Source organism: Rhinatrema bivittatum, chromosome 10 (assembly GCF_901001135.1).
Source record: "Rhinatrema bivittatum chromosome 10, aRhiBiv1.1, whole genome shotgun sequence".
NCBI lineage: Eukaryota > Metazoa > Chordata > Amphibia > Gymnophiona > Rhinatrematidae > Rhinatrema > Rhinatrema bivittatum.
The window spans coordinates 111283547-111503620 of NC_042624.1; the positions used below are offsets into that span (position 1 = coordinate 111283547).

The 220074-nt window shown below is 41.7% G+C and overlaps 1 protein-coding gene across 3 annotated transcripts; it reads left to right on the forward strand.

Moving 5' to 3' along the window:
- Window positions 1-4860: 4860 nt before the first annotated feature.
- Window positions 4861-216793, forward strand: EPS15 (epidermal growth factor receptor pathway substrate 15). 3 transcript variants are annotated; one of them, XM_029617440.1, is made up of 25 exons: window positions 4861-5125; window positions 49765-49806; window positions 52262-52351; window positions 53182-53229; window positions 57747-57842; window positions 58452-58517; window positions 59600-59725; window positions 60559-60618; window positions 68017-68226; window positions 70392-70537; window positions 74150-74306; window positions 87735-87820; window positions 100219-100291; window positions 123842-124003; window positions 131439-131636; window positions 139725-139931; window positions 146646-146726; window positions 147134-147227; window positions 155637-155672; window positions 167814-167953; window positions 168390-168456; window positions 181180-181259; window positions 187349-187511; window positions 191773-191960; window positions 214038-216793. In XM_029617440.1, the coding sequence occupies exons 1-25, from the start codon at window positions 5099-5101 to the stop codon at window positions 214182-214184; spliced, it is 2790 nt and encodes a 929-aa protein (XP_029473300.1). In that variant the 5' UTR covers window positions 4861-5098; the 3' UTR covers window positions 214185-216793. The 3 variants fall into 3 exon arrangements, with proteins under 3 accessions (XP_029473300.1, XP_029473301.1, XP_029473302.1); XM_029617441.1 differs by lacking the exon at window positions 214038-216793 and adding an exon at window positions 193389-195373; XM_029617442.1 differs by lacking the exon at window positions 214038-216793 and adding an exon at window positions 192340-193275.
- The last annotated feature ends 3281 nt before the right edge of the window (window positions 216794-220074 follow it).

Sequence of the window (220074 nt, forward strand, 5' to 3'; positions counted from 1 at the left end):
GGATGATCCACATAACATGGGGAGAGAGAGAGAGAGAGCCTAGTTACTTGAGGTGGGGTTTAGGTAAGAGTGTAGGGGGTTAGGGGCCACTTTGACATTCTACGTGACACCTACGAACAGAACAGTGGTCTCTTGTGAAGATTTGCTGGCCATCTCATCTTGGAGTGAGTTTCCTCACTCCGAAGGCCAGCAAATCTTCACAAGAGACCACTGTTCTGTTTGTAGGTGTCACGTAGAATGTCAAAGTGGCCCCTAACCCCCTACACTCTTACCTAAACCCCACCTCGAGTTACTAGGTGGGCCTACCATAGGGATACAAATACCTATCTAGGGAGAGGACATCTCTCTCTCACCATTAACAATGGTCTCCTGGTGGTTGAATGAAGGAAACACAACAGGTCTGGCACTTATCACAGCATCTGAAATGGTATTGCAATTTGTGCTAACTTAGCTCTTCGCACAAATTGCAATAAATGCTATATTAGCATAAAACACGCCCCTTTTGTTATCGCATGCGGTACTTACTGCATTTTGATAAATCCACCCGTAAATTTGTACCTGAGGCATCAGAGGGTAAAGTGACTTCTCCAAGATCACAAGGCGTGGCAGTTGGATTTGAACCCTGGTCTCCCATGTACAGAAAACAGTTTAAATCTTGTTTACTTCATTAACATAATTTTGCAACTTCTTGTCTTTCCTCCTAATAGATTTAGGTATTCCTGCATATGAATTCTTAACTGGTCTTGCCTCAAAATCTACACACTTTTTTTTACATCTACACCACAATGACTATTAAAAAGTATTTTTAATACTTTTTAATAGTGATTAACCAGGGGTCACGATTTGAAGCTCCAGGGAGGAAAATTCAGAACCAATGTCAGGAAGTATTTCTTCACGGAGAGGGTGGTGGATGCCTGGAATGCCCTTCCGGAGGATGTGGTGAAGACCGGAACTGTGAAGGACTTCAAAGGGGCGTGGGATAAACACTGTGGATCCATAAAGTCAAGAGGCTGCCAATGAAGAGTGGGTGACTCGCCAGAATGATGGCTACTGCCTGGAGTCAATACCCTTATTAAATAAACATACACAGGCTTACGGTGACTCCAACATCGCTCTAAGCTTCAACAGCAAGAGGAAATGTGGAAAAAAGGATTCACACTCACAAAGAGGGGAGTAGCTGGCTTGTTACGGCGGTTACTACCCCAAATCAAATAAGCCTGATACTTCACTTTCAATGCATATACAGCATAGTTCTCTGATTCAACGGCAGGGGAGAAGAAAAGAGGGTTCGCACTCACAAAGCGGGGAGTAGCTGGCTTGTTACGGCGGTTACTACCCCAAACCAAATGTGCCTGATACTTCACTTTCGATGCACATCCAGCATGGCTCTCTGCTTCAACAGCATGGGAGAAGACTGATACTTCACGCATATCCAGCATAGCTCCCTGCTTCAACGGCAGGGGAGAAGAAAAACAACCAATAAGGGCTGTATAACATAGTCTGGGTAAAACAAAAAGCATGGGTGTAGCTTGCTTATTGCGGCGGCTACTACCCCTAACTAATCAAGCTAGATATTTCACTTGGATGCAGCTCCATCACTGCTCTCTACATTAAAGGTGGGGGTGGAAGGGAAATAGAACCAAGAGCTAAGAGAAACAGATAAGTATGAGAGAAAAAATGTGTGAGGCTTGCTGGGCAGACTGGATGGGCCATTTGGTCTTCTTCTGCCGTCATTTCTATGTTTCTATATTTGTGTGAAACTGATGCTTGATACTCTTAGTCATTTTAGCTTTTCACATGTTTACAGACTGAACATTAACAGAAAGTAAACATTTTATTGTAGAGATTTTAGAATCTTTTGAATGAATATTTTACAAAAAAAGAATAACAAGCATTTTGGAAAGAGCCATCATATCCATCAATAAATATTAATATCATTAATTGCTCCATGCCAGTAAAAAAAAAAAAAAAATCCACTCGCAGTCAGCGGATGGTAGAAAGCAGTATAGTACAATATCAGTCTTACAAATTCAGACTCATGATACATGGCACAGCCTCTCAGTGGAGATGGTAAGAGGCAAAACTAACAGAATCCAAAACAGCCTGGGATAAGCACAGAGAATCCTTAAATACAGAGATGTGAGGATAAAGCCTGAGATCAGGCAGGGTCTGTGGGATCCTATAAGAATGGGCAGGCTGGGTGGCCCTCACGGTCTCTATCTACCAGTATTTTTCTCTGTTCCTATGAAAGGGAAATGCATTTTAACCTTCAAATATCTAATGCAGGTCACCAAGCTCAGAAATTAACTTAATTACTTTTTATGCATTCTTTGTATAATGGCAAAATGAATGCATTAAAGGAAGACTGTGTCCATCCCTCCTGGTGCAGATTAGAACACTAAGCGATATCCAAACTGGTGAGATAACCCCTTAAAAAATCTTGACTATATTTTAATTTCCAAAAGCCACAGGCCCGCTAAGATAAATCTAATCTTAACATTAACTAAACCTCAGAATCTAATAAGGGGTCTCCGTAGTCCATATCTTGTTTCTCAATGTGTTTCCTGTCCAACAGATTCCTTGGCCTGGCTATAATCTTAAAAATAATATATATTATTATCAAAAACTATTCTAAATTTAGCTGTACACAAGACAGCTTCTGTACATTAATTCTAGTGCAGTCTTTCCTCAACAGAGCTGAACTTTTGACAAAGTTATATGGCCCAAGTATGGTCAAAAAGACATGCACTCAGTATGGCCCATAATTCAGGATCTGTTAAATCTTTACAAGCTCATTATTAGATCTTTCCTTGATTCCATGAAGAAAACAATTAATCTTGTTGGCATTGCTTTCTTTAAAGAAAGAAAGTTTCCTCCAGAGAGCCAACATTATTTAATAATTCACTTGTATAAGTTATGAGGTATTTTAAAAGGGTCCAGAAGTACTAAAGGGATTTTCTCATTTTGTGTCTGTAGAATAAATGCTTAGTACTGTATATCTGGTCCTATATTTTATTTATTTATTTAAAGAATTTTTATATACCGGGGCACGTAGCAAAACATCACCTCGGTTCACAGTGTAACATAACATAGCAAATAGCTTTACAATGAATATAAATAACGGTTCACAATATAAAATGATATAGTAGCAGGCTTTACAAAAGATTATTATCTGCTTGTAAACTATATACAAGAGACTGAAAATTAACTATATACAAGGGAGGATGCAGTCAAATTTGACTGATAACATGGGCAACAGTAAAGGTTTGGGGAGGAGGGGGGTGGCGGAGAGGTAGGGTGAGCTGAAGGGAATATGGAATGGTAACATGGGAAACAGTAAAGGTTAGGGGAGGAGGGGGGTGGCGGAGAGGTAATGTGAGCAGAAGGGAATATGGAAGTCGGAGGAGGAGGGAGATGAGAAGGCGGGTAGATGCGGGAAGTATTAGTAAGTTTGGATCAGGTAGGGGGGTAGAGTTGTAGATGTGGATGGTATATGCATTGTCGAAATGGTATATGCATTGTCGAAATGGTATATGCATTGTCGAAATGAAGTAATCCATTAAGCAATGCTGTAAGAATCAATACCAACAAGGTTTTAGTTCTTTCTTTAAAGAGAACCAGGAAAATCCTCTTCAGACCTCTACCAGCATGTTTGGATCAGGTAGGGGGGTAGGGGGGTAGAGTTGGGGGGTAGGGGGGTAGAGTTGTAGATGTGGATGGTATATGCATTGTCGAAATGGTATATGCATTGTCGAAATGGTATATGCATTGTCGAAATGAAGTAATCCATTAAGCAATGCTGTAAGAATCAATACCAACAAGGTTTTAGTTCTTTCTTTAAAGAGAACCAGGAAAATCCTCTTCAGACCTCTACCAGCATGTCCCATAAGCCTGGAGTTCCTTAGGGGCAGGAGTGATCCCCATTTGCTCCTGCCCTACTGGCACCATCTTTCAAAATGTTGCCAAATGGCCTATATCTTACCTTTGCCCCACATGTGTGAGACAAAAAAAGAGCCTGGGGTCAGCCACGACCATTTTGTAATATGGCACTGGCAGTGGGGGGAGGGGAGAGCATGTTACAAGGTCTTGTGGCCCTTTCATGATGGCAGCCAGAAGCATCACCAGGCACCTTAGCCTAGCGATACACTTCGGGGAACAATTCGCTACATCACTTGAGGTGTAGCTAACTTTCCTGGAGAAGCAACGTTTTTATTGCAAACCATTATATTTGTTATCGTAGTAATGAGCGATCATTACTTATTATCTAAGGTTGTGCCACATTTTTTTGTAGTGAGCTGTGAAAACCCCAAATAAAGTGCATTTTTCGCAAATAGTGCACATTATTTAGCTGATAACGTGATGGATTATTCTCATTAAAATGCATTTTCTGTTGAACGACTGGCACATGTTTTTGTTTTATAAAGGAAGTACTGTTGAAATGTCGATGATGTAACCGTTCAAAAAGTGGAATTGAAACACTTGTAGAGCAGCAGACACCTATTTTTAGGATATGTATATACATTTTAAATAAAAACTCCCTATTTTTTTTTAGAGGGAACTTGCTGTGTGCACCTGCATTTTGCTTTGATTTTACAGCTGCACAGTGCAGAAACTTTGGCCATAATTCACCAGTTTGCTTTTTATTAACCCCCCCCCACCCAAAAAAAAAAAAAAAAGAACCACGGGAACACAAAAGCAAAGGAGTAAGCAGTAGAAAAATATTAATAGCATAGGATTTTAAACAAGATATGATATTATCTTGCAATGTAGCAGAGATTTAGGTTAGACCTGAAGAGGGAACACGTTAGCCGGGGAGATTTTGGTTTGTTTTTTTTTCTTAAGAGCAGATTAATGCTGAGTCTGGGATAGGCTAGGACGGTGCATGAAGCGGAGAGGTCCGCCACTTCCAGGGCACAGACTTGAGTAATTTGGGGGAGTTTTCCGAGCAGCGTCAACACGTCAGCAGGGAGCCAGGCTCCGGCTCCGCGCTCCAGGCCCGGGTTTTGCGGCGGGCGGAGCTGCCCGAGTAGAGCGAGCCGGGGCGCGCTCGGTGCCGCCGCTCTCGGTGCATGATGGGCTGAATGGGAAGGCGAACAGCATGGCCGCCAAGTTCTCCCTGACACAGGTAACCTTCTCCTGCCCGGGCCGGCCGTTGGGCGCTGGGTGTCGCGCGTGCCTCCCTTGTGGGCGCTTGTGGTTTTGTTTGCGGGGGGGGGGGGTGAAACATGTTGGGGCGGGAATGGTTTGGCGCGGGCCAGGACTTGGACCTGCTTCTGTTTGTGTTGAAGTTTACGTGATTTTGGGGGGGGAGGGGGGAATGGCTTTGAAAGCGCAACCGGGAGCGGGGGGGGGGGGCGGAAGTGGCTCCGGACGGGGAGAAAGTTGCTGACTTGGCTCCCGGTCCCGCCGCCTCCTCCTCGCATCCCGGGCTTTGCGTCGGTGTGAGCCGAGTGGAAGTTTCCTGCTGCTTCGGGCAGAAGGAGATCCCTGGGCCAGCCCTGTAGTGCGTGGGTGAGGAGGGGATGTTGGAGGCCTCGGCGGCCCTGGCGATGGCTTCTGGTGACAGAGGCGTCAGCTTGGTGGCCCCGGGGGACCCCGCCACCTTTCAGTTCATTTCCCATTCTTGTTCGAGATTGTTTTCGGCCCCGGCCCAGGGTCCTGAGCCCTCCCAAACTTTGTATAGAAGTTAGAACTATTGTACAGAGTCCGACCTCCGTGGACTAACTCAGCCAACTTATCTACCCCCCAGTAACAAGGCCTGTGACGCCTCGGACCCCAGCATCTCATGCAGAGCCCTGGGCTGGCTTCATTCTTGATCCATAGTAATAAAGACTTGTTTTCTTGCTCCCCCCTGTGTGCCATAATTACTATGCACCCATTGCTATGTAACCTCACCTCACCCCCGTCCCTCACCCATTGCTAGTATTAAAACCTGTTGTAACACACTTTGCACTCTTCGGTTGGAAAAGCTGATATAAAGAAACAATGATAGTGTTGGGCCTGAATGACTGTATAGTGCTAATAGTAGTAGTACAGCATTTTGGGATTTTTCTTATATTGGGCCAATAAAAAGTATAGTGGCCTACAAAGAATATAGGGTTTTTTTTCACAGTTTTATGTAGCTTTTTTTATCCTTGGCTTTTGCTGTTTCCTGTTGTGCTGGTTCAGAACATTACACTAAGTGAGGGCTGAAACTACTGTTCCTATAATCAAATACACACGGAAATCAAGCACCTGTGAGTTCCTGCTAATTTCTGAATATTGTGTTTTGTATTTCTCTTTTTCCAGCCGAGGGCAACTTCCATACCAAATTAGATAAGAACATAGGAAGTGCCATCCTGCCCCTGACAGTGGCCAACCCAGGTCACAAGGACCCCACAGGATCCCAAAGAATAGGTCCAGGCCTTTTTGTTTATAAACAGGGACAAGCAGTAGGTTTCCTAAGTCTACATGATTAATAATGTTTATGGACTTTATCTTCAGGAACTTGTTGAGACCCTTTTTAAACCTGGCTATGCTTTCAAAACATCATGTGGCAACAAATTCCACAGTTTGATTGTGTGCGGAGTGAAAACATACTTTGTCCAATTTGTTTTAAATATGCTACCTATTAGCTTCATAGATAAATATGTACAGTACCTGAATGTAATTCATTTTGATGTGTCTGAAAAAGTGGTATATAAATCGATGTCCCCTATTACTATTGGAAAGAATAAATAACCATCCCTATTTACTGATTTACATGTCTTAACAGCTTCTCCTTTCCCTCTGTTTCTGCTGAGCCTCAGCTGTTATGACTTTTTACAGGACCTGCAACAAATCCCACACAACACTGTGGGACCAGCGTTTCCTTATACCACTCCCCAGTGGCAAGATGTACCAGGGTTCCTGACATCTGAAAGTCAGATCAAAATAGTTTGAAACAGTTTTATTAAGATTTAAAATAGAAAGAAGATGTTGCAGTGCTCTTGGATTTCCCCTTTCCCTTCGTAAAGTAGGCTAAAAAGAAAAGTGTGCTTATGAGATCGCCATGTGTTTGTGTCCTTCCTTTGTTTTCTCCTCCTGCCCTCCACCCCCCCCCTCCAATACATTTGTTTAGTGGCTTTTTGACATCAGTTTTTCAGGCTGTCAGGGAGTCCAAGGGGATCCTGCCAGGTATATATATATATATATTTTTTTTTTGGATCTATCATTACATGCAGATGCACACATGTCCAGAAGGAGGAGCTACATTAGTTCTGTGTGGAACTTCTGGATGGCTCAGTTAGGGGGAGGGGGCAAGAGAAGGCTAAAATGGTATCAGCTAAAGAGGGAATAGCATAAACACAGAATAATTCTCTGTTGCTAAAAATATGTATAAAAAAGAAGTCTCTGTTGTATTCATTTATTGCTGGCCGGATACTATTCAAAGTAAATGATAAAAAAGACATGGGAAAGGTGGGATGCTGGAGGGAACTGTGGAATCTTGTATGCTCATCTACCCAAGATGGTGAGGGATAAATGAGGAACACAAAAGGGACATTAGATAGTCTGCCTTTTTTCCAAGGATGGTCTCAAGGGGGATTGCAGTACAATTTAAATTAAATTTACTGGTACAATATAACGAGAGTAGGTCAACTTATAATTTTTTGTTAATAAGAACATAATTGTCATACTGTGTCAGACTAAGGGCCCATCAAACTTAGACCTAGATTCATAATTTTGCTGTAAATTTCACGAGAATAGCGCCTGACAGAGAGAGAGACTCTTTATAAGGCTCTCATTTAAGTAAACTATTTATACCACTGTAAGAGGGGCAACTAGTAACTCGGGATGAGGTTTTGGTGGTAGCCTAGGTTTTGGGGATCAGTTTTACATGCACAGTCAGAGCTACGAACAGCATGGTAGACATCAGTGAAGATTTTATGTGATTTGAGGTGATGTTAGGTACACACTGATGAGATTTGTACAATGTACTCTCAACCTACCTTAATGCACTTTCTACCTAGATGCTATCAAGTTAGGTCGAGAGTACAATGTACAAATCTCATCTTTGTGTACCTGTCATCACCTCAAATCACACAAAATCTTCACTGATGTTCTACCGTGCTGTTCGTAGAACTGACTGTGCATGTAAAACTGCCCCTCTAAACCTAGGCCACCACCAGAACCTCACCCCAAGTTCTAAATGGCCCCTCTTACAGTGGTATGAAAAGTTGACTAATATGTGTGCCTCCCCAGAGTCGTGCTCTCTCTCTCCTTCTCCCTGAAACGAGATTTGCGATATTTATCACAAATCCCAGCTCAGACATAACGCACAGCTGTCGCAGGCATAATGCCAGGAAAAAATGTGCAGATATTTCCGGCATTAAATCCCACGATAGCGTGCATTACCTTATCGCATGCAACGTTGAGCACCCTTCATTTTCATAAACTCCCAAACTCCTCCCACTTTAAAAATTTGCATATGTATCTCGCAATATGCTGTTTATCACAATTTGAAAAATGACCCTGCCAGGGTTCTGTTTCCAGTAGTGGCCAATTCAGGTCACAAGTACTTGGCAGGATCCCATGCTGCTAACACCCAGGGATAAGTAGTGGCTTTCCCAAGCCTATCTAGTTGTTAATGGTTTAGGGACTTTTTCTCCCGGAACTTGTCCCAACCTTTAAAAAAAAGGTTAGTGACTAGGTAGACTTGGGGAAAGCTATTTCTTATCCCTAGGCATTAGCAGCATGGGATCTACAATGTGGGATCCTGCTAGGTACTTGTAACCTGGATTGGCCACTGTTGGAAATGGGATACTGGCATTGATGGACCCTCAGTCTGACCCAGTATGACAGTTCTTATTCTTATTCTTTTTTTTTTTTTTTTTTTTTTTAATTTAGGAATTTTTACACAATTAAAAGCATCCACTTGTTCTTAAGTACAGAAAAGTAAATGATAAAGAGGAAAATAGAACAATATTGTCTCATCATATTGTCATCTGTACTCAACACAAATAGAAGAAATCAGGGAGAGAAGGAAAAAAATCAGAGCAATTAACTCATCTTAGAAATGTCATTTCAAACTATTGGGAAAACTTGAACAGATCCGCCACTATTTAACTACTATCACACCAAGCAGCACGTCTATGTGGGATTAGAAAACACAACACTTGCAAGGAAATTGCAATTTGAAAGTTGCACCTTTTTGTGCAACTTCCTCCTTCATATTTAGAAATAATTTTCTTCATAATTGTGTCTGTTTAACCAAGTCTTGGTAGCACCATATTTTCTGACCAAAAAAAAAAGAGCTTGGTTATTCCTGAAATATTGTTTAAATATATTGTTCTTATCCATCAAGATAGCGAAGGAAACTAATAAAGGTCTCCGGTGTGAGACTACCATCTACTGAGAGGAATCCAATAAAGTAGTTAAATCCGGCAATGCTTGATTTTCTATATTTCCTTGTAAGCCTTTGTAATTACTGGTTTAATTTCTTCCAGTACTTGTAATATTTGAGATACATATAACTTAAATAAATCTAATGGAGAAATATTCCTAAGAACCGGGAAATTTATAAATCTTAAGTTATGTGCGCTCAAATTATTTTTGATCTTTTCCAATCTCTTATTTATCTCACAGTCATTCAAAATTATAACTGACTGAGCTTTCTCCATTTCAACAATTCGACTTTCTATCTTTTCAATTTTATTGTTTTGAACGGCTATTTCAGTAGCTTTTTGCTTCACTTGGTTTTTAACTTTCAAGCACTTCTTTTGTTAGTCCCAATATTTATTTATTTATTTATGTATTTATTTACGAAAATATATATTTTTTTTATACTGGTATTTGTGGGAACATCATATCAGTTTACAGATAACTTAATATTACAAGAAACAAGGTTGGGGAGGGGGGAGAACAGGATGACAGAACGCAGTGTCCTTAAGAAACAAGGAGAAGTGACTTTATGTACAAAAGGGGATAAAATACTGTACAAAGCATTTGCAGGACAGTCTGTTATGATGTAAGAAAAGGATAGAGAATGTCATGTGGAATAGCATAATATAATATACAGCATAATAACATATAAAACAAGTTGATGCACATATGAGGAGTGTGGGCGTTAATGGATGGGAGGTACAAACATAGTGCGATGTAATAAAAGTAATGCATATACAGGGAGAAAGGTGGATAATAGGAGGAAGGGGATTGTACAACTATACAAGGGGTGACTGAGGGGAACAAGGCAATAAACAGGGATGGGGTGAAAGAAGGTAGTAGGAAGGGGGAACAGGATAGAGCAGGGAGAAGATTACAGGGCTATCAGTAAACTGTGGCAGAGAGAAAAGAAGGCAATGGAAAAAGATAGAGGGAGAAGTAAGGAAGAAGGTGTAAAGATGACTGGGGAATAAGGAGGGTCTAACGGGATGAAGATAGCAAAGGTAGATAACGAAAGGGGTGACTGGAAATAAGGGTAGGTGAAGCGGGGGGTGGGGGGGGGTAAGCTGGGAGAAGGTGCAGAGCTGAGGCAAGAAATGTACGGGCCAATAGGGGAAAATTAAAAAAAAAAAAAGAGAAAAACTAAGGGGGGGAGCAGGGCAAAGAAGGGGAGGAGGAGGGGGGCAGGGGAGGGTGAGGAGGGAGGGGAGCGGGGGGAGGAGGAAACTATTCTGGGTACGCTTGCTTGAAAAGCCATGTCTTAAGTTTCTTTTTGAATTTTTGAGTACCTGGCTCTAAGCGGAGGTCAGGGGGCATGGCGTTTCAGAGGGTGGGGCCTGCAATGGAGAGGGCTCGTGTTTAGTGGAAAAAAGGTGTGTGGTCTTAGGGGAGGGAGTAAATAAGCAACCTTTGTAGGCGGATCTCATGGGTCGGTCAGAGGAGAGGAAGTGAAGGGAGTTTTGAAGCCAATGGATGTTGTGTGTGTGTAGGGTTTTGTGGGTGATAGTGAGGGTTTTGTAGATTGTGTGAGGAAATGGGGAGCTAGTGGAGTTCCTTGAGGGACGGGGATGATATAGTCGGATTTGCGGGTGTTGGTAAGAATTCTAGCTGCTGCATTTTGTAGTATTTGTAGCGGTTTGGTGATGAAAGGGAGGCCAAGCAGGAGGGAGTTACAGTAGTTCAGTTTGGTAAGAATAGTTGCTTGGAGGACAGTACGGAAGTCGTGGAAATGGAGCAGGGGTTTGTTTTTTGAGGATCTGTAGTTTAAAGAATCAGTCTTTTATGGTGGCATTGATGTGTTTTTTTTCAGGTTGAGTTGTTGGTCGATGGTAGCACCGATATCCTGTACACTGTGTAAGAAGGTTATCGAGGGGGGGAGGGGATCACTATATGGGCGGGCAATATGTTATTTTGTGAGGATATGATTATTAGTTCAGTTTTAGACATATTTAAGGCCAGGTGTAGGTTGGTGAGGATGGTGTTTATGGCTGAGAGGCAGTTTTCCCGGATCTTGAGAGATTTGGGTAGGGATTCATGTATAGGGATAAGGTTCTGAACATCGTCAGCATAAATATAATGTTTGAGGTCAAGGTCAGAGAGGATTTGGTAAAGGGGCATAAGGTATATGTTGAAAAGGGTGGAGGACAGGGAAGATCCTTGGGGGACACCTTGAGTTAAATGGATGGGGGTGGATTCCGCATTACCAATTTTGACTGTGTAGGCTCTGTAATCGAGAGAGGATTTAAACCAGAGGTGAGCTGAGCCATTAATGCCAATTTCTGATAGACGGTTCATTAGAATAATGTGGCTTATGGTATCGAAAGCAGGTGAAATGTCTAGTAGGGCGAGAAGATAGGATTGGCCCTGGTCAAGACCTTTAAGGAGGGTGTCAGAGAGATTGGAGGGTTTCAGTATTGAAGAACCTGCGGAAGCCATATTGGGACAGGTAGTTTGGCGTTGTGGTTTTTTGGAAGGGGGTTCATGAGGGGGGTGGTTGAGGGAAAGCTGCGCAACAGGTTTCTAATTTTATTATTAAAGGACTGGGCAAGTTCTTTGCATTTACTTTTGGATTCCTCGTCAGAGATGGGAGGGGGGGCTATCTTTGTGAGTTCTGCTACAAACGTCAAGAGGGCCTTGGCATTATACCGGTAATATGGCCTTTTCCAAAGACTGAAAAGCAATCCATATAGAAGAAAGAGTTATTTCAGCTGCAGGCATTGGCAATTTTCTTGCTTAGAGGTTTCCTGATCCACCTCTCTTCCCACATCCGCTACTGCACTGACGCCATTACCAAGGCCAGATGACCCAAGCAAGCCAGCAGAGTCCAACCCTCCTCCTCCACCACCTCCATGGGGCTCTACCTTTGTTTGTTGCTCCAGCGTAGTAAGTCCAAATGATGTTATTCCTCATCCGACCGCTCCTGCCTCAACTCAGAGTGCCTCCGATGGGCTTGCGGTTTCCTGTAAACTTTGTCTCTCATCTCGGCCTGGAGGCGGCGGTCTCGCTGGTGATCCAGGGGTTAAAGATGTTTCAGTCAGGGAAGCTAGCTCTTGCTCCTCAGCCGGCTCCTCAGTGACCCGTTCTCCCGGCGTTATTTGAGGCACTGCCGCAAAAAAGCTACCAATCCGGGGCTGAGTACTGTCAGCAAGAAAACATTCAACCAGGAAAAATTACATATTCAAATGGAAAAGGTACGCAACGTGGTGCAATGCTAAAAAGATTGATCCTTTCACTTGCACTCTGGAATTCTTACTAGAATATCTGCTTACCTTCTCAATGTCAGGCTTGGCATTGACATCCATACAAGTGCACTTAAGTGCCATAAAGGCTTACTATTCAACACTAGAAGGACCTTCCATATCGACTCATCCGCTTGTATCTCACTTCACGAAGGGCCTACTCTTATCTCCGCCCTCCAGTATAGAAGCCTTCAGTTCCATGGGACATTAATATTGTATTGGGGAAACTAATGTATCCTCCTTCTGAGCCTCTGGAGTCAGTACCTTTAAAGTACATGACATGGAACGCAGTCTTCCTCATAGGGGTGACCTCTGCAAGGTGAGTAAGCAAGCTTCATTCGCTAGTGAACTATTCCCCATACTTGCAGTTCCAACATGACAAAGTCTTACTGCGTTCACATGCATCCTTCTTACTAAAGGTTGTCTTGGCATTCCATTTGAATCGATCCATTTCTCTACCCATAGTTTTTTCCAAAACCTCATGGAAATGAGAGAGAGAAGACTTCACTCTTTAGACATCAAGAAAGCCTTGGCCTACTACTTCATATCTTTCAACCTGAACACACTGGGTAAAGCAGTAGCTAAAAGAACATTGTCAAATTGGATAAAACAATATTATACAGTTCTGCTATGCATCCCACTCGGATAAGCTACGTAATCCTGTCAAAGTGCATCGTTAGGTCAATGGCTGCTTCAATAGCACATCTACATAATGTTTCAATTCAAGATAGCTGTAAAGTAGCGACTTGGTCATCGATTAATACTTTCATGTCCTATTACTGTCTCGACCAGCAGTCAGCGGCTGACAGTGCCCTGGGATCAGCAGTGTTACATCATGTAGCTAAAATTGGAGGGCTGTCAACATAGAAGGCGGGGTTGTACACAAAGATGAAATACAATCAAAATCCAGATCAATGTGTTTCGTATTTAAGCAATCCTCAGCTTGGGACTCTCAGATAACATGGTTATATATCGACTGAAAAAAGCAGTTTGCTTATCGTAAACTGTTTTCCGTAGATAGGATGATTTAGCTATGTGACCCCGCCCTCCTCCCTGGTCAGCTATCTATTCATGCCACATGAAGAAGCTTAATCATCAACTGAGAATAATCTGCAAAGCAACCTGCGGGAAGAGCCGCACAGGTGCATTATCTAAAGCTCTGCAAGCTTAGAGAGACAGCTCCACCCTGTGACGCCTGGATGATGTCACCAAGACAGCATGACTGAATCCTGCTATCTATGGAAAACACTGTTTACAGTAAGCAAACTTGATTTTACTTTTCAATCAATAATATTGTCTGTGATTTTCTCATTATGCATGTGGATGGAATACAAAGTTAGCCTATCAAAGCAGCAATGTGGTTTTATGGGAGGCAAAACTACCCTGTAAAACAAACACAGAACCCCATACCAAAAACAGTTAATGTTTTTTGAACTGTAGATGAAGGTTAAACCTGGCAAAATACAAATTTGTCTTATGAAGGAGAACCTAAATGACCGTAATGGAGCTGAACTGCTTATTTCCTTTTTTTTTTTTTTACTGAAATATACTCCTAACTAGAAAGTAATCTGGTTCCAGTCTGCTTGCAGCAGGGTGTGCGGGAGGAAGCTGAACCTATCCCCCTGCATGAGCTTCAAACAACTTTGTCCCCGGAGGAGCGAAGGCCTCCAGAGAACCCGGCAGAGGCAAGACTCTCCGGCCAGCTGCACAATTGGGCGAAGAAGAGGAGGGTAACAACTTGAGCTTGGAGAGCAGGAGTGATCATGGAGGCTTATTGAAGTCTCCCGAGGAGCCCGCCGGTGAAGGAGAGGCTGCAGCCAGCACAGTCACTCGACAGTCGGAAAAGGAAGTACTGTATGTTTATCTATAAAAGAAGGGTCACTTCCTGTATCCAACGAGATGCTGGTCAGATAACCTTTTTACCTCCTAAGAAAGATTTGGTTAGACCTCAAGTAATGTCTTTAGACACTACATGGGACGTGATCCAAATTTTAATGACAGCTTATTTCAGCTTTTGTAAATCATATGGACTCTCGTTGAAAAGGTGGCGGAAGAAAATAAAACTTCTCGAATATCCTTAGAAGAGCAATTTATAGAATCTTCTAAATTTCAACAGAATATTATGAGAGAAATTCAGATGCTGTTAAATAAGACAGAACAGTTAGAAAACTAAATAAGGGGAAAAAAAAATCTCAGATTTATAAATTTTCCTAAAGATCCTTTGGTTCCACCCAGGGACATGTGGAAAAAATAATCTTACTCCAACTTTGAAAATTCCTGAATCAACATTACCTTTGATGTCTAGAGTATATTATATCCCCTCATTTAAGAAGGATTCTACTAGTGGAACAGGATTTCAGGTTCTTACGCCAGTATCTCCTGAATTAGATATTACTAACATTTTGGAAACTACTCAAAAAGTTCAGGTTATACCATCAACACTGATTGCTGGAATCGGATAAAGAATGGATCCTATGGAAGTTCTTTCGTTACCGTTTAGAGACGTTCTTGGGTTTAAAAGTTGGTGCATATCCAGATTTTGCAAGGCCCACCCAAATGAGGAGAGCATTTCTTCAATTGAGGCCCCAGGATTTACATTTGGGTGCCTTTTTCTTATTAAAGTTCCCATGTAAATGTGTAATTAAGTACCATAATAAATCATATATTTTCTTTTCTCCTCAACAGCTTTCTAACTTTTTTTGAAAGAGAAAATGTCTTTATTTTCTAGTTCTTCCCCTTTGGCTCCTGAATGAGTGCTTTTTGGGCTGTAGCTTAACTCGAACATAATTATAGCTTCCTGTTTAACAGATTCCATTTTCCTAATTTTGTTTAAAATTATTCCTATGGTTGTGCTTGGATCCACATATTGAGGACTTTATATGCAGAATATTAGTTTAGAATTTGTCTATTTTTCCTGTAATTGATTTTTTTTCTTTTGGTATTTCTGCTTGCAAATTCAAGTTTACTTTTTGAAATTAAATGTGAAAAATTCATAAATAAAAAAAAAATTTGGTTCCTACTGAATCATTGGGGAGCCAAGATAGCCCGCAGGTCGTTGGTTTCCCTCTTTCTCCTCCTCTTTGACATTTCACTGACTTTTATGTGGATACTTTTGAAATGGTATTTGGTGAAGGGCTTTTTTTTTCCAGGGGTTATTTGCCAGTATTGTGTAGAAGCACCTTTTTCCTCCATCTGCTTGATTTGGCCTATGGTCCCTCAAAATCAAAACACAACAGCATCCTGCATGTTATTACTGGCACATTTTTCAGGGAAGGTAGCACTATTGACAAAAAACAAAGATGAATTACTCTGAGAGTCCACTGGTTATTTCCTTCGTTTGCTGTTAGGTCATCAGGAACTGTATTTTCAGGGGGGGGGGGGGGGGGGGTCCTGTTGGTTCAGCTCCCTTGGAATTGTGGGTGCCCTGCTCCTTCTGACATTTAATTTTATTTATTTTTCCATTATTCTGCCTTTTTCCAACGAGTGCAAGCTACCAAGGGTCCTTGCTTCCTTAAAGCAGATTAGGCTCAGAGGGCAGAGGTTTGCAATTAACTCTGGTCAGTCCTTGAATGAATGAGGCATAATCAAAGTTTTATCATATCAAGGCTTGCCCCTAAAGGCGGAAAAGTCATTGCACACTGAGCAGAGGCTCTTGCTTCAAGGTAGGAAGAGTTATAGCCATGTTCCCATTCTGCAGTCACTGTGCATAGCTCCACATGTTAGTATTGCATTTCCTTGTCACTCTGCAGTGAACTAAGAAATGGATTGGTTTTTCAGTCCATGAAATAACCACAGGATTATAGTGGGTTTAAAGTACATATTAATGATCTTGAATGGCAAAAGCTATGTTGTTGAGAGTAATAAACTGTGTCTTTAGTTATGTAACTTGTGCATCTGGATGTAATATTTTCATTTATAGGAATTTCTTACAATGTAAAATAGCATGCCTTATGGCCAGGTTTTGTCTATCTGATTTTTGTTTTGGCACAATATCTTGATGTATGTACTTGGCTCTGAGTGACAGTAATTGATCCTCTTGGGCTATGAGTAGTGCTCCCTCATCTCCCCCCCCCCCCATCTCGGAAAACCTGGACCTAGGACAGTAGTGAGTTTTCCAGTTCTTTGTAGCACCTGAAGGTGGCCCCTTGCCTTCTGCAGTAAGTGCCTTGTGAAAAGGGGTTACAAATAAAAGCTAAATTATCATTTTTTAATTGCTGAAAATTCTTTTCAAAGTTTGGGATATATGTATAATTAATAAAGTATTCCACTTTTGCTCTTGTGAATAAGTAGAACATTTGTTTTCGCACAGGTTGTATAGTAAAATACAGATAACAGCATCTGAAGAGTTCTAGTGAAGTGTTGGACCATACCTTACTCAAAAGATACTACCTCATTTCAGAAGCCAAGGTGTGTTTCTGAAGCTGCTTTACAAAAAAAAAAAAAAAAAATTGGCGTGGCTTTACACACATCAGTCTGTTCTCAATCTTGAAGATTTTGGTTGTCTGCTGTTTTGTGCTTTCCTGGGTATGCAGTTTACAGCTCTAGTACAGTGAAACAGTTTTGTTTGTGTCATTTTGATAACCATGAGGCTGATGTAATAGGGTGTTCTGGGCAGGGTACCCAGTTTGATTCACAGTTATGCGTACATTTTTTCTGTACAAACTTTATTGCTGCTGCAGCAAGGAGTTTTGCACACAAAAACTGTGCACATAAATAGTGTGCTTTTATTTAAAAAAAAAAACTTATAGCCCTCAGCCTCCTAGTAATTTGGGGTGGGGAACAAAATAAGCATACATAATTTTAAAGCAAAAACTGACCAGCAAGAAAAAAGTCATAAAAACTTAATAGAAGTACATCACAATGGACAAACTGCAAAAAGCCCTGAGAATGCATAAGAGAAGAATGGAAAGCAAGGAATAGTGATCAAAACTCACATGCAAATGCTCTCTTGAAGAGAAACGTTTTGAGGGATTTTTTTGAAAGCTCTTGAGTCTGAATGTTACCTGTTTCATATGGTAGGGAATTCCACAGACTCAGGCTGGCCGAAAAAAATGCCCTTTCATGCGTTTCTGTCAAGCGTGCCAGTCTAGAGGAAGGGGATGTCAAGGGGGTCCTAGTTAGCAGACTGAAGTGTACGTGAGGGGGTATAAACTTTCAATGTGGCCATGATCCAAGGAGAATTAATGTTAAGTAGGTTGTGAATTGTGTTAGCAACACATCTTTGAGCCAGAAGCCAATGTAGAGAGTGGAGAGTAGGCATGATATAATCGTATATTTTGGCTCCTGTGAGAACCCTGAATCATTTGTAAGGGTTTCAGCATTATTTGAGGAAGTCCAGTGTATAGCGCATTACAGTAGTCCATCCCTGAAAATATAAGGAACCGTAAGACAGTACGGAAGTTATTTGGATTAAGAAGAGGCTGGAGACGATATAGCTTACAAAGCTGTGCGAATGATGATTGTACTACAGTTTTGATATGTGGTCTCATTGAGAGGGCAGGGTCAGTTATGACCCCTCTAAATTCCACATCTTCTTGGAGATGAGTATGTAACTGAAATGTCAGAGGTGGGAATGTTATCAAGTGGGAAATGAGAATGAATAATCTGAGACATTGAGGGGACATCCTGTTATGGATATTAGAGAGGCAGAAAGAAGCAAATTGTGGAGTAAGAACCTAAGTGGAATATATTGGAGAAAAGAATTGTGTGTCGTCCACATATAATTGAATTGCACATCAAGGTTGTCTAATAAAGAGGCATAGCAGGGTGAGGTGTACATTAAACAGGGCAGCTGAAAGGGCCAGTCTCAATGGGGTGCCAAGATGAGGTCTCATTGTTAATTCTCATCTGTTGTGAGCAATGCGAAAGATATGACCTACACTAGGTAGATACGGTAACTGGTCTTGTTATACCAAGGGCAGCGTGATTTTTAGCACCCTTGCATGGAAATCCCATGCTAATGAAGGCATTACCTATTACCCTCCAATGCAGAGAGGTGCATTTGTTTACCTCATGTTTTTTTTTGCGCTGGAAACTTAACTTCTAGTTGGAGATGACGTAGAGTATCCAGGGCTAATGTTGGTGTATGGGTGGAAGCTGGAGCTGCAGTGCTGGGATACATGGTTGGGATTTTATGCAAAAAAAACATGCTTTGTGCACAAAATACTTATTTTCTGTGCATAAATATGATTTATCTGCACCAAAAAATGCTTTCTTTGCAGAAAACACTTTTTTGTGTGCACAAAGTGTTTTCTGCATTTAAATCCAGAGTACATCATGCTGTAGTCAAGTTACAAGCACAACAAAAGCAAGAAGTACAAAATTGTGCTCCTAACTCAAGTTATCAGGATTTTCTTGTAGAACACACTGTTTTGCACATATATTTTATGAGCAGAAACATTTCTGTACATAAACCATGTTTTCACACACAAATTGATTTATGCACATATGTCATGTTCTTCTGTGCTCTAAGCCTTTTCTTTGTGCATATTTTATGGTTTGTGTGCATTTTTTTTTTAAACTCCCAATGCGTTAGCATGTCATTAGCATATTCCATTGGGAGTTAAAAAAAAAAAAATCTGTGTTAAAATTTCAGCGCACAGTTTTGTCATTCAGCTTCTTACCTTGGCCCTGTTTTAGTCTTGTCATAGTAGTACAGAAAAGTCAGTTATTAGGATTAATTCTGTTTTTTAGACTAGATTTTCTCGCTACACCCAGAGTCTGATCATAGGAAAGTAACTGACATTTTTGGGAATGTTTATTGTTGGCTCTGTTGGACATAGAGTAAGATAGATCAGTGTTTCCCAACTAGTGTGCCTTCAGACCTGATCACGCATGCCATGGGAAAGTCACTACTGCTTTATGCTCAGATTCTGAGCTCTATCTCAGCACCTCACAGCATCTAGGAGTACCAGCAGTGGCTCTTAAATATGGAGGATGTATTTCTGAGAACAAGTGTAATCATGCATGCCTCTCCTTAACTACAGCATGAGCCCTGGAGTGTGGTAATTAATGAGCAGTATGCAGGATATGGTTAGCTGGGCCTTGCTTTATGTGGCATGTACAGGGCACACAGCACTGTCTCCTTTTCCCGTTCCTGAGCTTTCTTCTTTGAGTACTTCTAGCCTCTCTTATCCATTTTGAGCAAGATAGAGCATGCATGGAGCCCAGGATGTGTCCTGGGAACAGCAGCAGTAGAGGAGTTCTGGCAGCAACGTGTGGCAGCCAAAATAAATAACCAAGTCAACTGCCCGCATCATATCGCCCGTGGGAAGATTGGCTGCCACGGCATTCTTCTGCCGAAGTCCTCCGGCATCCCCGGACCAGCTAGACGCTGCAACCCACCATGTTTCCTGGAGGCCTAGGGGTGTGCGTGCTGCGCGGCCCAGACTGAAGTACCGGCGATGGTGTGAAACTCGGGGGCATCTCCCGAAGATGATGTCACCCTCGACGGATATATAAGATCTTAGAATTTGCTAACAGATTGAGTTAGCAAGGGTTACTCTACCTAAGCTACTCTGCCTCCTCGGACTTACTAGGGATACCCGCTCCTCGGGGGCCTCGCGCTCTCCTTTGTTTTTCAGGTGACAGTCTGGAACCGGTACTCGCTCCTCAAGGGCCCTGGTTCCTAGACTTACTGGGTACTCTCTTCTGCCTGGAAGTCATCACTGCCAACTACATCAGTGAGTTACCATCGCGCTCTCAGAGCTTTCCCTGGAACCAGGTACTTGCTCCTCGAGGGCCTATACATTCCAGCTCCTGGGCTTCTGAGACATTGTGTGAGTGTCACCATCAGGTTCTGTCCATGAACTCTGCATACCCTGCCTACTCACTATATTTCAGTTTCTCTACAGCTCAGCCTCCAGGGATCACTGTTCCAGTTTCAGAGGGACTACAGCCCAGCCGGGCATTCCAGCTCACTACTGCCATCTCTGGTGGTTCAGTATATTGTCTAATAAAAGAACTAGTGTGTGTCTGTCTCCTAACTCTGAGCCTGACCAGTGGTCCCTCTCGGGATCTTCCCCCGGGGGTGTGGTCATCTGCCACCAGTCCAAGGATCCACCCACAACTCTCCTAAATAACAACAGATTGCTAATCCCAAGCAGACTGTTAACTCCGAACTGAACACTAAGTTGTGAAAGGGTAACTTTTCCAAAATATTAGCTAGAGTAGGTAGATTAGATATGGGTCTATAGTTTGTTACGGCATTAATGGATAAATTGCCTTTCTTCAGCATTGGAATAACAAGAGCTTTTTTGCAGAACTGAGGAACACTACCTTCAGAGAATGAAAGGTTGACAATAGTGGTGATTAAAGTCAAGAAAGCTATATTTCATGTTGAGCATAGTACTGACAGGGTAAGGATCAAGAATACAATAAGAGGACCTTGAGTATAGGGCCTTTTCAATTTTGGTACTTGCCATGTCCTCAAATTGAAGTGTACATCGCGTTGACACTGCTGGTACTCCAGCTGTTGGTTGCTGCTGTATGCTGCCAGATAACTGGTCTGCTGTTAATCTAGTGCTGGCAGGCCTTGGCTCAAAAAATTAATTTGTTTGCATTTTGTAAAATAAGTTTGCATTAAATGGATGAAATATTGGAAGTAAGAGCCTAGGACTATCCTTATTGAGGAAGAACCTACTGCTGCTTACTTGTCTTATGACTTTCCTGCCTAATTCCTTCTTTATAATTTGAAGTAGTGCCAGTTTTACATGAAACAAGTTGTATAGATAATTACCTTGTTTCATCATTTTTTTTAAGCAGTAGCAATTTCTACTTTATACAAAAAATTGTTTGCAGCAAGTAAGAAAGTGAAGGGAGGCATAGAACAGTTTGCTCTATCTGCTTAAAGAAATGAATCCATCGGTTTTGTCAAAACCTGAAAAAAATGTATTTCTCCTACTGCCTTCAGCCACCTTGCTATAGACCTCATTTTTGGAGCAGGTAGGAAGTGCTGCTGCTTTAGTGCCATCTTTCTACCCACTATTTTTTTGTTGTAAAACATTGTTTTTAATTTATCCCTTAGTATGTCACAGACTTTATTCATCTGGGCTCTTGAGGAAGCCCGTGGCAGGTAAGCCCTTCTATAAATGAGCCAAAAGCTCTGATTACCTGATGTCTGTTGTAATTATGTGTGCTTGTGGATCCTTGGGTGCTGTGAAGGTGTCCACGTCCATGGAGAGGAGCCCCGTGAGGAGCCACAGCATTGGGCTAGGCTTGTACTACACAAACACAAGAGTTCTTTTATTAAACAGCTTGAAGAGAACCACCAGAGGTGGCAGTAGTGAGGCAGTCTTAGTAGTTGCAGTCTCAGGAACCTCGGCAGAGGGAGCCCTTCTCTCCTTGATGACGTCAGGAGGTTCCGCAGCAGGTCTCCCAGCGAGGAGATACTGTGGATGAGATAGACTGAGAGAGTACTCACTAGGTGTTTGCTGTTGATATGCGATTCCACCAGGTCTGTTGTAGAAGGTACAGGCACCGCGGCAGGGAGAGCAGGCCCTCGAGGAGCGAGAACCTGTTCCCTGTACGGCACCTGAAATAAAGCAGAGGGCCCCCGAGGAGCGGGTATCCAGGTTAGCATATACCCCAAAGGGCAGAGAGAGAACTTCCTGCGGCAGCACGGAAGTGGCAGAGTAGCATAGACAAGAATGGATTTGAGTCCTTGCTAACTCGGAGAGCTAGCAAATGAGTGAAGGTAATATACCCGGATGGTGTGACGCCAGCATGAGGGAACGCCCTCGAGGTTCGCACCAAGGTTCATGCCAAGGTACCTACTAGGGCGTGCACCTTAGTAGGTACCTGGGAGGAGCAATGGCGGGAGGCTGCACCATAGCCATTCCGGGGACACCAGAGAGGTCGGCTTGTAGATGTGGCAGTAGCCATCTTGCCCAGGTAAGCGGGAGGAGCCGTGAATAAGGTGAGGCAAACGGGGCGAAGCCGTCGAGGACCAACCGATGCAACAATGTCAAGAGCTAGATGCAGTTCCTTAAAAGCTCTTAACTCTTTGGATAGGTTGAATAGCTGGTGAAAGCAATATTTTACTTTTCTGCTTCTCAGGCATAAGAAAAAGGCGTGAACTGCGAGTGGTGTGTTTGCAGCATTTCTAGACCCAGTTACTAAGGTGATTTGGTGATAAGTATTGTAGCTTTACAGTGATAACTATTTGCAATCCTGCCTGTCCTTTTGCATCCCTTGTCATCTTAAGATCTTTGAATGAGGCTTGATTTGTATTTTCCATTGCTTAAGATCTTTCACTTGATTACGTCTTGCAATAGAGTGTTCCTGTATGCAGATGTTATGTAGTAGAATGAAATGCCACTAGAATGCTGTTTGGAAAAAAATTCTCAAGTTTAGAAAGCCAAAACATTGTGGTTCTTTAAGAATATAAGAACTACCTTAATGGGTCAGACCAAGGATCCATCAAGCCTAGTATTCTGACTCCAAAAGGCTAATCCAGGTCCAAGTAACTGTCAAGATATTAAATAATAGATAGATTGCATGCTGTTTACATCCAGGGATAAGCAATGGCTTTCCCGAAATCTACCTGGTTAATAATGGTTTATGGACTTTTCTTTCAAACATTTGTCCAAACATTTTTTTAAACACTGCCTTTACCATATCCTCCAGTGATGAATTCCAGAGCTTAATTGTGCATTGTATGAAAAATATTTTCTCTGATTTGTTTTAAATATGCTATTTAATAACTTCATGGAGTGTCCCCATGTCTTTATATTTTTTGAGTTAATAACAGATTCTCATTTACCTGTTCAATTTTACTCATGATTTTATAGACCTCCGGGCCTCATTTTCTAAAGTATCGCAGGCCTGCGATACTTTAGAAGATGAGGAGTGGGGGGCCGAAACGGGGGACGGGCCTGCGCTAGCCGGCAGCGATCGCACCATCGTGGTGCGATCGCTGCCGGTTTCGCACCCAATAGCGCCACCATAGGAGATGTAGCTATTGGGAGCGAAATAGGCAGCGAAAAGGCACTGTCCGTGGCGTCTGCGCAGAGTCGGCCCCGGTGACGCGCCGACTCCGCCCCCATCCTGGTATCGCACGCAATAAGGGACTTTTCGCGTGCGTGCGGCTTGGAAAATGAGGCCCTCCATCATATCCCCCCCTCAGCTGTTTCTTCTCCAAGCTGAAGAGCCGTAACCTTTTCTCATGGGGTATCTCTCTGTCCCCTTTATCAATTTGGTCGCTCTTCTCTGTACCTTTTCTATTTCTGCTGTATGTTTTTTTTGAGATGTGACAACCAGAATTGCACACCGTACTTTTGTGTGGAACAATACGGAGACTATATTCTCCGTTTTATTCTCCATTCCTTTTCTAATAATTCTTAACATTTTTTGTTTTGAACTCTGTCGCATACTGAGCCAAGATGAGTCTTAGATTCTTTTCATGGCTAATGACTCCTGCTATGGAACCTAACATTGTGTAACAAGAGTTTGGATTATTTTCCTTTGAAATTGTCCACATTAACTGTCACCTGCCATTTGAATTCCCAGTCTCCCAAGGTCCTCCTGCAATTTCTCACAACCTGCTTGTGATTTAGCAAATTAGAATAATTTTGTCTCGTATGCAAATCTGATCACCTCGTTTCCTTTTTCAGATCATTTATAAATATGTTAAAAAGCACCAATCCCAGGAATGCATTTTCTTGATTTAACAGAGAAAATCTATTACTTTGTATATGTAATATGGCTTTTATGGCATCATATTGCTATTTTTTTTTTTGGGTGGGGGTTTCTCATCGAATTTAGGTACTGTATTAAATGTTTTGAAACATGGAAGGGTTTTAACAGTATTATAAGCTTTTGGTACGTTATGTATTTCAGAACTATTTTTAGCATGGATTTTATGTTCTTCGCTTTGGCTGTATTTTGAAAGAATATAAAAAAGCCAAATGTTAGTCATTGAAAGTATTGAGCTTTGACAAAATATTTTTAGCATTTCAGTAAATGAAAATAGGGCTGCCAGATGGGATAGGCAAGATGGGCACCAATGTGCCTTGCCAGGGAGTGCAGTGTCAGTGCTACATCTCACCATTGTATTGACAGGACATTTTAGAGTTCCTACTCAATCATTACTTTGTGGCCATGTCATTGGAGGGGGACCCAGACTGGATGATGGGCCGGCCAAATCATCTAAGGAGTCCAATGGTTGGCCCTGTCCCCTTGTGCATTTGGTCCCACCTCCAGACTACCCAGGATACTGCTTGGCCTGGTGTTAGGCCCGATGAAAAGTTCAGTATCTCCAAATGGGTTAGTTTTGTGCGTCAACTTTTTATATACAAGAGATCCTTAAAGTTAAAAGCTAAGTACTCTGGCGAGTCATATAAGAATTGAGGACCTTGAGTGGGGAATTTGTTGATCTTTGCTGATTTTTGTTTTGTTTGGGAAACCAATAGTTAAGTTAAAGAATCAAAGACTTTTGAGTATCATGGTAGTGTGACTATTTTAAGTGCATATCGAGCACAAACTCAACAAAATTTACAAAGGAAAAAAGATGATCTATGATTATAACGTAGGCATTAGCATGAAATGTACATCGAATAACAGTCGTATAAGAAGGTCCCCGTTTTCACACGTGCAAATATTTTAAGGGTCAAATAGAAATACAAAAAGAGAAGTTTTTTGTTAATAGATGTATAGTTTATTGGAGGAATTTGATTTTTACTTGTGGTCCAGTTTTATAATAAGGTTAATTTTGTACATGATGTGACAGGAATGAACCTCGCTTGTTAGCCAGGGTTTGTTTAAGATCTGTCTCTCAAATTTATTGCTGGTGCACTTTTTAGTACATGAATTGTGCCAGAGACCCTCCTCCTGCAGTTGATAGGATGTAATATATATATATCTAACTAGATAAACGACGCTTGACCGACGTGCCGCAAATGCGCAGTAGAGAGCAGCTCTACTGCGCATGTGCGGGCGAGCACGTCGGTCTTAGGCCGCGTCAAAAAAAACAAAACATGGCGGCGGTAGCGGCAGCGGCAGCGGTAGGGAGGGACGGAGAGAGAGAGTGGGAGGGAGGGACTGAGTGGGAGGGAGGGAGGGACTGAGTGGGGGAGGGAGGGACTGAGTGAGGGGGAGGGAGGAGTGGGTGAGTGTGTGGGAGAGAGGTAGGGGGTGGGGAAGAGTGAGGGGAGAGTGAGAATGAGGGAGAGGTGAGAGTCAGGGATGTGCGTAAGTGGAAGGGGGAGAGGGAGAATGAGGGAGAGGTGAGAGACAGGGCCGCGGCGGCGGCGAAGACGGGCGGCAGCAGTGAGGGAGGAGAGAGAGAGGGAGGGACTGACTGAGAGAGAGGGAGGGACTGAGTGAGAGGGGAGGAGAGAGAGGGAGTGGGACTGAGTGAGTGAGAGGGAGGGAGGGAGACTGAGTGAGAGGGGGGAGGGAGGGAGGGAGTGGGACTGAGTGAGAGGGAGAGGGGGGACTGAGTGAGGGGGGAGGGAGTGAGTGGGACTGAGGGAGGGAATGGGACAGAGAGGGAGGGAGGGAATGGGACAGAGAGGGAGGGAGGGAGTGGGACTGAGGGAGAGGAGGGAGGGAGTGGGACTGAGGGGGAGGGAGTGAGTGAGACTGAGTGGGAGGGAGGGACTGAGTGAGAGGAGAGGGAGGGTGGGGAGGAGTGGGTGAGTGTGAGGGAGGGAGGTAGGGGGTGGTGAAGAGTGAGGGGAGAGAAAATGAGGGGGAGGTGAGAGACAGAGGGATGTAGCCCGTTTTAACGGGCTTAACGGCTTGTGTATATATATACAGGCAAAATATCAAGTTTCACCTGGAAGTTTTAAAATCAGGCTGGTGGCACCCATACATTTAGGGACTTTTTCTGTATCTTTCTGACAAATTTTCTCAGTCTGATTGCATCTTTTATTTGAGTATTCTCTCTCTCTCTCTCTCTCTCTCTCTCTCTCTCTCTCTCTCTCTCTCTCTCTCTCTCTCTCTCTCTCTCTCTCTCTCTCTCCAAATGTTCCACAGGATAGTTTTATGGTACTGACACTTCTTTTAGCAATGCCATTCTTGTGTGTTTCTTCTTTACCACTATGTCTGGTTTTCTTACATAGAGCTTTTTATTAATCGAAATGTCCTAGATGATCACATCTTTGTTCTGTCATGGTTCTGATCTCAGTTTTTTTTCTGATAAAGTGATGGTGTAGTGTTTACACAATTTCTAGTGAATGAGCTGCGCCACCTTTGTATACAAGCCTTCTGACGTGAGCACGTCACATTCAGCAATGAGAAGTGTAACCATTTCCAGTTCTGTTTTCAGAATCTGTATTTCTCTATTTTCCATTCTCTTTTTTTGTTCCAGCTGTGAACCATTTTATCCATAGTCTAGTGTCCTCTGCTGCAGTTACTGGTGGACATGGAATGGGTTTTCTTGTTCTCACATCCAGTTTGTCAAGATCTTTAGGATGCCAGTCTATAATTCCAAAGCTGTATGAATGTGTGGGATTGCAAGCTGATTAGCTTGCATCTTACTCTGTGCTGTTGAAGGATAGCGTTCTAACAGGGCACTAGTAAGGTAAATTATGATGCAGTTAACCATTGAGCAGTGGTTACAGACAGGGTGTCGCACGCTGCAGAGAACTGAATCTGCTCAGTTAGATAACATTTGCATTACCCAAGCTTGGGCGTGTGCCTGTTTACTTAGTTGAGGCTCAGAGTTTGCAGCCACATAAATTAAGAAATACTTTTTATAACAACTTATACTGTAGCATATGTTATATTGCATGCCGATATACAGTCCAAATGACAGCATAGGACTCATTTAGGAAAGCTATGCGTAGCCAGTAAGGTCTTAATGCTGAATACCAATGCTAAGCTTCTGAAGGGATTTATGAACAAGCACTAATGGACTATTCATAAAGTCTGTTGTTTTTTTTCTATTCTTGAGCTTAACTTGTGACAGATTGCTATGATTAAAATATTTTAAATCAAAGGGTCAAATGATAAGGAGGGGAGAGTATTTTTGAGTTAGGGGGGTGGGTTGGCACCTCCATACAAGAGATTGACTGGCATCCAATTTGGATGCTGGTGTAATACTTCAGAAATGAGGGAGGAAAAGATGATAATTTGTTTTCTTTGTTTTAGGAGTGTATGTAGGGGAGGGGACTAGGGTAGTTTACAGATAGTAGGAACCTATAGGATTGAGGGTTAGAAAACATTTGGAGAAGGTTTCTAGGCAAGATTCTCTGTTTTTCTTGGGTATGTACAGGTTTGCCCTGCTGTCGTGGGCACAAGTTTTGCAAGTGAGCAAAAGCAGTAGGGGTGGGGAGGGTCCCTCCAGAGCTGCCACTGACTTTTTTGCCAGGAAGGTCTGGAAAAAAACAATAATTTCATCTCTGTGTTTGTCACTAAAACACCTTGATGCTGAACATAGTTTTACAGATTTACTGGGAAGATAACTTTATCAGTTACATTTGTCAGATATACTGCAAGGTGGGTACGAGTACATTACCAGCCTGGTAATGGAAACCTGTAATTATTAGGAAGGCATTTGTATCTTTTTTTTTTTTAATTTATAATCCACCTTTCTGCACTTAAGGCAAAAAAGTGTTTGTTGTTTTTTATTTTTACTTGCTGGAGAAGTGTCTTCATTTATGTAATGAGGAATATCCTTTACAATGTAGTGATTATTGAAAATGTCAGTAAAGAAAGTGAGTGCTAATCAAGAGGATATTTTTTAGTTCTTGGGAGGAATATCTTAAATCTGTGCTTCACAGGGCAAGATATGTTAGCAGTTGATGCTTTCCCAATCACTATCCAGGCCTGGGGTAGTGAAAGTTGGTGTGGGTGCTTATCTCTTTGATGTGGTGTTTGTTTATAGACTACACAGCTCTGGCTGTATGGGGAAACAAGAGTGTAAGGGCTTTTTTTGTTGTTGGTTTGGAGAGAGTTTCTAGTTTAATGACGAGAAAATGCAAATATATTATGGTCACTGTTGTTGATTTTGGATAATTGCATGGTATGTAACAGAAACCCATTATGTACTGTGCAGGGTAACTAATGGTACTTGAAGTGAGCACAAAGGTCATAAAATACAGTATAGTGATAGTCATCATTCTGATGTGGTTGTGGGGTGTCACGGCATAGTCAGCCAGAGGTGTTACCCTGAGACCAGAATGGCTGGTACACTGGCAAGGCAAGTGTGACTGGTTCCAACATCTTCTGCCTACGATGTCCAGTTCCCCCTCATGTTGAAGGTCTTTAAACACTAGGCCCAGAACCAACACTAAGCTGGAATATAGTTGGAAGCAAATACTGGAAACAGAAAGATGAGATGAACTGGCACATACAAGGAAACGAGGAATACACTGGAGACAAAGCGGCAAGATGAACTCTGGAAGTAGGACTCTAGCAGGAGTGTTGGAGAATGAGAGCCAAGCTCTGACAACCTGTTGACTTGAAACCTGGAAATGGTGTGTCCATACGAGAAACAAGATTGTCACTGACGGGAATTGTTGGCCAAGGAGCTGGGAGGACTGTCTAGGTAATTCCTGAAGCCCACAGAGGCCCCTGCTGGTGGGAAGTGAAAACTGCCTATCTGGACTTCACACAAGGCAGCTGTTTCAGTGCCACAGTCATACCACCTATGAAAACCACAGGTAAATTGATAGCACACTCTGTAAAAGCTGGCAGCCCATTCAGCATGATACATCCTATTAAGAAAAATTTCAAATTCTTAAAATTTATTAGAGCTAAATTTATTATTATAGTTGAATATGCATAAGATACATATTTGCATACATTTTCTCCATTTCATGCATATCCATTGTGGATATTATGAAAACTTGACTGTTTTGGGTGGTTCTCGTGGACCAGGTTGAGACCCACTGCTCCTTGCCTCAATAAGGCTGGTGATCCTACTTGAGGAAAATTTTACATTTGCTTCAAACACTGGCATAGAATAATCACTGCCAGGACTTTATTCTGAAGTGGAACAATTTTAGGTAGAAACTTGATTGCCTTTTAAGTTTGACCAGAAGTAATAATGTAATGCAGGTTTTTAGGGTCTTAAGATGAAGATAAAACAGGATTTTTATTTCTTTTTTTTTTCATAACAAACTTTAGAGCAGGGATTCATAACGTTTCAGGGAACATGGACCCTTTTTTCAGCTTCAAAAAGCTTCACAAACTCCACACACTTCTTTCATTTTGCATACCATAACAAAAGAAATAATGATATTCACTCCAGGATCATTCATAATGCATAAAACTTTGATCTAAGCTGAATGCACACGGAGGACAATTTACAGAGCAGTTTAAAAATTGCTGCCATAATTGAAGATAGAAGCCATTCCACCTTGCAATCCGGTTGCAGTGGGGAGAACTGAAGCAAGCTTGAAAAAGTTCCAGGTTGAGAACTTGGTATGGCCTGGCAGAAAATCAGTAGTGGTACCTGCACTCTTAAGTTTCAAAGGGAAACTGCCTTTGAGATTTCCTTTTGAAAACTCAGGGCAGCAGGGGGCCACCAGTACTTTTCTTCCATGTGCTTTGAAGCATGTGCAAGATACATGCTTGAAAATATGAAGAAGGATGTCAAAATTAAATCCTTGCATGTACTTCCCTTCCCCACCAAGCAGGTAAAAGTCTGCCTGCTGTTCATAGTGTAGGGACTTTTACCCTCAGTGGCAGGGAACATATATTTTCAAAAGGCCTTTTTAACCAAATAAAAAGTTTTAGAAATGTACTCTCCCTGAAAATTGACCCCCTTTTAGCCTGTTTTTCTTTTTTCTTTTGTGGTTCTTACAGACACATACAAAAAATGATGGTCACAAAATAATTTAGATTTAAAAAAAAAAAAAAATGAAAGAAGGCTCCATTTCTGTCTGTATGTCCTTCTAATTAGTTATTGTTTGCCATATCCAAACCTGGCTGTCTTGTCCTGCCTTCTCTTTGGTCCTTGGCGGTCATCTTTCCCTTCTTCCCTCTAGGACCATTGTGGCCCTCTATCCCTCCCTTTCTCTCTACCTCTGACCAGCATGATTCTTTGGGGTTCTTTCCTCCTCTCACCTGATAGGCTGCCATCTACTCACTCCCCTTAACCAGGTCAATCATGGATTCCCATCCCTCTCTTTATCCTCCATTCTTCCCTTTCTTTCCCCTTATTCAGTCACCCCCAGTCCCATTTCATCCTTTATTCCTTTGAGCCATTCTACTCACTTTTTTGGTACAGCTTTCCTCTCCTGTCAGGTCAGTGGCAGTATTGGGAAATGTTTCTCACCACTGTGATAACCCAGCTTTCTTCTGCTTTCCTCATTGTGCAGCGGAAGCTAAAATGGTTCTCACTGATGCAATTGGCCCTTCTCTTCTCCACATCCTCATGACGTGCAGCAGTGGAGTTTACAGTTGGTCCCTCTCTTCCTCATCTCCACTAAACACAAAGTGTGGTTTGAGGCTTCTCATGGGTGTGAACATACTCTCTAACCCTCCTCCTGATTTGCAGCAATATGGGGTGAAGTTTTCAGGGCCATAATAGACCCCACTCTCATTCTCCTGATCTATGGCAGCAGCTCATCTAATCACATGTAGCAGCTGTCCACTCATTTTCTCCTTAGCTAAATTTCTTGTATTCCTTTTGGAGACCCCCCTGGGATGGTCTTGTGGGGACCCCAGGTTGGGAACCACTGCTTTAGAGAATGGAATGAGGAAACGGGAATGAGAGTAGCCTAGCAATGGAGGAAGATTTTGGAAAATTTTAATGAATAGTGTGGCTAGAAAGTTTTGAATAATGAACAAGATCCTGAAGAAATCTTGCTTTTATCCCAGGACAAGCAGGATGTTCATCCTCACATATGGGTGATGTCACCGGACGGAGCCCTATCACGGAAAACTTTCTGTCAGTTTCTAGAAACTTTTGACTGCACAATGAGCCTACTGAGCATGCCCATCATGCCATTATCCCTTGAGCCACAGGGGTCTCCCTTCAGTCTTTTTTTTTTTCCGCGCTGTAGTTTGCCTCGCGGTTAGGAGCTCTGTGTGATTCCTCACACAATTTTCCTCACAGAAAAAATATTAACTATTCTTCAGAAATGGGGTCTCCCATTTAAATTTATTTTTCTCCAATTTGGTGAGTAAAACACTTAGCTTTGCGGTCAAAACCATTCTCACCATCCCTCGGTGCCCGCAGGCCGTCGGCGGCTGTCAGGCCTCAACCTTTTGTCATCATGGCAACGGGGTTTAGAAAGTGCCCAAAATGCCCTCGTACTATGTCGATAACCGACCCCCATGACGAGTGCGTCTTATGTCTTGGCGCTGCACACGATGTTTCCACTTGTCCTAAATGTGCCGCAATGACAGCGAGGTGGGCTCGCTGTCATTGCGAGGTGGGCTCGCCTGTCGCTGTCATTGCGAGGTGGGCTCGCCAGGCGAGGTGGGCTCGCCTGGAAAAAATGGAAACTCTGTGTTTAAACTAGAGTTAATTCCATCGATGTCTACACAATCTTCACCGGCAGGGGTATCCAAAAAAGTGATGATAAAGACCCGCCGGGTGCATGAAGGCAGTGGTGACCACACATCTCAGACACCATCAAAGTCCTCGACGAAATCTACCTCTGCACTGGGGAAAGACCGGGCCGAGCACTGTGAAAAACATCAACACCAGCACTGAAAGGAATCCATGCCCAGTGCCAGCACTGATTCCGGAGCGGCTTCGATGGCCATCAAGCCGCCCCCGAAGAGGACAAGGTTAGAGGGGCCAACTATGCCCTCGACACCAGAATGTCCACAGCGATCCTCACTGATATCTGTGCTGGGTACCTCACCCCCCACAGGGATCTATGGAGGAGCCAGTTCTGCTGAGTCTGCCATCCCCTGAAGCTGCTCTGTCCTTATCAGCTACACGGGAAAAACTGGACGGATTTATCCGCCAGGCAGTCATCGATGCCCTCCGAGAACTACATCCACCGGTTCTGGCCCCCATACCAGCACCGATGCCGGAGCCATCTATGTTCACTCCATTACTTACCAAACTCGATGCATTGATCGGTACTCTACCAACACAACCTGGGCCACCGATCCCGAAGGAACCAACACAGCCTCCGAAAGAGTAGATACCCATTTCCGGGTCGTCGGAGGAAGAAGGTACCGACTCTGATCCACACTCACCGATGCCTCAACTGATGCTGGGACCATCAGGACTCTTGGGACTGAGACGTCCACGTATTTCCTTGGTGCCATTGGTGACACAACCGTTACCATCCATGCCACCGAAGCATCAACCAAAACCATCGAAGGATCCATTGATGACTTTGCGTCCTTCAATGCCATTCTTCATTCCTCCTTCAAGTCCTCAACCACACACCTTTTCAGATACCTGGGAAGTTGTAGACACTAATTCTTCTTCTGAAGATACCTTGTCAGAACCCTCTCCACCAGAGAAAAGGAGAAAGTCACCACCTGAAGACCTCTCCTTTTCAAATTTCAAAAGGGAAATGTCAGAAACAATCCCTTTTCAACTAGGAAACATAGGAAGATACAAGGCATAGGACATTGGAGGTACTCCAATTCGTTGATGCTCCAAAAGAAATAGTGGCTATTCCAGTACATGAAGTACTGGCAGACCTGCAGCATCGACTTTGGGAACATCCATGCACTGTTCCTCCAGTAAACAGAAGAACAGATGCAATTTATTTGGTACAGCATGTACCTGGTTTCCAAAAACCTCAACTCCCACATCAGTCTGTAGTAGAGTCAGCACAAAAGAAATAGAGGAGGATTCGTACACATTCATCAACACCTGGAAAAGAGCAAAAGTTCCTGGACAATTTAAGATGCCAAATGTTTCAAAGCTCCATGCTCTTGTCAAGAATTGCCTCATATCAGCTGTACATGACGCAATACCAAAGAAACCTGTGGAAACAGGTCCAGCAAGTAGCAGAAACTCTTCCACAACAGCATCAGGACACCCTCAATACCGTCATACATAAAGGCCTTGAGGCTGGAAAGCACGAGATACATGCGGCCTACGATTCATTCGAAACAGCCTCCAGAATGGTAGCAACCGGCATCAGTGCCAGGAGATGGGCATGGTTGAAAGCATCAGACCTCAGGCCTGAGGTCCAAGATAGACTGGCTGACTTACCTTGCACTGGTGAAAATGTATTTGGAGATTAAGTTGCACAACTGCATCTTGCACTTTAAGATCACAATGAAACGCTGCGTCAACTGTCCATAATCACTACAGAAGCCCTGTCTTCTGCCAGACGGTCATCTAGAAAGGACTCTAAAAAGCCATTCTATCGACCACGCAGGTATTATCCATCTGCTCCTCGTGGAAGAACAACTAGGCCACCTCAAAGAGGACATCCTACGCAACCAAAAACATCCAGACCTCAGCCTCCCCCCTCAAACAGGTCAAGCATCTGGTTTTTGAAGAACTTCTAGAGAACAGCAGCCTCTCCAGAAATCCAAATCCAAATTTACCAGTAGGAGGCCGGGTTCATCATTTTCTACCCATTCAGATACGCATCACCACAGATCAATGGGTACTTTCTATTATAACACAAGGTTACTATCTAAACTTTCTTACGGTACCCAGAGATTCCCCACCCAACTTACTGTGAGTATGCAAAGATTACACAACTCTTCTAGAGTCAGAATTATCCACCCTACTGGGAGCCAGGGCCATGGAACCTGTTCCCCGACCTCAGCAGGGCAGAGGATTCTACTCCCGCTATTTCCTCATTCCAAAGAAAACAGGAGGCCTCTGCCGCAATCGCAGCAAATTTCTACGAAAAGAAAAATTCAGAATGGTGTCCTTGGGCACCATGCTTCCCCTTTTACAAACAGGAGATTGGCTCTGTTCTCTTGATCTTCAAGATGCTTACACTCGTATTCCAATATTCCCACCTCACTGCAAGTACCTGCGCTTTCTAGTGGGAAATCAACACTTTCAGTACTGGGTCCTGCCTTTCGGATTTGCCTCGGCACCCCGTGTATTTACAAAGTGCCTAGCAGTAGCTGCGGCCCATCTACGCAAGAAGCACATACACGTCTTTCCTTTCCTGGATGACTGGCTCATCAAGAGCCAATCCATGCAAGGATCTCTCAACGCTCTCAATCTCACTATCAAGCTGCTTCACTCGTTGGGATTTCTCATCAGCTATCAAAAATCCAATCTGACTCCATCTTGCCTCCTACAGTTCATCGGAGCAGAGTTGGATACACCGTAGCAAAGGTCTTCCTGCCCAATGACCATGCAGACACACTTGCCAAACTAGCTGTATCTCTGCGCGTAAAGAAAACAGCTTCAGCTGGGTCACATGGCTTCCACGGTTCACATCACTCCTATGGCCAGATTAGCCATGAGAATAACACAACGGACTTTCAGATCACAGTGGCTCCACGCCATTCAACCACTGTCATCTCCAATTCAAATAACCCACCAGTTACGTCTATCTCTTCTCTGGTGGACGAACACGAACAACTTGCTAACTGGCCTGCCTTTTCAGCAACCAGTTCCACAAGTAACCTTAACCACAGATGATTCCACCTTAGGTTGGGGAGCTCATGTGGACAATCTTCAGATTCAAGGTACTTGGACAAAGCTCGAAGTAACATTTCAAATCAACTTCCTGGAGCTTTGAGCTATTTGTTATGCTCCTTATACATTCAAGGACTGCTTTTCACATAAGACTGTTCTAATACAAACAGCCAACACAGTTGCCATGTGGTACCTGAACAAACAAGGAGGCACGGGCTCTTATCTCCTCTGCCAAGAAGCCGCGCAGATTTGGGACTGGGCCCTAACACATTCCATGTTTCTCCGGGCCACTTATCTAGCAGGCATACACAACGTAGTTGCAGATCGCCTCAGCTGTCAGTTTCATCCCCACGAGTGGTCCCTGGATCCTGTGATGATAACCAGAATCTTCCAACGCTGGGATCAACCAACAATAGACCTGTTTGCATCCGAACTGAATCACAAAGTGGATAGATTCTGCTCCCTGCACAAGCACCGAAACCAGTTAGCCATGGACACCTTTGCTCACCCCTGGAACTTAGGCCTCCTATACGTGTATCCTCCGATACCGCTGATAGCCAAAACTCTCATGAAGCTACAACAGGACAAAGGGTCAATGATACTCATAGCCCTGTACTGGCCTTGATAAGTAAGATTTCCCATACTTCTCGACCTCTCGATCAGAGAACCAATTCGCCTAGGCACATCGCCCACTCTCATAACTCAGAACCAAGGCAAGTTACGCCATCCAAACCTTCAGACACTGTCCCTCATAGCTTGGATGTTGAAAGCTTGATCCTCCAACTGCTCAACCTTTCAACTGATGTCTCTAAACTGCTTGTAGCTTCTCGAAAGCTTTCCACATGAAAATCTTATCGTTCTAAGTGGAATAGATTTACCATATGGTGCACTTACTTCATTTTTATTAGACTATCTCTGGCACCTTTCAGACTCTGGTCTCCAGACCTCTTCAGTGCGGATACACCTGAGTGCCATCTCAGCGTACTACAAGGGAGTAGGGGATGCCCCAGTAACAGCGCAACCCCTAGTGAGTAGATTTATGAGGGGTCTATTACAACTTAAGCCCCTTTTATGGCCACCAGTCACTACATGGGACCTAAATATAGTACTAACAAGGCTCATGCGTTCCCCATTGAGCTTATAGATTCCTGCGATATAAAATTTCTTACATGGAACATTCTTTTCCTAGTAGCCATTACTTCTGCTAGAAGAGTTAGTGAGTTACAAGCGCTTGTAACATACTCACCCTATACCAGGTTCCTTCATGACTGAGTGGTCCTCCGTACTCACCCTAAATTCCTTCCCAAAGTGGTAACAGATTTTCACTTGAATCAGTCTATAATTTTGCCCACTTTTTTCCCAAGACATCACACTCACCAAGGTGAAAAGATTTTACACACTTTGGACTGTAAACGTGCACTCACATTCTAACTGGACCGCACTGCAGTCCATAGGAAATCCACCCAACTCTTTGTTTCTTTTGATAAAAACAAACCGGGAGTTGAGGTGGGCAAACAAACTCTCTCCAATTGGCTAGCAGACTGTATTGGATTTGGCTATTATAAGGCAGACCTTCCTCTCCAAGGACGAGTAAAGGCGCACTCACTGAGAGCAATGGCAAACTCAGTAGCACACTATCGTTCAGTTCCGATTGCTGACATCTGTAAAGCAGCAACATGGAGCTCTCTTCACACATTTGCAGCCCATTACTGCTTGGACAAGGAAGGACGACAAGATTCAGCCTTTGGACAATCTGTCTTAAAAAACTTATTTCCAGTGTAGTCCCAACTCCTTCAACATCCAACCTGCTGTGATTTCAGGCTGTGTCATTTTTTCCAACAGTACACCAGTTGTTGTGCCTGTTGCACAAGTTGTACGCTGTTGGACCAAAACAAATATGACTCAGCCTGTAGCTTGCTAATCACCCATATGTGAGGACTATCATCCTGCTTGTCCTGGGATAAAGCAGAGTTGCTTACCTGTAACAGGTGACATCCCAGGACAGCAGGATGTAGTTAGTCCTCACAAAACCAACCCGCCACCCTGCGGAGTTGGGTCCGAAACGTTTTATTTTATTTTTCGCTTGCACTTATTGCTACAAATGAGACTGAAGGGAGATCCCTGTGGCTTGAGGGATATTGGCATGCTGGGCATGCTCAGTAGGCTCACTGTGCCAGTCAGATGTTTCTAGAAACATTAACAAAGTTTTCTGTGATAAGGCTCCGTCTGGTGATGTCACCCATTTGTGAGGACTACAACCTGCTGTCCTGGGATAATCTACAACCTGCTGTCCTGGGATAATACCTGTTACAGGTAAGCAACTCTGCTTAATCTCTAGTTGTGTGCCTTGTAGGCAAAGAAATATTTCTTTGCTGATCTGTAGCAGTAAGAATTGTATGAATGTACTGATATTATAGTATTCACCCAGCAAAGCATCATGAAACAGAAAAATCTCTTTCCTTTAGTTTGCTTTATTGCTGTTTATGCTGCATTTTTTATTTATTTTTTATGTATCATGTGTATCTTGAAATTGGCTTGTCAGATGAAGCGTCCTGTCTTTGCTTATCTGTTAGTCCTACTCTGTTGTTCATTGTACTACATGCAAAGCCTGTAACTTATGGCACCCAAAATAAAAGTAGCTTAGTTTCTGGGATGCATACATGTGTTATCTACACACATGCATGGACCTGAATTAAAAAAAACAACAAAAAACCACCCCTGTTGGTGCTTGTCCTGGGTGGGGATAGGGGGTTGAGGGGGTCATGTTCTGAAACTTTGGTATGGATAGGATACCAAACCAAAGCACACCCTGCCCTACCCACAAGCTTTTTGTTTTCCTTCAGAAAGTAGGATAAAAACTATAATTCAGCCATAATTAGGGTCCTTCATTTTCAGTTTCTATTTTATTTTGCCTGAGAATTTCAATTTTGTAACAAAAAGGTTTATAAGCCCGTCTGAGTTGCTGAATTATCCTGCCACGCTCTCTGAGGTTTTATTGTACTTAAAAATTGATCTCAAGAATTTTGTGTTAGGAGATTTTGATTTGCATGTTGATGTCTTACCTTTGTCTGAGTCTTGTGATGGGGACACAGATGCTGAACCCACCCCAAACATGGCCACACTCTAGATTTAGTATTTCTGAAGGAATGTCTGATCTCTAGTCCTCAAATATGTTACACATGTGAGAAGATTCCATGGTCAGCACATTTTTTAATCTCTCTAAAATTGAACTTAATATGCTCTAACATTTGATAACATTTCAGCAGCCAAACAACGTAGTGAAAGAAACAGATTTGATGTTGAGTGATTCTGCTCTTTCTGGTTACCAAGATTGGAGAATCTTGTTACAAATGTCGATTCTGCTACCAGAGGATGGCAAAATACTTTGGATTCTGTTTTGGAAGTAATCGCCTTTTTACGCGCTAAAACTATTGTTTGTAAACACAATGCCCTTTGGTATTGCATGGAATTAGTGTTGCTTAAATGCCATCTTTGCTGATGTGAGCACTTAAGGCAGAAGGAAGACACTGCTGTTAATTTAGAATCTTACTGAGCTGCCCTTCCGAGTATAAATGTTCCATGGATAGTCAGAAAAAAATTATGCACATTATATTCAGAGCTCCCCTAATCGCTCCCAAGAGCTATTTTATACTGTCAAGTCACTTACTATATCTGTACTTGAGAACAATGTGAATAACTTAGCTGGGAAAAGTGACCTCTTTGTTAATTTTTTTTGAGACAAGGTCCAGAGACTCATTCAGCCATTGGAACAACATCCCCTTCCTGAAGTCAATATTATTGTCACTGATAGTTTGTGTATGGAGCAGTTTACTGACGTTTCTATTAAGGAAGTGAAAGAGGTTGTCACCAGATTTAGGGATACTTTCTGTCTGCTGTCGTCTTGTTCAAATATTTATTGTAAAACAAATCGGTTCGTGAGGATGTGATACCTGAAATATTAAAAGTAGCCTCGGTTCTTCCTATGCTGAAGAAAGCAAATCTTGACTCTACGAATTGTGCCAATTATCGTTCAATATATACCCTTGGCAAAGGTTCTAGAGTGTGTTGTATTAAAGCAACTTGTTGAGTATTTGGATATTAATTACCAGTTCGGTTTCAGTGCTGCACATGGCAGTGAAACATTGCTGTTATCCATCTATGATACCTTTTGCCATGGCTTTGATAATAGACCTGACTTTCTTGATTTTATTAGATATTTCTGAAGCATTTGGTACACTCAGTCACCCATTGTTGCTGCAGAGACCTAAGTAGATTGGCATAGACTCTGAAGTATATCAATGGTTTTACTGCTTTTTGAATGGTTGATTGCAGGGGTTCCAAAGCAAGGCTCCTCTTTATCAGCTGCATTATTTAATGTGTGCATGCTTCCATTGTGTCAACACCATGCTAATCAGGATGTCTGTTACTGATTTGTGTGCAGACATCAAATATTTTGTCCTAGTTAAGACTTGCATGACTGAGGCACTTGAGACTATCTGAAAATGTTTACATGCAGTTAGGAAATTACTTTTTGATAATAGGCTTGTCTTGAATATGAGCAGAACAGAAATTGTTTTTCTGTCTAGATTTTCTCTGCATAAGCCCTCGGCTTTATTTTTTGAGGAGGTTAATATTGAAATTTCTAGTAAAGTACATAATTTAGGATTAACCTCGGACACTGACCTTTCATTTACATTTCAGAAAAGGAATATTTAGTTAAAAACTGTTTTTACAGATCCTGTATTTTGTGACCATTAAAAACTATGTTTGCGTTATATTTGAAAAGTTTAACATGAAATTGGTAATATCTGTTACAGACTCCTGCAATGCCTTGTATATTGGCTTACTGGATTCTACCTTTAAAGGCATTGCAGTTAATATAAAGCACTGCAGCTGAGATTTTGACAGGCATTGGTTACCAATTTTTGGTTACCAATTTTTGCATAACATTTGAGATAAATTTGAGATAATTTTGTTTGTTTTTTAAAGTCATCTACAGTTCAGCCGTTTTTTGTTTTAATGCTGCTTTAAAAATTTATCAACCAACATCTGTTGTTGGTCCCTTCCACAAGTGAGACTGGCAGTCCAGGGACTGCTTATTCTATGTGGCAGGATTTTGTCTCTGGAACATGCTACCAAATTAAAATAGATTGGAGATTTCAATAGTTAAATTCTGGAAGATATCTGTGTTTGTTTCAACAAGCTTTTGGTTAGCCATTTTAATAGGAATGTGATTTGGTTTTTAATGAAGAGGGAACAGCTGAGAAGATCCGAAAATGTATGTGAACAGTGTGTAAGATTAGAATGGGACATAGAGATGAGGAGAGGGTACAAGTTGAAAAGATAGTCTGGGTTTTATTTCTAGTAAATGCACTGGTTTTATGTTTATATATTTTTGTGTGTTGCGTTGTATGTTTAATTTTATTACCTTTTGTTTTGTTGATGATCTATGGTTGAATTTGTTTTTATATTGTTTGTCTTATCCATTTTGTTGCTGTTTTTTACTATTTAAAGTATAGATGTGTTTGTTACCCACATAGGATTGTGAATAGGTGGGATATAAATATTTTAAATAAACAAGTCAGTGGAAAAATGACTTTAATATAACATCCGGGAGAAAAATCAGTAGAAAAGTTATTTTTCCACCGATTTTATTTTTGATTAAACATTGAAATTCCCAGGCAGAATAAGATAAAAAGTGAAAACGAAGATCCCTAGCTATAATAAAGGTGCATACATTCTTTTCCAAAATGTGAGACTCTAACAAAGATTAAAATTTTAAAAAAGATTTAGAAATAAAATAAAAAAAGGAAACAATAGAGCAAAGAAACAGGCAAAATGATATTTTGAATATTGCTAGCCCTGCTGCTTTCAAGTTACATGCTTGTGAGAGTTCTTGGCTGAAATATAAAGGCAGTCTGATATAAACTGACCTCAACTATTAACAGAAATAAAATGATATACGTTTTGTATTTGTAATGGTCTTGCAGACAAAGTTAGGGATCTAAATAATGAGCTACAAAAATGAAAGTGAACTGTTTCTCAGATATGACCTTGCTTGCTAGCTGGAATATGTATCAGTAGTTACATCTGGCTGTGATCACTATCTTGCTGACTTAAGCGCAAAGTGTGTAAGGAAACTTACTCATACCTCTAGTTGTGCAACAGCTGCCCTGGGATCAAATGCCTGATTTTTCTTCTATTTCTTTGGCTCATTTGATAGCCTCAGGATCACAAGATTGCTTTACATAACATAAGAAATTGCCATACTGGGTCAGACTGAGGGTCCATGAAGCCCAGTATCCTGTTTCCAACAATCAGGCCGATACAGTACAGTGTGCTGAAATTTCTTGTCCTAGCTGTTTCAAGTTGACTTCAGAGGTGTATCCTCTGATATGTTTTTCGTGATGCATCTATGTGAATAGCTTTGGTGAGTACAGCTCCTTATAAAAATCTTCTCACCCTTGTACATTTTTCAAATTTTACTGTCTAAAACTTAAAAACCAAAATGCATTAAAGTAAGAGAGTTTGTTTCTCTGATCTACACAACATACTCTACACTTTCATTGAAGAAAAAACAATTATAGAAACATTCCCAAAGTAATTAAGAAAAACCAAAGTATTGGTTATGTAATGCTTCACACTCCTTGTAAGAGCAAACTAAAATTAGTTTGGTTCAAAAATTTGCCTTAACAAGGCCCATTAAAAATTAAATAGAGCCTAGCTGTGTCCATTCACAGTAGTTTAACTGGTTAAAATACTGCTAGATGAAAAAACTCTGTTGTATGAAGTGAATTTAAAGCAAAGGTCAAACATGCTGAATAGGAGCTACAGAAAGAACTCCAGGATGATCTTATTCAAAGATACGGATTGAGGGAACACTAGAAGAATTTCAGACTGTTGGAATATCCCTTGGGGCACTGTCAGATCCATTATTGAAAAGTGAAAACATTTTGGCAGCACCAAGACAACTGTGATCAGGCTGCCCATCCAAAGTCAGTAGCTGCGTGTTGCGCTTCGCTGCTTGCGGGTCCTGACCGCAAGCAGCCTCACTCACCCTCTGTCCGGCGCCTCTGGCTCCCTGCTATGATGCGGTCTACGCCACCCCGGACAGCCGCAGCTTGCTGCTGTTCCTGCGCGGCCCGATGCCTCTTCGTGGCATGGAGCTGCTGCCACTGTGCTTTACTCCTTTGTGGCAGGAGACCCCGCCACCGTCTCTGCTCAGCTTGCTGCCATTGCCTCCAGCTATGTGGCAGGAACACTACCGACGCTTCTGCCTGTCCCAGTTCAATATTTAAAGGGCCAGCGGCGGGAAAAGCACTGTGGCCCCAATGGATGATGTCATCACTCTGCTTCATTTTCAGCCCTATAAAAGGGCCTTCGTATCAGATCTTCATGGTCGTCCATGGTTCTTCTGTCCGACAAGGTCTTCCGTGATCTGCGCCTGTCCAGATGGTTCTGTGTTCTTCGTTAGATGTTCCTGGTCTCCATGGATGTCCCTATTCTTCATCGAAGCTCCTTCGTTGCCTGTTCCGTGTTCCTGATATTCCATGTTTCCGGTGGTCCATGTTCCTGCAGTTCCAGTCCTGGGCCTGATGTTCCCATGTCCGGCTCTTCATCCTGATTCCAGGTTTCCTTCTTGTCCACCTTTCCTGGCGTGCCATCGTCGTGGTCCGTGACCAGCCCATGGGGGGTTGTGTAAGGTGCTTCGTGGCACAAGGCCCATCTTCATGTCTGCAGCGCAAGTCTCCGGAAGGCTCTTGCTTTTAACGCCGAGGCTTGTTCCTGAATCAGAGTTCTGAATCCTGAGTCTTGAATCCTGTTCCTGGTCTTTGGAGTTCCTTGTTCCTGCTTCCGTCCATGCCTGAGTCTCAAGCCAGAGCCTGCTCTGCTTCGCGTGGTCCACGACCAGCCATGGGCGGCTATGTAGGACAAGCCTCTTGGCAGGCCTCTCCTGAATCTTCGTCATGTTTCCAGCTTCAAGTTTTCATCTTCTCATCTGGAGTCTGCTTCACTTCTAGTGTGGTCCGCGACCAGCCATGGCTGGCTGTGTAGGGCGTGCTGCGTTGCAGTACTTACCCTGTACTAGTGCCTGAATCCGAACCTGAGTCTTCCGTCTGAGTCTTCCAAGTTCCTCAGTTTCATTTCTCATCATGTTCCTGCCCTCAGCCTCCGATTGGCCCTACACATTCATCGTTCCCAAGCAGCGGGTCTGGAAGGTCTACTGAGTGGCCAGAGGGCTACTCTTGAGACCAGCTGGGTCTCACCTGTGCGTGCAGATCCAGTGGAGGTCTGAGCCTGCCTTGTTCCAGTGCCTATGATGATTCACGTCTTGGTCTTGTTCCAGCTGCAGCCTGTGCTTGGACCCACTCACCTCCCATGGTGTGTGCCTTGGGGCTCCTCCCTGAGCTGTGCCAAGGGCTCACATCCCTCTAGAGCAAGTGACCGCACCCCCACGTTCACAACACTGTGGGTTAAGGCAGGGATGCTCAAACCGGTTCTTGGGGGGGCCCCCACTCCAGCCAGTTTTCAGGATATCCCCTAATGAATATGCATGTGAAATATTTGCATACACTGGAAGTAGTGCAAACAAATCTCATGCACATTCATTAGAGATATTCAAAAAACCTGACTAGCTGGGGGGCCCCAAGAAGTGGTTTAAGCACATCTGAGTTAAGGAACTGCTGTCTGAGATCACTATGAAGCCTAAGATTACTTTAAAAGAACTACAAAGGTCTCTGGCTGAGACCTCTGTAGTTTTTAAAGTGTTAAGCAATTTCAAGATTGTCACAAATGTGGTCCGTATGGGAGGGTGGTATGAAGGAAGCCATTTCTGAAAAGTCATTTTATATGCATTTTTCGAGAAACACTTGTGGGAGAAAGATTTTGGTCTGATGAGACTAAAATTAAACATTTTTGGTCTGAATTTTAAGTGATGCGTGGCATAAAACAAACACAGCATATCACCCTGTTAACCCCATCCTTACTGTAAAGCATGGGCATTATGTTGTGAAAATGCTTTGCAGTAGTAGGCACAAGCACACTTGTTAAGATCAAGGATTATGCAAAGTACAGGCAGATACTGGAAAAAAAAACCTGTTCCAGCCTGAGACAGATATGGGACTGGGGAGAAGATTCACCTTTCTGCACAGTGATCTGAAGCACAAAACAAAAACATCAGTGGAGTGCCTCAGCAAGAAGAAAGTGAATGTCCTTGAGGTGAACCAAAGCCCAAACCTGAGATCCAATAGAAAATCTATGGCCAGACATGAAAAAGGCTAACTTAAGAGCTTGAGCTCCTCTGCCAAGAAGAATGGGCAAAAACCGCATCATCCTGCTGGATAAAGTTGGCAGACACTCATCCTAAACAACTCATGACTGTTGTGTCTACAGAAAGGGCTTCCACCAAGTATTGAATCGAGAGGTGTGAAGACTTATGCAATCGAGACTTTTTTTTTTATTTGTTACTTTTGAAATATTTCTGTAATTGTTCTTTCACAATGAAAGTGTAGAGTATGTTGTGTAGATAATTGAAATAAGCTCCTACTTTAATGCTTTTTAATTTTGCATTTATGCAGAATGTGGAAAATGTAGAAGGGTGTAATGACTTTTACAAGGCACTGTATGTGCAGTTTTATCCTTGCATAAAACAGTAAGAGAGACAAGTGAAAGAGGGTTAGATTACCACTAAAATTCCTAACTGGAAGAACAGCTGGAAACAGTTCTGAATAGTGAATTACAGGAAAAGGCTGTCCAGATTTTCAGCATTTTCCTTCCGGGTGTCCTTACTTTCCTCCCTGCTCAGTTGTACAAATGTTGGAACATTTTTTGGTTTTGTTTTTCATTTATAAAAGCTGCATTTGCTCAGCAAATGTATTGCTTTTACCAAGAAAACAGTAACTGTGAATAAATGATGATGAAGGTAAACATCAGAATCTTGTGTCACAGATATGGTAGGTTAGTTGAATAGTGTGCTCCAGTATGGGGGTGTTAGGAATGCTTCAGTTTGTTTTTGTAGACCATAAATATGTCTTGTATTTCCTGTTCACGAGAAACAATGGCAAATTTAGAAATGTGTTTTGGAACAAAAAGACCACATTTGCCCTAGTGTAATTTGATTTCAGTATATATTTTTATTTTATTTAAGGTTTTTCTTTACCGACATTCGTAGGAACATCATGCCTGTTTACATCGAACAAGGGTAACAACGAAAAATAAGACTTACATATAACAAGGGCGTAGGAAACACGGAGTTGAGAACGTAACAGGCATAACAATATAAAGGAACGACAACAGTAAAAAAATAAATAAATTACACACTATTATAGCTGTGTGGAAGGCCCTAATACAAGAAGCTTTCTTTATATTGATTATATGGGTTCAAGAAATCTTATATATTTGTAAATGACCTGGAAATGGGGATGAGTGATGTGATCAAATTTGCTAATGAGTTGCTAAATCACAAGAGGATTGCAAGAGGACCTTGCAAAACTGGGAGACTGGGCATGCAAATGGAAAATGAAATTTAATTTGGACAAATGCAAAGTGACGCACTTAGGGAAGAGTAACCCAAATTATGGCTACACAGTGCAAGGTTCCACATTAAGAGACACCACTCAGGAAAAGGATCTAGGCATCATTGATAACACGTTGAAATCTTCTGCTCTGTATGCAGCAGCAGCCAAGAAAGCAAATAGAATGCTAGGAATGAAATAGAGAATATCAAAATGCTTCTTTATTGCTCCATAGTGCAACCTCATGTTTAAGTATTGTGTGTGGTTCTGGTCACCGCATCTCAAAAAAGATATAGCAGAATTAGAAAAGGTTCAGAAAAGGCCAACCAAAATGATAAAGGGGATGGAACGATTCCCCTTTGAGAAAAGACTAAAGAGGTTAGGACTCTTTAGCTTGGAGAAGGCCAAGGGGGGCTATGATAGAAATCTACAAAATAAAGTAGAGTAGAACTAGTAAACGTTAATGGATTGTTTACTCTTTCAAAGAGTACAAAGACTAGGGGACACACAATGAAGTCACTGGGTAATACATTTAAAACTAATAAGAGAAAATATTTTTTTACTCAACTCATAATTAAGCTCTGGAATTTGTTGCCAGGGGATGTGGTGAAAGCTATTACTGTAATTGTGTTTTAAAAAGGTTTGGATAAGTTTCTAGAGGAAAAGTCCATTGTACAAGAAAAGGATGGAGTAAAAAGCACATGCATGCAGCGCTATTAAGAACATAAGAACATGCCATACTGGGTCAGACCAAGGATCCATCAAGCCCAGCGTCCTGTTTCCAACAGTGGCCAATCCAGGCCATAAGAACCTGGCAAGTACCCAAAAACTAAATCTATTCCATGTTACCGTTGCTAGTAATAGCAGTGGCTAATTTCTAAGTCAACTTAATAGCAGGTAATGGACTTCTCCTCCAAGAACTTATCCAATCCTTTTTTAAACACAGCTACAGTAACTGCACTAACCACATCCTCTGGCAACAAATTCCAGAGTTTAATTGTGCGTTGAGTGAAAAAGAACTTTCTCCAATTAGTTTTAAATGTGCCCCATGCTAACTTCATGGAGTGCCCCCTAGTCTTTCTATTATCCGAAAGCGTAAATAACAGATTCACATCTACCCGTTCTAGACCTCTCATGATTTTAAACAGCTCTATCATATCGCCCTTCAGCCGTCTCTTCTCCAAGCTGAAAAGTACTAACCTCTTTAGTCTTTCGTCATAGGGGAGCTGTTCCATTCCCCTTATCATTTTGGTAGCCCTTCTCTGTACCTTCTCCATCGCAATTATATCTTTTTTGAGATGCGGCGACCAGAATTGTACACAGTATTCAAGGTGCGGTCTCACCATGGAGCGATACAGAGGCATTTTGACATTTTCCGTTTTATTCACCATTCCCTTTCTAATAATTCCCAACATTCTGTTTGCTTTTTTGACTGCCACAGCACACTGAACCGACGATTTCAATGTGTTATCCACTATGACTGTGGGAAAGAAGAGAAGAGCCATGGGGGTGGAGTTCTGGAGTGGAGGCTACTACCATGGGGGTGGAGTACTGGAGTGGAGGCTACTACCTGATGATTACTACCCTTACTCAATAAGCCTTCGCAACTCCAACATTGCTCTCTGCTTAAACGGCAAGGGGAAATGTGGAAAAGAGGATTTGTATTCAGATAACAACCAACAAGGACCGAACTTCACAATTTGGGTAAACTAAGAAGTATGGGGGTAGCTTGCTTATTACGGTGTTTACTACCCTAAACCAATTAAGCCTGATACATCACTTTGAATGCATATACAGAGTCGCTCTCTGCTTCTATGGCAGGGGGAAATGAGGAAAACAGGTTTTACATTCAGACAACATCCAACAAGGCATTGATCTGTGCAGTCTGGGTAACCAAGCATCGGGGTAACTTGCTTGATGCGGCGGTTACTACCCTAAACCATTAAACCTTATGCTCACCTTTGATGCAACTCCAACATTTCTCTCTGCATCAACGGCAGGGGGTGGCAGGAAATTTGAATCAAACAGTTACCAACAAGGGCCCTGAACTTAGTGGTTGATGAAACAGGTAAGTATGGGAAAATAAGTGTGGGAGCTTGCTGGGTAGACTGGATGGGCCTATTGGCCTTTTTCTGCCGTCATTTCTAGGTTTCTGTGTTTGTTAGAGATCTCGCCACAGCAGGGTTAATAGGGACTGTCTTTTCTGCCGGGTACAAAGATATTGAAGAATCAGGGAAGTAGTTGAGTACCTCTTCTTCTCTGACGACTTATAACGATTCACCTCCTGGCTCCAAAGCCCCTCGCTGCACGTGTGTCCATTGGGCTGATAATGGGACTCTCCGGCGGGGCAGCTAAGACATCCCTCTCCTTGGCCCTCCGTTTATGACCAGAGTGTGGCATAACAAAAGTTAAGAGCACAGGAAAAATCAGGCAACTCTGCAGTGCTAGGATGCCATCTTGGATCCCAGATGCCCTTTTTTTTTTTTTAAACAAAAAAAAATAGCTAAGCCCTTTCTGTCTAGACTGGGTGGTTGGTACAACTAAACTCTGGTGGCAGCAGTGGTATATAATCCTGATGGCAGACAAATAAGAGTAAAGAGGAACAGGCAGCTAGTGGAGCCCATCCCACTAGCCACACTGAAGTATAGACACTCACTTTTCTTTTTTATTTCATTTCAAAAACTTATGTCTTATAGTCTAATATATACTGTATATCCTTGTATAAGTTTCTTGCTAAAACTGGGAAAGAACTACCTAAAATCTGTTTGAGAATATTACTGATAATTCCATGGGAAGTGTTATAAGTATAACCTAAGAGAACTCATAGCAGAATAAAGCAGCTCTTCACACTTGTTTTAAAAGCCATGGATCCCTATCTCTTGATGTTTATAAACTAGTCTTCTGCAATGAAATCACTTGCATCAATGCACTATGCTATTTGAGGTGAAAATGATGAGGTGGGTGGCATCTTGTAGACCAACCAGTCTGTCATTTTTGCTATACTGGACTAACACAGCTATCCTCTGAATATTTGAGGTGTGTTGAAGAAATCCTTCACTTCTTTTGACAGTAGTATATAATAAGGATTATGTATATTCAGCATTAATAGCAAGAAGAGGATGTGATTGAGGTTTGTGCAGTACAGAGCATATTGGTAACACTGGAGGCAAAAGTGTAGCATCTTAAATTATCCGTTATTAAGTGAAATCATTTTATAGTGCGACTGTTCAAGATTTCTAGACAGAATCATTTCCTAGGTGTGAGTCAAGTGATCTGGTACAATATGAATACCTGTTTCAGCAATTATGTTGTAATTACTCTACACTACATTAGATAATTTTATATTTCATATTATTTGCGTCCATTGAACCATCTGCTCGTTATGCCTTTTGCCTTGTTAATCCCCCCCTCTTGTTGTTACGGCTCCCCTCCCCCCGTTCGCTGTATTTCTCTTAGTTCCTTGTAAACCGATATGATGTACCCACGAATGTCAGTATAAAAAAGTTGTTAAATAAAATGTTACTGTTTTTGGGGTTCGTTTTGGCTGATGGGTGAAGAAGAAAGGGGTGCTGTAGCCTCTCTTCCTTTCTAGCAAGCTTTAAAAGCTTACCTGGAATGCAGTGGGAGGATGGAAATTGATGGTGGTTTTGAAATATGTATTTTTGTACAGCACTGGCAGTGTATACAGTACTGTCCAAAGTTAGTACTGGAGGGCAGCTTTCAAAGTGATTTCCACAGTCAAAATCGTTTTTATGTGCATAAATTGATTGTCTGATAATTGCCCGCCCCTCCCCCCAAGTGTAACTTTTTAGCCAGCTCCAGAGGCGGCGTTCTCAGGGGTGTGTCTGGGTCGGGACAGGAAAGGTGCTTCTGCACACAGTATTTTCAGTTGTACACTGTACTCTTGAAGTAAACTTTTACCCACACAAAAGGTACTGATGAAAGCACACGCGTACTTCCGCTTAGAGAATTCATGCAAGTACGCGTGCTCCTCATCCCAGGGCAGTTTTGAAAATTGCTCCCTTGAACATTACGTCTTTCTTTACTTGCCCTGCTGATTTTATTGATTTGTTTGTATGTGCTGTTATATTTGTTGTGACTTAAGCTCTGTTTTCATTCTCCACAGCTGTCAAGTGGAAACCCTCTGTACGAGAAGTACTATCGACAGGTAGGTCTTAACCACTCACTCTGCTGTTTCTTGAAACACCAACAGGTGGATTTTACAAGGCCAGTGCGTGCCATAACCGGGAGATGTGCAAATATGTCAGGCCGCCGGATTTTAGAAGCCGCCCGAGTAAGCACTGATCTCCCACTGCGTGCACAAATGAACGGTATCAAAAAAAGGGCGGGGTGTGGGAGGGGCATGGGCGTTTCTGGATTTCAGCTTCAAATCTGTGCGTAAATCCTTATGCACACAGGCAGGTGCTGGGGTCCCCTGCCGCGTAAATGTACTTCTGCTATGGAGGATGTGTAAGTAATTAATAAAATAAACACAGATTGGCGGAGTTTTAAGGGACAGGGTTAACAGGAGAAGGGAGGCTATTAAACTTGGGGGGGTTGGAAGTCCTTTCCCTTACCTGGACGAACTGGGAATGAACTAGGAAAACTGGTAATGGCGTTGTCTATTAAAATCCCCTCACTTACGCGGTAGAAACAGCATTTGTGCACACGTGTGCACGGCCAGTCTATTTTATAACGTGTGCATATACATGTATGTTATAAAATGGCCGCGTCCCTGGGCGTGGATCGACAGACGTGCACAGCATTTGTGCCCGCGCACCCATTTAAAAGTTACTGTCTAATGTAGTTTATCAGCTTGACTTTTTTCCCACTACTGATTGATAAAGTATTTTCTTTAGGTTTATTGGCTCAGGGGAGTCCTAGAATACAAAAAAACCTATTATTTCCAGACCTTTTCACAGTAGGGTATAAAATCAGTCACCTTTGGATATTTATTAAAAACATCTATAGATAGTTTTTTGCAGGAGGTTATTGCTTAGTTCTGAATGAAGGAACTATGTTTGTTTGAATCCTGTGAATTCTGGAGTATCTTTGCCCAAAGGCAAATCTGTGGCACTCCCATAGCCTTGTTGTGAGGATGGCTGAACAAGAATATGTGGACTGGAGCAAGTGAACACACTGACTCCAGCCTTCTTCATGCAGTGACACTTTATTTACAACACAAAGCAAGGTTTACACCAGACTGCCTACCTCTTGCAGTATCTTTGTGCACTTACAATACCTTGGGTTAGGTCAGCAGTATTGCAGGAGCTGCCTTCTCCTGGAGGCGTACAGGGCCTGCCCATCCCCACCTGGGTCCGAACTCTTATTCCCCTCAAGCTGGTCACACCCTCTGAGCTCCTCCTGTCAAGCCGGGTCCCGCCCATGGAGCATTCTCCCTTTTGGGGATTTAAAGGGGACCAGGCATCTAGCACCGACTCGTACAATACCACTAGGGGTGTACTCTCACACCTTGCTAGTGTTTATGCTTCTAAAACATTTTCTCCCAAGTAAGCAGGAATAGTAAAGAGAAACATGCCACACCTTAATATTAGAGAAGCCTCTTTAATATTAATTTATGAATATCCCTGTATACCAAATAACTACCTGGGTTATTGATTTATTGAGCATATATTAGTGTTGACTGGTAAATATATGTATATTAGAAATTCAAGTGTATAGAAAAAGGTCATAGAGTAGCACACTCACAGCTTGTGATTCCTAAGGTGAGCTAACTAACTCATCCATGTTTCTGTGCATGATAAATATATCACACAATTTCTCAAAGTAAAAATGTGTTAGAGCCTGGAAATAAGGATTTTAAAGTTGGACAAGTGAATCTTGTGCACATAGAGCCCAGCTAGGAGCATAACAGTCTCTGATTGGAAATTTTTGGACTGAAATGCCCTATCAAATTTCTGAGAGACAGCAGAGCATCTTGGGTACCCTTGTCTGGTCAGCCAAAGGAAATTAAGCTGCCTGCTGCACTTACAGACTGATGCAATATCGGCACGCATTAAATGGGCGCTTAATGATAGGCGCCCGCTCCCTTAACGCACACCGATCTACCTCTCTGGGGTGCCCAGTGAAAAATGTAAATGGGATGCCGCAGTAAAAAGAAGGCGCTAGGGAAAATTGTTTGCTCCTAGCGCCTCCTCGGCAGCGGGTACCCAGGAGAGGTGGCTGTCAGCAGCTTAGAAAAACGGACACTCAGTTTACGAGCATCCGTTTTCCTAACCTGTGCACAATTCTTTTTTGGGGACATTTTGAATTTGAGTATTTTCGCTTTTCTGTACACTTTCTGGGCTCCTCCAAAATTAGCACCTGCTCGGGGCAGGCATTAATTTTGGTGAGTAAAATGTAAGCGTCAGGCGCACAATTATTTTGGGGGCATTGGGGGGAATGAATAGATCATCAATGTGCATTTATATGTGATGAGAGCTATTACCTATGCACGTGTTTTGGACATTCTAACCCCCATTTTGCATCGGGGGTTATGGACGCACATCCAATCGCGTGTTGAGCCGTGTGCTGTGGCCAGCACATGGTACTGCATCAGCCTGTTAATATGTAAATAACTTGTTCTTAATGTGTGAAGTTACAGTGTGTTGAATTTCCTGCAGGTTGATTCAGGTAACACAGGCAAAGTGTTGGCTTCAGATGCTGCTCTTTTCTTGAAAACATCAAGATTGACGGACCTGATACTTGGAAAGGTATTTGCACTCCCTTGGTAATCGCCAGTCCCGTATAAATATTTTTTTTATTCGTATCAAATAATCACCAAAGAAAAAAATTTGAGACAAAGTAAACAGGATTAATGAAATACTAGAGGCTTAAATTGAGCTCAAGTTGTGTGGAGCTCTACTCTGGTAAATATTTTTAAAGAATGACAACACCAGGAAGGAGCATTTTCACACTCTGCTGTGCTGATCTTTGCAGTGCCTGAGTTTTGAATCTATATAGCTTCTTCATATTCTGTAAATTTGCAGCATGAGAATTTAGGGGAATTTAAGCTATTAAAATGCTCATATTAACATGGAACTAAATTGTCCCAGAACTACTGTGGCTTATCCTTCCCTTGATTTCAAATCTTTTTTTCTTTTGGGCATATTCATAAGCTTCTACCATAAATAAAGTGCATTTAAAAAATTAAACATATTTTTAAGTTAGGCTGTGAGCTATGAGGAAAGACTTGCACAAATTAAGTTTACACAAACATTGGTTTCTCCACGGCTGTCCTTTGCTTCTTGGGAGAAACTGAGCCTTGCAGGATGTTAGGATTTAGGATGATTTCTTATCTGATCATTAATTCTCCCATCTGGCTCTGAAATGAGCCAAAGGTTGAGGTCCTTGTTTGAGGGCAGTCACTGTGATGGCTGGGTTGAGATCCAGGGGGGAAGGGGGAACTCAGGTAATTTGTAAATGAAAGATATATTTTAACAGATTTTTGTAAGTTACTGTGACAGATTTTCCCTTAAAACAATTTATTTTTCAGGAGTTAACTCTACTGTGTATTATAATTATCTGTTTCCTTTCTGCATAGATATGGGATTTAGCTGATACAGACGCAAAAGGTTATTTGAACAAACAGGTAAGGTTATTTTATTGCATATTCAATGAGATAACCATTAAATATAAAGTTTTCTTTTCAGAGAATGCTTGGTTGTGTTTATAAATTTAATATTCCATGTTTAAGACTGTAAAAATTCTCACCTTTTGTAGGCTGTGTAAAATGTTCTTTTTTCTAATTAATATAAACTGTGTTTTGTGTCTAAATTGTTTTGAATTGTTGAGGCAGTTTATACATTTGAAAATATCATATGAAGAGAGGGTTTGTTAGAAATTGTGGCAAGTATCTTTCAGTACAGATCACACTTAACTCTAGTGAATCATAAATGTCTTGTGCTAAATATCTAGAAAGCCAACTCTCCTTTATTCGAAGAGGAGCTATTAACCATATTTCTGCAGGATTTTCAAAGATTTGGTCAATTGAAGGGTAAACCCAATTATTTGTAAACTAATATTATCCATTTTCTCTGTTAAGCTCTGACCTACCTTATTTTCACCTAAGCTGTTTTATGGGTAAACTGTTGCTTGCTATACAGCAGACCAGTAGCTCCCTCCCCAGACTTGTCTCAAGCAGCTGCCCCATTACATCATGAGTGTATTTGTTTCCAATCAACTCTGTATTGGTCTTGCCAATAAATGGAATGGCATGCCTTGCCCTTCCTTAGTAGTTCTGCTCAGTACTTCAGAAGTTTTTAATGCACTTGACCTATGTTTGCTGGAACACTCATATGAGGAGAGTTCAGCAGGTCTTGATATTACTTAAGCCAATAAGAGAAGGAAGGGTTATCCAAGGTTCTACAATGTCCATCAAATTCAAACATTTTTATTATATATGGGCAAGCAGAGGAAGTTGAAGAAATGGTAGAGAGAGTGGACTCATGTATTACCATAGAGGGATAATTCTAAAATCATTTTCTAAGTTACTTAGACTTTGGAAATGCAAGACTTAAAGAGAGTCAAAGCATCCTATAGAACAGGGGTGGGCAGTTCCGGTCCTCGAGGGCCACAAACCAGTCTGGTTTTCAGGATATCCCTAATGAATATGCATGAGAGAGGTTTGCATGCACTCTGCCTCAGTTGTATGCAAATCTATGTCATGCATATTCATTAGGATATCCTAAAACCTCGACAGGTTTGTGGCCCTCGAGGACTGGAATTGCCCACCCCTGCTATAGAAGCTGCTACTATATGCAACTTATCTACATGTCATATTGAGGGACCCTCTAGTGAGGGTTTTCCAAACTTTTATCCAATATAACTCCACTTTAGCACTTAAACTCACATGATTCCAGAGGATTAAATCAAATTAGCGGAAATGTGGTCCCCTTCCAACAGTTGCTCCACTCTAACCCTCCCCATCTGCCAGCTGATCCCTTTTCTCAATCTCCATCCCCTCCAGAAGACCTTTCTCAACTTCTGCCCCTCTAGTTGATCCCCCTCTTTACATAGCCAGCTCCTCTCACCTGCTCAGCCCATCCCCTTTCACCTCTTTCAACCCTTTTTCATTCTCCCAGCTGATCCTTTCTCACCTCCAAACCATTTTTATAACTCTCTTCAATTATTGTGCACTATTGGGTAATTACAGCTGTTAAAAGAAATACCAGCTTTAGCTGGAAGGACATATGGACTTGGTATAAGTGACCGATTGATTAAACTAGTCTCTGTGTTTTAAAGGCTTTTTCCATAAGCCGCATCTCTAAGGCTTTCCTACAAGCCACTCACACAAAGAGACATTATATGAAGGTCACGTTATACCTCCATTAAGAAGATGTGAAAAGAGCCTTCTCATTACTAGCGGAATATTTTATGTATGTTGAATTTTTGATTTCTGCTTGTTTGGGTTTCATTTATTTTGTTTAGCTATAGAAGCTTGACATCTTGTAGGCTATTGCTTATTATCCAAATCCATTTTTGTTATTGTCTCTTCCTCGGTAGATGAGCATTCACATCTCCATACTTAGTCCAACACCCAGGTCTTCCATGCAGTTGGAGTCATTGGTCCGATTAAGACATGGATTTATTTTTTTTTTAATAGAAATGAGGCTTTAATATTCAAATTATTTGTTGAACTATTCTTATGTTTGTTCCAAAAGTTAATATTACTTTTTACCTAAATCCAGAAACCGAGTCGGCAAGTCATTTCCAAATCTTCAGAATCTGAGTGAGAAAAAACTTTGTTAGATTTTCAGAGCATCAAACATAAGAACATAAATGCTGAACTGGGTCACATCAAGGGTTCATCAAGCCCAGCAATCTGTTGCCAGTGGTGGCTAATTCAGATTATAAGTACCCAGTAGAATCCCAAAGAATAGATCCAATCCTTGCTCATAACCAGGGACAAGCAGTGGCTTTCCCAAATCTACATAGTTTATAGAAGTTTATGGACTTTTCCTGCAGGAACTTATCTAAACAGTGATGCTGTTTTCATCACATCCTCTGGCAACAAATTCCACAATGTAATTGTATACTAAGTGAAAAATGATTGTCCAATTTGAATGTGTTTATTAGCTTCATTGAGTTTCTCCTAGTATTATTGGAAAGGGTATATAACAATTCCCTATTTACCTGTTCTACCCCACTTATGATTTTATAGACCACCTTCATCATATCTCCTGACATCTTTTCTCCAGATTTAAGAGCCTTCTCCTGTTAAGCTTTTCTTCATAGGGGAGCCATTCCATCCTGTTCATCATTGACTCACCCTTCTCTATATCTTTTCTAGTTCTGCTTTATCTTTTATGAGATAGGGTGACCAGGACTGCACGCAGTACTCAAGATGCGGTCTCACCATGGGTCAATATATATATTTTTTTAAATGTCTTATGCCGCTTATACACAGCCCTAAGTGGCTTACAAATAAAACATACACAGTAAAATATAGAAACATTATTATATTTTACATTTTGTTTTCCATTCCTTTCTTGATAATAACTAACATTCTATTTGCTTTATTGATTGCTGTCTCCTGGTTAAGCTGATGATTTCAAAGAGTTGTCCACAATGACTCCCAGATCCTTTTCCTAGGTGATGATGCTTAATATGCATGTACCTATAGTTTGGATTATTCTTCCCTATATGTTCACATTAAATTTCATCTGCCATTTAGACACCCAATCCCCCAGTCTCGCAAGGTCTCTTGAAATTCCTCACAATCTGCTTGTGATTTAATTACTATGAATAATTTTGTCATCTGCATATTTGATCCCCTCGCTCATTGTTCCCTTTTCCAGATTCTTTATAAATATATTAAAAAGCACGGGTCCCAGTATAGATTCCTAGGGCATTCCCTTATTTATTTTTCTCCATTGAGAGAACTAACCATTCAGTCCTACTCTCCAACTTTCCCATGTTTTAGCCGGTTACCAGTTCACGATAGGACAATGCCTCCTATCCCATGACTCATTCATTTCTTGATGAGCCTTTCATGAGGGACTTTGACAAAAGCCTTCTGGAAATTCAGATACAGTGTTATCAACAAACTCACCCTTGTCCACATGTTTGTTTAACCCCTTAAAAAACAAACAACAGATTTGTAACATAAGACTTCCCTTTGCTAATAAATGCATGTTGTCTTCACCCCATTAATCTGTGTCGATCGAGATGGCTAGTAATTTTGTTTAGAATAGCTTCTACCATTTTGTCCAGTACGAAAGTCAAGCTCACTGGTGTGTAGTTTCCTGAATCATCCCAGAGCCCCTTTAAAAAATGGGTGTTAAGTTGATCACCTTCCAATCCTTAGGTATTAATGCTGATTTTAATGATAAGTTAGAGATTTAGTAACTTTATTTACAGCAAACAAGACTTCAGAAAGTCAGAGGAGTTTGTTCTTTATGGACCAAATGAAAAGGGGTTACCAGTGTCAGTCATTCATTTCTCAGTTGATTAAAGTTGTATTTTAGAAATTTAGGAGGTAATTTTCAAAGGAGTTCACATATAAATGTAACATGCTATTGTGGCAATTTTCAAAAACCACATATTCAAAGTGCACATGAGTGAGTAAATCCTATGGACATTCATTCCCATTGCATGGGTAAGTCCCATGGTGTAGACAGTTATGAAGGTGAAAAGATCTTGGTCTTACCATTCATACTCTTTCTGTTGACTCTCATAGCAGTGTGGACCATCTTACCATGTTTACAAATTATTATGCTGGCTTATTCTTTATTCCTTCAGTGTCAGTTGGGAGGAATATAATGGTACAGAAAGATTAATATTTCTTTGAGTTCTGTATTAGATGAGAAGAACTTAAAACAGAGTGGGAGTGGAAAGTGTTGCTGTGTGGCAATAGAGTGCTTGAGGTAACTTTGGGGCATGGCCATTGGTCGTTGTGCCATGAGCAGCAGCAGTCTATCCATGGTCCAGACTATTACGAGAGTTGATGGATGGTAGGTACTGTATTCTTTGTGATCTAGGAACATAAGAATATCTGACTCAACCTGTGTTTACGTTTTCACAACTCCTAGAGGATATGAATTCTCAAGTTAAAAATGATTAGCAAGAGTGTAACTCGGGTGAATTTTTTTTTTTTTTCCGTGTTAGGAATTTTATGTTGCATTGCGGCTTGTGGCTTGTGCGCAGAATGGACTGGATGTTTCGCTCAATAGTCTTAATCTGGTTGTTCCACCACCGAGATTTGTAAGAATATTTCAAATTCTTATATAATCAATCAAAGCAATATCAAGTTGGTGTGTATTTTTTTGTTGGAAGCTTTGGGCATTGAATATAATTTGTTTTAATTATATCTTGAAAAATACATAGTAGTTTCTTAATGTTTTCTCTGCGTGCTAAAAGCCATTTAAATTGTCTGCTTAATCTCTGGTCTTTGTGTAAAACATAGACTAGACTGATTCAAGGTGGTCCTGAAACCAAGGTGACCATTTTAATTGGAGATGGCAGGAAAGGCAACTCAGACTATGCTTAAAACTTTAAAAAAAAAAAATTAAACTGAAAATCTTTCAAAATATTATATTCCCAACTATTTCTAATTTGAATGTTTCATTATGACCGACTCTTTCTAAAACTATAATTTTACTTATGACTTGAGACCCAAAGCTGTCTACATATTTTAAAAAAGTACCTTAAATGTTTTGAATTGTATCTTACTGTTGTATACTGTTTTGGATGGCTTCATTGGGGAAGTGGTATAAAACTTGATTGAATAAATAAATTCATGTTTATTCTGTGTATAATACCCTGATGTAATAGTATGTTCTGTTTTTTTAAATGTGTCCCTTCTTCTTCTAGCATGATACTGGCAGCCCTTTACTAGTAGGTGGAACAGTGGGACCTGACATCCCCTGGGCTGTAAAGGTGAGTTGATGTGCATTGAGGAGGGATAAGTGGTGTGCACTCAGACTCCTGCCATCCTCCCTCAAATATTGGAGAGGACAGTACATAGTGAATAAATCCCAGAGGAATTTTTCTTATGCTTCATTTAGCACTCTCTCCTATAATACTTTCTAGTTGGCCAGTAGGTGTCACTGAAAGTTTTGTACTTGACTTCACCCTTGCTCCAATCTGATTGAAGTTTTGAGTGATAAGTCAGCAGTACACAATGCTTATTGTTAAGATACGTTTAGCTAGCCTAGCAGGAAGATCATAGTTGAACCTGGGGTAGCAAAAACAAGATATCCACCATAGTAGAGAGAGAGAGTAATGTTTGGATCTGCAGGATAGAAATGTACACTAAATAGATAAAGAAAATAGTAAGAGAAGCTTCATAATATCACTTGTACCTACTCAAGAATTATAGCAGCACTATTGCTCGTCAATGTGGAAGAGTCAGATGACCTGCTGGTTGTATTGTGCTTTACTGCTGTACAGTGTCTAAAAAATTGCTTTGTCTGTTACTTTTAACTTATCTTTGTATGTCAAGAAGTTTTCAAAAATTGTTTAAAAAAAAAAAAGGCAGCAGTATCAAATTTGAGTTGAAATGTGTTAATTGAAAAGGAGTGCAACTGAGGCTGAGGTTAATCAACTTTTAACTTTTTTTTTTTTTTTTTTTTCCTGCCAGGCAGCTGTCTCTTGTTGCTTTTCTATTTTCAGTCCATTCAGAATCTGACCTCATTTCAGGGCATGAGCCTGGGGTCCCATGGCCTTCATTTATTTGTGACTTCCACCCCTTCCATCCTCCACTATCCCCACCATCCTTCAAGTTTTAATACTATTCCCCTTCCTATCTAGCCCAGCCATTGCAAGGCACGTCTCTGGTTGAGGGGCAGGAAAGTTAAGCCCTGGTGTCTTGCATGGCAATATGCAACAGTGCTACTGAGTCTTTGGGCCAGCTAAGTAATCTTTTCTTGCAGGCTGCTCTGTAATTGTATGTACAAATGTCTTCTCATTGCCATTCTTGGAATCTGATGCTTATTGTATTTATTTCTTTACCGTTACAGTTAGAGGAAAAGGCCAAGTATGATGTTATCTTTGACAGCCTGAACCCTGTGAATGGATTGCTGTCTGGGGAGAAAGTGAAACCCGTGCTGCTAAACTCCAAACTACCTGTGGATGTTTTAGGAAGAGTAAGAAAGTCTTTGTAAATGTAAACGTTCGTCATGTCTGCAGTGAAAGATACAATAGAAAATGCTTTGTGTGCTGGTTGGCTGGGAGTAAGGGAATGGTCCCTAACCTTTTTTAATCCCACTGTTAAAAGAGAATGCAGCTTAAGAGACTCTCTCTTGTATTTGCTGTTGTCCCCATCAGAACTTTATGCTAAATATTTTTTAAACTGTTTATTATTTAATCAGGTAAAAAAAAAGTGCCCTCCTCTCTAGACAATGAGTTTCTAACCCAGGCACTTCCTGCGCTGCGATGTGAAGTTAAATTTTCTCGTCTCAGAACAATAATTTGCCAGTGATGATCAGGCAGCAGCAAACCCAAGCCCAGTACCAATTGAGTTGCTTAGTGGCAAATAGTTAATGTGTTTCTTTCTCTCTTCAGTTGTCTTCCGCCCTTAAAAAAATATTGTATTATTTATTGTAGGCAGCTAAGTTAGTTGAATCGTTTTCAAAGGAATGTTTCTTCAGTAGATATCAGCACATTATTTATATTTTGGCCTTTTCCACTTAAGCCCAGCATTGGTACTGTGTGATAGGCCAGAAGCAGAGGGCTTTCTCTGTTGTTGTACATATGTTCTGCTAGTGACAAGTTTTAGAAGAGTCCCATGGCATGTTTAGCAGAGCACTTTTTATCCATGACTAGACATTTTAATACTCTGGGTGATCATCACTGTTTCCATGTGATGTATGATCAGAGTGGTGGGAAGTCTAAGTAACAATTTAGAAATGTGAATTTTAGAACATAGAAATCCATGAAAGGAGAGAGAATGGTCTTAATGTATTTTGGTATCTCTTAGGTTTGGGAACTAAGTGATATTGACCATGATGGATTACTGGACCGAGATGAATTTGCAGTGGTAAGTTGTTTTATTGCAAATGACTAAATATTTTATTTAAGATTGTTTTCCCCATTATTTGTAGGAAAGTTGATTGCAAAATTGGTTATCTATTGGCCAGTTATTTTTTAATATATTGTATGATGTGCTCTAGGAGTAGTTTGTTTACAGTTTGAGATAAGGGTTAAATAGTTTGTGAGCTTTCATACATGCCTTTCCTAAGTTGTGATTTCTCCTCCTCTTACCCTTGCCACTAAGAACAAATACTAGAGAGCTTATTCAGGCTCTCTGCCTGTTGCTACTTCAGTTGACTAATTTGTATGTCTGTAAGGCAGTACCCTTCTCTCAGAAGCTTCTGGCTTCACTTCTAAGGTAGTCCTGACAGTCACCAATGTACAGGATTAGATGTAGATAGCATATGGCTATCACTAAACATAAGAAATTGTCATGCTGGGTCAGATCAAGGGTCCATCAAGCCCAGCATCCTGTTTCCAATCGATGCCAAACCAGGCCACAAGAACCTGGCAATTACCCAAACACTAAGAAGATCCCATGCTACTGATGCAATTAATAGCAGTGGCTATTCCCCAAGTTAACTTGATTAATAGCAGTTAATGGACTTCTCCTCCAAGAACTTATCCAAACCTTTTTTGAACCGAGCTACACTAACTGCACTAACCACATCCTCTGGCAACAAATTCCAGAGCTTTATTGTGCGTTGAGTGAAAAAGAATTTTCTCCGATTAGTCTTAAATGTGCTACTTGCTAACTTCATGGAATGCCCCCTAGTCCTTCTATTATTCGAAAGTGTAATAACCGATTCACATCTGCTCGTTCAAGACCTCTCATGATCTTAAAGACCTCTATCATATTCCCCCTCAGCCGTCTCTTCTCCAAGCTGAACAGCCCTAACCTCTTTAGCCTTTCCTCATAGGTGAGCTGTTCCATTCCCCTTTATCATTTTGGTTGTCCTTCTCTGAACCTTCTCCATCACAACTATATCTTTTTTGAGATGCGGCGACCAGAACTGTACGCAGTATTCAAGGTGTGGTCTCACCATGGAGCGATACAGAGGCATTATGACATTTTCCGTTTTAGTCACCGTTCCCTTCCACTGGGCCATTATGATAACCCTGCATTAAATCTCATGACCAAAAATTGAAAATTATGGTTTATTTTTCTAGGTGACTTGCACATATATGTATGTATCAGGCATTTTTGCATGGAAGGGGGTAAGATAATACAGAGATAAAAATATACTAGTTTTTAAAAAAAAAAAAAATATCTAAGGGCCTATATTTCTTTAAAAAGTCATGTCACTTTTTTCCAAATACATTCTGACAATTGCCCTTGAGATAGGAAAGGGCCTAAAGTTAATTTAGGGCCTAGAATAGTGGAACTTTGAATGCTTCAGAGTCAAGTGAGTAAACAGGGCTGTAGAATGTGAAGGTGATCTTTTGAAAAACATTAACATGAACCTGTGAGGACTGGCTCATGACGTAAGCCCAGACAGGAATTCTTGGTTTCGTTCCCAAGTCTGCTTCCTTCCTGGGCTGGCTAAGGATTCTGTAGAGGCCGTGTTCACAGCTCCTGGAGCATTGGAGTGTAATTAAGGTGCTCGAGGACCACAAGCCAGTCTGTTAAGAACATGCCATACTGGGTCAGACCGAGGGTCCATCAGGTCCAGCATCCTGTTTCCAACAAGGCTACAAGTACCTGGCAAATACCCAAATACTAAGTAGATCCCATGCTATTGATGCCAGTAATAACAGTGGCTGTTCTCTAAGTCAACTTAGTTAATAGCAGTTAATGGATTTCTCCTCCAAGAACTTATCCAAATCTTTTTAAAACCCAGCTACTCTAACTGCACTTAACCACATCCTCTGGCTATAAATTCCAGAGCTTAGTTATGCATTGAGTGAAAAAACAATTTTCTTTTATTAGTTTTAAATGTGCTGCTTGCTAACTTCATGGAATGCCCCCTAGTCCTCCTATTATCCGAAAGAGTAAATAACAGATTCACATTTACCCGTTCTAAACCTCTCATGATCTTAAAGACCTCTATTATATCCCCCCTCAGCCGTCTCTTCTGCAAGCTGAACAGCTCTAACCTCTTTAGTCTTTCCTCATAGGGGAGCTGTTCCATCCCCTTTATCATTTTGGTTGCCCTTCTCAGTATCTTTTCTATATCTTTTTTGAGATGCTGCGACCAGAATTGTACACAGTATTCCAGGTGCTGTCTCACCATGGAGCGATATAGAGGCATTGACATTTTCCGTTTTATTCACCATTCCCTTCCTAATAATTCCTAACATTTTGTTTGCTTTTTTGACTGCCGCAGCACACTGACATTGTGTAACTGCAGCTTGCAGCACACTGACATTGTGTAACTGCAGCATGGGTTACTGACATTGTGTAACTGCAGCATGGGTTATTTTTCCCTATAAGCATCACCTTGCACTTGTCCGCATTAAATTTCATCTACCAATTGGATGCCCAATCTTTCAGTCTCGTCAAATGTAACATTGCGTTATTAAAAAAAAAAGATCACCATCCATAGGTCCCTGAGTAATGATGACATTCCAGAAGTCTGGAAACAGGCCATAGTAAGGCCTATCAAGAAGGATGAGAACTTGCCATCCACTGAATTAGCAAGTTACCGTCCAATATTGAATTTACCAACTATTGTAAAAGTCTTGGGATAAACTGTATTGGTACAGCAGGAAGATTGTGTGACAGGCAGTTTTTGGATGTGAATCAAATTGGCTTCCGTAGAAATCATTCAACAGAATATTTATTAAGAACTGTGATGGATACTTTGTTGGGCTGCCTGCATCAGGGTTCCTCTGGTATCCTGCTCCAGCTAGATTTGTCCACAGCCTTCGATGCCTTACCTCATGATATCCTGTTGAGGGTTATGCATTTCAATGGTGTGGGAGGTACGGTTTTAAATTGGTTTCAGTTATATCTGACCAACAGGGTACAAAGAGTCCAGATTGGACTCAGACATTCTGCATGGTGTAAAATTAGGTGGGGTGTGCTGCAGGGCTCGACATTGTCATCAGTGCTTTTTAACATTTATTTGGATCCTATAGGAGCCATTTTTCAGTTGTTGAATGTTAAATATTTTATATACGCTGACATTCAATTCTTTTTACCATGTAGCCCTAGTAGAGATTCACCTGAAGCCAGATTGCAAGAAATTGTCAGGCAACTACAAGTGTGGTTTACTGACCATTGTTTGTTTTCTTCATGTTCAAAAACAAAGATCTTATGGGTAGGAAAAAGTTTTGAGCTGAAGAACCGGGGGAAAGTTTGGTTGTCTAAAATGTTATCAGTGCTGATTCAGTCAGGTGAGAAGTTTGGGGGTCTTTAGACTGTCAATTGTCTATGAAACAGATTTGTTATGTTACAAAAACTGTGTTCTATAAACTCAAGCTGTTACGACCTTTAAAAACTGTTACCTTCAGAATAGTTTCAAATGATTGTACAGACCTTGGTCTTAAGCCATCTGGATTATTGTGGTGCATTATACATCAGTCTTCCAGTTAGGTTGTTGTATGTAATGCGGTTGGCACAGAATGCGGCTGCCCGAGTTATAACTGGGACATCCAGAAGACAGCATATAACCCCAGTCTTGAGGGATTTACACTGGCTCCCAGTCAAGTGGAGGGTCAGATTTAGGTTTGTGACCATTGTTTTCAAACTTTTGAGAAATGTTTTCCTTGCGTTCTGAGAGATTATATTGAATCTATACTCCAGGTCATGTATTAAGGTCAGAGGGTGCCCAGTTGCTAGCTATTTCCTTGGTCAAAAAGGTTTAGATGGGCTCAAACCAGGGTGCAGTAGCAGCTAATGAGTGGAATAAATTGCCTGTTGAGCTCAGGCAGCAGCAGGATTTTAAAGTGTTTAGAAAGACATTAAAGACTAGTTAATGCTCTGTGAGGAGGCATTTGTATGAAGCAGCATGTCTTAATTTTAATTATTTTAAATGTTATTTTAAGGTGTATTCATATGGATGTAATGTAAGTTTTTTTTATATAGGTAATTAGTTTGTACTATGATGATTTTATGATTGTTTTATTGTAATCCGCCCTGAACAGATTCTCGGAAGCAGCGGAATATAAGTATGTTTAAATAAATAAATAAATAAATAAAATAAAGACAGAGAAGAGACAGGAGACCCAATATCCTCACTAACGATCTGGCTTTTACCACCTGGAAGTAAAGGTTTTCTCCTAGTGCTTTGCAATCCTGAGAGGCACTTGCATAGAGGAGCCAGGACTGAGGCGAACCAGTAGATTTGATTCGGATGATTAAATGAAGATATTTGTGATTTACAGTAAATTTTGTTTTGAAATACGCCACTTGAATGTCCTGCGAGTTCTTGGGTATTGGGTACAAAGACACTGGAGAGGAGAAATCATCTAACAGTGAGTCAACCCATGAGAGAGTGATTAAAAAAAAAATTATTTTCCCCCTGCCAAGCCTTGTGCGGTAGAGGTTCTGCCTCCACCACTACTCAAAGAATCCACAACCCGGGGTTGGAAGGACTGGTGACAGTGAATTGGGGCTTAGCCTGAGGACTGGGTATTCCTTGTACCAGTTCAGCCCTAAACACTGAAGAAAGGTGGGTTACATAAGGAGAAGCATTAAAAAAACCCCCAAAAACCTTTAAACACTCTTGAAGGGGAGATCCAAGATGGTTGACAGCTTGAAGCCAGTGGCTGCTGCAGCTCCATTAAGGTCCCTTGAAATTACATGTGTTCTGCATTTTTTCTTTTTCTGACCATGGCAAGAAGAAAGGGTAAACCTCATGTCTACACCTCTGAGACTAAACTTCCTATGCCATTTGGATCTATGGATTCCTTTATCATTTATGTAACCTTTTGAGGGTGTCTTGGTCTCTTGTATGGCGCTTTTGGGAGAGCCAGCAAAGGTCGGCATCTCTTTGACCTCAGTGGCCTGCAAATGACCTTGGAATGGCTCTGCGCAGGGAAGACATTGGAGTTGTTGCAACAGCAGGAGTAGTGACATGGGCAGCAGTTGGAAGGGGAATGGAGGAGCAGTGAAAGTACCTTTTTTATGATGGAATCCATTGGAAGGACCTCAGCCTCTTCTATGGGGTCCCTTATGAGAATGGTAGCAAGTCTATCTACTGGGGGGGGGAGGGTATCCATTAATCATGGGATAAGAGCCTCTACATTTTCTGAATTTCACCTGGCAAGACCTCAAATCTTCAACCTAGAAGAGATCTGGAAGGTAGTCCTGGGATTTTAGAAAAACACTGAGTGGACAAATTAGTCATTTCTCTGATCTGTCCAGGTTTATCTGATAAAGTGGCTACTCAGCTGACTGAAATATTAGATTGTAGAAAAAGGCTTGAGAAATTAGAAGTTAGTAGTTTTTATTTATTAAAAAACTAACTTGTATCCTGCTGTATCCACAGTTCTAGGCAGATAATAAAGTAAACATCTACAGATAATCATTGACTGATGTAAATTTTTAAACCTCAATAAATAGCAACTAGATTATCACAGTAGACATGAAATAACAATTGAAACACAGCAAGAGGATCTTATTGGTTTTGTTTACTTGCTAAAGGAATTATCTAAGTTATTCCAAGGTCATTTAATCACTGTAAAACTTTTCCTGCCACTTATTCCAATTATTCATGCTTACATTGAATTAACGTTCACTTTGTAACCAGTTCGCTATATAGCCTGTTAGTTAGTTGTTTATTTATTTATTTATTTATTTAAAGGTTTTTTATATACTGCGGAACGTTTCAAACATCACCTCTGTTTACAATGAACAATAATTTAGCAACAGGCTTTACATACTTGTTCAAGCTTATCACGGTTACCTTATTAACATTCACTTTGTAACTTGTTCTCTGTAAATAGCCTGTTGCTATTTTTAGTTATCTGTGAACCGAGATGATGTTCCCAACTTATCCCGGTATATAAAAACACTTAAATAAAAATAAAATCTAAGTAACTTTTTAACTTGTAGAGCAGCTTCAAGTAAGCATTTTATGTCTTGAGCTGGTGAAGCTCCATGTCATCCCTTTGGGTTGTACATGTTACCCTGTGTTCATGTTCTCTCTCCTTCCGTCAATACCTTGTAAACCCAAGATACATTTTTCTCTACAATAAAGATTTCATAATTGGCCATATTTGGTTCTCCTGTTTATTGGTATTGGGGTTTAAACATACATTTTGGTGACCCCCGACGTGATACCCCCAGGGCGCTTAGCCCTGGATGAGCCTTAGTAGGCCAGGCATTCTCCACAGGTTGGAAAGTTGTGCAACTACCCCAGCAGTGACACCTGGGAAGGAGCCAAGACTGTGGTATTTGTACGAAGGCAACTCCATACAAGGTTGCATCCTCATGCTGATTATGTTCAGTATATTACTTTGAGTTTGGCCTGCATCGCCTCCACTTGCTCTCCAAGCAGGATAAGTTTTGTAGTGCGACAGCTGAAGGAGAGTGAAAGATGGAACAAATAGCTGCTGGTTTGCAGATATAGAAGGTTGGTGAATCTCTGAGCCGTATACTAGTGCCAACAGAATAGAATAGATTAGAATACCATATGCAAAGGGCAAAAGCACCAAGAGTAATCAATAAACCTCAGGGTTTTACTGCTGTTTAACACAAGTGCTATGGCAAATGGATGCACGCACAAATTAATAGTGCATTTTTAGTTTTTGACATGTACTAAAAATCAGTGTATTATGTTGTTTGGTTGTGTAAATGTTGAACTTGACTCTATTTAATATTTAAGATGGAGAGTATTGTTTAAAAGAAGAGTGAGTATAAAATGCCAAAATCTTTTTTGTTTTCCTCTTAACCATTGAAGCCTAATAGAAGGCTTTTAGCTGAAGCGACAGTGGAAGCCATTTCTAGAGTTAAGATGATGGCTGATTACCCAATAGTGTAAATAACCATGAAAAAATCATTGCATTTGTTGACAACCACCATAATAAGTTAAAAACGTACCCCTCATCCAGCAAAGACTGGTAGCAGACTTGCGTAATGCAGCCTGAGTGCCTGTACCTTTGTACCTCATCCTACAGCACTACTTGTGTCTGTGCTGCTTTTTTTTGTTCCTGCCTGTACTTTCACTTCTGCTTTCTCAAAATATTTGTATATAGAATAAACATGTCATTGTATAAATATTATCATTTTGAAAGGAGTGAAAGCTCAAAAGCTATAGCCAGAATTTTTTTAATTGATGTAAAAGATATCAGAGACCATTTTCTTAATGGGATTTCTTTTGGAAGTGTCAATTAGTATAAGAAGGACAACAAGCAGCAATATAAGGGGACAAAATACGGAGCAACAGTTTTTGTATGCCATGTTAATTTTGGAATGCAAAATCAACCGCTCAAACATCTGATATTCATTGTTTTAAAGGCCATGTTTTTGGTGTATTGTGCCCTGGAGAAGGAACCTGTGCCAATGTCATTGCCACCTGCCTTGGTACCACCCTCTAAGAGAAAATCATTCAGTGTTCCAGGAACAGCACATGTGATTCCTCCTATCCCTTCTCCACCTTCTGTTAAGGAGCCTCACCAGTCCTTGCCACCTGTAGGAATTTTACCCACAAAAGCATCGGCAACGCAGGTATGGATGATGAAGTTCAGTATACCTTATTAAACATTTGTATGTACACAGCGCTATGTAGACCCACATACAATGTGCAGTCCTACTCCTTGAAATTTATAATCTATTCAAGACAAGGATGCACAACAAAAATAAGAGATTTGTGAGTTAGCATCGCTATAATTACTTATTAGAAAGGTGATTTATTAAATTAATAAACTAAATAAAAGGTTATGACTGGGACTAATGGAGAAGGGGCAGCTTTTGATACAGCATCTTCAAATAAGCTGTTGGGAGTCTAGAGATATTTCAGGGAGTGTTCTGGCTGTGTAAGTTGTTTACTTTCTATCTGTGCTATAAGCTAATGGGAATCTCTGATCTCTACAGAACAGAATCTGGGCCCAGGAGAAGCAGATGGACCTCCAAACTCCTATCCAGATTAACTAAAGATTTTAATTGTTTGAAGGAAGCTATAATAGCATTTCACATTTTTTGTTCATCTGGTTGGGTGGAGAGTAGTACACTCCCACTGCTATACTCCTCCCCATTGTGCATGGAATTTTTAGCCATAGATTCCCGAATACAGTTAGTTTTTGTAGAATCTGTATCCTGTTTGATTCTGTGGAATCCTTAACATGAAATGCCTCCTCACCACCACTTCTGTCTGCTCTGTCATTTCAGTATATTTTGAACTCTGGCATCACTGTGTCTCATTAGTTCATTTTCCACCAGGTCTTAGAAATGCCTATTATGTCAATATTTTCTTCTAGTCCTGTACACTCTTAACTCCCCATCCCACCTTTGACATTTGCATATAGACATTTAAGCGTATTATTTTTCTTTTTTTACAACTGCTTACTAGCAGTTGATTATGTAATGTGGAATCAGCATTTTCCACATCCTTGCTGTCAGGACAATCTAATTTCCCTTTTTTAATGGTATCCTTTGTGGATGCCCTGCTCTGAACCATGAACTCCTGAGTGACTGTTGATTTTTCCCTCATGTTCTAGTTTAGAAGCAGCTCCATCTGCCATGTTTTAGTTTCCTATCTGGAAGCCTAAGATTTAGCTTCCAGAACCTCCCTTTTGCATCTTCCTATGTCATTGGTATCCACATGGACCATGACAGCCAGTATCTCCCCAATGCACTCCTTCGAATCCTATCTAGGTGCTATTTGAAGTTTGCCACCTGTACATTACAAAGCAATCCTCATGGCTGCCAATTGCCCAGCTATTTATATGCCTAATGATTGAATCCCCAATAACAGCAGCAGATCTCTATATATCTATTTGCCTCAGCTTCTCCAGGTCAGCCGGTCTAGCTTGCAGAGATCATAGCTGTGGCACTTGGCACAAAATGCTGGATCGCCTCTGTCCTTCTGCTGAACCGCTGTCTGTGTCTTCTTTTTTTTTTTTAATGCAGAAAAATAATGAAAATTTCCATGCAATTTTATTAGATTTCTTTCTAAAATTCAGTGAATGAGTTCTAATAACCTTTAAGATAGCAAAAGAGAAATTTCTGCTCAAGTGTGACTTTACACCAGTGAGAATCCTTAAAGAGAACAGAAACTTGCCCACCCCAAAATTGAGGAAGTGTAAATGAGAAAACGGGGACTGGGTGCATGGGAATAAAATAATTCAATTTAGAGTTAGCAGTTTCTACCATGCCACGACAGAATTAATTGAACAGCAAGGAGAAAAAAGTAATAAAAAAAAATTGGCAGGTTAAAATCCAGTACAATATGGAAATAAAAGCTAGGCAGGTAAAATCTAGCACAATATGGGGAAGGAGAGGCATGGCATAGTGGTTAGAGCAGTAGGCTGTGCGCCAGGGTTCAGATCCCACTTCGCACTCCTTGTGACCTTGAATAAGTCACTTCACCTTCCATTTCAAAGTACAAACTTAGGGTCTGATTTACTAAGGCTTTTTCTCCCATTCTGTGTCTGTGGGTAAAAAGAAATTGAAAAGATGGAATACTTAGACTGCAAGGTGAAATGAGTCACTCAAAACAAGTTAGAAGGGAATAAATGTTTTCCCACACAACTTGGCAGTCCTGTGGACCGTACATGTCTACCAGCTGGGCTGTCTTTTTCACTAAACTTCCAGATTGTCACAGCTCATGTGTGGCTTTTTAAACCGTCTTTGTTTTATGTATTTTTAAATTCAGCATTTTTTGTTTGTTCTAGTGGATTGTATCACCAGCAGAAAAGGCAAAATGTGATGAGATATTCATGAAAACTGACAAAGATATGGATGGCTATGTTTCTGGCTTGGAAGTGCGAGAGATATTCCTTAAGACAGGACTGCCTTCTACCGTACTTGCACAAATATGGTAAGAGTAATGAAACTGCGGAAAGCTGATGTTAAGTAGACCTTCTAAACATCCATTAGGGTTTGAATACAACACATGAAAAGTATTCTAGTTTATACATACAGTTAATGGTTTCTTAATTTTCAGATTTTTTTTTTTCCAGAAGTTTTAAAGCAATTGAAAATTCTTACTAAAAGAGAATATTTCAAGCTACTTTTCTGTATGCAGAGTCTTTTCTGGAAACCAGCTAGTACCGTGGAAGTCTCCTTACGATCTTCATTGACATTTTTCCTTTTTTTTTCTCTTTTTGGGATCCTGCAGCTTCTCCTGCTGCTTTGGGCTTCCAGCTCAATAACTGGGGCTGGAATCTGGCCCCATGAACCTACTTTCACAACTATCTGGAGACCTTTGGCCATTTGTATCCTGCCTACCCACATACTTATCCTGACAAATGAAGTGCTGAGGCCGTGCATCCAGGGCTCTTTCTAGAACCTTGTAGTCATGGGTCCTGAATTTGTTCATGAGGTGTTGCTTTAAAGCAATGGCTGACTCTCTTTTCCCAGGATGCTGTGAACCCTGCCAACAGAAGACCTTGTTTAGGGGATTGAACTGGGAACCTTATGCATGGCAGTGTACAGCACTATCAGCGAGCCAGCCTGCCAGTTTATACTTTTACATGTTTTGGATATAAATGACTCCTTTGCAGTGAGGGTAGCTGAAGCCCAGCCTGGAATCATGAGTTTCTTAATTCAGTTTTTTTTCTCTGCATGTTTATAACAGGAATTCAGTTAGATTTTCTTCTAGCAGGTACAAATGCAGCAGCATTTTAGTATTGATGTTCACTCTTGGGAACTAAAATATAGAAATAGAGTAAATGTTGTTTATTTATTTATTTATAGCTTTTATATACCGGCATTCGTAGAAACACATCATGTCGGTTTACAGGTAACTGAGAAAGGAAATTACAATGATCGATGGTAGAAGGATAGCTAGATAAAAGGTAAAGTTAACTTTACTGTAGAGCCAACGAGCGTCACAGATAAAATTGGTTAAATAAACACAATGAACTGATAAAAGAGATTACATATAATAAACAATATTAGACAATATTAAATTATGTGCAAAAGGAAGCAATGCAAGGGATAGGGCGGGGGTGGGGGGGAAGCGCACAGGGGAAGGGGGAGAGAGGGGAAGAGAATGATGCGAAATATGGCAGGGGTATGGTAGGGAGCAGCATTAGGGAGGGAGGATACAGGGTATAGCGGGGAAGGTGGGGGGTGCTGTACATATGGAGCTGTATAGGGGCAGGGGGAGGATGGGGTGGGATAGTATAAGGGAGGGGAGAATGGGGGGTGGGTGTGGTACTGTACATGGGAGCTGTAAGGGGCGGTGGGGACGTGGGGTGTAGCTGTAAATAGGGAGCTGCATAAAGGGTAGTATAGAGGTAAAGGTGAATCAGGGGGAAGTGTGCAAGGGGCGGGGGGAAGCTGTACAGGGGCAGGGGGAAATAATAATGTTGCAGTGATGTCATTGACTAGGATTGTGAGGGGTTGGGAGAATGTTTCTGCCAACATTGTGAAATGTTGGCAGAAAGTGATCACTTGGTTTTCTTAACCTGCTTATTTTGTGTCTGCATATTGTGCTGTCTCTGGTCTTAGTCTGTAGTCTTCTTCCCTCCCTCTGTGTTAAGGTCATTTTTAATCTGGCCTATGAATGCTGCTATCATCTCTGGAATACTATTCCAGGTACTCACCACTCTCTGTGACAAGTGTGTTCCTTTCTTAGTGTTCAGACAGATGAATCCAGAAGCACTGTGTTATGCACCTCTCCCAGCAGATGGAGTAAAGCTGACATCAGCCTTCCTATATTCTCTGTCTATAGCAGATGATGGACATACATCTCCCTACTGGAGAATGCTTAAAGTTTTCAGAAGGAGACGAGAGAGAGAGAAAATGAATTTGCCCCACTCTCCTGTAGTGATACCATATGATCCCTCCCTCAGCTGAGAATTCCTGAGGTGATACATATTGGATTTCTCTCAGATGAGTGCCTTGGTCCGGTAGCTGGCTTTTAGCTGATAGTGGATCACTGGAGCCTCTCTTTCTGGACCTACTAGTGACTTCTTGCACTGCAAAGGTTTCTTAAGTCGCAGGAGACATCCAAAGTCTTTGGGGATCGATGCCCTTAGTATAGACAGATGAATCCAGCTTCCTGCCCTTGGCTGCTGAATGATTGTGCTATGGTTCTCCTGCTTGGCTACGTGTTTCCAGGGGTTACTGGTAAGTGTTAATCCAGTCCCTAGACTAGTGTTGATACATTCTTTGTCTGAGCTCAGCGTTTCCTGTTGGCTGAGTGCTGAAATGGTCATCTGTTGTTAATGGTTTTGTTAGTCTGTCCACAGTTGGCTTTTGCAGAGAATACTGGCAGGCTGATGTCACTGCAGGGGTGTACATGCTGTGACGTCAGCCTTTCTCCATCTGCTGGTAGAGGTGCATAACCCACTGGTTCTGTGTTCATCTGTCTGTACTAAAGAAAAGGAAATTATCAGGTAAGTAGTAATTTCTCATTTCAAGCCTGCCTCCCTTTCCTTGAGCTTTTCACTCTATGGGAAATGCTTCCTTCTGGTACCTTATTAAAATCTGCCAGATATTTGACCATTTTTATTCTTGCTTGTTTTCCCCTCTTTTTTTTTTTTTTCTAAAGAATACATCTTATAATTCCTTTGTTCTCTAAAAAGCTTTATCAAGCTAGTAATTGTTCCTTTGAACTTTTATTCAGTTTCTGGTGGTTGTGCTCACTGTTGTCTCATAGGTAGTATAGACTACTTTATGTGGCTAGGCAGAAGGTGGGAAGAGAAAACGATATCCTTATACATTTAGCCAAAATGATGGTAAGATTAGTGAGGATAAATTTTAAAGAAATTTACCTAGATAATTAAGTTATTACTAGGTAAAATTGGTGGTTGAAAAATGCTGACCTGCTCCCTGCCTGGTGAGTGAAAGTATTTGCACTGTTTTTCAGCACTGATACTTTTATTTGTGTAGTAAAGAGGAGGTGGCGAGAGGTGAGGCTGATAACAATGCACAAGATGCAAAATCCATGCCCATGGCACTGGCCATCCCCTGAACTCCTCAAGGAGTTTCCCTTTGAAAATTGGCAGGCCCGTGGGGATTTTAAAAATTGCCCCAGTGAATCTGAGTGATTTTTAGTTTTCAGGATTTCTAAGACTGTATAATATCACTGCCTTTGGATTTCACTGTAACAGATATTTTGATTATGTTGAAATGATTTTTAAAAAGTATTCTGCTTCTTAGCACTCATTTGCAATGAAATAATCTCAAGGATCCAATGAAGGAGCAGCTCCTGGAAAGCTGGTTCTCTAATCTGCCTTGTGTATGTAAAAGCAGGTCAGGCAGGGATGTAATTTTGATACATGCCAAGTTTTGCTAGCTGGCTCTTTTCCTTTTAAAGATCTCTGTTCTTGCCAGGCTTGTAGTACTTAGACATATGTTGCAACAAAATGTAATGCAATCAAAAAATGTATTACAGAAGTTTATTTCTCTTCCTTTTACAGTAATTTATTCAGAGACTGCTTTGACTTACTGTACATTTTTTTTTTTTTTATATATACAGGGCGCTTTGTGACACGAAAGACTGTGGGAAGCTTTCCAAGGAGCAGTTTGCCCTCGCTTTCCATTTCATTAATCAGAAATTGACAAAAGGCATCGATCCTCCTCAAGTTCTCACAACAGAAATGATCCCTCCATCCGACAGGGCCGCGTTACACAAAGTAAGGAATGACTTCTCCATAAAAATGCAAAATATGTACCCCTGGTTGGAAAGAGATCAATCTCTGGCTCATAAAGCTGCTAGAAAAGTGTTGGCTGGCCCTTAGGTTCAGCAGGAGTGTAGTGTGATGTAGGCTACAGCTGCATTGGCACAAATGTCCAGCATGTCTGCTCATGCCGCTCTGATGCATACGTGTGGCATTGCTGTGTATGTGCGTAGAGATATCCAAGGCTGCCAGTCATTTACGAAACTAAAACTGAATAAAGAAATTATGTACCTCCTATGGAATGTTTTGTGTGTTAGATTAGTTTCACTTCAAGGCTAATTAGGGTTAAGTATCTGATGTCTTGGGTGCACTCTGGCCTTTGTAACTGTGACTCGGAGTAAGCATGTTTTGATGTTTGTTTTATTTAAAAGCTTTTGTATAGCGCTTATACACAATGTAGTGAACTTAGACGGTTTACAGGATAAAAACATTCATATTTTAGTGATACATGAAAGCAAAGCAATAATATTAGGACTACAACATGGTAAACTAGAAAAATAAAAATACATTCAAGTAAAAGTGTTTAAAAAAAATAAACTAATATTTGAATTAACTAAAATAGGCAAACAGAATGATTATCACAGAAAATTATAAGGCATTAATCTGGGTTGTCGGTCTCAAAAGCAATAGAGCATAGATAGGTTTTTAGTTTTTTCTTAAATTCTTTCTGGTTAGTTTTGAGTCTAAGTGGAGTCTGAATTGAATTCCAAAGCAGAGGAACAGCTACTGAAAAAGCCCGTTTCCTAGTCATTTTAAATCTGGCAGTTTTGACCATTGGGACTGCAAGAAGGTTTTTGTCAATTGATCTTAAGTGACGTCAGGGCTGGTAGAGGCATAGAGAAGTATATAACCAGATGGAGGATAGATTATGAATTAAATTGAAAATTAGTATAAGAACTTTGTATTGAATGTGTTGTTTAATTGGTAACCAGTGGAGACCAAGGAGAATGGGAGAAATATGTTCTTTCATTTTGGTGTCTGTCAGGAGGCGAGCTGCAGAATTTTGTATGAGTTGCAGTGGGCAGATTGTTGATTCTGGAAGACCAATATGTAGAGAGTTGCAGTAATCTAGACTTGATAAGATGAGAGCCTGAAGCACAGTTCTGAAATCTACTGGAAAGAGAAACAGTTTTAATCTTTTCAGAAGAGTAAATTTGTAAAATGACATTTTTATAAGTTTGGATATGTTCTCTGTCATGGATAGTTTAGAGTTAACAATAATGCCTAGATTCCAGGCATGAGTTACTGTTGGAATTGTGTGCTTATCAAAAATAAGATGCAAAGGAGGACTGCATGATCAACTCTGCAAAAACTGAATTAAACTTCAATCTATTGTGGGATAGCCAGGTTTTTATAGTGTCTAAGTAGAGTGTAATTAAGGAAAAAGAGGAGGTATATGGAATAAATAGCTGTATATCGTCCGCATAGATCTTGAAATTTATGCGGACGATATACATAGTGGTAGAAGATAGATGTTGAATAAGATTGCGGGTAAGGAAGAGCCTTGAGGAATTCCAGTAGGTAGTGGCATACTAGTCAGAATGATGAGAGTCTAGGTTAATTTGTTGAGGACGGTTGGACATGAAAGAATTGAACCACTAAAGGACAGTGTCTTGAAGCCCTATAAACTGTAAACTGGAGATAAATACTTCATGGTTTAAGGTGTCAAAAGCTGCAGTAAGATCAAGAAGAATGATGATGTAATCAATATTGGCATCAAAACCACAGATAATTGTGTCAAATGCTGAGAGGAGCAGAGTTTTTGTGCTATGCCCTTTCCTGAAACCATGTTGCTTTGGGTGTAGGGTATTATTATCTGTAATGTATTCAGTTAATTGATGAAGAACAATAGATTCAATTATTTTAGCCAAAGTTGGCAGTGAGGCTATAGGGCGAAGATTCACTGGGTTATGTGTCAGATATGTTTTTCTTGGTATAGGTGTAATAGAAGTTTATTTGAAGATATCTGGAAATGTTCCATTATTAAGAGAAAAATTAACTAATTGCGCTATGGCTGGAGACATGAAAACTCAGCAGTCCTTTAAAAGTTGACCTGGACAAGGATTGTAGGGTGAATTTGATACTTTTAGATTAGTGAGCTAACATGAGATTGTAGAAGCGTCAATTTTAGAAAAGGTGGACGAAGAGCACGAGAGTGGGGGCAGATTTATTTTTGGAATTGGCAAGTGTGTGAATTCCGAGGAGATTTTGATAAGTTTCTCCTGGAAATGATGGGCAATTTTATTACATAGATCATTTGAAATGGTATTTTGAGAGGTGGTTTTTTGTGGTGATAAAGATTTTACAGTGTTAAATAGTTTTTGGGCTATCGTTGGCCAGTTTTATTTTGCTTGCATAATAGGATTTTTTTGCAAGGTCAATTTCTTTTTTTTTTGTATTTTTTTGAATGAATGATATAAGCAGTTTTATTTTCCAAGATTGGGTTCTTGAGCCAACAACGTTAAAGACATCTTAAAGTGGTTTTCATTCTTCGTAGGTTTGGTGAGAATTAGGCAGAGTTGGGTTTGGACCTAATAGTGCATAGTTTTTTTTGGAGCTACCAAGTCTAAGGATTTAATTATTGAATAATTCCATATATTTATGGATTGGTCAATATCATTACTAAGAACCGTGGGGAGATTTAGGAGTAAATCACTTGCAAAAGTTTCAGGATCGATTTGTTTTCTTTTCTAATTTTTTTTTTTTTTTAGGGCTAACAGAGCTGTTCAGGTTGCTCTAGAGCTCACCACTCATATATATTAGGAAGTGGTAAGACCAAGGGACTTGATGGGTTATTGCAGAAAAATGTAAACGAGCAGGGTTATGTGTCTAGGAGTTGTTCCCAGCCTAAACTGGACATGATATTAAGTAAAGAGGAAACAGCAATTGGAAGAAGATTTTGATTAAAGTTAAAATCCCCAGCTATTTTTTTTTTAGATAGGTCAATGGGTAGTGTGGTTATAGATTCTATAAGTGAAGATAGATTGTTAGCAAGTAAACTAGGGGGACAGTATACATTGCAAAAGTTTTCAATGGTTGTAGAAACAAGCATGAGTTCGTAGGAGTAGTTCATTGGTAAGGTTTTCCTGCAAGGTAGCAGGGAGGCTTTAATAATACTACTTATTTTTTTTGTTAACTTTTTATTTTGTCAAACAGCCATAATACATACATAGCAAAATCATACAAAGCAAGAATTATGGATGCAGCAATCTTTCTCCCCTAAAGGTTACTTGCTTTTGAAAATTGTAACATTTCCCCCATGAAAGTGTGAACCACTGAGTAGTTTGATAACTGCGTGCTGTGATGCAGCTCTTTGATATTCAGTTTCTTGTCCAGAGCTGACAGGGTTCCAATCCGTCTTGGAGGAAAAAAACTCTGATAACTTCTGGGCAACACTTGCTGGTAAATAAAATGGGTATTGAAATGTTTAGCCTTCCATCATCAGATGGAGGAAGAAAAAATGAGGTTGTTTCACCCATGGGAGCTGGACCTAAAGAGAGAGGCTATAATTCATTTGTGAAGTTGATTATTTAACCTGTGATTTATTTCTGCAAATTTTACATTTCTAACTTTATAATTCGTTTTGGTGTAAATATATTAAGATATAAGCAAATGAGTAGAACTTTAAAATACCAATAATTTTTAACTCTCATCCATATCCTCCCACAAAAACCTTTTCTCTCACAATGTACACATTCATTCAGTGAACAAGTGTACAGTAACCACTAAAATAAGTCAGTAGAAGATATAAAAGCAAGTTACAACTCCATACAGTCAATCAAGGAGCTCAGCACCCATTAGAACTCCATACAGTCAATCAAGGAGCTCAGCACCCATTAGAATTATTGACTATTAACACGAAGTGTACAACCATGAGTCTATGTACATTTTTTGATGATCTGTTTGTGGCGCAGTTAGCATAAAGTGTTCTCAAATATTATAAAATGTCTCAGCTTTCTCAATAGTTAATAAAGCTGTTCAAAATTCCATACATATATTATATATATTATATATATTATATACATATATAGGAGCACTGGATGGCCGGCGCCGGCCATCCAGTGCTCCTACCATGTGACAGGGGCCGGCCAATGGCATGGATACCCTGTCACATGATAAGGGCAAAGGGGCATCGGCGCCATTTTTTTTTTAGAACAGCTGATGCCTGGGAACGGGAAATCTCTCCCCGAGGCCCCCCTGGACCACCAGGTAATTTTAAAAGGTTTGGGGGGGGGGTCGGGAGGGTGGGGTCAATTTAAAGGGTCGGGTGGGTTGGTTTTTTTTTTTAGCGGTGCGGGCCTCCCTAAAAAAAAAAATTAGCGATGTGAATTGGAATCGGAAACTATTCCAATTCACATATCTTAACGATCAGATTTCCCTCCCCCCCCCCCCCCAGCCGAATCTGATAGTTAAGACGATCTGGCACACGATTCACATCTCTAGCAATTACTACACTTAACAGAATAAAAAAAGCTTGCTGGGCAGACTGGATGGACTACTTGGGTCTTTTTCTGCTGTCATTTAGTTACATAGAAACATAGAAACATAGAAATGACGGCAGAAGAAGACCAAACGGCCCATCCAGTCTGCCCAGCAAGCTTCACATTTTTTTCTCATACTTATCTGTTTCTCTTAGCTCTTTGGTTCTATTTCCCTTCCACCCCCACCATTAATGTAGAGAGCAGTGATGGAGCTGCAACCAAGTGAAATATCAAGCTTGATTAGTTATGGGTAGTAGGGGAAGTAGGGGAAGTAACCGCCGCAATAAGCAAGCTACACCCATGCCCATCTGCTTTACCCAGACCGTGCCATTCAGCCCTCCTTGGTTGTTTTTCTTCTCCCCTGCCGTTGAAGCAGGGAGCTATGCTGGATATGCTTGTAGTATCAGTTTTTCATCTCCCCTGCCGTTGAAGCAGAGAGCCATGCTGGATATGCGTGAAGTATCAGTTTTTCTTCTCCCCTGCCGTTGAAGCAGGATATGCATTGAAAGTGAAGTATCAGGCTTATTTGGTTTGGGGTAGTAACCGCCGTAACAAGCCAGCTACTCCCCGCTTTGTGAGTGCGAATCCTTTTTTCTTCTCCCCTGCTGTTGAAGCAGAGAGCTATGCTGGATATGCGTGAAGTATCAGTTTTTTTCTTCTCCCCTGCCGTTGAAGCAGAGAGCTATGCTGAATATGCGTGAAGTATCAGTTTTTCTTCTCCCCTGCCGTTGAAGCAGAGAGCTATGCTGGATATGCGTGAAGTATCATGGGGCCCAGGTATTGGATTAAGTACTGGTCCTATCAGAATCAGAGGAAGACAAGGCCTGAAATGTCCTACCAGTGGTAATGGTGGAGGCCAGCACTGTGGTGGATTTTGTCCACACTTGAAACAGATATGGTGAATAGTGATAATGGGAAAGGGAGTATTTGAGAGGTCTGGTGGAAGACATGGCGTTGAGGTGGAGCTAGTGTTGGTTTCCATATGGGAATGTCTATACTCATCTGCCCAGAGGAAGAATCTCATTTGGGCAAACTGGATGGGCCATTTGATCTGTATCCACTGTCGTGTTACTATCATGTTACTATCTTTACGCCTCGTTGTTTGTGAATGTAATATTCTTGTGAGCACACTAGTTTGCTAATCCCCATAAGTGTGAATTACATGAATTCATCCACCTTGCCCTCAGCCTCTTTAGGAGAGGCACATTTAGTTCACTTTGCATCAAGTTGTCATAGAAAGGGAACTGCCAGATGGAGCAAACTGCTGGCAGATGGTGATTGCCTGGCTGTTGGCATTCAGAGCTTGAGAACTCCCAGTCTGAGAGGCTTATTTGAGGAAATGTAATGTGTCACATGAATCCTATATGGGAATGCATGCAAAATACTTCCATCCAAGAGCAATTGTAGATGAGTTAAATGTTTTTGAGTAACACACGTACTTTATTCTTTTTCTGTGAATGTATTTGATTCACTTTAACCTGTTTTCTTGTCTAACTTTCGGACATGCATACCAGATAATTTGTGAAGCAGATGAAAATCTGTTTTAAATGGATACAATTATTTTATTGGGTCATTTCTCATGTTATATCTGAAGAAGCTGCAATGTTTTAACAATGTATTGATTGGCTTTTAAATATTTATAAGGTTTTAGCTATGTAGCCTTAAGGAAACCATTCTTTTATTAACTTGTCTGTGTTTTCATTAAGGCTGGAATTCTTAAACACAAATAGCTCATCACATTTTTGTTTGGGGTTTTATTGGCCCTCCAGTTTCCTTTTTCTTTATGCTTCCAGCTCGGGATCTGATGCAATGAGCCTTCATTTGCAACTGTTTGGGGATTTTTCCCCAACGTAAGATATACCATACTGGGTCAGACCAAGGGTCCATCAAGCCCAGTATCCTGTCTCCAACAGTGGCCAATCCAAGTCGCAAGTACCCAAACATTAAATAAATCACATGCTACTAATGCCTGCAACAAGCAGTGGCTATTCCCTATTGATTAATAGCATTTTATGGACTTCTCCAGGAACTTATCCAACCCTTTTTTAAACCCAACTGCACTAGCTGCCTTAACCACATCCTCTGGCAACGAATTCCAGAGCTTAATTGTGCATTGAATGGAAGAATTATCTCAGATTTGTTTTAAATGTGCTACTTTCTAACTTCATGGAGTGCCCCCCAGTCCTTGTATTATCCAAAAGAGTATATAATAACTTCACATTTACCCATTCAAGTCCTTTCATGATTTAGTAGACCTCTATCATATCCCCCCGTCAGTTGTCTCTTCTCCAAGCTGAACAGCCGTAACCTCTTCAGGCTCTCCTCATAGGGGGAGCCGTTCCATTCCCTTTATCATGTTGGTTGCCCTTCTCTGTACTTTCTCCAGTGCAACTTTATCTTTTTTGAGATGCGGTGACCAGAATTGCATGCAGTATTCAAGGTGCGGTCTAACCATTGAGCATTTAGAGGCATTATGACCTCCGTTTTATTTACCGTTCCCCACCTAATAATTCCTAACATTGTTTGCTTTTTTGATGCCACAGCACACTGAGCTGATGATTTCAATGTAATATTAACTATGATGCCCAGATCTTTTTCCTGGGTGGTAACTCCTAAAATGGAATCTAACATTGTGTAGTTGCAGCATGGGTTATTTTTCCCTATATATATCACCATGCACTTGTCCACATTAAATTTCATCTGCCATATGGACGTCCAATCTTCCAGTCTCACAATGTCCTTTTGCAATTTATCACAATCTGCTTGTGATAATTTTGTGTCATCTGAAAACTGGATCACCTTGTTTATTGTACCTCTTTCAAGATCATTTATAAATATATTAAAAAGCACAGGTCCAAGTACAGATAACTGGGGCATTCCACTGTTTACCTTTTTCCACTGTGAAAACAAACCATTTAAACTTTACTCTCTGTTTAATGTCTTTAACCAGTTTGTAATCCACAAAAGACTTTTTAGTTTTCTTAGAAGCCCCTCATGAGGGACTTTGTCAAATGCCTTCTGAAAATCCAAATACACCTTCTGAAAATCCAAATACACTATATCTACCAGTTCACCTTTATCCACATGCTTATTCACCCCTTCAAAAAAAAAAGTAGCAGAATTGTGAGGTAAGACTTCCCTTGGGTAAATCCATGCTGGCTCTGTCCCATTAAACCATGTCTATCTATATGTTCTGTGATTTTATTCTTTATTATAGTTTCCACGATTTTTCCTGGCACTGAAGGTCAGGGTCAGCAGTCTGTAGTTTCCCTGATCACCTCTGGAGCCCATTTTATATATCTGGGTTACATTGGCCACCTTCCACTCTTCAGATACAATGGATGATTTTACCAATGATAGGTTACAAATTATTTTTAATAAGTCTGAATTTTCATTTTGTAGTTCTTTCAGAATGCTGGTGTGTATACCATCCATTCCAGGAGATTTGCTACTCTTCACTTTGTCAATCTGGCATACTATATCTTCCAGTTTCACCTTGATTTGGGTCAGTTCATCTGAATCGTCACCCTTGAAAACTGTCTCTGGAATAGGTATCTCCCCAACATCCTACTCAGTAAACATCATATAGTCTTTCCGTGATGGACTTATCTTCCCTAAGGGCCCTTTTAACCCCTCGATCATCTAACGGTACAACTGACTTCCTCTCAGGCTTCCTGCTTCAGATATATTTTTTAAAGTTTTTATTATGAGTTTTTGCTTCTAGGGCCAACTTCTCTTTTAGCTTGTTTTATTAATGTTTTACGTTTAACTTGCCAATGCTTATGCTTTTTCCTATTTTCTTCAGATGGCTCTTCTAATTTTTGGAAGAAGATCTTTTGGTTAAAATAGCCTCTTTTACCTCACCTTGTAACCACACAGCAATTGTTTGGGCTGCCTTCCACCTTTCTTAATGCGTAGAATACATCTGGACTGTGCTTCTAAGATTTTTTTTTTTTTTAACCATGTTCATACCTGTTTATACACTTAACTGTTGCAGCTGCATCTTTCAGTTTTTTCTAACTATTTTTCTCATTTTATCAAAGTTTCCCTTTTGAAAGTTTAGTGCTAGAGCCATGGATTTACTTATTGTCCCCCTTACAATCATTAATTCAATTTTGATCATGATATATTACTGTTGCCAAGCGGCCCCACCACTGTTACCTCTCCCACCAAATCCTGCACTCCACTAAGAATTAGATCTAAAATAACTCCCTTTTGTCAATTCCTGAACCAATTGTTCCATAAAGCTGTCATTTATTCCATCCAGGAACTTACCTCTCTAGCATGTCCTAATGTTGCATTTACCCAGTCAATATTAAGGTAATTAAAATCTCCCATTTGGTTAGCTTCCCTAACTTCTCTTAGCATTTCATCATCCATCTTATCATTTTGGCCAGGTAGATGGTAGTATACTCCTATCACTATACTGTTCTCCGAAACACATGGGATTTCTACCCATAAAGAGTCTATTGTGCATTTAGTTTATTGCAGGATCCTTATCCTGTTGGACTCTGTGCCATCCCAGACATAAAGCGCCACCCTACACCAAGTTGCTCCTCCCTGTCATTGCGATACAATTTGTACCCTGGTATGGCACTTATCCCATTGGTTATCCTCCTTCCACTATGTCTCTGAGATGCCAGTTAAGTCTATCTCATCATTCACTGCTATACACTCTAACTCTTCCATCTTAGTTCTTAGACTTCTGGCATTGGCATATAGACATTATAAAGTGTATTTTTTGTTTGTATTAACAACCTGCTTTTCAGTAGACAGGAATAATTTTGGAATCTTTTAGCTCAGGTGATTCTTTACTTATAGGCACATAGACTACTTTTGTTTTTATTGGAACTTCTCTGTTGGGATGACCTAACTCTCCTGCTTCATTAGTCTCCCTCAAAAATACCTACCTCGGGATCATGCGCTACTGATCAACTGTCTGCTTTCCCCTTTGTTCTAGTTTAAAAGCTACTCTATCTCCTTTTTAAAGATTAGCACCAGCACCTAGTTAAGGTGGAGCCCCTCCCTTCAGAAAAGACTTCCCCTTCCCCAAAAGGTTCCCCAGTTACTTATAAAACTGAATTCCTCTTCGTTGAACCATCATCTCATCCTCGCATTGAGACTTCGGAGATCTGCCTCTGGGGGAGTTGTGTGCGGAACAGGAAGCATTTCAAAGAATGCTACCCTGGAAGTTGTGAATTTCAGCTTTCTAAGAGCCTAAAATTGGCTTCCAGAACCTCCCTCCCACATTTTCCTATGTCGTTAGTGTCCACATGTACCATGACAGCCTGCTCCTCCCCAGCACCGTCTGAAATTTTATCTAGATGACACACGAGGTCTGCCACCTTCGAACCAGGCAGGCATATTACCAGGTGATCCTCGTGCCCACCAGCTACCCAGCTATGTACATTCCTAATAATTGAATTGCCAGTTATGACATTTGACCTAACCCTTCCCTCCTGAGCTGTTAACCCTCAGGGAGACATCCACAGGGTGAGAGGACAATGCATCACCTGGAGAGCAGGTCCTTGCTATAGAATCTCTTCCTGCTACACTAGGTTGATGCTCTCTGATCAGTAGACTTTCCTGATTCAAGGCAGCAGCAGGGCTGCCAGACTGTATTTGGGTCTTGACTGAGGCAGACAGATCTATAAATCTGTCTGCCTCAGCTCTTCCAGGTCTGCCGTTTTAGCCTCCATAGATCAGACTCGTTCTCTGAGAGCCAGGAGTTCTTTGCACCAGGTGCATACATTTAACCCCTTATTGGTGGGCAAAAAGACATACATGTGACATTCGATGCAGAAGACTGGAAGCCCCTCCCCCTTGCTGGATTGCTGCCTTCAACTTAATGTTGTTGAGTTCTTAGCTAAGTTTAGGTTAAGGGAGTAAGAATGTGTAAATAAGAGTCTTTTAAATTGATTGGTATATTCACTATTAATCTGGTAATGGCCTGCAATGGGATAATTAAATTCTAGATTTAGCCATCCTGTCTTCTAGTTAAAAGGATGATTGATTTTTAATGTAAAAGTGCTCCTGCCTATAAATCAAAGGATGAGCTAGGGGTGGAAGGGAGGGAAAGACCAACACACACAAACTAAGCTTTTTCCTACCTTTGGCTAGCTTTTTATAACAAACATGCAAACTCTAAGCTTTTATCTATTTTCTGGCTTGCTTTTTTTTTTTTTTTCTAAACTAAACACACACTAAAGAATATACCCCAGAAGTTTACCTCTTCCCCCAAACTTTGTTTTAAAATTTCCCAAAGTAATACTAACTGATCCTCTTCAGCCACCAGCAAGATGATCCTCTCCTCTCACTGCTCCCACTGTTTTCTCTCCCTCTGCCCCCATTCAGCCTAATCACTGCAGTGATGGCCCTTTGCTTGGCCACGCACACCAGAGCTTCTTCTAGAGATCTGCAACTAGTAGCCCTAAATTAGGCCACTAGGTGTAGCCTTGGGAGCCAAAGAACTGACCCAGGAGTCATGCAAGGTAGAGCACAGCACTGCCACTGATCTAGCAGGCTAGGCCTAGCTCATTAAAATATAGTTGGGAGAGTGTCATTGTTTAGTCTATTTCTATTTGTTAAATTTGTCTGGCAACTGGGATATATTTTTAGCAATGGGTTCCAAAATAACTGGATAGACTGTTGGTCTTTTTCTGCTATTATCATCTACACTATCTCGGTTCATCTATTTTCTATAGATCTGTTTTGGTTAATTAGGAAAAGAAATGGAAGGTAGATGAAATTTAGAAAAGAAGCTGTAAGTTGATAAAGGCATACCATACAGTCTGACATTCTTTAGCCTGTTTGTGTCTCCTCATATCTTCTCTGCAAGCAAAAGGCCACAGTGCAAACCTTTATTTGCGCTTCTGTTGCCTGTGTAGAGACAGCTTTCATATACTGGAAAATCTGAAATCTACAGTGGGGAAAAAACGAGGTTGACATGACTCCCCTGCTCACAGCTGATATGTGCACATTGTCACGGTTTGAAATGGGTTCTTAGCCCAGATCTTGCACTAACTAAGTATTTCCTTTTCATCAAAATTCAGATGAAGATTTCAGTGAAACTCTCCAGTCTCTCTTGCATCAACAGCAATATCCATATGTCACTGGGAATCTGATTCTACATTTGTTTATAGAACAGACAGTTCCAGAGACATTTATATGAAAAGATAGCTTGCTAGTTTGATTAAAGAAAACAAAATATCTTATTGGTTCATCATTTGAAAGGCTAGACATTCCTGTCTCCTGAACACCAGAGCCTAAACCAGGGCTTCCCAAACCTGTCCTGGGGGTCCCACAGACCTCCATGGTATGCACATTTTTTTTCATGCATATTCATTGTGGATATCCTGAAAACCTGACTAGTTGTGGGGTCCCCAGGACAGGATTGGAAAGCCCTGGTTTAAAGTATGCAGTCTTATTTTTAGGTTTAACTGTAATTTCAAAATGCATTGCCATCATTGTTGGTTTTAGTAAATATTGGAAGTACTATGTATGCTGTGGCTGTACTAACTAATAACCTCTTTGTATTTTGTTTTCCTTTCTGCTTTATTCTAGCTTGATGGACTATTATTTCCCCTCTGCTTTGCACCTCCTATACTGTACGTTTCTTAACCTTCTTCTATCTGACTTTATCTTCTCAAGGTTAGAGAGTTTTGTTTTATGCTGTTTTTTGTTCTTTACTCTTGAAACCTGAGTCAGACACTTCTGGGTAGCACTTATCTCCCTCTTGCAGGGCTTATTTTTTGGTGCATAAATTCCCTTTATACAGGAAACATTTACCAGCTGCAGGTGTTTGTCAAACTCTTGTTTTGTTCAAATGAATTTTTATGTTTTATTGTTTTACGGCCCTGCAGTTTCTTCCTTCCCTTTTGTGCTTTTAGCTTGGTCAGAACTTGCCTCTACTAGGGCTACTATACCATGAGCCTTCATTTACAACTTTATTGGGTGGGAGTGGAGCGGGCCCTAGTTTTAAGCCTCTCCCCCTCTCTTCTAGCCCAACCGTCAGAGCTACAGTCCTCAGCCAGGCTTCACAGATTTCAGCTCCCTCTGGGTCCTGCCAGTAGATGTCATCAGTGTGCAATGGCTGAGACTCCCTCCCCATTGGGCGCTGTAAGTGCTGCCTCTACAGCTCTGTTTGGCCCCTGGGGCAGAAGCTGGGCTTGGGAATCAAACTCCGATCTCCCAATATGACAGCATACAGCACAGCCACTGAGCCATTGGTTTAGTCCTTACACTTGATTTTTAAAATCCATTCTTGAGATGACGTATTACTATTTATTTTTACAAAAGCTTTACTCAATTTTCTAAGTATCCTACTGAGGCAGACTTGTAAGGTTGAATGCATGTAGCTTTAAGTCCCTTATATGTTTACTATGCTTAGCTTTAGCTTGTAGCTTTGCTTTTAGAAAAAATCCCCACAATTTTGATTAAATTCAGAAAAACACTTGTTTATTAAGTACAAATTTGCTGCTACAGCACGAGGCACTTTTTTTTTTTTTTTTGCTCTTAAATCCTTCATGCATGAAGTGCTGGTTTACATTCAGCTCCTCTTGTGATTCACAGTATGCAGAATTTGCCTTCCCTGCTAGTGGCTGAAAGCATGACCCCTGCCCTTAGAGTAAATCAACCTCTGAGGGCAGGGCAATATGCAGTAAACGGTTTATGATTTCTGTCCTAGTCCCCTCATGCTTGTAATTTTAAGCTCTGTTTATCTGTATATTATGTCATTTCAAATCACGATTGTAGTAGGCAAATATCAAAGTTAAAAATATGTAGTACTGTATGCTATTAGACTTTTGTGTGTGCTTCTCAGGAATCAGTTTTTTCCATGTATCTGATTTATTCTCCCACCACCTAGACAGAATTCTATTGATATATTTTGCATTTCCTATAGAATTCATTGGGTCCGAGTCCTGTAGCTGATTTCTCTGCTATTAAAGAACTTGACACCTTAAACAATGAAATAGCTGACTTGCAGAGGTAGGTATGATTGTCACTTATTGATTCAAAAGTTGTAAAAGTATTTTTCTTTCTTTCATTTGTTCTAGAAAATCTTTCAAAGATTTATATATAACTCTCCATTATTGTTTTTAGTTTATTGATGTTGTATAATAAATTGACAGACGTTTTCAGTCTTAAAATGATTTACTCATTTGCAAAACACTCTGTTAATACAATATACTGTCATGTGGGTTACGTGATTGGCCAAAAAAACAGGAGGTGGGACGTTCCAAGGTACAGATGGAGAGTGCACGAAGACAGACAAAGTAGAGCAATTAAGTTATGTGAGTGAAGATGATTCTGTAATCAGGGCTGATGAGTGAGAAGGCACCAGAGAAAGCTACAAGTTATTTGTATTTGTCTTCATTGATAAGCTGAATGATTTAAGAACATAAGAAAATGCCATACTGGGTCAGACCAAGGGTCCATCAAGCCCAGCATCCTGTTTCCAACAGTGGCCAATCCAGGCCATAAGAACCTGGCAAGTACCCAAAAACTAAGTCTATTCCATGTAACCATTGCTAATGGCAGTGGCTATTCTCTAAGTGAACTTAATAGCAGGTAATGGACTTCTCCTCCAAGAACTTATCCAATCCTTTTTTAAACACAGCTACACTAACTGCACGAACCACATTCTCTGGCAACAAATTCCAGAGTTTAATTGTGCGTTGAGTAAAAATGAACTTTCTCCGATTAGTTTTAAATGTGCCCCATGCTAACTTCATGGAGTGCCCCCTAGTCTTTCTACTATCCGAAAGAGTAAATAACCGATTCACATCTACCCGTTCTAGACCTCTCATGATTTTAAACACCTCTATCATATCCCCCCTCAGTCGTCTCTTCTCCAAGCTGAAAAGTCCTAACCTCTTTAGTCTTTCCTCATAGGGGAGTTGTTCCATTCCCCTTATCATTTTGGTAGCCCTTCTCTGTACCTTCTCCATCGCAATTATATCTTTTTTGAGATGCGGCGACCAGAATTGTACACAGTATTCAAGGTGCGGTCTCACCATGGAGCGATACAGAGGCATTATGACATTTTCCGTTTTATTCATCATTCCTTTTCTAATAATTCCCAACATTCTGTTTGCTTTTTTGACTGCCGCAGCACACTGCACCGACGATTTCAATGTGTTATCCACTATGGCACCTAGATCTCTTTCTTGGGTTGTAGCACCTAATATGGAACCCATCTGATGGTGCCTATGCAGAGTATTTATTTGCAAGCTGTAGAAAAGCCTAGAAGGCTTTATTAGACTTGCACTGGAGTTCTGGCCCACTACCAATGTGGATTCCTTTTAAGCCCTTTTTTTATTTTGTCCACAGACCTGATCAGACACATTTTACCAATCCTCTGAGAAGTTTTGTTGCAGTTTTTGGTGGTCTCAGTAATCTAATTTCCTTATTCTAAAACAGGTCATTCAACATTTTATTTTCAATATCTGTTCCTTAGTTTTATCCTGTTGTGGCCTATTCTGCAACCTCCGTCAACTTTTTCCTCACCATTTCGTCTTTTAATTTTTCTTATAGCGACAGAGAAGAAAGCTGGTGGTGCCCAACATGTAGCCGCAATATGTCTATTACTGAAAACCATAGGGATTTTATTAGATGTCTAGGTCTTGAATAAGGTGTCCCTAGGTACAGCATTGGCTCAAAGATGTCACCTTAGGGCCATCAGGTTCCAAAGATTGAAGCTTCTCAACATCTTTGGTTTGTCTCCAAAACTTGATGCACCCTCATTAGCACTGAAGGACCTAGGAGCTGCACTGTTGGTCATCTGATATTCTCTGAAGCAAGGCCTAAAAAGAGGTCCACGAGCAGGCACCTTTGTCCACACATTTAATTCCTGTTATCCTTTGTGCACTGATTCACATCACAACAGTAGGTTTGGTTAATCTGTCCTTCAGGGTCATTTTGAGAGGTAGACTCCAACTCCATTACTACTGTTTCTACTATTTGGGGTTATCTTCTGTTTAAAAAAAAAAAAAAAAAGTACAGATATATAAAGGGGTTTTACCCCATATTGTTTTCCCTTTTGTTGGAAGACAGCCCTTAGTTAGGGATTCCTGCTTATTTTCATGATTCACCCTGCTTGCCTATGAAGAAAACAGGTATTCTCTGTGGCTGGCAGGATAATCAGCCACATATTCCCTCCTACCTCCCCTTTTTAGAGTTGACTTCTAAGCTTTTATATTGGAATGAGGTGTGAACTCCTGTGCAGGTCAAGTAAAGCCTTTAGGACTTTTCTACTGCTTACTAAAAAAAATGCTGTGACGCAGTTGGGTGATGTCACCCTTCTTGTGTAGCAGATTATTCTGCGGTCCATGGAGAACACAAGTTACAGGTAAGCAACTTAGTTCTACTTTTGTTCTTCTAGTTGGTTTAATGACTTGTGCGGTTTTTTTCTTAACATACAACATGTATATGATTGCTAGTGTGATTGTGATGGTGTCAGGTTAGGAAGTCAGTCACATGCATGCTTTGAAGCCCTTTGCTTTCCTGAGCAGTTAGCCACAGGCTGAGTCTCCTGTGACTCTTTCTGCTCCTTGGTAACTCTTTCTGTAGGCAAGGTCTGTTTTTGTTTTTTTTTCTTTTTCTTTTGAAGAAAACATAAATGTACAACCTTTTGGATGACATCAGGAATTTTGTGGATAACAAATTCTGTCAAGAATGTAACATACCTGATTTCAGCCAGATATAAAATCAAAAGTTTTATTTTAAAGAAAGGGTCTTAATAATCCCAAAAGCTTGCATCTTTAAACATTCATTAGTCTAATAAAGGTATTATTTCTTCCCAGTTACTTTGGCATTCTATTAAATTATTTTGAATTAAAGCTGTTATGGATTGCTTTTATTAGGTATTCTGAGAATTGGTATGGAATATGCTTTTGAGTAAGGTCTCCTTTTCTGATAAAATGAAGCTACCTGACATTATCTGCCCTGCTTTCACAACAAAAATGTTGTCTGGTTTAAAATAGATTGTACACTAGGTCTAATTTCAGTGGACATTTGCCTTGTTAAGTCATCATGCACAAAAAGTTTATTTTACTTTCTTAACAGGAAACAAAGGTCATGTTTTCATTAAAGTATTGAGGCATAGATTCTGATACTTATGTACCACAATTTAGAATGGCAAAAGTCGCTCTGAAGCCTAGTGGACCCCTGGCAACCTACTGATTGAAGCTGATAGTCTGATAATGCTTATGGCTACTATTGACAGTTAGGTTTCTGCTATATACTGCCTTTGAAGCTTGATGATCATGTGGGTACTACTGCCAATCATAGGTCAAATGCATTTAGTTTATATTATTACAGTTATTAACAAGGAAAATCCACATTGAGACAGAAACCTTAGTTTTAGCTGTGACTTGGGGGAAGCAGGATATATGGAGCATAATTTCTTCTTACCAGTTACCTAGATGGCTAACTAAAACATTTGCTGGAATGTTAGTTTAGTTATTGGATATGAAGTTATCTGCATTTCTGCAGGTTGAAGAGAGAGAGTTCATTCCAAGGCACATTTTTATAGTCCCCACTGGCCACTTGGTACTGTTTTTTTTTTTTTTTTTCACCTAGTTGCTGCCATTCTGTTTTAATAAAGTAGACTTTTATAAATGGAATATCTTTTTGTTTTGAAATCAGTTTCATGTTAACTGAGCAAATGTGTGTATACTCATCTGAATAAGTAACATAGCATACAGGCTGATACAGTAAAAATCGCGGGAGAGCGCACAGGCCACTCTCCTGTGCGCGCGATTCAGAAAAAAAAATTATTCAAATTAGGGCCCGCGGTAAAAAGAGGCGCTAGGGACACTAGCACGTCCCTAGCGCCTCTTTTTTGACAGGAGCGGCTGACAGCCGATGCTCAATTTTGCCGGCGTTGGTTCTCAAACCCGCTGACAGCCACGGGTTTGGAAACCGGACGCCGGCAAAATTGAATGTCCGGTTTTCAAGCCGCGGGCCGATTTTTTAAATTTTTATTAATTTGTTTAATTATTTTTTACTTTGGGACCTCCAACTTTGCTGCACATTTTACTTTCTATATCGCGCGGGAATGACTAATAGGGCCATCAACATGCATTTGCATGTTGCGGGCGCTATTAGTTTCGGGGGGGGGGGGGGGTGGACGCGCGTTTTCGATGCGCTATTTCCCCTTACTGAACAAGGGGTAAAGCTAGCGCGTCGAAAACGTGCGTCCAAACGCGGGTTAGCAGTGCGCTCCACGGGAGCGCACTGTACTGTATCGGCCTGATAGTAATGACAGCAGAAAAAGACCAAATGGTTCATCCAGTCTGCCCAGCAAGTTTCTTATGGTAGTAACTGCCGCTCCATGCAGGTTAGTCCCAAGCCTTATGTTAAGGGTAGCAATATTTACAATCAAAACTAAGCAATTGTCAAACCCATAACAAAATTATTACTAGCAACATTTTTACAGGGTAAGCAGCCTTCCTGATAATTCAGACAATGCTGCTTGAATGTGTTTTGCTTTTGGACTTGGCTGTAGAATCAGTCCTGTGCATTTTCCCTAATGTCTGCGTGTCAGTACCCTGGATGGTAAAAGTCAGGGCCCAGAGTTGGCTGTCATGTGAATCCAATTCCCCTTTGTGTCCCCCGTCCCGTCCCCCCCGCAGTCGAAGCAGAAAACAATGTTGCAGTTGCATCAAAAGTATTAAGGCTTATTAGTAAAAGGTAGTAATCCCCATGCCTTCTGTTAAGGGTAGTATCTGCCTTTCCATGCAGGTTACCCATGCACACTTTTCTTCATTTCTAACCTGTAGCCTTTAGTGTTCCACAGTGTTTATCCCATGCCCTTTTGAATTCGTTTACTGTTTTCATCCTCACCACCTCTTCTGGAAAGGCATTCCAGGCATATATCTGTGAAGAAATATTTCCTGTCATTGATTCTGAGTTGTCCCTCCTAAAGTTTCATATTGGACTCTTAGTTCTACTGTTTGCATTCCAGTAGAAAAGGTTTGAAGTTTGTGCATCATTAAAACCTTTCAGGTATGTGAAACATAGAAACATAGAAACATAGAAATGACGGCAGAAGAAGACCAAACGGCCCATCCAGTCTGCCCAGCAAGCTTCACATTTTTTTCTCATACTTATCTGTTTCTCTTAGCTCTTTGGTTCTATTTCTCTTCCACCCCCACCATTAATGTAGAGAGCAGTGATGGAGCTGCAACCAAGTGAAATATCAAGCTTGATTAGTTAGGGGTAGTAGGGGTAGTAACCGCCGCAATAAGCAAGCTACACCCATGTTTATTTGTTTTACCCAGACTGTGTTATTCAGCCCTTATTGGTTGTTTTTCTTCTCCCCTGCCGTTGAAGCAGGGAGCTATGCTGGATATGCGTGTAGTATCAGTTTTTCTTCTCCCCTGCCGTTGAAGCAGAGAGCTATGCTGGATATGCGTGAAGTATCAGTTTTTCTTCTCCCCTGCGGTTGAAGCAGGATATGCATTGAAAGTGAAGTATCAGGCTTATTTGGTTTGGGGTAGTAACCGCCGTAACAAGCCAGCTACTCCCCGCTTTGTGAGTGCGAATCCTTTTTTCTTCTCCCCTGCCGTTGAAGCAGAGAGCTATGCTGGATATGCGTGAAGTATCAGTTTTTCTTCTCCCCTGCCGTTGAAGCAGAGAGCTATGCTGGATATGCGTGAAATATCAGTTTTTCTTCTCCCCTGCCGTTGAAGCAGAGAGCTATGCGTGAAGTATCAGTTTTTCTTCTCCCCTACCGTTGAAGCAGAGAGCTATGCTGGATATGCATTGAAAGTGAAGTATCAGGCTTATTTGGTTTGGGGTAGTAACCGCCGTAACAAGCCAGCTACTCCCCACTTTGTGAGTGCGAATCCTTTTTTTCCACATTTCCTCTTGCTGTTGTAGCTTAGAGTGATGTTGGAGTCACAGTAACCATGTGTATGTTTATTGAATAAGGGTATTATCTCCAGGCAGTAGCCGTCATTCTGGCGAGCCACCCACTCTTTATTGACGGCCTCTTGATTTTATGGATCCACAGTGTTTATCCCACGCCCCTTTGAAGTCCTTCACAGTTCTGGTCTTCACCACTTCCTTTGGAAGGGCATTCCAGGCATCCACCACCCTCTCCGTGAAGAAATACTTCCTGACATTGGTTCTGAATCTTCCTCCCTGGAGCTTCAAATCGTGACCCCTGGTTCTGCTGATTTTTTTCCTATGGAAAAGGTTTGTCGTTGTCATTGGATCATTGGAAGGTCTGTATCATATCAGGTCTGTATCATATCTCTCCTGCACCTCCTCTCTTCCAGGTTATACATATTTAGATCCTTCAGCCTCTTCTCATAACTCTTCTGATAATGACGACACACTATTTTGGTCCCCCTTCTCTGGGCCGCCTTCGTTCGGACCTCATCCTTTTTGAGATACGGGCTTCAGAACTCTACTCTTGGTGCAGGCCTTACCAAGGACCTATACAATGGCATTATCACCTCCTTTTTCCTCTCTTTCGGGTCAATACAGTAAGGCCGCATTAGAGTGCGACAGTGCCGGGCGCACCCTCGTTTGCCCCACGCACTGTTCTGATCACATACCGCTCGATACTCTATTTAAATTGCTTGCAAATGCAAGCCGCGTCTGCGAAGCGTTAGGCCCGCGCAACCCATTTTACTGTATAGGCGCTTAATACAGCGCCTACACAGTATCCTGGGTGCGCTGGTGCCTGTCATTTCAAATGACATTTGAAATGACAGGCACCAGGAAGTGGATCCCAACTTTAACCCATGAAAACCTAAAAACCGAAAATCCCCTCCTCCCGAAGCGGCTCGACATGTGCCAACTTACCTTTTGTTGCTTTTCAGCCCCTTCCCTTCTCTGCCGCCCTCTGGAGGGGGCAGCCGGCGGCGAAAACGGCTCGCAGCGGTCCCCCCCACGCAGGTCCCTGTTCTCCTGGCTCGGCCCTCATCAAATTGTGAAGTCAGGTGAGAGCCCACTGTTCTGTTCTTTTCAGCCCCTTTTCTGCCGCCCTCCGGAGGGGGCAGCTGGTGGCGGCTTGCAGCGTTCCCCCCCCCTCCCCTGCGCAGTCTATAGAGGATACAGATCCTCTATAGACTGCAGTTTTATCAAATGGCTTTATAAAAATACTTTTTTCATGAACATTTAACCTTGAGGCAAAAAGTTAACCCTGCTACTTTGATAGTTTTTATTTTGTATATAACTCCCTCTGTTTTATTTTGCCTTTCAATACTTCAGCAAATAACACATCACTGCAGAATTCCACATCCACTTAGCAGAAAGTGTTGCCTGGTAATCTGAAGGCAGCAACCAGGAAGGATTTTTCCTTGTGCATTGCCTCGCTTGGAGGAAATAAAAAGCAGATAGCTGGGGTGGAGAATATTTTTCAGTGGGAAACAGCAGCATGTTGACTTAGTTTAGTTTAAAAAGACAGGTTTGAGAATTAAACTATCCTCTTGGGGTGGGGGTCATTCCAATCTTTTCAGTCAATGCTTGTCTCACACATAACGACTTAATGCACTTGAAGTAAAATTGGACTATTCCAGATTGCACTTTTGGTTGCAGTTGACATCTAAAGTCCCTGCACAGGTTATAACTCTGGCATGTTTCGTTCCAGTTCCAGCAGCTCACATACCTCTTCCATCATCTGTACTCCAAGTGCTGTAAGGAGTGCAGGCGATAGTGCAACTGTGGCATCCAAACATGAATCATGGGAATCCATTCTAAAGTCCTTCGGGCAGCACCATTACATTTGACATTTTTCAGGTTATTGGAGGGCCATAGGAAGAGAGGGCAAGGTCGGAGGGACTGCAGGAGGGAGCTGGAGTTTAGCAAGCTGGCCCAAAGGGATTTTATCAGTTGGGTGCCGGCCTTTGTCGATTGGCTTCAACAGAAAGCTGTGCTAACCCTGCTCTTGTGCAACCTTTATGGGGGCTAACAAGCTGCAATGCCTCAACTATGATGAAACCTTTCTAGAGAGGATGTCGGGAAGGAACACGCTTGGATAAGGGGATCTGGCTGACCAAAATGACTAACAAAACATATGATGCTAAAGTGATCTCGCACTATGATTCCTTTCAGAGCTCTAGTGTCACCGGAGGTTCCACAAAAGGAAACTCAGCACATCAAAATTTCTGCTGGTTCAAGCACATCTGCACTAAATGTTCAGCTACTCACTCAGCTTCCAAATGCCCTAAGAAGAATACTCAAGAAGGAGGAAAGTGAGCCCTTGCAGCCTGCACTAGCATCACCTCGATTAAATGATGCAGTATACTCTTTTGATTATTTCTTTATCCTGACAGTCGGGCAGCCACTGCTATTCTGGGTGGGATTCTCTGATGGCTTTTGCATCCCTATAAAGGGACCAGGCATCCTATGGAGGTGTCTAATGCACAGCCCATGCAACACTTGGCTTGGGTCATAAGGGACCAGCTTTCCATAGAAATAGAGCTGGGTTGGTTAGTGGCTCCGTCCTTAAGCACCCTTTTTTGATCCTCATTCTATTCCCATTGGCCGTTGTCCCAGAGGACAACTCCAGGAAGTATAGGTTGATACGTAACTTGTTGTTCCTGGACGTTGCCTCTGTCAACAACTGTATCTCCTCTGGGAACTACACATTGCATCTGGGGACATCTCTTGACTGTGTCCTAAAGCTCCTTGGAGGGTGCGGGCAAGATGCCTTGATGGTCAGGATGGTCATAGAATCAGCATTTCAGCTGCTGCCTGTGCACCTAAATAACTTGTCTTTACTGAGCTTTAATTTCGAAGAAACATTCTGTTATGACAAGCGTATGCCGATGGGTTGTTCTTTATCACGTGCTTACTTTGAGATGTTCACTACCTTTTCTCCACTGGGTAGTGGAGAAGGATTCCAGAGGTGATATTCCTTTTATTCATGAATAGACAGTGCCTCCCTGTCCTGACCTTTTTGATCCATATTTGGTACAATTGTCAGATATTGGCCAGGATCTTTTCTTACAAGCCTTAAAGAAAGCTGTCAATGTATTTGCTAGGACCACAGCTTTTTAGTTGGGGGGATGTTTTCCAGCCTGCTTGCTCCTTTCTACCACACAGCCTATGTCTGGGGGTAGGGAAGCAACAAGGCACGACTAGGTTGACAACCTTGGTATATGATGTGGATGACTGAGGGGCGCAACAGATGACTGGCTCACATTTGGGCAAAGAGGGCGCCTGAAAGTCTGTTCCACTGCCAGCAGAGGGGAGCTAGCAGTCTTGTCATGGCCTACCTGGTTGGGCAACCCTCTGGGACGTTGACATAACTGCCACTTCCGGGGAAGGCAGAGCCATGAAGAGTGATGAGAAGCTCTCGATGTGTCCGCACGGTACTTCCCATGGAGAAGTAGGATAGATCATAGGAAGACTCAAACAACCAAAATTAGATTCCCTTCTCAAGTATCTAATAAAGGCTGCAGCCATTATTTCCAATTATGGTTTATAACTGCTGGATCAGGGTGTGCGGTCTCTGTCATGCATGCCCCAGTTACACCCACATATATAGATGAATAAGGATGAATCTTACTTTTATAAACTTGTGATCTTAGCTTGGAACGACTGTATATATACTATAGAAGAGCAGTACTAATATGTTAAAGTGTTCCAGACTCGATATAGAGAAAGAAAATGGGAAAAAAAAGAAATCTTGCTGGAGTTTCCCTGTTTGCAGTATCATAGGAAAGAAGACTCGGGTTATTTTGAGTTATTGTATAAACATGATGAGCATAAAAATTTGACTAGCTCTCCGTAAAAGGTGTCAATTACCCAGGATTTAGTTTTGTACCAGCAGAAAGTATAGTCCTTACTCATACAGTCTGTCTTTGCCTCCTGAAGAAGCCTGAATAAGGCGAAACAAAAGGTCTTTTATCTAGGGGGGAAATTAATCACATGTGGATTATGCTATTATCAAGGAGAAAGGCTTACGATTGCAGCAGTGTTGTTAAAGCTTAATGGCAGTGAATTTGTTGGAAACTGAGGATTAGACCACTAACTGAAAGTCTTTCAAATACCATTGTGACACTTTCAAGCAAGTAGGATGCAAAATACCTAAACTTTTCCTTGGGACAGTATAAAGCATATGAATATTTTTTCTAAGTGGTATTTTAAGGGAATGTGGTTTAAAATTTTTTTTTTATTATGTCTTACAAACTTTATGTTCAAATTGAAAACATTGTTTGTATTTCTCAGGATTTAGAGATTTATTTGGTTGAACAATTATTTCCATTAGTGTTCTTTAGTTGCCCATTTTCTGTCTCTCTCTCTCTCTCTATTTATATGTGCAGTGGTAAAGTGTGGATGCAAATAATTTTTAGCATTAGTTTATTTTTATGGGGATGTATTGCCTGCTCTGTGTGGGGGAAGATTGCATGGATTCTTTTCTTTTTGACTTGGAGCCTCCTTCATTTGACCTCCCTGCTTCATTTTCACTTTCTTCTGCCTCTGCTAATGCAAGTGTTCAGCTTTTGCAGACATCTGCTATTTATTCACTCAGTCCCCCGGGTAAGGGCATTGTCAGTAACACTAGCAACACAGCCAGAATCTATAGCACTCACAGCACACATCTGCATGTTGTTTTCCTTTTAATTGGACATAGTTTACTCGGCATAAGAGCAGGATCTGCTCTACCTGCTAGTGTTCCTTTTCTTTCACAACCTGTCAGGATTAACATCTGCCTGCTCTGTGTGGCTGCAAGGAATGGGGTAGTTCTTTTTTTCACATGACTTCTTTTCCACCACGTTTTGGATATGCTGTGAAAGCTTTTGCCTACTCAAGTAAAGCCGGAGGAGGAGATTTGAAAGCCTGGACCATCCCCAGTCAGCAGGATATTTTGTTTGTCTGGTGGTTCATTGTGCCCCATGATTGAATTTTCTCACATGTTTCTGAAATACATGCGGGGAAACAAGTCACATTATATAAGGATCGAATGTGGGATAGGAGAAATGTGCCACAGCAATGCTGCAAGTTGTAAGGGATTGTTTAAAATCTCCACGACATCGCTCCTCATCTAACGAACGGTAAGTTAAAGTAGCTGAAGTATAGGGGCACAATACAAAGGCGTGGCGAAAAGCTGGTGCTTTTTTTCACATGCATTCTCCTGTCAAGTCGCTCTAGAAATAACAGACGTAAGGAATTAGTTTTCTCAGTATTGCTGCGCTGCATGCAGAGTTGCGATATCCAGTTGAATTCAGTCTGCAGAGGTGTAATTCTCTATATTTGCACAGTAAGCAGGGTATTACTGTAATGCTTGCCCAAGTACTTCTTTTCCAGCATGCCGGCAGGATAGCCAGAGAGATTAATGCTTGTGTCCTTCTGTGAGAATGTATGCAGAACTAATTATTAAAAAAAAAAAAAAGTGAGTCATATTTTCTTTAATAGTATGTTCAGAATGCAGTAAAATTCATTGGCACAACTGTTCCATTTCAGAACATGTTCTTTTCAACTAAAAAATTATGTTGGTAGGATGCACCTTAAACCCCATTACCTCATTCTCCTTTCTGTAAAAGAATCTTTTATATTAATCAGCGGGCTGTTATGACTTTTAATGAAAAATATTGAATTTCAGGACTGTTTTATGCTGCACTTTCACCCCTGGGATGGTGGCTGGCTCCTGAATTATGGCAGCCTTCATGAAATGTGTAGGACACGTTTAAAGAATAAAAAGCATTCTTGATTTTTTTTGTGTAATGATTTAGTTGGGGTTGCACATTCTGCTTTTCAGGATGGTGGTGGGAGGGTGTCATAAGAAGAGGTGTGAATGAGCTTGTGCATTATAGAAAACCTGTGAAGAATGTTAGTTCTTTGCAGTACCTGCCATTAAGAATTGTGATCCATTTTGTGTTTAATTGCATGTATTAAGGTGGAAAGGCTAAGGATATGTGGTTAGAGATCACTGCCACACCTGAAGCTGGTCTAAGATAGAGCACACAATGACTCCATACAGATTAATTTTAGGTTACTGTATATAAATAAGAACACACTTGTTTTTTTTGCCAGGGAAGTGTGTTAAATCGTCTGCAGTTCTAGCTAAGACAGAAGAATGTATTCACTTTGGTAAGGGTTAAATGTGAGGAGATGATGCTGGTGCAACCACTCCCACGATTCCCAGCAGTTTTCATCATCCAATTGCTCTATACAGCCATGGTGAGATCACCCGAGAGAGAATATTTCATTGAATTTTCCCCCGTCTTTCCTCCTGCCCTTCCTCGTTTACCCAGACATCTTTAAGTGAGAAGGCATTTAAAAAAGGCATTTGGGTGCTGTCAGCTGCTTCCCGTTTATCTCAGCATGCATTTGAAACGAGATTCTGTGTTAGGAGGCTGGATAAGCATGCCTGCTGTAGCCGATGTTCTCAAGTATTCCTGCATTGTGTGCTGGTCTTCTAGGGAAAAGACAAACGTGGAACAGGATTTGAACGAGAGAGAAGAAGCAATCAAACGAAGGACAAGTGAGGTCCAGGTAAGTGAGCTGGAAAATTATTAGCCTTTGGTCCCCTAACTTTGCGAAAGCTATTCTTGTTGCTCTGTATGGCTTTAAGATAAACATCCTCAACTAGCCTTTATTGCTTGACTGGAATCAAGGAGGAACCTCAGTGACAGAGGAACTTAAAAATGTGAGGTACGACAATATTTAAAGTCTTTGTCTTGTGTTTAAAATCTATGGTATGTTGTTTAAAATGCATTAAAGCATCCCATCTGATGTTTAAAATACTCACTTGTGTTTCATGTAAAGGCTTTTGGCTTAGTGTTTGTTGCATGGCAAGTGTAGACCAATGATGGAATAGCTAGTACAAAAGTTAGATTTATTTTGCCTGCCCGGGGCAGAAATGGGTTTTTCTTATCTGCAGCTGTTCTGTGGGAGTATTATATTTTGAAGTTCATTTTTTTTCCAAACACAATGGAAACTTAGCTTTTTTTTTTATTTTTATTTTTTTATTAAATCTAGGGAGAGAGAGCATCCCAAGAGCTAGCAAGATTTTACACTGTTCCTTAAGAGAAACATTTAATGAAATGGTTGTTTAGCATTTTTAAGATGTTAGAAAGCCAGTCTTTCGTTTTGTGCATTGCTGTATTTGTAAACTTGTCATATAATAATTCTTCTAGAATGAATGTCCACCTTACTGAGAGAGGGCAGACCTGTGTGAGTGGATTTTACTGATGTCACATCAATTAACTGGTCAACAGATATGTGTGCTAGAATCTCATTAAACAATAGGTCCTCGATCTAGGAGAATAAACATTTGAAAATTGTGAATAAATTGAAATAGAAAGGCAGCAATGATATGTGGATGCCACACTGAATTTTGTACTAAGCTATTTTATGTGTATGTTGGTCTTGATGACATGAAAATTAATTACGTGACCTTTCAGGGGATAATTGGATGCTATAGGTTATCAATGATAAAGAAGTCCGGGCAATGAGGCATCAAACACATTTTTTTTTTTTTTTCACATTGTACAGGGTGGAGAATATTAAGAAAACTTGGACACCAGCCAAATATTTTTAGGAACCAAGGACCTATATTTTCCTTAAATGTTATACAATTTTTGTTCCTTCTTTTGTTTGTTTATTTTGTATTTTGACTTTCTTTGCTGTCCTCTTTGTCTCCCTTTCAGCCTCTTATTCCTTTTCACCTCCCCATCCCTAGCCTCTACTTGTAATGCTTTTGCAGTTCCACCTGAGTTACAGGCTGATACAGCATTTGGACGCGTGTTTTCGACGTGCTAGCTTTACCCCTTATTCAGTAAGGGGTAATAGCGCGTCGAAAACGCGCGTCCAACCCCCCCCCCTCCCCGAAACTAATAGCGCCCGCAACATGAAAATGCATGTTGATGGCCCTATTCCCGCGTGATACAGAAAGTAAAATGTGCAGCCAAGCCGCACATTTAATATCATGGCGATATTAAGTCGGAGGTCCCAAAAGTTAAAAATAATAATAATAAAAAAATTTAAATCGGCTTGCGGGTTGAAAACCGGACGCTTAATTTTGCCGGCGTCCGGTTTCCAAACCCGTGGCTGCCAGCGGGTTTGAGAACCGACACTGGCAAAATTGAGCATCTGCTGTGAAACCTGCTGACAGCCGCCACTCCTGTCAAAAAAGAGGCGCTAGGCCCTAATTTGAATAATTTTATGTACTGAATCGCGTGCACAGGAGAGTGGGCACTCTCCCGCGATTTTTACTGTATCTGCCTGTTAGGCAGGTATTGATTTTGGGGCATCCTGATGCCAAGGAGTTTTATATACAATCCAGTAAAAGAAAGTCTTCACATATATCTTTTAATTTGTGAAGACTTTCTTTTACTGGATTGTATTGTGAAACATTAATTGTGAGTAGAGCTTGCTAAGTTCAGTGCTAGAAATGGAAATCTGCCCTATACATACAGATCAGGTTGATGCAAGCATTCTGCAAAAAGAATTTACTGCTCCCCAGCTATAACTAAACTGGGATACTGAAATGAGAAAGATGACACACATTAATTAGGAAGTAATCCTCTGAAAACTTGGCCCTGGATTGGCTACCTGTTGATGAAAACTGGTGGCCAATTCAGTTTTTATAGTTGATACTGGCCACCTTATGCCTGGGGTGAACATAAATCCATGTCCAGGGAGAATAGGTTAAGGGTTTACCACATTGTATGTACGGAGTTCTAGCTCTGATTTTCCCATTGAGTTCCAGGTCTGAATTTCTAGTAGCACCTGCCTAAAGGCACCATGGTGAAAGGAGCACAGCCTTCTGCAGTCCAGCAGCACTTTGTCCTAAGAACCTCGCAGCACCATTCATAGCACTGTAAAATAGAATCTCTGCCATCCCACCCATGCTCTTTTTAAGGGGGCAGGTTTGGTGGGACAGGCTGAGCAGTGTTTGTGAGAAAGTGTCATCTGGAGACTCCGTTTTTACCGCAAGACATGTTTGGAGGAAGAGCCTTCCCACTGCTCCCTGAACGAGGGGATCCTTTCCACTGCTTCTATACCTAGGTTTGCCTGAGAGGTAAATCTGGCCCTGCTACCTGAGTTGACCAAGAAAAGCAAAATGACTACGCCATGCATGCATTGTGGTAAAACCAGGACTATTTCAGGTTATTTCTCCTAGGACAAGCAGGATGGTAGTCATCACAGATGGGTGACATCAGATGGAGCCCAGCACGGAAAACTTTTGTCAAAGTTTCTGGAAGCTTTGACTGGTACACTGAGCATGCCCAGCATGCCGCTAGCCGCACATCCACACAGGGTCCCTCTTCAGTCTCTTTTTTTTTTTTCCCCCGCAAAGTAGTTGCCTAGTAGTGGTGGAGCTCTACTCTTTAGAATGTTTTTTCTCACTTTTTGTACCTGGTTTTTTGGTTTTCAATGTCTGGTCCCATTTCTCCGGTTGGTGCCCCTTCTATGGAATGGTGAGTTAATTTTACCTTCCTAGCTGTTGATTCCTGGCATGTCGCTCCTCTGTGACTGCCAGCCATCGACCACTCACCGGTTATTTTTCATGCCATCGTACGGTTTTCGACTGTGCCCCCAGTGGCTGTTGACCATGTCTATTACTGATCCGCACAAGGTTTATATTCTCTGCCTGGGGGCATTGCACGATGTCCAAGGGTGTCAGCTGTGTGATCAGATGACCCCCAAGGGCCGTTGTGCTCGGCTAGACAAGATGGAAAAGCTCTTTGGTTCCAAAAGTCCACTCCATCCACGCCGGCATCCGAGACGTCTACTCTTGGAGACCTAGGGGAACCGATGGATACTCTGTCCCTATTTACTCCCCCGGTAGGTTCATCTAGGGAAAGAGGTTCCAGTGATAGGCTCTCTCTGAAGTATGCATTCTCAAAAACATCGGGATCTTCAGCTTCCTCTGCGCTGGGGAATGACCGGGCCGAGCATCATGGGAAGTCCCACAAACACAGTCATTGGTCGCTATCGGCACACAGCCCCGGTTCCAGTGCGGCACCGGCGGCTACTGTGCCACCCCCGAAGTGACCCCATGGTGAGTAAGCCCCATCTTCCAACAGACCCAGGAGGCCCAGGTGTTCCCCATGATATCTGTACCAGGCACCAAGCTTCCTTGGGCTCCGATGACCCCTCGTCCCCCTCCATCAGTCCTAGCTTTACTGGACTTCAGGTGGAGTTGGACCACAGGGTGCAGAGTGCGGTGCTCCGAGCCCTGTAGGGCATTGCACCGGCTCCCATACCTGTGCAAGAACTTGTACTAGTGCTGTTGGTGACTCTGCATGAGCATTTGGACGTCCTTTTCGGTGTCCTTCTGACACAACTGGTGGCAAGAGGGTCCTCGTTGCCCCAACAGCCACAGATGCCTTCTTCCAGAGCGATTCCCATCGTTGGGTCCTCCGAGGAAGATGATTCCCTGCGGCCACTGGCGCCAATGGCTCCTTTGGTACCAAGGCCTCAGTTCCTCAAGCCCCATTGCCATCGGTGCCCTTGCCGCCCTCAAGCCAACCGGTATCCCTAGTACTCTCAATGCCCTCTGTGTCCACACTGAGGGGTTTGGACAGGGCTCACCCAAGCAGGCCCCCCCCAGGGACCTTAGCGAGGATGAGGACCCATATGACCCCTAGGTAGATGATATCTCTGAGTCTTCCTCTGAGTACTCTGGAGATACCCTGTCAGAATCTTTGCCGCCAGATGAAAGGCAAAGGTCTCCCCCAGAAGATCTATTCTTTGCTGGTTTCGTCGGGGCAATGGCAGAAGCCATCCCCTTCCAGCTTCTCACAGAGGAGGACGTTTGACAAAAGATGCTGGATGTTCTCCATTTTGTCGATGCCCCAAAGGAGATAGTGGCTGTCCCAGTCCACGATATTTTTAAAGAGCTTCTCCTGAGGATCTAGGAACATCCAGTGTCAGTTCCTCTGGTGAATAGGAAGGCAGATGCAGTCTACTTGGTCCAACAGGCTTTGGATTTTGAGAGACGCCATCTCCCTCAAAATCAGTGGTAGTAGAGTCTATTCAGGTGCTGCAATCCCTAGGGTTTGTTATCAATTACCCTAAGTTCCACCTCTGCCCATCGCCCCATCTTGACTTAATAGGTGTCAAACTGGACACGGATCAGACCAAAGCGTTTCTGCCCTGAGATCGGGCTCTTGCCCTCTCATCTCTGGCCAACTTGGTGCACAGCAGTCATTGGGTTTCCGTCTGTCTGCTGCTTCATCTCTTGGGCCACATGGCTGCCTCTGTCCATGTCATTCCATTGGTCTGCCTCTGCATGCGCAGAGCGCAATGGACATTACGATCGCAATGGCTACAAGCATCCCAGGGCCTCGAGGCACGTGTCTCTGTCACAGCATCTCTGCAGGTCTCCCTGTCTTGGTGAGAATCTCTCCAATCTGGAGCAGGGGGCTCAGTTTCAAGCTGCCCCGCCTCAGGTAATTTTTACTACCAGTGCCTCCCCCCATGGTTGGGGTCCCATGAGGACAATCTACACACGCAGGGTTGGTGGACAGCTCAGGAATCTCTCTGCCAGATAAACTTCCTGGAGCTTCAGGCAATTTGTTATGCTCTTTGGGCATTTTGGGACCGCCTGTCTCACAAATCAGTCCTGATTCGGACAGACTACCAGGTAGCAATGTGGTACATCAACAAACAGGGAGGCACGGGTTCGTTCCTCCTTTGTCAGGAGTCAGTAAGATTTGGTCCTGAGCTCTGTCACAAAGCGATGGTACAAGCCAGAGAAATGAATGGTGCTAGTGGACCGCTGAGCCTTATAATTCGGCCACACGGGTGGGCCCTGAATCCAGCAGTGGCGGCTCGCATATTCCACCAGTGGGGAACTCCAGATGTGGATCTCTTTGCCGCCCCCTGCAACCGCAAAGTGAGCAACTTCTGCTCCCTGTTCAGGACAGACATACTGACTTCCAGCCTCCAACGCCTTTTCCCAACATTGGGGCACAGGTCTCTTGTACGCGTATCCTCCTTTTCCACTGGTAGTGAAGCTCCAGCAGGACCTGGGAACCATGATTCTCGTGGCCTCGTTCTAGCCCAGACAGGTCTGGTTTCCGCTTCTTTGGGACAGTCAGGGAGCCCATTCATCTGGGGTCCTCATCCGATCTGATAACACAAGATCAGGGCAGACTATGCCATCCAAACCTCCAAGCATTAGTCTTGATGGCCTGGATGTTGAGCGCCTAGTCTTGCAGCCCCTGGCCCTCTCTGATGAAGTGTCCCAGGTGCTGGTAGCTTCCAGGAAGTCTTACCAACTGAAGTGGAGGAGGTTCTCAGTTTGGTGCAAGGGGCATGGCTTGGATCCATTCACCTGCCCCCACCCCGAGGTTCTTGGACTATTTGTGGCACCTTTCCAAGGCTGGGCTTAAAACCTCCTCAATCAGGATCCACCTGAGTGTGGTTAGTGCTTACCATCAAGGTATTGCGGGCACACCCATCACTGTTCAGCCCATACTAGGTCGCTTTATGCGGGGCATACTTCAACTGAAGCTCCCCCTTCAATCTCCTGTTGTATCCTGGGGCCTCATTCTTGTGTTGGCGTGGCTCATGCACCATCCCTTTGAGCCTATGCACTCCTGCGATCTGAAGTTCCTTACCTGGAAAGTTTTATTTCTGGTGGCGATCACTTCGGCGCGCAGGGTTAGTGAGCTTCAGGCATTGGTTTCATATCCGCCCTACACAAAATTCTTTCATGATAGGGTGGTGCTCCATACACATCCTAAGTTCCTACCTAAGGTGGTGATTTACTTTCAGTTCAATCAGTCCATAATTCTGTCCACCTTTTTTCCGAGTCCCCATTCTCACCAGGGCGAGCAGGCTTTATACACGGTGGATTGTAAGAGGGCCCTAGCCTTCTACTTAGAATTCACAGCAGGCCACAGACAATCCACTCAACTCGTCATATCTTTCGATAAGAATAGATTAGGAGTTGCAGTGGGTAAACAAACTCTGTCCAACTGGCTAGCAAATTCTATCTCTTTCTGCTCACACAAACGCCTTCAGCTGGGAGGGCTGAGTCAAAGCTCACTCCTATGAGGGCTATGGCAGCGTCTGTGGCTCTCTTATGGGCAGAAATCTGCCGGGCTGCAACCTGGAGTTCTCTACACACTTTTGCGACCCATTACTGTCTGGATAAGGATGGTCATCAGGTCAGTACGTTCGGCCAATCTGTCCTTCGCAACTTCTTCCAGGTTTAAACCCAACTCTTCCTGCCTAAAGCCCACTGTTAGGGTTCAGGCTGCCTCCCTCTGTTACCAACAGTACTGTAGTTGTGTTGTGCCCGTTGGCACCTGGTTCTGTGCCTGTTGGTCATAGGCCTTACTGAGAGCAGCATGTAGCTTGGTATTCACCCATCTGTGAGGACTACCTTCCTGCTTGCCCTAGGAGAAAGCTCAGTTGCTTACCTGTAACAGGTGTTCTCCTAGGACAGCAGGATGTTAGTCCTCAGGAAATCTGCCCGCCACCCCACAGAGTTGGCTTCTCATACTTTTGTTTCAGTTTTTTGCTCATAAATTCTGTAGCATACTACTATCCGCGTTGATGCGCGGATAGTAGTATGCTCAATGTGTCAGTCAAAGCTTCTAGAAACTTTGACAAAAGTTTTCCATGCCAGGCTCCATCTGATGATGTCACCCATCTGTGAGGACTTAACATCCTGCGGTCCTAGGAGAACACCTGTTACAGGTAAGCAACTGTGCTTTCCCTCAGTATGGAATGTGTGATATTGTCACCCTATTTATGTGACAGTTTTAATGCTCAAAAAATATACAGATTGCAAGAAAAAAGTAGACACTTGCAAGAGGTATGAACAAATACTGATAGAATCTGGTATCCCATAATGTCGTAATATGCATTTCTGTCATATGACTGCTTTCTCAGGGAAAATTTGATTTACTAACATGCATCATCTTCTGTAATGAAGCATGCAATATTACCTTACATTTTGTGGAATTGACACATGGATGAAGCTGCATGGAATCTTAAAAAAAAAAAAGACAGACCATAGTAATAAATGTGTTGAAAAATGATTTTAAGCTGTTGCTGACCAAAAACAAAAGATGCCAGAATAGGCTTCCCACAATTCAAAAAAATAAGGTTTTGCTACTAAGCAATCAAATTTTCAAACATGAAGCCAAAGGTTTAATCTACATATTCACATTGCATTTAATATTCGCCATTCAATTGTATTGCATATAGCTGGTAAAAAAAACAAACAAAAAATCCCCCTATAGGTCTTGATTAAGCAAGGGAAAAACATTCAGTACTCCCTATCTTTATCAAAAGCTCTGTATGCCACTAAATTCACTCATACAAACTTGATGTGTAAATTGCAACCGCTTTCGAACTTATGATACTCAATTTATATGACAGTTGAAGCAGACTGAGCTGCTGGGATTAGAGCCAGTGCCAGTGTATTAGATGCCCTAGGCAAATCTTACAGCCTTGTGCCTGACACCCAGCCCTCCCCACATGCAGTTAAAAATTATGTATTTTCTATAATATATTTTACATGAAAAAGGACAAAGTACAGTCTTCTGAGGTAAAAATCACTTTACAACAACATAAATATTATATTTATATGCACTGCTGTGCTGCCAACCAGAAAACCTTGCTAAAAAGCAAAAACAGGACTCTTGTATCTTATATGTATCTTTTCGGTGGAGGCTTGGCCCTCAGAAAGCCATGAGTAAACTGAATTATAATGAAAATATAGTAAACCTCCTATTCCAAAACATCATTAACTGCTAGCACTCATTAGCAGTAACAAGCCTATCTATGAAAAGACAGCACTGCAAATATTACACCAGGCCCTAAAACACCAAAATACTCCTATTAGGAAAATAGTACAAGCCAGGCTACTGTAGATCCCTACACAGAAACTACATGTTAGAAAAATGCCTCCTCTTTGTCACACATGCATTTCACAGATCATCACCAAATACAGAATAAAGAGACCATAAAGTATAAATAGAAACATGCAGACAAAAACTGAACGGTAAACTGCAACAAATCACTCCTCATGCAGAACAATAATGGAAAAACAGAAATATCAACATGCCTCCATAAAAAGTCAAATAATGAATTCAAGAAATATAAATAATGATAGTAAAAACCATGCTAATAAAAATAATTACATATTCCAAAACAACAGATTCACAGCTTTCCCCTCTCTCACACACCCACACAGATTCCCCTCTCCGGAGCCGACAGACGCGTTCTCTCTCTCTACCTTCCCTAGAGCACTGGAAGTATGCTGAGGTCAGGGGAAGGGGCTTGGGTGCAGGGGAGAGTGCTGGGTTCATCTGTGGAGGGGGGAATTAGTCTTGCACTGGACAGCAGGTAGCAGTGCTCCATAGGGTGCTGATGAGAAAAAATATTTTAAATAAATAAATGTGTGTGTATATCAATTGTGGAGGGGAAATCTGCTTGTGCATCTGTGCGTGTTTGTGTGAGAGAGAAGGAAAGCTGTGGATCTGTGTGTGCCTGGATTAACTGCTCTCCCTCCCCCATGCAGCCCTCAGTGCCACCTGTGTGAACTAACGCTGTCTGCTGTACCCTCCTCTGCCATTCCCCCGCCCTGCACCCCCTCCATTGTCTTCCTGGAGTCCCTTTCATACTACAGCTGACTGCCCAGAACCTTTGGCTATGCCTCTACTGCCGTTTCCCCCTTCCAGCCGCTGGCTAAAAAACCAGGACCTCATTCCACCGAATGGTTCTTGCTGCTGCTGTGCAGTAGAAATGCTGTGTGGCTCCCTTCTATATGAGGGGTTTGGGCAGTACAATGCAATGAGGCCACAGTAACAAGTGAAGACCTGGAGGGGAAAATGGAAAAATTCAGATAAAATGTTTGGATTTTTTTCCTCTCTTTTCCCCAAAGACCAGAAGGGGAACATTCCTAAAAGTTCCCTTTAGTGGTTTGTAATATTATGATTTTCTGTGACTTTAAGTATTGTACAAGAAGATTGAGGGAAGGGAACCACAAATGGGGAAGCATTGACCTCTGGGCACTGGAGGTCCAAGGTGTGCCACTGCTTACATGTCAAATGTGCTATGACTCTGATTGGATACTACATGGGAGCAAATTTTGTCAGAAAAGACAGAGGTGTAGCCTCTTACTCATTTTCTTGGGTATTAAAGCAAAACCTTTTAAAATTTCCATATGAAAATTAACAGCAGCATTTTTGGCTGGGATCACAGCTTGGAGGCAAACTTGCAAGATATGGAAAATGAAAGCTGACATTTTCTCAGTCATTCCCATTTTGGAGTGACAAAATAAGGGAACCAAAATAGTTTCAAATATGATTAATAGGAAGGCGGCCAGCGTGAGGCCATTCTAACAACTACAGGACCAACTAAAAGCTATTCAATTCTTTTTTTACAAGCCAGACTATATAAATCAATGGTGATCAAAGAAAGCAACACATTGAAAGAGAATTCAGTAGCATGCGTCATAGAACAGATTGGTAAACAGGGTGATTAACTCTCCTCCTGCTATAAAGCCCTGCATAACATTAGCAATCAATTGCTAGGGAGATTGGGCAGAAATGGCAAGCATCCCTGAATTTTGGAATCGGGAAGGTCCTGGGGCAAGCAGAATGTATGTCCTTGGTGTCCAGATTAAGAAAAATACAATTGAAGATCATACACAGTTTTTATTGATCAAGTAGTGTGTTGCAGTTGCCTGTTTCAGTTGTGGAGAAGCGCCCAGATCTATTACACACTATTTTCTAGAATATATTAATATTGAACAGCTTTGGAAGGAATTTTTTCTGGGATGAATAAGATTCTTAAATTTCATATTCCTGAATTCAATAGTTTGACGTTACTAGGGAAGAAAAAAGGGATTTTGAAAGCAACTTTGCTTAATTGGAAACTTATTTCATTTAGTTTATTAGTAGTCAGGCCATATTTAATTAAGTGGATAGAAGAAGATCCCCAAAATATCATTATAGACTCCCTTAGATTAATCTGTTAGAAATCAGATTGATTTATGGAAAAAGATAGAGGGGAAGAAAAATGATTTGAATGGTATAGGGCAACTATATCAACTGGCTGTCTCTGAGAACAAGACAGTCTATAATATATTTATTATAGTAAACTGGACAGAGACATGGCAGGCTTTTGTTTACCCTGGGCTAAATATGGCATATTTACAGTTTCTTCTGGAATATTTTAATGGTCTTTTACTGGGCTTCCTCATGAGGATCACTCAGACTGCAAGTAGTCTAAAATAGTGTTTCCCAACCAGTGTGTCTTCAGACTTGATCAGGTGACCCATGGAAAAGTCATAGTGCCTGATGCTCAGATCCAGGCCAGAACCTGGGCACTGCTTTCAGCATCTCGCAGCAACAAGGAACACCAGTGGTGGCTCTTAAACATGTAGGAACTACTTTTTAAGAGCAAGTGTAACATGCTACAGCATATGAGCCCTGGAACATGGCAATTAATGGGTAGTACGCAGGATATTAGCTGGGCCCTGCTTTATGCAGCGTACACTTCATACAGCACTTCCTCATCTTTTCCCTCCTTCAATTCCTTCCAACCTCTGTCTTGTCCCCAGTCTGAAATGGCGAGAAATGCACTAAACACTGGATGTGACTCACTCAGAATGTTTGGAGCAGCAGCTGTGAAGGAGTTCTGCAATCACATGAGGGAAATGCTAATAATGAAAAATTAAGAACATAAAACTTGCCATATTGGGTCAGACCAAGGATCCATCAAGCCCAGTATCCTGTTTCCAACAGTGGCCAATCCAGGTCACAAGTACCAGGCAGGATCCCAAGGGTTAGATAGCGTCCATGCTGCTTATCCTAAGAATAAGCAATGGATTTCTGCAACTCTCCCTTAATAATAGTTTATGGACTTTTCTTCCAGGAACTTGTCCAAACCTTTTTTAAACGCAGCTACATTAACTTTTTCAAGTATATTAAAAGCAAGAAACTAGGAGGGACTCAGGCTATTAGGTGATCAAAGGATAAAAGGGGAGCTCAAGGAACATAAGCCTATAACAGAATCACTTAAAGGTGAATTTTAAGAGTTGCTTGGGTTAAAAGGCCCATATACGCGAATGTTTGGGCCAAGCATGAGCGACTCGTATTTTAAAAGCTGCAAATTATATGAATATATGCGCATGCATGAGTTTAAAAAAAAAAAAGGGGGGGGGGCAGAATTGGGGCATGTTACGGGCCAAAATTTATGCACATTTTAAATCCAGTGGTCACAGCACACTGCTCTTGATGAGGTGTAAGTCTTCATAAATCTCTATTTAGGCCTAAAACAACTGAATGAGGGTCCATGTCAACTGGGGGGAGTTATAGGTTCCAGAACCAGAGGGGTCTGGATGACCTCAAGCTGGACTGGGAGAACTGGTGGACTAATCGGTAAAACTGGGAATGTCCTTTACGCGCATGTTCTAAATTCCACTTGCCTGCATACATTAAAGCTGACAAAGTCCTAAGAAAGATATGCAAAATACATTTGCTTAAGTAACCATATATGTGAGCATAGTATCAAATAGACTGAAAACGCCTACATGTGCATGCAAATCCCGCTTCCATCACGTAAATGAGCCAGTGAGAAAGCCAGTTTCCCACTACTATTACGCTTCCCCCTAACAGAAGATTTAGGAAGAGAGGGCAGGTAAGAAAAGGTGTATTTTTTGGCCTAGCAGAACTGTATAGGTGTGTCTGAAAAAAGCCCTCTTTTTAGGGTTTCCGATATTAGCCACCATTATAGTCACGATCTGCCTATCCCGTGATAAAAACTATTTTTCCTCTCTAACACACAAAAAAGGTGGTGTTTCTGATGTTGAATCCCACATTAGTATGCGATAAATTTTTGCAACAGGCAGTTTTCATTTGCATGAAAAGCTAGCTTTTGCATACCCCTTTTCAAATTTACATAAAAATGTGCGACGGGATAGAGATTGTGTTTATCGCACCTTAGACCTCTTTTTATCGCTCGTTTAGGCCCTAACACGATTTGATGAATGACCCTGGAAGAAAGATAAATAGTGCAGTGTCTCAGGGATCTGTACTGGGCCCAGTGTTTGATTTATTGATTTATTTAGTTTTTAATTATTTATTTTTTGAATTTTTCAAAAACAAATTTACAGAACAATTGTTCAGATAACGACAATATAAATGTCAGTATTAATCAATTCTTACAAACTCAAAGAAATAGAGCAATAAGTCGAAAATAAACAAATGCTACCCCATTTATATGTCATATCTTTATAAGAAACTGGGAGACAAGATGTATTATTAGCAGATAAAATAACATTGCTTAGGAATTAACCAGTGAATTTCCCCTTAACTACCAAACCTCTTCACAGGCTAGTTAGAGTGCGAATCAAGATACACACGGAGTTGCTCAGGTTCTCTAAATATATATCGAGAATTTTGATATATGATAATACAATAACAAGGAAATCTAAGTATGAATTTTGCTCCTCTCATCTGAACTTCTTCTCGCATTGTTAAAAATGTTTTCCTCTATTTGAGATAATTTTGTAATATTGGGAAATATCTTTATTGCATATCCATAGAATTTTTGAGATTGGTTTCGAAAGAAAGTTCTCAGAACTAAGTCTCTGCCCTGAGCAGAAGTAAACTGTATAAACAGCGTTGCTCTTTCCTCAACCACCAACTCATGAGATTTCTCCAAAATAGATGTTAAATCAAATGAATGATTTACTTTCTCCTCTTGACTTAGGTTCTCCGCCCGTTGAATTGAAGGCAAATAATAAATTTTTTCAGTTGCTGGAATATCTCGCTCAGGTATTTTTAAAATGTTAAGCAAATAACTTTGGAAAAGTTCCCGGTGTGCTAGTAACCTCATCCTTGGAGTGTTTGATTTATTTATTAATGATCTGGAAAAGGGAGCAATGAGTGAAGTGATCAAATTTGTAGCTGACACAAAAATATTCAAAGTAATTGAAGTGCGACCAGATTGTGAGGAACTACAGAAGGACCTTGTCAGACTGGGAAACTGGGTATCTAAATAAATAAAATAAATGGCAGGTGAAATTTAATGTGGACAAATGCAAAATGATGCACATAGGGAAAAATAATCTTAACTAGAGATACATAATGCTGGCTTCCATATTAAGTCAAACAAAGCAACAAAGAGCAAGCAATAGTCCTGTCAGTTCAGTGGAACAAAAATACCAAAGGACCAAATCAAAGACAAATCTAATCTAGGCCATCGCCGGCAATACTTTATAGATATAGGAAGAACCACATCGGCAAGCCTGACAACGTACCTTGCCTTAGGCAAAGCCGTCTGGACTTTTCGTCATTTGCGGTTTTTTGAGCGGTTCATGTGTTTAGGACAGTTATCAATATGTATCAAAAGAGGCTGCTGAAAAGAAAGTTGTCCGTCTGTACCCTCGTGAGCAATTTATTAAAGGGACCCGACAGCCGCTGGTATTTCGCAACTCACTGTTGCTTCTTCAGGAGTCAAGAATCAAGTAGAATCCTTATAAACACAGGAGATTTCTAAAATAGACAACAGAGGACTTAATGTAACAGCAGTCAGGAAAGTTACTTAACTTATCATTCTGGCGTTCGCCAACCTTATTCTTGTGGATACAAAGTCTCGATAGAAGTTCCAGTAATGAGGGACAGAGACCGCCGTAAACTAGTTACAGAATTAAATAGCCCACGGTTTTTCAACGTATTGACGTCATGATGTTGGCATCTGGTAACTGTAGTAACCGGCGACCTGATTGAAAAAATGGCCTCTTATTCTGCAAGATATTGACGTCGTGACGGTAGCATCTAGTAACTATAGTAACAAACAACCGAGTCCGAAAGATTACAAGAAGACATTTAATTCCAAAGCTATATTGGGTCCTTCAGGATGTACGGTCCCGAGCCGATGTATCCATCGTTGCTCGGCTTGAAGTAACTTAGTATTAAAATCACCTCCCTGCCAATGTTGGTGAAATTGTTGTAGAATGCAACCTTTTAGATCATTGAAGGTGTGAATGGCATCCATACAATGAGCTGTTAAAGGTGCTGTAAGACGGCCAGTGCTGATACAAGACCGGTGTTCAATTAGACGGGTTTTCAAAGCCCGCTTGGTTTTACCAATGTACCACAAATTGCAGGGGCACTGGATAATGTATATCACCCCAGTTGAACAACAGTCTGTAGTGTTTCTCAAAAGGAAAGTCCAATCATGTCTAGAAAAATAAAGAGCTGAAGGTGGATATCATAACCGAGCACACTGTACAGGTGCCACAAGGCGCATGTGATCCTATAGTATCCGATCGGTGGGAGCTAGAGGAATCTGAATGGACTAATTGATCCTGGAGATTGGCTCCTCTGGAAAACGCAAATCTTGGTATAGCCTGGAATTCTTTGTGTAGTTGTAAAATCTGCCAATGTTGTAAGATAATTTGTTTAGCTGTATATGTCATCGAGGAGAATGGGAGCACGCAAGTGAGTGTTTCTGTGGGTTCCGGCAAACATGGTAAAAACAGCCAGGCACGGTGAGTAAACTTGGCTCTAGTATACGCTCATTTAATGCATCTGGCAGGATATCCTCTTGCCTGGAAACATTTACTAAGTAATGTAGCTTGCTGGTGGTATTCTGTAGAAGTGGTACATAATCGTTTTATGCGAAAAAATTGACTTATTGGAAGATTATCCTTTAAAGAGCGCGGTGTGCACTAGTGAAGTGCAAAAAGGTATTGCTAGAAACGGGTTTACGGTATAAAGTGGTCTCAAAACCAGCTGAAGTTTTGATGATTTTGATACGTAAAAAATGAATTTCTGTTTTTTGAATATTTGCTGTAAAATGTAAATGCGTATTACAGCCATTAAGTCATGAGAGAAATTGTTAGAACGTCTCAATAGTGTCAGTCATATTAAGTTACCACCTGGGAAAAGGATCTTGGAGTCATTGTGGTTGAAATCCTCAGTGTGCAGCGGCAGTCAAAAAAATAGAATGCTAGGAATAATTCGGAAAGGAAAGGAGAATAAAAAAAAATATCATGATGGGTCTATTGTTCCATGGTGCGACGAGTATTGTGTGCTGTTCTGATCACAGCATCTCAAGAAAGATATAGTGGAACTAGAAAAGGTACAGAGAAGGACAAGAGAAATGTTAAAGGGAGTGGAATGGCTCAGTTATGAAGGAAAGCTAAACAGGGAATGCGAGAGATGTTTTTAAAATCATGGATGGAGTAGAACAGATAAATAGATTATTTACCTTTTTCAAATAGTACTAAGTCTAGGGGACAATCCATGAAATAGGTGGCAGATTTAAAACAAATTGGAGAAAAGATTTCCCTCAACACACAATTAAACTGCGTAATTTGTTGCCAGAGGATGTGGTTCAGGACATCTGACAAAACAGCAAGGAAGGCTGCTTAATAAAGCCTTGGGAGCAGAAATACACAATAAGCAGCCAGATGTCCAATCTATATTTATTATGTTGAGACAAAATATGTGCAAATGAGCCCGACTCTAGCCGAGTTTCGCCCTCCTTCAGTAGGGCTGCATCAGGGGCTAAAAACATACAATAAATAACAGTAAATAATATTAAAATAAATTCAAAAATAATAAAAACATATAATGAACAAACATTTAAAGTGAACATATAAAATGGTAACCTGGAAAAATGTGGTGTAGACATAAAATCAACTGAATAAATATTTAAAAGTAACTATTGACTTAACCTCTAAACATTTAAAATACACATGTAAAATGAGCATAAAAACAGCAAAATAAATACATAAATACATAAAAGTAAATATTGCCTTTACCTACAATAACTAAATATATAAAATATACATCTATGTTGTTGATATAAGTGTAATAAAATAACATCAATAACTAAAAAAGACTGTAGAATAAAATGCTCACCATGACTGTGAACTGTGTCAAGAGAAAACAGAAAATGAGGAAAAGAAAGTGTAATACAATACAAGGGATGTGTACTGTGTAAATTATGTAAGAATATCGCTTACTATTTGCATTTATGACTTCTACATCTTCATCATTTTAAGTGTATGCGCTATGAGCTATACCTATGAAAATAATATGAAAACATTAAATGTTAATCAACATAAATTAAATCAGAAGGATACAATATGTTTCCAAGATGGTTTTCCTTACTTGTAAATTTTCCATTTCTTCAGCGTTAAGCCACTGGATTTTCCAAACAGATTGATATATATATTTTTTTTTTTCAAAATCCTTTTTTTTATTAGAGAGCAACACAGGTACAATCAATAACCCAATCTTAGGGAAATATTATCAGCATGAAACAGTGTAAGAACAATCCCCAATATAACGATATCAGTTATAACAACACCCCATGTACTCTTCTTTTTGTGGTCCTCCCGACCCAGCTAAACAGATTAAACTCCAGACATATCCCACCACCCATTCACACCACAGACCACTGCTAGCATTCCACGCACACTACCCACACAACCCCTCCCTCCCCCTGCCCTGGGAGACACCCCCTCCGTAGCTAGTATTATCCAACATTGGTAACATAGCAACATCACATGTTAAAAACCCGGTTCCTGACTCAATCTTTGAACATCTGAATTGTTGCAGTAAGTGGGTAGGATGTATGGAGGAATGTAGGTGATGGGTCTCACATTATTATGGTGTGTTTTATTAATTTGCTGTCTTGTTTTTTTTATGTATGTGTTGTTTGAATTGTTGTATGTATTGATTTTGTACATTGCTTCGGGTGATATTTTTTAAATCAGTGAAATGATTCATAAATATTGTTTAAAAAAAAAAATCTCAATGCCAACTTTTTTTTTTTAACCTCTCGAGAAAAGCTTAATTTATGTACCCCTCCATAATGCATTTACTCTTGACTGATTATTGCATGTCACTTTTCATAGCTTTTTTTTATTCACGTATCAAGACGGTAACTTTCAAATGGTGCGTGGGCGCACTTTGGTGCGTGTGTCAGCGCGTGCCCAGATATACAACCATTTTATAATTTGCATGCATGTACACACGTTATAAACTAGCCTGCTGCGTGTACATGTGCACTCGATTTTAAGTGGGCACGCGCCTAGGCGTGCAAATCTTGATTCTTCCACGTAAGTCAGGGTATTTTATAATGGGCAGGTATCCATGCCATGCCAGTTTCACCAGTTCATTCATTTAACAGATCGTTCAAACCCCCCTGGTTTGATAGGCTGCACTCCTCCCATTACCCCAGACTCTTTAAACCTGGCAGAAATGGTTGCTTTTAACTTTTTTGTTTTAAACTTACACCACCTCCCTAGCAGAAGTAAATTTACGCGCAATGGACTTGGGTGCTAAAGTATTTCTGTGAAAATCTCTTGCCCTCGCCCCTTTTTGAAATCAAGTGAGATGTGCATGCAACGGGAGATACGCGCGCATCTGTGCGGCTTTTAAAATTCAGTTGCCGCGTATAAGCCCGACTTGTGCGCACACAAGGCTTTTAAAATTCGTCTCTAAATAAGTTGTTGCGTTGATTGTACCCCTGTTTTATTCTGTTCCCGACTCGACAATTCAGGTTCTTACATAAGTGGTTTAGGTTGAAAAAAGACAAGAGGCTCACCAAGTCCATTGTTTTCTGCGTGCCTAACAGTTTTCTCTATGTGGTAATTCAGGGGAAGGCTTAAAAAAATGGATATTGTGGAATATACGATCTAATAAATAAATGACAAGTTGCTTGAACTGCCTAGGGAAAAACAGTTGTGAAGTGTGATGTAAATCTTGGGCTTTTGATTTATTTATCTATGAGTTTTCTTATTAAATTTCACAAAATCTTTTAGTCCTTTCACTGCTGTTATAATTTAAAAATATATAATAAATGAGGAAATCTTTATACTAATATTCAGCTTTCTGTTTGTGTAGACGTTTGCTGCTTTTTATTGTGCAATCACCTAGTTAAGGTGTCTTTTAAAATACAGAAAATGCAGAAAAATTAATTTCCAAAAACAAATTAATAGAGTTTAGAAATTTAGTTAGAATTGTTTTTTGCTGTGATTTTTTTTTTGCAACACTGGGTGACGGAAACCCAGATGAAAAAATTGCTCCAGTACAGATATTCATTCTCTAGACAATTTAACAGCCTCTCAAGAACACACTACTCTCTCTCTCTCAGAAGAAATCAGTAACTCTTCACAACCCTCTGAAACCAATCCTGTCAATTATTTGTCTCTGAAAATTCACTTTCTACATCTCTTCACTATAAAGTAGCTCACTGCTGACTCATTTCGGTCTCCAAAAGTCATGGAAGGGGGGGGGAGGAGGTAATAAAAATGGCTGACTTCTGCTGCATGTGAAGTGAGGAAAGGAAGAGTAATTGTGGCAGGGAGATTATACATTTCACAATGGAACAGGAAGGCAGAAAGAGCCTTGGCTCCTGTGGCCAACACTGAGATGGAAGAGAACCTCAATGGCTGACACTTGCAGCACATAGCCGGCGAGGAGAAGTACAGTGGCTGGCTCCTGTGGCATACACGGTAGGAAGGGAGGAGACAGTGCAAGAGTTGGTTATCGGAGGACATAGAGAGAATTGTGCAGGCCAGCTCCTCTGGTGCACATTGAAAGCATAGACGAAAAGTGTCATCTGCTGCGTGGGCACACACAGGGTGGACATGAGAGCCTGATATGAAAACTGCCACCTCAAAAGAACCTCTTGAACAATTCAGAATCCATGAAAACCACTGTTTATCTGTGTGTGTGTTTATTCCTGCTACCAACTTTTCCTGCTGTTTGTGCCTGATTAATGTTAAACCCATACAAAATAAGTCTCTTAGCCTTCATGTTTTAATTGTGCAAGAATAATTGGATCTAGTGTTTTATAACACAGACTTGTCTGCCCTGCCAGGGAGGGGGAGCTTGGTTCCTATTGCACCCCCTAGTTTGCAAGGTCTAGGCAGCAGGAGAGGGGAGATGTTGACATGAATTGGTTAAATTAGGACAGGTCAGAGTGGTAGTATAGAGATGATGAGATTTCCATTTTTAATGGTTGTAGGCGACCTCAGTCTGCATGTGGATGAGAGGACGTGTGTGAAAGTCCAGAATTTTTTTATCCTCCATGGTTGCTTTTGACTTAAGCAGATGTTCAATGCCTCACACAGACAGGCCGAGGCAGTAATCCGGGCGCTAAGAAAATGTAGCACAGGTTTTTAACATCCAGATTAATATTTTTGTAAAACTCCAAATGCAGTAAGCTAATGAAATGCAAATGCATTGGGAGATAAAAACAAAAAAACAACACATTTAGAGTAAAACGTACATTGGGACCAGTTCCAACACACATTTTAACTTGGGATGGGAGGATGTATCCCTGACAAGCCAAAAGTAAATACTGATTTATCCAGCTGTCTGGCAGTGGGTAGCCGCTGCTTATCTAGCTAAGTAGCAGTGAACAGACTTATTTGGCTATCTGGCAATGGCTACCCACTGACAGGATACAAAGTTTATCAAGGCCACAAGCTTAGCAAGTTTGTGTCTGGCGGTACCAGTTAAATTTTAAGCTGCGCACAGATTGCTGTATAGGTAGAATAATATCAGCTGCTTCTCCTCAGTAAAGCTCTCGATGGCATCCACATTACAGCTGCAGGGGCCATCTCATGGCTCAACTTCCATCTTGTGTTGCTCGAGCCTGCACATAGTTGGGTTCAGTTGCACATTTTTTAGAGTGACTGGCTTATCCCTACAGAACTCGAGGATCAGACCTGGAATGTTGTACTCGTAGTGGCAGTCACTTCAGCCCATATTCAGAGAGGGGTCCAGGCCCTGGTGAGTTAGCCTCCTTCTATCAGATTTCACCATAATAGGATGGTATTCTGCATGCATCCCACGTTCCTGCCTGTGGGTGGTGTCAGACTTCCGCCTTAATCAGTTGATTGTTTTCCCTAGAGAATACGTCCATAGAGGTAAAAAGTTTTTTCATTCCTAGATTGAAAAAGAACCCTCACCACCTACTCACAGCACCTAGAAAGCACCCAGCTTTTTAACAGGTATCAAAGCTTACCATTTCTAACTGGATAGCATCCTTCTGTTATGCCTAAATGTTTCTGATCTTAGAGTGCCATGTCAGAGACCATAATGAAAGGGCCATGACAACACCTGCTGTCCATCTAAGGCTTATTTTATTTATTTATTTGTTTAAGGTTTTTTTAATCTACCGACATTCGTAGGTACATCATGCCGGTTTACAAGTAACAAGGTTAACCGGAAAAAAATAGTTAAAAAAAACTGGAACTGTGGTAACAAGAGTTAAAGGATGTTAAGGATTTCACAGGAAAGAGTAAATACAGAAAATCAACAATATGAGTGTAATACAGTAAATTAACAGTAGGAGAAAATGGCTATAACAAAAACATTGGGGAATAAATTAACAGAATGAGAATAAGGCTATAAACAATGAGGAGAGGGGAAGGCCAGATGCGTGGTTGCAAGATTGCAAAATTGAATATGCAAGTTTGGGAGGGAGGAGCACACGCAATGGAGGTAATATTCACTGTAAATGCGTTTTACTATGTAAATATTCCTGTCCCTTTTCTCTTTTTTCCTCCTATCCCAGTTGGTAATTTCCTTGTTCATTGTAACTATTATTTTCTGCACCAGTTCAATTACCCTAGTTCTATGTTTATTACACGACTTGTTAAATGTAAACCGACTTGATGCAACCTTTGGTCGTGAAAGCCGGTATAGAAATTAATAAATAAATAAAATTAATAAATAATATACGCAGGATGAGTACTGAGAGAGAGGGGTGGGATGAGTTAAGGGTAGGCTTGTTGGAAAAGCCAGGTTTTGAGTTTTTTCTTAAATTTCTGTGTACACTGTTCTTGTCTGAGATCAGGCGGCATGGAGTTCCAGGTTGAAGGGCCTGCGATGGAAAAGGCACTTTCCTTTGTGGTATTGAGGTGATAAAGCTTAGGTGGGGGAATGCATAAAATGCCTTTGGAGGAAGATCTGGTTGGTCTGTTGGAGGTGTGGAATTGTATGGTGTCATTTAACCATCACATGTTCTGGTTGTGCAGGGTTTTATGTAGGATGGTGAGGGTTTTATAGATGATACGGGAGGAGATGGGGAGCCAGTGAAGATCTTTGAGGATGGGTGTGATGTGGTCTTTTTTTGAAGGTGTTAGTGAGTATCCTGGCAGCGGAGTTTTGTAGCATTTGTAGGGGCTTAATAGATGCTTTGGGGAGACCAATGAGTAAGGAGTTACAATAATCTAGAGAATATAGTGGCTTGCAGAAGTCATTATGGTGGAGGAGTGGTCTGAGTTTCTTAAGGGTATTAAGTTTAAAATAGCATTCTTTCATCTTGGCTCCAATGTATTTTTTTAAGTTGAGGTGGTTATCTAGAGTGACACCGAGGTCTTGCACTTGCTGTGAGAAAGTAATTGCTTGGGGCAGGACACTTATGCAGTTATTGGGTGGCGAGATGATCATGAGTTCCATTTTAGAGGTGTTGAGGGCCAGATTGAGGCAGGTGAGGAGGCTATTGCTTGATGATAGGGCGTTTTCCCAGGTTTTCAGGGTGCTGGCTAATGAATCCATGATGGGAATGAGTATTTGTACGTAAATAAAGTGGGAGAGAGAGGAGCCTTGGGGGACATCCCTGGATAGTTGTATAGGTTTGGATTCAGTGTCATCAATCCTGATGTTGTAAAGTCTATTGGTTAGATAGGATTCAAACCAGTTGAGAGGGGTACAAGATATTCCAATTTCTTTGAGGCGAGTTAGTAGTATGTTGTGGTTTACAGTGTCAAAGGCAGAGGATTTATCTTCATTGAGTTTTCAAAGCTGCAATTTGGAGTTCAGGTCACGAATTCACATCCCATTACTGGCTGGACACAGTCTCCCAACAAGATAGTAAGTTTGGACTGGAGTAGAACCCAAGTCATCCCTCTTTGAGCCTGATTTTATGATTTTAGGCTGTTTACTGTGCATAGGGATAGAAGGATAAAGAAATAGCTAGCAAAAGGTGTTTTTTCCACAGCAAGAAAATATTGCTGGGGTTTTTTTTTTTCCGTTTTGCTGGACAACCCTTAGTTAGGGAGACACGTGTGTGACTATGAACTGCTTTTCTTTAGAGAAAACAAAGTTGCTTGCTTGTAACAGGTATTCTCTGAAGACAGCAGTTCACCAGTTACACAGTCAGCCCTCAACCACCTCTTGTTTGGAGGTGTTCTCTCCCCACAGTTAACGTTAACATATGGAGCAGGCAGAGCTGCAGAGCAGGAACTTATGCACATGGGCAGTGAAAGCCTTTTGTGTGTGACTGGTGAACTCAGGGCCGGTGCAAGGGTATTGGGCGCCTTGCGCTGCCCCCCATCTGTTTCGGCGCTGACTGTGTGCTTCTCAGGGCTGCGAGCAGCTACTCGCAGCCCTGAGAAGCACACAGTCTCTATTTCTCTTTGCCGCAAACAGGATAGGCCCTACTTGTGGCACCACGTGGCTGCTCTTCGGCGCCCCCTAGGGCTCGGTGCCCTAGGCGACCACCGACGTTTGTCTAATGGACGCGCCAGCCCTGGGTGAACTGTCTTCAGAGACCATGTATTGCCGCTTTCACTCCCCCCCCATGTTCATGAGTAAATCTTCTCTAACCTGATCGAATATGATTAGGTATTTTTCCAGGTAAATATCATTAATGGTGTTAATGTGTTTTTCCCTGAATAAAATGTATACTGGCTCATTCTGGAGCCGGAAGACTTTCTCTTAAATTACTGCAGACTGAAGTTGACCAAGCTGACATTCTTTACTATCCCGCTTGCCTTTCTGATCTATGTTTCTCTCTATAAATCTTAAAGGCTGGGGAAATTTAAGGACTGCTGCTCTATGAAACGCTCTTCAGTCATGTTTTCATATGTGGCATTTCTTTTTTTCCTGCTGCCAGTTTCTTGGGGACTTTTGTTGGCATTATTCAAAATTTCCATTTTTTTAATTCAGTTTTGTAAATCTAGAATGGTCACGTTTTAGTAAGAGTAAACCTTCTCCACTTTGTATCGTGTGTTATGTGAAGATTTACCGTGCTTTTCTGGGACCCGTGCAGGTCTAGAAACATAAACACCGTTTTGTCTGACTGCAGGATCTTCAGGATGAGGTCGAGAGAGAGAACAGTAACCTTGAAAAGCTGCAGGTTCAGAAACAGGAAGTGCAAGAAATTTTTGAGGGCCTGGAGAAGCAGAAAGTCAAACTGGAGGAACAGCTGCATGACATCAGACAGAAGTGTGCAGAGGAGTGCCAGCTGGTAAGTCTGCAGTTTAGTACAGTCATCGTGACATTGTGTTTATTGCAGATGGGTTCATATCACAGGTTTCTGAGTGAACTGAAAGACATAACACTGTGGCATTTAAATGAACAGAAATGGGTTTGTGGTATTGAACCTATGGGTTGGATATCATGTGATTTCCCCCCCCCCCCCCCTTCACAAAGTGTGCCCATTTTACCATACAGTGTTATATACATCACACAAATAGCTTTAAAGTGCAATTATTTGAACTTAACTGTTTGGGCCTTGGCTTGCTGAGCAATCAAGTTTCGATATACTAATCTAGGCCGTCTGTGAGCAAGTTAATCTGCCTTCAAGCAGCATTCTGGGAACATTTTTTTAAGTAATTCATTTGGCAGTTAAAATAAAATTATGGGATTGATTAACCCCAATCATGACTTAAATTTTCCGACTAAAACGTTTTTGCTGTCTTGGCGAATAAACATAATTGTATTTTGAGTTTAAAAAATTTTTTTTTGACATGGGGGGGGGGGGGGGGGTCACGTGATGCACTGAAGGGGAAAGCATCTCGCAGCCCATGCTCCCTCTGTGCCTTGGTTAATTATATATATATTTTCTCAGTTGCCCCTTGCAGCAGTAAACAATGACTAAAGATTCCCAGACATGCTCTACCTAAATGGTGCACTAACAAAACACTTGAGGTAGCAAACCTGCTGTTGACGATAACCAGGCCTCAGAGGAGGAAGTGTGGGTTGGCACAGCTTCTTCCCCGTTCACATTGGATACTTTTAAGACTATAATGGAGCAGTTTAGAAAGAAGCTCGACTCGTGGATTTATTTCTTTATTTAAAATCATTTATTTAATCACTTTCCAGATGAATCTTCCAAAGAAATTTACAACATGAATTTAAAACAAAATAATAATCAAAAATGATAAAAGCAAAATTAAATCATCCTAAAACATTTAAACATAATCTTATAAAACTATAATCCAGAAAATCACAACTATTCTGAACTATAAGATATAAAAAACAAAAATTCATAAAGAGGGCCAGTTACCAATCTACATCTTATTGCCATCATAATTAAAGTCTGATCATTGAAGGCCACTGTCATAAGCCATGTTTTCAGGTCTTTACAAAATTTTAAGCCTTCCTTCTCTTCCTTTAAACGCAATGAAAGGGAGATTAATAAACCTGCAATTCCTATTACTATCGAGCGATTTTGCAGTCTTTTCTTACGAAAAGCTTTAATACTTGGCAGTTCAAGAGAATTGCTCTTTTTTGATCACAGATTCCTGTTAGCCTCGTACCATTTTAATTTCCCTTTCAGATGTGGAGCACAAGGGCGATTCAAGGATTTAAAGGCCAGCAATAAAGACTTAAATTTACAGCGCATGTTCACAGAAAGCCAGTGTAGGCCAAATAGCAGTGGCTTACCATGGGTGGTTCTTGTACTTCTAGTTAATATACATGCCATGGTATTTTGGATTACCTGTAACATGCACAACATATTTACTGGTAATCGCATGAACAGCGCGTTACAATAATCCAAATGAGATAAAATAAGTTCATAAACCATGGTTTTCAAGGAATCCCAGCCCAAAAATGGCCTGAGCTGCCTTATTTTCACTTTTAAATACATGTTACAGGTTACTTGCTGTTTCTAATTCCCTAAACAAAGCTCTGAATCTAGAATAATATCTAGATCTTACTCTTTCTTCATCACCAAATCCATGTCATTCAATTTCAACCCTTTTTTAATCTCTCCCGTGCCAGGCCAAAGCTCGTCTGCCTTACCTGGTATTCACCAGCAAGTTACTACTATACTATTAACCATTGGACAAGATTAGCTAAACAATTTATACGCAAATAATTTTCATCAACAAACTTGGTCAATGGGGCCAAAATCTGCACATCATCAGCATAAATGAACTAATCCCCGCATCCCAAATATGGCCTAACCTCCCCAAGAAAATGTTTAATAAGGGAGAGAGGGACTATCCCTAAGGGACTCCCCATTTTACCTCTTTCACCTCAATATTTCACCCTGAAAACTCAGTTTCCTATTTGATTAAAAAAAAAAACCCAACAAACCTCTCTAACCATGACAAAATTTGACTTCTTAATCCTATAGATTTACAACATTGCAACAACAAAGAGTGATTTACCACATCAGAAGCACTAGAAAGATCCAAAAGGATCAAAGCTGCATTTTCCCCTTTATCTAAGCTATGTTAGAAAAAGGAATCGTAGTCGATAAGGTAGCACAGTTGGTTTCGGTGGGGCAGAATAATTCCATGCACATAGATGAGCTGGATCCGGGACCTGGGAGACTCTCTCACAGCTGCTACTTGTAAAATTGATAAGTTGGAGAGAGGACAGGAATTCTTAATGGAGAAATTGGATATCATCAAGAATAAGACGCAGAGAAATAATCTCTGGATGATTGGTCTTCCCAAGAAGTGTGAGGGTAGAAAGCCTGTGGCTTTTCTCACTTATAATGTAGGTCAAAGATGATGTAGTTAAGATTGACACTGTGCCACCTGCTGAGGGAGGTAGGCCATGGGCTATAAAACTGCGCCTCCATAACTTTACAGATAAATAATAAAATCATGGAAACGGCATCTGCTGCTGGAACTTACATTTCAGGGAAAACAGATGTATTTTTTTCCAAGACGTTTCTATGGACTTAGAGCATTGGAAGCAGTGTTTTCTGGAAATTAAAAAGGAGCTTCAGAAGAACACGGTCTCTAATGCTATGGTTCACCTTGCTAAGCTGCGCATTTCCCTTAATAGGATGGTTACTGTGTGTGATATTGTAAAATTGGGGGAGCAATTTCTAACTACGCTGAAGGACAGGAAATGAAGCCCCTGTCTTGGTTCTCTGCCATTTTTTTCATAGCAGGAGCGTCAGAGCTTGACTTTTTTTTTTTTCCCCCCTTTTGGTTTTCAATTTTACTATTTTTTTTCTATTACGTCTTGTTTACTATTTGCAAACCCTCTGGACTTTGCGGTTTGGGATTCGTAGCTATCTGTAATTTTTCACAGTGAGAGGGCGGGAATGTGTTTAATCTTTTGTGATGTATTTGCTCCATGGATTTGGGTCCTCCTTTACCTATTTTTGTTTGAGTACATGCCCTTGGTTGCTGATGTTTTTCATTGTGTTTTTTTTTGGGGGGGAGGGGTTAGATTTTATTTGGAGTTTTCTGTGTCAGGGTGGTTGGAGGGAGGGGAGGCTTCTTGGGTAATATTGGTGGAGATCCCTATTGATTCCAGAATGTTCTTTACCTGCTATGGATATTCCCTGAGAGCTGGGTTTTCCCGTGATATGAGTCTGGCTTTTTTGCCTGAGCTTGTTTGGATGGGTGGTGGTTTTGGGGGCTGTGTGTTTTTGTGGTTGCTAGGGGTATGTTTGAGTTGAAAATTGAAAATTTTGAGAGTAGTGTGGACTATGTGTTTCTTTAAACGTGTGTGGACTCTGATCGCCAGTTAAGCGCAGGTGGGTTTTTCATTTTCTTGAGCAGTAATGTACATAGCTTTGCTTCAGGAGATCCATTTGATTGCATCAGAATACTTGAAACCTCAGAGGGAGTGGGTGGTGGGGGAGTGTCTGTGTTCTTATCCATAAAGCTTTATCCTTAGTTGTTAATCCTTTTTTAGATACCTAAGGCCGCTATATTATTTTGGATTGCTCTGTTTTTCCTCATAAATTTACCTTGGTCAATGTTTATGGGCCTAGTGCAGGGTGGTAGGCCTTTTCCAGGATTTGAGCTTGTGTTTGGCTAAATTGAATACTGGGGCCTTACTTATGGGTAGGGATTGGAATTTTGTTTTGCAAGCTGCCCTGAATAGATATTGCTCTAGTTTTGCTGATCTGGCCTTGCCTGCCAGTTTTAAGGTTTATGTTGGATTAATTTCACTTACTTGATATTTAGTGGCTCAGTGTACCCTCTAGTAGGGATTACAAGTCCCGTCCCCCCAGACACAATTCTTATAGCTGGATTGATTTTTTTTTTTTTTTTTATGGTTACTAATATTATAGTGTCTTGAATTTCATCGTATGGTATTCATTGTAGGACATTATCAGACCACCATCAAGTATATATTGAGTTAGATTTTGGTATCTCTCAGATGGGTCTGCGATCTTGGAGATTTAATATATTTTTTTTTTAATTCTTTATTTTCAAATTATTAAATTTTTCCCAAGTATACAATCTTGTACAGAAAACTCGACGCATTGCAAAGAAATATATCAAATAAGGAAAAAGGAAATATAAACCTTATGCATTAGAAATTATCAGCATCTAAAATATAAGAATTATAGAGCGGCAGGAATAAGAGCGTCATATAAGAAATTCGAATCGAAAAGAAAGCAGGTTACGTCGAGTAGTTACACAACGTATAACTTATACTTTTCGGATGCGCACATCCAATAATGCTCTGAGTTATTCAGGCTCAAGGAACACATAATTGACATTTAAGTATCTTATACAGCATCTACACGGATATCTAAGAATAAATCGGGCATCTAATTGAAGTATTTCAGATCGCATTATTAGGAAATCTTTTCGCCGTAATTGAGTAGCCTTAATCAGGTCTGGATAAATCCAAATCTGGTGGCCATAAAACAAAGATTATCTATTCCTGAAAAAGAATTTCGATATATTATTGCAATCTGGCAAAACGGCAAAAGAGACTAACAGTGGTCTTCTTTGATTAATCTCCATATCTTGTGACATTTTCAATATCTGTGAGATGTCCATTGTTGGTATCTGTCTCGCGGCTCCTTCTTCTTCTGCTTGGTCAGCCTGATGTAAATAATAAGCTTTAATAATTACCTCTTAGCTGACTCAGGCATTCTCAGTATTTGTTGTACATATGATTTAAAGAACTCAAGAGGGGAAAATCATACTTATTACCGGAAAATTTAACACTCTCTAAGATTATGTGCTCTAAGCGCATTCACTGTTTTCTAACCTTTTGTTAACAACGAACTCAGATTGAACAAGTTTTTGTTAAACAGTGTCTATAGTGGTAATCCTGCTTTCCAAATTTTCCACTTTCTTATTAAATGTAGAAATCAAGTTAGTATTTAACACAGTTTGATTTTTAGTTTCTAGCGTTGTTTGTGACAAAGATACAATTGAAGATTCAATTGACTTCAAGGCTGTCCAAATTCCCTCTAAAGTTATTTGTTCAGGTCGCAGTGTATTAAAGCCTGAAATCAGAGAATTAGGTTGAGCTCCCCCTGATTCCACACTTGTGCTCATGCTCACCCTAGTACCTTGCATTGAAATCGTTGCAGCACGATATTCCTCCAACAAGAAATCTGGTTCTGATCCCTCCGTGCCTTCTCCGGGTCTCATTCCACCCTCTCCTCGAGGCCCCAGGCTTTCTTTCGGGCTCTCACTCTGGCTCTCTGATCTTATTTCTCCCTGTAGCAGCCTCCGAAGTTAGGGAGAACACATCAACTTGTCCTGGGTGGGCAGGCCTGTTCGGTTCGCCGGACTCAAGGTAGTATCAAAGGTCAGAGGGGACAGCGTATGCTCCACCGTCGTCCCCCCAGCGACCGAGCTTTCCAGTGAGAATGTTGGTGCTCCTGCAAAGAAGGCTTCAATGCAAGATTGCCAGGTGTTGATAGAGCTGACACTCACTCCCCTAAATTTCCCCTTCCTCTTAGTATGCGGCATATTAAAGAAATTTATAGAAGGAAAAAAACCTCACGGCGAGACCCCTGATGCAGCTTCCTACTCGGTGGCCCTCTTGCCTCCAAGAGATTTAATATTTTTTTTCCTGGGGGATCCAAAGTTTGAGCAAGTCCTTCGTGACATAATCCAGGACGTTAATCTACACAATCCTGTATTTTATAATCCCATTCTGAGATGGGAAACCTTGAAAGTTGTTTTATGGTCAAGATCATAGCATAGGCAAGCCACTTACTTAGGACTAAAGAGCATATTGACTTGCTCAATAAGATTGTTTCATTGGAACAGAGGTGTAAGCTTGACTGCTGGAGAAAACACAATAGAGCCTTGCTATTGGCTAGAGATTAGTTTGAGCCTGCAAATTGTAAAGGTCGAGCAAGCATTTCGATTTTCTAAGGTGTAATTTATGAACACTGCAACAAAGCTGAAGCTCTGTAAAGAGCTCTTAAAAAGAAAAAGCAAGGGAGGCTATCATGTGCATTAAGAAGGTAATGTGGATCTGTGGTTTCTGAATGTGATGAGATTAATCAGATCTTCAGGAGTTATTATGCTGCTTTATATTCAGATCCTTGTGAGGGCTCTACCCAACAGTCTGAGGATTTTCTGAATGAGGTAGTTTTGCGCCAGATTTCAGAGTCACAGGCGACAAAGTTTTCTGCCATCTTTTTATTGGAAATCCAGGCTTCCTTAAAAGTTCTGCCTAATGGCAAGAGTCCAGGGCTCAGTGGTTACCCAGTAGACCTGTAGAAGAAGCAGCTGACATACTTTGGTCCCTTTTTCTGTGATATTTTTAATTATTTGCATGATTCAGCAGACTCTACTGGGAGCCTATCTAATGCAGTAATTTTGCTAATTCACAAGAAGGGCAAATATTGTGGGTTGTATAGACCCCTCTCTCTAATTAATGCTGATATCAAGGTCCTTTCTAAGGTGCTACAATTCAAATTGGAAACTATTTTGTCTACTCTACTTCACTGGGATCAGACTGGCTTTGTCAAGGGCCACAATTCCACCCAGAATACTAGGAGGTTATTTAATCGTATTCATCTAATAAACAGTGGTTCTGTTCCAGGTCTGGTCTTGTTCCTTGATGCGGAAAAGGCCTTTGGCAGGGTCAGATGGCTTTTTCTATTTGCACTGTTGCATAACTTTGGTTTTCCTGGTGTTTTTCAGAAGTGTATGTGAACTTTGTATGCTTTTCCCAGAACACAAATTTTGTTCCTTCTTTTTTAAGTAATGGCTGTGGGACTAGGCAGGGCTGTCCCTTATCTCCACTTCTGCTTGATTTGGCCTTTGAGCCACTGGTGGAATTGATTCACAGTTCCTCTTTGATCTCTGGTTTTAAATTCTCAGGGGTAGAAGTGGTTTGGCCTGGCCCAGCTAGCGATAGATAATACAATTAGAATAAGACCCTTTTTAATTAATATTATCCTGTATTCCGAGGTGTATGTTAAGCTGGTATGGAATGTTCACAGGACCAGTACAAGGATATTTGGCGCCCTAGACAAACTTTCAGTCATTCACCACCTTCCCCCAACTTAACTACTGGACTCAGTGATCCAGCACAGTGCTGCCTTCTTTGGTGGCATTGGCTCTGGTACAGTAGCACTCTAGACCTCATGCTGGCAGGACTTTGCCACCCCCAAAATCTTGGTGCTCTAGTCTAGGCGACCGCCTAGTTTGCCTAATAGAAGCACCGGCCCTAAATGTTCCATTTAAATGAAATGCTTTCCTTCATCCTTTTAGATCTCTTCACTCAAGGCTGAAGTAACAAGTCAGGAGTTGAAGATCTCCACGTATGAAGTAGAACTGACGAAAGCCAAAGAGGAGCTAAGCCGACTGCAGCAGGAAACCGCAGAACTGGAAGAGTATGTAAAAGAAGGAAAGATGCAGCTGGCACCTCTTGAGCAGCATCTGTTGGATTCGCAGCAAGAAATAAACTCAGTAAGACAGCGCCGTTTAATATATATTAATTTCTTTGTTGACATTGCTGCTTTTTTCCCATTTTCATCTTAATCTGTTTCACCGTCTAATTTAACTGTGTCACTCTTAAGGGGGATGTGGCCCAGGAGAAGATGCCTGTAATCCCACTTTATATATAGAGAGATCCATAATTTTTGAGTTGGGGAGAGGTTAGAGCACTGTGAGGTACAGCACCTTAAATTATCTGACATCTCTAAATGGCCCATGAGCGCGTCTTTGCTGGTATGAGTTGAAAGAACAATAAATCAAAGCTTCCAATTAGACTACTGGGTGGTTATTTGATGAGTGCTCTAAGGGTGAATTCTAACGATGGTGTGTTATGTGAGAGGGGATAAATGGTTGCGGAAGTAAATAAATCGAGGAGGACCATACTTTTCATTCAATTCCACATCATTTCTGTTCATGTGTAGATATGATTCTTTGTGGGGAAGGGCATTATATACCTGTTAAAGGAAGCTACAGTAGATCAGATCTCATGCTCTGATCACATCACTATCTTTTTCTTTTTTTATTCTAGCCATTTGTTGATTTGTGAAGAAAATGTACTTGGGGGGTGAGATTATTGAAAAATTAGGAAATCGAGAACTAGAGGATGCAGTTAATGAGTGTTTCATCTGGAATGAAACAGATGATGTAACTCCAAGTATTTTATGGGATGCTGCCAAGGCTATGTGGAGGAGGCAGGTTATTTCCTCAGCAGCATATCAGAGGCATTTATCTGTTTGTTAGATTTATAACCCACCTATCCTAACTACTTGCTCTTGGCAGATTACAAGCAATATAAAAATATACATCTTAGAAATACAATTAACAAATGTCCCAGACATTGCAATAAAGATGAAAAATGACAATGAAAAGATATGGCAATTTCCTAATGGCTTTATGAACTACAGAAATAAATCCAAAACACATGATTAGCAGGGTATCTCAAAAGGCCTATGTTAAAAAAAAAAATAAAAAAAAATAAATAAATAAAGTGGTGTGGGGTTTAACCTTCCAAAAACTTAGGTAGTTAGGTTCAGAATAAATCTCAAGAGGGAGATCAAGCCACATAATGGGACCAGCTACAGAGAAAAACCTGTTGTGGGACTCCACCAATTGAAGAGGGGACTGAAAATTGGACTTTCCCTAAGATCTAAATGTTTTTGTGGGTTTATTCTTTCAGTACAGACTTTAAAAGTATTAAGCTTGCGATAGGAGAAAATAAAATAAAAAACCTGAGGAGAATAGAAGATTCAAATGTTATAGTTCAGCAGTCTTAGAGAGGTGAAGGGACCAGCCCAGGGCTTCTGTGACAAACCTAGATTTGAATTCTGGATCTAGTCCTCTGCTGCCCGAGCTAGGCAGGCCTGGAGAATGCTGCAGGCACAGCGTCGACAGCTGTGTAGGGAGGGAGTCCTAGTCATCGTGCAACAGTGACACCTAGTGGACAGACTTAGAGTCCATGATAGCAGGATTTCAGACCGAGCCCTGGTGCATGGTCTCTGCTCAAAGATTGTTGCTGCAATAATTGGGCTGTGAGTTGAGAGAGGATATAAAATAGGGGAAGATCTCTAGCTGAATGTGAATGAAGGCTCATGGCGTCCGATCTCAGGCCTACTTCCAGTTGAACTGGAATTCCAAAGAAGCAGAAGAAAGCTGCCCCTCTTTCCCCCCCCCCCCCCTTCCCTTTCCTCCAATATAAAATGGTGAGATGAAGAAAGCTTGAAGAAAAAAAACCAAGCAGGATTTTTAGGACAAGGGAAATAAAGTGGATGGTTAAGAGTAGAGAGGTACCATAAACAAAATTTTAGTTGTCAGGAAAGCAAAAACAAAGATGAGATTCTGATGTCTTTTGTTTTTTGTCTTGTTTATATAAAACACTCTAACATTTGTTACTTTTCTGATTGTTTTTACTTTGTAAGCTGCCTAGGACATAGGATAGCGTGGCATATAAGTGTTTTAAATAAATAGAATCTGTGCATTTATGTAATGTATTTTGAGTTTATTGTAAATCTTTATAAATATCTGAGAAAGATAGTGGATTATTTTAAGAGTCAATATCTAAGATTATGGATGACAGTAAAGAGGCTGGATTTCATCCCCTTCCATTCATGCTGTCTCTCACACACAGGCTCTCAATCACACACACACTCTCTCTCATATACAGGCCTCAATCATTGACATACATGCTGTCATACACAGACACACACAGACACACACTTACTTACTTGCTCATTCACTCCCCCCCCCGAACTAGCGACAGCAGCAGCCTCCTCCACTTCCAATCCTAAAGGCAGCAGCAACCTCCTTCACTTTCAGCCCTCGCGGAGGAGGAGTCCCATCGGCCGCGGGGGTTGACGTTGTTCTTTGTATTTCTCCGAGCCATGCTGCTCATTCCTCAGTCTGCGCCTCTCTTCTCTTCTTCGGGCCGACGCTGCTTGCACTAGCATGGTCTCTTCTTCCCGCGCACGCACCCGCTGCTCACCACTTCCTCTTTTGGGCCGCGAGGGGGGATGAGAAGAAGAGAGCATGCCGTTGCCGCTGACTCCAGCTATCCTACTGCGTTCCGCCCGGGCTATCAGCATTTTAAGCCCGGGCGGAGGACCTATTTTGCTCGGGTAGGGGGGAGTAGCTGGGTCAGCGGGGGACCGGGAAGTGTGGCGACACACCTGCGTGTGCTTGGTGACACACTGGCTGAGAACCACTGCCATAGGGGAAAAGAGATTACTTCTCTCTGCAGATTACAGCATATACCATTGGCAGTATATACAGATTTAAACTATAATCCATAGAAATGATGGCAGAAAAGGACTAGTGGTCCATCCAGTCTGCCCATCAAGCTTCCCATAGTAGTATCTGCTACACCATGCTGGTTACCCCCATTTATCAGTCAGTTTTGTTTGATATGCTTTGCTTATGGACTTGACTGTAAAAACAGTCCTGTGTTTTTCCCTTAATTTCTGCGCATCAGTACCCCAAACTGTAAGAAAGTCATGGCTCGTGTGGGTTGTCTCTGAATCCAAATTCCTCTTTCCTTTCCCCTCCAGCCCACCTCCCCCATCAAAGCAGAGAGCGATGTTTTAGTTGCATCAAAAGCATCAAGGCTTATTGTTTAAGGGTAGCAATCCCATGCCTTCTGTTAAGAGGAGTAACTGCTGCTCTGTGCAGGTTTCCCCCATGCTTAGTTCCCCAGACTGTAAAAGTCAGGGCCATCGTTGGTTGCTGTCTAAATCCAATTCCCTTTTTCCCCTGACATTGAAGAAAAGAGCAAAGTTGGAGTTGTATCAAGGCTTATTGGTTAAGGATAGTAACCGCTGCACCAGCAAGTTACCCCCATTCCTGTGCTTTTTCCCTTATGTTTGCCTATCAATATCCAGACCATGGAAGTCGGGGCCCTCAGTTGTCATTTGACTCCAATTCCTCTTTTCCCCTCTGCTGTCTAAACAGGGAGAAATGTTGCAGTTGCTTTATAAGCATCAAAGCATATTGGTTAAGAGTAGTAATCTCCATGCCTTCTGCTAAGGGGAATAACCGCCATACCAGCAAACTTACCCCCCTGCTCACTTCTCATTTCCTCTAGCTTTTAGAGATCCACAGTATTTATCCCATGCCCCTTTGAATTCTCTGACTGTTTTCTTCTTCACCACCTCCTCCAGAAGGCCATTCCAGGCCTCCTCCACCCTTTCCATGAAGAAACATTTCCTGCCATTGATATTTCGTGACCCCTAGTTCTATTGTTTTCTTTCAGATGGAAAAGGTTTGCAGTCCATACATCATTGAAACCTTTCAGGTATCTGAAGATCTGTATCATATCTCTCCTGCACCTCCTCTCTTCCAGGATATACATATTCAGATCCTTCAGCCTCTCCTCATAGTTCTTCTAATACAGACCCCACACCTTTTTCGTCACCCTTCTCTGGATTGCCTCCATCTTGTCTATCCTTTTTGGGATACTGGCTCCAGAACTGAACACAGTACTCCAGATGAGGCCTCACCAATGACCTGTACAAGGGCATTATCACCTACCTTTTCTTACAGGTTATTCCTCTCAATGCAGCCCAGCATTCTTTTGGCTTTAGCTATCGCCTTGTCACATTGCTTTGCCATCTTCAGATCGCTAGACACTATCACGCCAAGATCCCTCTCTTGGTCCATGCACATCAATCTTTCAACCCCCCTGTCACATACAATTCTTTTGGATTACTGCACCCCAAATGCAGAACTCTGCATTTCTTGGCATTGAATCCTAACTCCCAAATCTTCAACCACTCTTCAAGCTCTCTTACATCACTTTTCATTCTCTCTACTCCTTCAGGCGTGTCTACTCTGTTGCAGATCTTAGTATCATCCGCAAATCCACATACTTTACCTACTATCCCTTCTGCAATGTTACTCACAAAGATATTGAACGAGCCAGTCCCAACACTGATCCCTGTGGCACTCCACTTAACATGGCTCTCTCTCCAGAGTAGGTTCCATTTTACCATTAAATGCTGTCTCCTATCTGTCAACCAGTTTCTAATCCATGCCACCACCTTGGCACTCACTTCCAAGCTTCTTATTTTATTCACAAGCCTCCTATGTGGGACCATATCAAAAGCTTTGTTGAAATCCAGGTAGATCACATTGAGCGCGCTTCGTCGATCCAATTCTGTAGTCACTAAATTAAAAAAATCAATCAGATTTGTCTGACAGGACCTTCCTCTGGTGAATTCATGCTGCCTTGATTCCAGTAGCACCCCAGATTGTAGATAGTTCATTATCCTTTCCTTCAGCAGTGTCTCCATTAATTTCCCCACCACCAATGTGAGGCTAACTGGCCAGTCTCCTCTCTGCTCCCACTCTTGTGAAGCAGAACCACCACAGCTTTTCTCCAATCTTGCAGCACTACTCCCTTTTCCAGGGATTTATTGAAAAGATCTTTTAGCGACCCGCCAGCACATCTCTGAGCTCCCTCATTATCCTGGAATGTACTTCATCCGGCCCCATGACCTTATCCACTCAGTTTTCCTATCTCTTCCCATACATTCTGTTCTGTAAATGGAGCTTCATCTACCCCATCCCCATCTATAATCTTGTCTACCATCAAAACTCGTCCTCAAGGGTCTTCTTTAGTGAACACCGAACTGAAATATCTGTTATATTTTGTGACGATGTGGATTAAAGTGAGCCAGTTGATATAGTGTATCTGAATTTTCTGAAAGCATTTGACGAAGTATCTCAGGAGACAGTCTTGAGGAAATTAAAAAGTCATGGAATAGGAGGTAATGTTCTATTGTAGATTGAGAACTGGTTACAAAATAGAAATAATTCTAACAAAGAGCCCAAGATATTTCCACTTATTATAATCACCACCAATGACTGAAGTTTATCAAGTTACTCACGTGAAGTTTTAAATGCATATATAAAATATTTAAAAAATGAGAGACAATGTTTTCCAAATGATGTAGTAGTCCGGGTGGTCCCGTTGTTTAAGAGGACATGCCGACAGGTTTGCTGATGCAAAAGTATTATAATACTTTCATGACTAGTGATTGTTATGTGGATTTCCTTGTTTTTTTGGTGGAAAAAATAGAAATCACAGTTTAGGGCTAAATGGTCAATTTTCTCAATGGAGAAAGGTGAATAGTGGCCCATTGCTTTTTAACATACTAATAGATGGGAATGAGTGAAGTGATCAAATTTGCTAATGATACAAAATTATTCAAAGTTGGTAAATTACAAGAAGATTGTGAGAAATTGCAAGAGGACCTTGCAAGACTGGGCATCCAAATGGCAGGTGATAGTTAATGTGGGCAAGTGCAAAGCAATGTACATAAGGAAGAGCAATCCAAATTATATCTACATGATGCAAGGTTCCACGTTAGGAGTCACCACTCAGGAAGAGTATCTAGGTGTCATTGTTGATAATATGTTGAAATCTTGTGCTCAGTGTGCAGCAGCAGCAGCAGCAAGAAAACAAATAGAAATCTAGGAATTATTAGGAAAGGAATGGAGAATAAAAGAGAATATCATAATGCCTCTGTATTGCTTCATGGTGCAACCACACCTTGAGTTTTGGGTACAATTCTGGACACTGAATCTCAAGAAAGAGTAGATTTAGAAAAGGTACAGAAAAGGGTGATAAAGGGGATGAGGGAAGGCTTGGAGATGAGATTGTCAAGGGGGAGATATGATACAGGTCTATAAAATGAGTGGAGTGTAAGTGGTAAACGCAAATCGGTTGTTTACCGTTTTAAAAAGTACAAAGACTAGGGGATATACAATGAAGTTACTAAGTAATACATTTAAGGCAAATAGTAGAAAATATTTTTTTACTCCATGCGTAATTAGATGTGGTAAAAGCTGTTAGTGTACCTGAATTTAACAAAGGTTTGGACAAGTTCCTGGAAAAAGTCTATAAGTCTATAAATCATCATTAAGGTGGACTTTAGAACTTCTAGTGTGTTTATCCCTGGGATAAGATGCATGGAATCTAGTAATCATTTGGGATCCTGCCAAGTACTTGTGACCTGGAATGACCCCTGTTGGAAACAGAATAGTAGACTTTGTGAACCTTTGGTCTAACCCACTATGGCAAATCTTATGTTCTTAAGTTGTTACCTATTGTCTATAGCAGCCTGTCTTTGCTAATTAATGAGGAAGGTGCAGACATGATAGATTTACCATCTCTAGTTGCAAAAACATTTGCCTTGCCTTGCCCTGCCCTTAAAGACTTGTTACAGGACAAGTGACATCTAGGGCAGACATTTACTTTTTTTTTTTTTTTTTTTTTGTCAAAATCATTTTTATTGAGAAGACATGCAATAGATAATCACAATACAAACTTACACATTTCCTTTTTATTGCTAAGCTCTGATAAGCTAGACCTGGTGTTGAAGTGCCACAGGGGAAGACTAAGATCTGCTTTTGCGCTATGCCAAGCCCCACATTCTGGAGAAAATGCTGCTACATTTATTGGTTTAGCTGTCTTGCCTTCCTCCACTGCTGACTTTACAGTCCAGCTGGAACCTGCCCACTGCCATTTATGATGGGGTATGAAACTGGGGCACCAGAGACTAGCTATGGTTTGTTGTTGTAACAGAAAGGCAGACTGAGCCCTTACAGTCCTCATCTGCCATCATATTCTGTTTTTCATTTCATGGCTGTCAGTATTTTTCTCGAATGGGGGCCCAGCCATCACAGCATCATTTCTTGATAAGGAGCCACAAATTGCAGCGCCTTTCAAGCTCTTGTATGCAAGTTGCGAATTTCATGTTTGTGTCATTCTTGTGCCAGCCATTTGCCACAAATGTCATTTTGTGCTAGCATGTGCTTTCTTATTTGAGGAGTGTGGTATCGCCTAGTTCTGGTTACTGTTGATTAAGTAACCTTGTTCCAAAACAGCAGGGCTACAACAGCATCGGGCTTTGAAGAATGGAGGGAGCATGGATTAATCCCAAACTTCAGTGAGCATGGAGAGGCTGGAATTGTATTTTTATTTATTTGTAGACTAAAATGGGTTGCTGGTGGGGATCATTAAAAAGCTTGGTAATAAGACCTAGAAGAATAATTTGTGGATTTTAGCCTGCCTCGCCACATAACGCTCAAGGCAGCCTGCAGCATTTTTAAATTTCAGGTACACTGAATACTAGAAATGCTGAGTAAGAATGAAAGCTGAGATGGCAAGGCTGGGAATTGCCTGTCAGCTATCACTGTGGCAGTAGTTTGAGCAGGCTTGCATGTGGTATAGAGGGCAGTGGTAGGAAAGTGGCTTCAGCACTAATAGAAGACATGGGGGAAGGGGAATTGGTATTGGATTGTGTATGGGAATTTGTACTCGCATCTATCCAAAGTAAACTGTTCTCAGCTGGGCAGACTGGATGGGCCATTTTGCTCTTTATTTGCCGTCATGTACTTATGTGTGTTACTGGTTGCCTCTGTGCTTATTAGTGCTATGAGAATAAAAATTTTGTCTGTTAAGCCAGCATATTACTTGTCTGTCAGGTACTGCTGAAGTGAAATTTAGTGTAGTCCCTTCCTGAACCAAACTACTAATCGTTGTATGTATGTCCTTTATGTCTATAGGTGCAAGCCAAATTGTTTGATCTTAAAGTAGTGGAAAACCATAATGGTCATCAGTATGACTGGAATAGTCACCAGCAGAGCACACTGGTTAACGGTGCTGCAGATTATTCTAGCCTCAGCAACAGCAGCAGTGAAACTGCGAACCTTAATGAGAATGCCGAAAGTCAAAATCAGGCCGAGCCAGAGCCGGTGAACATCGAGTCTCCTGTGAGTATTCCCATTAACTTGTCTCAGTTCCAGCAAAGCAAAGAAATAGTTACTTGATATTTTTCTGTTTCTGAACTAAATCTTTCTTCAATTTTGTAAATGTAACTGGTGCATCTCAAAGAATAAAGAAATAATCTTATGGAATGAATCTGTGTTAGGTAAAGAGGATAGTGAAATCAGTGTTGTACAGTGACTAATGGGTATAAAAGTTGAAAAGTTCAGATGCGTACAGTAATTGAAACAGCTGCAAGTCAATATAAAAGAGCATACTTTCTGCATAATATAATTAAGGGAAACCAGATCAGACAATGGTTCAAGAGTGTACTCAAGTCAGCTTAATATAGGTGCCAGAGGGTTTAATAGCTAATCATTTTTTATGTATGATTGATGAGCAGTAGTAATCTATATTTGTGAAAATATTTTGTTTTGTGTTTTTACCGAAAGTAAGAGGACCCTAAAGATGAGGTTTTTAGAGAGGAACTGAAAGAGGATATAATGGAAGGTATTTAGGCTTTTTTAGGTTACCCATTTTCTGTACCTTGTACCGGATCACAGAGTTCACAAAATCTCTGGCTATATCTTCCTTTTCTCACAGCTAAGAATCCTCTGTGCTGATCCCATACTTTCTTGAATTCTGATACTTTTTTTGCCCCTTCAATGTTCCCTAGGTGACCATTCCAAGTATCCACCACCCTTTCTGTGAAGAAATATTGCTTCTTAGTCTATCCCCTAGGCACCTCATACCATGATCTTTTGTTCTAGAATTTCCTTTTTGCTGAAAAATGCTTGCTGCTTGTATATTATTTATACGTTCAAGGTATTTGACTGTTTCTATCATATCCCCTTCTTATAAGGTATAAATATTTAGGTCTTATGGGTTAGTCTTTGTACTATTTTTATAGCCCTTCTCTTGGCTGCCTGTAATCTGTCTATATTCTCTTGGAGTTATGGCCTCCAGAATTTGATATAATGCAGCAGATGAGGTCTCACCAATGATTTGTAGAGAGGTGTTGCATTCATCTTTGTTTCACTGGTAATGCATCTTCCTGTATACACTAGCATTTTTTTGGCTCTTGACACTCTCTTGTTGCATTGTTTTGCAGTCTTAAGCTCATGAGATATATTCACTTTGATCTCTTTTCAGTTTAATGCACATCAATTACCCCCCCAACATGATATACCGCTGCTGTGAATTTAGTACCCAAAATGCATGACACTATACCTTTTTGCATTAAAACTTAGTTTCCAGGCCATATCAGTTTTAATGCTGTGCACTGCCATGTGGAGGTTCTGGGTTAGATTTCCAGATCGGGTCATCTCCCTAAGTTGGCCAGGGATGCTATGGCAGTGTTACAGCCCCTAAGAGTAAGATTCCAGTCATGCATTGGCAAAATATAGTTGCAAGAGTTAAAGCACACAATTGCAAGGCCTAGAAGGAGCCCTAGTTCACAGTTTCCAGCTGAGGACTGTCATCACTGCAATAACTAGACTAAAATTTCTGGAAGGAGATATGAAATGAATTTCCAGGAAGCTGTGAATGAACAGTCATGGTTCTGTAATCCAACAGTGGCTATTTCCTATAGAACTATAATCTCAAAGAAACTGAAGGAAACTGATGGGCAAAAAACTTACTTAGCTGCCAAAACCTTGACCTCATCTTTTCTATTCCATCTGGAGTGTCCATGCTGTTGCAGATATTCTCTGAGGGACAAGCAGGATGATAGTCCTCACACATGGGTGACATCATCAGATGGAGCCCCAATGCGGAAAACATGTCAAAGTTTCTAGAACTTTGACTAGGCACACTGAGCATGCCTAGCATGCCCTATACCAAGCTTCCACACGGGGTCTCTTAAGTCTCTTCTTTGCTGCGGAGCTATAAGCCTTGCAGTCTGATTGAGCTCACTTTGGCTGTTTCTGGCCTAGTAGAAAACTATTTTTCATCATGGGGGTTTTTTTGGGGTATCTTTACATCGCTGAGTCCCTCTCAGTGCCTCTCCGTAGTGTCGTAGTCAGGGTTTTTGGCGTTTCTGGTAAGTTTCCTTTCATGGTTGATTCCCCCCGTGGCAGCGGTGCCCCGGTGCCCGCTGGCCATTGATGGCTGCTACCATCGTTTAGTGTCTACAACCCCTTTTCTTTTTTGTTCCATCATGGCCACATCTTTTTTTCGTCGATGCCCGAGGACCATTTCCATTATGGATCCTCATGAGATATGTGTCCTCTGCCTGGGGACATCGCATGACATCTGGGTTTGTTGTTTGTGCGCCCAGATGACCCTGAGGGGGGACGTCTGCTTCAAGATGGATCAGCTCTTTGGGTCTAGGAAGTCCGAGCCATTGGCATCGGCAGCACTGGTATCAATGGATCTTGGAGCTGCACCAATAGATAACTAGCCATCAACATCAGTAGGACCATCTATTCCATTGTTGCTGTCAATGGATAGGGGCGCCGGAGACAGGCTGTTGTCGATCTCCTTCGGGCCGAGGACACCAGGTTCAACGTCTTCAGCCTCTGTACCGGGAAAAGACTGGGCCAAGCATCAAGGGAAGCCGAAGAAGCATTGGCATCTGTCCCCGTCAATGCATGGTGCAGTGCGCGGGAATGCACTGGCTTTTGCCATGATACCCCCGAAGCGATCCTGCTGTGAAGAGGGCCCATCCTCTATTGGTGCTGAGGGTCTACAATGGTCTCCACCGGTCCTGGTGCCAGTCGCTGATCCACCTTGTGAGTCCAAAGAAGATCTGGCCACCCCTCCTTTCTCTGACTGTGTTGGCATTAGCAACGTTTGAGGAGGAGCTGGAGCATTGAGCCCAGCTGGCAGTGGATTGGGCACTGCAGGGCATGGGGCCCATGGGACTGAAGGCACCAGAGCTGGTATTTCCCATCCTCCTATCACTGCTGGAGAAGCTCAACATACTCATCTGTGCATTACCAACCCAAGCCCTCCACCTACCAATATGGTGGTGGTTGCCAGTTCCTCAGAGGAGGAAGTTCCACCGAGGCACCCCATCTAGTTCTACCGGTGCCTGCATCTCTGGACAAAGGCTGAGCACCTAGGGCCCCATCCCCTGTAGCATACAGTGAGGATGAGGATCCCTGTGACCCCTGGGGGGGATGATCTGAGTACTTCTCAGAGGGCTCTAATGGTCTCCCATCAGACACTTTTATTTTTATTTATTTATTTTATTTAAATCTTTTTCTATACCGTCGTTAAGGTGGGTACCGTCACAACAGTTTCCTCTAGAAGAGCAAAGAAAGTCCCCACTTGAGGACTTGATCTTCGCAGGATTTGTGAAGGTGATGGCAGAGGCCATCCCATTTCAACTTTTAACAGAGGAGGATGCCAGGCACAAAATGCTTGAGATCCTCCAATTCATGGAGTCTCCTAAGGAGATCGTGCCAGTCCTGGTACACGAGATCTTTAAGGAGTTGCTGAGGATATGGGAAAATCCCCTCTCAGTGCCTCCTGTTGTTAAGAAGGTAGACAGGGCCTACCTCGTCCATAAGGTTGCTGGATTTGATAAGTGTAAGCTACCTCACCCAGTTGCTGGTGGTCAGATCCGCTCTCAAGAGAGCCAAGGACTCATTCCTCTGTGCCCCGGGGAAGGACCACAGAGCGATGGACACTCTTAGGAGGAAGGTTTTCCAAGGCTCCATGCTTATTGCTCGCATCGCTGCCTACCAGCTCTACATGAGCCAGTACTCATGGGACATCTGGAAGCAAGTGCAGGAGGTGACTGAGCAGCTGCCTCAACAGCAGCAAGACACCCTCATGTAGCTGGTGCACAAGGGCCTGGAGTGCGAAAAACCTGAGGTCCTTGCGACTTACAATGTTTTTGAAATGTCATCGAGAGCCTCTGCAGTGGGAATCTGCATCCGCAGAATGGCATGGCTGCAGGCCTCAGATCTCCGAAAAGAGATCTAGGAACGACTCACTGATATGCCGTGTACTGGAGGGGATCACTTTGGAGACAGGGTAAGGAATGCTGTGGCCCAACTTTGGGACCACCATGAGACCCTCCAACAAATCTCTGCCAGTACTAGGGATCCGTCCTCATCAACCAGGAGGCCATTAAGACTGGGGCCAAGGAAGTCTTTCTTTCACCAGAGAAAGTACTATTCTCTACCTCCTCACTCCCATCAACACCACCAGGGCTTCCTCGGCCGTCCCAGGAAGCAGAGAGTCCCCAAACCCCAGCCAGCTTCTCGGTCAACTCCGGAGATGGGGTTTTGACTGGGCTGTAGGGAGCATAAGCCAGTTGCCCATACCTGGGGCAATGGACCCTCCAGTTGGGGGCAGGCTGTGGTTCTTTGCAAACCAGTGGCCCAGTGTAACCTCAGACCAGTTGAATCTATTGGGTGTCCTACCAAATTGCCCTCCATGCCCATATTGGGAGCCGGTAGCGCATCAGGAGGTACTACTAGTGGAGTTCTCCTCCCTCTTAACAGCCAGAGTGGTTAAACCCGTGCTACCAGGGCAAAGAGGGCAGGGATTCTACTCTAGGTACTTCCTGATTCCAAAAAGAACAGGAAGACTCCATCCCATCCTAGACCCTAGGGTCTTGAACAAGTTTCTAAAAGACCTAAAGGACGCATATACTCATATCGAAATCTTCCCCAGTCAACAGGAAGTATCTTTGATTTGTGGTGGGAGCAAAGCACTTCCAGTACCATGTGTTGCCATTTGGGCTTGCAGCTGCTCCACAGGTCTTCACAAAATGTATGGCCGTAGTGACGATGACGCACCTCTGCAGACTGGGAGTGCATGTCTTCCCATATCTGGACGATTGGCTGGTCAAGAGCACATTTTAGGCAGGGGCTGTCAGGTCCATGCACTTGACCATTCAGGTGTTGGAGTCACTAGGGTTCATTCTCAAATACCCAGAGTCTCATCTCAATCCGTCACCTCAATTAAACTTCATCGAAGCCCTGCTAGACATGGCTCAGGCCAAGAACCTTCTGCCTCGCCAGAGGGCCATTGCCTTAGCAACCATTGCTGCAAAGATTCAACAGAGCCAGCAAGTGTCAGTCTGGCACATGTTGAGGCTGTTGGACCATATGGCTGCAACTGTCCATGTTACTCCCTTGGCTCATTTACACATGCGCAGAACCCAGTGGACCCTGAGGTCACAGTGGCGCCAGGCCACTCAGAGCCTCCAGGATTGCATCCGAGTCACCCTGTCTCTCCGGGTCTCAGTGGCCTGGTGGCGGATACTTTCCAATCTGGAAGAGGGGATCTCGTTTCGGAGTCTCCCCACTCAAATTGTCCTAACCACGGATGAATCCACCGTGGGGTGGGGAGCTCATGAATATGGGCTCGGTACCCAGGGTCTGTGGTCTGCTCAGGAACATTCTTGTCAAATCAATTTGCTGGAATTTTGGGCAATCAGGTATGTGCTATGGGCTTTCAGAGATCGGTTGTCCAACAAAGTTGTCCTGATCCAGACTGACAATCAGGCAGCTATGTGGTATATCAGCAAGCAGGGAGGTGCACGGGATCATATCTCCTGTGTCGGGAAGCGATCCAGATCTGGCCATGGGCCCTGTCCCACAGGATGGTGCTCAGGGCCATGTACCTGGCCAGGACGGAGAATGTAGTAGCAGACAGGCTGAGTCGAGCCTTCAGCCCACCCCATCCCCACCCCTGCGTGGTCCCTGTAACAGGAGGCAGAAAATCGGATATTTTGCCTCTGAGGGAGCTTCTCTGACAAAACCATGCTGCCTTGGATCTTGTAATCCTCTGGATTCCAGAAACTGCACTATCCTCTGCTTCGGCAGGGATTCCATTAATTTATTCACCACTGAGGTCAGGCTAATCAGCCTGTAATTTTCTGCCTATATTCTGGTTCTCATAAGTGTTCTGCTTCATCCCTCCTTACCCTCTAGGGACCATTGTTTTCTCCAACTTGATTCAGAGTCGAGGATGGCCTTAATGACTAACTCCTCATGTCATTGAATCAGGACCATAGGCAGAGGAGGCAGGGGCCTGCCAGGGAACACATTTTCACAGAATGGCTTTAGCAGTGAGACATGGGATACAGGATGTATTCTCAAATATTGGGGTAAATCCGGTTTAAAAACAACTGGATTAATCTCTCTCTTAATGAGGAAAAGTCCCAGATACATGTGATTCAGTTTTGGAAGGCATGCCACAGTCTTGTTTAATTTCTTATACCTTTTTGGCAGTATGTCTGATAGTCCATGTCAATGATAGGTCATGTTGCGTGCACTCTGGACATCGTAATTATGATTTTCCACCTGGAAGTTGAGGCTTTGCAAAGAGATTGTGTGCAATTGTTTTGGTTGAACAGGAGAATAACAGGAGAGAGTAGCCTTATAGTATCTGCATGCACATGCGAGCTATAGACCGTTCTCAGCAGTTTAGAAAATATAATTATCTTGGCTTTTTCACCTTGTATGCTATTTTGTATGCATGCAAAGAGAGTTTTGTTGTCCAGCATCATTTCTTTGGGGTAGTAATACTGGGGAGGCAATCAGTCGGCATTTCAGTTTTCAAAGACTTCTGGGTACCCCCAGGACTATAGGGGAACCAGGGATTGCAACTTCATGTGCTTTAATTTCTGTGTTTCTATTCTTTTGATACATGAAAAATGTAGAGCAACATGTTTGTAATATTTTGTTTGTTAGAAAGCAGCATATCTTCACTTTTAAATAGAATTAAAAGCCTGACCTTTTTCCATCTGTGTGCAATAGGTAAGAAGCAGTCCAGATGTATCTCAAACTGCTGTCAACGAGATAGATGAGGAGGACCTGGATGCAGCCGTTATTGAAAAGGTACATTTGTCAAGTGCATCTCTAAAATGATTAGAGAAAAAAATACAGTACCCTACAGTAAATGATTTAACAAGCAGAATAGACTTTTTAGAGATTGCTATGATAAATAGCACCAGGGCTGAAAATCAATTAATAGTTTGCTTTTAATCTGAGTTCAGTATTTATGTACCAGCAGGCATTTGGGCTCATGGGGGAATCTGGAAGTATTTTTAGACTTGGACACATCGGTGAATGTGAAGAACATTTAACTCTTATGGTTGAAACCCGTTTTCTAAAAAGGATTTGTAATAGCCACAGAATGTATAAAAACCTTTAATATATCTAGCTTTTTGTGCTTTCAGGTAAAAATTAAGGAAAAAAAATTCACTTTTCTTATGTGTAGTGTACTATATTTTGGTCTTTTTCAGGCAGAACATCCATTTGATACAAAATTAAATCCATTGCCTAACCCTGTGACAGAGCCAACGCTAGACTTCTTCCAGTCTGATCCCTTTGTTGATGGTAAGCTGACTCTCACCTGGTTCGGTGTCACTGGTTTCTAACCAGGAAGTTTCATTTGTTTTGGTCTCTGACTTTTGATTGAGGAGGTATGTTTCAAAGGAGAATGGATGTCCGATCCTGTTGTATTAACTGTTAAAGCAGATCTATGTTGCTACCTTTTGGGAAGAAAAATAGACCAGCGGCAAAAATGGATGTAGGTAATCTTGGGACTTCTAGGCTCCACCTTATTCTTCCTCCTTGCATTAGCTCTTCTAGTCCAGTCTGAGCATCTGCCAGTATTCTGATTTTGTAAAGCTGTCTCAGCAGAGCATCCTTTAGTAAGCACCAACTTCTGAAAAAGTCGTATGCTTGCACTGCGTTCCAATTCCTCCTTACTCTTGTCAAAATGTGTGCATACGGTGGAAACCTGCACGCGCTTTCAGCCAGGCGTATTAATCTGAAAATGGCCTTCCCATCTGGTACGTCTCTTGAGTGATTTGAAAAAAGGAAATATCCTTGGGGTAAAAAACGTGGAGACATCTGTAATGCAGTTTCATCTGGAAAGAATTGAAGAAAATAATGAGATAATGAGGATAAAGCTTTCCGTTCGGTCACCTTTCTGGCTGAGCAAATTGCTGTCAAAATATTAACCATAATATTTTTTAAAAAACCAAAAAAAACTAGTGCCTGCGCCCCTGCTTGCTTCACTCGCCAACCCTGCCAGTGGACTCTCCACTTTAGAGTCCTTGTTTGTGCCCGGGTGGAAAATAAAAGGAATGGCTGGGTAGGGCAAGTGACTGATGAAAAGGGCAGAGAGAGAGAGTGTTAGAAATCTCCACCCCAGCCCTTCTTTATTTCCTCCTTGACTGAGTGTGCGTGGATGTGAGGAATCCCCCAAAAAGAGAGAGTGATAATTGCAGAGCAACTCCAAAAAGCGGGTTTTATGACTCTTAGCTGGATGTGAACATTGCTCTCTGTTAGTAGTGGAGAAATGGGGGTAGGTGTCTGTGTGTCTGTGTGTGGGAGCATTCAGTGGGTGTGAAGGTTGTGAGGGGTGAGATGCATGTATGTGTGTAAGTGCTGTGAGTTGTTTGGTTGATGTAGAGGTGTGAGTGTGGGGGGTGATTGCACCCCCCTTTGCACTCCCCATGTTCCCCCACCCCTCTCCTCTCCTGTGTGGGAATGGTGTGTATGTTTTGCGGCTTTGAGTGGTGGATGTATAAGTGGTATCAGGAGGTGAGTGAAGTATGTGTGTGTGTGGTAGGGGGAGGGACCCACTTCCATTTTCCACCCACCCTCCCCTGGTCAAGTGTGTGTGCATGTGCACTTTCACTCTCTTCCCCACTGCACTGCCCAGTTCCCCCTGTGCAGAGAGAGGGAGGGATGGGTCTATGTTGGAGAATGGGGACTCTTCCCCCTTGCAATCTCCCCCGTGTGTGTAGGGGTGAGAGGATGTGTTTATGAGGCTGATGTTAGTAATATTAGAAATGAATATTATCTATGTGTGCACATGTCTGGGGGGGAGGGAGAGCTGGGTGTGTGTGTGTGTGCACTCTCCCCCTGACAATCTTTACTTTGCCCCTCAACTCCCCCTAGGTGTGTGTGGGGGAGGGGTAGAAGAGTTGGTGTGAGTGACTGTGTGTTGGGGAATAACTGAAGGTGTATATATGAATGTCAGGGAGTGGCTGGACATGTGTGCATGTGGGGGGTGTGAGGTGTGTGTGTGGGGTAGGGGTGTTTGTGTCAGGGGTGCATGGGTGTGGGGGGGAGAATAGGGGGTGTGTGTGCAAGGGGATAATATGGGGTGGAAGTGTCGGGATGTGTACTCTTCCCCTTCCAGCCCCTCTCTTCCTACTCTCCCCTCCTTCCTGCTCCCCCACCTCCTCACTGCTCCCCCTTTATCCTACACCCCCCTCTCCATCACTCACCCCCTGGTCTGCCCCTTCTCTCCTCCTGCCTTCCTATCCCAGTACGCTCCTCACCTGCCCTGCTCTCTCCTCTTCCTTATTCTCCCACCTACTCTGACTCGCTCTTCTCCCCCTCCTAATCCACTCCCACCTCGAGCTCTGACATCATCTTTTTGCAGCTGCTGGGGCCTGGGAGCTCCCCCAGCCCTTCTGCTGCCTGCCGTGGCTTCTCTTTCTTCTGCGTTCGAGGCACCTGGGAAACTCCACCAGCTTTCCTTCTGCTGGTGAGTCTGGGTTGTTTTTATTGTTTACTTTTGCTGGGGGGGCTTTGGAACCCCCCCCCTTACCACTTCTTCTGCTGTCGGCAGGGCTGCTCTTCTTTCTTTGTTGGTGCAGGGCCTAGGAAACCCTCACGAGCCTTTCCAGTGCCTGCTCCACTACTGCCCTTAGTGCAGATGTTGCCTTTCCCCTCCAAGCTGTGGGTGATATTACCTCATGCATGTGCAGACGCATTGCAGTGATTACCCAGAGCTTCTTAAGATTTTTATAATATAGAAAGAAAAATAAAACGTTGAATCCAGGCACTCAAATGGGGGTCACCATGAAAGTGTCCAAAACTGCATTTAAATTCCAGGAGGACAGTGGCCTGAACACTTTGGTATTTTTGTAAATTACTCCTCTTTAAAGAATCTCATCTGTATGCATATCTTGTTTGTAATGACACCATTATATGTGACAGTTATGTTCTGAATTCAGATGTTTGTTATATATGCAAAAATTATTAAAAAAAAAAAAAAAGAATCTCATCATGTTTGAATAAGACAAAGGGATCCTGTAGAATAATCCTCTGGCATTTGAAAAAGCTACATGTACTGTGGTATGCTCGGACATGGGTCTGTTCAGGCCCTGAAAGAAAAATGTCATCCCCTTATTGACAAAGGTTTTGGACACCATGATATGTTTTCCTTTGCTGCAGGAATCAAATCTAGGTCGTTCCACATGGCAGTGCACAGTACTGCCACTGGTCTAGCCCAAAGCTGCCTTTGCAGTGATCTTTGACCCCATGAAATAATGTATGCATTGGATTGTCACTAAAACAGTACTGTAATAATATTATTGCAAGATAAGTGCAGAGAAGAGAGACCAAAATAAGGGGCATGGAACGGCTGCCCAATGACAAAATGCTAAAGCGGTTAGGGCTGTTTGGTTTGGAGAAGACAAGTGAGGGGGAAATATGATAGAGATCTACAAAATCATGAAAGGACTGGAACATGTTGATATAAATAAGTTATTTACTCTCTCAGATAATAGAAGGACTAGGGAGCACTCCATGAAGTTAGCAAGTAGCTCATTTAAAACAAATTGAAGAAAATAATTTTTCACTCAGCACATACCGTATTTTTCGCTCCATCTGCATTTTTTCCCCCAGAAGTGGGGGGGGGGAAATGTCTGTGCATCTTATGGAGCAAATATAAAAAAAATTTACTACAACCCCCCCCTTCTGCCCCCCCCCCCAAGACTTGCCAAAAGTCCCTGGTGGTCCAGCGGGGGTCCGGGAGCGATCTCCTGCGTTTGGGCTGTCGGCTGCCAATAATCAAAATGGTGCCGGTGGCCCTTTGCCCTTACTACGTCACAAAGGGCAAAGGGCCACTGGCACCATTTTGATTACTGGCAGACGACAGCCCAAGCGCAGGAGATCACTCCCGGACCCCCGCTGGACCACCAGGGACTTTTGGCAAGTCTTGGGGGGGGGGGGGTCAGGAGGGTGGTGGGTTGTAGTCAATTAAATTTAAAGGGTTGGGATTTTGTTTTTTGGGGGGGGGGGGGGTGTTTCCACACAAAGCGAATGATAAATGTTTGCTGATCCGGGAAGTGGACCGAAATGGCCCTCCGCAGACCTGAAAATGAAATGGGGACAAAAGAAATTGTATGCACACCCCTAATTTGCTCCATAAGACTCACAGATGCCCGGGAACAGAGCCAGTTTAGCACACCTCTTTTTTTTTTTTTTTTTTTAATTTCCCCCCCTCTGAATCCTAGGTGTGTCTTATGGAGCGAAAAATACGGTAGTTAAGCTCTGGAATTCATTGCCAGAAGATGTGGCAATGGCAGTTAGTGTAGCTGGATTTAAAAAAGGTTTGGATAAGTTCCTAGAGGAAAAATCCATAAACTATTATTAATCAATAAGGAATAGTAGCTTGAGATCTATTTAATGTTTGGGTACTTGCCATGTACTTGTGACTTGGTGCTAGGCTTGATCAGACCCAGTATGGCAATTTCTTATGCTCTTAACAGTCTCTTAAATGTTTTACAACAGTCATCATTGTAAAAATGACACAGAGGCTGGTAAAACCTTATAGTCTAACACATTTATTGCAGATTAAGATTTTTTTTGAGGGCAAGAATCCATTTTATCAAATGCATGAAGCATTGTGGGCATAATCATATTTGTGTTATCTTTATTATAATGTGCAAATTCAAATTTACTTCATAAAATCAATATTTCTTTTGGCTCTAGACATTGCTGTCTTAGCTGACTTTTTAAGGAGGCCTTTATGCACACTTCTTTCTTATAGATAAAAGAAAATCAGATATGACCATATGATAGTTATGAAATGCTCAAGTATGTATAACTGTGTGCAAATTGCTCATTTTGCCACCAGAATTCAAGGAATATGTTTAATGAAATAAAAAGCACTTTGCTTTTATATCCAGAGTAGCTGGGTTTTGTGGTGGCTGCAGAAAAGCCTTCAGGCAGTAATACAGCAGTATGAATTTTGATCACAGTTTGAGATTCCTTCGTTTTGCTAGCTATGGCTTCTGTCAGAATACATATTTATGGGGAGAGGCTGCAAGATGGCCGCCTGAGGAGACACGCTGAAGGAGAGCTCCCATTCTGATTACCCTTTCTCTTTTTGAATACCTCGATATTATGCCTCATACGAAAAGAAAGGCAAGAGTGAGGGGAGCTGGAGTGAGCTCCTCTCCGCTGGATTCCATACAGCCTAGAATTGGGAGTTTCTTTTCGGCGACGGCAAGAACACCGGGAGAGCTGGTCGCGGAGGGGACGATTGAAGGGCGTACACCGTCCCCCTTGACCTTAGACATATCATTGAGCCCCGGATCACTGAGCAGGCCTGCCCTACCACGTAGAGAGACCAGCAGGGAACAGCTGGCAACTGTGATACCATCAGAAAATCCTTTGGAAGGAGAGACCACGGCGTTGTATGGAGAAACCCCGAGCAAGATCAACGGGAGAGAAGATATCTCGCAGGTACAGTCCCAAGTGGGACAACATTCGTCTCCATAGCTTCCTCCAAAAATTATATATAATGGCGGCAGTGCGGGAAAAAAAGCAGCATGTACATGGAAGGGCCATCTACAATGACCTGGTGCCAACTATGCTTCAAAAGTGCTTCAAACTTCGGGAAGTCACTGGTGCACTGCGTAAAGAAGGGTATCCACTATTTCTGGGTTATCCCTTTTGCCCTTCAGTTTCTATACAAGGGAGTCTCTTACCGGATCCGTGCCCTCAATGAAGCTGCATCAGTATTTCGGCAGCCATTTCTTTTATGCCACTGACAGCAATGCCAAGCACAACAGTGAATGACGTCTTTCCAAGTTGGCGGCAGGTGGGTGTATTGCCAAGTAAAGAACAGGTCTGAGCTACGCTTTAAAGAAAGTGATTTTTTATTTACAACTCCTCAAGTAGATGTAAAGCTTCTCTTTTGCAGTGATTATCAATATACAAAGGATCAAAAACTTACATCACCGTATCTCTGCCCACACTGAAGGGGCTTCCCAGCTGATATTGAATGGAAGGATAATGCCTACTCTCCTGTGATGGGGGTTTCAGCAGCTCCCAATTCGGAGCTGCTCAGCGAGGAGGAGCCGAATTTTTTAGGGTCTCCCTCCCGATCTGAGTCCTGTGAGTCCCCAGGAGGTGGTCCCAGACCCCCCCCCTCCCCCGGCAAGTCTAAGCCATGTTTTTCTTCGGATTTTGTGCTTCTCATGCACAAATCCTTTCTGGCCAGCTTGCAGGAGGAGGATCCTTCCTCTGGTCCCCTGCCAGCCAAACTTCCAAGGATTCCCCCCCCCTCACTCCTGTGCCTCCAGTCGCAGGGGGCTGTCCGGGTGCGGGTGGTCCCGGGGGGCCCCCCCTCTCTCAGTCCCTCCAGCTCCCCTGGAGACCCCAGATCCTGATCAGAGCTTGGACTTAGGAGAGACGCTCCCTCCTCTAGACGGGGATGATCCGAGGGTTCTCCGTCTTTTTCAGAAGGAGGAGTTGGAGCCCCTCATTCCTTTTGTCCTTCAGGAATTAGGGATCGAGGGGCCCCCAGCGGATTCCCTTATGGCCGCGTTGCCTAAGCATATGGACCCGGTCCTGGCAGGGCTTAGGGCTCCGGCTTGTGCTTTTCCTTTTCATCCTATGCACAAGTTGTTACTTCTCCGGGAATGGGAAGCTCCCGAGGCAGGGCTCCGCGTCGGGAGAGCCATGGACAAGCTTTATCCGCTCCCGGAGGACTGCTTGGAAATGCTGAAAACTCCCACCATGGATTCTTCAGTCTCCGCTGTGACCAAGCACACCACTATTCCGGTGGTGGGTGCTATAGCCTTGAAGGAGGTGCAGGATCGCAAGCTCGAATTCCACCTTAAGCGTATCTTCGAGGTGCTTGCCTTGGGAGTCAGGGCGACTATCTGCAGCAGTCTCATGCAGTGGGCAGGCCTTAGGTGGGTTCAGCAATTACTCGGCACCTGGGACCTCCCTCCGCAGAGGCGGAGCAGGCTGAAAGGTTGGAAGGTGTTATTGCATATGGGGCGGACGCCCTGTACGATCTTTTCCACGTCCAGGCGAAAGCGATGGCCTCTGTAGTCTCCGCCAGACGGCTCCTCGGGTTACGCAATTGGTCAGCGGACCCGTCATGTGATATATGCATGGTATATAAAGATGTTGATAATTGCTTATGAACAGCTGCAATGACCGCCCTCAGGGTCTCCGTACGAAAATGGGGCACCCTGAGAGCCCAGTTGACCCTTTTGAGGTCCAAGATTGGGCGGAAGGAGGAGTCCTTCTTTGGTACTACAAAGTAGATGGAATACTGGCCGGCGCCAATCTCGTCCGCAGGAACTGGAACAATGGCGCCCAGTTGCCGGAGACTGGTAAGGGTTTGGGACACTGCATTCCGCTTTAGACGTCCGCAAGGAGAGACTACATAGAGGTCCGGCAGATCTCGAGAAAATTCTAAAGCGTAACCATCTCGGATGATCTCGAGAACCCACTGGTCCGACGTGATCTTGACCCATTCCTCGAAAAATAGGGAGACTACCCCCTAGATTGGGGATAGAGGAATGGGTCGACTGAATCTCATTGGGAAGTGGGCTTCGGGGTTGCCCTGGGTTTGGAAGCAGGATGGTTCTCCCTCGTTTTCTCAGGTCCTTGGCCGATTACATTTCCTTTGCCAATTGGCCTCTTTAACAGCAGTACGGAATAACTGCTTTGCATCTTTTAAAGCAGTGTGGGGACCCTTCCTAGATTTATTTTCCTGAAAGACTGTTATACATTTATATGACCCTGGCTTGATTGTATTAATTATTATTCTATCTTCTTGTTCTAATTTTTTTTTTTTTTTTTTACATGCTGGTTTACCCAGTTTACCAAATACTGGTCTCTAAGAGTTGGATCTTGATTAAGGGTCCTACTAATTTGTTCTGTTGCTGTGGGGGCTATATGTAATGGTATGTTGGATGGTGGGAACTTTGGGAGGGGGTGGGGGGAAAAGGGCTCTTGGGGTGGTTACTCTTACCCTGTTATACGTAAGCTTAACAGATGTTGATTGCTGATGTATGTTTTCTTCTCTCTTTGAAATTCTCAATCAAAATTTTTAATAGCTAGAAAAAAAAAAGGTTCCAGGTGTTTCTTTGGTCTCTTGCCACCAAGACTCGCAAAATCAAAGTGGTATCCTCTGTTACTATTCCAGATTCTCTCTTGTACCTGTAAATGTTGCAGCTCCTTGGAGATGGCTCCACTCTCCAAAACCACATTTAAAGAGTTAGTCTCTATAATCACCTAAATGTCATAATGCACATGAGCAAATTCCTAAGAGGCTGTTGTGTTCATTGGGCAAGTCATGCCTATCTATGCCCTTCTCCTCTACTGCTTACTCCACACCTTGCTATGCCATATGCTTGGAATAACCTTGATAAGTTGTCACCTCATGCTCACTCTCTGGCTGTATTCAAATCTAGTCTAAATACTCACTTTTTTTGAAGTTGCTTTTAAATCCTAAGCACTTCTATACAATAAATACACTTCCCATTGACTTATTTTTGTCATGAATGTTTGTCTTGACTAGACTGTAAGCTTCATGGAGCAGGTACTGTTTCATGTGCATCTGTGTAGCTCTGTGTATGTCTAGAATCACTTCAAAAATAAGCCATAGTAATATGATTTTCAAAATTGGATAGTATAGTTCTATGAGAAAAGATTTAAGTCTAGAACCAATTTTTATATTTTCTTTTTTAGGTGATCCCTTCAAAGATGATCCATTTGGAAAAACAGGTCAGTGTATATGCTGCTGTTGAGGCTTATTTACTTAAATCATTACTACAAATCTCACATGTTTTCCAGCATAGTGGCAAAGGCAGAGTTCCTTGATAGAAGAGTTGAATTGGGGTTGTCAGGTAAAGGCAAGGCAATACTTGGGGGGGGGGGGGGGGGGGGGGGGGAGAAGAGGGTCCGCGTTCTGTCTTTGCATGAAAGTTCTGTCGCTGTTTTTAATAATTTTTGGATTTTTAGCCTGCCTTTCCAAATGACATTGAAGGCAGCTTACAGCATTATAAGAATTTGGTGAAAAAAAACATCCCTGTCCCAAAGAATTTACAATCTAAGCAGGTATCTGAGCCAACAGGAGATAAAGCCTTTCCCAAGGGACACAAGGAATGTCACTGGGGGACATGGGATTTGAACCTTGGTTTCCCTGGTTTTTAAACCATTGCTCGACCACTAGACTGTTCCTTTTTCATGTGATATATGCGTGGGATATAAAGATGTTGATAATTGCTTATGAAACACATAATAGTAAAGCGTCTACTATGTTTCAAGACTAATTTGATAAATGTAGCAGCATTCAAAAGATGCAGATTAACAAAATATTAGACTAAATAAAACTTGTATCTTGTGTATCAGTCAATGGAGTTTTGGGCCCTGCCTGTGGCTAGCCTGCTATTGTATTGTATTTGAGAGATCTCCAGACTTTGAGACAGGTCACATAAAACTTTTCATATCACTGAGAGGGCTGGTGTCATTGCTGTCTTTAGCAATAGGGAGCATGGTGTTAAGAGGAACTTGGCAGCGATTATAAAACGTGATAGGCTTTGTAACACACAAAGAACCCTCATCTTATAGTTGGGCGAATATGGTAATTTTTCAAACACTAGAAATCAATTCAGTACATTAGAAATAAAAATGCAGAATACAAATCAGTATGTTGTGGACAAAAAAAAAAACAAAATAGAAGGAAAAAAAACCCCCAAAGTTTGAGTTATTCAGATCAGCTGCTACAACCTATAAAAAAATCCTTACAAGTGAGGCTGTACAATGCCTGCAGGCCAGTCTGCAGCACCAACAACATTACCCCCACCGCAACAGAACTGAAAATCAGAGAGCAACGGTACTATTACTCCCACCACTGCAGAACCAGAAAACAAAGTACCAGTGCACTGAAAAGCCAGGCTTAGAGCAGCAAGCACAACATCAGAGCCAGAAAACAAAGTGCCTGCACACCGGAGAGCCAGGCCAGAGCAGCAGCAGCAGCGAGGTTACCCCCACTGCCAGAGGTGAAAAACAAAATGCCAGGACATGGGGAGAGCAGGCCAGAGCAGCAGCAGCGCGATTACCCCCGCTGCCAGAGGTGAAAAACAAAATGCCAGGACATGGGGAAAGCCAGGCCAGAGCAGCAGCAGCGAGATTACCCCCGCTGCCAGAGGTGAAAAACAAAATGCCAGGACATGGGGAGAGCAGGCCAGAGCAGCAGCAGCGAGATTACCCCCGCTGCCAGAGGTGAAAAACAAAATGCCAGGACATGGGGAGAACCAGGCCAGAGCAGGAGCAGTGAGATTACCCCCGCTGCCAGAGGTGAAAAACAAAATGCCAGGACATGGGGAGAGTCAGGCCAGAGCAGCAGCAGCGAGATTACCCCCGCCGCCAGACGTGAAAAACAAAATGCCAGGACATGGGGAGAGTCAGGCCAGAGCAGCAGCAGCAAGATTACCCCCACTGCCAGAAGTGAAAAACAAAATGCCAGGACATGGGGAGAGTCAGGCCAGAGCAGCAGCAGCGAGATTACCCCCGCTGCCAGAGGTGAAAAACAAAATGCCAGAACATGGGGAGAGCAGGAGCAGCAAGATTACCCCCACTGCCAGAGGTGAAAAACAAAATGCCAGAACATGGGGAGAGCAGGCCAGAGCAGCAGCAGCGAGATTACCCCCACTGTCAGAGGTGAAAAACAAAATGCCAGGACATGGGGAGAGTCAGGCCCAGAGCAGCAGCAGCGAGATTACCCCCGCTGCCAGAGGTGAAAAACAAAATGCCAGGACATGGGGAGAGCAGGCCAGAGCAGCAGCAGCAAGATTACCCCCGCTGCCAGAGGTGAAAAACAAAATGCCAGGACATGGGGAGAGTCAGGCCAGAGCAGCAGCAGCGAGATTACCCCCGCTGCCAGAGGTGAAAAACAAAATGCCAGGACATGGGGAGAGTCAGGCCAGAGCAGCAGCAGCGAGATTACCCCCGCTGCCAGAAGTGAAAAACAAAATGCCAGAACATGGGGAGAGCAGGAGCAGCAAGATTACCCCCACTGCCAGAGGTGAAAAACAAAATGCCAGGACATGGGGAGAGTCAGGCCAGAGCAGCAGCAGCGAGATTACCCCCGCTGCCAGAGGTGAAAAACAAAATGCCAGGACATGGGGAGAGCAGGCCAGAGCAGCAGCAGTAAGATTACCCCCACTGCCAGAAGTGAAAAACAAAATGCCAGGACATGGGGAGAGTCAGGCCAGAGCAGCAGCGAGATTACCCCCGCTGCCAGAGGTGAAAAACAAAATGCCAGAACATGGGGAGAGCAGGCCAGAGCAGCAGCAGTAAGATTACCCCCGCTGCCAGAAGTGAAAAACAAAATGCCAGGACATGGGGAGAGCAGGCCAGAGCAGCAGCAGTAAGATTACCCCCGCTGCCAGAAGTGAAAAACAAAATGCCAGAACATGGGGAGAGCAGGCCAGAGCAGCAGCAGTAAGATTACCCCCGCTGCCAGAAGTGAAAAACAAAATGCCAGGACATGGGGAGAGCAGGCCAGAGCAGCAGCAGTTAGATTACCCCCGCTGCCAGAGCCAGAAAATAACATAGCAGGACTCTGGGGAAAACAGATTGGAATACAAACACGAATATCACTACCACCACCACCACCACCACAAAGCCAGAAAACCAAGTGCCAGGAAGCCAAGCCGGAGCAGCAACAATATCATCCCCACTGCCAGAGCTGTAAACATATTTTTAAAAGACATCAAAAATAGTATTTATAACGTCATTCGGCATCGTCATAATAATGCCATCATAACGGTTTACAAAATATAAGGTTACAGGGGTAAGGGGGGTTTAAACAAGGGTTTCAAGGTACAAACTGTTATTAAGCAAAGGGGGATAACAAGTGTAATGTTATAGTTCAGTTTTATGTTTCACTTCTTATTTATAAAAACATAGATGTGATGAATTTCATTTCTTGAGGGTGGATTGGAGTGCGATGTAATTTTGTTGTTCATTGGGTGAGTTGGTATTCTTTGCTAAATAGTGCAAGAGATTACCACTCCTCTACTCTTCATAGTTCAAACGCTTAGACATTGCAGGTAGTATTGAGAAAAATTAATTTAAAAGTACATCCAATATATGATTAAACATGTATATTAAGGAAAATCAAATAAACTATTGTTTAAATGTAAATATATTTTCTTGCCTTTTCTAGCTATCTTTTTGTCTCAACATACTGTTCTCAGCCTCTTCTCTGATTTCATTTTTTCTGTCTTTTCCTGATAACTTTCTGGGTCTTCTTTCCTCCTATTTGTCGCTTCTCATTTCAATGTTTCTCTTTTCCTTCCATCTGTCTGTCTCTACTTCCTTCATGCTCTTGCCTGCCATCTTTTTATGTTCTCTGCCTTTATCACTTTTCTTCCGTTCCTCCCCTCCCCTGCTTCTTTCACCTCTCATTTCTGTTTTATTTCTCTCATCTGTCTCAGCCCCTCACTGCATTCTGTTCTCCCCATAACTCCTTCCGCCTTCTGTCTCCCCCTTGCTTTCTTTCAACATCTCCCCTTCTGTCTTCCCTGTCCTCTCAATATCTTCCTTTTTCCTCTATTCCCATCAGCTTCTCTAGTCTTACATTCTCTTGCCCCCTTTCCTTCGCATTTCCTCTTCTCTCTCCCAATATCTCACATTCTCTCTTGTGCCTCCTCCCAGAAGGCCATAGTTTTCTGCTTCCCCTTACTTAAGCTCTGCCTTTCTCTTCCTACTGTTAATTGCTTAGCAGAGAGATTAGGAACTGAGATGGCATAGATAATTTATCCTTTCTTCTCATAAGATGGACTTTTCAGAACAGGACAGAGATGTATCTCTTGTAACTCTGTTTTGTGGATAAATAGGTATATTCAATTTCCAGAGCTGTCAATTTGGCACCATCTCGAAGTATTATCAATTAGCCAGAATGCTAATTGATAATACTGCATCATTTCAGTGTTGATCTTTGTGTTATATTTGTAAACTTTCCTTCTGTAACACTTCATTCTAGTAGTCATAAGTCCTGGGAAAAACTGAATTCTTTGTAGGTAGCAACTATGAGAACAAGCCAAAGATACACATGAGATTTCAAAATAGTGTGAGTCCCTGCTTCAGACTTCAGTTGTCTTAACCCAAAAATGGACAAAATCTTTTATTTGTACATTGGTCTTGTAAATGGTATCACAAGTTATAAAGAGTCCACCTGTTTAAAATTTAAAGTACTGTTAAAGTGCATAGCCTAAAGAGAAAGCTTGCCTACTAGTCTTTGAAAACAGGACATAGCATCACTTTTCCCTAGTGCATGTTCTCAGACCTTTACTCTTGGGGGAATTTTACATGACTGGGTGGTGCAGAATTTGTGCAGAAATTTACAGCTTGTGCAAAATTTGGTGAGAGGCCCAGAAGGCAGCGACTGGGAGCGAGATGATCCCGATCAAAGGTTGGAAGAGGCCCATCAGGCTACAAGTGGAGCCCATCCCGCTCATGACTAAGGATGGCAGAAGTCCAGCAGTGGGCAGTGAGCAGAGCCCATCATGCTCACAGCCAAGGATGGCAGAAGCCCAGTGGCAGTTCACGAGCAGCGCTCATCTCTCTCATGGCCAAGGATGGCAGAGTTAGGGCATGCAAATGAAGCAGCATGCAATATCTTCATTACTTTCCCCCAAGACAACTACTAAGCAAAATGCATATTTCTGCTGTCATCGACTCCTTGCAAATGAAGCAGATAGGTCTTGGATAGGTCTTGGATTTATCCCCCTTTCCCCTTGTCCTAGCCTGATCCAGAAATAAAATGTCAGAAACCTGCTACAATGATTCTTCTCATTCCTGCAGAATGCCTGCCCTAGACCCACAAGAGGAGCAGAATGAACACACAGCAAAGGTTTTCACAACAGAATCTGAATACAAAATTGTTACAGAAAACAAAAATGGTCAAGCCAGTCACTCTCTCTGTATAGCAGGAAAAACACACACAAAAAAATCTGTTCTCCAGATAGATAAAAACTACAGACAAATTAAGGTAATACCACTAACAGTCCTTGGGAAAAAATCTGAGTCCTTTGAGCGTATTTTCAAGAGAAGGATATTGCAAAAAACAAGGCCTCCAAGAGAAAAAGAATACATAATAGGGAAAAGATTCTATTACACTGCCCTCCTGTTCATGGCTGTGGATGGCAGAGGTCCAGCATCGAGCTGCAAGCAGAACCCATCCTGCTCGGAACCAAAGATAGAAGAAGCCCAGTGAGAGGCCCAGGATAGTCGTGCAGCTGCAGCAGAATGAGAGAGCTGAGCCTATGTAAGAAAAGTGAGGGTGGTTGTAAGTGCATATGTGTGTGAGAGAAATTGTGTACGGGAGTGAGGGAGCATGTTTGTGTGTGTGTGAGAGGGAGCCTGTGTGAAGGAATGTGTGTGTGTTTGAGAGAGAGGGAGCCAATGTGAGGGTGTATATGTGTGAGAAAGAGGGAGCCTGTGAGTGTGAGAGAAAGAAGGAGCCTATATGCAAGATGTAAGTGAGTGTGTGTGAGAGAGAAAGGGAGCCTGGGTAAGGGTGTGTGTGTGTGCGTGTGTGAGCGAGAGGGAGCCTTGTGAGGGGATGTATGTGTGATAGAGGGAGTGTGTGTGTGTACGCATAAGAGTGAGGGAGCCTGGGTGAGGAGAAGTTGTGACCTGAGAAGGCAGAGTGAAAGGGGGTCTGACCAGGGGAGTAGGGAGTGAGAGGTGGAAGGGACACTTATAGTGTACTTCTAGGAGAATTCAGCTGAAAATATTTAAAACTCTACATCTTTGAGTAATATTTTTATATTATATTAATTACTAAAAGACTGATGTATGTTTTATACAAAAATTCATCAATGCGACCATGAAAGATTGTTACTTCTAAACTCAACACTCTTTTTTTTTTTTTTTTTTTTAAACTCACTCTACTCCATTTTACCGATTTCCGAACAGTACTACAAGCCCACCATCCTTTCCAAAATAGATTATTGCAACTCCCTACTACTTGGTCTACCCAAAGCCACGATTAAACCCCTTCAACTTCTTCAGAATGCCGCTGCCAGAATACTCACCAACTCATGCAAATTTGACCACATCACCCCCATCCTCAAAGATCTGCATTGGCTCCCCATCCACCACCACATAACATATAAAACACTCACCATCATACATAAAACACTCCACAACCAGAACATGCACTGGTTGAAAGACACGATCCACTTCCACACATCTAATAGACGTACCAGATCATTTATTTATTTATTTGTGTATTTAGGTATTTTTATATACAGACATCCGTTTGCACATCGTATCGGTTTACATATAACAATAAACAGTGTCGCCGTAATGACAGGCAGAGCCTTTACAGGCAACAAAAAACTATAGCAAGCGATTAATTATGGGAGAAATTAGATACAATGTTTTCGAAATACAGATTAACTGGGTACAGAGTAGTTGAGGGGATATCACAGGGAAGAGGAATGGCAGGACGAGGAGGGTTAGGTTAGGTAGTTAAATGAGACGCTGGAAAACAAAGGCTAGGAAAATTGTAAATACAGGGCAGGAAGTGTATACAGGTCACTATTATTATATAAAGGTTCCCTTTACACTCCTTCTCTGAAACCTTTGCACCTCGAGTCAACCAAAGAGCGGGCCATATCCATTGCTGGTCCCTATGCCTGGAACTCCATGCCACCCGAACTCAGACTGGAGCAATGCACACAGAAATTTAAAAAAAACAACTTAAAACATGATTATTCAAAGAAGCCTACCCCTAACCCCATGCATCTCAATCCTACACAACCTCACCTGCCCACTCTGGATGTTTCCTGCCCGTTACCAGCTATTTACACATAATGTGTTGAACACCCTAGCTAACTTTTCACCCGCCTTTCCCTTACGCCAATCAAGACATTGATACATGATTTGTAAATAGTTATCTACTGTTATATTGTTATATTGATTATACTGTTATAATTCTACTGCTGCTGTAAAATGCTGTTTTAGTTTATTTATGATTTCCTACGTATGCATCTATCCTTGCCTCTCTATGTATCTAGACTGTCTCTCTATCCTTTGCACGCTCACTTCTCCCATTTTGCGGATCCATATTTTTTGTAACTGATTTCTCTTTCTATTTCTCCCTGTTTTTGCATTGTAAACTGGCATGATGTCTCTGACGAATGTCGGTAAAGAAAAGCCTTAAATAAATAAATACATACATACATTTTGACTAATATAAAGTATGCAGAATTTTAAATTTTTGTGTGCAGAATTCTCCCAGGAGTAGACATTGCATTGCATCTGATAAGAATTTTGTTTGATAGACTAGAACATTTGTGGTAGTTCATAATCATTGCTTTTCTCAGTAGTAACTTCTTGTTTTAGAGAGAATAAATAGTTTGATGAGTATTGTTGCATGGCTATAATTAAGGTATGAGTAGCTTATTTTAAGTTGGGGTTATATTGTATTTTAAGGTGAATAATGACCTTCCATCAGTGTTGGGTAACATCTCATCTTCTTTGCTAGCAGTTCATAACTGGTTATCAGATAATTGTCTGGTGCTTATTGCTTCTTAAACAGAGATTATATGGTTCTCTAGGAACTCGAGGCCAGAGGGATTGGCTGGTATAAATATTAAGAGAACTGTTGTTCCATTTTCTGAGCAGGTTTGGAATTTAGGTTTTATATTTGATTTAAAGTTTGATTTGCAGTTGCATGCTATAGTGTCATCTGGGTATTTTAAATTAAAAATGTTGTGGCATCTTAAGATGTTGATTGACAAGAGTAATTTCCGGCCTTTAGTACAGGCCTTTGTATTGAACATATTGACTGTTGTAATTCGTCATACATTGGCCTTCCAAAATATCTGATTTGGACTTTACAACTGTTACAGAAATTAGCCACTAGATTGACCTTGGGAGTATCTCCTAGAGAACATATAACACCTTTATATTTCAGTTGCAGCACCTAAAATTTAAGGTCCTTGTTCTTGTTTTTAAATGTGTACGAAAGTTTGGACCAGTGTATTTGCATGCTTTTTTTCCAGCCTACATCAGTTAATCTTTTAGAAGTACTAACTTTTAGGGACTCTCATACTCACGCTGTCAGAAAACGAGACTTTTCAATTATAGGCCCTCCCCTCTGGAATGTACTGCCCCCAGAGATCAGGTCCTTGCATGATGTAAAGTCATTCAGGAAACATCTTAAGGCCTGTTTAATTTGAGGAAGCTTTTATTTAAGAGATGGATTTGTGATGTCCTGTTTTAATTGTTTATATTTGTCTTTTATGTTTTATAATGTTTATATTGACTGGAAGCCACCTAGCATATCTGAGATACTGTAGGAGGTTTATAAATATTTTAAATAAATTGTCATCAAGCCATTGGGATGCTAAGGGAATAGCTATTGTAAGGGTTAGATGCACTAGTTGACAGGGATGTTGTACATGGGTCCTCAGCTTTATGGAACCCTTCTATAACTTTGCTCACAATACGGTTTTTCACAAAGGAAACAGCAGCAGAATGTTTAAATGAAGGATGCCTTCCAAAACTCAGATTCCTTAAGGCAAATTCCTTTCTTCCCTTGCAGTCTAACACTGTTTAGAAATTAACTCAGTTCTTCGGGTGACATGCCTTAATATAAAGCTGCTAGAGGAGAACCAAGCAATAAGTGTTTCTGAAAGCTAACAACTATTTTAAAGGTGAAATCTCATGGTATTATGCTAACTATATTTCAGATTAATTGTGCTGTTTTAAGTAGCTGTAAAATCCTATTTTAATTTTGCAAGTAATAAAGCTGTCCTATTTTCCTCAAAGTGAATGATAGTTTATTTATTTATTTATTTTTAATTTTTATATACCGAAGTTCTAGTAGGGACTACAAATCACTCCGGTTTACATAAAACGAAGAACTGCTCAACAGATAGCGGAGCTTTACATGGAACCGTATAACATATGGAACAGTATAACTGGTTGACAATTTAACATAGTGCTAAATAAAGTGATAATATTTTAACTGGTAATAAATAAAGAAATATAATATTATATATAAGAAGTATAACTATTTAACGTAGCAATAAATATAAATATAAGCAATGCCTAATATATATATGAAATAAAGTGAATTTTTGAGCTCAAAGATAATTGTCCAGTTGCAGATTCTTAAAAGTAGTACTTTATACAGTGTCCATAGTTAAGGGATGGAAGTCTGTCAGTCATAGTAAGATTAAGCGTCTGGGAAAGCTTGTTGGAAGAGAAAAGTCTTCAGTCTTTTTTTGAATTCTTGATAACTGGGTTCTAGTCTAAGATCTGGGGGAAGCGTGTTCCACTGGTGTGGGCCTGCTGAAGATAGCGCTCGTTTGCTCAATGATGATTTTATTTGCGGAGCATGCAGTGTTCCTCTGTATGCGCTTCTGATTGGTCTGGAGGAAGTGTGCGGTTGGAGTTGAGAGCTTAATGTGATGGGGGCTAGATTGTTTGTCGCTTTGTGGATGATAGTGAGTACCTTATAGAGTATCCTTTGTTTAATGGGGAGCCAATGTAAGCTCCGAAGGATTGGGGTGATATGGTCTTTTTTGTTAGTGCTAGTTAGAATTCTAGCCGCTGAATTCTGAACCATCTGTAATGGCTTGATAGTGTTGGCGGGTATACCAAGTAGCAGGGAATTGCAGTAGTCGAGCTTGGAAAGAATGATGGATTGCAGTACTAGCCTGAAGTCGGAGAAGTGAAGGAGGGGTTTAAGTTTTTTAAGGACTTGCAGTTTGTAAAAGCAGTCCTTTGTAGTATTGTTTACGAACTTTTTTAGGTTTAGATGATTATCAAGCCATGCTCCAAGGTCTCTGACGTCAGATGAGAACGAGTTGTTTGTGTTAGGTAGAGAAAGGCTGGAAGAGATTGTGCGTGGATCCTGGGAGATAATGAGCATTTCGGTTTTATTAGCATTTAATACTAAGTTAAGGCTTGAGAGTAGGTTTTTGATGGGCTGTAGGCATTGTTGTATGTCTTGTTTACAATGCAGAACAAAAAAACAAAGTCAAGACATTCTCAGAGATCTGACTTGTTCTTTTCTTCATACTAGTTAATTGTTAATAAATTAGACACTGGTAAACAGAGCATCCTGCAGTCCTACAATTCCTTCATCACTGTAGTGTCTCCTGTCACGGCCCCTCAGTAGCAGAGATGCTGGTGTGTGATGTATGTGCCTCAGGATTGAGGGACCAGGTGCATTCCAGAAGGGGAAAGTGAGAAAACAGCTCTAAGCGATAATACATATCAGCCCCAGGGGCTTCTTGCTGGAAATTTTTATCTAGGTGAGATTGTAGATACCAAGTATCTGCAGTTGCCCTCCCTTCCTGAGTACAGAATCTAAGTAGATAAAGTGCTAGGGAACCCTATCACAAAGGTTCGCTTTAACTGGATTGAAAATGTGTCTATATAATGTTTCTGTATGAAGTAGTTTGCAGCTGTTGTATTTATTTATTTAATTTATTTAAACATTTTTATATACCACAACAATAAGACATTTGCATGTCCGTCTAGGTGGTTTACAAATATACATACATAATATTAAAACAAAAATGACACAATATACATTTAAACAAATAAGTCTGTTGGATTTAACAAATTATTAAAGTTGTGTTATACTGTACGCATCATTAAATAAGTGTGTTTTTAACATTTTTTTAAATTCTTTGCGGTTTGATACAAGTCGGAGGCTTTCGGGAAGAGAGCTCCATAAAATTGGTCCTGCTACTGAAAAAGTTATTTTTCGGATTAAGGCTAGGCTAACAGTTTTGACTGTTGGTATTTCTAAAAGACCTTTGTTCATAGATCGTAATTGTCTTGGGGGTTTATATATATGTAACATGGAGCAAAGCCATACTGAGTCAACATTGTAGAGTAGGTTATGGATGGTAGACAAAATTTTATATCTAATACGGTGAGTTATGGGAAGCCAATGTAAATGTTGTAAAGTAGGTGTTGTGTTCTTTGCGAGGTAAATTATATATTATTCTTGCAGTGGCATTTTGCACGAGTTGTAATGGATGAATTGAAGATAGTGGTAAACCTAGGTATAATGTATTGCAGTAGTCTAAATTTGTCAATATCAGAGCTTGAACAATTGTCCGGAAGTCAGATGGTATTAGAAGTGGTTTAAGCTTTTTAAGCATATGCAGTTTGAAAAAAGTTTTTTTTAACAGTCTCAGATATGTGCTTGGAGAGGGATAGTTTCGAATCAATGGTTATTCCTAAATTCCTTGCATAAGATTTTATGGGTATATGTTGATTATCAAATGAAAAGGTTTGAGGAGGTTGATGAGTGGAATCTGGTACTGTTGAGAGATAGACTAGCTCAGTTTTGGCTGCATTTAGTTTTAATCTATTATGAGATAGCCAAGTTTTTATAGCTGTTGTATACAATTAAAATTGCTGTTCAGCTTTTGCTATGTACATTGAAATCTTTTTTTTTTTTCAGTCAGATTGGAATGTTTACACATGTGAATTTTTCTTGCCTTAAGAGTACTGAATTTTTTTTATGAAAATGGCTTAGAGTTGCTCCACAGATTGATTTCCTCTACAAATTGGAGCTGAACTGGGAAGCAGTTTTTAAAGCAGTCAACCACAATAGCTTGAAATTATGTTCATGGTGCTGGTGCCAATTCAAATGCTTTCCAGCCCACAGTGTTCCCTTCAATTGGCCATAGCCTTCAGAGTAGAAGAGGAAGGGGTAGAGGAAAGCATGCAACATATGTATGTTTTATAATCCTTTGTTTCTTTAAATATTCATTTTAACAGCCCTATGTAATATACCCAAGAATATTTTTTGTAAGCACAGATTACTACTTAAGCTGTTCTTTTGTTTGTACATTCATATTTTATTCTCCACAGATCCTTTTGGAAGCGATCCATTCAAAGGTTCAGATCCTTTTGCATCTGACAGTTTTTTCAAGCAACTCTCCACCGACCCTTTCGCTGCTACAGGCACTGATCCCTTCAGCACAACCATGGCCAGCAGCAATGTCTTGGCAGTAAGTTCCTCAGATGACATTGCACTGTGGAAAACATGCAGCCGATTCATAACTCCTCCCGAGATTCGTGGGAAGGGCACATGCTCTCTTATATAGTCGGTGGGATTTTGTTTTCAAAATATTTTTGGTATCTCCATATAATGAGCAGAATTGTTTCAGAAAAGGTGCCCACTCCTAGTGCATTTTACATGCGGGATAAGGGTATTTCATGCTGAGAAGTATTCTATCAGTACTCACTGCAGCCCGACAGGAGGCTCTTACCTGCTGGTTACTGACTAATTCCAACAAGGGTAGTTGTTGAACTTTTGGGAGACTGATCAAAAAAGATTTAAGATTTTGATATGTGAGTATTCTTTGTGTTAGAATGTAAAATGCTTTGGTACATAAAGTTTATTCTTTCTTACAATTCTGTTGTATGCTGTTTTTCTTTTGTTAGACAGAAGCTTTGAAGAATGATCCGTTTGCTCCGGGCGGAACGGTTATTGCAGCAGTCAATAAATCTGGTAAACACTGAAGTTACTTTGTGCATAAACTTCTGTTATGTTACTTCAAGGCATAGTTCATCTTAGCCTGGGCCAGTGCAAGGGTATTAGGTGCCCTAAGCCCAACCTCCTGCCTTGCGCCCTGACCCTAGCCCCAGCCCTAGCCTCCCCCTGAACACCCCCCCCACACACACACACACACACGCAAGTAAAAATTGTGCATTTGTAATAGATTTTACATGGAAAAGGACATTCAAAGTATATTTTTCAGATAAAAATATCACTTGTAGCAGTGCATGTAAATATAATATACATATGTCAACTAGAAAACCCGCTAAATGACAAAAAAGACACTTAGAACCCATATAGAATTAGGCCTATTATAATGCATGTTGGAAGTAGGTTTGGCACTCAAAGCCATGAATAAAGTGAATTACAATATAGTAAACCTCCAAAACAAAACAGCACTAACTGCCAGCACTCAAATAATAACAACCCTCCCCATGAAAAGGCAACACTGTAAATATTACACCAGACCCTAAAACACCATTTCATCTCATCCTCCTATACCAGTCCAGCCCTTGACAAGTGGGTTATTTCTCCCTACCAGCAGATGGAGGTAGACAACACTATTTTCCTCTGTGACATCATAGCCACTACTTAGTCAGTGGTGTCAGCAGTAGGAATTCAGGATTTTCTGCCTCCAACAGATGATAGGACTGGGATGATGCAGCAGCTTGCCAAGCTTCTGCTGGTTAAAAGAAGAAAACAGAGAGTAGGGCTAAATGCTACCTTTTCCTAATGGAGAAAGGTGAATATTGGACTACTCCAGGGATCTGTTTTGGGACCATTGCTTTTTAATATACAGTATTCATAACAATCTGGAAATGGGGATAACAAGTGAGGTGATCAAATTTGTCAGTGATACCAAAGTATTCAATGTTGGTAAATCAGAAGACAATTGTGAAAAATTGCAAGAGGACCTTGCAAAACTGGGAGACTGGGCGTACAGATTGCAAATGAAATGTAATATGGACAAGTGCAAAGTGATACTTGGGGAAGAGCATCTCAAATTATGGCTGCACAATGCAAGGTTCCACATTGAGTCACCACTCAGGAGAAGGATCCAGGCGTCGTCATAGAAATCTTGTGCTCAGTGTGCAGCAGCAGCCAAGAAAGAGAATAGAATGCTAGGGATTATTAGGAAAGGAATTAAGAGAATATCATAATGCTTCTGTATCGCGCCATAGTGCGACCTCATCTTGAGTATCGTGTATACTACATCTCAAAAAAGATGTAGCAGAATTAGAAAAGGTACAGAGAAGGGTGACCAAAATGATAAAGGGGCTGGAACAATTCTGTTATGAAGAAAGGCTAAAGAGGTTAGGACTCTTCAGTTTGGAGAAGAGACGGCTGAGGGGGAGATATGATAGAGGTCTATAATACAAGTGGAATGAGTAAATGTTAATCAGTTGTTTACTGTTCCTAAAAGTACAAAGATCAGGGGACGCACAATGAAGTTACTAAGTAATATATTTAAAATTAATAAGAGAAAATATTTTTTTTATTCAACGCATAATTAGGCTTGGAATTCATTGCCAGATGATGTGGTGAAAGCTGTTAGTATAGCTGCGTTCAAAAAAGGTTTGGACAAGTGCCTGCAGGAAAAGTTAACTGTAACCATTATTAAGGTAGGGTTGCAGATATCCTCTGCTTATTCTTGGAATAAGTATCTTGGAGTCTATCTATCCCTTGGGATTCTGCCAGGTACTTGTGACTTGGATTGGCCACTGTTGGAAACAGGATACCAGGCTTGATAGACCCTTGGTCTGACCCAGTATGGCAAGTCGTTTGTTCTTACGATCAGACCCCAGTGCCAGACCAGTGGTTCTCAGCCAGCAGTGAGAGCCCATTGTCCTACTCCCAGCCCCTGAGTGGGTGCCAGGTTGAGTTTGACCAGGGAGCAGCAAAATTGAAAAAGAAGAAAGGGTTTTATGTGATGTCATTTTCTCCCTCTGAGAGGAGGTTTCCTGTTTCCTGAGTTTTGAACTCTGCCCCCCCCGGCTTGCATTCCACTGTTTACGATATAAAAAAAAAAAGAAATTCCTGTGGCCAAGAGGGGGGTATGGAGTAGCAAGCGCAGCTGGAGTTTGCCTTGGCGGCAATCAGAGGTAGCTGCGAAGCAGGGGTGATGGACAGGTTGACTAGTGGTTCCCACCGCTGGGAGGACTGTGAGTTCTCCAGGCCACAGTGGAGAAAGGACCTGACTCTCGCAGGATGTCTGCAGGAGTTCTACAGAAAGTGAACCCACATAATATCCAACCAGCGGGTATTGGAAATCATTTGGTCAGGTTACACCTTGGACCTGCATTTTCCCATATGAGACACTTTTATGGCATCACCTTGTTCATCTCCAGCCAAGCAGCAGGCTATCCACAAGACCTTGTTGAAGCTGCAGCTCTTATGGGCATTGGTACCAATGCCCTCATCAGAGTGGAACCACAGTCGTCGTTCCATTTATTTCATGGTGCCCAAGAAGGACTGTTTCTTTTGTCCCATCCTGGATCTCAAGGGCGTGAACCGCAGTTTGTGGGTACCACAATTTCACATGGAAACGCTGCGGTCTGTTCTCATCGCAGTTCATCGGAGGGAACTGTGCTTGCTGGATCTGTTGGAAGCCTACCTGCATATTCCCATTCGGGACATGGATTAAAGGTATTTGTTTTTGTGAGCTGTAAGAACATTTCCAGTTCTGAGAATTATCGTTTAGCAACTGCAACACAAGTATTTACCAGGGTGATGGTTGTGGTGGCAGTAGCGCTCTAGCGCTAGGGAATTACGGTCCTTCCGTGTCTCAACAATTGGTTAATCCGAGCAATGTCTCACGAGGAAGCAGAGCGAGTGACTCGTCAAGTGATTCAGTTTTTAGAAGGCTTGGGCTAGGTAGTCGATTTTGCAAAAGTACCCTACAGCCCACGCAGTCCCTGAAGTACCTGGGGACAAGATTTGACACTTGGGTGGGACAAGTGTTCTTCAGAGACAAGAGAGTGCGCAAGATACTCAGTCAGATTCAGGGCTTCCTGGAGTTGTTGATCCCCTACCTCATGGGATTATTTGCAGGTGCGCAATCTGACTGGAGCAACTCTGGATTTGATGCTATGGGCCAGAGCTCACATGCGCCCTCTTCAGGTATCATGCCTGACTCTGTGGTCCCTGAACTCACAGGACTATGGCGTTCAACTCCCTCTGAGGTAGTCTGTGTGCCAGTCGCTTCTCTGGTGGCTGATTTTCTCACATTTGTTGAGGGGAGTCAGCCTAGCCACTCTGTCCTGGGTCTTGGTCACAACAGACACAAGCTTCTCAGGTTGAGAGGCTCATTGTCAGGATCAGGTGGCCCAGGAGAGTTGGTCTCCAGAGGAGGCCTTGTGATCCATCAACCAGCTGGAGACCAGGGGAATTCACCTGGCCCTTCTCCATTTCCTCTCACTGCTTCAGGGAAGGGCCATTGGGTCCTTTCAGACAATGCAATTGCAGTGGGGTATGTGAATCAGCATGGGCGGAGAAGAATATCTGGCTACTTTTGGCAGCACACGTCACAGGCCAGGAAAATGTCCAGGCCAACTTTCTCAGCCGAAATCTGCTAGAACCTGGGGAATGGAGCTGAACTCGGATGCCTTTTGCAGGATTTGTCACAGGTGGGGTTATCCTCAAGTGGATTAGATGATGAACCAGTGGAATGTGAAGATAAACCGTTTCTTCAGCCAATAAAGAGAACAGGGGACAATGAGTACTGGCTAGAGGGGGAGTTCCTGTATGTCTTCCCTCCATGGGCGGTCATAGGCAGATTGCTACAGCAGATAGAACTGGCGAGCAACTGAGCCATGCTGGTTGTGCCAGACTGACTGCGCAGACCTTGGTTCACGGATCTTATGCAGCTGCAGGTGGACCAGCCCTTGGTTCAGGGGCCTGTGGTCATGGAGGATCCATCTCCATTTTCTCTTACAGCCTGGCTCTTGAGTAGAGATGGATCAGCAAAGAAGGGGTTCTTCTTGAGCTGTAACTTCCAAGCTACTGAAGTCTCGGAAATGGCCCACTTCCTTGGCTTACATTAGAGTCTGGCGTCTGTTTGAACAGTTCTGCAAGTCCAGATCAGAGTCCTCCTGGTGGGCTGCTGTTTCATGTGGCTTAGCCTTTCTTCAGGGCTATCTGGACAAGGGGCTGACCCTAATTTCCTTAAAGGTGCAGGTGGAAGCTATTTCTTGCTACCAGGGTCCCATAGTGGGGGTCTCAATAGTGGGTCACCCGTATGTGTTTCGCTTCTTGAGGGGCATGAAAAGATTGTAGCCACCTTTCCAGCCCATTGTTCCTCCGTAGGATCTCAATCTAGTGCTGAGAATCCTAATGAGGGCCCCTTTTGAGCCTTTGAAAGAGAGTTCCTTGAAAGATTTGTTGCTAAAAACAGCATTACTGGTTGCAGTTTGTTCTGCATGGCAGGTCTCGAAGCTTCGAGCCCTAGCTTGCCAGGACCCTTTTCTAGTGATTTTGTTGGATGCTTTAGTTTTTCAACCTATTCTGTCCTTTCTCCCAAAGTTGAATTCTGTTTTTCATATCAATTAGACGATTTTCCTTTCAAACTTTCCTAGGGAAAAGTGTGGACCTTAGTGCTTGGACATGCAGAGGCTGATCCTGTGATATTTAGAGGTCACTAATGCCTTCCACAAGTCAGACGGGTTGTTTGTCCTATTTGGAGGTCTGTGTAAAGGAGATGCAGCCTCTAAGACTACCCTGACTCACTAGATAAAGGAGAGAATTGATTCGGTTTACTTGCTAAAGGGCAAGAAGCCTCCGGAATTGATGCACTTGCACTCCACCAGGGTGTGCAGTCTGCGCCCTGGGTGGAGATGCATGCGCTCGTGCCAGCCAGTATTTGCAGGGCGGCCACTTGGTCTTCTCCGCATACTTTTGTGAAGCATTATCGGCTGGATGTGATGCAATGGGGGAGGGTACAGCTTACAGTGTGGGGGTTCTAGGGCAGCCCTTATTTCCACCCGACCGGGTAGATGAAGCTTTGATACTTCCTACTTGTCAAGGGCTGGACTGATGTAGCAGGATGAGATGGAAGGAGAAATTTCTTTACCTGATAATTTCCTTTCTATTAATCCTGCTACACGAGTCCAGGACCCATCCGGGAAGCGAGGTTATGTATTTTCAGGCTGTTCTTTTTAGATTTATGGTTCTAGGGTAGTTCTAGCCTTTCTTTTCCATTATTGTGTGCTCTTTCTTCAGTTGTAGGTCCCAGGGAAACTTATTCTCTGGTTTGATTGAAATGTGATTGTTCTCCAATTGATGGGGTCTTATCCGAAGCTTTGACAGAAAGATACTGGATTCCTGCTGCTAGCACCACCTCCAAAATAGTGACAGTGATGTCACAAAGGAAAACAGTGTTGTCTGCCTCTACCTGCTGGTAGGGTGAAATGCACTTGTCAAGGGCTGGACTGGTGTATCAGGACTAATGGAAAGGAAATTATCAGGTAAGGAAATTTCTCCATACACCTCCTAATAGAAAATAGAATGAGCCCAGCAGTTATAGAATCCTACACAGAAACTGCTTGCTAACAGAATACCTCAAGTTCATCACGCATGCAAAACACAGACAAATCTTCACCAAAAGAGACCATAAATTAAAAATGTTCAGACAAAAGCTGAACTGGAAACCACAGCACTAGACTGTGTATACAGCAGAACAGTGGGAAAACAGTACTGCCATTCTTCATAAAATATCAAACAATAAAATCAGAAATATAAAACACCATAATAGTAAATTGTACCATCTCAAAAAATATACTGAAAAACAGTACATATGTGAAAATTTAACACCCAATGATTAAAACTAACAATGGTATAAAATGAACCACTCACCACCATATCTGAGAACTTTTTCATTTCCAGATGTCCTGAGATTGTCGTGGATTAGCTGATGGGGTGGGAAGCAGGGGTTGTTGCACACAAACTTTCTCCTTTCTTTCTCATATACACACACATACCTGTTCATTCTCAATCATACACAAACATATATATTCACAGGTTCTCCCGCACAAACATGCTCTCTTGCTCATACCTTTTCTCCCTCATATACACACACCCTCATTCACTCAGACAGGCTCCCTTTTTTTCTCTCTCACAGACGTTCCCTGTCTCACTCACACACCCTGACACAGGGTCTCTCTCTCTCTCACGCACACTCACACACACACACACCTCTGGCTCAAAGGGTCTCTCATTCTGGGCCTTTGCTGCTGCTTCCTTCTGCAGGTAGTAAGGGCTCCAGTTCTCCCTGACCTCTTTCTTCTATCTTAGGCTGTTCCCAGGCCCCTCTCTCTCTTCTGTCTTCTGCAATGGGCGGGATGGCTCCGTCTGCAACCCATTCTGGGCCTCTGTCTGTCATCTGCCATGGGTGGGATGGACTCCACCCATGGTCCTGTCTACTAATCCTGGCCACGAATAGGATGGGCTCTACTTGGGGCCTGCCAGGTCAATCTTGAGCTGCAAGTGGGATGGGCTTTGCTCACAACCCCACATGGCTGCTCTTTGCTGCCCCCTAATGGTCGGCACTCTAGGCAACCGCCTAGTTCGCTTAATGGAAGCACCAGCTCTAATCTTAGCCCAACGACCTTTTAGTTCCGCAAAATTCTGCCCTTACATGTGCATCTCATACTGAAAATAATATACAGTAGCAATAATTGTTCATTTTTGTTTCTTTATTTCCTCAAATGCTCTGTGCAGTCCCTTCCACCCACTTAATCCAGTTAAAGAGCTGTATTTTTGTTTAATTTAAGAAACTTTCTGATTTAGTCCCAGAGCAACTGGCTGGGTAGAAGAATTAAAAATTGCCGTAAAAAATAATCAATAGGATTTTTACATTGAGAATTTTGAATTAAAGATTTACTGTTGATATAATTCTAAGAACTGCTTAGGATTTCCAATTCCCAGAGAATTTGTGAGGATAAACCCAAAACATTTTTTAAAAAAATGTAAAGTATTTGCTCTGTGGCCTAGAACTTTAGTGAAAATTACCTTGTGCTTCCTTCCAAAAAAGAACTCTAAATTTCAGAAAAATGATTTTTTATCCCAGGACAAGCAGGATGCTAGTCCTCACATATGAGTGACGTCACTGACGGAGCCCTATCACGGAAAACGTTCTGTCAAAGTTTCTAGAAACTTTTGACTGGCATCCTGAGCCCACTGAGCATGCCCAGCATGCCATGATCCCTCGAGCCACAGGGGTCTCCCTTCAGTCTTCTTTTTTCCGCGCTGCTGTTAGCCTCGCGGTTATAGGAGCCCTATGTGGTGAATATTCACTACAAAGAAAGTTTAGAAATTTCGGAAAAAACTTATCCCGCTGTAGGGGTCTCCCTTTTTCCACCGTCGGTAAGTGCCAGCACCGATGACAGTTCTACCTTCGATGCCAGCTCCATCACCGACACCGGTTCCACACCCGTCACCGGTGTCTATTCCGATACCGTCACCCAGTCCATTGCCGGTTCCGGTTCATCCACTGACACCATTACCCTCACCGACACCGATGCCTACACCAATGCCAGTACCGGATATGTCCTTCTTGGCGCCAATATTAGCGAAGTTGAACACTCTCATCGGTGCCATTCCGGTGCAACCACCCGATGCCCCAACGCCAAGACCGATGGAAGAAGAAGAAATAACAAAGGAAGTACCGATGCCTGAACCTACTCCAGGTCCATCGGGAATCTCTCGTCCACGGCCATCGTTTTCTCCACTATTTCCATCAAGACCACCGGTGAAACCGTCGATGCCATCCTTTCCTCTTCCATCGACGACTCCTCATCCACGTTCATCGAACACTTGGGATGATCCAAATACTGACTCTTCCTCGGAGGAAGTCCTCTCAGATCCTTCTCCTCCAGAGGAAAGACTGAAATCCCCTCCAGAGGACCTCTTGTTCTCTAATTTCATCAAGGACATGGCTGATAAACTATCCCTTTTCAGCTAGTATCCGAAGAAGATACTAGACAGAAAACTCTGGAAGTATTATAGTTTGTGGATCCACCTAAGGAAGTCCTGGCAATACCAGTTCACGAAGTTCTAGTGGACTTGCAACACAGTCTAAGGGAGCATCCCTGCACCATACCACCTGTAAATAAATGGACTGATGCTACCTATCTAGTCCAGCATATTCCTAGCTTCCAGTAAACTCAACTACCTCACCAATCGGTAGTAGTAGAATCAGCTCAAAAGAGGTCTAAAAGAATTAAACCTCATTCATCGAATCCTCTTGGGAAAGATCACAGGTTTTTGGACACCATCGGCAGAAAAATATTTCAAGGATCAATGCTAGTGTCCAGAATTGCGTCCTACCAACTCTGTATGATGCAATATCAGCATAATCTCTGGAAACAAATTCAGGAGTTATCGAAATCTCTTCCCCAACAATTTCAAGATTCCTTCAACAGCATTATCCATAAGGGCCTAGAAGCTGGGAAACATGAAGTTAGAGCAGCTTATGACAGCTTCGAGACTTCATCTAGAATGTCTGCCACAGGTATAAGTGCCCGCAGATGGGCCTGGCTCAAGGCCTACGATCTGAGACCAGAAGTGCAAGAGAAGCTTGCTAATCTTCCTTGTGCAGGAGATAATCTCTTTGGAGATAAAGTACGTGAAGCAGTCTCCCAGTTGAAGGAACATTTGGAAACATTACGTCAACTTTCCTCTGCTCCACCGGAGTCCCAAACATCCACATGAAGGCTTCCAAGGAAGGATTCAAAAAGGCCATATTATAGACCATGGAGATACTATCCTCCTGCTACCCGTGGAAGGTCATCAAGGCCAGCACAAAGATCGCAGATCCGACAACCAAGAGCACCTAGAGCTCAACCCCCTCCGCAAACAGGCCAGGCTTCAGGATTTTGAAATCTCACCAGAGAACAGAAGCCTACCTACCAATCCGACCCCAAATTTGCCAGTAGGTGGTTGGATCACTTTCTTCCATCACAATTGGTCGCACATCACTACAGACCAATGGGTACTCTCGATAACATCTCAAGGGTACCACTTGGACTTTCTCACTCTACCAAACGATACTCCACCCAACTCGTCTTGGACAGTGAAAAATCAATCCAAGCTCTTACAAAAAGAATTATCCACCCTTCTGAAAGCCAGGGCTGTGGAACCAGTTCCCGACCTCAGCAGGGCAGAGGATTCTACTCCCGTTATTTCCTCATTCCAAAGAAAACAGGAGGCCTATGTCCCATATTGGACCTCCGGAAGCTCAACAAATACCTACGAAAGGAAAAATTCAGGATTGTGTCATTGAGCACCATGTTACCTCTACTTCAAAAAGGAGATTGGATCTTCAAGACGCTTATGCTCACATTCCAATATTCCCTCCTCATCGCAGATATCTGCATTTCTTAGTGGGACAACCACATTTCCAGTACAGGATGCTACCATTCGGTCTTGCCTCAGCACCTCGAGTGTTCACAAAGTGCCTGGCAGTGGCAGCTGCCCACTTGCACAAGGAAGGCGTGCACGTTTTTCCTTATCTAGACGACTGGCTCATCAGAAGCTAAACAAAACAAGGAGCTCTCAATTCTCTCAAGCTCATGATAAATCTACTCCATTCGTTGGGATTCCTAATCAACTACCAGAAATCCCACTTCATGCAATCTCACCTGTTGCAATTTATCGGAGCAGAATTAAACACCATAACGTCAAAAGGTTTCCTCCCTAAAGACCGTGCACAGACACTCGCCTCGTTAGCAGGCTCTCTACATGCACGGACACAGGTGACATCTCATCAATGTCTCACTCTTTTGGGTCACATGGCCTCCACAGTTCATGTCACTTCTATGGCCAGATTAGCCATGAGAGTCACTCAATGGACACTCAGAAGGCAGTGGATACAAGCCATTCAACCACTGTCTTATCCAGTTCAAGTAACTCAACAACTACAGTCCTCGCTCCTATGGTGGACGAACGAGGACAACTTGCTCACAGGCCTATCTTTCCAACAACCGATTCAGCAAGTGACGTTAACTACAGATGCATCCACCTTCGGGTGGGGAGCGCACATTGGACATCTGCAGACTCAAGGTAATTGGACAAAACTCGAAGCCACATTTCAGATAAATTTCCTAGAGCTTTGAGCTATACGTTATGCGCTGCATGCGTTCAAGGACTGCCTTTCCCACAAGACTGTTCTGATACAAACAGACAACACATAAACAAACAGGGAGGTACGGGCTCGTATCTCATTTGTCAAGAAGCAGCACAAATTTGGAGCTGGGCCCTAACGCACTCAGTTTCTCCGGGCCACTTATCTAGCAGGCATTCACAACGTAGTGGCGGACCGCCTCAGTTGTCAGTTCCAACCTCACGAGTGGTCCCTGGATCCCATAGTAGCGACCAGGATATTTCAACGTTGGGGTCAACCAACAGTAGACCTCTTTGCATCACAAGCAGAGAAGCCGCTTACCCAGGGACGCCTTTGCTCGCCACTGGAATTCAGGCCTTCTATACGCGTATCCCCCGATACCGCTAATACCCAAGACTCTAGTGAAGCTACAACAGGACAAAGGGTCCATGATACTCATAGCCCCATATTGGCCTTGACATGTATGGTTTCCAATACTCCTTGATCTCTCGATCAGAGACCCAATTCGCCTGGGCACAGCACCCACTGTCATAACTCAGGATCAGGGCAGGTTGCGTCATCCCAACCTTCAATCCCTATCCCTCACAGCATGGATGTTGAAAGCTTGATTCTGCAACCTCTCAATCTTTCAACTAATGTCTCTCAAGTGCTTGTAGCTTCACGCAAACCCTCCACACGAAAGAACTATCGTGCTAAGTGGAAAAGGTTTACCATGTGGTGCACACAAAACGGTATTGACCCTTTTTCCTGCACTACATCATCTTTATTAGACTATCTGTGGCACCTCTCAGACTCTGGTCTCCAGACCTCATCTGTAAGGGTACACTTAAGTGCAATCTCAGCTTATCACAGTACCGTCGGGGATGCACCGATATCAGTGCAACCCCTCGTTAGTAGGTTTATGAGAGGTTTAATTCAACTTAAACCTCCACACCAACCACCAGTCACAGAATGGGACCTTAATGTAGTATTAACAAGGCTCATGATTTCTCCTTTTGAACCCATGGATTCCTGTGATGTTAAATTTCTTACTTGGAAGACAATATTCTTAATAATAGCCATCACATCTGCTAGAAGGGTTAGCGAGTTACAAGCACTTGTCACATACTCACCCTACACCAAAATTCCTGCATGACCGAGTGGTACTCCGTACACACCCAAAATTTCTCCCCAAGGTAGTTACGGAATTCCACTTGAATCAATCCATCATCTTGCCTACTTTCTTCCCAAAACCGCACTCTCATCAAGGAGAGAGAGGGCTTTACACACCTTGGACAGCCCATAGGAAATCCACCCAGCTCTTTGTATCTTTTGATAAAAACAAACCTGGAAAAGCTGTAGGCAAACAAACTCTGTCTAACTGGCTTGCAGATTGTATAGAATTCTGTTATGAAAAAGCAGGCCTCTCCAAGGGCGAGTAAAGGCGCACTCAGTAAGAGCAATGTCAACCTCAGTAGCCAATGTCGTTCAGTGCCAATAGCTGACATATGTAAAGCCACAACATGGAGTTCTCTTCACACCTTTGCGGCTCACTACTGCCTGGACAAGGAAGGAAAACAGGATTCAGCCTACGGACAATCTGTCTTAAAGAACTTGTTTCCAATATGATCCCAACTCCTTCCACATCCAACCTTCCGTGATTTCAGGCTGCCTCATTTCTCCCAACAGTACACCAGTTGTTGTGCCTGTTGCACAAGTTGTACGCTGTTGGTCCAATACAAGGATGACTCAGCCTGTAGCTTGCTAATCACCCATATGTGAGGACTAGCACCCTGCTTGTCCTGGGATAAAGCAAAATTGCTTACCTTGTAATAGGTGTTATCCTAGGACAGCAGGATGTAGTTCTCACGAAACCCACCTGCCACCCCTCGGAGTTGGGTCCGATACGTTTTATTATTTTATTTTTGGCTAAAGCTTATTGCTACAAACGAGACTGAAGAGAGACCCCTGTGGCAGAGAATATCATGGCATGCTGGGCATGCTCAGTGGGCTCAGGATGCCAGTCAAAAGTTTCTAGAAACTTTGACAGAAAGTTTTCCGTGATAGGGCTCCATCAGTGACGTCACCCATATGTGAGGACTACATCCTGCTGTCCTGGGATAACACCTATTACAAGGTAAGCAATTTTGCTTTATCTAAAGATTACATTCTCCTTTGGAGATGTATTTCAGCTGTCATCCTTTGTGGGAGAAGCAAGTGAACCCAGCCAGCTGTTGAGTCAAAGAAAGTAGAAGGTCACTTTGAAATAGTTGAATTTTTCTCTTTCTAGAAGTGACCCTACTGATGGAGCCCTTTCTTGGGTGGTATTTGGTTGTGAACTTTGTTCTTAAAAACTGTAAAAAAAAAAATGTGGAAACTAAAAAAAAAAAAAAAAAAAAAAAAAAAAAAAAGTATTCATCCACCAGTTTTCTTAAATGCTTTAATATATTTTTTCTTGTACATGTAAACTAGGAAATGATGCTTTGGACAAAACAATGTTTTCTTTGTCTCTTTCTGGAAAAAGTGAATGTAATATTTTATGTTTCTGCCCCCTTTCATTTGCTCTTTGCTTATTTTAGAGACTGATGATCCATTTGCTACTGTCTTCGGAAGCGATTCATTTGGAAGTGGTTTTGCTGACTTCAGTGTATTGTCAGAGGTAATCTGCAGTGATTTATGTGCATGGGGAAACTCTGAGATCACCGCAAAACATCATGACAAAAGAAATAGCTCTGCTTTTCATTTCTATTAGCATTTGGTATTTTAAGGGAGTTCTTGGAGGCTGGTAAATGGGAATGGCTGATGTTTGTTTGCAGCATGCTGTGCCATCAAATTATATAAAATCAGTGCAGCTCAGCAGAAACTGTCTCCGTGAGTTGAGCTAATCCTTTCTCTTAAATTTGCATATCTTTGCTGCTGCACTACAGAATTAAATTAAAATGAAACCACTCTGTTCAAGCAGAAGCCATAGCAAGCCTTTTTTGTTCCTGGAAGAATTTTAATTGAGTTTAAGCTAATTCAAGTCTTTTCAGCTATGGAATCATTTTGGCAAGCCTTTTCGTTTTAATCTCCCCTTATGTTATAGTTACAAGGAAATTTAAATTTAAATTATTTAGCTTATTACCAGTTTTCTGGGTGACCCTAGGATCAAGGGTCACCCAGAAAACTAATCTAACACCCATAGACTACAATTTTAGCAATTTACTAGGTCTGGCCATGGCTTTTCCCTTTCAGTTTTACTGCAAGCAGCTTGCTTCTAGGCAAGTATGTAATTAAGAACATAAGTCCCTTTTGGGGTCAGACCAAGGGCCCAATATCTTTAGGAAGTACCCAGCAGATCCCAAAAAGTATATCCATTTTTTGTTAGGGACTTTCTAGCATAGATAGTGATGGTGCTTCTAATAGGTACAGACAGTCTTCATCAATGTAATGTGCAGTTCCCTGAATACTGAGCTCATTTGCTGCTGCTGCTGCTGCTACTACTACAGAGCTTGAGAATCTGATCTACCTTGACAGATGCTGAGCAAAAAAATACAGGTTTATATAAAAAGTGGCTCGTCGTTTGGGTTTTTTGCTTTTAGGATACACAGTTCTAGGCACCCATTACTAGCAACATTTTCAGGAATTAAGGAGATTCCTTGAAAATTGAAGAATTTGTGGCTTAACTAATTAAGCATGACATCCAGAGAGAGAATCTGCTATAAATCTGGCAGTTTCTAAAGTTAGAAAATGTGGCTTCTAGTGAAGCCTGATAGATCTCCTGCTACTCATAATGACTGATAAAATGTTGTAGGAGTTATACGGTGCATATCTAACCCTAAGTTTCCTAGCATGTGGATAGATGATTTCAGGACCTGTGGGTTATGCACCTCTACCAGCAGATGGAGATGGAGCAAGCTGATGTCACAGTATATATAGTCCTGCTGTGACAACAGCCCACCAGTTTTCTCCGTCTCCAGCAGATGGTGGACGTGCATTTCCCTACTGGAGATTGCTTCGAACTTGCCCCGCTCTCCTGCAGTTATACCTGATGGTCCCGTCTCCCCCCACCAGCTGAGAATTCCTGATGTGATTGCTCTGATCCCTTGGATGAGTGCCTTGGTCCTGTAGCTGGTTTTTCAGCCGGCATGGACTTAGCTGATTTAAAAAGCTGAAAGGCAGTGAGTGCAGGAAGCCGAGCGCAGCAGTGACGGTATATGCCCTCTCCCCCTGCAGCCAGAGACCGTCTCTGCACTCAGCTGGGAAAGGCTGAGCTCAGATAAGTTTAAAAAAAAAAAATAGAAAAATCAGAGACAGAGTAGAGGGGTTGTTGCAGGTCTTCCTCCAGTCTCTGTGCTCAGCGTGCTGTTTCGATGTTCGTTCCCACTCCTGTGGGGGTTAAGGGACCTGGGCAGCCTGGCGGGTTGAGCAGCCCAGTTGGGCTAGGCCCCGCGGTTAGGCTTCTTGCTGTGTGCCATGTAGTAGGCCGCAGCGGTGTTTTCACATGCCTTTTTTTCTGTGCGTTCGGCTGCCTTCTGCAGGACAGTCAGTGCATGCAAGTGCATCTTGCTGTGATTCTAAATTGTGCGCCCAGTTTCTTTGGACGCGCTGCATGTGCGCACATTGTGAAACATATTGGTTGTGCACCTAGGATTAGCGCAATGACAGTGTAACGCATAGCCTTGGGTCTCCTAAATTTTGTGGGCTTAAACTTTTTTGCGAGAATTTGATTGGAGACACATTTTCAGTTGCCTGTTAAGCATACTGATGGACTAATGGTGCCTGTGGCCAAGAAACCTAAGTGCCTTTCACTCTGTGCTGCCTGTCATATTCAGGCATCTCAACCTAGAGTGCCCTCTAACTTGTGCCAGCACTCACTGGGGTCTTCTGTTTCTAGACCTGATGGCGACTTCTCGCAATGTGAAGGTTCCTCAATTCTTCAGTCACAGGAGAGATCCAAAGTCCTTGGGTATTGATGCTGTCCTGTAGGTCTTGCTGGAGGACAAGCTGCTGTATGCCTTTCCCCCTTGGCCCATGGTGGGCAGAATAGTTTGGAGGGTTGAAGGTCACAGGGAGATGGTGCTTTTGGTGGCACCAGATTGGCCCAGGAGACCATGGTATGCAGACCTGCGAAAGCTTCTGGTAGACTCTGCCTTCCGGCGCACAGGAATCTGTTGCAGTAGGGACCTGTTCTTCATGAAAATCTGACTCTGTTTTGTCTTATGGTATGGCCCTTGGGCGAGCTCGCTTGGTGCAGCATGGATATTCTGCTACGGTGATTGCCACCTTGTTACGGGCACAAACGTTCTCAACTTCCTTAGCCTATATGCAGGTTTGGTGAGTGTTTAAGGCTTGGTGTGAGAATAGAGAAGTGCTTCCTCATTAAGTTAAGATCCCGCTCATTTTGGAATTTTTGCAGGATGGGTTGAATAAAGGGTTGGCCCTTAATTCCTTGAAAGTACAGGTAGCGGCTTTTGCCTATTTCAAGGGCCAGGTGAATGATGAATCCTTATTAGCTCATTCAGATGTGGCCCATTTCTTGAGGGGAGCGAGACATCTTCATCCTCCCTTGCGGTTACTGGTATCCTTGTGGAGTCTTAATCTGGTACTGGATTTCTTGGTGGCCCTATATTTCAACCTTTGCAAAGCCTATCTTTGCAGTTACTGACTTGAAAATGATGTTTTTGGTGATGGTATGTTCTGCACATCAAATTTCCGAGCTGCAGGCCTTGTCTTGCTGGAAGCTGTTCCTTCGGGTGACTCCAGGAGCAATACAACTACTTACTGTTCTTTCTTTTTTGCTGAAAGTGGTCTTGGATTTTCACTTGAATCAGTCCATTTCCCTGCCATCATAAGAACATAAGAAAATGCCATACTGGGTCAGACCAAGGGTCCATCAAGCCCAGCATCCTGTTTCCAACAGTGGCCAATCCAGGCCATAAGAACCTGGCAAGTACCCAAAAACTAAGTATATTCCATGTTACCATTGCTAATAGCAGTGGCTATTCTCTAAGTGAACTTAATAGCAGGTAATGGACTTCTCCTCCAAGAACTTATCCAATCCTTTTTTAAACACAGCTATACTAACTGCACTAACCACATCCTCTGGCAACAAATTCCAGAGTTTAATTGTGCGTTGAGTAAAAAAGAACTTTTTCCGATTAGTTTTAAATGTGCCCCATGCTAACTTCATGGAGTGCCCCCTAGTCTTTCTATTATCCGAAAGAGTAAATAACCGATTCACATTTACCCGTTCTAGACCTCTCATAATTTTAAACATCTCTATCATATCCCCCCTCAGCCGTCTATTCTCCAAGCTGAAAAGTCCTAACCTCTTTAGTCTTTCCTCATAGGGGAGTTGTTCCATTCCCCTTATCATTTTGGTAGCCCTTCTCTGTACCTTCTCCATCGCAATTAATTCTTTTTTGAGATGCGGCAACCAGAATTGTACACATTATTCAAGGTGCGGTCTCACCAAGGAGCGATACAGAGGGATTATGACATTTTCCGTTTTATTCACCATTCCCTTTCTAATAATTCCCAACATTCTGTTTGCTTTTTTGACTGCCGCAGCACACTGAACCGACAATTTCAACGTGTTATCCACTATGACGCCTAGATCTCTTTCTTGGGTTGTAGCACCTAGTATGGAACCCAACATTGTGTAATTATAGCATGGGTTATTTTTCCCTATATGCATCACCTTGCACTTATCCACATTAAATTTCATCTGCATTTGGATGCCCAATTTTCCAGTCTCACAAGGTCTTTCTGCAATTTATCACAATCTGCTTGTGATTTAACTACACTGAACAATTTTGTGTCATCTGCAAATTTGATTATCTCACTCGTCTTATTTCTTTCCAGATCATTTATAAATATATTGAAAAGTAAGGGTCCCAATACAGATCCCTGAGGCACTCCACTGTCCACTCCCTTCCACTGAGAAAATTGTCCATTTAATCCTACACTTTGTTTCCTGTCTTTTAGCCACTTTGCAATCCACGAAAGGACATCTCCACCTATCCCATGACTTTTTACTTTTCCTAGAAGCCTCTCATGAGGAACTTTGTCAAATGCCTTCTGAAAATCCAAGTATACTACATCTACAGGTTCACCTTTATCCACATGTTTATTAACTCCTTCAAAAAAGTGAAGCAGATTTGTGAGGCAAGACTTGCCCTGGGTAAAGCCATGCTGACTTTGTTCCATTAAACCATGTCTTTCTATATGTTCTGTGATTTTGATGTTTAGAACACTTTCCACTATTTTTCCTGGCACTGAAGTCAGGCTAACCGGTCTGTAGTTTCCCGGATCGCTGCTGGAGCCCTTTTTAAATATTGGGGTTACATTTGCTATCCTCCAGTCTTCAGGTACAATGGATGATTTTAATGAAAGGTTACAAATTTTTACTAATAGGTCTGAAATTTCATTTTTTAGTTCCTTCAGAACTCTGGGGTGTATACCATCCTGTCCAGGTGATTTACTACTCTTCAGTTTGTCAATCAGGCCTACTACATCTTCTAGGTTCACCGTGATTTGATTCAGTCCATCTGAATTATTACCCATGAAAACCTTCTCCATTATGGGTACCTCGCCAACATCCTCTTCAGTAAACACCGAAGCAAAGAAATCATTTAATCTTTCCGCGATTGCCTTATCTTCTCTAAGTACATCCCTGGATAGGAAAAGAGGTACAGAGGAATATCGCCTTTGGACGTCCTTTGGATGTCAAGAGACATGTCATGAGGTATCTGGAAGTTTCTAAACCTTTCCAAAAGACAGATTACCTGTTTGTCCTTCATAGTGGAGGTAAACAGGGCGAACCAGCTTTGCGGGCTACAAAAGCTCACTGGATTAATGAGGTAGTCATGGCCACTGAAAAGCCGTTACCTACTCAGGTCAGGTTTCATTCCACAAGGGCTCAGGCAGTGTCATGGGCAGAGGTTAGATTGTCATCTCCCATCGACTTTTTCCGAGCTGCAATGTGGTGATCCTTGCACACCTTTTCCAGGTATTATCGTCTGGATGTGCAGGGCTGGGAGGACGCAGCATTTGCACATGCGATGTTGACAGGACCGCAGGCAACCGCCCACCCTATTCAGGAGTAGCTTGGGTACATCCCGCTGGTTCTGAATCCAACTATCCACATGCTAGGAAACGAGAAATTACTACTTACCTGATAATTTCCTTTTCCTTAAGGTGGATAGATGGATTCAGCTTCCCGCACTTGGCTGTCAAATGATTGTGTGGTGGTCCTCCTGTGTGGTTACGTATCCAGGGTATTACTGGTAAGAGTTCATCCAGTCCCTAGCCTAGTATGTATACGTTCGTGCCTGAGTTCAGTGTTTCTTGTTGGTTGAGTACAGAAATGGTTGTCTGTTTTTTAATCAAGTTTTTTTGCTACTCTGTCCATGGTTGCTTTTGAAGAGAATACTGGCAGGCTGATGTCACGGCAGGACTACTTACTTTGATGTCAGCTTGCTCTGTCTCCATCTGCTGGTAGAAGTGCATAACCCACTGGTCCTGAATCTATCTATCCATCTTAAGGAAAAGGAAATTATCATGTAAGCAGTAATTTCTTAATATGTTCCATTTTTCTCTCTTTGTTCAGTGGTGAAGTGAGAAATCGAATTTGTTTCTTGTAATATTGAGAAAAATGAAAATGTATTTAACTGTATTGTAATAAAGATGCACTGTAGAGTAAGATGTAGATATTTTCTTTTAGTTACACTTTTTTTCTAATAAACTTCTTTTATATAAAAATAGGCCAACACGGCAGATCCATTTACTTCAGCTACTCCAGGCTCTGTCAGCAATGAATTCAGTAGTAAAAATGTATTTGAAGAGGAACAAGCCAAAACTGAAGATGTTCCTCCTGCATTGCCACCCAAAACTGGAACACCAACAAGACCGTGTCCGCCTCCGCCTGGTATGATAACTGGTATTAGATACATTAAAAAAATAATATTTTACAGCAATGTGCATTTTCTTTTGGTTACATAAGAAAACTATAACTGTTGGAAAGTACAGCATTTTGTGGCGTCTGGTTCAAAAGTACATCTGGTATGCCAAAATGCGTAAGACATGGTTTCTGTTTTTGCCGTCTGACAGCGCAGGCCCTTTCCAAAGCCGATCCTGTTTCTTCGCCTGCGTTTTGATATTAAGGGAGAATGGAATGAAGTAGTTTCTCCTTTCCTCGTGCCTTTTTTTCTCGCTGCTTGGGCAAAGATGGTGGAACCAGGGCTGTTTCAGCATTCTCCCAGAGATCACACACTGTTTTTTGCACCCCCCCCCCCTCCCTTTAATTGTTCCAATTGCTCTTTGGGTACTTGACAGGTAATTGGGATATTGCTCCATCTCAAGCAAGATGTGAATAGGAAGAAAATACCTCGTTATTAAACAAACACTAACAATAGAAATGTAACAACTGCTGCAATATGGATAAAAAGCACATAATTTTGAAAAAATGTCAAGATAGCCTTAGTTAATGAGTCATAGTGGAATTATTTTGCCTCTCTTCGTTTTTGTTTTTTTTTTTTGTTATTTTCCTCATTATTAAACATCTGCCAGCAATCCTTCAGATTGCCTGTATAAACAGATGTTTCTTTACAACAAATTACATACAGGCAAGAGTTTACAATCTAAGCGGGTGCATGAAGCCATGGGAGATAAAATGACCTGCCCAAGGTCACAAGGCATGCCAGAGGAAGAAACGGGATTTTGAAACTGATCTCCTGGTTCCCAGCCCTTTACACCAAACATCAGGCCACTGTGTCTCACTTTTATCTTGAACTCTATGATGCACCTAAGGACTTGAGGTGTTGAACGACCCAAAGTGGTTTTTTAGTATGACGAAAGCTCCAGATAACTACTTTGATTATTTTGAATGATTATGTTGGACTAACAGTAAGAATAATTTTTCCTACCATGTAGATAGTGGCACTTTAACATGCTGCCAACCGTGGGCTGCTACTCCGCGGTCAGCACCCTGTACCTCGGTGCCGGGTCTGGCACGGTGTCCTGCACTCTGCCAGGGGCTCCTGGCATCCTGTCACTCCACGGTATCTGGCTGCTCTGCGTAGGCCCCACAGTATCTCACCAGTTTTATAGACCCTGCAGCCGGTGATGTCAACACTGCTGCAACATAAAGAGAGGCCCAGTTCTCTGAGCCCAGCATCTGAGCAACAGGATTCCTTCCCACGTTCCTGTGCTTGTAGTTGTTCCATTGCTGTTTCCTGGTTTTGACCCTGTCAGAGCTCTGCTTCTGCTTGCTGCCTGCTCTGACTCTTGCCTGACCTAGACTTTGTCCTGACCTTGACTCTGCTGCTGCCTGCCCTGCCACTTGCCTGACCACCACCTCTGCTCGAACTAATTGCATTGGTCCCAGACACTCTTCCACTTTCTTTAACTGTATTTTCCTAAACCTTTTTGTAGGACCTCATTTTCTATTATTTTCACTTCCTTTCCAACACATCTTTATCATTGATCTTTCACTCTTGTCTCTTTTCCTGCCTCTCTATCCACTCTAGGTTTCACCTCGCCTCATTCTCATTTTAAAGCCCTCAGGCTCCTTTTTTTGAACCTCACTTCCTAACAACTTTCCATCTCCCACTCTCACTCCCTTTCAGCCTTTCTCCCTGCTCTCCCACTCCTTCCCAGCCTCCTATTCCCCTCGCCCTAGTCTCATTTCCATCCTCTGTACTTACCCCTTTTCCAGTCCTCAGCTATTTTCTTCTACCTCTAATCTTCTCACCAGCCCTGGCTCCTCTCCTGTTGTTCATCCCATCCTTTTTTTTTCTAGTCCCTTTTTGACTCGTATCCTCTACCTAGCCTTTATGTCACTTTAAATGCCTCCTAAGACTTATTCCCATGCTCTTTCACACCCTCACTCATATCCCTAGCCCATTTAATACCCCCCTCACTCATACCACCCAATTGCTAAACCCCCACAAATCCCTGCTCAATCTGAATCCCTGTCCCCCCACTCTATTTCCAAGTTCCTTCTACCCAGTTTGAGTCCCTGTTCTTTGCTCAACCCCCCAAACTTGAAATCCCAGCTCTCCTAAATCCCAACTCTTTGCCAAATCCCCATTCTCCCCCCCTCCCCACCTAACTCCTCCAAAACTGAGTCCCTGGTCTCCCTGTTCCGTCAGCCCCCACCCTTGTGTACCCCTTCTCTCCACATAATACCCAAATCCCCATTCTTCGCCATCCCACCAATCTGAATTTTTACTCTTCGCCAAACCATAATCCCTGAGTCCTTCACTCTCACTTTCCCCACCCTCCCTTCTCTCTATGTCCCCTCTTTTACAAGGAGCCTCAAATCTGTTTTCTGGTCTGCCTCCTGCCTTGCATCCTGGACCCTGCAAGGCCTCTAGGCAGGTCTCAGCTGTTCCTTCTGCTGCTAGGACCTGGCCTCTCTTCTTCCTCCCGCCCACTGAATCCAAACAACCGCACAGGCAGTGGGCAGGAGGAAGAGAAGAGACAAGGAACCTGCTTGGATGCCTTATGGGACATGGAAATCAAGGGGGGGAGAGAGGCATCGGCAGGGAGGCGAGAGCAGAGCACGGCTGATTTGGAGGTGCCGCTGCTTCTGCTGGGTGGGGATCACCTTCCTCTGCCCATGCCGGCTAATTCTAATGCTGTTTCGTTGGTGCCACTTCTCACTCCCCTTTTGCTTCCCTCTGTGTTGTGGCAGTAGACAGGTTGTTAGCACATGTCTTCTTCATCTTCTTTTGAAGCCCTTCTTTCTTGCTTCCTCTCTCCACCTACCAGTAAGAATCGTGAGCACAGACCATCAACTTCCTGCCTGTGGGGCCAGTCTTGCAGTAATATATTTATTTATTTAACAATTTTTTTATACCGACATTAAAATACACATCATATCGGTTTACATTAATCCATGAGACTGGCTCTGCAAGCAGGAAGTTGATGGTCTGTGCAGTTAATTGTTGCTTCTCTCTTGCTGGTGGGTGGAGGAAGGGAACAGGAGAGAGAGGAAGAAGTCTGCTCTATTCCATGTCCCATGCTGCTCATGGGGGGGTGCAGAGAGGAGCAGAAGCGAATAGCAGAAACCCATATTTGGTGGTGCTCAGACTCCGTTGTCTGGCCTACTGTGAAGAGCTGCCCCCAGAGCTGCCTCCCCATGCAAATGCACAGTTTACATGGTGGGTCGCGCTGGCCCTACCTATAGCCCAGTAAAGCAGAGTTTCTCCATTACAAAGAGAACTCTTTCATCTTGGATTTCATCTCTTACTGCTATAGTCAATCAGGACAATATCTTCAAAACAAAGTGAAGACTCGTTAAGTTAGAGCTAGGGCAACTTCATTAGCACATCTTTGCTCTGCCTCTGAGGAAGATATATGCAGAAGCAACCAACTGGTCTTCCATCCATACCTTCACTGCTCATTACTGCCTAGAAAATATCTCATGGCAAGATAGTTGTGGCTAAGCAGCCTTAAAAAGCCTATTTAACTAATTTCCTTAAATTCTAACCCCCATCCTCTAGCTGAAATACAGGTTACATGCTTCTTAAAAAATATTTAATATATAACAAAGATTTCTACATAACTCTCAGCTTGGGAATCTCCACTTGTGTGGCTGAATCTTGTCCTGCTTGTCCATGGAGAAAGCAAAGTTGCTTGCTTGTAACAGGTGTTCTCTGTATGCAGCAGGACAAATCAGTCAAGCAATCCTACCATCCTTTCCTTAGCGAGGCTGAGAAGACTTTTCTGTCTTGGTGCTGTTGGATGATGTCGCCCACTTGCATGGCTGCTTTGTCCTACTGTCTACAGAGAGCACTTGCTACAACTTTGCTTTTTTTGTGCTCGTAAAATGTACTTTATGGTTATGGGTTTGATGTGGACCTAATGTCCTTAAGCTTTATAGCAAGTGTTATGTAAGATTCTTGCTGTCCTGTCTAGTTATTTAACTTTTAATTTTCATATGTAACCTGCTGTAGGGTTGAGAAAGTCATTGAAGTAGACACATCTTACTTTTCATCAGAAAATCAAATGTTAAGTAAAGATTTTAGGAAAAATCAGGCTAAACCATCTTAATTGTAATTCTGCCAGATATCATGAAACTATATGTGTATTTTTACTTTTTCTGCTGAAACCGCTATGCATTTTTCTTCAATTCCATGTATTTTGTATATAAATGGTTTGATTGATGTTGTCATGTTCTGTAGGAAAGCGATCTACAGTCAACAAGCTTGAATCGTCTGAGTTTTCTAAAAGGAGTGATCCCTTTCAGCCTTCTCTTCCGAGCAGCACTGTTCACATGGACGCTGAAGTGGATCTGTTTTCTGATCCCTTTGCTCCCACCACTTCCAGTAAAGAGGCTAGTGAAAAAGGAGATTTTGCTAACTTCAGTTCTGTAAGTACAAACCGTCTTCGGAAAAAATAAGTTACCTGAAAGACATCCCCTTCACCTTTTTCAACATCCCCAAATCAGAATAAGGAAATCATTATTCATGGGAAGAATAATTACTTACGGTGTTTTGCTGCTGTTTTGTGGCGGGTATCACATTACTGTGCAAAATAGCAGGTGTTTATTTTACAAAAGGGTGTATAATTTCTGAAAAGCTAACGTTTCAGTAACAGCTTCGGTGATTAAAGCTGCTGGTGTCTCAGTTTTAAAAGTAGAAAAAATACAGTTGTGGGATTGAAAGGACAGTATGTTCAGCATAATGCATGATTCCAGGGAATGGCATTTAACGGGATGACTAAAAGCAGTATATCCTTTATTCTCACAGCACTGAAGTATGCTTTTTATAGAGGAGCACCCAACACAGCATGTCCCTTCAGAGAGTGCAGGATGTGTTGAGAAGTTGCTGGGCATTCAGACCTTGATAACCGTGCTTGCCACTCCCTCTGTAAGCAAATAGTGTGAGAATAAAGGAAACAGTGCATTCACTGATCCTAGCATGTGTTTGAGCCTGCATTTGAACTCATGCTTTAGCTGATTTTAAAGCCTCTGGTAACTGATTTTGCTATTCTTAGAGGTAGGTTAAATTTGACATCACAAGGAGTGCGATCTGAAATTAGTCTGTGTTTTTGTTTTCTTTAGAAGTACAATATCCATAAATTGCAGTCACAGAGCTGCTCTGAAAGACACAGGCGAATCTCGTTTAGTGCACTTAACTAATAGAAGGGATGAAGTGTAAATCAAAGTTTTTTTTATGAACCTTCCCAAAATCAAAAGAATCTGTCTAAAAATGAGTAGGTTCAGTTGTTAAAACTTGAGATTCCATTTAAGGTTTAGCATCATTTAACACCCACGCTCCCCCACAGGGAGGCAAAAGAAGCATACAGTTTGCTGCTATATGTGCATAACACCTAGCAGATTGCTTCTGTCTTCTCTGCAGTGGCTCTGTGGACTGCTACAAGGCAGTGTTTGCTTGGTCACTTACCTGCTTGTTCTCAGTCGGGACCTTGCAAGTGTCACTGAGCAGCTCTGGAGAGAACTGGAAATCTTGACATTGTTTTTTTCTTCCAAAAGGCTATGTACTATTGTATACCAGTGACATCAAAGTTTAATATATCCCAGTAAATATCAGCTATACTGAATGACTGCTTTAAAATCCCAAAAGATATTTATGTAAGCAAACAATATTTAGAGCTCAATTTTGGTGGGTTGGTGCTAAATTGTCATGGAGTGATAAAAAAAAAAAAAAGGCATGATAGCAATTGATCATACTCAAATTTAATTTCAATTAGTAACCTAGGCCACTGAGTAGTAAAGTGTGCTGGCCCGTGTGCACAGTTTTACTTGTGAAATTTCGCACATTTTCTTTCTGCACAGACTTCTTTCCAGGCAGCAAGGAGTTCAGCATCATGCAAAAATCAGCGCTCCTCCATGTAAATCCCAGGTGAATTAAGGCATTAGGTATAATGCCCCAATACGGAAAGGCATGGAGCTTCACTCGTGTTTTCTTAGCACCGGAACTCTGACTCCTGGTCAGAGCTGGAGTGAAGTTACTTGGGTTCATGTGTCTATGGGTCTGAACCCGGAGTTCGTGGTGTTGGGGATCCTGTACTCCGAATTTATGCACATAAAACACAGTCTGTGCACAGATCGTTTTCTGCCAATAAAACGTGTTTTATGTGCAGGGAATATGCTTTTTACACATTCATTTTTCTGTGCAGAAATGTGGTTTTATGCGTAGAAAACGTGTGCATAAATCATATTTTAGGTGTGCTGAGCATGTTGCCTGTGCACAATTTCAAGTTAGCGCACTTTTCCTGTTTTAAACTCCTGATTCATTAGCATACCATTAGCTTACTGCATTGGGAGTTAACTAAATTTTTACCACAAGTAAAGAAAATGGGAGTTAAAATTTAGCTCATATTTTTTACACTAATTTTATTACATTGGGCTCTTTCCAAGGCACATAACATTGGTCCTCAAGAGCCACAAACATGCCTTGTTTGCAGAATCTCCGCAATGAATGTTCTTGGAGACTCAAGTAGATTCATGTGGCTTGGTTGCCTAGGAAAGCAGATCTGTTTGTGGCCTTCAGAGAACCTTCTGCTGGATAGGGTGATATTTTCATGATTTGGGAACTCAGTGCTTTGCTTTACTTTAGTTGTCCCAGTCCTGTTTACCAGTGAACTAAAATCAACTTTTCTTAAGTCCCTTCTAAAGCACCTGACGTTGTGCAGGTTTCTTTCCTAAGGAGAAAACAGAAGTTTGCAAGGATTTATGTTGTACTCCAGTATTTAAATATTATCTGTAACAAGGTAGATCTTTGCAGATGTTTCTTGATAAGACCAATTTTTAATCCGTTCATCACACAGATTCAGACCTTTTTTTCAGTTCTAGCATTCAGGTGGTTCTTTCATGGTCCTTAAATATTTTCTTTCAAGGAAAAGTGTAAAAAAAATCTGAGAATCAAATCCCAATAATAAAGAGCAACTTTGAAACAGTTCTGATAGTCTGTGGTGGGAAACCTCTGTTCTCTGGGGATGCTGGCTCCATGCAAATTCTGCTAACACTTATATTGAACAATAGTGATCTTAAAGTTTGTTACTTACATATATGTATTAAATTATACTTAAGGACCTTCATTTTCACTTTTTATTTTATTTTTCCCGGGACTTAATCAGTGTTTGTTACAACAAGAGCAAAAATACATACTCAGAAAAAAATGAGTCATTTTTTCCACCGACTTCTCTTGTTTTTGTCCCTGTGGTAATAAATACTGATTAATTCCCAGGAACAATAAAATAAAATCTGAAAATGAGGATCGCTAATTATACTATAGAATTGAAGCCAAGGTATGTGTTCATGACCTTGAATTTGAGCACAAAATATTTCTCAGTAGTTATGTCATGTAAATCCTTTTTTTCACCTTAAAGCAGGCTCATGAAATGATGTCCTCTAAGTCCTGTGTGAGTTTTACAGGGCTGTCCTGTAGGCAGATCAGACAACGTGCATGACATTTCTTACAAGTCTTTTCCTGGATGTCAGGCAATTGTTAGCTCTGTGCTCTAGGCAAGCCCATAAAGATTTCAAGTGGTTTACAAGAGAGATGTGCAGGCTGTGTAATGATCCTTATCTCGTATTTAGAAAATGTTGCCTGTGTACATGGCAGTGTTCTGCATTTGTCTGCTCTGACCTATTCAACTCCGTATTTTCTTGTACAAAGAGTCTGTACTAAGAATTGACATTGATTTTAAGTAATGTTTACAAGTGTTCATACTGTACAGAATTTATTGTCATTTTATTTGTGAATTAATATGTTGTCATAGATTCTGTTTACTTAATTATAATAAAAAAGAAAGAAATACCAGTGTTCTCATCTTGTTTCAGTTCTTCCGGGCCCTGTTAAATCACTTTGCTTACCTCCACTCATTTGTACGTTTCCTGCATGCTTGTTTTGGTGAAAGAAGATTAGCTCAAAATATCCTTCCGTCTCCTTTTTCTTTGCTATCTGGTTTAATAAAGGTATGATTCTGCCATAATCTTATAATTTTGTAATTTTTCCGTGTTCCTTAATCCTTCCCTTTCAGATTTCATGAGGGAACCACCATGCATAGACTCCACTATGTATAATGGTCCTGATGTATCATTTTTCCCCATAGTCCCAGATAAATTGGTCGCAATGTCTTCTCCTCAGTCTACTCTACTTCCTTTGGCAGAGCATGAGGGATGCAACTGCATGCAGTGTTCACTGTTTCCTCAGAGGAGCATGGAAATAAAGATCAGCAAATAAAAATACAAAAAGTGATCAACTTGTTATTGGGCCCTTACTTTTTAGAAGTTAAAGCTCCCTTCATCAGTGCCAAATAGACAGGCCGATACAGTAAGGAGCGGTAGAAAGAGGTGCGTTAGTGCTGGGCGCACACGCGTTTGCCGCACGCACAGTCTGCATCACCTACCGCTCGATACTGTATTTAAATTGCATTCAAATGCAAGCCGCGTCCAACGCGCGTCCATGAAGCGCAATCCATACTGTATAGGCACTATACAGCGCCTATACAGTATCCTGGGTGCGCTGGTACCTGTCATTTCAAATGACAGGTACCAGGAAGTGGATGCCCGGCGGCGAAGATGGATGCCCGGTGGTGAAAGCCGCGAAAGTGGCCCCCGCTGGCGAAGATGGATGCCCGTAGTGCACGGGCCCCCAAGCCAGCGAAAGCGTATGCACGTACGCCGTGACGTCACGGCGTACGTGCATACGCTTTTGCTGGCTTGGGGGCCCGTGCACTACGGGCATCCATCTTCGCCGGCGGGGCTGCTTTCGCCACCGGGCATCCATCTTCGCCGCCAGGCATCCATCTTCGCCAGCGGGCATCCATCTTCGCCGGCGGGGCTGCTTTCGCCACCGGGCATCCATCTTCGCCGCCAGGCATCCATCTTCGCCAGCGGGCATCCATCTTCGCCGGCGGGGCTGCTTTCGCCACCGGGCATCCATCTTCGCCGCCAGACATCCATCTTCGCCAGCGGGGCTGCTTTCACCACTGGGCATCCATCTTCGCCGGCGGGGCCACTTTCGCCACCGGCTGCCCCCGGGAGGCAGGGGAGCCGCGGTGCGCGTCTCCGGAGGAGGGCAGAGAGGGCTGCAAGAAAAGTTAGTTAACTTCGGTTTCACTTTACATGTCGAGTCGCTTTTCACCTGCGCCTTGCTTCGGGAGGAGGGGATTTAAGGTTTTCTTTTGGTTAAAGTTGCTTCGGGAGGAGGGTAGAGAGGACTGGGGCTGCCCCGGAGACCAGCACCCATGGACGCGGCCAGGGCAGGTGAGCGGGGGCTGGGGGAAAGTTTGCCGCCTACCCTTACCCCAGCCTCTAACGCCAGGGGTAAGGGTAGGCGGTAAGTTAGCAGGTTAAACGCGCGGCAAAATTGCAGGTTTAAAAAGCGATAATCGGGGCGCGCGTTACTGTATGGGAGGGAATAGTTAATCCGATCGTTTACATCTCATATACATGCCGCGGGCGGAAAGGGTTACCCGTTGATTTAAAGAGGCGGTAAGGATGGGTTAAAAGGGATAGTGGATCGCGGGTTGGGCTAACGTGGCCAAATTGTGAGTAGAAAGCGGGTTAGAAGCAGGGTAACCGCGGCCGCACTTTACTGTATTGGCCTGAGAATGAGCAGAGGAAGGAAGTGTTAACTTCTAAAAGCTAGTCAAGAAATGTATTATTTTAGACTCAAAATTAAGAACCCAATACTGGAGGTAAACAATATATAACAAAAAATAAACCACCAGAAACTTAATTATCAAGTGAGATAACTAAAGAGACCTTCATAAAGTATAGCTGAGCAAACCCAAAATGGCATTGTCAACTTTTACATGAAAAGTCACTATCTGTGCTCAACCGCTATGATCATTTTAATCATAGGTCTCAAAACAACACGTAACCATTTGTTTGAAAAATAATTTTTGTGTGCAAGTCACAGTGTTCAAATGGTGAATGTAAAAGTACAATAACTTAGTTTGAGGATTCACTTAAAAACACTATATCCAGAAATTGAAGAAAGGTTCCAGATTTCTGGTGGTTTATTTTTTGTAATGTATTAATTTAGTCCAATATAAAGCTATCACCTTATGGGGCTTTTTTGTTTTTGACCTGTATTTTCGTACATTGAAATAGACTTAACACACTTAGCAGTAGTATTAGTCTCCTCATTCCTTAGCACTTCTGACTAATGCCAGTGGAGCAGAGCAGGAGCTGGGACATGAACTCTGAAATATAGATCGCTGTTCCTTGACTCCATCAATTTTGCGAGTAGTGAAAAGTTTGATTTTTCACATTCCTTTTTATTCTTATGCCCATTTTGTATCAGCATGTGCACGTTCTTCCTGTGGGATTACTTGAACTTTCCAAATGCATTTTCAGTTTGTTGGATTTTTTTTTTTTACCAGCTACACAGACACATACATAATAGATGATGACAGATAAAGACCATCCAGTCCATTTTAGTTATTGAACAAAGGAAAAGGTAGCTTATAAATCTTTTTAAATAAATTATAGAGAAGACTATGGTATTCAATAAACTGCAGGGAAATGCTTGTACTTATACAGCTAATCTCCCCATCACTATGCAGATATTCTCCTTTCATTTTTGTATTTCAGAGATTTTAACAAGCTCATGCTGTTGACTAGGACTTGTGCTTAGAATGCCATCACATCCCTAAACTAATCATGAAGTTTCCTTTGAGTTTCTCTTTGGTTTCATGCTGCAAAGGTTTTTCAAGATTTACAGCAGATTACTGTAATTCCACAGGCTGAAGTCTCCTGCAGATACAAGCAGTCATATCACATCCTTGACCATATTCATGTTGATTCTCTATTCAGTTTCTCTTTTGTTTCCAGCCATAAAACCTTCAGATGCTGTAGCAGCCTATTACTATCTTGTCAGTCATAGATGGAGCGGTAGTTTGTGTAGACAAATAGCACTTCTACACTTTAATCTGCAGTTCTGGCCGACTCCTGAAACTGTACAGCTGCATCCTTAAACAGACTTTGGAGACTGAACATTGAAATTCCAACTTTTCCCCCATGGGTGTATAGCGAAAAAAATATAGCGCTGTGCATACCCAAAAGTAGAAAATAACCTTTCTATAAAAAGGTGTTTTCTCCATAGTTTGAGGCATTTTTCTGGATGCCCGCTGATCCTGCAAAGCCTAGGAGAGAGCCGCAGTTAGGGTGCTTGGAGGCACTCTACGGTGGCAGCAATTTTTCTTGGCTTAGGCCATGCCCCAATTACAAACAGAAATATATTTTTGTTAAAAGCTATTTTCTTTTGGAGTAGGAGGAACATAGTTAAGCTAATATCTTTTAAATTAGCAAAGCTAAAATGTCGCCTTAAAGCAGGAGTGCTACCTGTTCTCTTCAAAACACTAGCATTTATTTTTTGGCTGTAGTTTTTCATCTTTCGCCCCACCCCCCCCCCCCCCCCCCCCCCCCAACCCCCCCCCCCCCCCCCCCCCCCCCCCCCCCCCCCCCCCCCCACCAAAATGTTTTTTATTATGCGAGAATAAACAATATGCAGCCTTTATTAAACTTGTGGCCTCTGTTTTAGCCACACTTCCCTACTTAAGTGTTTAGGTGTATACACTATTTATACCTAATATAGGGAATATTGTAACATGGCGCATAAATTAGGTTGCAAATTCTTGCATAAGTTTCATCAGTTTTCAAAGGGAAAGTACGTGCTTACTTTCCCTTTTGAAAATTATCCCACCAAAACTACACGTGCACAATTACACCTGCAAAATTATGCACACAGACTTTTCGGGAAATATGCGCAGTGGAGATAATTTTCAAATGAGCTCCGTGTGTAAATGTTTCATACTATCATAGAATTTTTCAACAGCCCATTCATTAGGCGCTTAAAGTGCAGGCACATGTCAAAAGCCTACGGACAATTCAATTGCTACAATAAATGTAAGTTCCAAAAGCCCACTTACATGGGTAAAGTGCATTTACACGTGTAAAACCCAGTTTTAAGCATGTAAATCCTTTTTAAAATTACCCGCTTACTTTTAAAATAAAAAGTATCTGCAACATTGCCTTTGAGAGCCCCTCCACTCAGTCCAGGTAATGACATATGCACATAAGTTTACCTGTGTATTGAGCAGGCGATTTTGTAAAAGGCCATTTCCGCACATAAAACGCCTTATCTGCAGAAGGCAGTTTGAAAGTTATCCGCTCTACAGATTATATTGGGTGGTTCTATTATCAGTTTCAAGTAAACAGCATAGCACCATTTGCCCACCTACCCCTTCTTTTCCCATTTACTGAGATCTGTAATGACTGCAGTCACTGGTTAGGAACAGCTTGTAAAATTTGGCTAACCTTGCCTTCAAGCAAGGAGGCTGCCAGACTGATGAGGATTGTTCCATGAACTAGAACTCCTGCAGTAAATGATTTTACCCAGTAGTAGTTTTGAAGGGATCAAGAATGTCAGTTACCTCATTGATATTCAACAGCTAAATCTGTTTCATATTCTATTCAGAAAATAATTTGATGGAACCAGAAAACTGTTAGCCAAATAAAGATGCTTCAGCTTGATAGTATTCTCTCTTTCTTCAGAGACCGAGTGCACGCCCTCCCTTATGTGTGTGCCTGTGAACATAAAATCTTAAAACTTTTGTCCTTCGTACTGTGCAGTGAGAACCTTCACAGAACTGGGTCATCCCTCATAGCAATAATGCAAAGTTCTACTGGAAATCATGCTGCCCCTCAAGTTACTTTGTCTTCTGTCTTTCATTCTGTGTGATTTGGGGCAAGCATTTACAGCATATCCAAGATTGTGGATGGCTACAATTCAGTCATATTTTAAATTACTTGTAAAGGGTGAAGGTGGATTGAAATATGGATTTGACAAGCAGGATAATTTTAATGGGATTACTAGATCTTGTACTAGAATCATGATCCCTTTTAAAATAACACACTGTTACAACAGTAAAAAGCCCATCTCAAAATGACAGGGCATAATAGCACAACCATTTGCAGCTGTCCTGACAGCAACCCCCTCCCCCGCTCCCCCTTGAAATGAACATGAACACTAATCCCCCTTCCTCCACCACAAACCATGATTCTCCATCTGATACCTGTTTACTTATTTCCCTTATCCCCAACTGCTTCAGCCCCACTGGCTGTGGCATTCAGCATGGTGCTGGCTGAGCTCCAATACCCCCTGGATGTCAGCAGTCTGTTTGCTTTATGTTTGTGTGTCCTGAGCTTTTGACACATAGTGTGTAATCTTCCCCCACGCAGAGGTGTAGTGCAGAACCTGTGACAAACACCAAGGGCACATATATATATATATATATATATATATATATATATATATATATATATATATATATATATATATATACGAGGGTAAGTCAGTAAGTAAGTCACAAACATACATGGGATTAATATTCATGAAATTTATTTAAATGCAAAAGATAAATTATTTACTGTGAAATATACAGAACATAGTCACAAACAGTTTTTCTGGAAAAACAAACTACTTTTCAATGTAATCGCCGCGAACATTTATACATTTGTCCCAGCGTTGTCAAAACCTTCTGCGTAAAAGTCTTTTGGCTGGCATCGTAACCAGCGCTTCACCTCTTGTTCCACTTCTTCATCGCTGGTGAAATGTTTACTACCGAGATGGCTTTTCAGTTTGCCAAACAAGTGAAAATCGCTGGGTGCCAAATCCGGACTGTATGGTGGATGTTCAAGAACTTCCCAGTACAGGTTCGCAATTGTCTGACGAGTCTCATTCGAAGTGTGTGGTCTGGCATTATCGTGAAGAATCAGCACTCCTCTTTTTTCCAGATCTGGGCGTTTTCTACGAATAGCTCCTTTAAGCTTTAATAGAGTAGCACAGTAAGAAGCCAAATTAACAGATTCACCACGCTTCTGAAAACTGGTTAAGAGAATCCCATCTCGGTCCCAAAACACAGTCAACATCACCTTTCCTGCAGAAGGCACAAGCTTGAACTTTCTCGGTGATGCTTCCACTGCATGGAATCGCGTTTCGCTTCTGGTTGATAGTGGTGCACCCACGACTCGTCACCAGTAACAATACGTGCCATCATTGATTCACCTTCGTTTGCATAACAGAGATTTTCCAAACACACACCTATCCGGTTGTTCTTATTGTCTTTGGTCAGCTGTTTGGGAACCCATCTTGCACAGCTTTTGCGAAAGTTCAATGCATCGTGCACTAAGGAATAAGCTAATCCGTGAGAACACCCAATTTCTTTGGCAACTTCGTTAATTGTTACCCTCCGGTTAGTACAAACATCTCTTCAACCTGCTTCACAGTTGCCTCTGTCGCAATCTCTACAGGTCGACCAGGTCTGGTTTCGTCGTTCATGTTGGCAAGTCCTTGTGCAAATTTATCGGTCCAGTTATAAGTTGCTTTACGCGAGAGACATTTCTCTCCATATACTGGATATATTTCTTTATGAATGTCTTTTGCCACTAAGTAAACCGGAGTGAAGGCAACTCTGCTATACCTCGGTATATAAAAAAATGCTAAATAAATAAATAAATAAGTCCTTAGCCCATAAAAATTGGACAACAGCACGTTGTTCTTCGACCATACAATCTGTCAACACGGCAGCCATTTTCCTTGTGTACACAGCCCCTGCGCATGCACAGTTTAAATAACTATTTATGTACATAAGCACTTCTAAGGTGCTGCTATCTATGGAATATGACAACATTACAGATATGTTTTATTACCTTAGTAGAGAGATTTGTGACTTACTTACCGACTTACCCTCGTATATATGCCTGCTACTGAGAGGGGAAAGGAGGGAGGGAGGGAGATTGAAGAATGAAGCAAGAAATTATTCAGCTTAAAAAATAAATAAAAAGGTTTAGAAAAATTGTAAAGCTATAATCCACTTCCCCAGTCTTCTCACAAGCAGCCCTATTTCATGATGAATATAGCTCTTTAACTCCCTTAGGAGACTTTCCTTTCTTCATGCATTATACTTACTTTTTCTGAAAGATCAGACATCTGTGTACTTTGGTTTCCCTTAATGATCTTACTAAAGTCTGTATTCTAGGAAGGGGTAGTACATACCTTTCTCATTGATAAGCAGGGTTAAATTAACCATAACATGTAGATGGTGTCATCCAGTGACCTCTCTCCCATAAGCTTGTAGAGCTTTTGCTCTACTGAACATGTGCACGAATTCCCACTTGGGCATTGCAGCTTGAAGTCCCCTCAATCTTTTTTTTGGTCTGAGCACTATCATGGATGTATTCCTCTATCTCTCTCTGCTTTTCTGAAAATTTTTATCTTTAAAGTTACCTCACTGCCTCAGCAGCCTCAAACACTCTTCAGTTCTACCTTTATCAAAAAAATAAAAGAAGATTTTTTCATCAGAATGTCTACTAAGAAGAAAGCCACAGTAATTGTGTTTTAAAGATGGATGAGATCCATATTCCAAAGCATTTAACTGGATAACTCAGAAGTTTTCCAGCTAAATGAAGATTTGGGCACTTATCTGGCTAAATTCTAGCTAGCTAATAAGTTAACTGGCTAGCATTTAGCTGGATACGTTAGGGGTATTCTGGGGGTGTAATTGGTAGGCGTTATCCAGCCAACACTGGTATTTAGAGTTAGACAGATAGCTTACAGGCCGATACAGTAAAATCGGCGGGAGAGCCGGCACTCCGAGGCGAGTGCCCGCTCTCCCAACGCCGCCCAGGCGTTTTCGACGCGCTATTACCCCTTACTGTATAAGAGGTAAAGCTAGCGCGTCAAACGCACGGCCAAACCCGAGCTAACAGTGCGCTCCACCGGAGCACACTGTACTGTATTGGCCCGTTAGCTGGCTAAGTTTAGTCGGGCCAAAGAGCTGTCCTAAAGTTAGCCGGATAACTTTAAGCTGGCCAGCTATATCCAGTTTTTTGGCCGGATAAGTTACCTGGCTATCCAAATAGTGACTGAATATGGACCCCAAAGTATTTGTGGCAAGAAAATGTCCATTACAGATGGACGCAAGCTCTGATGCTGTTGTCTAGCTTCAGACCACAGCCAAGTCAATTGTTATAATTGTGGATGGAAGGCCCTGTGAACACACGGATTCAGGGCCTGTAAAATGGAAGAATGGCATAAGTCTCAGAGAAGCTGCAATTAGTCGTCTTCCTGAAGCACCACCTTGTCTGCCTTACTGGAAATAGAGTTGAGCACTAGCTCTTATGAAATATCTCCTCCTTCAGCAGAACAGCTGAATTCTTGGAGTTGTTAACATAAGCACCATGCGTCAAAGAAAAGGAAGTGCCACTCTATGGAACCATCAGAGCAGTAAGTGCTGAAAAATGCTGAAGAAATACAGAGGCTCAAGTGCATTGGTACCATTGACACATGGTGCGCCGTCAACACACAGCCAGTCTGTGCATGTGCACAGCAATAAGTGGAGAGAGCAAGGTGGCACCAACAAAGAAAGAGTGCTTCAGTATCACTCCTGCCCGTGAGGATTGCCACACACCATGAGATAGGGATGGTGGGGTGAGGGAGGGGGGCCTGTTCAGAGGGATGTGCAGGTTCACTGGTGGGTGGAAGAGAATCATGGTGCTGTTTGGGGGGTGGGGTTATAGAAAACTGACTCTGGGGCAGGGAGCTTTCCTATTAGTTGACTGAAAGAAGTCTGATCAAATCCCAAGATCTATCCATTTGGTTACTGGTACCACTGGAAATAAAATAAATTAAAAAAAAAATGGAGGCCATAAGATAAATTTGCAACACCTCACTGGAAATACATTGCAATCAATTCAAGTCAAACAGGAGGGGAAACAACTCTGGAAATAAAGTTTAAGGCACATCAATCCAAAGAAGAGAGACTTCTTCACATTAACATATTCAAAGTGAGAGCAGTATTAAACTTTAAGATTTTTCAAAATCCTGCCAACTGGTTGCTAGATAAACATCTAGTTGGACAACTTTGTAACAATATTGTAGCTCATCAAACAGCACTTCATAATGGAGACAATAGACTTTATCAGTGGAAGAGCAACATCTATAAAATTCCTCATCACATAGAATGGCAAGACAAGCAGATTGACTCAAGAGGAACAATCTACATCTAGTAGACTTGAACCAAAAGTCATATTTTCAACTTAATATATCTTCAGTGAGGAACAGTACTCTTAAGTCGCATGGTCACCTCTCACAGCAGAAAAGTTTATTAACAGCAATGAAAAAAACATTAGTACAACCTTGGAATCATCATCTTCCCTACATTTTCTGTCCTTGGTCAATAATTTGCAAGGATATTCAGAAGATAAGATCACAGCCAGCAGAGAAAATTCTTAAGGGCTTGCTATTGGACAAAATAATTTGTTTTCTAGAATTGTCCATTGCCAAACCAATTTGTCTTCCTCTGACTACATATTCTGATTCAGGGTCCACTCTTGCATCAAGATCCAATATCTCTGGGCTTGGCACAAAAAGGAAAATGTTAAAAAGCAAAGGTTGTTGTAAAAGACTTGTACCTCACTTACTTGGTTAAAGCATATCATGCAGTCTGGTAACAATTTGCCAAAAGCTTTAAACAAAGAAAGATAAACCCATCAGTCCTCTATTTTAGAGGAGTTTTTCACAATTTTAAGTTGGACTTAAGTGCAAGTATTTAAAAAATGTGTTGCCACCGTAACATGAATGGAATGTTTCTAATACAGATATTTGATTTCTCAAGGTCATTTATTTTCATCTTAGAATTAAACATGTGGTTTCAAACGAGGCTGGTGGAGCCTTATTTTGAACCAGTGAGGCTCTGCCTGTCCTTTTCTTTTTTGACTCTTAGTTGCGCTTTTAATTGAGTTGAACTTTCACAATTTTGAAAAACTATGTTTTGCAAGTAGTTCTTGTTTGTATGCCAAAAGTTAATTCTGCTTATGTTTAGTAAGAGATTACATTGCCAGTATTATGGCTAAAAAAAAATAGTTACTGGTTAGATGTTAAAAGAACATGAATATCAAATACACATTCTGCCTTTGCAAGGCCGGAGGCTCTCATGGTAGCCAAAGTAGACCTGCAACACAATGTTGCTGTTAAATTTGAGCAAATACTGGCTTCTGAGGATTTAGCAAGGGAAAATAAATGAAAGTTCTTCAGTTAAAAATGCAGTTACCCCTTCCAGGTAACTGTGACATACTTTTATCTAATACTGCTGTAATTAAACATCATTTACAAAATACTGAAAAATCCCTTAAAAAAAGAATCTCCATAGACTTAATTTCTCATATGTACCCAATATTACTGGCGTTGAGATGTTTAAAAGTTAAAAGTGACTTCCTCCTACCCACACCTACTATTTGCCTATAGAAAAATGCGCGGATTGATATTGAAATTGTATCATCCAGTGTTCTTAACAGTGGTACTGGTGAGAAATCTGATAATTATTTTAATGATTTATTATCTAATTCAATAGATAAGGCCACATCGTTAGTTTCTTTGGTAGTTGAATCCAATAGAGTAACTTCCTTGTATGCATTTTCTTAAATAGAATAAAACATATTCCTTCTAAATTATAATGGACACTAGAGGAAATGTCTCACAACACAATAAAAACTATAATAAGTGGATAAATTTAATCAAAATCTTATTTTAAAAAGTGTCATATAGTTGTGCTGTTATGCCCTACATTACACAGTGTTGTTATACAAAATTTAATTATACACCTTATAAAAGTTAAAAGTTCCATAGTCCAAAAAATGTGTACTGCAAATCTGAATCACTCAAAAGAAATCTTGATACAGTGAAATTGAAAATAGCAATAAGCTTCCCAAACCACACTGACCCAATCTATATTGCGTGAGCTTGAATTAGTGCAGCAAACCAAATTCATACATCAGTTGAACCCGATATCAGCGTTTCAGCAGTAACATCGCCTGCCTCAAGGGTCCATCAAGTCCTGCATCTTGTTTCCAACAGTGGCCAATCCACGCTACAAGTACCTAGCAAGTACCCAAAAACTAAGTCTATCCCAAGCTACTGATGCTAGTAATAGCAGTGGCTATTTTCTAAGTCAACTTGATTAATAGCAGGTAATGAACTTCTGTTCCAAGAACTTATCCAAACCTTTTTTTAAACCCAGCTGCACTAACCACATCCCCTGGCAACAAATTCCAGAGTTTAATTGTGCATTGAGTGAAAAAGAATGTTCTCCGATTAATTTTGAATGTGCCACATGCTAACTTCATGGAGTGCCCCTAATCTTTCTATTATCTGAAAGTGTAAATAACCGATTCACATTTAGGAACAACTTTCCTAACCTCAAGAAATCTCAACAGGGTCACATCTTTGGCATCGTGCTGGAACCCTGGGAGCGGCCTTTTGCTTTAACCTTGCAGAATGTTATTTGTTTCCTGACCAGATTTGTAAAGCCACCAGCCTTCAGTTCCTGGGGAATTGTTGGAGAATACTCTGCATTCTGGCCTGGCTTTTCACTCTAGCAGGAATGCGTATGCCCATTTTTACATTTTCCTTTATTTTTCTCTCCCCTTTCCAAATGGTGGGTTTACAATTCTGTATTGAAACTGCTTTTTCCTTTTTAAATATATATATACTTAGTGTTTTTACCTATTAAATTTCTTTCATTTAGATGTAAAAATGACTATCACAAGTGTAAACAATTGTATTTACAAAGAAGTTTAGGAAATTGGTTGCACGTAAATGTTACCAGCATCAACATCATCGATTGTTATTGATAGACCATTGTTTTCAGAAGCTGACAAAAAGTCAAGACCACCCAATACCTTAGCAAAAAGATCGGTAGTACCTTCATGTCCTGTAAACGCAGAATTATCTGTCAGAGATGTGCAAAGCAGCAATTTGGAGCTTAATTCATATCTTCACTCAATCAATATTTTCCTCAGTTGCTGCATTTGGAGGAAGAGTACTTTAAGCAGTAGGTCTGCCCCATCCCTTAAAGCACTGTTATGGTAGGTACCCCAGTACGGGCTGGAGAGTGAAACAGAATGGTCATCTAGTTTTGCATTAAATCCTGTTCTGTTAACATTTTCCCCAGTCTGGACCGTGGCTCCCATATTACGATATAAATATCTTGCCATAGTGACATACCTTCAGCTTCATGAGGTAATGAGGTTATTTTACATGACTAATATGTCTTTCCTTGAGTTTTCTTTTATAGTTCAACATTGCTGAGAAAGTACTCAGAACTGGGTGGGAAAACTGAAGCCCTATGATGGCAGTACATCTGAAGAGCCTGAGCCTTGTCTAGAAGGCATGGTTGATCTACACTGCTACAAACAGTAGTTCTCTATCCATGGTCCAGATCAGTGTGAAAGTTAATAGAACAAGAATTGACAGTAAGACTAAATTCTATTTTGTTTTATTTGAAATCCTGTGCATTTTTTGCATAGCTATATTCATAATTATATAATACTGTATTCTCTTCACCATCCCAATTTCTTCCTTTTGTTTGTCAACCACATGCGCATTATAAGCCCATTAATGTCTTAGTTATACACGTTTTCCAAATCTGTGTCCCATTTTAACAAATTCCCATGTCTCAATATAATTTTGCTGATTTTAAGTTGCTCTCTTAGGAGAGAGTCTTGTCTTGGTTTTCTGTTGCAATGAAAATCAAATTTAAATTTATAATGATGTTATACAAAGCAATTCAAGAAGTCAATCCAGAGTAGCGCAAAATTATGACTACTCAATATGTTCCGAGTTGAGTACTGCAGTCTGTGAATGGGTATCAGTTAGTAATCGTGTCCATTAAGGAGTTTCGATTAGACAACTCGGTGGCAAGCATTTTCAATATCAGGACCCATAATTGTCTTCCCATAGCACTAAAACAAATACCAGATATTTTAACATTTAGGAAACATCTAAAAGCCTGTTTATTTCATGAGGCTTATTCCATGGCATCCTATAAGTTTCATCTGATGTCTAAGATATAAACTGTTTAGTTTTAGAGCATAAATTATTCTTGTACTTAATTCTTTTTCTGTTGTGTTGAGTTTGTGTATGTTTAATAGATATATTGATTATTTGATATTATATGCATTTATTTGTAATCTGCCTTGTACATATGTTTGCTAAAGGCAGAATAGAAATGCACTAAATAAATTTCATTAAAGTATTTGCTTTTCATTTGCACTTATTTTTAAACTTTTATCTTTCCCTTTATTTTGTACCTCAACAAAAGTGATTCCATTCAGTGTGTCTGATTCTATACTGTATGTCTTCATTTGAAAAGACTCTGAATTTGCTACATAATTTTTGAACTGATAAATGTCAGAAATATTTCACAAAAATAGTTTCCATCAAGAGAGGAGACGATCACAGACATGTGCCATTTATTACATCCCTACACTGAGAACTGAATTATTGTGGACAGCAAGCCTAAAGGGAAGCTTGCAGGCATTCTCAGGAGTGGATGCACACGCACAGGTGTGTGGATAGTTAGATTCTTTGAATCTGGTCTTGAAATCTCACTACGAATGGTGCAAGCTTAGCATGTTGAGAGTTATGGAGAATGTCAGCAGCAGGAAAGGTAAGAATGCAGTATGATAAAATTATAAAATAGCAAACTTTGTTTTTATATTTCTGTAGCTAGCCAGGTTTGTAATATACCTGGAAAGTGAATCATGAAATTCCATTCATCTCATTAAGTATCAATACATAAGTTTTGTCTGTAAGACCCATCCTCCTTCAAAGTCTTTGTGATTGTTCTAGCCAGAGCTGCCAAAACCATCAACTAATAAAAATGTTAAATTCTCACTTTCCCTGTCCCTTTCCAAAAATGCAGTCAAATTTAGAAAGCTAGAGCTCATAAACATTGAAATTGTGAATGACATTGTCACGTATAGTATTCTATGGTCATTTATTGTGTTGAAGAGTAATGTTTGTATGTGTTTGGTGCTCGGACGTTCTGTGTATATGAAATGAGAGCCTTTGATGCTTTGCAATCTTTAGAGGTTTATGGATGTTCATTACATTAATAAAATCTACCTTGTAGCTATTTATTGATTTTATTTATCAGCATTTATGAATCACTTTCCAAACCAAACTAGGATTTGCCCAAAGCAATGTACAGAGCCTTACATAAAATTACAAAACCATTACTTACGCGTTCATCTGTATCTTGATTGTAATCTGCTTTGTGCCAAACTAAGGTAAAGATGGAATATCAAATGTTTACAAATAAATTATATACAAAGAAGCAGAATTTAGTGGTTATATTGCCATCTACTGCACAATACTGGAAGCCAAATAAGTGTTGTTTTTTTGTTTGCCATTGGTCACGTGATGGCCTCAGTTCTACCATACTGGTTGCATTTTTTAATTCAAGACAACACATTGTCAAAAGCCATTTATGTATTTAGGTTTGATATACTTGCTACTAAAGAGATGATTTTTGGAGTTGTAACTGATAGGCATTGTATATAGCAAGCCTAGTTTTAAACATCTTGAAAAGACAAATAAGAAGTGGGAAGAGAAACTAAACTTTTTTTTTATGTCAAGTACTGATAATTGTTCTAAATAAGTTATTTGTTAGGTCCATTGGTGTAACTCCCTTCTAAAACTATAAAACCTAGCAGGATGTGTGAAACATCAATCTCAGTGGGCACTGAACAGTCTGTACTGAAAAAAAACAAACCATTGAGCTGTAGTGTAAGTAGAATAAATGGACATCGCTAAAGCATCAACTTTGTGATGTACTGGTGGATTATTAGGCAGTGTTAACTTTAATTTGTAAAAATGTCCATGTATGATTAAATATAATTTTAAACTAATTACAGCAATGTAAACAGAACTTGAACCTACTGTTTGAAATGTATTTATTAAAATACATATAAACCACTTTCCCAGTAGCTGTCGCCCAAAGCAATGTACATAAAAATGCATATGTAACATAAATGCATAAATAAGTAACCAAGAATAAATAGAAGCCCAACAACAAATGACTCAATCCAACCATGTCCATCTCCCCAAATGCCACCCAACTTCTCCTTCCTGCCCACATCCCAAACATCCACCCTTCAAGCCGCCAATCACGCATCTTGGATTACATCACCACGCAAGATGGAAGGGGGAAGAAAGAGGAAGCAGTATTAGGTCAATATATTACTTTCCTTTTTCTGTGATTATAGCATATTACTAAAGTAGAAGTCCATCCTACTGAAATAATGGAGGAGGATGAATGTCGTAATGATGTGCTTGTAGTGTTAGATCAGTGCTGTATTTTTCTTGGCCCAAATGTTTTAGCAAAGGTGGCTCTCTGCCACAAAATGCAAGCCAAGCACATCAGCCTCTTTCAGCAGAGATATGACTCTTTTTTAACAATCTGACTTTGGAAGTTGGAGTAGCTGTTAATCCTGTGCTCACAAAGCTGATTTCCTCCATCCACATTCCTGATGTATTTTGACTTCTGTCCCCTTTGAAAAAATTGAAAAGAGCTAATCTGGAGCTGCGATTCAAACAAACTATCAAAAAAAAATACAACTACAAAATAAAAAGAAAACACATCAAAAGTTTACCATAACCAGGAGGAAGAGGCAGATATAATGTCAAAAAATTTAATTGGGAAATAACAGACCCCATGCCTCTTTGGACAGACCAACAAATATACGTATGGGAGGTTATCCTTCAGTCTTAGGATCAGATGTTCCCAGACCTGAAGAGACCGAGCCCTTGGGCTTGGTACTGAGAAAGCTAGCTAGTTGGTTAGGTGCAAAGAAAACATATTTAATATTCTGATACCTTATCCGACATGTAGCAGGATGCTGAAGGAAAAACCTAGCACCCCCAATGGTAACACCATAGATCTTAAAAGTAAGAACTGCTTCTTTTTTTTTTGAGTCCTAGCTGCAACATCAAGATAGATCCTAATTTTAAATTCATAAAACAACTCTTCTGTGTTTAAAGAAAAGTTTCAGATTCCAGCACCATTTGTACAATTAAGATTGCAATTTCCGCATGTACTTCTCCAGGAAAGCTGACAAAACTGTTGACGTTCCATCATTGTTATTGAATCCTGTAGCTTCTCTGGGCGGTGATAAATACTCTGCCTTTGCACTAGGAGGGAGACACTCCACTAGTACCTTATTTAATATGGCATATCTTAAGGGTATGCATAAGGACTGGACAGCATTCGAGTTTGATCACAGCATCATATGAAGAAATTATTGCAAAAATGAAACGGGGAGGAGGATCACATTCTGATTTCTCTAAGGTACTTTTAAGAATGTCATGGATGACCATGAACAAAGACGCAATATATGTGAACCCTCCAAAAAAAAAAATAAAGCAAAGAAAGGGGTTCCAAACTATATTCAGTAAAGTCAAATGTGTTTACATGATACAGTTGAAAAGACCTATCATTAAATAAGAGATTCTTCCATGGAGGGAGGATGGAATGTAAGAGAAAAGAATGGGCCATTGGAAAGAGAATTAATTTTGTCCTTTTACTTAGTGAAATTCTGCTGAAAATTATAATTGATTGAGAAGTTGGTTCTATACTTTCAGTAGAAATGTTGATTATCAAAATACGTACCTAAGACAATAGGCATTTGTAATCAGGAAAGACCAGGCTCTCTGACTGTGACAATATTATGCCACAAAAAAGTGGGAAATTATCTAAATAGTCTATAAAGCAATTCTGTTTTATTTGGGAATCAGTCACTAAATCTCAGAACAGGATAATGATTCCACCCTGGGTAATCAGACTATCGTCTTCCCCTCTTAGCAAAAAAAAAGTGTGGGGAGGGGGGAGTGAGAGAGGGATGCATATTCCAGTGGCAACACATGAGCTGAAAATAAACCCTGTCGATTACCAGTCCTCCAATAAATGTTCATTCTGTCAGCGGGCTTCCAAAACCCTGCGCAAACTGCAGAAGTTACTGAACGCCACAGCCTGGATGTTTGCGTAAGGAAATCAGGTTCCCTGTTTTGGCCACCAGTTATAGGTTGCTGTTAACTTCTAAAGCCTCCAGCAGGGGGTGCTCCACTATAATCACAAAACTGTTTATCCTGTCGTATTTTGGCTTGACCCCTGCATGCTCTCACCAAAAGAGAGAGAAGAAGAGCTTTACCTTCATGGGATTTAGAGCTTCACCTGGAAAAGGATGAAAGCTTTGAGATTCTGCATCTTTATTGTTATTAATCATATTTCCTTTTTTCAGCCCTTGCTATTCTGTTAAGGTTCTTAAAGTTTTTATTTTTTTTGCTTTCTTAATTGTAGTTTTACATTTTTATCTACCTGCAATGTGTGTTTGGTTTTTGGAGTGGGTGGCAATCGTGGGTCTTATTGTTTTGGATCCATTTTTATTAATTATTGTGGGGACAGGCTGTGTTTTAATCTCGTAAAATCTGTTGACCTGGCTAATATTAGCTCCACAGCTATTTATGGTGTTCTAACTTCATGGGAAATGAATGTAAATAAAAGGGTGTTAAAAGTTAACTGGCCGCAGTTTTAACATCCTGATACTTAAATTTACTACTCATGAAACTGGAGGCACCATAAATAGCTTTGCTAATAGTTATTAGTTTATTAGTTGGATTCCTACCTGAAGATGAAGTCAATTAATTGGTAAAGCAATTTTCTTTTCTCAATTACTTGTTTGTATTGACTTTTAATTGCTTACAGTCATTAAAGTTGTTTTTTATGCATTGTGATGTAGCAATCAATTATCAATAGCAGTTATTTTCAGGTTTTTGTCACTTCAGACATTGAACAGAGAACCAAACTGTTTCTGATTTCTTCTTGGGTAGCTTGGACCTAGAAAAGAGGAATCGTCACTGGGGTTTTCTCATATACTATAGGTTGGGCATTGACTGCATGCTGTGATCATTTTAATGTTACATGATACATGTTGGTAATTAGTCATTTACAGTTTTGAGGTTACATGTTGCCGCTGGTGTTTTGAACCATTAATGTTTGGCTATCTCCGCAGTTTTCAACCCTGTCCTCCGGTACCCCCTACCCATTTGGGTTGCCTCATGCATATTCATGAAGGAAGCCCCACTTGCCCAAGGAGTACTCCAGGACAGGGCTGAAAGCCTCCGGTTTTGTTAGGAATTGAATGGGGTTTGTAGTCTGACTACCCAGGGTATAATCATTATTGCTTCACAGCATTTTGAGTGTATTGCACAATACTGTATCGTATGCACTTTTCTTCCGCCTTCACCTGCAGCTGGCAGCAGTGATCAGCCCAGGGCATGTAAGGGTGCGCTGGCTGCTGCCGCTATTGCTTTCCCATTCTGGGAGAACGGAGAGGAGGGCGAGGGAAGGTCTGCTATTCTGCTTTGGTGGTTATGTGCAGTTGTATTGAAATGGGGTCATGCCAGAGCAGAGTTTGGGAAGCACTGCCTTAATGCAAATGATATTGTGCAATATGTCTCTCAAACAGTTTTGATGCTCTGAGAATGCTTTGCTTCATATCAGAAAATTGAATCGTGTGAAGTATTTTCCAGCTGCTTAGTCCAGAAATGTTTATCTTTTGAAATTGCAGTATCCTACTGAAGAAGATATGATTGAATGGGCCAAGAGGGAGAGTGAGAGAGAAGAGAGAGACAGACTTGCCAGACTAAACCGGCAAGAGCAAGAGGACTTGGAACTGGCCATAGCGCTCAGTAAATCCGAGATATCAGATGCCTGAAGAATTAGAACAGCTTAACATCTTATGTCACAAACTCTTCTTCCTTTTCCTGAGTCTTGAACTCTCTAGCATTTGTCTAAGTACTCCGTTTCAGATTTCCATGTTTTTGATGCACACGTTTTATGTCACAGTCCAAATGTTTTTCCTTTCCACTGCATGTCTAATTAGCATTATGTGTCTTTTTTTTTTTTTTTTTTAATACAACTACTGCATTACAGACTCTATAACAAAAGAACGGCTTATGCGGCATTGGCTGCCCTTCTGGTGATACATCTTTACTCAAACATTTAATGTCCTGCATTGAAAGAAATTGCCTCTCTTATAGAGATGGGATGGGAACTGCTAACAGGGGGTCAGCCTGATGCCATAGTAGTCGGTGGGCTGCACTGCCAAACTGAGGCCTTCACAGTAACACTGCTTCTGGGGCAAAGGCCGAGAGCAGTGCGATTTTTCTGGGATGTGAATCCGGCTTTCTCTGCCATAGCGCAGCACCATAGTACAGAGTCTGCGAGAGGGATAGCGGAGACAACCCTATCCGGCATGATAGATATCTGCTGAGAACTGAGAATGAAAGCAGAGGATAAACAGGAAAAGAAAAGAATGGCAGTGATTATCATAACAGAAAGGAGGTTAAAGGTGAAAGAACATGTTTCCAGAAAAGTACAACCGAAAGATGAATCCTAGGAGTTTGAACTGATAGCTTCTGACTAGGCTGTATCCCCTTCTGGAAGGTGGATATTTAAGTATGTCTAAATCATGTATATATTAGTGAAGAGTTATCATTCCATATGCATCTAAACCTTTCCTTCTATGGCAGAAGCAGTTAGCCCTGATTAAACGTAGAATTGCATATCTTTCAATATTGTTGTCCATAGCAAAGTGTTCTTTCTTCATGGGGACAGGGACGAGAAACTGTAGCTTAGTCTCTGAAGGCTGAACAATGCAATTTCTCTTCCAGTAGCCTTGACTTTTGTTTGTATCCCAGTTTGTGAGATCTTTTGTATTTTTTTTTTTGCAGAGGAAACATTGGAAATTCTGAAAGTGGATAGTGCTTTATTGTATACCTCTATAAATATATACATTATTTCAGGACTGGATGCTGAGCTGACCTAGTCATCCTGTCACTGAAGTGAAAGTGAAAAAAAAACTGCACCGTTAAGTAAATCCTCTTGGAGCTTGTGTGGCTTTTAATGGTGTTAGGCAATTCATGCATTCTATTCTGTGCAACTGAAAAACTGCTTGGACTAGCAAAATATTCAGCACCACTGACAGGAAGTTATGTTTGGCAGTGATAACTATGAAATTGCTGTAGTCCCCTCATTAATGAAACACCATTGTATTCTGTAAACTGTGCAGATGGGTGAACTGAATTTGTGTTGGCAGTATGAAGTAAGTTACATGCATGCAAAGGTAAACTGGATTTTTCCTTCACGTTTTGCTAGCTGCATTCTTAATATATCTGTAACTTATTGAATGCCAATTAGTAGTTTTAGAGTTATCTACCAAGTCAGAATTCTGTGTGGTTTCAAAATTAAACTAGGATTGAATAAAGGTAACTCATTGATTCTCCTACAATTGTAATCCATTCTGGAGAATGATGTATTACATTCATTATAAATGCTGCTGGTCTCCCCCCATCATCTCCCTACCAGCAAGGAAGCACTAAACCTGTCTTATGGAAATTAACTTTCCTCTACCACTTAGCATTTATCAACTTGAAACTACCCATATAAAGAATAGGATACAAGTGTGCAGTTCTGCCATGAATGAAAGAGTATTGAGAAGTCCACTTCCAACGGAAGTCCTGATATTAGAGAGACTTTCAAGCACAACCATTTTGGGTGCAGCTAGCAACAGAGCCAGAAAGAAACCACCTTGGTACAGCAAGACAGAGGAAGCCAGCAATGCCATGCAGTCAAGTATAGCACAACGATTTGTGAAAGCATAGAAGAGAGATGGCTTTAGGATCCAAGCAAGCTTGCAGAAAGCCATTTTTCCTATGCTTTTAATAAACTTTAGTTATAGATAACTGCATGGAGTAGTGAGCTGCTTGGCATCAGTGAAGCAAACATTTCCAGCTACAATGCAACACCAGTGCAGACCTTCAGGATGGATAGGAAAATTTCTATTGCACTACAAAAATAGGAAAAAAAAACACTCATTCATATAATAAATGCAAAACCTCTTATAAGTATTAAATATAATAATTTATCTAAAGATGCAATGTAACAAATGTACACTAAGCTGTTTTACTGGACTACGTAATTATCTTTGTTAAACATGTATACACAGTGGACCAATATATGACAGTAAAATGTATATGTATTATATTCATGCTGACCTGTATGGGATTTAAAAAGTCAGACCTGATATTGCTTTCCCTTTATCTGCACTGTAGCTGTGCTGTAAGATTACAGGTAAACCACTGCCGTGGCCTTGAGAGCGTTATTTTGCATCAGGTTTTAACTGGCTTTTTAAAACTTGCTCAGGTAGGTTTAGGCTTTGTTAATAGAATTTTTATGTTTACAGATTCTAACGATGGACTGTAATTATGAAAATAAAATTTAAGTACATAAATGTGAATTGTCTGATACCTCATTTTTCTTAAACAGAGTGAGACCCATTTAAAATAAATTGCTATGTGTGAGCTGTTCCAAGACTGTATTAACCCCTGTTTACCTCTATCTTGCTTCCCTTTCTGAAAACATTGTAACGTATGCTTTACTTGTGCAATCTGACAAAAGTGTGTTCTCCATCTCACTGGATATCTGGAACAGCCTTCCTGAGTTGGTGCATCATGCTTCCTCTCCAGCCATTATACAAATCCTTCCGTTTGAGGCTGCTTTTAAATCTTAAACCTTAAACCTTGCCTATTCCTGATCACAGACTTGTTGATTTTAACCATGTTTTCTATAATTAATAAATTTTTCTAAAGCCTCTTATTTGTCTTGTCAGTGTGTGTTGACTAGATTGTAAGCTCATGGAGCAGGGACTGTCTCTTACGTGTTTCTAAATAACATTTCCTGTGTCTAGTTGTGCTATAAACAATAAGTAGCAGTAGTAAATGTGCAAACATGAAGCTGGACTCCTAACTGTTTTACAGGCCTAGCATGTTTGCTTGCAGCCGACATGGACCGTGCACAACAGCAGCCATAAAGGGGGGAGAAAAAGCCAGGTTATCACCCACTGTGGAATTGGTTAAATAGGCACAATAGAAGCAGGATTGTAGAAAAAGATCATAGGGCCTGCCTAGTCTGTCCATCCACACTAACTATTCAGCGTTAAATCCCTAGCACGTGATTCCAAAGCATTCTAATAGGTGTTAAAACCATTAAGCTTAAGGGCAGCTTCAAGAAGTATGTGACGTTCGGTTTAAATAAAACTAACATGGGAGTTTCTACATCTACTGAACTATTACTTTACCAGACGCAAAAGGCAAGAACACTCATTGAGGCCGTTGTTCTAACAGCTGACTGCCAAGGAGGTGATCACTTTATAAAGAAAATTAATAAATTACGAGTTGTGTTGCAACTGAGGCATTGTGTTTTTCTGACAAGTATTACAATGACCATCCCCTGAACTGCAACAGAATGGAAAGCTCCAGCCCATTCGTTCAAGAGCTGACGTCATCAGATGTCATTGTCAGTTGATGTCAGCTCCTGATGGAACTTAAGATGAGTCTCGCATGTGTACTGTGCAGAAACTGAACAAGGGTGTGAGTGAGCAAATATGACCTATATAACCCTTAGAGCCACTTTGTTTGCAGTCTAAAGACTTAATTATTACAGTCTAATGCTGCTTGGTGGAGGCCTACTTTACAGCATAAGATTGATATTTGGAAGCACAACATCCTCCTAATAATTGCATTTCTAGTTCTCAGTGGAGGCAAATATGTATGTGATGTATTCAGAATACAGATAGACTGGGGGAGTTTAAACAAAGCATTCATTAATTGCTGTATAATCCATACTACTGAATACTGTTCAGACAATATTTTATATAAAACAAGGAAAGTGAGGCACAAAATAAGGTGGAAAACACATCTACTATTCTGGTTTCAATTGTATTTATTTGAATTTAGCTCACACCTTTTCATTGGTAGGCCAAGGTGAGTTACACTCACATACAAACAGCCATTTTACAATCTAAAGTTTGTACTTGAGACAATGGCAGGTGACGTGAATCCTGGCTTCCCTGCTTCTCAGCCTTGCTGCTTTAATCACTAGGCTACTACCCCATTCAGTGATCTTGCATCCTAAATTTCTGTGGACTTCTGCAAATTGTGCTTTAACAAAGAACTGAAGAAGCTGCTGTTCAGCCACCTTCATCTGTAAAGATCCACTGATTTATGTACCATTAAATTCTAAAAAGTAAAATTGTGGCACAGTATACATTGCCGTGTCACGATTCTCAAAGTCCATCTTACAGAGAAGTTGAATTTAAGCATGAGCATCTTAGTTATTCCCCATTGTCTTTTCCATAGTGTCTTGTTCTAGGCATGTTTTTTTTGGTGTCCCCTTCCCCTGGAAGACTTTCACCATGCTCTCACCTAGAAGTCATGCAGCATACTCTTTTCTTCTGTATGAGAGCCAAGTGTTGCAGTTTTTTCCTCTTGGCAGATGTCCCTGCAATGGGCATGGGAAAGCTGGCAGTTTTGGACAACAGCCTCACAAACGTTGGTGGTTGTTTGGATTATTGCAAACTTAATGGTAAAATCAAAAAATATTGGGCCGGATTTTAAAAGCCCTATGCACGTCAGGCCTATTTTTTAAAAGGCCTAGTGACATGCGTAAAGCCCTGGGACGCGTGTAAGTCCCTGGGCTTTACTAAAGGGGCGGTTTGGGTGTGGATGGGGTGGGGCCAAAGGCTAGGGGGAAGGGAACGGGGGAAGGCAGCATGGCTCGGCACACGCAAGGTGCACAATTGTGCACCCCCTTGCGCACGCCGACTGCTGCTTTTATAACTTGCACTCGCCTGTGCGCTCAAGTTATAAAATTGGGCATACGTGTGTTTTTTACATTTACATGAGTTACTGTTTGAATGTAAACCGAGGTGACGTTATTTATGTACCCCGGTATAGAAAAATCTATAAATAAATAAATAAAATGTGAGAGTCCATCCACTGTATCTGAACTTTCAAACCATTTGTTGGAGCTAAAACAAAATTCCTGAAAATCTTCCAGAATAATTGAGAGATGTGAGTATCTTGCCTTATAATACTAGATTAAATGCCCCTTGAAAAAATGAGATGTAAGGGTTCAGGTAGAAGGTGACAGCCTCTAGGGTGAGGCTGGATGGTGTTCTTTGGGCTTCTCAGCTGCTCACTCTCCCCTTACCCTTTTCCCATCACTGAGCAACTGGCGTCTTGAAATGGATGATTGTCCCGCTGCCCGGAGCGGCAGTCTCCCTACAACCAGGTGGCAGGAGAGGAGGGGGTGCAGCAGGCAAGACTGACTGCCACTCTCCTCCACTGCCACCATGTTCTCCTGGGCTGTCTACAACCAACACTGAGAAACAATCCATGCTACCAGTTGGCACCTGGAGGGGTGGTGCAAGCATGCCTCCTGCCCATGGCAGTGTGACAGGCGGACGGAAACCAAGTTTTAAAATACAGGAGGCAGTAACTTTGTCTTTTTTTAAATTTAAAATATTTATATTCCACCTGTAAGGGCACGCTAAGCCAATTACAATTGACAGCAAAGCAATAAACATACAACAACATCAGACTGAGAAAACTTTCAAAACTATAACATAATTTAAACAAATCATATAAAATACACAAGAATTCAAGAACCATATCAGCACAAATAAAATCCAATGAAGTTAAAACAACCAATCAGCCGGATTTAAAAAACTTACAGGCGTAAAATCGGGGGTTTACGTGCATGGC

Bases quoted from the DNA above. Each gene is read 5' to 3' on its own strand.
- EPS15 (XM_029617440.1), top strand. From the start codon at position 5,099: ATGGCCGCCAAGTTCTCCCTGACACAG. The intron at 59,726-60,558 runs GTAAGAAAGTCT...GGTATCTCTTAG, and splicing joins CTGTGGATGTTTTAGGAAGA to GTTTGGGAACTAAGTGATAT. The intron at 155,673-167,813 runs GTCAGTGTATAT...TATTCTCCACAG, and splicing joins TGATCCATTTGGAAAAACAG to ATCCTTTTGGAAGCGATCCA.